Source organism: Marmota flaviventris, chromosome 1 (assembly GCF_047511675.1).
Source record: "Marmota flaviventris isolate mMarFla1 chromosome 1, mMarFla1.hap1, whole genome shotgun sequence".
Classification (NCBI taxonomy): domain Eukaryota; kingdom Metazoa; phylum Chordata; class Mammalia; order Rodentia; family Sciuridae; genus Marmota; species Marmota flaviventris.
The window spans coordinates 29,972,676-30,228,410 of NC_092498.1; the positions used below are offsets into that span (position 1 = coordinate 29,972,676).

The 255,735-nt window shown below is 36.4% G+C and overlaps 4 protein-coding genes and 2 pseudogenes across 8 annotated transcripts in view; 1 reads left to right on the plus strand and 5 right to left on the minus strand.

The window, feature by feature from the left end:
* Nucleotides 1-15,301: 15,301 nt before the first annotated feature.
* On the minus strand, nucleotides 15,302-16,239 carry LOC114078853 (aldo-keto reductase family 1 member B10 pseudogene; annotated as a pseudogene).
* A 24,065-nt stretch (nucleotides 16,240-40,304) lies between these two features.
* On the minus strand, nucleotides 40,305-57,446 carry Lrrd1 (leucine rich repeats and death domain containing 1). Its single transcript, XM_027919873.2, has 5 exons — nucleotides 55,548-57,446; nucleotides 49,881-50,079; nucleotides 44,345-44,506; nucleotides 41,100-41,217; nucleotides 40,305-40,488 (listed from the first exon to the last, which is right to left on the minus strand). Exons 1-5 carry the CDS (start codon nucleotides 57,444-57,446, stop codon nucleotides 40,305-40,307), a joined length of 2,562 nt encoding a protein of 853 aa, XP_027775674.2.
* An 11,650-nt stretch (nucleotides 57,447-69,096) lies between these two features.
* On the minus strand, nucleotides 69,097-71,316 carry LOC114078836 (ER lumen protein-retaining receptor 1 pseudogene; annotated as a pseudogene).
* Nucleotides 71,317-73,572: 2,256 nt separating this feature from the next.
* Krit1 (KRIT1 ankyrin repeat containing) lies at nucleotides 73,573-110,026 on the minus strand. Of its 2 annotated transcripts, none has more exons than XM_027919891.2 (17): nucleotides 109,524-110,026; nucleotides 107,861-107,964; nucleotides 106,790-106,949; nucleotides 102,523-102,615; nucleotides 101,836-101,965; nucleotides 100,998-101,241; nucleotides 100,667-100,782; nucleotides 100,302-100,445; nucleotides 93,932-94,088; nucleotides 93,167-93,274; nucleotides 90,703-90,859; nucleotides 89,797-89,948; nucleotides 80,963-81,129; nucleotides 80,229-80,316; nucleotides 79,426-79,632; nucleotides 74,544-74,660; nucleotides 73,573-74,045 (listed from the first exon to the last, which is right to left on the minus strand). In XM_027919891.2, the coding sequence occupies exons 2-17, from the start codon at nucleotides 107,960-107,962 to the stop codon at nucleotides 73,977-73,979; spliced, it is 2,211 nt and encodes a 736-aa protein (XP_027775692.1). In that variant the 5' UTR covers nucleotides 107,963-107,964; nucleotides 109,524-110,026; the 3' UTR covers nucleotides 73,573-73,976. The 2 variants fall into 2 exon arrangements, with proteins under 2 accessions (XP_027775692.1, XP_071468344.1); XM_071612243.1 differs by lacking the exon at nucleotides 109,524-110,026 and adding an exon at nucleotides 109,385-109,402.
* Nucleotides 110,027-110,117: 91 nt separating this feature from the next.
* On the plus strand, nucleotides 110,118-237,167 carry Ankib1 (ankyrin repeat and IBR domain containing 1). 4 transcript variants are annotated; one of them, XM_071612253.1, is made up of 20 exons: nucleotides 110,118-110,616; nucleotides 149,733-150,013; nucleotides 159,932-160,232; nucleotides 169,185-169,367; nucleotides 176,187-176,304; nucleotides 191,950-192,158; nucleotides 193,376-193,464; nucleotides 196,883-197,027; nucleotides 198,227-198,393; nucleotides 208,037-208,125; nucleotides 214,085-214,215; nucleotides 220,225-220,359; nucleotides 221,643-221,729; nucleotides 221,820-221,886; nucleotides 224,013-224,158; nucleotides 225,529-225,707; nucleotides 226,535-226,586; nucleotides 230,559-230,673; nucleotides 231,574-231,710; nucleotides 232,486-237,167. In XM_071612253.1, the coding sequence occupies exons 2-20, from the start codon at nucleotides 149,826-149,828 to the stop codon at nucleotides 233,221-233,223; spliced, it is 3,276 nt and encodes a 1,091-aa protein (XP_071468354.1). In that variant the 5' UTR covers nucleotides 110,118-110,616; nucleotides 149,733-149,825; the 3' UTR covers nucleotides 233,224-237,167. The 4 variants fall into 4 exon arrangements, with proteins under 4 accessions (XP_071468354.1, XP_027775691.1, XP_071468361.1 ...); XM_027919890.2 differs by having other exon boundaries at nucleotides 231,577-231,710; XM_071612260.1 differs by having other exon boundaries at nucleotides 230,577-230,673.
* An 8,405-nt stretch (nucleotides 237,168-245,572) lies between these two features.
* Nucleotides 245,573-255,735, minus strand: part of LOC114078831 (protein lifeguard 1-like) — a 20,054-nt gene continuing 9,891 nt past the window's right edge. Inside the window, exons 5-9 of the mRNA XM_027919874.2 lie at nucleotides 253,950-253,987; nucleotides 253,777-253,864; nucleotides 250,522-250,611; nucleotides 248,695-248,742; nucleotides 245,573-245,725 (exon numbers count right to left, since the gene is read on the minus strand). Of these exons, the coding sequence (XP_027775675.2) occupies nucleotides 245,573-245,725; nucleotides 248,695-248,742; nucleotides 250,522-250,611; nucleotides 253,777-253,864; nucleotides 253,950-253,987 (417 nt within the window). The remainder of the gene's footprint in view (nucleotides 245,726-248,694; nucleotides 248,743-250,521; nucleotides 250,612-253,776; nucleotides 253,865-253,949; nucleotides 253,988-255,735) is intronic.

Here is a 255,735-nt window from a genome sequence, read left to right on the forward strand (position 1 = left end):
AGCCCCCTTGGTTGAGAGCCTGTCTAGATGGACAGTCCAAGCTGATGTTAGCACGAAGCATAGCAGCCTCGAAGACACAATGAGAGACAAATAGACAGAGGAAACCTGACAGAAAAAAGCCAGAAGAGAAACCAGTTTTGCCCCATGAGCCAGAAGAGACTCCACCACCATATGTACCACTCTACCCAACCTTACCAAGACCACTGGAACAACAGCCTGCACCCAGAGCCCCCTCATCTTCAGAGGTTACAGATGATAGTTCTCCAACACCCGCTACTCCTTCCTCCAATTCGTCCTCAGAGCCAGAAACTTCTCCTGAACCTAAGTCTCTTCTTCCACCTCCTGAGACCAGAATGGGAGCCCGTCCTAAGGCTAGAGCCATTACTCAAAGGAGAGTGCTCCAGATGCCTTTACGAGAAGCTAGAGGACCAGTCTATGTTGACCAGGAAAGAAATATTCGAAGGGACAATGCATTTATATGTATCAGCCTTTCGCCTCCACTGACCTTTTAAATTGGAAAAATCATACTCCCTCCTATACAGAAAATCCTCAGGCCATGATTGATTTGATACAATCCATTACACAAACACACCAGCCTACCTGGGTGGACTGCCACCAGCTCCTTCTGACTCTATTTAATACAGAGGATCGTAGATGGGTAACCCAAGCAGCTTTAAAATGGCTAGAGGAACATGCTCCAGATGCACAAGGCAATATCCAAGCCTATGCCCAGGCCCAGTTCCTGGACACTGACCCCGGTTTGGACCCCAACAATGAGGAGGACCTCCAAAAGATAAGGAGATATCGAGAGGCTTTCATAGGAGGCCTAAAGGAAGGAGGAAAGAGCCCTAAATATGAATAAGATATCAGAAGTGATCCCGAAACCAGATGAAAGCCCCAGTCAGTTCTACTAATGACTGTGTGATGACTTTCGACTCTTTACTCCCTTTGATCCTGAGGCACCAGACAATCAGTGGATGATCAACGCTGCCTTTGTGGGACAAGCTCAGGGTGACATTTGCCAAAAATTACAAAAACTAGAGGGTTTGCTGGAAAGTGTGCCAATGAACTGATTGAGGTTGCCACTACAGTGTTTATCAATAGAGACCAAGAGGCCCAAGGAGAAGCAGACAGAAAGATAAAAAATAAAATGGATTTACTTGCGGCTGCCTTTATTGCGAATTCAGGAATCACTCAAAGGGGGGTCCTGCCAGAAAAAAGCCAAAACAATATTCAAAATTGGGGTCAAATACAAAGCCAAAGAAAAATCTGGATGGAGGGACCATCACATCCTGGGATTAAGCTGAGACCAAACCAGGGCAGCTACTGCCATATAGAGGGCCATTGGAAGATTGAATGCCCCAGGAAAGACAATTGGGTTGCTGCTACTCCTTATCAGGACAAGAGAGGTGAAGTCATTAGAGGGTGATACCAGCCCTACAAAAGGGTCCCCCATGATGCTCAATGCCATGAACACCCACCTGATACCCCAGAAAAGGATTTTGTGGGACTAGTAACCATGGAAAGTTATGATGAGAACTAGGACCGACCGGGCTCCATCCCATTGGGCCCCCAGGAGCCTATGGTCCGAATGTTTGTAGGGGGCTAACCTATGGACTTTATGGTGGATACTGGGGCTCACCACTCAGTGGTGACCAGACTGGTGAGCCCTGCTTTCAAAGAAACAACTACAATTATTGGAGCCACAGGCAACAAAGCTCTTCATCCTTTCCTGTTGCCTCGGCGATGCGATTTAGCAGGTCATGAAGTGACTCATGAGTTTCTGTATATGCCAGATTGTCCAGTACCATTGATGGGTCGAGACTTGCTAGGAAAACTCCAGGCCCAAATAACTTTTGATGCAAGAGGTCAGGCAGCTTTATCATTGGAAAACCCTAAGGCAAAAAATTTTAATCCTCACCATTCCCCAGGAAGAGGAATGGCGTCTCTTCAGCCTAGTAGAGACACCACAACAGAAGCCAGAGCTTCCTTTCCAAGTGCCAGGAGTATGGGCAGAGGACAATCCACCTGGACTAGCCCAAAATATTGCCCCAGTAATAGTGGGATTAAAACCGGGAGTTATGCCAAAACGCCTGAGGCAATATCATATTCCTCATAAGGTACAACTTGGGATTCAAAAACATTTGGACAGACTTTTACAACATGGGATTCTCAGGCCATGCCAATCACCATGGAATATACCTCTTTTGCCTATTCAAAAACCAGGAACTGATGATTACAGACCAGTCCAAGATTTTCGTGTAGTAAATCAAGCCACAGTCACTTTACATCCTGTGGTCCCCAATCCATATACACTCTTAAGTCTGCTCCCAGCTGAAACAGCATATTTCACTTGCCTGGACCTTAAAGATGCCTTCTTTTGCATTCGACTGGCACCACAGAGTCAGCAGCTCTTTGCCCTTCAATGGGGAGATTCCAATGGGAACAAAGGCCAATTGACCTGGATTAGATTACCACAAGGCTTTAAAAACTCACCCACTATCTTTGGGACAGCACTGGCCTCTGACTTAAAAGCCTTTCCTGCAAGACAGTGTGGGTGCACACTGCTCCAATATGTAGATGATTTACTGCTGGCTGGATCAACCAAAGAGGACTGCATGAAGGAGACACAACTGCTTCTCACTCTCCTATATGAGGCTGGTTACAAAGTTTCAAAAAAAAGGCCCAGATCTGTCAGGAAAAGGTCAAATATCTTGGTTTCTATCTGACTCAGGGGCAAGGACAGCTGGGCTCTGAAAGAAAACAGGCAATCTGCTCAATTCCAGTCCTTTTAAACCACCGCCAAATTAGAAAATTTGGGGGAGCTGCTGGATTCTGCCGTATATGGATCCCCAACTTTTCAGTGTGGTAAGCCATTGTTATAGATCGTGGCCGCCATTAGAAGATGGCGCCGGCTTCCACTGTGGCCTGTGGTAAACAACTCCTTTTATGGAGAGTTGGCGCGCAATCCCTGACTGCCCTATGAGAAAGATCCACGTGGCAGCTTTAGATTGGTATGCGGGAGGCTTTATTAGGCTATGCTTGGGCGCTCGGCGGGGGGTCGCTAGAAGATGATACTTGAATCAAGGCCTGAATAAACTGCTGAAAGAAGAATCCTGTGTCGTGTTTTCCCTTGCCGGCGAGGGGTCGCGACACTTGGTGGCCCGCACGGGGAACCATATTCCTCGAACCCAGGATCCAGAACTTTCAGCAGTCAGGGTGGTGCACCGGTAAGTTCCCAGGTAACTGGGAATCCGCAAGCAAATAGCGGGACGCTCCTCTGTAAACAAAGAGAGAGCTGGAAAAAATAATAGAATAGGACGCTCCTCTATAAATTAAGAGAGAGCGGAGCTTTTGTACTTTCACTTTCTTTATAGCTCTGAAAACATTATGGGCGCTACCTCTTCAAGCCCAATTTTGTTGGCCCTAGATGGGTTGCTACGTTCAAAAGGACTTAAGGTAAAGCAGAGTACTTTGCAAATGTTTTTGAGAGAAGCTGATATAGCGGCTCCTTGGTTTGCCTTTTCAGGGAGTCTTACGATTCCTAGCTGGGACAAATTAGGGAAAGATCTAGATTTCGCTCGTGAGCAAGGCACCTTAGAGGGTGGTGTTATACCACTTTGGAAGTTAGTTAGAGGATGTATAGCAGATAGTAAATGCCAAGAAGCTCTGAGTGAGGGTCAAGCTGTTCTTGAGCAACTACATGAGGAAAAATCTGAAGGATCACATAGTGAAGTGGCAGAGAGTATTAAGAGTAAGAGTAGTGAGAAGGCAAAAGAGCCTGAAAATAAAAATAGGAGAAGGCTCTACCCAGACTTGACCGAATTAAAAACGCCTGAGAACACAAGTGACTCAGAGAGTTCTGAGGACCTTGATATATTGCTACAACAACTACGCAAGATAAAAATGAAGAAGAAGAAAAAGGAGATACAGGGCACACAGGCCTACTGTAAGAAGGGGAAGGGATCTAATATCGGTCAACAAAACTCTGAGGAGGAGGAGGTAGAATATCTAGAAGAAGATATGGTGCCGGTTGCCCCACCCCCGTATGTGGGGGGGAGCCAAGGTTCCAGGAGATCTTTTCATGCGCAAGTTTGGAGGACAGTTAATACAGATATGGGACTTGCATACCCTGTATTTCAGGACAATAACAGGGGAAGATATCATGAGCCTTTAGACTTTAAGATAATTAAAACCTTGGCAGAATCTGTCCTCACTTATGGCATAGATGCCGCTTTCACCCTCACTCAGGTGGAGGGACTTACTAGATTTTGCATGACTCCTTCAGATTGGGCTAGTCTAGTCCGTGCTTGTGTTTCCCCAGGGAAGTACTTGGATTGGAGAGCATTTATGCTAGAGGGTGCAGTAGAGCAAGCTGCCCAAAATCATGCAGCAGAGCGCCCTTGGATGTCCAAATTCAAGAAATTAATAGTAAATAGAGCCAGGGAGAGGCGCTCTTTTGGGGTGTGACCTAAGCCAACATTTTATCTGGGATTCTGGCTGCTAATCAAAGGATAGACCTGCTTCAAGCTCAAGTTGAGGAATTGTCTGTTCTAGTACATTTAGGTTGTGTTGATCAACATGCACATTTATGTATAACCTCTGTCAGATTTAATGATTCCAGAAATGCCTCCCGCATCATCGGGGAGTATCTATCCGGAACCTGGTCCATGGAAGCAGAAAACTTGATCCAGTCTCAACTAACGCAGATTGCTGTTTTGAATAGTACCCGTGTCGAACCAGTGACTTTGGGTCAATTCACCAGTTGGCTATCCTCTGCCTTTTCCTTCTTTAAGGAATGGGTGGGAGTGGGCATTTTTGGGGCAATGTGTTGCTTCGGTGTTGTACTTTGTTTGTGGCTTCTCTGTCGCCTTAAAACTCGCCATGCGCAAGAGAAGGCTATGATTGTACAGGCTCTTGCAGCCTTAGAAAATGGAATTTCTCCACAAATCTGGCTTGCACATCTTAAACAGTGATTTCTGGGCATGGCCATTGCACCCCAAGTTAGTTTCACATTGCACTGGGATTGGCATGTCCTCTTCCTTATTCTCTCCCAGTGCTGAATAGCCCTTGCACTCTGCAGGTCTTGTTACCATTGCACGCAGATGGGTTTCAGGACTGATCTTTCTTCTCGACTACAGACTCTTTACCTTCCTCTGGGGCTTAGGGATGGTGTTGCCAACTTAAATTTTGTTATTATTACCAGGCTACCTGTGTTATCCTACTTCTCGCCATCGTCAAAGCACTGCACTTGAGTGATCCCTCAGCGGACCTCAAGGAAAGCATGTCCTATTGCATGCGGGTTTGACGTCCACGCCCCGCCCTACGAAAAAAGGCATCGGCTGATATGGGATCAGGTCTGGGGAAGGCGCCTCCTTAGGACTGAACCATACATTGCAGCCACTTCTGCACAGTGGGATAGGACCTCTACTTTCGCCTGCATTGTTATATAAAATAAAAGGGGGAACTGTGGTAAGCCATTGTTATAGATCGTGGCCGCCATTAGAAGATGGCGCCGACTTCCACTGTGGCCTGTGGTAAACAACTCCTTTTATGGAGAGTTGGCGCGCAATCCCTGACCGCCCTATGAGAAAGATCCACGTGGCGGCTTTAGATTGGTATGCGGGAGGCTTTATTAGGCTATGCTTGGGCGCTCGGCGGGGGGTCGCTAGAAGATGATACTTGAATCAAGGCCTGAATAAACTGCTGAAAGAAGAATCCTATGTCGTGTTTTCCCTTGCCGGCGAGGGGTCGCAACATTTCAGTCATGGTGAAACCCCTCTATGAAGCCACAAAGGGGGAGAATGAGATCCTCTGATGTGGGGGCCAACACAACAAAAGGCCTTTGAGGACATTAAACAAGCACTCACCAGTGCACCTGGATTAGGGCTCCCTGACCTCACAAAGCCTTTCTTTCTGTATGTCCATAATCGGTCTGGAGTGGCTGTGGGAGTTTTACTCAGATGCTGGGGACATGGCACCGTCCAGTGGCCTATTTGTCCAAACAACTGGACTCTGTAGCCCAGGGCTGGCCACCTTGTTTACGGGCCCTTGCGGCCACAGTTCTTCTGGTGTTGGAAGCTGATAAACTGGCCATGGGACAATAACTGTTTGTCAGAGTTCCTCATTCAATTTTGACATTGTTAGAATATAAAGGACACTATTGGTTGACTAATGAAAGAGTGGTTAAATATCAGGGCATGTTATATGAAAACCCACGTATCTGTGTTGAGGTTGTCAAAACTCTAAACCCAGCAACTTTGCTGCCCACTGGACCTGGAAAACCGGATCACAAATGTGTTGAAGTCATAGATGAAGTGTTCTCCAGCAGATTAGACCTAACAGACCAGCCTCTCAAGGACGCCAATGTAGAGTACTTTACAGATGAAGCAGTTTTATAAAAGATGGGATTCATTTTCATGGATATGCAGTGGTCACTTTGGACTCTACTGTTGAGGCAGAACCTCTGCCTCAGGGAACTTCAGTGCAAAAGGCAGAGTCTGTGCAAATATTTACACAGACTCAAAATATGCGTTCACTACCATTCACATATATGGGGCCTTATATAAAGAAAAGGGGCTAATTAACTCAGGAGGAAAATACATAAAATATGGGCAAGAAATTCTTAAACTTTTAGATGCAGTGTGGGCTCCCAAAAGGGTTTCAGGAAGATAATCCAGCCTTGGATTTAAATGCTGCTCTCCTGCCAGACCCACTAACACAATGGGAGCCAAAATATTCCCTGCATGAAACTAATTGGTTTAAAACTGAAGAAGGAAGTTATCTCCCTGGTGGATGGTGGAGATTTTCTGATGGCTGCATAGCCATTCTCAAGATTCTAGCCCCAGCCTTTATCAGACAGTTCCATAGAGGAACACTTATTGGATGTACAGCACTTGAGACAATTCTGGGCCAATATTTCTATATCCCCCGGCTCACAAGCATTACCCGGATGATTTGTGAACAATGTGAGGTGTGTGCACGTAACAATCTCCGTCAGGGGCCAAAACTTTCACCAGGAATTCAGATTATAGGAGGAGCCCCTTTTGAGGATTTGGAAGTAGACTTCACAGAACTACCACGCTCACGGGGCTATAAATATCTTCTGGTATTTGTGTGCTCATACTCTGGCTGGGTAGAAGCCTTTCCAACCCGCTCTGAAAAGGCTAGGGAGGTAGCCAGAATGCTCCTCTGGGAAATTATTCCCAGATTTGGTATCCCAATAACTATTGGCTCAGACAATGGGCCAGCTTTTGTGGCTGAGGTGATACAATTACTGGCCAAAAATTTAAATATCAGATGGAAGTTACATATCGCCTATAGGCCTCAGAGTTCTGGTAAAGCTGAAAGGATGAACAGGACTTTAAAGACTCAATTGGGTAAGCTGTGTCAGGAGACACACTTATCCTGGGATGAACTTCTCCCTATTATACTTTTGAGGATTAGATCCACTCCCACTAGGAGGACTAGATTCTCTCCTTATGAGATAATGTTTGGAAGGTCTCCCCCTCTTATTAGGGGCTACAGGGAGACTTAAGAAAGATAGGAGAATTAACCCTGAGGCAGCAACTTCAGGCCTTAGGGAAAACTTTGCAGGTTCTCAACCAATGGGGTTAGAGAAAGGTTGCCAGTAAGTTTAACCACAGATGCACACTCCTTCAAGCCAGGAAGGAATGGAATATTCAACCTTTAAAACCTCTTTGGAAGGGCTCTTTCACTGTTATTTTATCCACCCCAACTGCAGTCAAGGTTGCAGAAATAGGCCCCTGGATTCATTACAACAGACTCAAGCCTGAGGCAGCCGACTAAAAATACTCTCCAGATGCCACAACACCCTTGAAGCTGACCATCCAAAGAAAAGGAACATCAGAGAAGCTTGAGGATCAGAAGGACAACAGCCCTGCTCCAGTCACTCCGGAAGCTAACTGGTGTTTGCATAGCCGAAGCTTGAGGAGTCTAAGGCCCTGTTTCAGCCACACGGGAGGGACTGGCTGATCAATTCATAGTGAAAGATAGACCTCCCACGAAGACTAATGGACTCTTTCAACCTCTAAGATAATTCCTATAGTGTAATGGTTAGCACTCTGGGCTCTGAATAACAAAATTTCACTTATATTCATTATCTTGCTTATATAAGTTTCTAGGATTTGTTTGATGTTATTAGTTTGGCTTTGCTAACTTACACTGTCCAACCTATGCTAACCAAAATGTTAGTCTATCACTCAGTATGGTTTCTTTAGATAATCTTAAGGAGTTCTGCCCTACTCCTACTCCAACAGTGGAGACCATGTGAACCATGTGTCAAGCCAATCTACTATAACCAAAAGGTGGTAAAAAAAAAAAAAAAAAACATATACTTAGGACCTGTCCCACCAGAGGAATGCTATAGGTGGATGACGGTTTCCCTCTGGAAAGGAAAAAGAGTCTGCATGGCTTGGATTGAATCATAATTTAAGGGAAAAATAACTTGCCCAGGAAATTTCCCCTTTACTGGTGGATTTTGGTATTGTTGGCCACTAGACTCCCAGCCACTGACTTGGAAAAGTTTTATAAAAAGTGATTCGAAACCTGCTGCCTTGAGACCTACTCTAAGTCCTTACCCTAAAGCTAAACTGTATGAGGAGTTGAGCCCAAATCTCAACCTTCCTCCCTTAGGAAAGAATCTCTTTCTGGACCTATCAGAAAGAATTGCTAAAAACCTTGGGGTTAAAAATTGCTGGGTCTGTGGGGAGGGGCCCTTATGAGTGAGGAATGGCCATGGACAGGAATAAGTCAAGATGCTTACTCGCTATTACTTTGGAATAAGATACAAGTGGAACTAAAAAATGAAAAGCCCCAAGGCTGGGTTCTCACTTCAGAAATATTTGGTGAAGAATGTATTGGCAGATTTGGACCCCATCACACACAATGGGTCGGTGAAACCCCATGTAATAGAATACTGTTTTGGAACTCCACCTGGTGGCCAGAGAAACCTACTTGATTTTGGTCAGATAACCCAGGCTGGCGGGGGATTAGAGGTCTAATATGCAAAAAACCTCATAAGAAAAGAGCACTTTTTAACTGTAGGTGCCCAGACAATAACCAGATCAGTTCCTTTCAGGGCAACCCTGAAATCCATAAATTCAGGAGCAACCCAGTTCCCACTAATTGGAAAGCACCTGATGGGCTGTTTTGGATTTGTGGGAAAAGGCTTATACCCAACTCCCAACAAATTGGAGAGGAACTTGTACTATTAGACCAGGGATTTTCTTACTGCCTAATGCTACTGGAAAGGACCTAGGAATCCCCTTGTATGAGGATCTAGGGCCAAGAAAAAGGAGATCCATTGGGCAAGAGATTGATCTAGGAGGCCACCAATCTTGGGGTGAAGATGAATGGACACCCCAGAAAATTATTGCCACTTATGGTCCTGCTACCTGGGCACAAGACAGAAGTTGGGATTATAGGACTCCTATTTACATGCTGAACAGAATTATCCACTTACAAGCTGTACTAGAAATTATAACTAATCAGACTGCCACAGATCTTGACCTCATAGCCACACAACAGACCCAGATGCGAGCGGCTATCTATCAAAACCGCTTGGCATTAGATTACCCACTGGCTGAAGAAGGAGGAATATGTGGAAAGTTCAACAGCTCAGATTGTTGCATGCAAATAGATGATAATGGACAAGCAGTCAAGGATATAGCCAACAACATAAGAAAATGCACATGTGCCAGTTCAGACATGGAAAGGCATTAAAGTTTAGGACAATAACACACTTTTAGGGGGTTGGTTTTCAACTCTTGGTGGATTTAAAAGCTTAATTGGTAAATTGGGTATTCTGCTGTTAACCTGTTTATTGCTTCCACGTTTGGCTCCACTGTGCATTAAAACTATTAGATCCAGTATAGAAGCCGCTGTTGAAAGGAGGACAACAACTAAAATTCTGGCATTATATAAAGCTTTAAACCAAGATGATGATAATGATGCTCATATAATTTAAAGGATTAAATTGTGGGGAGCATCATTAAAGTGGGGAATTGAAGTGGCACTCTCTCCACAGAAAAAGTCTTAATTGGGCTTCTCCAGAAATTCTCATCATGGCTGATTTTGGGACTTTCAGCCAAAGGGTCTCTGAGAAAAAGTTCAATGTGGATAAAAATTTCCTATTTTTCTGTTGCCCTGTTTTGCTTAGGCACTGGCCAGGAAGATACCAGCACTCCAGGTACTGGGCACCCCCTTAATAATTTTTCACAAATGTATCCAGTATAGTAGTTTGTAGAAATGTGCAAACAAGGCTTCTGGCCTTGAGCTGGGCTTCACAGAGATGTCTACATTTTTAAGATAAGAGAAGAGATCAATTGGGCTCCATAGTAACAGCTGGCAGAGGAAGAAAGAAAGGGGAGAAGCTCTCCCTTTCTCAGGTGTTGTCCTTGAAGTGTTTAAGAAAAAGCTGCTTTTGTGTAAACTTCTGCAGACTGTGAACTTCTGAGCCCCTCCCCTTACAAGCTGGGTATAAAACTCTGAAATTACCTGTATTCAGGGTTCAGGGGACTGATTGATTGTACCCCCTGAACCTGGCTGCAGCCAAATAAAACTGTTTCCTGCTATCTTCGGTGCCTTGCCTCGTTTGTCCCTACAACAGGACCAGAAAGAATAACCCCTATAGGACAATATCCTCTACCTCAAACCATAAGACAACTTAGAGGCTTCCTAGAGATAACTGGATACAGTAGGCTTTGGATCCCTGGATATGGGGAAATAGCTAAGCCTCTTTATAGCCTCCTCAAAGAGACATTACACCAAGGAACAACTTCCCTGATATGGGAACCAGAACAGATTAAAGCCTTTAAGGCATTGGAAGGGGCCTTACTCCAAGCCCCTGCACTCAGCTTACCCACTGAACAAAAATTCAACCTATTTGTTACTGAGAGAGGAGGAATAGCCCTAGGAGTGGTCACACAAAAGAAGGGACCAGCTCAACTGCCAGTAGCTTATCTCAGTAAGGAGCTTGACCTAGTGTCTCCAGGATAGCCTCATTGTTTGAGGGTAGTAGTAGCAGCAGTAGCCTTACTAGTCCCTGAGGCAATTAAAATAACCCTGGGAAGAGACCTTATTGTCTAAACCTCCCATGATCTCTCAGGGATTTTAAATACAAAAAACTATGGCTCTCAGACAATCGCCTTCTAAAATATCAAACCCTACTTTTAGAAGGACCTGTAACTCAAATAAGGACTTGCTCTAATTTAAATCCAGCTACCTTCCTCCCAGAGAAATTAGAGGGAAACCTGAATATGACTGCCAACCATTCCTAGCTATAAATTACTCAGCCCAGAAGGACCTTCAAAACCTTCCCCTATCCAATCCAGACCTCACCATGTTCACAGATGGGAGTTCCTTTATGGAACAAGGAGAACAGAACGCAAAGCTGGATATGCTGTGGTGACTTTACATGACACCATAGAAACACAATCTTTTCCCCCACGCTGGATAGGAAGATGTACTATTGGGTACCCAGGATGCAGGGGAGATGGACTCCAAATATAAAGCAGCCAGCAAAAATCCCCAATCTCAAACCTAGATGGGGACAATCTGTGTTTCATTGGTATGATCATCTAGCTTCACTGTTAATCCCACAAAATGGTTTAGAAGATATAATGTGGCATGTAGAGACCTTAAACAATTATACTCAAACTGCCCTCCATGATGTTGAGGAAAGTATCTTTCTCCTTAACACTGAAATAACACTTATGAGGAAGGCCATCTTACAAAACCGGATGGCTTTAGATGTCCTCACTGCAGGTCAAGGTGATACTTGTGCCATTATTAAAACTGAATGTTGTGTTTACATCCCTGACAATTCTGGCAATGTGACAAATACTCTTAAAGATTTACATACTCAGATAGAAGCCATGTCCTCGCCAATCTTGTCATGGGAAGAATATCTTAGCTCCAGATTCTCTGGTACTTCCTGGTGGAAAACATTGTTAGTCTCTGTCGTAGTCATCATACTCATTGTCATATTCCTGTGCTGTGGCATTTATTGCTGCATCAATCTAGTTCCAGTACTAATGACTTCTTGTTTCTCTTATAGACCACCCATCACTCAAATGGCCCTCCAGCCTGTTACTCCTCAATCAAACTTCTGTCATGGACCACTCGAAGACGCGATTTTTAAAAGGGGGACTCCAAACTGCTTGCTCAACATCACCCCCTTTCAGCTCGAAGAAGCCAGAACTGTCTTTGCCCCCTTTCCTTACAGCAGTAAGGAGTTCCCAAAATTAGAAGGGGGAATGAAGCCAGATTTAAAGATAGGTAGTTAGTGTAGTTAGGTAAATCGGGTCTAATATCGAGTAAAATGGAAAATGAAGGCCATTTTTGAGAATGGAGTCCCAGAAAAGCAGAACAACACTTGCAATGTTAATGTCCCCAAGGCTCAGAGCCCATCCCAAAGAAATGTTAATGAAACAGCTCCCAGCAAACATGGAGATGCTAATCCAAAAATCCTTCCTGCCCAGATTACTCCTTTGGCCCAAGTGTGCCCCACCCTTTGGGCCTTCCCAACTACATTCCATCACTGAAAGATAACAGAACAAAGGACAGGAATGGGACAGGAATGCAGGAAAGCTGAAAGAAGACCTTAGCTATAAAAGACGGGAGACATCGCCCTTCCACGGATTCCACCTCTTGGGTCCCCTTCTTCCTCTGGGGAGAAGTCTTTTCTGCTGTCCTTTAATAAAGCTTCTACTTTCCACTCTAAAGTTGCCTTGGTGTGCTTCTCTGGTGTTATACTTCAACATTGGGGAAGCAAGGACTCGTCACCAGTAAACAGCGTTAAAATTATGATGTATTTAACAAGGAAATTTTGTTATTCCTGTGATGCCAGGGTTACCAGATTCTTGCTTGGAGGTGTGAACTGGCTGGTAAAATAAAAAGTCTAAAAATAAGAAACAAAAGACAATAGACAAAATAGTTTTAAAAACAGGTCGCCTGTGGGTCTTCCAGCTCTGATAGGAACTGGAACTGAACAAGGGAAAAGGGCCCAAATCCTTTATTTAAGAGGAAATACATCAAAAGGTTTCAGTGTGGCAGACTTCTTGAAGAAAACAAGATAAGAATGGAGAAAACAAGTTGTGTGGGGTCCATCTCCAGGTGGCTGCATTTGAACTTAGGGCTGTGAGCTAAGGCAGGGTGCCAGCATGACCTGAACTTTCTTTGACCAGGGAATTTCACCCGGGATTTCCCAGAAAAGCATCCTCCCTGCCTTATGATGGCTCAAGCAAACCCATAATCTATACACAGCTTTAAACATCTCACACTTCTTTACTTTTTTAAATACAAGCAACAGGCAATAACTTAGAGTTCCCAGATCTTGGATCTGAGGGTACACAACCTATTATCATAACACAAAAAAGAATTAGTAGCAAATATATCATTCTAATAATATATACCATGCGAATGTTTCAACATATTTCCAAGATTAAAGTCATCTAATTCATAAAGTATTTGTTCAGCTAGAGGTGCATGAGCTCAATCCTGCTTTTCTGAATTTCCTGGATGTGATGATGTAACTTCATAAGGTCCAAGCTATTATTATTGCTATGCCAAACGCCCATCAGATGATTTTTGACTTTTTCCCAATCCATTGGGAAGTATTATATTTGGCTGCATTAATAAAGACATACTTAGAGTCAGCAGGGCATCTAAATCTTTGTTTAAATTTGAGAACAGAAAGTTCATTTACTATATTTATGATGGTAGCTTTCAAAGCATTAATTTAGTCTCAATCTTTTCATCAATATTCACCTAATTGTACAGGGATTTGGAAATATTTTGAGCCAAATTATTAATTAAATTAGCTTAGTTATATTATATTTTTCTCCTTTTCTCTGCATTCTCACATTTCCAGAAATGAAAACATAAGGAGATTGAATACAGGCTCGAAGGCCATAGGGGGAACCCTCCTTACAGTTCTTGCCTATAAAGTCAGACAAGGAACCATCTGTAAGATAGAGAAAATCTAAGGCAGCTATTAAACGCCACAGATCCTTTTGTATGCCACCTTCAGTGAAAGTTAGGATACTACTGACAAATCCTCCAAGAGTCATAGGATCCTGATGTAACTGACTTTTATCAATTTTTGAAGATCAATCCAAAACATATCTGCCACTTCTAGAGATATTATGTTGTACTGGCAAGACATTTGCATAAGCCAACCATTTAGAAAACTCACCAAATTCTGTTGCAGATTGAATAGGGCAATAGATACTGGTGGATGTTACCTGGGAATAAGTGGCCTGTTGTGGGAAAGTTCCATTTTAATAACTATCTGGACATATGCTCTTAAGTCCCCAGGGATGGTATGATTGGCTGGTCTAGGTCCCCCATATGCTGTCTTTTCCTTTGTCAAAAGTTATTTTAAACAGCCAGCATGTTTATCACGGGACCAACATATAGGTGAATACCCACTGTCCCCAGTATAATTAAACCCAGTGGCATGAATAGGTGTAATGTGTTTGTAAAACCTCCTATCATATCAGTATCATTATATGGGATGGATTCTCCAGACCATACAGCTGAGTGTACTAAATGTGGATCTGGAAAATAGGTCCAATAAGTTTCTCCATAGACTCTACTTACCTGATTCCTCAACAAAGTTAGCATGGCCCCATACATTGTAGTTGTAGTCTTATTTCCTCCCGGTTATTGAACTATCTGCTCAGCCTGAATTGTCAGGTCCTTCAGTTGTCTCCACAATGACAGGTTGGGTTTTCTGAAAATACACAAGCACAGCCTCTGCCCTATTGTGAGGATGCTCTTAAGCCTGAGCCTAAGCAACTCTATTTTATTTTATTATTTTTTTAACTTTCATTATTTTTTTAATTTTTATTTTTGTATCCTCAATTGTAGCAGAGACCCTGTTTTTTTAACAAACATTTGTTCAGATCACATAAGTGGAAGAAATAGTCATTTGCTCATCTGAGTCATACTTCCCTGTGATAAGTCTTTTCCTGGTTCAATATATGGATCTAAATAAAACCTTGCTTAGGGGGAGGGAGGAGGAGAAGGAAAGAAGGTTATGGGAAGGAGATTGAGCAACTAATGTTGCATGCATGTACAATTAGAGCATTAAAAAATCCCATTATGTACAATTATAATGCACTAATTTTTTTTTTTTTTAATTTTGCCTAGATTCTGGCAAGATCAGGTACAATATGATTTCATATAAATTTGGCTAAAATGGGCCTTAGGGAGAGCAAATAAAACTTCAGTGAAGAGAAAGAATCCACTAAGTGTCTCATCAGGAGATTCAGCTTCAGTAATCAGCATTGTAGGGGTATTCCGGCAAATGAGCCTGGTTAGCCAGGACACAGATCCTCCAGTTTCTGTTGAAGCTGAGTAAGATCACCAACTCCTAATCACTCATTTTGAAGTGAAAGACCTGAAAGTTCTCAACAATACGTTCTGGTGTCACAGACTTGGGGATCACCACCCCATTCCTCTGGATATGGAACCGAATATGAACCTGGGCTGAGGATTTTTTGTGCCTTGCAGCAATCTCCTTGATCTTAGGGTCCTCCAGTAGTGAAGGGTCTTCTGGTTTGGCCCAAGGTCTATCTGGAGAGCCCAGGGGGCTGTAGGCTGTGACAATGATGCCCTTATAGTAGCAGTATTGGATCAGTTTCTCCTGGGTGAGGAATGGGTGGACACTCGACCTGGTTAGTCACTGGTTTATATTTGAGTCCAGGCTTATTCAAGATCTTTTCAATCTGGAAGTGGTTGAAGTTGGAGACACCAAGAGCTTTCACCAACCCCTCATCCACCAGCTCCTCCATGACCTCCCAACATCCAAGAATATTACTTTACTGATGAGGTTGTTACCTTTATCATCTTTGGGGTATAAGTCCTTCCGAGCCTGAAATCCCTGGGGCCAATGAATAAGATAGACATCCAGATAGTCCAGTTTCAGATCCTTGAGGCTTCCTTCACAAGCTTATTCTCAAAGAAGGTGCACCACAACTTGCTCACAATAAAGAGGTCCTCCCACTTCACCACCTTCTCTTGGATCTTCTCTTGGATGGCTTCTCCAACCTCATTCTCATTCTGATAGACGTAGGCACAGTCTACGTGGTGATATTCTGCATCAATGGCCACCTTCATGGCTTCTTTGACTTTGTTTGGGGGAGACTTCCAGGTGCCCAGATCAAAGACAAGCATCTTGGCTTTGGTGCTGAGCTCCACAAAGGTGGCCATGGTTGGTGCAGAATTGGCTTTGAGAGAGCAAATAGATGTCTGATGTCAGCAACTCCATTTTAAAAACTCCAGTTTGAAACATGCAGTTTCACCAGGCACACGAACAGAGCCCTCCAGTATGGCCTCAAACTAGTTACTTCTCCTCACCCTGATAAACAGAGTGAAGTACCTGGCAGGTTGTCCTTGCCTGATAAGAGGGAAAGGAGAGAAAATCAAGGTGGAGACCACCAGACCATATGTTTCTGACCCCAAGGTAAATGATGTCATGAAGAAATCTGGTGGTAGCTGATAAGGATCGAAAGGGGGATCAAAAGCCCCAAAATTTAGTATAAGTAATAGAGCTGATGAACAGAGATTCAGCCAGCTGAAACAAGGATGCCCTCAATCTGGAGAACCTGATGAGGACCTGACATACCATCACTTTCCTGATCCTCTGTGCAATCCTCACCGCTCTCAAACTCTACTGACTCATCTGGACCCTGGTGAGAGCCGCTACTTCTCCCTATAATCCTCTTCTCAACCGGTCATCCACTCCATGCCAGGAAAAGCCTGCCTTGATTCACTGTGGTCTAAGTGAATCTGAATCTGCTGGACATAAAGCCTAAGGTTTAAGACTGTTGAACTTAGCATGCAAAGGGAATGTCTGTCATTAGCCTGTCATGATTAAGTGTGTTTGCAGTGCTTAGAATTAATCTAGAATTGTTTGCTGTGAATTGATTATGTCTATTGTAGTGCCTAGCATTAAGGTTTGTCATTTCCTTGATCAAAAGCCTATAGAGTGAAACTGTTTTGAGTGATTTGAATGAAGAAAGCATTGAAAGGGATAGAAGCACATGGACATTCTTTATTTTTCCCCTTGACTGCATACATAGCAATTTTGCTCCCTGGCGACACCTATATTATTACTGAATCTGGTTTATTCTATTGTTCCATGTGTTGCTCAGCAGTAGTTAGACTTTTTATATCACAATTTAAATTTTTTTAATATCTTTATTTTTATTTATTTATTTTTATGTGGTGCTGAGGATCGAACCCAGGGCCTTATGTATGCAAGATAAGCGCTCCACCACTGAGCCACAACCCAGTGCTCTTAAATTTCTTTTTAAATAATTTTGTGGGATTTTGTGTGGTTATGTGGAATTCTATTTCTCCTTTTTTTATTTTTTAAAATTGCAGAAAAACAGTTGATATAAGCTAGAGCATCATTAGCTTTAAATTGTAGAATGGCCCAAGCATTGTCCAAGTATTTAAACAGTAAAAAGTGACTTAATAAATATTTGTATTTGGCCAGGGAAATTGCAAAATTTACCTGTTAGGCCTGCCTTGGCTCCAGACCTGGTCGCCACAGTCTAAGTGAGTGTGCATCTGCTAGACATAAAGCCTAAGGCTTGAGACTTTTGAACTTGCAGAGGAAATGTCTGTCATTAGCCTGTTATATTTAGGTGTGTTGCAGTGCTTAGAATTAATCTAGAATTGTTTGATATGAATTGATTATGTCTATTGCAGTACCTAGCATTAAGGATTGTCATTTTCTTGATTAAGAACCTATAGAGGGGCTGGGATTGTGGCTCAGCGGTACAGCGCTCACCTAGCACGTAGAGGACCAGGGTTTGATTTTCAGCACCACATAAAAACAAAGGCATTGTGTTGTGTCCTGTTGAGAGCCACAGCCGAAGGGGCCCCAGCAAACTTCCAGCTGCCAGCTGATGATTGGCTCACAGCAGCCCCAGCAACTTCTAGCTGTCAACTGATTGGCTCCTCTGTGGTGATGCTCATTGGGCTGTTTCCCTGCCCTTTCAGACCATGGAGCTGCTCATTGGGGGACTTTTTTGGCTCTGCCCAGCGACCCAGCCAATGGGCCTCAAGAGCAGGAGGAGGGGGGGAGGTTGAGAGGCTTGTGGGAAGCCGGTGGTGGCAGTTGGGCTCTGAAGGTTTTTTTCCTGAGGAGCTGTTTTGTTTGGCATGTGTGGTTCTAAAAATAAAGTTCGTTTCTTTTGACAAGTGGCTCCTGAATTGTGCCCAGCCAGACTGCAGCAGTATCCATCTATACCGAAAAAATTTAAAAAAAAATTTTTTTAAAGAACCTATAGAGTGAAATTGTATTGGCTAATTTGAATGAATAATGCGTTGAAAGGTGCAGAAGCAAGTAGACATTCTTTGTTTCTACCCTCAACTGCATACGTTGCAATTTTGCCCCCTCTTGACAAGGTTCTTAATCAAGAAAATGACAATACTTAATGTTGGGCACTACAAATACATTAATTCAGACTTATAAAAGCAATAAACACAACTAATTCAAAGCAAACAAATTCAAAGTTAAATCAAAGCACTGCAAACACTCTTAATCTTGACAGACCTATTATGGACCTTCTCTCTGCATGCTAAGCTCAAGTGCTAGATTTAAAGTCTTAAGTTTTAGGTCTTAAGTCCAGCAGATGCACACTCACTCAGACTGCAGTGATCAGGTCAGGAAGATGGAGGCCTCTCCTGGTGTGGAGTTGACAGCTGGCTGAGACCCTCATAAAGAGAAGTCGCCTTTCTCACCAGGGTCAACAGGCTGCTGTAGAGTTTGAGAGTGGTGAGAACAATGCACCGGATCAGGCAAATGATGAGGAGTGGGATATCAGTCCAGGTCCTCATCAGGCTCTCTGGCATGTGGGCATCAGTATAGGCTGGCTGAATGTCTGTTCGTTTGTCCCATTTGGGGCTTTTTCGTACCCTCTTGGTCCCTACCAGCTGTTACCAGGTTTCTTAGTGACATCTTACATTTTAGAGAGGACATATAGTCTGCTGTTTTCCACCCTGATGTTACCCTTCTGGCTCTTATCAGGGTTACAACAAATGACATGTGACTTCACCCTCTTATTAGGGTTGTGAAAAGTGACTTGTTTTATCAGGCTATGCCCAATGACATATTGGGAGGCAGACTGCAGGTTTATTTTAAAATAGAGTTGCTTAGGCTAAGGTCATCCTTACAAGTATGTTGTTTTTAAGTCCTTTGGGTATAAACAGAGGAATGGGTTAACTGGATCAATGGTAGTTTTATTCCAAGTTTTCTGAGGAATCTTCACACTGCTTTTCAAAGTAGTTGTGAAGCCAGAATTAGGAAGTCAGTATAGATAGAGGTAAATCCAGTCAGGTTGTATCAAGAAAGCTAATCTGAGTCTGCTCCCTGAGGGATTGATATGTTAATTTCTTCAGAGCCTTTCCTCCACCCTTAACAAGAACCTGCCCCTGCTCCAACCTGTTGCTAAGGTAACCTGTCCCAGGAATTGCCCCTCCCTATAGGGAGCAATTGTTAATTAATGTGTCTTGGGCTGCTCCATCCTTCCCTTCCCGCTTCAGTTCACCTGTTTTTCACCCTTTTGGCCATCCCATTGAGCATTTCCTAGGCCAAGTCTCTACACTGAAAGAAGAGAAATAAGGTGAAGAGGGCAGGAGAGCAAAAGAAGCCTAGGATATATAAAAAGGGGTAGAATGCCTCACTTCTTGGGACACCAGGATACCAGCTATGGGCCCTTTGTTCTTCCTGGGAAAAGTCTATGTTACCTCTTTTAAAATAAACTCTGCTTTATATGCTTGCCTCTGCGTGCTTCTCTAATGTTATACATCAACATGAGGGGAATCAGGACTTCCTTTCAGTAACCTGCAGTATCAGTTGCTCCAATTAGCAGTGCCACCAGCAATGTATGAGTGTACCTTTCCCCCCACATCCTAGCCAATACTTATTATTGCTTGTATTCTTAATAATTGCTATTCTGCCTGGAATGAGATGAAATCTTGGAGTAGTTTTGATTTGCATTTCTCTAATTACTAGAGATGATGAACATTTTTTCCAGATGTTTGTTGATCAATTGCATTTCTTCTTCTGTGAAGTGTCTTTTCAGTTCCTTAGCCCATTTATTGATTGGGTTTTCTCTCTTTCTATTTATTTATTTATTTATTTATTTATTTATTTTTGTTGTTAAGGTTTTGAATCCTTTATATATCCTGGAGATTAGTGCTCTATCTGAGGTACATGTGGCAAAGATTTAGAAAAGGAGGTTATTAACAAAGAAGCATGGTCAAATCTGAAATATTTTGAGTTTTAAAAGGTAAAATTTTATATATATATATATATATATATATATATATATATATATATATATATATATATCTCCTGTAGGATCACAGTAGCAACATAAACATAGTTCTGGTTTGTTTTGTTTGTTTTTACGACCAGGTAGTAGCTGACGGGAAAGCAAGGAATGAGAGATGGGTAAGAGAGAAATGAAAGACAGAGACCGGGGCAGAGATACACAGGAGAGTTTACTTATCAGAGCTGACTGTTAAACCATGATGCAAAGAAAAGACCATCAACTCCAATTTGAATCAAATTAAAGCAAGTTTATATTTGCATACAAAGGAGCTGGCCAGAATTTTCTCTCCCGAAACCCTGGGCTAGAGATCAGTACCCCAGCTCTCTAGGAACACAGTTTTATAACGCAAAAAGTTGCAAAGCAGGGTGTCTTGAGAACTTACAGATAATAGGATTTTGACAAGAAAAATACAAAGGCAGATAGTAGGTTAATTATTTACATGGCTTAACATTTTAAGATAGGGAATAAATTCAGATCCCAACATCAGAATTTATGAAGCAACCCTGAGGTTTCAGAGAGGATTGTTATCTGGTCAGGTGGAGCCAGGATTTATGAGGTGCCACTAAGGTTTTAGAGAGGGTTGTTATCTGTCTAGGGAAAGCCAGGCATGGGTGAGTTCAAGGCATGGGCAGGAATTCCAAACAAGATTAGAAATCACAGTAATTTATAGTAAAACAGAAATTAACTTTTCAAAATTTTGTGATGAGATGGCTTCCAATCTTGAGATGGAATTAGGCTGGGCTCATCACTGACAAATAAAAGCCATCTCTCTATAGAAGAGAAAGGTAAAACAGGCTTGAATTCTGGGACTTTTATGGGGGAAGCTCAAGAATCAGAGCTGGGCAGATTCTAATGCAAGGGGTGAAGGATTGGATTGGTATGAGGGAGTGGTGAGCCTTTCTCAAAAAGGCCCTTGGGTGGAAAAGCAAAACTTTTTCCTTAAAATGCCAGCTGTCACTTAAGAGGGCCATCCAGATGCTAAGCAACAACCTTATATTCCCCCCTTTTTGTGTTTTTATTGGGCTACTCAGGAAACAGCGATGTAGGTCACTCTTCTATAACTGCTTCCTTCTGGGAAGGGGCAGCATTTGAATCACTCATTAGGGGCATAGAATGTCATTGGAATGATGACAGAGGTGGAGTGGTGTTGGAAAGCTGTCCCCGGTGCCCCAATTTTTGGTGAGGGATTGGTATCCCTTTAAAAAAAATCTGGTTTATAATTTGATTAGAGACTTTTGGATCGGGTCTTGAACCAATCTAATGTCAAAGGGAAAGCATTAACAGAAGGCCTATGACAAGGAGAGGGGTCAGGAAAGGAAGTGCCCACTGGAGAATCGGGTTGCTTAGCTGCAATCCTTCAGCAGAGGAGAGCTATTGTTTCTGATGTTCAAGGTCTTGGTGGAGTTGTTTTATCTTGTCCTTTACTATACCAGATTGATTGACATAAAAAATAGCATTCCTCCTGTAGGTACAGACAAAGTTTGTCTTTTTGGCTGTAAAAAAATCAAGATCCTCTTTGATTCTGCAGAACCACAGCAGCTAAAGAATCAAGCTGGGATTGTATGGTTAGTATGGTTTGAGCAATTTGCTGTAAGTTTCCTGGAAATTGGAATGCTAATTTCTGGTAATGGTACTCCTGGGAGGTGAGTGCAGAATAAGGGAAAGGGCAAAAATGAAAAAGGAAATGGTGGTACTCATGGTAATCGTGGTCCTCAGAGACCAAAGGAAGATTGGGGGTTCTGGCCTTGGAGAAACGCAGCTTGAGAGGGCTGTGGGTATTATTGTATAAAATGGCAGAGAAAAACCATTTAAATGGGAGTTATGAATCCAATATGGGATGCCCTCAAGGTGGGCTGCTGAGGAAGTGGTAAGAATGTCCCAATAGGGTCCAGTCCATTTTGAGGAGAGTTGAGAGGAGGAGTCAGAGTGGGAGAAGGAAAAGAAGCAGAACTAGGCCTTGCCAAAACAGCATTACAGTATTGCCAAAGAAGGTTCCTAATGTATGCAAGAAGGGGCCAGAAATGAGGAACAAGGGGTAGTGGAGAATCAGAGGTTGGTGAGCTGAGCAGGGGGATAGGCCATTCATATAGAAACTCAAAAGGGAGATGTTGAGTGGCTTCTTTGGGAGGACTCATAACCTAAGAAGAGCCAAAGGAAGGAGTTTAGTCCAATCTAAATGTAATTCAAGGGATAGTTTAGTGAGAATCTTCTTCAAGGTCCAGTTGGTACTGATAAACCCAGCCTAATTCCCTCTTAAGATCAGGAGCCATCTCATCAAAAGTTATAAAAGGTTCATTTCTGTTTTCTGTAAAATATTAGGATTTCAATTTGGCCTGGCCATATTTTGATGTTTTAAACTTGCTTGGAATGCCTGCCTGTGCCTTGAAGTCACCCATGCCTGGCTTTCCCTGACCAGATAACAACCCTCTCTGAAACCTCAATGGCGCCTCATAAATTCTGATGCTGGGATCTGAATTTACTCCCTAACTTGAAGTGTTGAGCTATTTAGATCATTAGCCTATTATTTGCTTTTGTATTATGCTTGTCAAAATCCTGTCAGCTGTGAGTCCTCAAGACACCCCCCCCCCTTTTTTGTAACTTTTTGAGCTATAAAATCTCCTTCTTGGGGAGCTGGGGATGCTAGTCTCTAACCTGTGTTAGGGGAGTCAGCTGCTGATCAGCTTCCTTTGTGTACACAAATACAAGCTTGCTTTCATTTGTTTAAAATTGGAGTCTTTTCTTTGCATTGGGGTTTAACAGTACGTTCCACCTTGCCAGAGGACTGGGAATGGTAGGGGATATGAAAATGTCAGGAGATGTTGAGAGCCTTAACTACAGACCGAGAAACATGGGAAGTAAATTCAGGACCATTATCAGACTGGAGTGAAGAGGAGAGGCCGAATTGGGGAAGAATGTGTACAATGAGGATGTTGGCCACAGCAGGGGCCCATTTATTGGTGGTAGGAAAAATCTCAAGCCATCTTGAGAAGGTGTTGACAAGTACCAAGAGAAATTTGTACCACTTTACTGGGGGCATATGGGTGAAAGCCAGCTGCCAATCAGAGTAAGGGAGATGTCCTCTTGCTTTGTGTAAAGGGAAGGCAGGTGGGCAGAGATTGAAGGTGGGACTGGTTTTTGGCAGATTTCACAGGAGGCAGAGAAGGTAGAGAGAAATTGTAGGTCCTCTGGAGAGAGTTTAAGATGGGAAGTGAGAAATTTTTTTTTATATTTATTTTTTAGTTATAGGTGGATACAATATATTTTATTTTTATGTGGTGCTGAGGATCAAACCCAGTGCCTCACACATGCTAGGGGAGCACTCTATCACTTGAGCCACAACCCCAGCCCCTGAGAAATTGTTTTAAAGATGTGGTGTTAGGGTGAAGGAAGGTAAGCATCTGTTGAGTGTCAGATGGGGAAGAGGCAGTCAGGGACTAGCAAGGCAGAGGACCACAGGTGGAGTAGGCTTTCAGAGGGTGGTGGCCCTTGCCTCAGAGTCTGCCTTGTTGTTGCTGAGTATCACAAAGGAGTTGTAAGTCTGATGGGATTTACAATGTGAGATTCCAACCGCAGTGGGAAGCTTTGAGGCCTGAAGGAGATCAGTGATAAAGGGGGCATTAGTAATTGAAGTTCCCTTGGTGGTAAGGAATCCATGCTCCTCCCAAATAGCAGAGTGGGAGAGAATTATGTGGAAAATATATTTAGAGTCACTGTAGATATTGAGGGAGGCTCCCTTTGCCAAAGTGAAGATTCTGATGAGGGCAACAAATTCAGCCTGCTGATTGGATGTATTAATGGGGATGGGAGCCACTTCCACAATGAAGGTTAGAGAGACTATAGCATACCCTGCCTGAGGAACTCCCTCCTGAAGGAAAGAGGAGCCATTTGTGAACCATGTGTATGTTGCCTGGAGCAAGGGGCCTTCCTGTATGTGGGAGGGATGTGGAAGAAACTCCTCCAGAGTTTCAGTGCACGAATGGGTAAGAGGAGAAGAGGTGGAAGAGTCCTGAGGAGCAGAGAGGAGAGTGGCAGGGTTTAAAGATGAGCACGTGTAGAAAGTAAGGCTGGGATCTTCCACCAGAGAAACCTGTAGAGATAAAAGTCGACAGGGAGGTAAGGAATGTAAGCTCTTGTAGGTGAGGAGTTCCTTTAGGTGATAGGGAGCCAGGATGGTGAGTGGGCCCCAAAGGTGAGTTTCTTTGACTCGTTTATGAATAGAGAGGCTCTGGTCAATGTTTGTAGGCAAGGAGCCCATCCTCGAACAGTAGGGTAAAGACCATTCAATAGGTAAGCCAAAAGGGCAAAGGGTGGCCCCAACATGTGTCTGAGGACCCCTAGAGCAAATCCTTGCTTTTCAACCACGTAAAGGTGAAATGGGCATGTGAGATCAGGGAGATGGAGATCAGGGGCCTGGAGGAAGGCCTGCTGGAGCCTGGTGAAGGCTTTGTAACAGAGTGCAATAGGGTTTCAGAGAGTAGGCCCCGGGCCGCACCATATAGAGTTTTAGCCAATATAGAGTAGTTAGGAATACATGCTCTGAGGAATCCTGCCACACCTAGAAAGGAGGGAATTTCTTCCTTAGTAGAGGGTGTTGTTATATTAGTGATAAGGACCTTTCTATCAACCATAATGGCTTTGTGTGTAGGCATCAGGAGGAGGCCTAGGTATGTTACCATTAATAAGGAAAGCTGTATCTTGGATGGGGAACCCTATAGCCATGGGCAGAAAGGAAGTTAAGAAGTTTACAATTGTCCTGATGACTGATCTCAAAGGAGGGACTGCAAAGAAGGAGGTCATCAACATACTGTAACACCATAGACTGAGTGAGATGTATGGATGATAGGTCCTTAGCAAAGGTCTGTCTGAAGATGTGAGGGCTGTCTCAGAACCCTTGGGGGAGAACTCTCCATGTCAAGACTCGGGGTCTGTCCATGTAAAGGTGAAAATATCTTGAGAGTCAGAATGGAGGGGAATAGAGAAGAAGGCATCTTTCAGGTCTAGTACTGGGAAGTAAGAGGTCCCAGAAGGAATGAGGGAGAGAGGGTACGGTTACCATGGGATGGATTGGGATGACCACAGAGTTCATGGAACGGAGATCTTGGACCAAGCGGTGGGAACCATTGGACTTTATTACTGCCAAGATGGGGGTGTTATAAGGGGAATGAGTAGGTCTAAGGAATCTTTTTTGCAAGAGGTCTTGAATGATAAGCTATAAGCCTAGAAGTTTTTGTTAGGAGAGCAGGTATTATGATGGGCCAGAAGATAAAGGGGGTCTTTCAGACAGATGTGAATGGGCTTGTGGTGTGAGGTAAAAGAAAGACTTGAAACATCCCAGAGAGTGAGGATGTCCCTTCCCATAAGTGAAATGGCACTTTGGAATGACCAAAAAGGAGTGAATAAAAATTAGAGAGCCAAAAGCACAAACAAGGCTAGGTGTCTGTAAGGGTTGGTAAGGTTTACCATCTACCATGACAATAGAGGACATAGAATGAGTAGTAGGCCCCAGAACTCCTTGAGAACTGAATATGTAGACTTGGCGTGTAGGAAGGAGACAGGCCTACATGAAATACACAGAGTTACCCTAGGTTCATGCAGAGTGATGGCAGTGGTTGGATGATGGGGACCTGGGCCTCATCAGTCCTCTGCAGCCAGTCCTAAGACTTGGAAAGGGGACCCAGGAGGGCCAAATGGCCAGGGCTTGCTATATGCTCAGGGACAGTCAACAGCCCAGTGTCTCTTCTGATGGCATTTAGGATAAGGGTCCGGAAGCTTTTGAGGCTTAGGACATATATGACTCCAGTGAACTGTCTGACCATATTTAAAGCAGAGTGCAGGCAATCCCGAGGGACCCTTCCACAGGCCAGTGGAACCAGGGACAGATGCTAACACCAGATGGATGGCTTGAGCAAGGATCTGATATTTCTGTTCTGGTCTTCTCGTCTCTCTTATTAGGTGCAGGGCAGGCTGAACTAAGTTGTCTGCAGGGCAGGCTGAACAAATGTTTGCTGCAGGATAACCTGGGCACTCAAACCCCCCTCTGTCTGGTCCTTTATCACCTGTTTGCTTCAAGTCTGAACACTCAACCCCACTCAAGGCTGAACACTCAACCCCCACCTGTCTGGTACAATGGAAACCCACATCTGAACCCTGCCCCATCTGCCTGAAGGCAGAAGATGACACTCTTAGCAACTACTGTACGATCCAATCACTGTACACCAACAAGGCAGCTTGCAGACCCAGTGACCCCGTTAGATTTTGGCTATAAAAACTCCCTCCTTCTGGGCCCCTCTCTTGCTCTCTCTGTCTTCCTCTCTTGCTTTAGCTCTCTCTTTTCTCTCTCTCTCTCTCTTTCCCTACTCCTCCTCCTCTTTCTCAATGTTGCAATAAAGGTCTCTTGGTCGCTCTGGGTGTTGTGGTCACTTTTCTTTCATCTTGTGCCAAAACCCAGGAAGAGGGTGAAAACCCACTTTTGGGTCCCTCTTCTTTCAGAAGTGCCACTCACCGGATGACCTGAACACATTTTTCTCAACCACCAGAACTACATCTACCATTGGCCTTCAGTTAGTGAGTTTCCCCTTCCTGGAGTCCTAAACCCAATGGTGGTCTTGGTAGGATTTGACGGTTGATCTCCAGCAAACCTCTTCACCCAGCTGTGGGGAGGAAAACACCCCAGGGACAACCTCCTTTCTTGTTTATTTCCAAGCTTTCTTCTTGCTCTGATCCAAACCTTCCCTCTGCACTTCTTGAAATCTCTACAAATTCTTCCAGCTTGGAAACCAACCCCCCCAACCACCAATTCCCAGCCTTCTCCACTACTTTTGACCCTGCTAATGAACCTTCACCCTATCACCTGGCTTGAATAGGTCCTCACCCTCAACCTTCTGCCCCAGGCCCTTACCTGTTTCTCTGGCCTCCACAACCTCCTTTCTCCCCTCCAAATACTAGACCAAAAACCTATACCACTGCCCTTCCTCAGACCTTTGCCCCATTGTGTGAGGTAGCAGTTACTGAAGTATCCATCCATCCACTCACTCCTCTCTTCTCCTGTCAGTGCCCACACTGGGTCCCACCAGGCCCTCTTACCAGCTAACCCAAAGCTCAAAAGAGCTGAGGAGAGCCCTCACACCCCGATCCAAGATCTGGTGAAAATGGCCTCTAAAGTTGCTTTGTCACCACTGAAAACAAGGTGACTAAGAATTTAAAGTCCTTTACAGGCCTTTTGGGATATTTGCTCCATCTTCCCCTCTGCTCTACCTGTTCTACTGCTCAAGTGTTCCTTGCTAGGAAAAATCCCAAACGCCTTTCCCATTATTCTTTTACATCTCCTTCCTCATTCTCAGGTCCACCCCAGCTGCTCTGAGCCCCACATTCCTGTCTTCCCCCTCCATACCCAGGCCTACAGAAAAGTCTTAACTGACCTTCTCCAGAAATCTTGTCCATGGCTGATTTTAGGACTGTCGGCAAAAGAGTCTACAAAAAGTTCAATGTAGATAAACTTCCTCATTTCATGTTGCCCTATTTTAATTGGCCACTGGCTGAAAAAAATCAGCACTCCAGATGCTAGACACCCCTTTACTAGTTTTTCACAAAAATATGTAAACAATGCCTCTGGTCTTGAGCTGGGGCTTCACAGAGATGGCTATGTTTCTAAGATAAGAGAAGTTACCAACTGGGCTGCATGATAACAGCTGCGGGGGGAGGAAAAAAATGGGAAAAAAGCTCTCTCCTTCTCAGGTGTTGTCCTTGAAGGGTTAACTTGCCCAAAATAGAGAAAAAAAAACTGCTTTTATGTGAAGTTCTGCAGACTGTGAACTTCTGAGCTCCTCCCCTTACATGCTGGGTACACAATTCTGAAACCACCTAAACTTGGGGCTAAGGGGATTAGCTGATTACAGCAGAAGCTGTGCCCTCTGAATCTGGCTGCAACCAAATAAAACTGTTTCCCTATCTTCAGTGCTATCTTAGGTGCCGTGCCTTACCTTGTTCATCCCTACAACAGTATAATTCTATACACTTAAACATTGTTTATGTTTTCATGAAATGGTAAACAGATGTGATTAATTGTGTACTGGAAATAACAAAATATTTCTTATTAAAATGGAATAATTTGCCTAAATTCAGAAATTTACAAGGATTGTTTCAAAATGTGAATAAAGAAGGGGTTAACAGATGGGAAAGTGAAATTAGAAGGTTCTAGGTATGGATTTAATAGAAGGAAAAAGTGTTTCTGGTTACGAGAGTCTTTGATTAAGTAAATAGAAGGGTTTAAGTAAATGATAAAGAAGGTCTGTGTAAGTTGGTTATATATATAAGTTTTTTCAGCAAGTAATCTTGAAGGAATTAAGGATTATACAACTATGGGTAAACAACAACTGTTATTTTGCAATATCATAATATGTTATTTCTTTAAGAACTAAACTTGATTAATAGAAAAACATCAATATAATTGTGGTGCTATTAATCTTCTTTGTATATTAAATGTGTTTATATTTTCCAGGTACAAAGTCTTTAAGATAAAAGCTTTAAACAAGCTTTAAAAAAGCATTATATCAAGCTGGTGTTCTCCAAACTAAAGATGCATGGTAATTTTAGGCTTATAAGAATAATATATTGTAGATTTATTTATATCATTTAATGTTCTATAACTGGGCCTGTTATCAATAAGATTAATATAAAGTTCTATACACTGGGTACAATTTAAATGTAATATCATATTGTGTTAGTTAGTATTCATGTGACAATATATGTAAGCTTTATAAAATGATATTTAAGATGCAAAGAATAGCTTCAGCAAAAAAGAGCCCTGCCTTACCTGAGATAAGGCCTCCCATCTTACTACATGTCAGAACAACTCAAAGGTAGGCCAGATTTCAGTTAAAGACCAGTACTCTTAATTTAAGACTGGTGAGAGTGATTGCTGGATGTTGAGATCAAGACTTAAAATTAAAGTTAAATTTAAAAGGCCAAGAAAATCAATATTTGGCTCTTACCCTCTGAATCCAGGGAACAGGGAACTTCCCTAAAAAGCTTTGCAACTCTGGGCCACATAACCTCCTGATCAGGGAGATTAATGAGACCACTGGAGAATGAAAAACCAATAAGTGCACTTGCTGTGAATAGGAGGGTCATTGGAGAAAGGAGACATCCCTGATGCTTCCAAGGGAAGCCATATGGTCAAGCAAGACTGGACTCATCATAGCACAAATGGCACTAGCAGAATTAAGAAGCTGCTCTCACGTTCCCCCAAAAGTGACCCCTATGGGAACTTGGCTGACTCTTAACAATAGACTGAAATAAAGTCAGTTTTGACCAGCTTGGTCTTAAACACTTAACAAAAACAATTAAACTAAAACACAGTCATTACTGGGGGTAATGAAGGATAAGAACAGCTAGAAAAGAGGAGACAGCAACTAGACCAACAGTCTCCATTGGAAATGTTCAATCAAGTATGACCTTGGTTCATCCCCCTCACAGGACCCCTATTAGTCCTCTTTATCTTTCTCTTAATAGGACCTTGTCTATTAAATTGCCTATAGAAGTTCCTACAAGATCAGATACACAAATTACCAACCAGTCAATCAACTATGTCTTTAAGACTACCAGCCCCCAAAGCCCAAGATGGAGACCTATGACTCATGATCAACTCCTTTGGCTCCAGAGTCTACCCCCATCTAAAACCCTCCCTGACCCCTTTTCCAGTTTTTTACAACCCCTCTTTTACTTCCTAGGAATAAGAACTACTCTCCAGCAGGTCCACTATGCTTGCTCTGTCTGCTCTACAGTATCCCCACAAGGAAGCATCAAATCTAAAATCCCCACACATCAGATGGGGAGCCACCAGCCAGGCGAAGACTGGTAGATCTACTTCACTCACATGCCTAGGCACAAGAAGCTTCACTACCTACCTACTTTGGTTGATACTTTTTCAGGTTGGATAAATGCCTTCCCTACCTCCAGGGAAACTGCTGACACGATTGCCTCCATCCTCATGGAGCAGATCATTCCCAGGTTCGGACTTCCCACCTCCATCCAGTCAGACAACTAGTCTCCAAATCCTCAACATCACTTGGAGGCTCCTACCAACCCCAATTCTTGGGTAAGGTTAAGAGGCCTAATTCTCAAGGATCATCTCACTAAACTTGCTATTGAACTCAGGCTCTCTTGGCCCAATCTCCTGCTGTTGGCCCTCACCTGAATTCAGGCAGTGCCAAGAGCTCCCTCAGGCCTTAGCCCCTCTGAGCAACTCTATGGGTGCCTTTTCTTAATCAACCAAAGCTTTCCAGTCATTCCTACTCCCCTTGTGTCCTACCTGCCCTATATCACACTTCTACACAAACTCCTAAGGGAACATGCAGACTAGTGCCTTTTTATGCCATTCATTGCCTCAATCCCAGCACAACAACAAACTGAATTGGACCCTCTTTGACTGGGTGATGTAGTCTTACTTTGGGAACTGCATTCTCAATCATTGGAACCTCACTGGACAGGACCCCATACCATCATACTTAGTACCCCAATGGCGGCCAAGGTTTTGGGCCACTCCCCCTGATACCATGTCTCCCACCTTAAAAAGGCACCTGTTCCAAATGTCCAGTCCTGGACTTCGATCATGCCCACCAAACTCAAGACTTCTTGCTAACCCTCTTTTTTTTTTCACTAATCATTAATCTCTCTCAAGTTTCTATTCCAATCCACAGATGGCGTTTCTACATCCAAGTAATATGGCACCAGGATGACACCACCCACTCTCAGTTTATGGGTCAGGGTGATTGCCCTTCCACTAGCTGCAATCAGGCAGTCACCCTTAACATTACTGGATTCAACCAAGCCACCTCCGATATTTTCTAGAGTTCCTATGACAGGACCAAAAGCTAACACCTAGGATCTCTTCCGTTCAGGAATGATTTGATGCTGTTGACAACTTATGGCTTTAAGGAACTCTTGTGGACTTTACCCCTGCAGAAATAACTGTCTATAGCCACTGGGTGTTATTTCTAGCAACCCTGGTGTTCCCAGACCTGTCCCCCGGACATACCTCCACTTGCCCTTGCAGGTCCCATGGTGCCCCCTCTCAGCAGGAAGTAGCCAGAAAGTTGCCACCCCCATGTCACTTAGGAAAACAAAAAGAGAAGAATGTTAAGTGCAGGGCAGGATGAACTAAGTTATCTGCAGGGCAGGCTGAACAAATAGCTGCAGGATAACCCGGGCACTCAAACCCCACCCCCTGTCTGGCCCTTTATTACCTGTTTGCGCCAAGTCTGAACACTCAACCCCACTCACCTGTCTGGTGCAATGGAAACCCACATCTGAACTCTGCCCCATCTGCCTGAAGGCAGAAGATGACACCCTTTGCAACTATTGTATGATCCAATCACTGTACGTCAACAAGGCAGCTTGCAGACCTAAAGAACTCATTAGATTTTGGCTATAAAAACTTCCTCTTCTGGGCCCCTCTCTCTTGTTCTCTCTGTCTCACTCTCTTGCTTTTGCTCTCTCTTGCTCTCTCTTTCTTCTCTCACTTTTCTCCTCTTTCTCACTGCTGCAATAAAGATCTCTTGGTCGCTCTGAGTGTTGTGTTCACTCTCCTTTCATTTGTTATACACTTTAAGGCCACTTCCAGAATCTAAGCTTGGGGAGTTAGGGACCCCCTCTCCAGGTGCCTTAGTTTAGCGTTAACATTGGAGAACCTCTGGGAGAAAAAGTATGTCATTAGTAGTTGTCTCCCATCTGGAATCTCAGGGTCCAGATTAGTATACTGTAATAAAGTCTTGGTCTGGCGGTCTAAAAAGTTTGAAGGGTTTTCATTCTTATCTTGGAAGATTTCCTGGAGCCTTTCATAATTGATAGCCTTATAGGATGCCTTTATAAATCCTGCCATGAGGCAAGTAATGAATTGGTTTCTACTAGTAGAGATTGATCCTCTAGGTGAATTATAATCCCAATTTCTTCGGTGCCAATTGGATGGGCAGGGAAAGTCTGATGTACCTCATCAGCATAATTTCTAGCTTGCACCCAAACTTTCCTGAACACCTCAGGCAGGAGGGTGTTAGACAAGATCATATGGATATTGTGGAAAGTCAAATTATATGATTGAGTCAGATATTGAAACTCTTTGATATATGTGGTGGGACTTGAAGTATAGGACTCAAGCCACTTTTCCATCTGTGAAAGATCTGACAAACAGAAAGGCACATCTACCCCAGACACCTAGTGTAGAGGACACAGTGATGTGGGTTGGGCAGCCTGTGAGCATGTGGCAGGAGGAGAAAAGGGCAGAGGGTCCAAGGGGACAGTTTCTGCAGAGGATTCATTAGAAAGAGAATTGTGGTATTACAGGGGCTCATCTGCTGGGTCAAAGAGAAGGAGTCCTGGGAAGGATCTTCTGTCTTTTTAGAAGCAGGCATAGGGGAGGTGAGAACTAAGAGGACTTGTGCAGGAGAGCATGAGTTGCAGAGAGAGGTCTTAGAACCTAGGGAGGAGAATGCCTGAATGAATGATATCTCTTTCCATTTTCCTGAACACTCACAATAGTTGAAAAGATCCCTGATAATATTGGGATCTTGAGTGCTGTTAAGCAGCCAGTTGAAGTCATTATCCAAAGGATATTGAGGCCAGATCTGATTGCACAAGTGGATAAGTTTTTGGGGGGTTTAGGTCCAGGGTATGAGAGAGAGATTGACCCTAGGTTAGCCAGGAGGCAGCCTAGGGGACAATGGGAGGAAATGGATGAGGAGCCACCCTTGGTAAGATGTAGGAGGTGAGTTTAGAGGTAGGGAATTCCTCAGTCTGCAATGTCACCTAGTCAAGAGGACGGTTACACTCAGGGAATCATCACCACTGCTGGGTAAGCATTAGGGCAGGAGTTTGTAGAGACACTTGAGTGCCTGGCCAGGACTGTGTAGTAGGGTCAGAAGCCTGTAGAAGGGGCAGAAGCCCATAGAGATTAACGCAAGGCCGAGAGGTAGTCTCACCAAGAACAACTCTCAATCACTCTCAGTGTTTTTTTCTCAAAACCCAGGACCCAAATAAAAGATCACTTATAGACTCTGTTGACAGTAAGGATCAGCCTTTGGCTGGGGGTGACCCAGACCACACGGTAACCCTAGGAGTGCTGGACAATCAACGGTCACTTCCCAGAACCCATAGGTCATTTAGGTCCACTGGAGATAGGGGTCTTACCTGAAATGTCTGGTGGTGGGTGCAGAGAGGGCTTTCAGCAAAATGGAGGGCCTGGTCTCATGATAGAATCTAGATCAGGGCCCGAGGATGCTCAGTGACCATCAAAGAGGGGAGTGGGCACACCACGGAACCCAATCCTGGATTTCAGCACCAAAATGAAAGTGAGAAAGCAAGAGACTGGTGAGGGAAAAATGATCAGGCAGAGATTCACACAAAGGTTTATTTGTCAAAGCTGATTAATAAAGGCCATCTCTCCATAGAGTGGAGAGAGGCACCCGAGATATTCAAGTGTTCAGCTTTTGTTGGGTAGAGGTTTGGAGCTGTAGTTGTGGCACTAAGGGAGAGGCTTGGGGGTGCTTTTGTCAGAGCTGGGCAGGTGGGGAATAGAATGGGATTGGCTTAGGTTAATGGTACAATGATAGGATCATACAGTAGTTGCTAAGGGTGTCATCTTCTGCTTTCAGGCAGACTGGGCAGGGGCTAGATGTGGGTTTCCATTGCACCAGATGGGTGGGGGTCGACTGTTCCACCTTGAGTAAGGTTGAGTGTTCAGCTTTGAGTGGGGTTGAGTGTTCAGACTTGAGGCAAACAAGCAATAAGGAACCAGACTGATGGGGGTCGAGTGTTCAGGCTACCCTGCAGGTAGCATTTGTTTAGTCTGCTCTGCAACTAACATTTTTTCCTTTTTGTTTTTCTAAGTGGCATGGGGAAGTCATAATTCCATCTAGCTACTTCCTGCTGAGAGAGGGTGGTGTGGGGCCTACCTGGGAGAGCTGAGGGGGGGAATGTTCGAGGAAAGCTTGGGAATACCAGGGCAGTTAGAGATAACATCCAGTGGTTATAGGCAGTTATCTCAGAAAGGACAAAGTCCATAAAAGTTCCTTGAAGTCATAGGTTGTCAATGGCTTCAAACCACTCCTGAGTGGAGGAGATTCTTGGTATCAGCCATTGGTTCTGTCATAGGAATTCTAGAAAATATCAGAGGTGGCTTGATTGAATCCAGTAATGTTAAGGGTGACTGCCTGATTGCAGCCAGTGGAAGGGCAATTGCCTTGACCCATAAATAGAGTGGATGGTGTCATCCTGGTGCCATGTTGATTGGATGTAGAAGCACCATCTTTGGGTTGGGATAGAAGTTTGAGAGAGATTAATGGTTAGTAAAAGAAGAAGAGGTTGGCGAGAAATCTTGAATTTTGTGGGCCCCATCATGGTAGAAGTCCAGGACTGGACATTTGGAACAGGTGCCTAAGGCAGGAGACATGGTACCAGGGGGAGTCGCCCAAAAGCTTGGCTGCCTTTGGGGTAGTAAGTATGACTGTATGGGGTCTCATCCAGTGAGGTTCCAACAATTAAATATGTGATTCCTGAAGTAAGAATGTGTCACTCAGTTGAATAGGGTCCAATTTGGTTTGTAGTTGTGGTGGGATTGAGGCACTGAATGATGCAGGAAGGCACTAGTCTGCACGTTTCCTTAGGAGTTTATGAGGAAGTGTGATATAGGGCAGGTAGGACACAAAGGGAGTAGGAGTGTCTGGAAAGCTTTGGTTGATTAAGAAAGGGCACACATAGAGATGCTCAAAGGGGCTAAGGCCTGAGGGAGCTCTAGGGGCTGCCCAAATTCAGGTGAGGGTCAATGACAGGAGATTGGGCCAAGAGAGCCTGAGTTCCATAGCAAGTCTAGTGAGATGATCCTTGAGAATGCCTTTAGCCCTCTCAACCTTACCCAAGAATTGGGGTTGGTAGGGGATGTGGAGCCTTCAAATGATGTTGAGGCCTTTGGAGACTATTTGAACAACCTGAGAAGTGAAGGCCAGACGGTTATCTGACTGGATGGAGGTGGGAAGTCCGAACCTGGGAATGATCTGTTTAATGAGGATAGAGGTAGGGAAGGTTTCTATCCAACCTGAAAAATATTAACCAAAGTAAGTAGATAGAATAGCTTTTTGTGCCTAGGCATGTGAGTGAAGTCGATCTGTCAGTCTTCACCTGACTGGTGGCTCCTCATCTGATGCGTGGGGAGTTTAGGTGTGATGTTTCCTTATGGGGATACAGTAAAGCAGACAGAACAACAGTGGACCTGCTGGAGAGTAGTTCTCATTCCTAGGAAGTGAAAGAGGGGTTGTAAAAACTGAAAAATAGTTTAGGGAGGGTTTTAGGTGGGGGCAGAGTCTCTGGAGCTGGAGGAGTTGGTTGAGTCATAGGTCTCTGTCTTGGGCAGCAGGGGCTGGTAGTCTTCAATAAGTAGTTTATTGACAGACTGACTGGTGAATTTTCATGTCTGATCTTGGAGGAACTTCTGTAGGCAATTTAACAGACATGGTCCTACTAGAAGGAACATAAAGTGGACTTATAGGGGTCCTGCAAGGGAGGGAAGCCAAGACCATATTCATGGAGACTGTTGGCCTAGTTGCTGTCTCCTCTTTTCTAGCTGTTCTTATCCTTCATTACCTCCAGGAATGACTGTGCTTTGGTTTAACTGTTTTTGGTAGGTGTTTAAGATCAAGTTGGTCAAAACTGACTTAATTTATTTCTATTGTTAAGAGTCAGCTGAGTCCCCATAGGGGTCACTCGTAGGGGAACTTGAGAGTAGCTTCTTAGTTCTGCTAGTGCCATTTGTGCTAGGATGGGTCCACGTCTTGCTTGACCATATGGCTTCCCTTGGAAGCATCAGGGATGTCTCCTTTCTCCAATGACTCTCCTATCCACAGCAAATTCACTTTCTGTTCTCCAGTGGTCTCATTAATCTCCCTGATCGGGAGGTTATGTGGCCCAGAGTTGCAAGGCTCTTTAGAGAAGTACCTTGTTCCCTGGATCCAGACTGACTTAGAGGATAAGAGCCAAATATTGACTTTCTTGGCCCTTTTAATTTAACTTTAATTCTAATTCTTGATCTTAAACATCCAGCAAGTCAGTCTCATCAGTCTTAAATTAAGAGTACTGGGCTTTAACTGAAGTCTGACCTACTTTGGAGTCATTCTGACATGTAGTAAGATGGGAGGCAGAGCCATATCTCAGATAAGGTGGGGCTCTTTATAAATCTTAGGCAAAATGTTTTAGTATTAAAGCTGATCTTTGTTTCTTAAATATCATTTTATAACATTTACATATATTGTTGCTTGAGGTCACATGAATATTAGCTAACACAATATGATGTTACATTTAAAAGATGAATTAAAGAAAGGGTGAGAGATTTTAACCTTTTGTATAAAAGTAGCAAAATGTTTTGTGTTTTACAATATTAATCCTTACATAGATTAGGCTCTCATTAACTTAAAATACATTTTAAATGTACCCAGTATAAAAAATAACATAAAACTTTATATCTTATTGATAATAAGTCCAGTTATAGAACATCAGTGATATAAGTAAATCTCCAATATCTTATTCTTTGAAGCCTAAAATTACCATACAACCTTTTGAAGAGCACCAGCTTGATATAATTCTCTTTTAAAGCTTCTACCTTAAAGACTTATGTACCTGGAAAATATAAACACATTTATATACATAGAAGAGTAATAGTACCACAATTACATTGATATGTTTATATTAATCAAGTTTAGCTCTTAAAGAAGTAACATATTACAATATTTCAAAATAACAGTTGTTTTTAACCACAGTTGTATAATCCTTAATTCCTTCAAGATTACTTGTTGAAAAAACTTACATATATAACCAACTTACACAGATCATCTTTATCATTTACTTAAACTCTCATATTTACTTAATCATATAGACTCTCTTAACCAGAAACACTTTTTCCTTCTATTAAATCCATACCTAGAACCTTCTAATTTCACTTTCCCATCTGTTAACCCCTTCTTTATTCACATTTTGAAACAATCCTTGTAAATTTCTGAATTTAGGCAAATTATTCCATTTTAATAAGAAATATTTTGTTATTTCCAGTACACAATTAATCACATCTGTTTACCATTTCATGAAAACATAAACAATGTTTAAGTGTATAGAATTATACTGTTGTAGGGATGAACAAGGTAAGGCACGGCACCTAAGATAGCACTGAAGATAGGGAAACAGTTTTATTTGGTTGCAGCCAGATTCAGAGGGCACAGCTTCTGCTGTAATCAGCTAATCCCCTTAGCCCCAAGTTTAGGTGGTTTCAGAATTGTGTACCCAGCATGTAAGGGGAGGAGCTCAGAAGTTCACAGTCTGCAGAACTTCACATAAAAGCAGTTTTTTTTTCTCTATTTTGGGCAAGTTAACCCTTCAAGGACAACACCTGAGAAGGAGAGAGCTTTTTTCCCATTTTTTTCCTCCCCCCGCAGCTGTTATCATGCAGCCCAGTTGGTAACTTCTCTTATCTTAGAAACATAGCCATCTCTGTGAAGCCCCAGCTCAAGACCAGAGGCATTGTTTACATATTTTTGTGAAAAACTAGTAAAGGGGTGTCTAGCATCTGGAGTGCTGATTTTTTTCAGCCAGTGGCCAATTAAAATAGGGCAACATGAAATGAGGAAGTTTATCTACATTGAACTTTTTGTAGACTCTTTTGCTGACAGTCCTAAAATCAGCCATGGACAAGATTTCTGGAGAAGGTCAGTTAAGACTTTTCTGTAGGCCTGGGTATGGAGGGGGAAGACAGGAATGTGGGGCTCAGAGCAGCTGGGGTGGACCTGAGAATGAGGAAGGAGATGTAAAAGAATAATGGGAAAGGCGTTTGGGATTTTTCCTAGCAAGGAACACTTGAGCAGTAGAACAGGTAGAGCAGAGGGGAAGATGGAGCAAATATCCCAAAAGGCCTGTAAAGGACTTTAAATTCTTAGTCACCTTGTTTTCAGTGGTGACAAAGCAACTTTAGAGGCCATTTTCACCAGATCTTGGATCGGGATGTGAGGGCTCTCCTCAGCTCTTTTGAGCTTTGGGTTAGCTGGTAAGAGGGCCTGGTGGGACCCGGTGTGGGCACTGACAGGAGAAGGGAAATAATTTTGGACCTGAGAGTTGAATCTTCAGGAGCAGGAAGTCCCTGAGGACCATTGTGGTCTTGAAGGCTGTGGTGAGGTGTTTTCCTCCCCAAAGGTGGGTGATGAGGTTTGCTGGACCATCAATGGTCAAATCCTCCCAGACCACCATTGGGTTTAGGACTCCAGGAAGGAAAAACTCACCAATCGAAAGCTGATGGTGGATGTAGTTTTGGCGATCGAGAAAATGGGTTCAGGTCATCTGATGAATGGCACTTCCAAAGGAAGAGGGACCCAAAAGTTTTCAGCAACAGGTGAAAGGAAAGTGACCACAACATTTGGAGCAACCAAGAGATCTTTATTGCGGCAGGACTGGAGGAAAAGGTGGGGGGAGATAGAGAGAGACAGAACGCGAGCGCAAGAGAGTGAGAGAGAGGGAGAGAGAGAAGGAAAGAGCAAAGTGACGCAGGGGGAGGCCTGGCAGGAGAGACTTTTTATAGCCAAAATCTAGTGGGGTCTCTGGATCTGCAAGCTGCTTTATTGGCATACAGTGATTGGATTATACAGTAGTTGCTAAGGGTGTCATCTTCTGCCTTCAGGCAGACCAGGCAGGGACTAGATGTGGGTTTTGTTGCACCGGATGGGTGGGAGTCTAGCGTTCAGCCTTGAGTGGGGTTGAGTGTTCAGACTTGAGGCAAACAAGCGATAAGGAACCAGATAGATGGGGGTCAAGTGTTCAGGCTACCCTGTTGCTAACATTTGTTTAGCCTGCTCTGCAACTAACATAATTAATCCCACTATTATTATAATGCACCAATAAAAATGTTTTTTAAAAAGTATGGTTAGCTTCAGATGTGGCTGAATTGGGGGCCCAAAAGTATAATCAATGTTCTATCTCCCCATGAAGCTCTTGAAACAATACCTGTTATGGTTTAGAAATGAAGTGACCCCCCCCAAAAAAAAAAAAAAACTCAGGCTAGAAGAAAAATAATTAAATTATGAGAGTTTTAACCTAATCAGTGGATCGATCCATTTGAATGGATTATTGGGTGGTAATTGCAGGCTGGTGGAGTGTGGCTGGAGGAAGTAAGTCACTGGAGAGTCGCCTTTGGGATCATATATTCTGTCCCTGGCTTCTTCCTCTCCCTTTTCGGCTCTCTCACTCTCTCACAGTGCTGCCATGAACTGAGCAGCTCTTCTCCACCACATCCTCCTGCTGTGTAGTGTTCTGCCTCACCGTGGGCCCAGAGTGGCAGAGTCAACCAACCATTGGCTGAGACCTCTCAAACCATAAGCCAAAATAAACTTTTATTCCTCACAGCAACAAAAAACTGACAGACACACTACCACAAGCTGTGTGTGATACATCAAGACTCCATCTGTCTTAGTCTGTTGCCTTCCACCTGCACACTCAACTTAAGAGGATTCTTGGCCCTAAAGCCAACTTGTGTTTAATGAAGCAATCTTATTCCTAGTGAAGCAAAGGGGTGGGCAATGTATTCGTTGCCATTTTTAAACCAGTATCTGAAAAGAAACTTCTGTGCTTTCTAAATTCAATGGAAGTCACTAATATCCTTATTACCTATAAGTCTTGGGTTGTATGAAAACATTATATAATAATTTTAATGGAATTATATGCCACTCTATGGCAACAGAACAAATATGTAAAACATTATCTGTAATATTTTATTAGGACAACATTAGAGTGGTAGTCATAAATTGTCAGCACCTTAGGAACGCATGAAAAGAAACATGACATGCATATATGATAAAATGAAGTAAGATGGCTCAAAAATTCAGTTTTCAACTTTTATTATAGGCCCACTGATTAGAATTTAATTGCACATGTAAAAAGATTTAAAGCTGTTATTTTGTCCATAATGTCATATGCTCCTATCATATTTAGTCCCCGAACTAGTTGGTCTCTTAAAACAGCAGTAGTTAGTGATAAGTTATTTTCTGTTTTCCATTTCACAAATGCTTGGTAGGCTCTTTCATTTAATGGAATGAGGCTGAAAAAAAATTAAAGTAACAATTATTTTAATTACTAATTAAGAACATTGTTTTAAACGACAGCTATTCAAATCAATTTACCAGATGAAAGTGAGTCTGAAATTAATTGGGGAAGACAGGCTACATGAAGGTTTAGTACAGAGTTGGCATTTAGAAAGTGAATGTTAGCCCCATATTATCTCTTGCTTTCTTATAATAAGTCAACAATTTACTTTTAATTCTCAAGATCTCAAAATAATAATTGTCAATTTTTTTTACTATAAATCAGTACAATACTGTACCACATGCTTTATAGCTGGAACTCACTTGATCCTCATGACTTTGCTCTTAGGTAACTACATCTATTTTACCAGTTTAGAAACTGTAGCACAGAGAAATTAAAGGATTTGCCCAAAGTCACGAAGCCATCTGGGATTAAAAGCCAAGCAGTTTGTCCTCAGGACCCTTGTGATCCTAACATGGATCACAAATGCATAATAAACTAAAATAAATCTCTTACAGCAAATTAGAGTTTATGTTAATATAAAAGTTTCAAAATAATATGACATCAATATGACATAAATCAGAATATGAGACTAAACATGTACCAAATGTTGTCAATCATACATACCTCTTTGTAGGAACATTATTTTCTGACTTTACCAGGTTTAGTTTTTGACACAAAAATTCAAAATTTGTTTCAGTAATATTGTTGGCAACTATCTTGAATGTCTTCTCTAAGATTTTCTCTATATTTGAATATAAAAGAAAAATACGCTATTTTTTTCTAAAAATACACTCTATTTTGAGTTAATATTTACTTATCTTTTGTGCTTCTATGAAATATATCCAGTAAAATAAAAAAATTACAATACAGATCTAAAATATGAACTGAAATTTGAACCATTTATTCTATTCTAAAATCTGAAAAATCCTACAACTTAAAATGCCTTTTTTGGGGATGGGGATGTGGCTCAAGCGGTAGCGTGCTTGCCTGGCATGCATGCGGCCCGGGTTCGATCCTCAGCACCACATACAAAACAAAGATGTTGTATCCGCCGATAACTAAAAAATAAATATTAAAAAATTCTCTCTCTCTCTCTCCTCTCTCTCTTTAAAAAAAAAATGCCTTTTAAAGGATATTATAAGCAACTTCAAAGTGATTTATTTATTTATTTATTTATTTTGGTGGCGCTGATTGAGCTGAGGGCCTCGTACATGCAAGGCAAGCACTCTACCAACTGAACTATATCCCCAGCCCAACTTCAAATGACTTCTGTGTATTTTAATTCTTTCAGGATTTTAAGTGAATTTGACTCCTTGCTTCAATTCTGACTCTTTTTTATGTGTTTATGTATGAACCAACTTGCGAAACACAGATCATATCTGCTATAAATATGGAATATACATATACATGTATATATGTATTCATATATATGCATACATCAAATATGTATATATGTGTGCCTATGTGTGTGTGTGTGCGTGTGTGTGTGAATACATATATTCACATCACTTATTTAGTAAATGTTGGCTTAAATATTAGTGTTTTTAGTTGTTGGGTTTTTTTAAAGCTTCCAACTACTTTGAACTAGATTCGTTTTTTTGTTGATCATTGTATTATGAGAATTTTCAAGAACTAGAGCCAGGTGCAGTGGCATAAACCTATAATCCCAGGAACTCAAGAGGCTGAGGCAGGAGGATCTCAAGTTTGAGGCCAGCATGGACAATTAGTGAGAACCTACTTCAAAAATAAATAAATGAGAGATAAATAAAAAGGAAAAAGGGGGCCGGGGTTATGATTCAGTGGTAGAGCACTGGCCTAGTATGTGTGAGGCACTGGGTTTGATTCTCAGCACCACATATAAATAAATAAAATAAAGTGATGAGTATGCTTGTACAGGCTCCTGATTATGTAGGCAAGGTAGATGACAAAATGATTTGAGGGACAGTGTCAAATATTCAAATTCCCCAAATCTGGATCAATTGACAACTAAAAAAAAATTAAAAAATTAAAGAAAAGGAAAAAGGACTAGAGATTTAGCTCAGTAGTACAGCACTCTGGGTCAATCCCCAGGACAAAAAAAAAAAAAAAAAAGGGAGATTTCCTAGCCTCTATAATTATCTCAAATATGCTGTATTTTTAAAAATTACATACATAACTACTAATCCCTCATGGTAGGTTTTATTTTAATGATATAAGAGAAATTTTCAGTACCCTGAGTAAGAATTTCAAAAAGGGACTGACTCCATGATTGATTAATTGCAAAATAATTCTGACTTCCTTTCCTTGCTGTGTGCCAATCCTGTAGTATGAAGGCTCTCTGAGCACAGAGAAAGGAGATGAATGTCGGGGGTTCTCTTGTTTTTGCTGACTTTTGCTCAAAAGCCATTGCTTATGGGATGTTGCATTATCTGCATAAAGACTAGATTGCTTCTTCCTCAAGAATTTGAGAAATCGAGTATTAGCAAGGAGGTTCAATCATGTAACTTGACAGCCATTCTCTAAAGTATGATACATAATAGAAATACATTATGGATCCTTGGAAACCCTGAACCTTTATTTTATTTTAATAGCATCAGCATAAAATGACTCCTTTTTATAATATTAATTAGCACAATCACCCTGCACAGCAAGTTAAAGACAGCTACTGTGACTTTTATTTTTGTCACTTGGATTTCTTCCATCAATGACCTAAGTCTTACAAAAGCTTCTGAATTGTAAGCCATGTACATGAATGTAAAAGGTGGCATAAAAAGGACTATACCTTTTTAGGGACTATCTCTCTAGATGATGAGTATGCTTGTACAGTCTCCTGATTATGTAGGCAAGGTAGATGACAAAATGATTTGGGGGACAGTGTCAAACATTCAAATTCCCCAAATCTGGATCAATAGTTATTGGTCTATAACAGTAAACTGGAGGACCAAAATCTGAATTGACTCTAAGGGGTGATAATGAATCGCAAAGTCAGAGAGTCCTAAGGAAAAGCCTAACTGTCAGGAACCTAACCACAGGGAGAGAACTGGACAGTGAAGCTTCCTTCCCAGAGATTTGGAGAAACCAGCTCCATCTGGTCCAATGAGAGGGTGTTTAAGTCAGGCATGGTGGCCCAGGCCTGTAATCCCAGCAGCTTGGGAGGCTGAGGGAAGGAGTTGTTCAAGCCAGCCTTAGCAATGGCGAGGCACCAAGCAACTCAGTGAGACCCTGTCTCTAAATAAAATACAAAATAGGGCTGGGGATGTGGCTCAGTGGTTGAGTGCTCCTGATTTAAAGGATATGGACCCACTCTTGGAGATAATTAGAAAATACAATGGAGTGCTCCAGGACAGAGGGGATGAAGACTCTTCAAGTGGACCCCACACCAACTGGCAGCAATGGAAATGATCTGTGGACTTCCTTCAAAGCAAATATGTCTTTTAGAACAACTATCTGGTAAAAACAGATCAGAAATAAAGAAGTCCATATATGGATTCTCTGAGTATGGCCACAACCATAATGAAAAACCTACTGAAGGGCATTAAGGTGAATGGATAAGTAACTGCTCACCCCCTTAATAATATCACCATTTCTAACTAACGCTGCTCCCAGGGAGGGAAATTAAGGAAAAAAATAGGGATATAAGGAAAAAAAGAAAATCAACATTTTTATACCTTATGTTATTTTTACCCCATATGGATGTCCCTGTTCAAAGGCATGATTTATATGGACCTGGATTAAATAATCTAAATTTTTAAAATAAACTCCTAAATTTCAAAAAATGATAAATATGCTAATGTCTTTGCCAGATTGATAGTCTCCAAAGTAGGCTATCTTTTAATTTATAGATAATACCAGAAAATTACTTATAAGAAAATCAATCACTCATCACTTACCATCTCTTTCATCTGCCCTCTGTAGATAGCTTGCAATAGTATGCAACTGTTTCCCTTTACAGATTTCCATTGGAGGTCTCATCAAAGGATTGTCATCAAAATTTATCTCCTCCAGGGAAAGAAGATTACAAATGGCACTGGGCAGATCTGTCAGATTGTTTCCTAGTTAAATAAAAAGTGTAATTAATTATACCTTTCTGTAAATTAAAACTATAGAGACAAATAACAACTATGTGTGAAGAATCTATTGTCTTGGCAAGTATAAGAGGACTCTCACAGTGCTTGCAAGTCTTAAGCAGCAGTGATGACTTTTTCTTCTGTGGGTGGCAAAATGGTCAGGAGTCCTTCCAATGTAGTGAAGGACTTTATAGAGTAAGTATGTTGGTAATTTTTAAAATAAGCCTTTTATTTAGAATAATTTTAGATTTGCAGAAAAGCTATAGATATAGTAATGAGTTCCTATATACTCCTCATTATTTTAATTTTTCTACCATTATTTCGCATTACCATATTACATCTATCCAATCTAAAAATTCAATACTGGTGCATTACTATTAATTAAATTCCAGACTTTTTGGATATATTAGTTTTTCCATCCATGGCCTTTTTTTCCAGAATCCATTCCAGGATACCACATTGCGTATATTTATGTCTTTCTAGTCCCTCTGCTTTGTGACAGTCTTTCAGTATTTTTTTTTTTTTTATGACCTAAAAGTTTTGAGGAGGACTGGTAAGGAAATTTGTATAAGGTTCTATAGTTAGAATTTTCTGATACATTTCTCATGACTAGACAGCATTGTGGGTTTGGGAAAGAATACCAAAAAAGTGAAGTAACCTCATCACATTGCATCAGGGGTACGTGATTTCCACATGACATCACTAACCTCTGTCATTGGCTAACATAGTATCTACTGAGTTTCTCCAATGTAATGTTATGATTTATTTTTCCTTTCCATACTTTACTTTTTGAAGATGAGTCATTAAGGATTGACTACCCTCAATAGGGCAAAGGCATCAAGTTCCACCTCCCTGAATAAAGTTTTTCAATATCACTTTAACTCAGTATAAAACTCATGAAAAAGTAAAACTATAGTAACACAGAATTTGTAATCACTTAGAAGACATAAAGTATGCCTTTATATTATTTATATATTTTAAATATAAATTATTTATAAGTATAGATTTAAAAACCTGGTTCCTTTTAGTAGAGAATGGTATTTAGAAATCAAGATGTGGGCTGGGGGTATAGGGAAGTGAAAGAGCGCTCTGGATTTAATACCCAGTACTACAAAACAACAGCCAAATAGAAATCAAGATCTGGGTACTAGTCTTGCTTATTGCTTCTGAAGAGAGAGAGGGAATATATATATATATATATATATATATATATATATATATATGTGTGTGTATATATATATATATATATATATATACACACACATATGTAATAAACCTAGAATTATACATTTATTTGCACACATGTAAAATATATATGTGTATATTTGTGTGGGTATATATATAACATACATATGTATATATTTATGTTGTAAATCACACCATATAGTTGTTAGGGCCTGGCCTTTTTCACTTGCCACTTAACATCATCAATGTTCTTGTATATATCAATAGTTTCATTCCTTTTTATTATTAAGAAGTTTCTATTATAAGGATATAAATTCACTTAATGAAGGACACATACGGAGTTCAATTTGGGTAATTATAAGTAAGCTGTTCTATACATTTTCACTGTTTTTTTATTAAATATAAATTTTCACTTTACTTGGAAGTAAAATTGAAGTGTAATTGATGAGTCATATGGTAAGTGTACATAGAATTTTATAAGAAACTACCAGTTTTTCAAAGTGATTATATCATTTTGAATTCCTACCATCAATATATCAGTTGCAGTTACTCCATATTTTGACAGCTCTTGGTATTGTCAAGTTTTGTTTTAGCTATTCTAATAGCAATATTTCATTATAATTTGCACTTCTCTAACACTAATGAAATTGAGAATATTTTCTTGTGTATGTTTTCTGTTCATCTATATTGTTCATTATATATTGGTTCAAAATTTATACCAATTTTTTTGAATTGTTTGCCTTAATTTCAAATTATTTTTAAAAATTTATTCAGCAAATATTTTCTTTCAATCTGTGGCTTTTCATTCTCTTCTTTTGATTCTCTTCATAATACCTTTTGAAGAGCAGAGGTTTCTAATTTACTAAAATCCAACATATGAATTCTTTTTATTTATATAATAAGATTTTTTTTTCATTGCTGGCAATTGAACTCAAGGCCAGGCAAACACGCTCTACCACTAAACTACATCCCCCAGCTGTAGATTGTGTTTGTTTTTTTAATATATAACTTTATTTTATTTATTTGTTTTTATGTGGTGCTGAGGATCAAACCCAGTTCCTTGCACATGTGAGGCGAGCACTCTACCGCTGAGCCATCACCCCAGCCCCTGTAGATTGTGTTTTTAATGTTGTAGCTAAGAAAGCTTTGCCAAGGTTACAAAGATTTTTCTTCTGTTTTCATCTGGATGTTTTGTAGTTTTAGATTTTACATTTAGGTCTGTGATTCATTTTGAGTTAATCTTTTTTATGGTGCATAGTATGGATGAGTTTTTTTTTTTTTTTTTTTTTTTTTTTGTGGTTGGTTTTTGTTTTATTTTCTTTAGGATTTTGGAAATATATTTTTTAGCACTATTTGTGGAAAATATTGTTCTTTCTCCACTGAATTACTTTTTTGCATTTAAGAAATCAATTCAACACATATATGTGGGTCTATTTCTATACTGTGTTCTGCTCCATCAATATTTACCTCAAATATTGTCATGTCAATACCACACCATATTCACTAATGTTGCTTTGTGTAAGTCTTGAAATCACATTATGTGAGTCATTCATTTTGTTTTTCAAAATTGTTTCAGATATTTTAGTTTCTTTGACTAGACATGGGTTTTAATATTTTTTAATTCTGATGGAGATTGAGAAATGATCAAACTTGCAGAAAAAGAAACACTACTCCTTCCTGTTCTCTCTTGATGCTGTCCTAACTAAAAAGCCACCAGCTACAATTGATAATTCTCCAATAGGCCAGAGAGTTCTGGAGGATTTTTGTTTTTGTATTTTTTTGTTTATTGTTTGTTTCTCATGCCAAAATAGCAGGTGAATGAAGTTTGTCCTACACTTGGACAAAATAGAGAAACTCCCTAAAATACAGTAAAATGTTGTCATAATACAAATGAAGAAAACCTCAATGCAGGATTGAGTTATTGAGACTCATTACAAGTTGCTGTGAACGAAATGGTTATGAAATGCCCCAATGCATACCTTGATAGCTAGCTTTCTCTGGAAGTTTTGAGTCTCCAGGAGACCAATGTCAGTTTCATTACATCGGACTACATATTGGTGCATCAAGAGTAGGGTACTCTACTACTAGTACTGTTCGGCAAAAATACAAGCATTGTTTTTCATATGGAAATCCTCTAAATTTAATAAGGTGTGGAGCACTGTTTGTAAAAGCTATGTCCAACTAAAAGACATAATCTCATACTCAGCTATTCACATGATTAGCTGGTACAACCACAATGGAAATCAATTTGTTGAAATCTGATAAAGTTGAAGATGTACATATGCTCAGATTCAGCCACTCTAGTTGTAACTTTATGCCCTAGAGAAACTGGTGCAGTATATACTGAGAAAATGTACAAGAATGTTTAAAAGCAAACAAATTGGAAATAACTTAGTTGTTTACCACGTGAAAATGGATTGTTATTTAAACATTCTATTGGATATTACACAGCATAGAAGGAATCTTATATATGTTAACATAGATTCATTTTAAAAATACAGTGAATGTGGGCTGGGGTTGTGGCTCAGCAATAGAGCACTTGCCTAGAACGTGCAAAGCCCTGGGTTCGATCTTCAGCACCACATAAAAATAAATTAATTAATTAAATAAACATATTATGTCCAACTACAACTAAAAAAATAAATATTAAAAAAAGGAATATAATGAATGTAAAATTCAAGTTACAGAGTGATCTATATAGTAACTGTTGGGGTTTAGGTGTGCAAAGTTTAGCTCCCTCAGGCCTGACTTTTTGCAAGAGCTGTGGCTGTGATTTAGGTCAGCTGAGGCAAACCTCAGTTAGGAGGAGGAAACGTTCTCTTCCCCTTATCGCAAGGCACAAGTTCTGCATGGTTTGGCCAAGAGGAAGAAGCTTCCTGCATACTTATCCTGGGAACAGTACATTCTAAAGAAACAAATGCATCCTCAGGGGATTAGATAATGTCTACAAAGAACTTTAAGAGGGTACTTATCAAATGAAAAGGAACAGTCTGAATCTAGCTCTGTGTATCCGCTGAGGCATGTTATTTGGGCAATGTGGGTAAAGTGTTATTGAAGAATTGCTTGCTTTGTTAGAAGAAGAATATAAAAGGAACTTGCAAATAAACCTCAGCATGCAGTTGCAATTGCTGCCTTTGCTCTGCATCCCCTGTGTCCTGGTTATCTCACGACCCTTACCCAGGGACCCGAACGCTCTAGACGTTCACAGTAACAATTTAATAAAATTTAAAAATTCAATAAGATACCACTTTTTAAAAAAATATTTTTTAGTTGCCAATGGACCTTTATTTTATTTATTTAAATGCAGTGCTGAGAGTTAAACCCAGTGCCTCACACATGGTAGGCAAGCGCTCTACTACTGAGCCACCACTCCAGCCCCAGGTACCACTTTTTTGATGGAGAAATGTTAGTATAAAAATATGGCTGAAAAAAGATACACACCAATTCAGTGTAATAGTTACTTATCATTTAGAAGAAGCACAAAAAAGTGTCAACTCTATGTCTTAACAATAAAAATGTCTCAAATATTATACATTGTTAATATTACAAAATGTTAGCATCCTGTATCTGGGAATATACATAAAAACTTATTATTTTCTGAAAGTCTGAAATATTCCATAATAAAAATTGTTAAGAAAACTATCAACCTAGTTATTCCTTATACTTTGGAAAATCTTTTCTGATATCTTTAGAGTGAATGATATGCTTTTTATTCTATGTCTTTTTAATTTTTCTGATTTTTTACAGTCTTTTACTTTGTAAAAGACTATATAAACTATTATATTATATTGTTTTATATTATAGGGTTCAGGAGTGAGAGTAGGGAGCCAGCAGAGAAGGAAATGATGAGAAAGTGATGAACTAAGGGTTGTGTAGGTGTGTGTGTAGAGGGAGGGATGAGGTCAGGTTCAGAAAAAGAATACTGAATGATTGGGTATAAGCAGAGAAGACAAAATAGAAATGCAAAATGCCTTCACCTTCCCCAACTGGATTATAAGCTCATTGAAGACAAGAACTGAATCTTATACTTTGCTCTCATTTCTGTAGCGAGGCTAGCCATCTCCCTACACTGGGTGCTTAATGTATTATGTTGTCTGCCATTCTGTTTTTTTTGTCAGCAAAATGTATAACTCGGACATTAACATTCTACTTATTGATTATGACTGACACTTACCTTTCATGTTTAGTTGCTTGAGATCTTTTAACAATAAAAAAGATGGTGGAAGAGAACTTATTCGATTGTTGTTAGCGTATAAAGTAACCAGACTTCTCAATTCCCCTATACTTTTTGGAATCTCTCTGATTGCATTATTTGAGATATCAAGTTTTTTAAGTTGAGTTATATTAGACAGTTCATCTGGAAGTCTTGTTAACTGTAACAGATTAAACAATTATGGTTCATTAATCCATAAAGATTTTTATGACAAATGTATTCTAAAAATGCAAGGAGCAAGTTTTATTTCTTTGTTTTTGTCTTAGAAAGGAGATATTTTCATTCTGTCACAGATTCTTTGTGACTCCCCCTCCTAGCTAAAAATCCACAAGATAGTGAGAGATATCCAAGTACCTCCCTAATCTGACCAAAGCTACCAATTCAACCCTGTGACTGGCTAACCACCTTCTTCACTCTCCCAACTTTCAGTGTTCATTGCCTCCCAGTCCCTCCTTCTTTTCCTAAATCTGACCATGTTTTCTTTGGCTTCTTTTCTTCCTGAAGTCTGTCTCAACTACTCTGTTTCACATTTGATCTCTTTAATCCTTACTTTCATCATCTCCACTGTTTACTAGTCCCTTATATGTTTTCCTTAGATCTTTAAATGACATGAAAGGAATGCTTCATACTTTTTGTGTATGTGTTTCCAAGCACAATGCATTTTCAGTAAATGTTCAATAACAGAGTCACATAGCTGGCATTATGGCCCAGATAAAATTTCCTGTACGAAAAGTGTTGTGAAATAACAGTATATACTGAGATACTGATAAAACAAAGAAGCAAATATGCATATTTAGAAAGAATAAGAAGATTGTGAATGCTTTTGTTCTATAGGTAAATAAAAGAATTTTGAATATGTAGGTCCCTCAGAAATACCTGAAAAATGAGGTTCGTAATAAATATTGTGCTAAGTGCACTTCCACTTATGGAAGTAGTCGTCTAAGGCACACTCACTGGCTTTAAGAAGATTAAATTTTGCTCCAGGGAACAAAACATATACATGTGAAACAATCAGGCAACAAATAGTCCAGTGCTAAAAATAAAGAGTACAAGCAATAACAGGTATATGAACATTTAGAGACGGTGAATCAGTATAAATTAGAGAACTAAAGGAAAGCTTCAGGTAAAAGATGAAACTTGAATAGCCTCTTAAGAATGGAGGCTGGGGATATAGCTCAGTTGGTAGAGTGCTTGCCTCAAGGCCCTGGGTTCAATCCCCTGCGCCACAAAAGAATGAATAGGATTGAAGTTACAGGACAGTTAAAGCAATACAAATATTATGCATAAAAATGGCAAGTGAGCTTAGGAGGTGGCACATGTCTGTAATCCCAGTGGGTTCAAAGCCAGCCTCAGCGAAAGCAAGGCACTAAGCAATTCAGTGAGATCCTGTCTCTAAATAAAATACTAAATAGATCTGGGGATGTGGCTCAGTGGTACCCCTGAGTTCAATCCCCAATACCATCCCTCCCCACAAAAAAAAGGCAAGTGAGAAGTTGATCCATAAGGAGATGTGATGGGAAGCAGAGGAAGATACATTTGGATAAAGAGCACTGAAACAGGCTATTGCAAGACTTGCTGGCTAGCCTATGAAGAAGAGGCTAGATCATCATAGGTAGAATTTCCTTCAAATAAAGATTCTCTAACTACTTGTTCAATATTTATTAGAGGAAGTGTCTGAGAACTATGTGAGGATAGAACTACTGTTAAAAGATTCCTGATGGGCATCCTTGTCTTAGCAAAATAAAAGCCCTTTGATTAACCTGAGGCATCTTCATTAGATGATTCTTAAAGAGATCATTTGTTAGATAAATTAATCTTTTGGGCATTTGATAACCCAAGGGGGTTATCAAAATGATATTTTCAACCACATAGGATATTCTTATTGAGGAGTTCTTGTAATATATATATATATATATATATATATATATATATAACAAGAAATATATATATATATTACAAGAAATATATATATATTACAAGAAATATATATATATATTACAAGAAATATATATATATATATATTATAAGAAATATATATATTACAAGAAATATATATATTACAAGAAATATATATATATACATATATATATTACAAGAAATATATATATTCCCCCCACACACATCTGGAGATCTTTGAAGTGATGTTGCAAAGATGTGGACTGGTGCCTTTGGCAACCACACACTTTAAGTAGGCATCCTGGATTCCTAAAAGGCAGTTATCATACATTAAGAAAAGTTCTCTGGAATGAAGTCTGATAGTTTCCACAAGGCCTGTGAACAAGGAGATTGCGTCAGAGAAGATAGCCAGGAGGCTTCTGGTGTAATCGAGGCATGAAGCAAGTGATAACCTCAGGCCAGGATAGAGTCAGTGGCAAGGAAATTGGAAAGCATGGGACTAGAGCACTGGGTCAAGGCAGCACCAGCTAGATATGGGGTTGTGTGCAGGTAAATGACAGCATGTGTGGTGAGATCTAAGGAGTGAGTAGAAAAGATAATTTTTAGGACACAACCTTGGAGAAACAAGTAAGATCCAGGAGGAAAGAGTGAGAGGATTATAAATTACCCAAGGAATTAGCAGATGATTAACAGATATTCATTCCATTTTAAAGGTCCTGAGCTACATCCCCCGCTTATTTACTTATATAGTTATTTATTTTTCAGAAAAAGTACTTGGAACTAGGGTTTTTAGGAACAGACTTTGGGGAATCTTGATTTGTATAATCATACAGAATTAACAATAGCAGAAAATCGCTGTGGTTACTGAGATCTTAAGGTATATAAGTAAATTTTTAATTTTAAAAAGTATTTCCAGGGCTAGAAGTACAGCTCAGTGGTAGAGGAATGCTCAGATTGCACAATGTTCTGGGTTTGATCCCCACTGCCCTCCATCAAAAAAAATATTTCCATAAAATTTACTCTTCAAATATAAGTAAAATGTAATGCTAAACTATAAAAACATGTCCTAAAAATTCTTCAGGGAAATCTTCCTAAGGGAACAGTCAAGTTGAATCAACATATGCCAGTAGTTTTATTGTGATAGAATGTGCAATGATTTTTTTAAAAATAATTTTCTCCACTTTAAAGGTTTTCAACAGTCTGGGGCTGGGGCTCAGTGGTGAGCACTTGCCTAGCATGCATGAGGCACTGGGTTCGATCCTCAGCACTACATAAAAATAAACAAATAAAATAAAGGCATTCTGTATATCTACAACTACAAAAAAAATTTTTTTAAAGATTTTCAACAGTATTTATATGACATCTATAACTTTAAAGCTTATTTTACAGTAAACTGAAATAAAAACAAATCCGCAAAATTGTCAGCATTAATTGTTGCACACTGCATTTTTTAAAATATTATTTTTAGTGATGAACACAACATTTTTTAAAATATTTTTTTAAGTTATTGATGGACCTTTATGGTGCTGAGAATTAAACCCAGTGCTTCACAAATGCTAGGCAAGCACGCTACCACTGAGCCACAACCCCAGCCCACAACATTTTTATTTATTTATTTTTATGTGATGCTGAGGATCAAACCCAGTGCCTCACATGTGCGAGGCAAGCACTCCAGCACTGAGCCACAACCCCAGCCCTGCACACTGCATTTTAATGAAATATTTTCCTATAAAGCTATTGTGTTGAGAAGTATATCTATAAGCCATGTTTTGGTGGGGATTGGATGGACTCTATTCTTTAAAAAAATAAAGCATTTTGGCTCTGTTTAAAACACATGCATATATTTCTTGTAGAAATAGAGAAAGCAATCATGAAATTCATATGGAAAAATAAAAGACCCAGAATAGCAAAAACAATGCTAAGCAGGAAGTGTGAATCAGGCGGTATAGCGATACCAGACTTCAAACTATATTACAGAGCAATAGTAACAAAAACAGCATGGTACTGGTACCAAAACAGGCGGGTGGACCAATGGTACAGAATAGAGGACACAGAAACCAATCCACAAAACTACAACTATCTTATATTTGATAAAGGGTCTAAAAGCATGCAATGGAGGAAGGATAGCATCTTCAACAAATGGTGCTGGGAAAACTGGAAATCCATATGCAACAAAATGAAACTGAATCCCTTTCTCTCGCCATGCACAAAAGTGAATTCAAAATGGATCAAGGAGCTTGATATCAAATCAGAGACGCGCCGTCTGATAGAAGAAAAAGTTGGCTACGATCTACAGTCGGTGGGGTCGGGCTCCAAATTCCTCAATAGGACACCCATAGCACAAAAGTTAATAACTAGAATCAACAAATGGGACTTACTCAAACTAAAAAGTTTTTTCTCAGCAAAAGATACAATAAGAGAGGTAAATAGAGAGCCTACAACCTGGGAACAAATCTTTACTCCTCACACTTCAGATAGAGCCCTAATATCCAGAGTATACAAAGAGCTCAAAAAATTAGACAATAAGAGAACAAACAACCCAATCAACAAATGGGCCAAGGACCTGAACAGACACTTCTCAGAGGAGGACATACAGTCAATCAACAAGTACATGAAAAAATGCTCACCATCTCTAGCAGTCAGAGAAATGCAAATCAAAACCACCCTAAGATACCATCTCACTCCAGTTAGATTGGCAGCCATTATGAAGTCAAACAACAACAAGTGCTGGCGAGGATGTGGGGAAAAGGGTACACTTGTACATTGCTGGTGGGACTGCAAATTGGTGCAGCCAATTTGGAAAGCAGTATGGAGATTTCTTGGAAAGCTGGGAATGGAGCCACCATTTGACCCAGCTATTCCCCTTCTCGGTCTATTCCCTAAAGACCTAAAAAGAGCATGCTACAGGGACACTGCTACATCGATGTTCATAGCAGCACAATTCACAATAGCTAGACTGTGGAACCAACCTAGATGCCCTTCAATGGATGAATGGATAAAAAAAATGTGGCATTTATACACAATGGAGTATTACTCTGCATTAAAAAATGACAAAATCATAGAATTTACAGGGAAATGGATGGCATTAGAGCAGATTATGCTAAGTGAAGCTAGCCAATCCCTAAAAAACAAATGTCAAATGTCTTCTTTGATATAAGGAGAGTAGCTAAGAACAGAGTAGGGTCGAAGAGCATGAGAAGAAGATTAACATTAAACAGGGATGAGAGGTGGGAGGGAAAGGGAGAGAGAAGGGAAAATGCATGGAAATGGAAGGAGACCCTCAGAGGTATACAAAAGTACATACAAGAGGAAGTGAGGGGAAGGGGAAAAATAATACAAGGGGGACAAACGAATGTCAGTAAAGGGGGCAGAGAGAGAAGAGGGGAGGGGAGGGGAGGGGAGGGGAGGGGAGGGGGGATAGTAGAGGATAGGAAAGACAGCAGAATACAACAGACACTAGTATGGCAATATGTAAATCAATGGATGTGTAACTGATGTGATTCTGCAATCTGTATATGGGGTAAAAATGGGAGCTCATAACCCACTTGAATCAAATTGTGAAATATGATATATCAAGAACTATGTAATGTTTTGAACAGCCAACAATAAAAAAAAAAATAAAATAAAACACATGCATATGAATATACATGTATATGAAAATACATTACACCTTAGATTCTGATCCCTTCTAGTCCCTCTTGCACCACAAAGTCGAAAATACCAGTTTCTTACCTTTTTCCCATTGATCTGACTTATATTTAGCTCTTCCAGTGATTGAAGTTGGCACAATTCGATAGGAAAATATACAAATTGATTGCTTGAGAAGTTTAATTTCTGGATTCTTTTTAAGTTACATATCTCTGAAGGTATTGTCTGTAAATGGTTTTCTGAAAGATCAAGTACTTCCAAATTTTTTAAAGTACACAGTTCTCTGGGGAAAGTTTCAAAGGTATTAGAGCATAAAATAAGTATGTGGAGTGATACCATATTGGAAATAGATGATGGAATTTTCCCTATTTGGTTTTTACCAAGATACAGGTAATTGAGATTAATAAGAGAACATAAGTACTCAGAAAATGTGAGGAGTTTGTTTTCATTAAATTCCAAATGACGCAATTGTTGACTGAAAGATATATCCACAGGTATTTCTGAAATAGAATTTCCATTACAACTTAAATAATAAAGTAACTCCAGTGCACAGAGTCCTGCTGGAAAATATGTTATTTTGTTATGACTCAATTCAACTTTAGTAATTTTTTTACAGTTTTTTACTTCAATGGGAACATGTGTGATTATATTTCCTGAAAATTCCAGGCTACATAAATTATTAAGATGAAAGATACTTTCAGTTATTTTTACTATATTATTTCTGTTTACATGGAGTATTTTTAAATATTTAAGCTTATGGATGCTCTTAGGAAGTTCTGTTAATTGATTATCATTAAGACTAAGGCATTCCAACATCACACAGCAGGAAATTTTCTCTGGCATATTTTTCAGTAAATTGTTATCAAGTACAAGAATCCTCAGTTCCCTGAAGTTCTCAATTTTGTGTGAAATATCTTCCAATTTATTGTCAGCCAGTTGGAGTACTTTTATTTTGCTTAATTGAAAAATTTCCACTGCCAAAAAGGTAAGTTTATTGTGAGCTAATAAAAGTTTTTCTAAATTTTTAAGTTCCCTAATTTCTTTTGGCAAACTGCCTATTAGGTTTCCAGTAAGATTTAGTGAAATTAATTTTGGAAGAAAACATAGAGCTTTAGGAAATATTGTTAATTTATTGTATTCCAGATTGAGCACCCTCATATTTTGCAAACTAGGCAGAGTGTCTGGTATATGTCTTAACTTATTTTTACCCAAATTTAAAATTTCTAAGTTTTTAAGATTTTCTAAACCAGAAGAAGGAAAATTATCAATGTAATTGTTATTTAAAAAGAGTTGCCTTAAATTCCCAAGTTGTGAAATTTCTTTAGGTATTTGTGATATTTGATTATGACTGACATTTAATATTCTTAAATTATAAAGTAGCTGAATTTCAGGTGGGAGTGATGATAACACATTTTCTTGCATGGACAGAATTTCAAGGCCTAGCATGTCACCTGAGCCTGCCACTTGAAAAGTTTTTATTTGGTTTTTGTCTAAGTACAGATATTTTACATATTTGATTTTTAAAATGTTCTTAGGGAATTCTTGTAAACCCTTGGCCTCAAGGTTAAGCGTAAAGTCATCTGACTTAAGGTCAGATGACTGATTTTCTTCAGGGACTCGTGAACTAATTTTTTCTGCTTTTTCACGAGATTGGAAGTGAACCAAAACCTGATAGTCGGAAATTGTCTCAGTTACGGGTTGTAATGAACTTTGTGAAGTTGCTGGTTTTGACAGTAGGCCGGTAGCAAATTCCAAATTTTTTTGTTCTTCATTTCTGTTAGTCTTGCTTTCAAAGGAAGAACTTGACTGTAATGTATTTTCTATAGGATATGTTTCATAAATCTGGTTGAAAGGTTTCCAGTAGTAAGAAGCTTCATTTAACTCATCTGATGTTTTGTTAATAAATTGAGGCTCCTCTGCTGACTGCCTTGATGGATTAATGATATCTTCTACTTCTGCTGAAGTGTCCTCCTCTTCAGACATCTTATTGCTGGTATGTTTTGTACCAATTCAAGATTATAACTATAATTTTCAGATCTTTTTCTTTGAACCTACAAAACAAGTGTTGATATTAAAATAAGAGGTATAATAAATGTCAAAATTACAAATGAATTGTAACACAACTATTTTATCTCACAGGAATAATTTAATAAATATAAAATACACTCATAACAAACTATTTTATATATGATTCCTGGTTAAAGATAGTTTATTGATTGTATATGTTTTATTGCATATTACTTTTTTTTTTTTTTTTTTTTTTTGGTACCAAGGATTGAACCCAGAGTTGGTGAACCACTGAGGTACATCCCTGGCCCTTTTTATTTTTTTTTTTATTTTGAGACAGTGTGTTGCTTAGTTGCTTAGGCCCTCACTAAGTTGGTGAGGCTGGCCTTGAACTTGTGATCCTCCCTAGCTATCACGTTACTCTTGAAATCACATTAAAATTATAGAAAAAGAATGAAAAAGATCAAAGAAAATAACAAGGAGACATAAAGCACTGAGAGAATTTTGCACATTTTTGAAAGAAAAGGGAGGGCCTGCAGCTATAGCTCAATGGTAGAGTGTCTGCCTCACATGTGTGAGGAACTGGGTTCGATCCTAAGCATAAATAAATAAAGATATTGTCTCTATCTACAACTAAAAAAATATTAAAAAAGAAAGAAAAGGGATAGCCAGTGGCCTACTGTGTTGCATGTAGAAACTGCCATTCACATGGTGAACATGAGGTTTACATGTGGTACTAAGTGCCTTTTTCTAAGGAATTCAAATGTTATGGCAATTTTCCAATGGGTGGAAGTAAAATGTCTTAAGGAAGAGGATGTTTTTTGTAGGAATCCCTTTATGCCTTGGCATGGTAGTTACTTCCTATATTTATAATTTTTGTAGTAACAGAACTATTAGTATGACTATTTACCTTCTCAGTTCTCCCATATTCTTGTAAGCAACTCTCTATATTAAATCCTATCTATTAAACTGGTATGGTTTTAATATTTCAAAAAGTCTCCCAGAGGGCAGGGGTTGTGGCTCAGTGGTAGAATGCTCACCTAGCATGCATGAGGCACTAGGTTCAATCCTCAGCATCACATAAAAATAAAATAAAGATATTATGTCTACCTAAACTAAAAAATAAATATATATATTTTTTTAAAAAATGTCTCCCAGAGAATACAAAAAGGGAATTTTTTTCCAGGTTTTTTAATGAGGTGGTAGTAATCTTGGTATCAGCACCTAAAAAGGACTATATGAAAAAGGCAATTTTATTCAAGCACAAAAATGCAAAAATTCTAATCATTAGAAAACTGTTCTACATATTACAAATCTAGTAATATATAAAAAGGCTGATATTTCATGAATAACTTGAATTTTTCCCAGAAATGCAAGATTGCATTTTAACATTAGAAAATGAATGTAATTTGCCACATTAAGAGATTAACGGAGAAACTGTGGGTGTAGCTCAGTGGCAGAGCATGTGCTTATTAACATGCATGAAGCCTTGGGTTCAATACCACATCAAAACAAACAAAAAAGAAATTAAAAGAGAAGGACCATATAATACAACAATATATGCAGAAGCACTTGATAAATTACTTTTTCTTTTTTGAATTTTTTTTTTAATATTAATTTTTTAGTTCTTGGCGAACACAACATCTTTGTTTGTATGTGGTGCTGAGGATCGAACCCGGGCCGCACGCTTGCCAGGCGAGCGCGATACCGCTTGAGCCACATCCCCAGCCCGATAAATTACATTTTCATTATTTTAAAGAAAATTTATAGCAAACTAGGAATAGGTGGAAATTTCCTTAGTCTACTAAAAAACATCCATTAAAATTCTGTAATAAACATTATACTCAAGGTGAAACTCTGAAAGCTTTTCTTTTTCTTTTTTAATATTTTTTAGTTATTAATGGACCTTTATTTTATTATTTATTTATAGGCGGTGCTGAGAATTGAACCCAGTGCCTCACATATGTAGGCAAGTGCTTTACCACTGAGCCACAACCAGAGCCCTGAAAGCTTTTCTTTGAGCTTTGAACCACCAAAAGGTTGCTTTCATAATTCTAGTCCACATTGTTTGTATGTGGTGTTGAGGATCGAACCCGCGCCGCAAGCATGCCAGGTGAGTGCGCTACCGCTTGAGCCACATCCCCAGCCCTCTAGTCCACATTGTACTGAGATCTTAACCAGTGGCATAAGGCAAGAAAAAAGGGTCTAAGGTTTATACAAGAAGAAATAAAATTGTCATTAGTCACAAATAAAATAGAAAATCCAATAGATACAGATAAATTATTAGAATCAGTAAAAACATTAAGTAATGTTGCTAAATACAAAGTAAATACAAGTCAATTTCCTTTTTATTAAAAAAAATTTTTTTAGTTGTAGATAGACATAATATCTTTATTTTTATGTGGTGCTGAGAATTGAACCCAGTGCCTCACATGTGAGAGGCAAGTGCTCTACCTCTGAGCTGTAACCCCAATTTTATACTAGTAAAAAGGAGTTAGGAAATGAAAGTTCAAAGATGCACTATTTACAATCAACAAGAAATATCAAATACCTAGGAATATATTGAAAAACCAGCCTCTACCTCAGAGCAAAGCCTGTCCAAGGAAGGGGGTGTGACCCTTGTCCTTGGAAAGACAAGGAAAATTGGAAGAGAGAGTCAAGAGATTAGATTTTTTGTTCCATTGGCCCAAGTTACGTTACATACCCAACCCTGAACCAATGACTGGTTCTGGAAACTAGAATAATGCTGTCATTTTAGATAGTGCTCTATGGCTCTTCCTAGAGCCTGGGCTAGCATTTGCTTCCCCTAAATCACAGGAGCTCTATAGGGGAGATAAAGCAATCCAAAGGAAGATCAGATGCTGGAGAGGCAAATAGGATGTCCTCTTCTTAAACCCTTAGCCACTTCTTAGAGATAAATATTGGTGAATATTACCCTTATACCTTTTTTTCTGGGATAAAATTGAGACCTTAATATGTAGCATCATTGTCCAATAAGGAGGCAGCCACACGTGGTTATTTCAATTGAAATTAATTAAAAGTTAAATAAAATTACAATTCAACTCCTCAATCACACCAATCATATTCCAAGTGCTCAGTAGCTACAAGTGGTGAGTGACTCCTTTTTGAGCAGTGTGGATATATATCTAACATTTCCATCATTATAGACTATATATAGTCATTAACATGCACTGATTTGAAAACATCATTTGAAAAACTTCGTGGCAGAAAAATACTCCATTGAAAGAGGTGCCATCAATTAGCCATTTCCGTACAAGCATTTAAAAGGCTACACAGCTAAATAACATTCTGTAAATGTATTTGAGAAAGTCTTAATCTGTTAATTCTCACAAGCATCAAAGAGTCTCATTTATCCGCGCGTGGTGGTGCTGGCCTTGTAATCCCAGTGGCTCCAGAGGCTGAGGCAGCCTCAGCAACGGCGAGGGGCTGAGCAACTCAGTGAGACCCTGTCTCCAAATAAAATACAAAATAGGGCTGGGGATGTGGCTCAGTGGCCGAGTGCCCCTGAGTTCAATACCCAGTACACACTGTCCCCCCCCCCCCCCCGCCAAAAAAAGAATATCATTCAAAAAACCAATATTGCCAATACGGTAGGAAACTCCATCTAAACTCTGTTTTAACAAATATTAGTATAAGTTAAATAAAGACCCTATGAAATTTATTGCTTATCCTAAAGACATGGTCATTCAGGGAGCCGCACGCAGACTTTTTCACATTGTGCAGCATCAGCAAATTGTTTCCTAGGTGTGGGGGGGAAGGCCACTTAATAGAGGGGCAGGGTGCGGAATGCAAACACGTGAGAAGAGGTGCCCAGAAGCATGAAGAGGGGAGTGTCGGAGGAGCTGGGAGAAAGCAGAGAACCTAGGTGGGGGTCGAGGAAGGAGGAAGTAAGTGGCAGTGCTGGGCCTCACCTGGGGCTCCTGGGGCAGCCGCGGCTCCTTCGCTGGGCCGGCAGGGGGCGCGCCTGGCAGAGGGTCGGGCGATGGCAGCAATGGCTGAGGCGGCTGCCCTGCTCAGACATTGGCTCGGGCCCTGGCTCCCACAGCCCAGACCCAGAGAGGCCGGGCCAGGGTTCAGCCGCACCCTCTGCGCGTTTGTGAGCTGGCCCTGGGTCACTTGAGGATGGCCGCCGGGAGGCGCGGGGGCCCGGATTCAGTTCCCCAGGAGGGAGGCGCGCCGGCCGCCAGTGGCCGACCCAAAAGGCGCGGCAGAGTCCTCAGTTTGTTTACTGGAATCTCCCCGGAGACTCACAGCCCGCCCAGGAGAGGCCATTTAGTCAGTCTGAAGGGTAGCCGGGGCCGCAGGTTCGAACGAGCAGCCGGGACGCACGACCTTGCTCGGTCCTCAGGGTCCCAGGTTAAGCCACCTGAGCACGGCTTCGTGGGATACGTCGCTGTCCCAGGTGCTTCAGGGGACGTTATTGTCCTGCCTGATTGCGGAGTCTGCGAACATGATTAACAGCAGGCGGTGCAGGCCCAGTGAAAATGACACTTAGTGACACGGAGGACCCAGCTCTGCACTCTTCAGCCGAACCTCACGGAGTCCACCCGGCTTTATGTTGATTACTTCGGAGTCACTCTTCAGGCACAGTCAGGATTCCAAACCACAAACCCGCCTGAGGGCGAGCCGTCCGGGCGCAGGAATCACCGAGCACGCTCCTCTCGGGGAGGTGAACATCCTGCCATGATTTAAAAGGCATCCCTGAAACCTCGGCGGTTTGGAGTTTGGGAAACAGACCTGCCCTAGCGGGTTACTAGGGAGTGTGGGCCACGAGAGGTAATTGCGCTTTGAAGAAGCTGCGCTGGTAATTGTGACCCTCCTTGTTCCCATCACCTAAACAGCTGGACAAGTCAGGGTTACAAGAAGATTTAGTTCCAGCCCAATATAACCAGAATACAATATTCATCAGAAACATGTAGCATTGATAGAATATGAGCATGTAATTGAAGAAGTATATATAGAGGTCTTAGGGGAAAAACTTAAAAAGGTTTTGTTTGATTACAAGATTGAATAAATACGAGTTTTAGTATGAAAGAAATACTTTTTTTTTTTTTTTTTTTGTACCAGGGATTAAATCCAGGGACACTTAACCATTGAGCCACGTACTCAGCCCTTGCTCGGTCCTCAGGGTTCATTTAGATTAGAGACAGGGTCTCGCTGAGTTCCTTAGGGCCTCACTAAAATGCTGAGGCTGGCTTTGAACTTGCAATCCTCCTGCCTCAGTCTCCTGAGCCACTGGGATTATAGGTGTGCAACACCGAGCCCAACTGAAATAAAGTATTTTAAAGTGTCACTTGAATTTAAATTTTTTTTCATTTGAAGAATTGTGCATTTCTTTATGATATGCAAATTCTATATTCAACGATGTTAGCATTAGAATAAAATGTGTATTTCTTATTTCCAGTTATATATATGTGCGTATATATATTTGTTTTAATTAGTTATATATGAAAGTAGAATGCATTTTGACCCATCATACATATAAATGGAGTCTAATTTATTTGTCTGGTTGTACATGATGTAGAATTATACAGATCATGTAATCATATATACACATAGGGTAATAGTGTCCGATTCATTCTACTATCATACCCCTATACCCCATCCCCCTTTAATCCCCTCTGTCTAGTCCAAATTACCTCTATTCTACCCCCTCTTATTGTGAATTAGCATCCACATATCAGAGAAAACATTCAGCCTTTGGTTCTTTGGGATTGGCTTATTTTTCTTAGAATAATATTCTCCAGCTCCATCCACTTACTGGCAAATGCCATAATTTCATTCTTCTTTAAGGATGAGTATTCCATTGTGTATATATATATATATCACAGTTTCTTTACTCATTCATCTGTTGAAGGGCACTTAGTTTGGTTCCATAGTTTAGCTATTGTGACTTGAGCTGCTATAAACATTGATGTGGCTGTGTATTTGGATTTTAAGTCCTATGGGTATAAACGTAGGAGTAGGATGATTGGGTCAAACGGTGGTTCCATTGCAAGTTTTCTTAGGAATCTCCATATTGCTTTCCATAGTGGTTGCACCAATTTGCAGACCTACCAGAAATCAAAAAACTATTCTGAGATTCCATTTCACTCTAGTCAGAAGGGCAATCATCAAGAATACAAGCAACAATAAATGTTGGTGAGGATGTGGGGAAAAAGGTACACTCATACAATTGCTGGTGGGACTGAATTTATATTTTTGATGAAAAATAGAAATGAGCACATATCACTATCAACATTTAAAGGTGATGTTTAATATATTCTTAGTGTTAGGACACATAGGGTAATGGTGTCTGATTCATTCTACTATCATTCTTAGTGTTAGGACATCTTCAATGCCTCATTTAAGGTTTGCCTTGCATTTGCAGAAGCCCTTGTTCTCTGCAGGGCAAGAGACTGTGCCTGGGTTTGGTGGCTGCCACCTTGATAAAGAGACAGCCTTCCTTGTTAATGGGACTGTTGGCCCAAGGCTTTTCCTAGTCTTCTTTCCAGGCACCTCCAACTTGTTCTCAAATAATTTCTGGAGTCTGGATCACCATTATAGTTCACATCACCACCAAATTTCAGTTTTGAATTTAAAAGTAAATAATGCAATTAACTTTGGAGAATTTATGAAATACAATGATACTTCCTTATAGTATGTTATTCATGTGGATTGAATTTGCAAGGTTTTCATTTGCCTGAGTTGTCAATCTAACAAAACTTGGTAACTATTTGGAAATAAATATGTTAGTGTTCCAGAAGTCTGTGGATTATTATTACTATTTTTTTAAACAAAGGGCATTAAAAGCTGCTACTTAAGGTGCTTACCTCCTTTATTCAGGATAGGGAGAGGAGGGGAAAACCTTCTTAATCTTGATTTGGGAAATCTGTATTACCCCCTTTAGAATATGAATAGCTTTTTTCCCTTTTCTTTTCACCTTTTACTCCTTTGTGTGTGTGTGTGTGTGTGTGTGTGTGTGTGTGTGTGTGTAATTGAACTCAGGGGCACTTAACCACTGAGACACATCCCTAGCACCCCCTCCCAGGCCCTATTTCTGTATTTTATTTAGAGACAGGGTCTCACTGAGTTGCTTAGCACCTTGCTGTTGCTGAGGCTGCCTTTGAACTCTTGATCCTCCTGCCTCAGTCTCCTGAGCTGCTGAGATGAGAGGTCTGAGCCACCATTCCTGGTTCACATTTTGCTCTTTTAAGAAAGAGCTTAAATACTAAGTTTATGACTTGTGGGATTATTGTTACCTAAGTATTATCTCAAATTTTATTTAGAACTTGAAAGTAAAGTTTCAAAAATATTTTTGTCATGGTAACTCCTAAAATAGTGCTTAATCTATCTTGGAAATTTTCTATTTCTGAATCTTTCCTTGGTATATAATAATGTAAATGTGAAACGATGTATTCATTTTAATGACTGATTATAATTAAGGAAGGGGGAATGTTGTTAATTTTACTGCTTTTTAAACTATCATATTTCATAAAATATTATCTGGTAGATGAACAGTCATAAATTTAAAAATAGCAAATAACATGTAAGCCAAAGTTTTGATAAAATCCAACTTTTAATTACATAGTTAATTATTTGTTAGTGAATTGGCTGAAATAAAGACCTAGGCTGGTTTTTCTTTGTCTTAGTGGTTAGCTGTACAAAACTAAATTTAATATTAATTGAATGCAAACAATCAAGAAAGGAAAGATGGCACATATTTTGACACTTGGGTAAGAATTATTCATTCATTTTTCTATCTGAAGATGATTTATCTTTTCAGGTTTTTTCCTTTCCATTGTCCTATAGATACATATTCAGTAATTACAAACAAAATCATCAGCATCTATAAAATAACTGAGATACATGCTATTAGAACATCACATGTTCAATCCCTAGCACCAAAAAAAAAAAAAAAAAAAAAATCACATAGCAGATTCCAAAAGTCAACAATTTGCTAATTACTGGTTTGAGATTATACTTGCTGTATTTGCTCTTATAATGAGTTCATGGTTGTCCTAGTTTTCTAATAATAATACAATATCATGGACTGAGTGCATTATAAAGAAAAGAGATTTATTTGGGTTCATAGTCCAGGTCCAAGGTCAAGGGGACATACCTGGTAATGGCTTTGCTGGCAGAGTACTGAGGTGGGATGGAGCAAAATATGTAAGAGGTCTGCGGCTGTAGCTCAGTGGCAGAGTGCTTGCCTAGCAGGTGTGAGGCACTGGGTTCAATCCTTAGCACGGCATAAAAAAACTAAACAAATAAAGGCATGCTGTCTATCTACAACTATAAAAAGATATGGAAGAAACAGGGAGCAAGCACATATTGTGTCTATGTTCAGGTCTCACAGCTTCCCTTTGTTTTTGTACCAGGGATTGAACCCAGGGGCTTTTAACCCCTCAGCCACATCCCAAGCTATTGGGATTACAGGTGTACATTACCACACCTGGCTTGCTCCCTCTTCTTATAAAGCCATCAGTATTCAATTGGGGGGGCTTTATTGTGATGACTTCATCTAATTTTAATAATTTTCCATAGGCCCCACCTCTAAGCACCATAGTAGGATAAAGTTTCTGCCCTCCTTAATACCTCACAATGGAGATTAAATTGCAACAAGAGTTTTGGAGGGGACAAACCACATCAAAATCTTAGCAATGGCATGATTACATAATTCTACAACAACTATATCATTTGCTATGCTCTGGGCAAGTTGTTTTAAAAATAATTGCTTTGTATATACTGCATTTTTAACAGTAAAATTTTCAATTTTTATGGTACTATTACAAAACTCTCTTCCCCTTTCAATTGTAGCACGTACAATTTACTTCCTAAGAAAGCAGGGGGAATTGTACCAGTTAAACACTGTAAATGAGAAAATGGGAGCAACAGTTTCATCCCTAGGTTGTCCTCACAGGGGATCATCAGGTCAAAAGGAGTAAACATATTTTTAGACTGCTTTATCAGAAGATTGAACCAATTTTCAGTACCACTCAAAACACATTCTTCAGCATTGCCTCAGTCCTGTGCCATCGTTAATTTTAATTAATTTGATTGTATTATTCCTTACAATTTTAACTACTTTTATAAGGTCTTTCGGGCATTTTTGTTATCAAAGATTTCTATTTCCTTTTTTTTTTTTTTTTAAAGTTGTCGGCGTTTCTAAGCATACAGCTTCTCTGTTAATCTTTGACTAATCACTAAATAGAGTTTGGGAACTGACATCTATTTCTATTATATCTTTATGAATTTCTTCCAACCTTTATAGCAAGTTCTGATTCTTCCTAAAAATGTATTTTAAAATTTATGTAGAATTTCCTTTGATCAGTTTTGTCAGTTTTGACACTATTTCAATCATCATCAGAATATTTTTCCTTGCCCAAATTCTCTTACACTGCTTCTTTATATTCTGACATTCCCTTACTCTGATCCTTAATCTCTATTAACTACTATTTGCTTTCTAATGAATGCTCTGGCACACAACCTTTTGAGTCTGGCTTATTCAGTTGTCATATTCCCTTTGGACTTAATCCTTGTGTTAATCAATAGTTTATTCCTTTTTATTGTTAAATAATATTCCACTGTATGGATATAGCTAAGTTTATTCACTAACCCCCAAAAAGACATTAGGATTGTTTGCAGTTTGGAATAGCTATGAATAATTATATTTCATAATGTAAAAATGTATTCTATAAACATTTGCATACAGATTTATATGTGAACATGTTTTGATTTTTGCATAAATACCTGGGTAGGAATGGAAAGCTGTGTATTATAATTGGTATATTTTTAACTTGTAAGAAACTACTTTGAACCATTTTCCAAAATGGTTGTGCCATTTTGCTTTCCTATTAGCTGAGTTCCGATTGCTCCAAATCCTGATTCTTTTGCTTTCCTTTTGATATTTTATTATGTATATCTAAAAAACATTTAAACATCTTTTCATCTCTCATATCCTTTAAAAAAATCCACAAATGAATGTCCTGACACTAAAATATGCTAGTTTTTCTAATGATATTAAATATTAACTTAATACTTAATTATTTAAAAAAATTTTTTGTAGTTGTTGATAGACCTTTATTTTATTTATTTATATGAGGTGCTGAGAATCAAACTCAGTGCCTCACACATGCCAGGCAAGTGCAATACCATTGAGCCACAGCCCCAACCCTTCCATTTAAAATTTATTGGATATTCAGTATGCAGAATAGTGTCAGGCTGTTTCTGTTCCATTTTGCCATCCATTTGTCCTAACAAGATGCTGTGTGGATTGCCCTACCTTTCTCCATTTTTCAAATATTGGCATTTTCTGGCTCTGTCTTCTTCCTGTGTGGTTTTACATCTGTATTTGGAGTTTCTTTTCCTTTCTTTTCTTTCTTTTTTTTTTTTTTTGGTATCAGGGATTGAACCCAGGGCGCTTAAACCAAGCCCCATTCCCAGCTTGTTCTATATTTTATTTAGAACAGGGTCTTGCTAAGTTGCTTAGAGCCTTGATAAGTTGTTGAGGATGGTTTTGAACTCCAGATCTTCCTGCCTCAGTCTCCCGAGCTGCTGGTGTCTACCATTGCACCCGGCTATATTTGGAGTTTCAACTGCCATGTCCTGTAAAGCCTTTGAGCTTTAAGCCTGGGAATTCTGTTGTCTATTGCACATCACTAGGAACTCAGCATATTTTTCAAAATCACCTCCTCTATTCCCTATCTTAGGCAGTGTGTGGCGCCATTTTCCCAATTGCTCAGGATAGAGATAAGGAAACTATCTAAAGGGCCAAAGGTTTTTCAAAATATTCATTTCTCCCCATTGTCATTACCTTAGGTTAGACAGAGACAGAGCATACTGTCTTGCTCAGAACACCCACTTCCAGCTGTTCACTGACCCAGGATGATTTTTTTTTTTTTTTTAATTGCAGATGGGCTGGGGATATAGCTCAGTTGGTAGAGTGCTTGCCTCGCATGCACAAAGCCATGGGTTCAACCCTCAGCACCACAAGTAAATAAATAAATAAATAGTAGATGGACACAATATCTTTTATTTATTTTTATGTGCTGCTGAGGATTGAACCCAGTGCCTTACCTGTGCTAGGCAAGCATTCTATCACTGAACAAGAACCCCAGCCCCCAGGGTGATCTTTCTTTTTTTTTTTTTTTTTTCATTTTCCTCTGTTTATTTCAAGAGAACAAAGAATTAACCATCAAATTTTGTACAAAAACATGGTATCAGAGCTGTGGCAACCCTTATGCCAGCCCCTTCCCATGCCTGAGCCCAGAGCCCCCCTCATTTGTGAAAAAACAGGAAAAAAACAAAAACTCAAATTCTGGGGGGGGGTTATTATGAAAAATCAGGGGAAACCTTCCTGGGCCCCCCTTCTTCCCTATCTCCAACCCAGGAACTTGGGTGGAGGCGCTGTGGTCCTGGCTACGGTGAGAAGTGGGGCAGGCAGTGGGCAGTTTAGTGTTTGGCAACCAGTGGGGCTGTGGGCAGAACCTGGAAAGGCCTGAGGGGCTCGAGGACGGGAAGAGACCCCTGGCCCGGCCTTGGCCCATAGTACACTTGAAAACAGTTTATAAAAATTGGGGCCAGAGAGTAGAAGAGAAAGGAGTCATCAGAATCAAAAACTAAATAGTGGAAAGATTTTTTATTTTTTCTTCTCTAAAAGGCAAAAAACTACAAACAGCCCAGGTCCTGAGCTCCCCAAGACTTGGGTCCTCCATTGCCCCCCACCCCAGCCCGGTAGGAGTGGGTATGGGGAGCAGGGAGAGATGGATTCTTTAAAAAGTCACCCCTGGACTGGAAGGCTCGTCTTCTGTCACCTTCCTCTGCCTCCCGACACTGCCAAGGAGAGGGCTGGTGAGGACCAGGGCTATGCCGGCAACCTTAGCTTCTTCCCCTTTAGGACTTTGGTGATACAGAGGTAGAAGAAATCGCAGTAGAGGACAGTCTGGACCAGGCCAGCCACGAAGGCGATGAGATCCAAGAAGCCCTCAAAGTGGTGGCGCCAGATCCAGTTGAAGAGATACAGGGTGCGGTAGACGCCCAGGGCAAACAGGTAGTGGCTCGTGATGGTCTCCGCCTCGCCAGTCTTGCTCACCATGAACAGTTGCGGCAAGATGGCCACCTGACTCCAGGTAGATGGAGAAGGTCCAGAGGATATCCAGAGGAGTGAAGTCGTGGTTGACCAGGAATGCCAGGATGGCTGTGGGGACAACAAGGAACTCCACCCGGAACGTATCGTGGTTCCCATGGTAAGTGGCTTTGAACTTGCTGTAAATCATCCAGACCGTGGTGAAAGAGCAGGCTGTGTAGACCACCTTCATGCACGTGTTGTAAAGTGAGATGTAGTTAGTGAAGAGGTCCAGGTAGCGGGCAGTGAACACCACAGCAAACAGGACCTGGCTCTTCCCTGAAATCCCGGCACACGAGCGGGACTTCCAGATTTTAAGCAGTAGTAAGATGATGGCTAGGAGGTGGGAGAGGTCTCCCAGGAATCGGAAGAGATTCATGGCTGGGCGGGCTCTGGCAGGGCTGAGCTGGAGGGAGGCAGGCTAGTGGGGGCTGCCCCCCGGGGCTGCTGTTCTGGCGGCAGTTGGGCAGAGGGGCGGGGGTGGGACCCTCCGGTGGGCTCCACTCCGGGGAGGGGGTTCTATGAGGGGGAGCCGAGGCCGGAGCTGGCGGCCGAGCTCCAGGGTGATCTTTCAATATGCGAATCTGAGCTAGTGAAGTCCTAAAGGATCCAAGGTCTCATTGGCAGGGAACACAATAGCTTTTGATATTTGGTCTTTTATTCACAAACCTCTCCAGCTACTTCTTTTTTGCCCAATGTCTCAATTCAGAGGTCAGACTATCAGATTTTGAATTCCGACTCTCCCATATAGTAGTTTTTTTTTTACCTTATATAAGTAAAAAAGCCTCTCCATATTCAATTGTATTCAAAGCTATACGTTATATAAAAACGAAAACATTATGTCACTATAGGAACTTTGGCTCCTAAGCTTTTAAAATACTATAAAACAAATATCTCATGCTTTTATATAACCATATATCATGTTTCTGATTTACTTATACTCTAGAGTCAGACCACCTAGATATATGAATCTCAGCTCCAGCACTTATATTAATGATATTCTTTTTTAAAAAACATCAAATTGTATGCTTTATTTTTGTGTGGTGCTGAGTTAAAGGCGAGTGACTCACCGGAGACGAAAATTCAACCAAGAGATTTTATTGGGTGGGGGGGCGGCTGCCCTAAGAAAAGGAGAGGAAGAGAGCAGCAGCCTGAGCCTCTCTCCTCAAGAGACAGAAACTTAAGTTCAGTGGGAGAAACCCGGAAGGGGGAAATGAAACCAAAAGGCAAGGTCTCCCACACACCCAACACTGAGGATCAAACCCAGCACTCTACTGAGCCACAACTCCAGCCCTACTATATTCTCTTTGGCAAGTGACTTCTCTGCTTTTCCTATTTGTAAAATGAGAACAAGAGTATCTGCCTCATGGTAATTATTGTGAGGAATAAATGGATTAACATACCTATAAATGCTTCAAATGATGTTGGGCATCATTGTGTTAATTATTATTTGAACAATGGGGTAAATAAGTTCTTAATTTCCGACCTGTTTAGGTGCTCTTCTAATGAATCTTTTTTTTTTTTTTAATATTTTTAGTTGTAAGATAGACACAATACCTTTATTTTATTATTTTATGTGGTGTTGAGGATCAAACTCAGTGCTTCACATGTGCTAGGCAAATGATCTACCACTGAGTTACAACCCAAGTCACACAATGAATTTTGAGCAAACCAGAGCGTCCTTTTATCATGGAAATTAGCACAATATATTAAAACTGTTTTTTTTTTTTTTTTTTCACTCATACCTTAAGATGATTGAAAGATATTTCTTTGCTTCAAGCACTCTGGCCTCTAAAAACACCTAGGGTTTGCCCCTTATCTGTCTTAGAACCTTTTCAGTCTGCCTACCACTCTCTCTCTCCAAATACCATACATGACTTCAAATTTCAAATATGCCCAGTCAAGTATTCTGACTTTGCATATGAACAGACATTAAATGATACTCATACCATCACAGATGGATTTTTGTTGAATGTTCTTTTCTGTATGCACTCAAACCAATTTCTTAGAACAGCAAAAACAATTTATATTTTTCCATTTTCACTTTGCTGAAATTATTTTTATTGAAAACATTTTTCTTCATAAATCATAAGGCTAAAAAATGATTCAATGATCAGCTTATGCAAATATCAAATTCTTCAGGTAATAGTTTTTGGCACTAAGTTCCTCAGGATCAAATTAAAATCTAAATTTTATTGATACAATTCTTCTATTAATTTGGTCAAGAACTGTGGAGGAAATTTTAATTTGTTGAATATTTCTATCAAGTCTATTTTTTTTTTTGTAGTAGGGATTGAACTCAAGGCAAGGGTGCTTTTCCATTGAGCCACATCCACTGAGCCACACCCCCTTTTCATTTTTTGAGAAAGAATCTCACTAAGTGACCTCACTAAATGCTGAAGCTGGCTTTGAACTTGCCATCTTCCTGCCTTAGCCTCTGGAGCCACTGGGATAATAGGCATTCGCCACCTCTCCCAGTGGTATACAATTTTTAATCTTACAGTTCTTCAGTTAAATTTATCTCTAATACATTTATTATATGCAGCATCAGCTATTCTGGTTTTATTTTTATAACTGAAATTCATTTATTGTTATTTGAATAAACAACTGTTTGAATTCATAACTTACCTAAACATGGAGAAAACTGTAATCCCCTCATGAGTTCTCGAGGACTGTCCTTGGGGTCAAAACATCTTATATTTCTTTTCCCATTCAACTGTCATCACACACTTAACACCTGCTCATATCTCAGATGCCAAATCAAGCATCATTTATTTGCTCCAGGAAGACTCCGGATCCCTAAGACTAGAAAAGTTCCTCTCTGTGCTTAGATTGTACATTTTAATCTTCTTTTATTACAATTAGTATAGTGTACAATTATATATTTCCATAAATATTTATTGTTTCCCTCGATAAATTCCTGAAGGCAGAGACTTTATTTATTAGATCCCTGGTACAAATCCTTTTTTTTAAATCCTCAATACGTCTCACTAATACTAGGCATTCATTAAAGTGGTTTAGATCTCCCCATTATTGTTTTATTTCTGGATTGTTATAGCTTGACAGTTAAAGATCAATTTTTTTTTCTCTAATTTTGAAAAAAAAATTAGGTTGGGGGTTCCGGTGATTGAACTCAGGGGCATTCGGCCACTGAGCCACATCCCCAGCCTGATTTTGTATTTTATTTAGAGACAGGGTCTCACTGAGTTGCTTAGTGCCCTGCCATTACTGAGGCTATCTTTGAACTCTTGATCCTCCTGCCTCCACTGGGATTACAGGCGTGTGCTGCTGTGCCCAGCTAATTTTGAAAATTGATCCTGACATCTCCATATTGGGGATTGAGCACAGGGGTGCTCTACCACTGAGTTACATCACAGGATTTTTGTATTTTAGACAGGGTCACATTAAATTGCCCAGGCTGGCCTTGAACTTGCAAGCTGGGATTATAGGTGTGTGCCACAATGCCCAACTGGAAAGTTGATAGTTTCTAGCCTTTAAACAGTATATTATTTATTTAGCTCTTCATTTCTGATATCAGTAAATGAAACAACCAGATATTTGGTGATCTATTTCCTAATATAAAGCCAATATAAATGTCATTAAACCAACTCATAAAAATACACTATGGATTTAACAAACGTAACTACCAACATCCAGAGATTATTATTAAAAATGAATGTCTGTACATATGTGTGCTTGTGTTATCAGTGGTATAATTATGCAAATTTAATATAAATCCATTGCTGGGTCTGGAATTATTTCACAGGAAAAAAAAAAAACTTTAAGAAAATATTCCCAGTCCCCAATACTTCTTAAGTTTTTAAGAGACACCCAAGTAATTATGATGCAAGAGGTTCAACAACAATACTTTAAGAAACACCTTATACTAGATACACCTTTTAGCAAAGACTTATAAACATATTGAGCAATGTTTATAGGCTACAGAAAAATGTTTTAAATAACAGTGGCATATGGTCCAAGTAGAAAATACATTTTCTTTATTCAAAGCATGTTGACTTTCATGTTTCACACAAAGCTGTACCAAAGCTACATTTTAATTTCATCATATTCCACTCCAAATTCTTTACCATTTACCAAAGATAACTTTTTTATAAAGCTTACTATTTTGTCTATTATACAGATTATCAATCTATATTTTTTGTGTGTTTCTCTCAAAAATTAAAATAGCTTATAAGGATATAATATAAAACTAACTGGTATATTACACACCAAACATAAGTACAGATTCTGTACAATGTAACAGTATACATACATATTACAAGAGACTAATGCCTTGTTAAAAGTAATATTTTAAGAAATCTTTCATGGAAAAAAACTCTGCATTATAAAACGTGGCTTGAGTACCAGCTATTTTCCTTTCATGAGTTTCTTTCAGTGGGCATTAACTGTCCATTTAGCTTCATTAACAGTTTTACCACCAGACCAGCCTATAAAGTAAAACATATGTTAACAATAAATATCAAACAATCAAGAATGTTTAAAGAATACACACGGCAGTGGGCAGTTATCTACCTAACTTGAAAGGGAACTTTCTTATTAAGAGGTAGTCTCTCAAGAAGTTGAACTCAGGGAGAATTTACTCAGGCTTTTTGAAAAGATTTAAGAAGTGACTTGCTGAACACAACTAGTAGCTCAGGATAGGATACTAGAAGAGGAGGGAAGGACTATCTAAAACCTTGGTAGAAGAGACAGGGAATACTAATCAGAATTAAAAGAAATGGCACAATAAAGAGATTAATTGTCATAAATTTGAAATGAATTAGTTAAGTTTCTGGTTTTCTTTGCTTAGGAAAGGCCTTTCATTTTTCCCTTAAAATTTCATCTAATATTAGAAGTTTTTCTTTAAAAAGGATTATGGATTATGTCACTTAAAAATAACTTTACTAGTATAACTGTTTAGTCCAAAATAATTGATAAATACTTACCTGTTTTGTATGTACAATAAAGCTCATTTTATTCTCCATACTATGGATCTGAAAACAGGTATCAGCATCTCCCAATTGCCACATAAAACAACCATACTTAAGACTGATGAGTAAAGCCTGCAAAATAATCAAGAATCATTGTATTAATTAAAATACATATTAAAAACAACTATCTTCCCTTACTGTCCACATTTATCTAGTAAGTTCTAAACATTATGGTTTTGAGTATGATCATATAATCCATTAGAATGCCACACTAACCTCACACAACCTGTGGCACAGAACCTGGATGAGCAATGATATTCTTTTAATGATGTCCAACTTAGGGCTGGGGCTGTATCTCAGTGGCAGAGTGCTTGCCTAGCATGTCCAAGGCACTGAACATCATATATAAATAAAATAAAGTCATGCTGTCCATCTACAACTACAAAAAAATGTAAAAAAAAAAAAATTATAAAAAAAGATGCCCAACTCATTAGTGACTTTCAAAATAATGAAATGTACTGCAAACTTTTTTTCCCCTGCAGTTAAGAACAGCCTCTTTAATTTACTCAGTACTTTTCTTTTAAAACAACCAATTCCAATCAAACATGGTATTAATTTACTTGAGTGTATATTATATATAGTTTAAAAAAAAATCTTGTTTTAAAATCTTCTTTTAAATATTCACATGGTACTTTCAAATCTGAAATTTATGCAACAGGGGAAACAGGATGACTTAGGCAATTTTTACACCACTAAAATAAGGACACAGACATATGTATTGTAAAAATAAGCATAATTATAAAAATTAGTAATCAATCTTTCATAAATTTAACAGAACTATTTAAAACATCAATATTACAGTAATCCATTCTTTGATTTTTCTTAACAATGCTGTATTTAGTAGGTACACAGAAAGTATTTGTGCTATACTTTAAAATACATATGTTTAGGCCAGGTGTAGCACATGCCTGTAACCTCAGGAACTTGTGAGGTTGAGGCAGGAAGATTCCAAGTTCCAGGTTAGGCTCAGCAATTTTGTGAGACCCTGTCTCAAAATAAAATATAAAAGGCTGGGGGCATGGCTCAAAGTTAGAGGGTCTCAGATTTCAATCCCCAGTATCAAATCTATATGTATATATGTATGAATGGTTAGGAACATTAGCAATCTATGAGTAACAATTCTTAGAATATTGACTATAAATAATAAACTAAGCATATACCAAAAAGATAATTGTTTGGGGCACTTTAAAAAAATATTTTTAGTTGTAGATGGACACAATACCTTTATTTTGTTTATTTAGGTTTTTTTTTTTTTTTTTTTTTTAATGTGGTGCTGAGAATCAAACCCAGTGCCTCATGCATGCTAGGCAAGTACTCTACTGCCGAGCCACAACTCGAGTCCAGTTTGGGGCACTTTTAAAGTAAGGTTATGTAAATAAAACATGGTATAAATTTACATGAGTATATATTATATATAGTTTTAAAAAAGCCATCCACATCGTATTGCAAACTTTACAGACAGAATATGCTAAAATACTACTTACCAACGTACAGACTGAAACGCTTATTCAAGATATAATACCTTAAACCAACTATCTTTTACATTACTTGAAATCTCTTAAGCTAAAGCCAAAAAAATGGTCCATTAAAATGGCCTCAAAACAGTTTAATATGCAGAAAAAAAAAAACCCTGTGGTACAGCAACTTTCAGTTGTACAGAGGTCAGATTTCTAACAAAAGTTATTACTGAGTCCATAAGTTAAAGATAAAAGTTTTGTGGTTAAAGGACAACATGCAGTGAGGAAGAATTCTTGAGAGACACCAAACAGTAAGCAGTTGAATGGAATTGAGGAGCAGAGTCCAAATGATAATTTTAAGTGATAAGTCTACTCCAGAAGGAAAAAGTAGTCCTCATTATAACAAGGTGCTCAGTAAGGAAAGTCAAAAATCATAATAGTTGAGAACAGGGACAGTTGAGAACAGAAAAAGGCACAGAGTAGCACATAGATGACCAGCAGAGAGGAGAAACAATTATATTGATAACTGATTATGTAGAATGGTACCAGGTGGGTGTTTAAACAACCAATTCCAACCAGAAGGGCATTATGGTCAATATAAATCAACATCAGCAAATGATAATCTATTGTTTTGTGGTAATGGCATTTATTAAGGTTGAAGACATATCAAGAAGTACAGTTCAGCTGTGAAGAATGCAACATATTCACTACAGTAAAACACTGAGCCATGATTTTAAGTGAATAAACACTGCATTTATCTATTCAATAGTGTTTACATTTTATGTAGGCAGAACAGACAAATCTTTGACAAGCACATGAAATTGGCTGAGTTATATTTTCTGATGGGCAATTTTCATTATTTCAAAGAGAAAGAAGATGTAGAAGGTAGACGTAATTGATATAAAAAACATAGCTATATTCTGTGGCTTTGCCTGAGAATTAATCTCTGAGGCTAATGTATCCCATTTGGTGTTTTAAATTCAAATTAAGGTATTTTTACAGATGAAGGTGTTTATTTTAATGAAGTTGTGTCACATTCAATCATAGTACATCTTGCTGAATCCAAGACCAGCGAGGACAACCTGGTTGTTTCTACCTTTGATAACTGGAAAATATAATCATCTTAAAGCTTTTCAAAGTGCCATATATTTATAAGTGGCTTATGCAGGGACAGAAAGCATGTTTAGATTTTGGTTCAATCATCTTTTTATATACTCAAGGATAGTATTCCTATTTATTTTTCTAGAAGCTGAACATATTATCCTGAAAAAGCAATCTGTTAATTAATAATATAGCTAACATTCCCTGTCTACTACTACTCTCTCACTTATTCAACTTCTGGACCAGACTGTTATTTACAATATAAATATTTTAAGGTATTGTTAAACTACCTTCTGAATACTATATATATATTACCATCCAATTCCATGAATAAGAATTTGTAAATGTTGGTATAAGATGCTCTATATAAATAGCAAAGAAAAATTTCCTGAAATGGAGGGGGTAATTTCTCCTTCATTTAACAAGTTTAGAAATGAAACAGAAAAGTGCTATAAGTTTTATAAGCAGCAGTGTATTTTATGTAAGCAAAAAAAAATTTTTTTTTTTTGGTGGTGCTGGGGATTGAACCCAGGGCCTTGTGCATGTGAGACATGTACTCTACCAAAAGTACCACCAAACAGTAACAAATTTCTGAGCTATATCCCCAGTCCCGCAAAATAGTTTTAAAAGAAAATAAGCAAAAGGCCCAAAAACAAGCTGGCTTATAAGGGTATTCAAGAAATCAAACTCAGGTCAGTAACTGAAGTCAGACTTTATTCTGCTCCATTTCCCTAAATCTTCTCTAGTCCCATCCACAGGTTTATCTGACAACTTCATTAAATAATGCTGCCCATAAGGATGATCCTGAGTTAATATTAAATAATTATGACTGGGATAATTTAAAAAGTTATGTGATCATCATAATAAAGACTTATAAAAATTAGGAAAAGAAAAATTAAATTTATTAGCATATTTCCCAATCTAAAATGTGTTTTTAAAATGCACAAGTTTGGCTGGGGCTGTAACTCAATGGCACAGCGCTTGCCTAGCATGTGTGAGGCACTGGGTTCGATCCTCAGCACCACATAAACAAATAAAATAAAGGTATTCTGTCCATCCACAACTATAAAATATATTTTAAAAAAATAAAAAATAAAATGCACAGGTTTAGTTTACATTAATTGATTTGGAAATTCTTGGCAAATCTGAGTTAACAAATTAGATTTGATTTTTATTTTCTTTTTATTATAAACTAGTCATCCATCCTGCTTAAATGTGTGAAGTGTTAAAAATAAACGACAAACCTATATTTTATATCATAATAAATTTGATTAGAAAAAGATGCAAGCACCAAACAGTAACAAATTTCTGACTGGAGTGCTTTTTAGTGTTCTAATGGATATTTATAACCCTTCCAAGCTTCACACTATCCACCAAGAGCTTCTTATAACTAGTCCCAATTTTCAAAATGAAGCCCTTGTATCAGATATATTTTTCTTTTTAAATTCTGCATTTTCCATTTAAACCCACTTGATATTTTAAATAGGTTATTATAATCACATAGTAAAAAACTTTTGACTTTCAAGATGGTGTTATTATGTTTGTGACCATTCCTAAGATTCCTATGTTGAAATTTTAACCCCTAGGGTGACCAATGTGATGGTAGTAGATGTATAGCCTTTGGAAGATAATTAGGTCACGAGGGTAGAGCCCTCTTGAAGGGGATTAGTGCCCTCATAGAAGGGTCCCCAAGAGCAACCAAGAAAAAGGCCTTTTCCAGAAGCTGACCATACTGATGCCTGATCTCCGACTTCTAGTTTCCAGAATTGAGAAATAAATTTCCATTGTTTATAAGCCATTCAGTCTAAGGTACTTTGTTATAACAGCCTGAACTCAGATAGGTACATATTGAAAAGTCTCCCTTCTAACTCCAGTTCCCAATTACATGTGTCCCTTCTCAAAAGGCTTCAAACATTTTTTAATGTATACATCATGTTCTTCAGGTAAAAATAGTCTCAACCTCCTTCCATTTTTATACCAATTGTAGCGTATTACATGTGGTTTGGCACCATTTTCACTAAATATACTGTGTAAATATATTACTATACACAAAAATACTCCATATACCTAAGATATTCTAATCAGGAATGTATTTAATTAATGTTAAAACTCCTTACTGGAAGTCATTTAGTCACACGCCTCCCCCAGCATTATTTGCAATGAATGAAACTTCAATGAAAAGTTATACATATATGCTATTTCCAGTTTCTTCACATAGGCTGGTACTGTTAGTTTAGCAGTTATATGACATGACTGGTCAAAAACAGCTAAAAATATACCTTAGTTTCCATGTTGAGGAGATGAAGTCCTTTTATATTTACTCCTACGTACACAGGGATGACTTTATGATTGCTGGGGCTTGCTTTTGTAAATATCTGTCCTGTGAAAAAAGCTGCTCCATATGTAGGAATTTCCCAACAATTCTGTAAGAACATGCGCTGCAGGTGATGCATTTCTTTACTGACACCTTCACTTGTACTAAGATTCTAAAAACAATTACAAATAAAAGAGACATGAAAGAGAATTACAAGTATGATAATCCAAACAGGCCAACTACGTAGTTTCTTAAATCAAGGTTTTCCCCAAAGAATGAAATTATGGCACATTATCATAAGAGTACTTTTTCTTTTTATAATTTTTTTTAATACCTTTATGTTATTTGTTAATTTTTATGTGGTGCGGGGAACAAACCCAGTGACTCATGCATGCTAGGCAACTGCTCTACCACCGAGCCACAACCCCGGCCCTCTTTTTATAATCTTAATATTAAAAAAAAATATGCTGAGGTCTAAAAATATTATTTGTCTATTCCATTAATTTTAAGTGCCTCATGGGCAGGGATAGTATATTATTTCAAAATTTTATTCCTATCCTTTACCAAAATATTCAGCACATAGATGTAAAAGATTCTACATTACTAAAAATATCTTGCTATTTTCAGTTTTGGACATTGTAAACCAAAAGATCCATTTAGAAGTTCAGGACTATGAGTTTACTATACCTATGTTTAAAAGATTAATAACACTAACAAAATATCAAGTAGGCTATAAAAATGTCTTTTTATTTTCATTAAACAGCTTACCTTATATTCATGAAGAATTCGATTTGTCCAGTGTGGTGCCTTACTTTTTAGTTTGGTAATAGGTACAATGGATTTTAGATTTTCTTCACTGTAAGCACACATGCAAACATCCTTTAAGTCATCTTTGGTACTCAAGTACACTAATCCCTCTGTAACAGATGGCTTTAAATGACACAATTTTTAAACTGAAAAATACTGCTTTAAAAATTAGAGAACTCAAAAATTTTAAGAGTTCAAGTTGTGGGAAAACGTCACAACATTTGCAATAGAGAATGTTTCTTCTTTCAAGAGCCAGAAAATGTTTTTGAAAGTTGAAAAGCACAATAAACAAACTGTAGATGTGCTCAAATCTCAGTGTTTTCTCTGAAAGATTGAACATGATTTTAATTTTTATGGTAGGATGTCTAAGTGCATCTGCCTTATAAAATTTTTTACTACTTATTCAAGTCAGGTTTTAGTGAACTTATTTAAACATACAGTAAAGAAAGATATAAAAAAATAAATATGAAGTATATCAAAATAAAAATCAAACATAAGAAAAATAACTTTGGAAAATAAAACTTTAAGAATGCTTTATTACAGAAGCTGGGGTTTGTTTGTTTTCGCTTTCATTGTGTTTGTATTATTTAATTCCAAATCAATGTATAAAAATGTTCTAATAAAATTTCAAAACTTTCTTGGTTAGATAGAATCTTTAGCATAGCACAAGACCATACACAGCATTAAATACTTACTTTAGGAAACCTTGCTTGTGTTTCTTACTTTCATAATTTCCATACACTATTTGCAACAGCAGGCTTGCCAATGTTATCAGTTTAGCATCAGGAGCTGTATAAAAGCCCTTTAATAAATTATATCTGGCTTCATCAAAGAGAATAAGAATAGCTAGTGGGTCCTCAATCTTAAAAGAAAAAGTATAATGTGGTTATCAGGCTACAATTTCCTTTTAAAAATATACAGCTTGTCACTGTATAATAAAGAAAAAGCAGAAAATGCACATTTATACATCAATGAACTGTTACTGCTTTAGAGCAGGAGTTGTGGAAACTTTTTCTAAGGGCTAAATAGTAATATTTTAAGCTTTGTGAGCCATATAATCTCTGTTGCAACTACTCAACTTTATCATTATAGTATAAAAGCAGCTTCAGGCAATACTTAAATAAGTGGTATGGCATACAACTTTTTGTAAAGATACTCAATTTGAATTCCAGAAAATTTTCACATGATTTAAATTTTATTCTTTACATTTTTTAACCATCATAAAATATAAATATGCATTCTTAGCTTTTAGGTTATACAAAAATAGGAAACAGGCAGGATATGATCATGACTATAGTTTGATAACCCTGATTGACCATCTAATAATATTACCTTCAGTTTATGGATATCTATGAACTCTAGCACTAAATCTTTATATTCATAAAAATATTTTCTATTACCTATGTTTATACACTGTATTAGTGAAGATAAAAAGGAAGTTTATCAATTCCAAGAAGGACAAATGTACTTTAAAATGCTTGTCTTATGGGTTTTCTTTCTTTTTTTTTTTTTTAACTAGGGATTAAATCCAGGGGTACTTAACCATCGAGCAACATCCCCAGTCCTTTTTTATATTTGAGAGACAGGGTCTCACTGAGTTGCTTAGGGCCTTGCTAAGTTGCTGAGGTTGGCTTTGAACTCATGATCTTCCTGCTTCAGCCTCCTGAACTGCTGGGGTTACAGGCCTGCACCACTGCACAATGGAATATTACTCAGCCTTAAATGAAATTATGGCATTTGCAGGTAAATGGATGAAGCTAGAGAATATCATGTTAAGTAAAATAAGCCAATCCCCCAAACCAAAAGGCCTAATGTTTTCTCTGATAAGCTAATGTTGATCCATAGTTGAGGATAGGTAGGGAAGAATGAAGGAACTTTGGATTGGGCAGAAGGGAGTGAGTGGAAGGGTGGGGCTGTGGAGATGGGAAGGGGGTAGAATGAAACATTATTACCCTATGTACATGTATAATTACTCTATTGGTGTGACTCTGCACCATGTATAGCCAGAGGAATGAGAAGTTGTGCTCTATTTGTGTAAAATGTGTCAAAATGCATTCTACTCTTCTGTATAACTAATTAGAACAATTAAAAAAATTTCTTTTAAAGCTTGTCTTAAAGGAAACATTTTTTATATTATCTGAATAAAGATTTTTGTACTTAGGAATAACATTAAAAGCATAGTTTGCGGGTGCACATCTCTAATACCAGCGGCTTGGGAGGATGAAACAGGAGGATTGCAAGTTGAAAGCCAGCTCAGCAACAGTGAGACGCTAAGCAACTCATTGAGACCCTGTCTCAAAATAAAATACAAAATAGGGCTGGGGATGTGTCTCAGTGGTTGAATGCCCCTGAGTTCAATCCCTGGTACAAAAAAAAAAAAAGTTAAAAAAGATTTTTATCAAATAAATAATTCTATTTTTCTTGTTTCTTTCTCTTAAAAGGGATCAAGAAGGACATTTCATACTGTTTACGGGAAACATTCATCAACAAGTCACAACAATAATAAATTTATATGCCCCAAACAATAGAGCATCTTCGTTCATCAAACAAAGTCTTCTCAGGTTCAAGAGTCCTAGACCACAACACAATAATTCTGGATAACTTTAACACACCTCTTTTACCACTGGATAGATCACCCAAACAAAAGCTGAAAAAAGAAACTGTAGAGCTCAATAACATAATCAATAACTTAGACTTAACTGACATATATAGAATATTACATCTTTCAATGAGTGAATACTCTTTTCTTCTCAGCAGCACATGAATCCTGCTCTAAAATAGGCCATATATTATGCCACAAAACAAGTCTTAGCAAATATAAAAAAGTAGAGATACTAGCCTGCATTCTACCAGACCATAATGGAATGAATGATAAAATAAAAAATAAAAGCTACTCTAATACCTGGAGACTAAATAATATGCTACTGAATGAACAATGGGTTGCAAATGACATCAAAGAGGAGATTTAAAAATTCTTAGAGGTGAAAGAAAACCAGATACAACATATCAAAAACTTTGGAACACTATGAGGGCAGTCCTAAGAGGAAAGTTCATTGCATGGAGTTCATTCTTTAAAAGAAGAAAAGTCAAAAAATAAATGACTTAACATTACATCTCAAAGCCCTAGAAAAAGAAGAACAAATCAACACCAAAAGCAGTAGAAGAAGGAAATAATTAAAAGCAGAGCTGAAATCAATGAAATTGAAACAAAAGAAACAACTGAAAAATTGACAAAACAAAAAGTTTTGGTTCTTTGAAAAAATAAATAAAATTGACAAACCCTTAGCCATGCTAATGAAGAGAAGGAGAGAGAAAACTACTAACATTCGTGATGAAAAAGGAAATATCACAACAGACACTATAGAAATACAGAAGATAATTAGAAATTATTTTGAAAACTTGTACTTCCATATAATAGAAAATATCAAAGGCTTGACAAATTTCTAGAGTCATATGATTTGCCCAAACTGAAAGGATGATATACACAATTTAAACAGATTAATTTCAAGTGACAAAGTAGAAGACACCATCAGAAGCCTACAAACCAAGAAAAGCCCAGGACCAGATGGATAAACAGCCGAGTTCTACAAGACCTTTAAAGAAGAACTAATACCAATACTCTTCAGGAAACAGAAAAAGAGGCAGCACTTCCAAACTCATTCTATGAGGCCAATATCACCCTGATTCCAAAACCAGGCACAGACACATCAAAGAAAGAAAACTTCAGACCAATATCTCTATTGAACATAAATGCAAAAATTCTCAATAAAATTCTGGCAAATCAAATACAAAAACAAATCTAAAAGATATTCCACTATGATCAAATGAGGTTCATTCCAGGGATGCAGGGTTGGTTCAACATACAGAAATCAATAAATGTAATTCATTACATCAATAGACTTAATGATAAGAACCATATGATGTTGAGAGCCACAGCCGAAAGGGCCCCAGCAAACTTCCAGCTGCCAGCTGATGATTGGCTCACAGCGGCCCCAACAAACTTCCAGCTGCTAGCCGACTGACTGGGTCGCGTGGGCGGAGCCAAAAGAGTCCCCCAATGAGCAGCTCCGTGGTCTGAAAGGGCGGGGAAACAGCCCAATGAGCATCACCGCAGAGGAGCCAATCAGCTAGCAGCTGGAAGTTTGCTGGGGCCCCTTTGGCTGTGGCTCTCAACAATATGATCATCTCAATTATTGCAGAAAAAGCACTCAACAAAATACAGCAGCCCTTCATGTTCAAAACACTAGAAAAACTAGGGATAACAGGAACACATTGCAACATTGTAAAGGCTATCTGTGCTAAGCTCCAGCCCAACATCATCCTAAATGGAGAAAACTGAAAGCATTACCTCTGAAAACTGGAACAAGACAGGGATGCTCTTTCACCACTTCTATTTAACATAGTTCTTGAAACACTAGTTATAGCAATTAGATGAAAGAAATTAAAGGGATACACATAGGAAAATAAGAACTCAAATTGGCACTATTTGCTGACTATATGATTCTATACCAGAAGGCCCCCAAAAAATCTACCAGAAAACTTATAGAATTAGTAAATGAATTCAGCAAATTGGCAGGATTCAAAATCAACCCATAAATCAAAGCCATTTCTGTATAACAGTGACAAATCCTCTGAAAAGGAAACGAAGAAAACTACCCCATTTACAATAGCCTCAAAAAAATAAAATAAAATACTTGGGAATCAACCAAACAAAAGAGGTGAAATACCTCTACAATGGAAACTACAGAACACTAAAGAAAGAAATTAAAGAAGACCTCAGAAGATGGAAAGATCTACTTTGTTCTTGTACAGGCAGAATTAATATTGTCAAAATGACCATACTACCAAAAGCATTATACAGATTTAGTGCAATTCCAATCAAAATCCAACATTCTTCATAGAAATAGAAAACGCAGTCATAAAGTTCATCTGGAAAAAATAAGAGACCCAGAATAGCTAAAGCAATCCTTAGCAAGAAGAGTGAAGCAGGTGGCATCACTATACCAGACCTTAAACTATCTACAGAGCAACAGTAACAAAACAGCATAGTATTGGCACAAAATAGACTGGTAGACCAATGGTACAGAATAGAGGATGCAGTTATCTTTATTAGACAAAGGCATAAACAGAAAAATGTAAAAACATACGTTGGAGAAAAGATAGCCTCTTCAACAAATGGTGCTGGGAAAACTGGAAATCCATATGAACAAGATAAAATTAAACAGCTATATCTCACCATGCACAAAACTCAACTCAAAGTGGATCAAGAACCTAGGAATTAAACCAAAGACATGTGTCAAATAGAATAAAAAGTAGGCCTAAATCTCCATTATATCGGATTAGGCCCCTACTTCCTTAATAAGATTCGTATAGTGCAAGAATTAAAATCAAGAATTAATAAATGGGATGAACTCAAACAAAAGTTTCTTCTCAGCAAAAGAAACAATCTGTGAGGTGACTAGAGAGCCTACATTTTGGGAGCAAATCTTTACCCCTCACACATCAGATAGAGCACTAATCTCTAGGGTATATAAAGAACTCAAAAAGCTAAACACCAAAAAAAAAAAAAACAAACCCAAAAAACAAACAAACAAAACCCAATCAATAAATGGGCCAAGGAACTGAACAGACACTTCTCAGAAGGTGATATGCAACCAATGAACAAATACATGAAAAAATGTTCAACATCTCTAGCAATTAGAGAAATGCAAATCAAAATCACTCTAAGATTTCATCTCACTCCAGTCAGAATGGCAGCTATTAAGAATACAAACAACAGTAAGTGTTGGCAAGGATGTGGGGAAAAAGACACACTCACACATTGCTGGTGAGACTAAAAAATGGTACAGCCAATATGAAAAGCAGTATGGAGTATCCTGGGAAAACTTGGAATGGAACCACGTTTGAACCAGCTATCCTACTCTTCGATCTATTCCCAAAGGACTTAAAAACAGCATACTACAGGGATACAGCCACATCAATGTTTATTGTAGCACAATGCACAATAGCTAAACTGTGGAACCAACCTAGATGCTCTTCAGTAGATGAATGGATAAAAAAAAATGTGATATATATATATATATATATATATACACACACACACACACACACACACATACACAATGGAATATTACTCAGCAATAAAAGAGGATAAAATTATGCTAAGTGAAGTTAGTCAATCCCAAAAAACCAAATGCCAAATGTTTTCTCTGATGTAAGGAGGCTGATTCATAGTGGGGTTGGGAGGAGGAACATGGGAAGATTAGACCAACTCTAGATAGGGAAAAGGGGAGGGAGGGCAAGGGAGGGGAAAAGGGGTGTAAAAAAGATGGTGGAATGAGATGGACTTTATTACCCTAAATACATGTATGAAGACACAGATGGTGTGAATATGCTTTGTGTACAACCAGAGATATGAAAAATTGTGTTCTATATTGTTATATGAATTGTAATGCATTCTGCTGTCATATACAACAAATTAGAATAAAAAATTAAAAGAAAAAAAAACCAGAGATGGGAAGACCATTCTAAACTAAGAATCTAATGATAAGGTCAAATACAAAGTATGATCCTTGACAGATCGTTCAGGTGAGAGGCTATAAGACTTTTTGAAACAATTAGGAAAAATATTAATTTGGATATTAGCTGTTATTATGGAAATATTTTATTAGGTTGAAAATGGTATTGTGGTATGTAGGTATGTCCTTTAGGAAATGAACACTAAAATAAGTAGGAATGTGTCATGATATCTACAACTCAATTTAAAATGGTTCACAAAGGAAAAAGAGATAAAGGAAATGTGGCAAAAAATTTAACAATTAGTCAAATAGAATATAATGTGAATTGTAATCACTTTTCAACTCATGTAGTTTTTTTTAAATTTCTCGAGATAAAATGTTGAAAGACTGATGGAGAGCTTATTTTCTGGTATAAACTGACAAGAAAATTAGGAGAGTCTGAGTAGATACCAACATATACAATTCCCTATGTTAAATGAGTGTTAATCAACCTCTGTTCTTTTCTAGTGAAATCAAGCTGTTTTCATTCTAAGAGAATGATGCTAACCAATAAATATAATTCTTCATTTTTTCAGATGATACAAATAGGAATTTCTCTATTATACAATGAGTGAAAGGAAAAAAATATTTTAACAGATGATCATGATATTCTGTATTTGCCGTAAGAATTTACTAAGCACTGTTTTTTTACTTGAGCCCACTTTATTTTATAGTTTACTTATGCATTTGTTTATCATCCAATATTATCATTAATGCTCCTTCTATCAACTTTTAAAATATTACATGACTGGAGAAGGTAGATTGGGTATACTTAGATTACTTAGATTACTTTATGAAACTAGGGGCTGAGGTTGTAGCTCAGCAATAGAGCGCTCGTCTAGTATGTGTGAGGCAACTGGGTTCAATCCTCAGCACCACATAAAAATTAAATAAATAAAATGAAAGGTGTCCAACTACAATTAAAAAAATATTTAATATATTATGGAACTAATATACTTTTAAAAATTATAGTAGTATACCCAACATAAAGTTGTCATTTTACCAAAAAAAGTGAATAATTCAGTGGCATTAATTACATTCAAAATTCATGCTACTATCACCAACTGCACAGCTTTCACATTATGTTAACAGAAACTCTATAACCATTAAGATGAAGTGGAGCCAGGCACAGTGGCACATGCCTGTAATCCCAGTGGCTCAGGAGGCTGAGGCAGGAGGATAGTGAGTTCAAAGCCAGCTTCAGCAACGGTGAGGCGCTAAGCAACTCAGTGAGACCTTGTCTCAAAATAAAATACAAATAGGGCTGGGGATGTGGCTCAGTGATTAAGTGCCCCTGAATTAAATCCCCAGTACCCCTCTTCTCCCTCCCCAAAAAAGAATGAGCAGAGCTGGAGGTATAGCTCAGTGGCAGAGTATATGTTAGCATGTACAAGGTCCTGGGTTTGATCCCTAGCACCCCAAAAGAAACAAACCAAAACCAACCAAACAAACCAAAACCACTGCTCCCCAGCAAAACCAAACCAACCCAAACCAAAACCCTCCCCAGCTCCTCCACTGATACTTTTAGTAAGCTCTGATCTACTTTCTATTTATGAATTTGCTTTTTCTAGATAATACAATGTAAGTGGAATCATACAATAGTAGTGTTTTTGTGTCTGGCTTATTTTACTTAATATAATGGTTTCAAGATTCATCCCTGTTGTGGTAAATATTGAACTTAATCCCTTTTTTAACACCAAATAATGTTCTGTTTTATGTATATACTACATTTTATTTGAATACTCATCTACTGGACACTTAGTTTGTTTTCACCTTTTTAGCTATTATATATAAGGCTGCAATGAATAATGGCATATAAATGTGTTTGAGTTTGTTTTCAATTCTTTCACATTTTATACCTAGGAGAGCCTATGGTAATTCATGCTTCAATTTCTGACGAATCACCAAACTGTTTTCCATGTGGCTATAGTATTTTATGTCCTATCTGCCACATACAAGGGTTCCAATTTCCCCATTGTTCAAGAACCATATGTTGAAGAGACTATTTTGGCACCCTTGTCAAAAAACAATTGGTCACACATGTATGGGCTTATTTCTGAACTCTCAATTCTATTCCATTAGTTTATATCCTAGATTACTACCAAAATGTTTTGAACTTTGTAGTAGTATGGTTTAAAATTGGGAAAGGTGAATCTCCTAAGTTTATTCTTCTCTCTTCAAGACTGCTTTGTCTGTTTGAGGTCCTTTGTAATTACATATGAATTTAAAGATCATCCTTTAAATTCTGTAAAAAAGGCTTTGAAATTTTATTATGGGTTGTATTAAACCTGTAGATAACTATGCTAGTATTGACAGTTCAACAATATTAAATATTCCTCTCCTTGAACATGGGGATCTTTCTAGTATTCAGGTATGTCTTAGTTTTTCAACATTGTTTTTTTATTTTCAGTGTTCTTTCCCGTAACTCTTTCAAAATTTCCATAACTGATTAGCCCTTTTTAAAATTCATACTTCCTAACTATTCCTCCCACCAAAATTATTTTTTATATAAACTGTTTCATCCAATTGCTATTTTATTAATTATTTTTTTGGTGTGGGGAGGTTGCTTTCCTCTTTCTTTTTACAAGAAAAACAATTAAAAAAATCTTTAAGATAATGGAATAGAAAGGAATAAACTACTAACCAAGCGGCCATTTTTAAAAAATATTTTTTAGTTGTCAATGGACCTATATTTTATTTATTTATATGTGGTGCTAAGAATCAAACCCATTGCCTCACACATGCTAGGCAAGTGCTCTACTACTGAGCCATAACCTCAGCCCTAACCAAGTGTTTTGTAAGTAGACAAATGAAACTCTATTAATCACCACAAAGATATAAGGACTGAACATAAAAACAGAAGTAAAACTCTTTGGTACAGGAATAGTGCAATTTCTGCATGTAGTGCTTATAATAGGAACCTAATAGATTTTGTGTATTTAAATGACTATTAAAAGGATTTTCAAACAAACCTTTTTTTCAACTTCCAAAGGAAGTCTCACATCTCTTCTTAGGAAAAGCTGTGGTGATTCTCTTTGGGGATCCAAATTAGTCAATTCAGCAAGTATTTCTGGCCAGTCACGAACATGTTGCAAAGGTTTATGATAAGGCTTGAGCTGAAGGCCTGAAAAACATCTTTCCTTTTATAAATGATAATGTAAAAAAAAATTATTATGCCAATGCATATAAAAACTTTATTCTAAACTATGGGCACTTAAGTACTGAATATATATAAATTAAAAGTCTAAATTTAAATCACTATTTAATCATTACTATTACCTAATTTGTAGATAACTGCTTGTTTTTAATATAAGAATAATTCATCTAGCAAATTTATCAAATGTGCGTGAAATTTTTAATTCCATTATAACCTATTTAATTATATCACAATCAATAAAATTTGGTGTCAAAGATACGATTAAACCATTAGGTAACCAACCTTTATCAATTAAATTCTTTACCTATGCAATACTTTGTGTGGGGAAAAAAACGTATATATATGTATTTATTTATACACACACATTAACTTGCTGTTAACGAGAAAGGTTTGCTGGAAAACTAATGTAAAGAAAAGAACATGTGGATTATTTTGAGAGAGTTAATATGAACAATACATTTAATGGCATTCAAATCAAATGTTGTTGCAGGAGAAGAAAATTTTTGGTTTTTACTAGTTACAAAATGCTTTGAATGAAGGAGGGAAGGGGCCTTAAGGGCTCACCTATTTCAGCAGTTTGAAATGTAATAATTTATACAAAAGAGAATAACATGGTATTACTTAAAATTTAAAGCAAATGATAAATGTTACATTGAAGTTTACCATTTTATTTCCAAAAAGGAATAATGGTGTTTAAACAATAAAAGAAAAACTATCTTACTAAGGTTTTCTGAACAGATCCAAATAGTGAAATACTGCTGAGTTTCTTGAGAGAGACGCATTCCTTCCATTATTTGCTGTACTGTGGTATTATTTCCATGCTTCAGTTCTACAGAACGGTATGATCCATCCATTCTGTATATTCGAACTTTTTCATACTAGGATAAGGAATGATAATAAATTAGGAAAACTGCTTAAAAATTACCTAACACAGTTCAATAAGACACTTTACTTTTAACTTCTAATCTTTTAGAACAGATTTCTAATACAAAAATATCAGAAAGCTGCTTCAAATGAGAACTTGTTGATAATATTTTAAAACATTTTACTTCCATTATTTATATTTTCTAAATTATTTTCTTCTGAATGTTCTGTCAAATAATTTTGGGCAACTAAAGAAAATGGTTCTTTAAAAATTCAAATTCTTCTGGGAGGATGTTTCATAGTTGTTAATGTAAAAGGTAAATATATGGGAAATATAGACTTGGTCACTGAACTCAGTTTTAGTCAAGTACTCAATAAGTATAATGGGTCATAAATCATACTGAAGATATGTGTAGCAGCAGTAACGTGTACTGAGAAGTCTTTTATAATGAAAGACTCTGAAGGTAGAAGTTGTAGAACAACAAATTTTGGCTAGCTTCCTTCCTTTAATTCAGAAAAACTCAGATAAAAGTGTTACAGGAAGTACCTGATGCTCCCAAGTAACTTCTAGGCCAAATCATTTTGGACTGAAGTACTTGATTCCTCTTCTTATCCATTCAAAATATAAAAATTATGCCAGAAATAAAAATGTGTTATAACTATACTGTTATAAAATTAATTGTAATGAAGTGTAACATAAGGTGTCTCTATTGCTTATCATTTCTTGTCTCTGTCTTATGGTCTTGGAATAGTATTTTGACAAAATGTGTATGTGTGATGAGTCTGTATGTAACACTTCCTAATGGAAGACATTATGTGTTCCTTACCATTTTCAAGAGTATTCCATGGTGTTAGATTCACAGATATACTAAATAAATACTTATTGACTAGTTGATGGTTAATATCTAGAAAGGCTCGGGAACATCAGTTACATCTGTTGGTATAAACCTTTTTATCTGGTTTTTAAGTTTTCAAATAGTTTTAAAATTAATAATAGTTTTATAATCACTATAACTTTTAGGTATAACAATTTCTTCTTATTGTAAATTCCTCTCCATTCTTGCTTTTCTTTTGTTTGTCTATGGTGCTGGGTATGGAACTCCAGGGCTTTGCACATGCTAATCAAGTGCTCTATCAATGAGCTATGCCCCAAGCCCTCTTCTCCATCTTAATGTCAATGCTAATTCTAAATTAAACTTTAATCTTTATAATACAATGTATATTTGTCATTAGATTTATCAGTTTATTTTGGGCATAATTAGATGGGAAGACTAGGTTGAAATAGCAGAAAAATAGAGCCAGGAAATCACCTATTTCAACTTTTGTGAGGGAGGGGGAAAGTTTTTACTAACTTGCTGAGACTAAATTAATAAATTATGTACAATGCTGAATTTACAAATATAAAATGTTGTTTAGAAGGGCTAATACAGAAATATTCTTCAATGAATAATCAGAATTATTTTACTCAACATATCAAGTTACATTTGTGCATCATTGAACATTTTAGTTGATGACATATGTAATGCTATATACAATACAGCCTATGTATATAAAAGGCTACACATGATTATCTAGGTTTGTGTAAAAATACTTTATGTTGTTCACATAATGATGAAATTGCCTAATGATGCATTTCTCAGAATAAATCCCTGTTTTAGAATGATTATATTGGGGGTTGGGGATATAAGCTCAGTTGGCAGAGTGCTTGCCTTGCATGCACAAGATCCTGGGTTCAATCCCTAGCACACACACACACACAAAGATTACACTGGAAATTAGAGATTATACTGGAAATTATGTTTTCTTCTTTTTTTGGTGAAAGAGATTGAACCCAAGGTCTTGTGCCTGCTAAGCATGAACTCTATCATTGACCTACATCCCTAGTCCCCAAATTAGATTAATTATCTTGGAAGTTTTATTCATTTTTCCAGTTTTCATTTGGTTATATAAAAATAAATGTTCAGCCAGGTGCAGTGGCACATGCTTTGTAATCTCAGCAACTCAAGAGGCAGGAAGATCGAGAGTTCAAAGCCAGCCTCATCAACTCAGTTTGCCCTAAGCAAATTAGTGTGAGACCCCATTTCAAAATAAAGTATTAAAGGGCTGGAATATAGCTCAGTGTTTGGGCACCTCTGGGTTTAATCTCCAGTACCAAAAAAAAAAAAAAAAAGTTTAAATGTTAAGAATGACAACAAATGTAATACATGAGTTTTACAACAGTAAAGAGTCATCTAAGCTTTTATTCTTTCACTCTTGCCAGGTCCTTAAATTATCTATCAACTTAAAAGCTACGTTTGACTATTGATAAATGTAATCCTTACTGGTTTGTTAATGGCTTCCTTCAACAATTTTGCTGCTTCTTCCCAGTTGTTTTGTTTGTTTTCTTCACAAATATTTAATGGGGATCTTCCTTGTTGGTCTGTTATGTGCTAAAAATGTGGGGGAGGGAAGGCAAAAAAGACATTAAAAACAGTTTTCTAAGGGAAAACATTCAATTAATCAGAATTTCATAAAAAAAGATTAATGCAAAGTGTTAAGTAAATATTAAGGCTACATCGTACATATTCTATATCAAACAAGAATTGCCAAAGTTAAAAGACTGAAAGCACTAGTCAATGAGATTATTGATTTTTAAAAGTTCTGATACAGATACAACAGTTTTTGTTATGTTTTTACTTTGCCCTTTAGAAACACTTGTTACTATGTGGATCGACCATCCTTTTTTCTTTCTCAAGACATTTTTTGGGAAATAGAATATAAAATGAAAAGTGGTAAAAATTTTATGATTCTGGTAAAGGGTAGCGGTAATGGTTGCACAATAATGTGAGAATGTACTCAATGCCACTGAATTGTGCACTTAAATGTAATTAAAATCATAAATTTTACATGAGGTATATTTTGTCAGGATAAAAAAAAACATTTAAAATGTATGCTCAAGAGAAAGCTCATACATAAATATTACTTAGTCTATAAAATGAAATTTATTTTTATTTTTTAGCTGACCTTTCAAATGTACAATGGAATATTTCAGTGTCATTACATATTATTTACTGCTTGGGATAGGGATAAATAGGGAAATAACTTACTCTGTCAACTTCTGGATGGTTTAGGAGAATCTGTACTATTTCAGCATGTCCTCCTCCAGCAGCAAAATGAAGAGGAGAACTCAGCTGTCCATTTAAAAGGTTTGGATTGCACTTTCCTTTCTCTAATAATATACGAGTGGCCTCAACTTTTCCATACCTACAAAAAAAAAAAAAAAATGAAACTTACCTAAAAAAAATCATCTGGAATGTTTAAAAAAAATAAAAAATTCAGCCAATATCCAAGAAATCTAAGGCTTTTCTAGGTTAGATAGTAAAGCATTAATGGATTAAAACTGACAAAAAATGCTCTCAATGGTTAGGGATTTTTTATTAATTATTTTGGCTCAATTCTATTTCTGATCAATTGAGATAAAATATAACCAAATATAAGATAAAGAAGGTGATGGAGAAACACTCCATATAAAGTACAAAAGTTATAATTTTTAGTTAAAAATAGGTTAAGAGAAGTTGGGGATACAGTATAGTGGTAGAGCATGTGCTATCATATGCAAGACCCTGAGTTCAATTCCAGCACCAAAAAAGGAAAAAAAAAAAAAAAAGTTTAGAATCAGAAAGTAAGTCATAAACAATCTTATGGGAATGTTTTACATGTAGGCCTGACCATGAATTACAAAAGAGGCCCAAAGACAATCCTATATGTGGGTGCTACATTAAACTATGTGGAAGACACAAAGATACGATACAGAACCCTGCTCTGAAGGGTTTAATTAATCAGGCAAGACATTAACATGGATAAATTACATAATTTATAACTTTTGTACTTTGTACTGTTAGATTTAAGAATTTAGGATAACAACACAAATGGGACTTCACAATTGTCAAACCAAAATGGCATATATTTAATTATTTAAAACATTCGAAAAGATGAATGAGTTTTGTCTTTTCAGGAAGTGTTTTGAAAGAGCAATTTGAACAGATTTGAAATAAGAAAGAACATAAGAAATGTTAAAGGGAGATAAAATATATATATATATATATATTTTTTTAGAGAGAGAGAGAGAGAGAGAATTTTTAATATTTATTTTTTTAGTTTTCGGCGGACACCACATCTTTGTTTGTATGTGGTGCTGAGGATCGAACCTGGGCCGCATGCATGCCAGGTGAGCGCGCTACTGCTTGAGCCACATCCTCAGCCTGAGATAAAATATTTTAGGTAGCGGGGAAGGAGTAAGGAAAGCAAGGTCTCAGAAGAGTACAAAGCATGTGCCAGACATAGTGAGTCAACATCTTGATTACAGCCAAAGATTTATGAAACATTGCAATCAGAAGCAATGGTGAAAAATAATCTGTTATTTAGAAAGAAGAGGATGGAAGGAGAGAAGGTGAATGGAAATTTGGTTTTAGATATTTGAAGGAAACACTACATATTAGAATTGATCTGATTTGCCCTGAACGCTTTTCCCCTTTTACAAACCCTATGGTTTTTCTATACTCTGAATTGTTCACTTGTATCCTATCCCTTCTTATTCATGTGACTTTTGCTGGTGTTCTCCGCTATCAACATGCTCTTCTATTCTTCCTCATTTTGTTCAGATTGAATTCTATTAATTCTATTAATCCTTTGAAACGGTTTAGGATAAATTTCTCTATATTCCTAATAATACATTTTAGCATTTTATTTTTGTTACTCTTATGGGACTCACCTCATTTTAACTAATTTCATTCTTATTTATATACTTCTTCTATTACCCTGGAAGTTCATTAAGGGTAGAGATAATGTCATTGCATTCTCCAAAATGCCTTACGAATAAAAGATGCATAACTAAACTGTTAAGTAGGCAATTGAAAATGCAGGATTGGTTCTCAGAAGAGAGGCAAAGGCTTAGAATATCTATCTAGATTATGTACAATCATTTAACTGAAATGAATTACTATTAAGGTTGGAAGAATAGATAAAATCTTTCCGAGAGAGAAGTTAGAGAAAGATGATCCTCTTAGAACAATAAATGCATTTTGAAACACAGCCTTTCAGGGAAAGTCATAATGCGGGAATAATCCTAGAAGTAATAATAAAAATAATTAATACAAGCACGAATTCGAAGAATGAAGCCTGAAGTCAGTTAAGTAACTTGTCCAAGTCTCATAGTTACTAGCCAGAGTTAGAATCTGGTTTTCTGAATCTTTGTAGTTTCCACGTTCCAATACATGCTTGGATCATAGAATGGAGGCCAATATTTCATTAATAATAGTGATAGATTAACAATAAAATCTTGCATTTATATTAACTTTTACTAAAGTCTCATTACACTCTTGCAACTCCAATTTGTTCTTAGAATAAAGGGGCAGTCAACAATATGCAGGGCAGGGAAAGAGATTAAAAACTCAGAGAAGGTAAAGAATGTTTATGAAGATTGTGACACAGAAAACAAGAGAATGTGGCCCATTCACCTTTGAAGTGGCTTTGAAAGGAAGGAAAGAAACAGGACAGTAGCTAGAATAGGTAGCAAGTTCAAATTAAGGTTCTTTATATGTAGGGACAGAGAATCATGCATGAAGGCAAGAGCAAAGAAAGTTTGAAAAAGAAAATGGTGTCAGGAGCAGTGGCACATGCCTGTAATCCCAGTGGCTTGGGAGGCTGAGGCAGGAGAATCAAGAGTTCAAAGCTAGCCTCAGCAATTTAGCAAGGTGCTAAGCAACTTAGTGAGACCCTGTCTCTAAACAAAGTACAAAATAGGACTGGGGATGTGGCTCAGTGGTTGAGTGCCTCTGAGTTCAATCTCTGGTACAAAAAAAAAGAAAGGAAATGGTGATTTGAATGGGGAACAGAATGGAATTTTGCATGCATTATCTTATACAGAAGATGAGAAGATGTATGGAGACAAAAACTTATCATTGGGGTAAAGAACTACTTTTCTGTTTTCACCTTTCTTTGAAAATAGGGGGTAAAAGAGTATAGGGAGTTATGAAAGTTAAGAATGAAAATAGTGAGCATTTACATATTTAGGAGTAGAAAGCTTTAGAATAGTTTGTAGGGGAAGACCCAAAGCATGACAGAATGAATGAAGCAAAGCTAAGCTACAGTGAAGACCTCAATGAAATCAGATGGATTAATTCATAGTGAGCCATATCATCTCAGTTCTAAAAATACTTTCTGACAATGAACTAATGCCTAAAAGTACTATCAGAGAAAGAAGACAGTGATTTGATCCAAAACAGAGAGTCTGGCATAGAAAGGGCAAAGAGGTGACAAAATATGGGCTATGAGACATTTACAAGTGGTGACACATTGACAATATGGAGTAAAAGTCAATTTAAATAATTTGAGAAAATGGTAACTCAATATGTATTTAGGTGCCTGATCACTGATTAAGGAATTTTAACAGCTTTGAGCAATCCTAGGGGTGATATAATTAAATGATCCTCAAAAAGAGATCCAGAAATTCATAAGGACTGCTAAAAAATTTTCAGGGTCTTCTAGGTCAATATTTTCATAATAATAATACAAGATAGTATTTGCCCTTTTCATTCTCATTTTCTTCTTAGTATAAAGTTTTCTAGAAGCTATGTGACATGTTTTGCAACACACTAAAGGCAGAAGCAGATGTAAGAGTCTATTAAATAAAGACAGTAAAGAGATTTGTAAGACTGTAAAACAATGCCACTCTTCTCATTAATTTTTTTATTCTGGAAAATATGGCACTTTTATAAACTTGTATTATGCTAATACATATGTTTATTATTTTAAAATGCATTAATAAATATTTAGGCTATTTTTCTGTTTTCATTTTTAATGTAGTAAATAACATTAATTCCACATAAACAAAAAAGAACTCTTTGTTGATCCTATAAGTTTTAAAAGGAAAAATAGGTCCTGAGACCAAAAAGTTTGAAAAGTACTTATCTAATCAAAACCATCACTGTATTTACTTACTTATTTTTGGTACCCGAGTTGAACCTAGGGGTGCTTAAACACTGAGCCACATCCCCCAGTCCGATTTCCTAGTTTTTATTTTGAGACAGGTTCTTGCTAAGTTGTTGAGGCTGGCTTGGAACTTAAAATCCTTGATCTTCTGCCTCCCAAGTCGCTGAGATTATAGGAGTATGTCAGCATGCCTGGCTTCATTTTATTTTATTCTTTTTCTTTTTTTTTTTTGGTACCAGGGATTGAACCTAGGGGTTCTTAACCACTGAGCCATATCCCCAGCCCTTTTTATTTTGAGACAGGGTCTCACTAAGTTGCTTAGGGCCTCACTAAGTTGCTGAGGCTGGCCAGGAACTTGTGATCCTCCTACCTCAGAACTCCTGAGCTGCTAGGATTAAAAGACTGTGCCACCACACTTGGCAAATACCCTCATTTTAAAGATGAGAAAACAGATCAAGAGGAGTAAAACATTGTTTTACCTTATAAAGACTGGACAAGCCCCAGAATTTAGGCTGTGATAGTTCAGTGTCCCCTTCTAGATCATTGTACTGAATAAGAGTATATTCCAAAATAAATTAATTTAAATTCTTAACTAAATAAACCATTCTTTATTCAAATTCACACCAAGAAAATGATGCATCTGATTAAAAGTATTGAAAGGTGACCCATACTATGTCTGGTGATCAGTATTTCTAGGAAAATTAATTTTATCAAATTTTCCTTGGTGTACTCTATTAACAAGAAGCTGAAATTAAAATACTATAGCTTAATAAGTTTTAGAATGAGACACCAACATCTTTACATTTTAACATTTTCTTTCTTTTTTGGGGGGGGGGTGCTGCAGATTGAACCCAGGGTCTCACGCATACATGCATGCTAATAAGCATATACTCTGCTACTGAGCTATCACCTCAACTACAACAATATTTAATAAAAGCCAACTTTATTAAGTGCTTATTATGTGTCCTCAAAGAACCCTATCTTCATTTTTCTTTTTTGATATAGTGCTAAGGACTGAACCTCAGTATGCTAGGCAAGTGCTCTACCACTGAGTTACACCTCAGCCCTGTATTTTCTTTTTTAATCTTAGGAAAAGTATCATTTTGAAGTCCATCTTACACATAAGGAAACAAACCCTTAAAGTAGTTAAGTAACTTGGCAATGGTCATACTTTTAGGAATAACAGATGCGACTGAAACTTAAATACCTTCCAAAATATGTTAAATGCTAGACTAGTGCTTTTATGTAACATGCAGTAGAAAACACTACCATTTTTTTATTAGAGAAGAAAAAAATATCTCCTGCCATAAACCACAATTCACTGCCTTGGCCTTTCCCAATCCCACAGTATAGCTGTTTGGGGTTTGATCTATAAGTTATACCCTTTTTGTTTATCTACAAGTAAAGCATGTAAATTTCTTTTAGTATTATTTACATCATCAGTATTTATCAGTAATCTGAGACAACAACTAGTAGATAACCTAAGCATGATTTAGGGTAACCCTAAATATAAATATAAAAATTTCCCAAACTGAAAACATAAGAGCAAGTTTACCAAATAAAAGAGCTTATTTTTAAGAAAACAGAAAAAAAAATACTTTAAAAGCAACTAAATTTAGATACTTGATCACAAATATTAGAATTAGAGAAATCAAAAGAATTCTGAATTGGAATGAACTCCAGAAATGGTCTAGTTATTGTATTTTACATACAGATAAATGAACTAAGATGCATATATGTGAAGTTCCTTGCTTAACATTGCACAGCTAAGATATTGTGGACAATTAACGGTTAGTAAGTAATATGGTACCATACTTTAAACAACAGGTCAAAAATAACTTTCTCATAGAAAAAAATTGTAATATAATCATGTTCTTTTGAGAAAATGGGCATTCTGTTAACTACAGCCACCAATATTGAAAACTCAGCCCAGCTAAGGGGAAATAGTATATTATGTGAAAAGAGTAGGATAGTAAGAGCTACATCAGGCAAGTAGTGTTAAGAGCTAACTCCGATTCTTTTCAAACCCCCACATCTAATAAAACGGAAGGTTCTGATTCTAATGAAGGTTTCTGATAACCACCATTTCCCAAAGAATGAAGAGGATAATTTCCTATGTTATTAACACATTCAAACTTTATAATAAGGATAAAATAATACAACATAAACCCAATATAAAACAAAAGACACTGCAAGGTAAATAAGGGACCTTGGGTTTAGCAGTGACATTTACTAGTTATTAACTATCCTACAGTAAGACTTGATGATCCCTATTAACAATGGCAGTACTTTCCCCATGGGTCAGACCTTGCAATTCTGAACAGTAGCACCTACACAGTAATCACAAGATCAAAACAGAAAGCTCAGAAGGCAACTATAGTGGAAAAAAGTGTCTGGAATGATAATAGTCTTTTTGATAAGATATATTAATATTTAATACTAAGAATTTATTCTCCCTAGAAAGAAAAGAATAAGTAATTCACTTACCAGCATGCATAATGAATGGGTGCCCAGTGGTCACTATCTAATTGGTTGACTGAAAATCTCTCATTGAGAAGACGGCTTAGTAATTCTGAATCTCCTTCACAGGCACTTCGATGAAGAGGAAAATCATCTACCCACTGTCGTTCTCTAATTATTAAAAAGAAAGTAAAAAAATGCAAACAGCATTGTTTAAATTGAAATTGTTTCAAAACAAATGTGACACACCTATTAAAGCTACATATAACTGAGCAGCTATAAGTTAACTATTAACTAGGTTGAAAAATTATAGCACGTATTATTTTAAACAATATTTTAATACTGTAATATATTTTTAAGGTTAGCAATATGGAGTAAAACCAAAAAAGTACTTGTCTTCTGTGACACTGCTCATGCTTCTCTGCCATTTTTCCTGTTTGGGAATTTGTATTTTTGAGTAGTCTGGAGCTCCTAGACCAAAGTATGGATTTATTACCACTTTATCTACCTAGAAAGTAGAAAACAAAACAAAAAGAAAAACTTCTTAAGAGCTTTTAATAATTGACCTTTATGTATATAAATACAGCATGGATGTCATCTTAATGTTTGTTTACAATTTACTATACACACACACACACACACACACACACACACACACCTCAGAAAAAAATTACACTTGACATGAAATGACTTTTGAAACCAAAGCCAAAATTCAACTCTTACCCGATTTGTATATTGAAGATCTGATCCAAACAAAGGGTTATAAATACAGGTATCTGCTTTCTCTAGGGCTAACATTTTACTCTTTATTTCTAATGCACTATAGCCCATATGTAGTGAGTTTTCTGCCTTGCCTGATTCAGTAGCATATGCAGGGTTTATGACATTAGTTTTTATTCGCTCAAGTGGAGAAGGTCGGAATAAAGCTGGAATAAAGTGAGACTGTGCATGACGTTCATCTAACCACCTAGCAAAATAGAAAAAAAGAGGTAGTAAAAACACTTGTTCAAAAATGAAGATGAAAAGGCAGACTATTAATTCTGATATGTGATACTTTCTAATATTACACTTGGATTTTTATAATCTTCATTAGTGTTGGCCAAGTACCTCATTTGTTAATAAAACTTTTGTTAATAGACACAAGTAAACAATTTTTAAAAATGTATATGCTATAGTAATGATAAAAACTCCTTTCAAAAAATGAAGTACCTTCAAAATTTACACCACTGAGATGTAGGTGATAAGAGTCCTACTGTTAGAGAAAGACAAAGGGAGAGATTAAATGACTTATTAATAAGAATATCTAAACACTAAATCCACTTTTGTAACAGAAGAATCTTAATTCCAAGGTCAGGGCAGTGTTCGTTACTTTTTAATAAAATTAACATGCTCTAAACAGATAAGCCAATCTTGCCTTGGGTGGTTTTCATTTTTATTTTATAATTGAAAAACTTACCATTTCTTAATACATATATTATTTTAAAAGTGTCTACATTGGACTCATTTCAAGTATAAACATGTATTTGATTATTCAAAAAATATATTTAATGGTACATCTTACTTATCCAAGGCTATTAACATTCTTGCTGTAAGTGTTGCAAAGTGAGTACTGGATTCACTACAGACTCTCATAATATCCTGTAAGCAGTAAAATATTGGGCATCCTGGAGTATATGTATATTTAGTATTATCTGAAAAAAAAAAAGAAGAATGGTGCCATCATAAAAAGGGTTATATCTACATTACGAAGTGAGTCATATTATACATTATATCTATGTAATATAAATATTACAAATACTACAATTGGGCAGTATATCTTAGAACTATTATTGACATTTCTTATCCTCAATAACAAAATAGGCTTTGATCATAATCTGTTTATTTCCCAGAATACTTAAATATCTATTTCTATTCTATCTACGGTATATCATTTGAAAAATTCCTGATTTTAACCTAAGTACTTTTAATCTCAATTATACCTTCCCCCCTCACTTTTCCATCCTATTTAAAAAACTGAAATAAAAGCATCACTGGTTAGCCAATAATGCTTGTATACTAACCAATATACAAAGCCAAGAAGATATACATTAATTTGAAATTGAAACATTTTTGACAAGTCAAAATTTTTTCTATGAACTTAACATGTATTTTATAACAGTATCCCAATAGTAACTATAAATGCAAACTTCTAAGTTCCTCAATAAACTTTCACTTGGCATCTAACGTACATATAAGATAGGGATTGTACCTTTGACAACTGATGGAACAATAAATAATGATGCTTCTCTGCCCATCTTCTCTCCATCCAGAGGAAATTTCTTCATTAGTACCACTCGTTTTCCTAATCATTTTAAGAAAGGCCACAAAGATAAAAATAACAGACTTTTTTTTTGGTGCTGGGGATTGAACCCAGGGCCTTGTACATATGAAGCAAGCACTCTACCAATTGAGCTATATCCCTAGCCCCAAAATAACAGACTTTTATGTCTGACAAATTAACTCACAAAATAGAAAATAAATCTTTAGGAATTATGGATATAGCTCAGTAGTAGAGCACTTGTCTTAGTTTAGGCAAGGCATAATATCTGTGTTTGATCAAGAACATAATATCTGTGTTTGATCCCTTGTACTGCAAATAAAAAAATAAGTTTAAAAAGAAAAGAAAAAAATTTTAAGACAACATAAGAGGAACTGAAATATGCTTAAAAATCGGTTTTATTACATATACTAATAAAAATAATAATTCTGATTATACAGGATCATCCTGTAGTAAGCTAGTACATTTAAGGTCATAGTTTCACTTACTAGAAGAGAAGTTTCCTATGCATAGCAAGGAAAACTGTTCTGCTAAGGACTGAGAAAGCAGGTCCAACAGCAAGGCATCCTGTAAGGTCAACAAACATACTTCCTCACTCAGCTCTGATAAAGGTGGTAATTTTATTACAGTCTGGGTTCACTGAGGAAGAGTAGTATATGAAAGTTACAAAATCTTAAATGGTAGCTCTTTGTTATTTAAACACTCATCTTCCATCCTCAATATTAACTTTTATTAGAATCTGATTGGGCTACAAACTAATGTTCTGAGTCGTAATCACAATTCTTGAGTCTGTTTACCTTAATTTGGCATTAAGTGGGCCATCACTAAAAAACTACTAATCTTATACTCTAAAACCCCTCACTGTCTAGGTTCCTTTGCTATGATATTTATCAAATTTATCAATTTCTGATCTTCTCCCCTCAAGAAATACAACAGCTAGCAATGGGATGCCTCTGTGGATAAGGAGTTAAACAGATAAATAATTTCATGTATTCATAAAATATCAGTTAGTATTTCTAGTTTTTTTAATATTTATTTTTAAGTGTAGTTGGACACAATACCTTTAATTAATTAATTTATTTATTTTTTATGTGATGCTGAGGATTGAACCCAAGGCCTTGCACATGCTAGGCAAGCATTCTACTGCTGAGCTACAACCCCAGCCCCATTATTTCTAGTTCTTAAGGCCCTTTCTATTATAGTCCCAAAAATTATTTTACAAAATGGACACTTGTTCAAAGTATAAATGTTAGATATAGAATAACATTCTAATAAATGTCGAGGCACTATTTCTTTTGTCTTTTTAAAAATATTTTTTTAGTTGTAGAAGAACATAATATCTTTATTTATTTATTTTTATGTGGTGCTGAGGATTGAACCCAGTGCCTCACACGTGTAGAGGCAAGTGATCTACCACTGAGCTATAGCCCCAGCCCCTCTTTTGTCTGTCTTGAGGTCTCCTATTTACTTGATCCTTCCTGCTTTGCTGCTTTCCCAGATCTGGTTCAGATTTACTGTTGAACTGCCTATTTTATAAGTCATATCTGTAACTATGAGATCTGTTGTGGAAGGAAAAAAAGGCACTGACTTCAAAATGAGATGTGAGGGTTTAGTTCTAATTCCTCAATTAATAGCAACATGCTCTTTACAGGTGACAACCTATATCTGCATTTCCAATTACAGTTGTGAAAATGTCCACATACCAACTCACAGGACCAATTAAAGAATTTCAGGAATAAATGTGGTAGCAAAGCATATAGAATACTACACAAAATGCAAAGCATACCTACTGCTACTATAGTTGTTTGTGATTTCCATGTGATACTTACACAATGAATCATTGGGACATAGCACCTGCTTATTAGCATGTGTGAGTTCCTGAGTTTCATCTCCAACACCAAAAACAAATAAAAACCCAAACTTACACAAAACAAAACAAAGACACCCCCCAAACCCTTAGACATTTACAAAAGCTCAATTGAAAAGGAGATTAATAGTAAATTCCACTATTTGTGTTCATTAAAAGCTGCCTGAAAATATATTAGTATATTTTATTGTCTAAATGGGTAAAATTTTGCTAGGCATGCTTCATTTATAATTCTTCCTAAGGGAAACTGCCTAGCACTCTGGGCCAGGGGAATTTTTGTTAATACTGACACCTCTCCCATCCCCGCTTTTGGGTGAATGAACCTAGTAGCAAAGCTTGGCTTATTCACAGCAAATTATTACTTATCTATTTCAGCTCAAATACCTCACAGACTAATCAGATTTCTGTCTCATGGATTCAGTCTCAGGATAAATCTTGATAACTATAACAATTTGGCAATCGTGGAAGATGAAAATTTGACAGAGAAGTCAAAAGACTAAGGTAAAAAAGACTGGCAAATTTGTGATATCCACAGTCTTTCACACACTTTAATCCCAAAAGGATGTTCTTCTTTCCCCTCATCCTGCTTCTTTCCCCCTAGGGTAAAAATGGTTTCTAGATCATTTTATTAAAAAAAAAAAAAATCCAATAATCAGGGGAAAAGGATTCTTTTTGTGAGATTCAGAATATATATCAAAGATCTGCAAAGTTATGGAGGAACTTCTTACAATCTTGAGTTATAACAGAGTCCCAACTCAGAAAAACCCTTAAAAGCTCTTCTGTGGAAGTAACCTATTTGAATCATATAATAAAGTGAATGGTACCTCAGAAAGTCATAACACAGCTGTATAGCTCAGCTAGATTATGTTTAGAAAACAAATATGGAAAAAAACTAACAAATCATAAGACCTGGCTATATGTCTGCAACAAATAATCTTTACTAAAACAGGTGAATCAGACACCTAATTTCTACAGGGGAACAACGATAAAAAACTGAATAAACTTTAAAAACCAAAAGTAGACACAGAGAGGTACTCTTTATCTCACTAACAACTGGTTTCAACTTCTTTTTGATTGAAGCAAGCATTATCTTTTTAATTATGACGCCTGAATCTTGGGCATAGTTTATAGTTTCTGTAATTTCTGACCACTTTTGCTTGTTAAAAGGATATACCCTGAGAAATTGGATCATCAATTTTTAATCACTTTTACTGTCTATACATTATTTAATATTTTAAATGGTGCCTCAATCTTTCAAGGTTAGTGTGTCTACACATTAGTTTCACTCTTAGAAAAGGGACTTATTTCTATGGCCAAATGGAAAGAAAATCCCTGCTATCTGGTAACTTCCAGGATTTCCCATAATCCATGAATGTTAACTTTTACTTAGTTATAGATAGAGGTTTATAATTTCTTTTGTACTGGAGTAGAAACATAAAAATAGTAGTTCAATGATACTTACCTAGAAAACTAAACTTTCAGCAAATGAAATTTGTAATTGATTATAGTTTTTATTTTTAAATTTTTTTTTTTAGTTGTCATTGGACACAATACCTCTATTTTATTTATTTATTTTTATTTGGTGCTGAGGATTGAACCCAGTGCCTCGCATGTGCAAGGCAAAGCATTCTACCGCTGAGCCACAACCCTAGCCCATAGTTTTTTTTTAATTGATTAAAAAAAAAATGACAGCAGAATGCATTACAGTTCTTATTACACATATATACCACAATTTTTCATATATCTGTTTGTATATAAAGAATGTTGACACCCAATTCCTGTCTTCATACATGTACTTTGGATAATGATGTCCATCTCATTCCACCATCCTTGCTAATCTCCTGCCCCTCCCTTTCCTTCCCATCCCTCTTCCCTATCTAGAATTCATCTATTCCTCCCATGCTCCCCCTCCCTACCCACTATGAGTCAGCCTCCTTATATCAGAGAAAACATTCAGCATTTGTTTTTTTGGGGATTGGCTAACTTTACTTAGCATTATCTTCTCCAACACCATCCATTTACCTACAAATGCCATGATTTTATTCTCTTTTATTCCCTGCCCATAGTTTTTAAATCACTACTTCATTTCCTTTCTCTATTGACCAAATCATTAACATTGTGATTTCTTTAAATGCTTTTCAAGTTTTGAGAAAAATTATAGTTGAATTACTTCTTAAGAGGCTTGATATAATTAATAAAAAACTTTCTGTTTTGTAAGTTTTTCAAATGTAAAAAAATCAAACTTTGATTTTTGTATATTTTAAAATATATCTTATTTTTACAAGTATTTAAAGAAAACTGAGTTAAGAAAAATAAAGAAAAGTTTCCTACCTCTGATACCCTGGTTTGCTGGAGAAATTGGCTTGGTGGTTTCTACGACATAATCCAATATGCCTTGTGTAATTTCACTGTTGCCTTGAAGTTTAGTTTCCAACAAAACTTTCTTTCTCTTTTTTTTCTGTCCTTCAATGGGAACTTCATGCAATAGAATCTTAAATAAGAAAAATATCAGTAAGAGAAAGTTTAAAATAAAATGTGCCTTACCTAAAATACTGTAATACGCTAATAGCCGTTCTCAGCTCTAGTAATATGTCTAGTAATAAAGTAGAATAGCTTTAAAATAATAATATCAACACCCATCCCTAATCTCAGACCTATTAAATCAGAATGTCTAGGAACTGGAGTTCTGATACTAACAGACTCAAAAAATTTCCAGGTAATTCATCAGTGTAGCCACAATTGAGAAGGAGTAAGCAAACGCATTGCTGGAGCAACAGTCTACAGAAAACCCCTGCAGTACCTTTTAACAGGTTTCAGAAAACCTGGAAAGAGCAGCTTAAGTAAAATACTAGAGGAATTAGGTTAGATTAAAAGTAATTCATAGTGCTAGGCATCTGTTGTATAGAAAAGATAACAATTTAGTTAGATATATTTTTGCCTGAATTACAAGTTTACCAATGCATGTAATACAATTCAAGACCACAGAGAAGTCACTTGATTGCCTAGAACTTAAGGGAAAAATATACATTAAATAGTTAAAAATAAACTGTGAAAATGAGAACCATGTTTACACAAACATTTTGAGTGAGTTGACTTTTGTAGTTTTTTCATTTTTGAGAACCATTCTACAAACTGTACTAAATCTAAGTATATAAATTGTAAGAAAAGCTCAAAGGAGTAACTTTTACTATATAATAACCTACACACATAAATCAAATAGTTAAATGCTCAAAAGGCATGCAGCAGAAAGACAATGATGGATAGAGATCTAGAATAACCAGCTTATCAATAAGGTTTAAAATATACAATAAATAAATAAAACATATTATAAAGTTTTATATGTTAATGATAGCATAGAATGACATTCAGTGTAGAAAATCAAATGTCATTAAATTTTCTCACTTCATATGACTTAGCTCTGTATTCCCGAGAATTGAGACTGGCAGTATTCTTCGGCCGAATAACAGCAACATAGGCATCTTCTATGTTTTCTGGATTTCCCATTGCTTTACAAAACAAACAAAAATTCCTTAAAGATTAAATGACACAATTGGTGGCAAAGTAAAAAATAGAGTATTATATCCCAACTTGAAAATCTTTTATTTCCAATAATCACTTTGGAAACAATTAAAAAATGTTCACTTATATATCTTCGACTTGATAGTACCTAAAAGGCAAACCAGAGATAACTTTGATTGTATCTTTATCACGGAACTATTCAAAATATTAGCTTATAATTTAAGATTTTCCTATAGTCTTTTAAATTCCTTCTGTTAAAGGTAAAAAATTTCAAAATGAAGATACATATTTTCATAGATCTTAACGACACAGTTAAGAATCTGTCTTTTAGGCATAAAAAAGTCATGAGGTTATAAAATATTTTGCAAATAATGACTTGAAATAATGATTCAGAATAATGCACACTCATTTTCCATAAATTATACAAGTGAATGAGATGTATGGACACCTCCTTAAAGACTGAAAACCCCCTAAAAGACATTGTATTGTGGAGACATTGTATAATATACATGGCACAATTACACAAACAAGTTTTGCTATTAAGTATCTACAAAGAGAAATCAAGTAACTCTTAGTTTTCCAAAATGAATTTAAAGCAAATCAATTCCTGTCTTGGCCAACCTAGGCTAAGAAATCAGTCAAGTGCTTTATTTGTTAATGCTCATCACTTAGGTTTTTTTTTTCTTTTTAATTTTTAATGTTAGCATTCCCAAAAGATTCTTAAAACTGGCTTTCCAGAAATATTCACATTTGACTATTTGAAATATACATTCTTCCTGTGACATGAAATAAGTAAACAAAGGCTTTTTTTTAGGGAAATAATATTCCTATATTAATAATGAAGGTAAAGCCTGAAAAGATAGAAAACACATACAAATGGATAGGAAGAAAACAACTTGAGCTAAAAATAATGAAGATATAACTGGATATGTTATGAAACGTTGAGACTGAGTTTTAATAACGGTTTAAGTGACTATGTACAGGAAACATGTGGCATTTTGTCATATTTCCCACTCTATACCAGAAAATGCTGAGGCAAAAATAACAATATACTAAGTAATGAGGCCTCAGAAATGAAGTGTTGGGGGTGGTATCATTTTAAAATACACAAGGGCATTTTTGGTTGTGACTATGACTGGAGAAGGGGAGGTAGAGAAGAAACATTTGGTGCCCGTGGGCAGAATAATATGTTAGACTGCTTGCAAACAAACTCTAAAGAGACACAGCTCTCTGGGAGAGTGGGAAAGTAATGGAACTGAGATTTTTAGTTAGGCCAGCTAGATAAAAAGACTTCTGGTGAAGCTAAAAGCACGATGGAGAAAAAGCAAAGAAAGAAAACGAAAAGCCTCAAAAACAGAAGAAAGGGAAAGTGAGTTATGATGACAAGCTCCGACTCGGTTTTCCTACCTGACAACAAACACTCTGCCTTTCACTCCCCCACCTCCGCTACCACCCTTCAAGGAAAACTGCAAGCTTCTTTGCGCAGTTTCCACCTCAAAGGTAGCTTTGGCTTCTCTGTAACTATTCGTAGAAAGAAATTCCTTGCCTGGAGAAACTAGATACGGAGGTGATTCGGTCTCCGAGTTCTTTTCTTTCGCTGGAATCTGGATCTCGCTTCTCGTTTCCGCGAAGGAAACCTAGCGGTCTCACCCGTGCTGGCGGCCCAGTCTCTGGGGCCGCTACATTCAACGCCCAGGGAGGGACGCTCAACGTAGGGGCGGGGTCCGTCACCGTGTTTTCATCCCTCCTTCCCTTTTCCCAGGCACAGCAGCCCGGCCCCACTTCCTGTAGCAGCAGGACCCTCGGTCGCCACCAAAAGACGCCCGGCGCGTTCTCTCGCGCTCGCCACCCCACACCCCGAGAGCTCGGGTCTCTGGCGTCGGAGAACCTTTTGCGCACCCGCTTTTTATTGTCCTTCCCTTTCCTCGCGCCTGAGCACCGTTCACCCTTGCACTTTCTCCAGAAATTATGGGCTCCCAGATCTTCAAAGGCCTTATCTTTTCATCCTGCCACTATCCGGGTGAGAAAATCGCTTCCGGGTTCACACCCCTCGCAGCCTCGCGGTTGGTGGCGGAAGAACTTCCGGGTCGGCAGCAGAGGCGCTACCGTTCCTGCCCGCTGCTGGCCCGGGCTACAAGGCTTTCTGGGACTGGTGGCGGGCGGCTCGGAGACCGCGGTGGTGGCGGCGGAAGCGACGGAGCCGGAGGCAGGGGAGGGGAGGAGGGAGGCCGGGGCTACGCGCGCACGCGCGCGCAAGGCTCGAGCATGAGCCGGACTTGACCGTGAGGCGGAGGCAAGAGCCACCGCCCCCTCTTCACCTCCCCCGAGAGAGGCGGCGCGGCGGCCAGAGAGGGATGGGGGGCGCTCGCCCAGTCTGAGCCTCTACACGGTGCCCTCGGCTCACGCTACGCTTTACGCCCGCTTTAGGCCCGCCTCCAGTGAGCACCCTGCACCCTGGCAGCCTCTGTTTAGCGGGTGCACCCAGGCGCGCGAGGAAGGGGCGCCTGTCCGGGTGGGTGGGGCGGGGAGGGTACCTCAGGACACCGGCTCGGCGCGAGAGGCAGGGGCGGCCGCGGCGGAGGCAGAATTGCAGACGTGCGGAGTCCAGCCAACCCTTACCCTGAGCCCAAGAAGTAACCGTAAGTCTCAGCCTCTCCGTATGGGTTTGTTTGAGGCTGTCTCAACCCATTTTGGGATCCGACTTCAGACCTGCCCAGTTCACGCCCTCTCGTGTCTCTTACGAGCGTGAGTCTCCCCTTCTGGAGCACTGTCCGTCTGTCCCCATCACTGAACAGGCAGCATCCTGTGTCTGCCTTGTGGAGCTCTTCCTCCTGACGAATTTGCAAGCCACCTGGTTTCTGTGACGCGTCCCATCCTCCCCATCTAGATGCATCGCCTTGTCCCTCTGTCCTCAAAGGATTTGTGCCCTCTCTTTCTATCAGTACCCCCAGACACAGCCTCCCTAGTCCATCTTTGAAACGTGGAAAACCATGAGTTTTACCAACCTCAGGCTCTGGCTAGTGTCTTGAGGAGCTGATGGATGATAGGGTCTGCAGGGCTCTAATGGGTGGGGATAGGTGTGGATGGCTTCGGTAAATCTTTAGTTTTGCTGCTTTTGCCACCAAAACAAAAGAATGGGGCGCTTTTGTGTACCCTTACTCCTCTCCTTTCCTAACTATGTGTGTGCACTGTTTTCTGTATGTTGCTGTTTGAGTCGAAGGAAATTGGAGCTGGAGTGTTATTAAGCATCTCCTGAGGTGGTTTTGAGAATTAGTCTCTCAAGCTCTATTTACATGGGATGGCTTATTGAACAGTCTTATATTGAAATGAAGACCCATTCCCAAACTGCATTACAACTAAGATCCGAGAAAGAATATGAAAACAAAACCCTGAGGCTCCAAGTAGTATGTTTTGGATAACTTTAGATAATTTTAAGTGTTTTGATTTACATGTAGTTCTTAGTTTGCAAGAGTGAATGTGTATGATGTGAAAAATCCTTGTATTAAAAGCTTTTTCTTTGTTAATGGAGACATACGGTGGTTAAAATATGGTTTTTAAAGATCATGTCAGATTATATTTTATAAGGTATTAATTTCCAAGGAACCGACCTTGACCACTTGCAGATGTTGCACACCTTGGTGCCTACCTTCCTCCCCTTAGTCAAAAAAAGTTAACTATGAATGTCTTTAATGTTTATTTTCAGATTTTTTTACTAGACCTTTTTTCTCATTAAAATTTAATTGCTTTCTTTTTTAAAATTTTTATTGCATTTTTAAAATTATTTTTTCCTTGTAGGTGGACACAGTATCTTTATTTTATTTTTGTGTGGTGCCGAGGATCAAACCCAGTGCCTCACTGGTGCTAGGCGAGTGAGTGATCTACCACTGAGCCACAACCACAGCCCCTTGGTTTGCTTTCTTAAGCTGATACTGCAGAACTTTCCAGAAATTAGATAAAAATATAATTTTAATACTGTCCATGATTAGAGAGTAGGTCTCATATGCCTTCATGAATTTACTACTTTTCAAAGCACCATAGAAATAAAATAATAATTTAAGAATAATATTACTCTGTGCCTTGCAGATTCAATGTTGTTATTCTCTAAATTAGTAGTCCAGTAGCTTTGGTGATGGGTTTCTTGAAACGTTATTTCATTAAGAGAAATAGATGTATTTAATGTTTTTCTCCTCAACCTCTTCTCAGCAGTTGGTTTGGGGCTATTTGACCTGTAACTTACACTTAACAGATTTTAGTTTGAAATAGGCTCAGGAGACGTAGCCTCAGCTATCTCTCTGGAAATGTACATTTACTTGTCATAGAAGCCAAGCACTGTTCAGAGTTGAGTGTATTATTAAGGGTGTGGCTTTTGTGTTCTGTAAAAATGATCAGTTTTTAAATAAGAAAAAAAATGGGTGTCATAGTGAGCTGATGGGCAATAACTTTGTGAAATCTTGAATAAACTAATGTCTATTGATTCTTCTTATCCTTGGGATAGGGTGGGAAAGATAGGACCATATTTTCATATTTCACTTGTTTTTCCCTTCATGTCTCTGAGGATTTTCTGTTTACAATACCAAAGAGCTCTAAAATCATGCAGACTCTCCTATGCAAGGACTACCACAGGTAGCTGCTTAGACATGGGAGATAAGGTTTTTAGCCAACCTTTTGTATTTTTTTAATACTTATTTTTTAGTTGTAGTTGGACACAATATCCTTATTTTATTCATTTACTTTTATGTGGTGCTGAGGATCAAACCCAGGGTCTGGCACATGTGAGGCAAGCGCTCTACCCTGAGCCACAACCCAAGCCCCACCCTTTTGTATTCTTAAGGCACTGCCCACTTTTGAGAGAGTTGATTGTCTTTCCTCTTCACTTTGTAGAGATATATATATATATATATATATATATATATATATATATATATATACATACACTCAGACTTGTGAAAGTGAAACGTGTGTATTTACAACCTACTTGTAGGTAAAAGTTCTGCTGATTTTCATATATATATAAATACAGTAGATGGAAGAATTATGAATTGAGTTCATCTGATTCTTACTGAATGGAGAGTAGAAAAGGTTCCTTGCTGCTTTTGGTAATTTTTCCTTCTTTGGTGATACACACAGCATTCATTTAAGTTAAATTTTAAAATAGTTATTTCAGTTAGACTTTATACATGATACATTTCCAGAAAGAATTTGAGAGTAGGCTCAGTCATTATTAGAGACCAGCTGAAGGGAGTTTCCATGCATCATTCTAAAAATGCTTAGGTATTTTCTTTTTCAAAGTGACTTGCTTAGGGAACAGTGATTTTTGTACTCTTACTTTATTTTTCAGACAACCTCAGACTGCCTTCTTTTTTTTTTTTTTTTTTTGCTTTTCCAGATTAAAAAAAATTTTTTTTTCATGCTCACTTCATTTCAGTAAACCATTATTGAACACCTCTACATGTGCAAGGCTCTGTGTTATGTCAAGATTTCTTTCCTTAGTTGATTTACCAGTGTAGATATATTATGCTGACTTTATCCAACTGTCTTTATAGATTTCTCTAATAGATTTTTAAGACACTTCACCTTTTTACAGGGTTGTTTTGCATCCTTTCTATAAGAATAAACATATGTCTCCCATTGAGTGCTTAATTTTTGCCAGTACTGATAATTTTTATTTATTTTATTTTATTTTTGGAATAGTCCTAAAAATATTTTATCTTCTTTTGAAAGCCATACAGATTTTGGCTTATAGTATTGCTGAATGTTTTTTTACTTGTAATATGCTAGAAATGATTTGACTTACACTCCTTAGGGGGAAGAAGTTTTAATAGATTTGTAACAGTTCTTAATTTTCTGATGTTGCTTCAAATTGACAAATCCTAATTTCGTAAAGTATTATTATCTCTTATGTTCTAAAACAGATAATTACATATCAAAATGTAATTTTCAGTTATTGTTTAAACCTTTGGAAAGACATACTTCTTAAGTTCATTATGTGTAACTATAACATAGATCTTCAGCCATGCATAATTTTTTTTCAAGTTCAACAATGGAACCAAGAGCCTATAAAATGTACTAAAATGTGTTTATTCTCTAGGAAAATCATGTGACATATGTTCAGATTTTAAAATTCAGAGTTTAATTTGGCTAACTATCTAAATGCCTGGGAGAGTTTTGATTTCTGTAAAGACAATGTATTCCTTCAAATTCGAAAATGATTTTACTTATTTGTTATCAGTAGGATATGTGGTTTATCAGCAGTTTGATACAGTTAATTCTACTAATTTTTCCAGACTCTTTTTTTTTTAACATGGTCTTCCACTATCTCCAGAAGTCTCATTGGTATACTAAACGTCTTATTCCAATTTTTTTAACCAAAAACTATTAACAGTTTGCTGTTTTTAGGGGTATAGAGCAGATAATTAATACTTCTCAAGTTCCTAAGAAAGAAAATGCTTGATATTTTTCTATTCTTAGTTTGACGTGTGTGTGTGTATGTGTGTGTGTGTGTGTGTGTGTGTGTAATTTTAACTTGATATAAACAGTCTCGCCTTTTCAGTGGAGCAAAATCCTTGATATTTTTAAGTCACTGTATTTTGCTGTCTGGAATAATATTTGTGGTAGACTTCCTATTCAAGGAATTATGAGTATATCATAAATTTCTTAGTTGCTGACTGAGATTACACTGATGAACAAATCAGGATTCTTTTCCTCATTGAGCTGTAAAATGCCCATTTAAAATTCAGGAAGAAAATGTTCATTTAAAACATTGAGATGCTCTTAGTTTTCCAAGTAGGCATAAAAACATTGTCTTCCTTTTTAATGCATCAAGTATGGTAAAAGAAGGCATGTAAATAAGCATATTAAGCCAAAATTTTCATTCTGTTTCCTGGCTTCAGACAATGACTGATTCATATTTGCTGTACCATCGAATTTTCTATATCATATTTTTATTTCAGATTTTTAAAACATCAGTTTGAAATAATTTCAAATTTTAAATGGTACATAGTATAAAGAACTGCTGCAAAGAATCTCTTCACCCAAATTTCTTCCATTGTTAATATTTTGCTGCATTTCTTCCATTGCCTGCCCTGTCTCCATAATACATGCATATGTGCCTGGATTATCAGTCTTTCCCAAAACCTTTGGAGCATGTTGCAAATGTGTATCTTATCAACCTTAAGCAGGCCAGCGTATACTTCTTAAAAACAAGGCGCTATGTTGTATAACCAAAATACAACTCAACAGAAAGGCATTTTCTATTTAGTTGTCATATCTCTTTAAATTTCTTGAGCCTCAGTTTTCCCTGGTCTTTCATGTCTTTGGCCATTTTATAAAATACAGGGCCTGCATTCTGTAGAATGATCTTTATTCTAGATCTGTGTAATGTTTCCTCATGACCCCAATCAGGTGATGCTTTCCTGGTTAGAAATACCATACAAATTGTGCTGTGCCCTTCTTGATGCATTGCATCTAGAAGCATGCAGTGTCCAAACCATGTCACTAGTAGTGATGTTAACAAGATAATATTTTTTTCCCTTTGTAATTGATAAGTATTTGTAGAGATATTGTCCATCACTGTGCCAGTATCTTAATCAAACCTCTTCTCATTAGCCTTAGTGTTATTGATGATTCCCATACGAATTAACCAGTTTTACGATGATTGCCATTATTTATTTCCATTATTTCTTCTACATGTACAATTGATATTATAAGGCACTTTTCTTTTCTGTTAATTAAATGCATAAAAAGACTCATGAATTTTGACTTTATTCAATGTGTTGTGATTTGTTACCATTATTATTTACTTTGCTATTTAATTTGTCCCCTATTTAGCCAGGGGGAGCCCCCATCAAACTGGCTTCCATGCTTATTTATAATGCTCCTATCTTATTCATTGTGCATTTTCTTAGTACTTTCTGGCAGAACAAGTTGTTCCTGGTTCATCTTGTGCTTTGCTTGTTCTGGTCCTAGAAGCAGCCATTTCTTCAAGGAGCCTTGTTTTTGACTTTTGTTTTTGTAAAGGGTCATATTTAAAGCAAAGATTTGGGGCATAGTGTGCTCATTGCTATTGGGGAGTCGTTGCTATCACGTGTTCTTCATGAATAAAATTAGGATACAAGTGTATGGTTTGTATACATATGTATATATATATATATATATAAATAAGTTGTATATGTACTTGTACTTAATTATTTCTATGCCTATGTGTATATATTATAAAATCATTAGTTTGTTTTTGTAGTTTCAATTCCAGTGTGATACCCAAGATTCTTTCTAACCTTGCCCCTCTTCATGTTTATAAATTCTTTCTGTGGTAGTAAGAAACTTAACTTGGATTTTGCCTAAATATATTTATCATGTGCCCAGTTGTTATTTGCTCAATGTGTATGTGTTAGTTACGTTCTCATCACTGTGACAAGAACAGTTTAGAGGAGGGAAAGTTTATTTTGGCTCACAGTTCCAGAGGTGTAGTCTGTCGTTGGCCAAGTCCATTGCTGTAGGCCCAAGGTGAAGTGGAACATCATGGCAGAAGGGCATGGTGGAGGAGCACTTGTCCATTCACAGCAGCCAGGAATCAGAGAGAGAAATGGGTAGGGCCATAGAGAAGCTGAACCTTTCAAGGTATACCTGCAGTGACCCATCTCCTCCATCCATGTCCCTCCTGCATACATTGCCACTCAGTTGGTCCATTCAAACTTGGATGGACCAATAGGCTACAGCTCTCATAATTTAATCATTTTACTTCTGAATAATCCTGCATTAACGTAGGAGCTTATAGAGAATTTCTCGTATCCAAACCATGACTGTGTTACCATTCTCCTACATCTGCCTCATCATTGTACATCATGGACTGCCAATGGGCCTATACCTTTTTATGAATCTACAACCTCTCCCTAGACCCATAACTCTGTACAACTCCCTATCCCCACATAACCCTAATTGTCCTTATCTGTGCTAATCGTCCTTACAGGGCCTCCCTGCCCTGCATCATCAGCCAGCATGCTAACTTTTTTGCATGCCTCAGTAGTTAATCTTAAAATAAATTTTGAGGAATTACAAGCATACATGGATGTGATAACATATGTACATGATTTTTTCACACACAAATGGTAATGTTAAATATTCTGTACCTCGGGTTCTGTTTTGTTTACTTATCATATCTTGAAAAACTTTCATGTGAATACATAAAGCATTCTTTTTAACAGTTATATAGTTATTTCAGTGTGTGTGAGTATGTACACACACATACATCCAGACAACTTTCTGCCACCTAACTGTGGTGGTGTATGTATGTATGTGTATGTGTATGTATATATGTATATATATGTATACACACACACACACACGATATATATATATATATATATATATATATATATATATATATATATAAAAATAAAATGTCTCCCATCCTAGTATATATTTCTCTTTGCAATGTCCCTTTACTGCTTCTTCCATCCAGAAGTAATCTTTGAGTTCTGGAGCCAAATCCTTAAGAAGCTTCAAAGAGTGCTTTCCTACAACTGCTAGCAAGAAAGCTAGTCTAGCCTATAGAAGGATAAGAGGTCTCTTACAGGAGAACCATGATACCCAGCCAACAACCAGCTGACATTAAAGTGAGTTTTCTTGGATCTACTAGTTCAGCTGACCCTTAGCTGAATGCACCAGCAGAGAAGCCAGAAATGAAATCAACAAAGAAACTTCAAATCAACTTACAGAGTTGTAAGAAATAACATGGTGTTGTTTCAAGACTCTAAATATGGGGTAGTTTGTTCTGTAGCATCTGAAACCTTTTATTTTTAATTTTGAGACAGGGTCTTGCTAAGTTGCTGAGTTTGGCTTTGAACTTTTGCTCCTCTTGCCTCAGCCTCCCAAACTGCTGGGATAACGTGTCTATTACAGCACCCAGCCCTGTAGTTTCATTTTGTTTTTTAGTTCTATGAATTGCTTATTCATATCTTTTCTCATTTTTTCCTTACCAAATTGTGGTGCTCTTTGATATATTTGTTATGGATATAATTCTTATTGCAAACATGTTTTGTCAATCTTTTTTTTGGTCTTAGTTTGTATTATTTACCATGAATTTTTCTTTAGCAAAGCATTTCATATGATCAATTTACAACATCCTTCCTATGACTTCTAATGTTCCTGTGTTAAGAATCTTCTCTCCTATCTATTGTTATACAAACTGTTTGCTGAATTTTTTTCTAACTTTGTATTATCTTTGCTGTTAAATAGGAATCATATGCAACAGTTACAGAAATTTAAAAAATGAGTTATATATATAAACAAATTAGGGCTGGACATGGTGGTACATGCCAGTCATCCCAGTGTCTCTGGAGGCTGAGGCTGGAGGATTGAGAGTTCAAAGCCAGCTCTGCAAAAGCGAAGTGCTAAGCAACTCAGTGAGACCCTGTCTCTAAATAAAATATAAAATAGGGCCGGGGATTTGGCTTAGTGGTTGAGTGCCCCGAGTTAAATCCCTAGTATGCCTCCCCCCCAAAAAAAAATTAGGGTGAACTGTGAACTCAGGGATGGTTGACCACTGAGACCTTTTATTTTTGAGACAGGGTCTTGCTGAGGTTGGCTTTGAACTTTTGATCCTCTTGCCTCAGCCTCCCAAACTGCTCCCACGCACCCCCCCCCCCCAAAAAAAAAAATTAGGGAGAGCTGTGATATGCACTTATAGTTCCAGCTGCTCTGGAGATTGATGCAGGAGAATCATTGAGCCTGGGTGTTTAAGACAGACCTGAGCAACATAAGACCCCTTCTCAAAACACAGAAAAGGGGTTGAGGGGTATAGCGCATTGCTAAAGCACTGGTCTAGACTTGGGTTCATCTTTAGCACCACAAAATCAAATTGGGGGATATTTCCCTCAAGTAATGAGACATTAAAGATCGAGTGTCCAGGACTGTGTGGTGGATCCACAATGCTATCAGGAATTCAGGCTCATTTGTCTTTCTGTTTAGTCATCCAAGCTTGTTACCTTGTGGTCCCAATATGACATTTTAGGCTGAATGGCAGCTTCTTTCTATTTCTTCTTTCATCATCTCTGCTATTGCTTGTTTTAACTTAGGATCATACCAAGTTTGGTGACTGTAATCTCTCAGGAAAGGAGCTTTCCTCCCAGCCCCCAGAATAAAAAGTTCTTGTAAAATATTTTTTTCTGTTCTTTGAAAAATATAATGCTGACTTTACTTTTGTATCATAATAAATGTGACTTCAGAATAGGACCCTAGAAATGTTTTCTTTTACCCTATTGGGCTGCTATACTTAAAAAAATTATTTGTAAGCAGCCAGGAAAATATAATAATAGTCTTAAATTGGAAAGTAATGTTGGGAACACAGGACTTTATTATTGTGTTCAGTAAATAATGTTCATTAAAAGTATTTCATGTGCTAGAAACTGTGATTTGGTTATGCGGTTATAAAACTGAGTATGTGATACTTATCCTCAAGAAGTTTATCTTGTAACTGGGGAAGCAGATAAACAACTGCAGATTTAGTTAGTAAGTTGAAAGTACTATCAAGTTGGATAGAATATTTAACTTAGTTGAGGGTTGGAGAGCTATGATCAGGGAACATGATAGAAAAATGACTTAAACTGAGTCCTGAATAATCTGCAGGAGTTTTGTGTATTGGGGAGGAGTTACGGGTGGGGGAGAACATTCCAAGAGCTTTAGTTCAGTGGTAGGGCTGAGTTACTTAAGAGATGAGCTGTGAATTAACGAATGTTGGTCTTGGCAAGGAGTTTTTCTGTGAGCCTTTGAAAGATTTTAAAATAGAATTGGACAAGATCAGATTTGTCCTTTGATAAAAGTGTGATAGGAAAAATGCAGTTGGGGGTGAGATCTAGAAGTAATGAAAGTTTATCTTTATATGGTTTGAATGTGAATTGTCCCCCAAAGTTTATGTGTGAGACTTTGCAAGAATGTTCAGAGGAGAAATCATTGAGTTATGATGGCATTAACTGAGTGGTAACTGAAGGTAGGTAGGGTGTGGCTGGAGGAGGTGGGTCATTGGGGTATGCATTTGGGATATATATTTGTATCTGGTGAGTGGAGTCTCTCTCTATCTCTGCTTCCTGATCATTAAGTATGCTGCTTCCCTCCACCTACTCTTACTCTTCCACCATGATGTTCAGCCTTACCTTGAGCCCCTAGAAATGGAGCTGAGTATCGACTGAGAGCTCTGAAACAGTGAGCCCCTAAATAAACTTCTCCTTTACAATTGTTCTGGTGAGGTCTTTTAGTCACATCAGGAAAAAAGTTGACTAAAACAAATGAAGAGATAAGCTGTGAATTGGCAAATGTTGGTCTTGGCAAGAAGTTTTTTCTGGGATATTAAAATCTGTTTCAGTATTAGTTAAATAAATATTCATTAAATACCTGCGTAAAAATAATGCAGGTGAATACTGAGATGTTTAAAACATACTTCTGGGTCTGGGGTTGTGGCTCAGTGGTGGAGCGCTCACCTATCATGCATGGGGCACTGGTTCGATCCTCAGCACCACATAAATGTACAATAAAGATATTGTGTCCAATTGAAACTAAAGAATAAATATTAAAAAAACAAAAACATACGCTTCTTATTCTCAAGGAGTTTGTATTTTAAAATAAGCACTAAATGTCAACAATATGAGACAGAATATGATATTTTGGCTTCTATCTCTGTTATAAAATGATGGCAAGTGAAGGCTGGAATTAAGTCAAACTGAAAGGATCTTAAACAAGTATTGTTTCCATGTGTTCTACACTGCCTTCCACAATATTTATTTTCCCCTCACCTATTACCTGTATGTTACTTGTACTTTACCTGGGACCCCTTGGGAAATAAAATTAGAATACAATTAAAATGGTTTCAGCTTGGGACACAAAGAATCAACAAACTGTTCTCTGGCTTTCTCCACTCTTTGGCACTTTTGAAGTTGTATGGAATATAACCAGGAAGATAAATGTTGATCAGAAAACTTGCCACATTACATGAATGAAGGAGTTATTGTGAATAGTCTTGAGATTAGTTTAGGAACAGTATTGTACTGATAGGACAGTGGGGGAAATGACACTGGCATGTCATGGCATGGCATGTCCTTACATAGCTGGATAGCACTCTATCAGTGTTATGGTTCTATTCTTCCATATTTAATATACAGAGCAAAGAATGAGAAGGGCATGCATTATTGACAATAAATAAAGCATCTGTGGTTTCAAAATATTTTTCTATTTCTAGAAAGTGATTTTTCTACTTTTGTGAAGGGGTGTGTTTGCTGTGTGACCAGTGTGGCCACGTTTTACCTATATTTGAAATGTAACTTGACATCAGCAGATTTACTTTAAAAGTTGTAAATTCTGATTAGAAAGTCATTACTTTTTCTATAAAATAGCACTAAGAAGAGACAATAAAGGTTTAACTTATAACTTGATTTCATAAAATGAGAAGAAATAGGGAGTTTAAGAGGGAGGGATTATTTCTGATTTTTTAACTACTCAAAAACTCTGTATGGGTTAAATGTCAAATGTATAAGGCAAGAGAAAATGTAGAATAATAAGTTTAAGTTTTCAAGAATTTTATAGTCTAGTAACCTTTTTCATTTGACATTCCTTGAGGAAATTGAGCCTTACTGCTATAAGCCAGAGGTTCTCAAAGTGTAGCATATTTTAGAATCGTTTGGAGGGCTTGTTAATATGCAGAGTGCTGGGTCCCACCTCCAAAGATTCTAAATTCAGTTATGTCTGGGTGGGACCTGAGTGTTTTCATTACTAAAAAGGTAACAGCTGCTGCTGTTGTTGCTGTTATCTATTTGTGAAATTATTTCTCCCCTATGTCTCTAGAATGGTAATAGTTATATACAACCACTGAGAGAATTTTAAGAAATGAGAAGTCATTTTTCTGTGTTTTTTGCTTTAGATGAGAAACTCTAATGGAGAAATCCTGGAGAGGTGGGGAAATTTAAAAAATGGATGAAATTAACTATAATTCCAAATCTTAACCCATTTGAAAAGATAAAAACAAAGTTATATGGACATAGAAAGATAAATGTATCATAATGTCTAGGATGAATTGAAGGGAAAAAACACGGTACAAGTTCAATTACTTAAGGGTTCTTTCATCCACCTTCTATTCAGAATATGTTTAAAAGAGAGTTTTTATAACCCCAGCCACTTGGGAGGTTGAGGCAGGAGATTCTCTCGTATGAAGGAAGCCAGAGCAACATAACAAGACTGTCTCAAAAAATAAAAAGAACTGGGATGGATGTAGTTGAATAGTGAAGTGCCTCTGGGTTCAGTCTCCAGTACCAAAAACAAGCAAAACACTCTATTTGGAATTTTTGCCTTTAGACCTATATGATGACATCAGCTACACATCAGGGGCCAGTTTAAATGTAAAATGTAGCACATTTGATGATGTCAGTGTGCCAGTTTGCAACCTGAAAATTATATAAATATTTGATTTTTTTGCATGATGCTTCTTACCACCTTCCTTATCAATTCCTTTCATTCCTTGATGTAGTTTGCATATACTTCTGACTCCTTAATTGGATTCCTGATTCCTCATTTTTGTTTCCTATTTAACATGTATGCATTGAATAATTAATACCTGGAGAAAAATTTCAGCACTTTAAAATTAGAAATCTATACAGTACAATTATATTTCTGAATTGTGTATCTAGCCCAGACCTGTCACTTCAGTTTCAGTCTTGTCTATTCTTTTGCCTATCTAATATCTAATAGGTCTCTCAAAAATTAGCAGATCTCTCCTCCCATTCAAACCTTACCTCCTACAATCTTTCCCTTTCAGCAGTGATAACTCCATCCTTCCAGGGTCTCAGACCAAGTATCTGGGAGCTATTTTTTTTTTTTTTTTATACCGAGGATTGAACTCAGGGGCACTTAATAACTGAGGTTTGTTAATATGCAGCCCTTTTTTGTATTTTATTTAGAGACAGAGTGTCACTGAGGTTTTTAGGGCCTCGCTAAGTTGCTGAGTCTGGCTTTGAATTCGTCATCCTCCTGCCTCATCCTCCTGAGGATGGGGATTATAGATGTACATCACTGTGCCTGGCCTCTTAACTTTTCCTTTTCTTTTACTCATTTTTCCTATCCGTCAGCAAATTCTGTCTGCTCTTACCTTCAGAATACATCCAGAATTGGATGAAGTATTCACCACCTCTATTGCTACGTTCTTTTTTTTTTTTTTTTTTTTTTTTTTTTTATTGTTGGCTGTTCAAAACATTACATAGTTCTTGATATTGCTACGTTCTTAATTCAGTCTACTATCCTTTATTTGGATCAGTGCAGCCAATTCCTAACTGGTCGTCTTCTTGGCTTTCCCACACCCCCCTTTCTTCTCGACAACCAGTCAGGGTGATCCTGTTAAATAAAAGTCAGGTCATTTCATTTCTTTGATAAAAGCCTCCAGTGGCTTTCCTTTTCATCTAGTGTAGTGATTTACAGTGACCTTCAAAAAACCTACCTAAACATATCGTCTCCTCCCATTAGTTCTCTTGATTTTGTACTTACTACTTCCTTCCTCAGTCTATATACTGCATACTTGGCCTGTTTTCCTTGAACACGTAGAGTATGCTTCTCTCTGTACACTGGGTATTCCTTATACCTGGAATACTCTTTCCCCTAGATACTACATGGTTCCTTACTTCCCCTCCTTTAGCTCTTTCTCAGATGTCACCTTGGTAAGACCTTCCCTAATTACCTTTTAAAACATTACAACATGCCAACATTCCCTCCCCTTCCTGGTTTTATTATTTTTAAAAATAACACCTTATGTTATTGAACATAGAGTATAAATTATATGAGTCCAACAGTTTTAGTTTATTTTGTTCCTGCTATATTCTCCTACCCTTAGAACAATGCCTGGCATATGATAGGTGGTAGGTAAATATTGGTGCATGAATTTATTTTAACTGCCGAGAAGAGTATGTATATATTTCTTCTGAGAAGAGCATCTGAAAATCATGTGGCTTTAGTATAGTCTGCCTGCCACATTGTCTTTTAACACTTAATTACTCTGCTTCTTATTCCTAAATTGGTATGTTCTATGCCTCTCTCTGATTTGGATTTAAAGTTACTATGTGTTTTATTTTGTTTGTTTGCAACATATTTTCCTTGGCATAAATTATAGTTCCTAAGTTTATGTATTATTTTGGAAAATAATTAAATATAAGTTAATATTCTTGAGGCATATGAATTATTAATTATTGTCATTGACTGTGTTGTTTCCTTATAGTCATAGTAATATTTTGGCATGTGTCTTGCTTTTAGATGATTTTTATGTCATAATTTGTAGCTATATCATAGCTTCTTTCATATTCTCCTAGAAAGATCAGGAACTTAGTCCTGATTTGATATCTGAGGGTTTTATAGATTTAAGTTTTTGTGTAGATGTGCTTAATTAATAAGTATCTTAATTGGAACACTTAGATCCTTTGGAGACCCATTCTCTTCCCTTTTTTTTTTTTTTAATTTTCACTTCCAAAGACTTGAGTTTTATGTACTTGTTATGAAAGTTATAATGACTTAGATTTTTCATTTCAAGTATTTGTGCCTTGTTGCCAGGTCATTTTTAAAAATCGTTTTTAAGGGGTTGGGTTTGTGACTCAGCGGTAGAGCACTCGCCTAGAACATGCGAGGCCCTGGGTTCGATCCTCAGCACCACATAAAAATAAATAAATAAAGATATTGTGTCTGACTAAAAAATAAATATTTTTAAAACAATCGTTTTTAAAATTATGTTTTTATTAGTGCATTATTATAGGTACACATAACATTGGGATCCATTTGGACGTAATCATAGGTGCATGTAATACAGTTTACTCCACTTTAGTCCCCACTACTTTTTCCCTTCCTTCTTCCCTCTCTCTTCCTTGTACTTACTTGTAGTTTTCTAATTGCTGCTTTATAGATACGCATAAAGGTAAAATTCACTATGGTATATTCATAAATATACATATGACCATAGCATAATTTGGTCAGTTTCATTATATCATTTCTCTCTTTTCCTTTCCCACTCCCTCCTCTATACCTTTTCTTTACTCCACCGATTTCCTATCTATTTTCATGGGATTCCCATACCAACCCTTTTTTTCAGTTACTTTAGTCTAGCTTCCACATATGAGAGAAAACATTTGACCCTTGACTTTCTGAGTCTGACTTATTTCACTTAGCATTATGTTCTCCAGTTCTATCCATTTACCAGTAAATGACAGTTTCATTCTTTGTGACAGTCATCAGTGTATATATGTGCAGTCATCAGTGTATATATGTGCGTGTAGTATTTATGTAGATAGATACCTAGGGGTATAGAAAGAGTATAACTAGTACTACAGAAGCCTCCTTCATGCATCCCATCCCTCATGAGGTCAAAATTATGCCTCTCAAAAGTAACTGACTTCAACAATATAGCTTTTCCTTTATTGTTGTTATTCTTTATATAAATTGAATCATAATATATGCTAATGTGTTTATTGTTTTTTACTCAAAATGTATTTCTCCATATTGTTGCATGTAGTCACAATTTATTCTTATTGCTGAATACTGTTTCAATTTGTGAATATACCACAATGTATCCATTTTACTATTGATAAATATTTGGATTTGGTTCAGTTTTTTTCATATAGCAATAATGCTCCTGTGAATATTCTTGCACCTTTTTAAAAACACATATATGTACAAATACCTGTGGGATGTATACCTAAGAGTGAAATTGCCAGATGGTAGGATTTGTGTGTGCTTAATTTGGTACTGCCAAATAGTTTTCCAAAGTGTCTATACTGATTTACACTTGAGTTCCAATTTCTTTTATCATGCTCCTTAATGAGATATACACTCCTGAAAATCTCTAAGAGGATTTTTCTTTGTGTAAGGTCTCTTTACTTACCTTATGGTCTTGAAGATATAGTCCTCTGTGTTTTCTTCCAAAAGTAGTATTGTTTTACTTTTCACATGTAGATATGCAATGCATTTGGAATTTGACATTGGTTTGGGGGTTTTAGGTAGGGTTAAAAAGTATCTTTTTTTTTTTTTTTTTCCCATTGGGATATACAATTGACCAAATGTTTTTGAGAACATCATCTTTTAAGGGAGGAGTTTCTAAAGATAGAAAATAATAGAACATGTTTGCCAATGAATGGTGATTTAGGCCTTTATCATCCTCTGGATTCTAGGGAGTAGCTTAGGAATAGGTTAAGGTAAAGAAAGAACATTATTTTTGAAAAGGAAGGAAAAGTTCTTGAAAAGGAAGGGATTTATAGCAGATGTGCCTTTGCTTTGCAACTGATGTACTTTTATTGTAACAGGAAAAAATAGAGAAGGCATTATTGTTTAGGTGCAAGATAGTTTCTGTAAGCTTGATATGAGAAGATGAAGGAATTTTTTTTCCTTCTCTGTTCATGAGAGAAGGGTGAGTCCTGAGAAGCTAGGTCAAAGATGGAATGTTTTTTGTTAGTTTGTGGGCCTAGCATAAAACTAGGCAATGCTGTACCACTGAGCTATACTCCTAGCCCCAGGGAATGTTTGTTTTTTTTTTTTTCTTTTTTTTCTGTATGCGGATGTCTAGTTGTTTCAACACCATTTGTTGAAAAAAGTATCCTTTTTTCATTGAATTAATTCCCCCCACCCTCAATGTAACCAATCCTTCTAAACCATGTCATGATTGTGGTGGGAGAGTTTCTCCAGAACAATTGAATTGCTCTTATCAGAGAAGGATGTAAGAGTTGTTGGGTAAATACAAATATATTGGGAATATAATGGAGGAATATAATCCCTTTAAAGAAATCTGATTGATTTTTTTTTTTTTACAAAATCAGTGAATTAAAACACCTTACATTGCAAATGCAATCATATTATAAATTATTTTTAAATGTCTTAGCTGTTTAATTCATGTTCTTTTAAAGCAACATTGCCTCCATGGATTGTGAGTATTTTTCTTTCAACTTGCATCTCTTTCTTTACCTAACATTAAGTTTTTGTTCAGTAGCTTTTGTACAAGGAATTTAAAGGAGAAATACCTTTTTTTTTTTTTTTTTTATTAGAACAGCTTTTGACCAACCATTTGGGGAAGGCATTACTCTAAAGTATAAATTATTCATCACAGGAAGATACTTTGCAGACATGGCAATGGGCCACAATGTTTTCCAGACACTTAATGCTTGACTTGAAACACAAAGAACATTAGAAATTATATATTTCATTTATAATACAATTAAAAGTATTATAAAATGCCTTTAGGATAAGTTCACTTTCTTCTGAATTCTCTTTTGTAATAGCATGTTTCATTCTTTTTTTTTAGACTGAATCAATAGAATAGCAGTGAGGGATAGGAAAATAATAAAGTATCTCCAGATTCTCACTTTCCTTAAGTTGAAGGCTATAGTTACTTCTCAGTAGACAACTATTGCTATCATCACATAAGCCTATGATTGTGAAATGATCTTTCACTTAAATTAGAAAAAAGGACTATTTGTGTAGCTCAGTGGTAGAGCGCTTGCCTAGCATGTGGGGGGCTCTGAGTTTAATTCCCATCATTGCAAATGTCTGTGTGTGTGTGTGTGTGTGTGTGAGAGAGAGAGAGAGACACAGAGAGACAAAGAGACAGAGAGTGTGTGTGTATGTGCCTGTGTAATTTGATCAGAAAGACACATTTCAACAAGTTCAGGAATTGGACAGGATGAACAATTGAATTTTCAAAACTTTTCATAATGGATTTACATAATCACCCCCTTCCCCAGTGTTCTCTGACCAATTATCTAATGAGTAGGAAAAAAAAAAATCAGTCCCTTTCGGGGAAAGCTGCATTTAATAATCAGATTGCCTCACTAAAGTATATGCCTCAGGAAAAAAGGCAAGGGAAGTAGAGTCAGGTTATGAGTCTGTTCTTGTAAATTGCAGCTAATGAGGAAACCTGAACATAAGTCAGTAGGAATGAGACATTCCCTAGAGGGAGTCCAGAATCTAGGCTGTCTGGGGTAGGTAGAGGAGTCATGCTCCTTGTGATATATCTTCCTGCAACTTGTAACTTTGCTCAAGAATAAGAAATTAGGAATGTATTGGCCACACTGCATCAGAAATAAAGTTGATCAGCAGCCCAATTTCAGATTGTCCCATCAGAGAAAAAGCCCTTTCCTGTGGGCATTTGGATATGACCCAGACAGTCCAGCTGGCATCCACTAATGTTTTTCATAGTTTAAGGCCCACAGAGGTGTGTCCTAAATCTGCAACATTCCCAGAGTCTAAGTTGTGTTCATGAGCCTGTGCCTATTTCAGTTCAGCAAAGCTCATACTGAGGCCAAATACCCATAGCAGATATACAGGTTTTAGCTTAGAGTCAGGCCTAAGCAATTAAGATCTATGAATTCAGAATTCCAAAAAAACTACCAGCTAGTCTTTTTCAGTAACAAAGCAGAGACTGCAATGCCAGGCAGCTGTAATCCAAGTTCAAGTGATAAGCAAGACTTGCTTAGACTCTTTAATCTTAATCTAGAGTCTAAATTGACCTACTCAAAAATATGCACATCTGGGCTGGGGATGTGGGGATGTGGTAGCGCACTCGTTCGGCCTGGGTTTGATCCTTAGCACCACATATAAATAAAGATGTTGTGTCTGCCGAAAATTAAAAATAAATATTAAAATTCTCTCTCTCTCTCAAAAAAAAAAAAAAATATGCACATCTGGCTGAAACATCACCAGTCTAAGGGTCAGACATCTGATTTCATAAGAGCTCATTAGCAACTAAAGATTGGCTTTAAAACTCCAAAAGTGTATCTACATATATCTAGAAGTTGTCTCATTTTTTGTCTTCTTTTTTGTAGGTGCTTCAATAGGCAAAAATATTTAGTTATAAAGACTTAATCTTTTTCTGATATTCAGAGTGTCTGGATTTCAATCTGTTGACGAAAAACAAAAGCCAAAGGAGTTTTGTCCCATTAACTTTTTTTTTTCTCTTCAGCTTTTTTTTAGTGTTTTTTTTTAATTTAATATTTTCTTTAGTTGTAGATGGACACAATATTTTTATTTTATTTATTTATTTTTATGTGGTGTTGAGGATCGAACCCAGTGCTTCACACTTGCTAGGCAAGGGCTCTACCACTGAGCCACAACCTCAGCCCTCTTAAACTTTTTTTGATTAGGAAATGATTCTTTTAGCATTTGTGAAATTACAAATATATAACATTTTACATCAATTTTATCATCCATCCAGATGCAATAGCCACAAAATAATTTTTTAAAAATTTATTTTTTTCTCATTGCAATTTTATTGAAGTGTCCCTAGCAGTAAATTTTGCATTTATAGCTATGAAGGGTAATGGATAAGGTTGAAGTTTGGTATATATTCTAGCTAGAACACAAAGGGGATGGAGTTAGTACAGCAGCATCTATGCTGAACAATACTGTTGGAAGGTATCCATACCCCGCTACCCCCTGGCCCCCACGTTTCCCTCTGAGTTTATCTAAAGCTTTACTTTATTCCTGGGAATTGATTTGACCTTTTGTAAACTTTTAAAAACTTGACACACCCAGAGTTCAATTTTGGGAATATTTGGACCCTGCAGGGAAAAAACAAATCAGAGACATTACCCAGAGTATCCTCTCCCCAATTTTAATCAGTTTAGCCAAAGGACAAAGAGAATTTATTAGCAAGCTAGCTCTCCTGATGTTCAATCTATCATTTTCAAATTTCATAGGCAACTTCTACATCTCATCATGGAAAGCAACTCCCTTACGTTTTCTATTATAGGTCAACTATATAGCTACTCAGAGGATCATCATATTCTACCTCTTCATCCTTTCTTTTCCCAAACAATGTTGCCATATTTTAGTGAAATGGTCTGGGGTATCCTACTTCTGACACTATTGTATTTAGCAATTCTGAACACCACCCCCACATTCAACAATTCTCTTAAAGACTCAGTATATTAATTGTGGCCACAATAAAATTTATTACATTAAAGAATTTGAAGCAAAATCAGCAGAGAAGAAAGGTATATGGAGCAAGGCCCAGAGAAAAATAGGAACAAGTTTCCAAGAGTCTTCTTCCTACAGAATCACACAAGATATGCTTAATTCCTCCAGCACTGAATTGTGATAACACATGTGAAACTTTGTTTACCAAGGAATCTCATTAGAGACTAAGCGCCCAGGGTTTTTATTGAACGCTGGTCATGTAGGCACCTTCTGTCAGGCATGTACCAAAAATCTGAACTCTTAGGAAAAAAGCAGGCATTTAATACATGTACTACATTGTACAATTTAAGTGCATGGAACTACTCCAGTCAGGGAATGGTGGGAACCTTCCTGAAATCCAAGTTCTCAGATACCAGTCTTACAAGCAGACTTTTCTAAGGATAATTGTCCCAAGCCCACTATATTAACTATTTTCCCTACAATATGGTAAGATATCCACAGACAGATGATGGTAAAAATATAATATTGAATAAACTTAGTTTAACCTGATAAATTCACTTAATGTTAGCATAACAATGAATAAGAAAACAGGGCTCCTAGAAATGAAATGGTTTATATGCTGACACAGTGTAATACTTCACAGGTTTTCTGCATGACAATAATAATTTTTAAAAGAGTGCCTTACATTGAAGGACACAGCAAAGCTAGAAAGACTCACTGTAAGCAGTAGATGGTGGAATGAGGGTTTTTCCAATGAAGATAATCTAAACAGTTTTGTAGCAATTCTGTATTTGTTCTTTATAGTTAGTATGAGAAATAGAGTTATTCTCTTTTCATGTTAGGGAGCAATTTAGTTTTCTGAAGTGTAATGTAAAATTCTCAATTATAGTTTGCTTCTTAAATTTTTTAAGGATGTAATGTTGCTTGCAAACATTAAAATAATGATTCCTTTTAAAAACATTTGGCTACAAATCTGTACTTCCACACATTGACGTTTAGGGAAGGGCTGAAGTTTTGCCTTTTGGAGCAAAAATAATTTTTGTCTAAAATGTATCAATTTTGAGACTTTGACTTAAATAATTCCAAAATATACACTTCCAATTTGACATTTTCACTTATGTTTTAAAAATAAGGACAGTATAATGTTCAAAAATTATGAAAGCAAAACAGTCTGAGTAGCCAGAGATGCCAAAATTGCTAAAATTAAACTGCTCATTGTCAGGACCATAGCATTAGAGCTTGAAATATTTATTTTTGGGTCACTGTGAAATTCTGAATTCAAAAATTGGAAAAATACTTCTTGGGTCAAAGTATAACACAAAACATTTTGGGTGGTTGAAAAGTCAAATGTTTGAAGGCTGAATACTACCTAAGAAAAAATTAATCTGAAAAATTTTGTGAGGGGCTATTGATCATTATAGGTAATAATGCTTTAATAGGAAATAGAAGAGAATGGTGTTTCATACAGTAGTTGTATCCCAAGTTTACAGTTTTCCCCTTTGGACATCATGTTAGCTATTTTCAGTGTTCATATGTAAGTTTGGTGAAAAGCAGGAGTCAGCTGCCTCCTTTTGCAGCTATTTTCATTTCTTCCTTTTGTAATTGCAGCATCTTTTATCATACTGTGAAAGCTGTGTAGATCTAAAAGGTATCCAAAAGGAACCAGAATACGATTTTCTTCTTTTCCTGCTTGCTGAGAAAACTTATGCAGTTACATTCATTAATTTTTTATCACTACCATAATAGTTTTGTGTTTATGTTGTCATTTTATTATGAATGCTGTCATATTAAGATATTGGAATAACAGCAAAATGAATTTTAATTCTGGAATGCCATTACACAAATTTACTTTCTTTGTTAAAAGATTTTTCTTAGCTCTAGTCATTTTCACAGTTCTTTCTAATATTCAGAAAATTTTTGGAAGACTGTGGGTATTTGTGAACTTCTTTCAGGAAGCCTACAAGAATGAAGCCACATTTTACTTCATTTAGTATACAGTTTGGCAGGTGAAACCCCAGATCTCTTAAACTGAACTTCATTTTTAACAACATTTTAGATTAAGACCTTTTTTTTTTTTTTTTGTACCAGGGATTGAGCAGAGGCACTCGACCACTGAGCCACATCTTCAGTCCTATTTTGTATTTTATTTAGAGACAGGGTCTCACTGAGTTGCCTAGCGTCTTGGCTGTTGCTGAGGCTAGTTTTGAACTCTATCCTCCTGTCTGAGCCTCCCAAGCTGCTGGGATTACAGGTGTGTGCCACCACACTTGGCATAGATAGACTAAGACCTTTTTACTCACTGTCAAAGCAATGTGTATATTTTTCACATACTTCCATTACAAGGTATGTCTCTTGCTCCTGGCTTTGTACTCAACCAAATGTCTGTCACTTTCACATAATATTTGAAAGTACAGTTAGAGAATTGAGCTGTCAAAGATTAGGGAACTGCTAGAGAGATCTTTACTAATACTGCCAGTTACCTAGAAAAATAATGAAAATTATTTATTATTAATGTTTGTTCAGAATATAGTTGAAAAATGTATACTTTTTTAAGTTGCCAAAGATCGGACACCTAATACATGATAAATTCTAGACTAGCAGTTATATATCATTCTTGATGTAGAACATAGAGTATATGACATTTTTCTTAATGTTTCATTGTCCTTTTTTTCAGTATTTTTTAGTTATACATGGATGCAGTATCTTTATTTTGTTTATTTACTTTTATGTGGTGCTGAGGATTGAACCCAGCTGCTCACACGTTGGAGGCAAGCACTCTATCGCTGACCCACACCCCAGCCATCTTCATTGTCTTTTTTTTATATTTATCTTTTTTATATTTACTTAGTAATTTATATATGACAGTAATTTATATATGAATGCATTACAATTCTTATTACATATATAGAGCACAATTTTTCATATCTCTGGTTGTATACACAGTATATTCACACCAATTTGTGTCTTCATACATGTACTTTGAATAATAATGATCATCACCTTCCACTATCATTTCTAACTCCATGCACCCTCCCTTCCCCTCCAACCCCTCTGCCCTATCTAGACTTCGTCTATTCTTCCCAAGCTCCCTCTCCCTATCCCACTATGAATCAGTTTCCTAATATCAAAAGAAAACAGTCAGCATTTGGTTTTTTGGGGATTGGCTAACTTTACTTAGCATTATCTTCTCCAATTCCATCCATTTACCTGCAAATGCCAAGATTTTATTCTCTTTTATTGCTGAGTAATATTCCATTGTGTATATATGCCACTTTTTTTTTCTTTTTGATTTTTTTATTTTTTAATTTTTTATTGTGGGTTGTTCAAAACATTACAAATTTCTTGACATATCATATTCCACACTTTGATTCAAGTGGGTTATGAACTCCCACCTTCACCCCATACACAGATTGCAGAATCACATCAGTTACACATCCATTGATTTACAAATTGCCATACTAGTGTCTGTTGTGCTCCGCTGCCTTTCCCATCCTCCACCCTCCCCCCTCCCCACCTCTCCCCTCCCCTCCTCTCTCTCTACCTCCTCCACTGTATAACCCTGAGGGTCTCCTTCCATTACCATGCAATTTCCCTTCTCTCTCCCTTTCCCTCCCACCTCTCATCCCTGTTAAATGTTAATCTTCTTCTCCTGCTCTTCGTCCCTACACTGTTCTTAGTTACTCTCCTTATATCAAAGAAGACATTTGGCATTTGTTTTTTAGGGATTGGCTAGCTTCACTTAGCATAATCTGCTCTAATGCGATCCATTTCCCTGTAAATTCTATGATTTTGTCATTTTTTAATGCAGAGTAATACTCCATTGTGTATAAATGCCACATTTTTTTTTATCCATTCGTCTATTGAAGGGCATCTAGGTTGGTTCCACAGTCTTGCTATTGTGAACTGTGCTGCTATGAACATCGATGTAGCAGTGTCCCTGTAGCATGCTCTTTTTAGGTCTTTAGGGAATAGACCAAGAAGGGGAATAGCTGGGTCAAATGGTGGCTCCATTCCCAGCTTTCCAAGAAATCTCCATACTGCTTTCCAAATTGGCTGCACCAATCTGCAGTCCCACCAGCAACGTACAAGTGTACCCTTTTCCCCACATCCTCGCCAGCACTTGTTGTTGTTTGACTTCATAATGGCTGCCAATCTTACTGGAGTGAGATGGTATCTCAGGGTGGTTTTGATTTGCATTTCTCTGACAGCTAGAGATGTTGAGCATTTTTTCATGTACTTGTTGATTGACTGTATGTCCTCCTCTGAGAAGTGTCTGTTCAGGTCCTTGGCCCATTTGTTGATTGGGTTGTTTGTTCTCTTATTGTCTAATTTTTTGAGTTCTTTGTATACTCTGGATATTAGGGCTCTATCTGAAGTGTGAGGAGTAAAGATTTGTTCCCAGGGTGTAGGCTCCCTATTTACCTCTCTTATTGTTTCTTTTGCTGAGAAAAAACTTTTGAGTTTGAGTAAGTCCCATTTGTTGATTCTAGTTATTAACTTTTGTGCTATGGGTGTCCTATTGAGGAATTTGGAGCCCGACCCCACCGACTGTAGATCGTAGCCAACTTTTTCTTCTATCAGACGGCGCGTCTCTGATTTGATATCAAGCTCCTTGATCCATTTTGAATTCACTTTTGTGCATGGCGAGAGAAAGGGATTCAGTTTCATTTTGTTGCATATGGATTTCCAGTTTTCCCAGCACCATTTGTTGAAGATGCTATCCTTCCTCCATTGCATGCTTTTAGCCCCTTTATCAAATATAAGATAGTTGTAGTTTTGTGGATTGGTTTCTGTGTCCTCTATTCTGTACCATTGGTCCACCCGCCTGTTTTGGTACCAGTACCATGCTGTTTTTGTTACTATTGCTCTGTAGTATAGTTTGAAGTCTGGTATCGCTATACCGCCTGATTCACACTTCCTGCTTAGCATTGTTTTTGCTATTCTGGGTCTTTTATTTTTCCATATGAATTTCATGATTGCTTTCTCTATTTCTACAAGAAATGCCGTTGGGATTTTGATTGGCATTGCATTAAACCTATAGAGAACTTTTGGTAATATCGCCATTTTGATGATGTTAGTTCTGCCTATCCATGAACAGGGTATATTTTTCCATCTTCTAAGATCTTCTTCTATTTCTCTCTTTAGGGTTCTGTAGTTTTCATTGTATAAGTCTTTCACCTCTTTTGTTAGGTTGATTCCCAAGTATTTTATTTTTTTTGAAGATATTTTGAATGGAGTGGTTGTCCTCATTTCCATTTCAGAGGATTTGTCGCTGATATACAGGAATGCCTTTGATTTATGCGTGTTGATTTTATATCCTGCCACTTTGCTGAATTCATTTATTAGCTCTAATAGTTTCTTTGTAGAGCCTTTTGGGTCTGCTAGGTATAGAATCATATCATCTGCAAATAGTGATAATTTAAGTTCTTCTTTTCCTATTTTTATGCCTTTAATTTCTTTTGTCTGTCTAATTGCTCTGGCCAGTGTTTCGAGAACTATGTTGAACAGAAGTGGAGAGAGAGGGCATCCCTGTCTTGTTCCAGATTTTAGAGAGAATGCCTTCAGTTTTTCTCCATTCAGAATGATGCTAGCCTGAGGCTTAGCATAGATTGCTTTTACAATATTGAGGTATGTTCCTGTTATCCCTAGTTTTTCTAGAGTTTTGAACATAAAGGGATGCTGTACTTTGTCGAATGCTTTTTCCGCATCTATCGAGATGATCATATGGTTCTTATTTTTAAGTCTATTGATGTGGTGAATAACATTTATTGATTTCCGTATATTGAACCAGCCTTGCATCCCAGGGATGAATCCTACTTGATCATGGTGTACAATTTTTTTGATATGTTTTTGTATCCGATTCGCCAGAATTTTATTGAGGATTTTTGCATCTAGGTTCATTAGAGATATTGGTCTGTAGTTCTCTTTCTTTGAAGTGTCTTTGTCTGGTTTAGGTATCAGGGTGATGTTGGCCTCATAGAATGAATTTGGAAGGTCTCCCTCCTTTTCTATTTCCTGAAGTAGCTTGAAAAATAATGGTATTAGTTCTTCTTTAAAGGTTTTGTAAAATTCTGCTGTATACCCATCCGGACCTGGGCTTTTCTTAGTTGGTAGTCTTTTTATGGTTTCTTCTATTTCCTCAATTGATATTGGTCTGTTTAGGTTTTCTATATCCTCCTGACTCAATCTGGGCAGATCATATGACTTAAGAAATTTATCTATGCCTTTACTATCTTCTAATTTGTTGGAGTATAAGGATTCAAAATAGTTTTTGATTATCTTCTGTATTTCTGAAGTGTCTGTTGTGATATTGCCTTTTTCATCCCGTATGCTAGTAATTTGAGTTCTCTCTCTTCTTCTCTTCGCTAGCATGGCTAAGGGTCTGTCGATTTTGTTTATTTTTTCAAAGAACCAACTTTTAGTTTTGTCAATTTTTTCAATTGTTTCTTTTGTTTCGATTTCATTAATTTCAGCTCTGATTTTAATTATTTCTTGCCTTCTACTTCTTTTGCTGTTGTTTTGCTCTTCTTTTTCAAGGATTTTGAGATGAAGTATGAGATCATTTATTTGTTGGTTTTTTCTTTTTTTAAGGAATGAACTCCAAGCAATGAATTTTCCTCTTAGAACTGCTTTCAATGTGTCCCATAGATTCCGATATGTTGTGTCTGTGTTTTCATTTATCTCTAAGAATTTTTTAATTTCCTTCTTGATGTCTTCTATAACCCATTGATCATTCAGTAACCTCTTGTTCATTCTCCAAGTGATGTATGCTTTTTCCTTCCTTCTTTTATCGTTGATTTTCAGTTTCATTCCATTATGATCAGATAAGATGCATGGTATTATCTCTACTCCTTTATATTGTCTAAGAGTTGCCCTGTGACATAATATATGATCTATTTTTGAGAAGGATCCATGTGCTGCTGAGAAAAAAGTGTAACTGCTTGATGTTGGGTGGTATACTCTATATATGTCAATTAGGTCTAGGTTATTAATTGTGTTATTGAGTTCTATAGTTTCCTTATTCAACTTTTGTTTGGAAGATCTGTCCAGTGGCGAGAGAGGTGTGTTGAAGTCTCCCATGATTATGGTATGGTGGTCTATTAGACTCTTGAACTTGAGAAGAGTTTGTTTGACAAACATAGCTGCACCATTGTTTGGGGCATAAATATTTATGATTGTTATGTCTTGTTGGTGTATGGTTCCCTTAAGCAGTATGTAGTGTACCTCTTTATCTCTTTTGATTAACTTTGGCTTGAAATCTATTTTATTTGATATGAATATGGACACTCCTGCTTGTTTCCGAAGTCCATATGAGTGATATGATTTTTCCCAACCTTTCACCTTCAGCCTATGTATGTCTTTTCCTATCAAATGCGTCTCCTGTAGGCAGCATATTGTTGGGTCTTGTTTTGTGATCCATTCTACTAGCCTGTGTCTCTTAATTGGTGAGTTTAAGCCATTAACATTTAGGGTTATTATTGAGATATGGGTTGTTCTTCCAGCCATATTTGTTTATTTCTGTTACTAAACATGGTTTGTTTTCCTCTTTGATTATTCCCCCCCCCTTTACTGTCCTACCTCCCACTGTTGGTTTTCATTGTTATTTTCCATTTCCTCTTCCTGTAATGCTTTGGCGAGGATGTTTTGAAGAGATGGTTTTCTAGCTGCGAATTCTTTAAACTTTTGTTTATCGTGGAAGGTTTTAATTTCATCCTCCATCCTGAAGCTTAATTTTGCTGGATACACAATTCTTGGTTGGAACCCATTTTCTTTCAATGTTTGAAATATGTTATTCCAGGATCTTCTAGCTTTCAGAGTCTGTGTTGAAAGATCAGCTGTTATCCTGATTGGCTTACCCCTAAATGTAATCTGCTTCCTTTCTCTTGTAGCTTTTAAAATTCTCTCCTTATTCTGTATGTTGGGCATCTTCATTATAATGTGTCTAGGTGTGGATCTCTTATGATTTTGCACATTCGGCGTCCTGTAGGCTTCTAGGATTTGGGATTCTGTCTCATTCTTCAAGTCTGGGAAGTTTTCTCGTATTATTTCATTGAATAGACTGCTCATTCCTTTGGTTTGGAGCTCTGTACCTTCCTGTATCCCAATGACTCTTAAGTTTGGTCTCTTAATGTTATCCCATATTTCTTGGATGTTCTGCTCATGGTTTCTTAACAGTCTTGCTGAGCTGTCTATGTTCTTTTCCAGTTGAAATACTTTGTCTTCATTGTCTGATGTTCTATCTTCTAAGTGTTCTACTCTGCTGGTAGTATTCTCCATTGAGTTTTTAAGTTGGTTTATTGCTTCCTGCATTTCTAGGATTTCTGTTTGTTTTTTATAACCTCTATCTCCCTGTATAGTTGATCCTTTGCTTCCTGGATTTGTTTGCGTAATTCATTGTCGAAGTGATCTCTCATTGTCTGATTTTGCTGTTTAATGTCTTCCTTGATACTCCAGATCATCTGAAGCATGTATATCCTGAATTCTTTATCTGACATTCCATCTGCTGCAGCTGTTACCTCTTCTAAAGTTGCGTTGACCTGCATTGCTTGTGGTCCTTTCTTTCCTTGTCTTTTCATACTGCTTGCGTATCTTTCCTGCAGGCGCGGGCGGCGGCTCTGCTCTCTCCTTATTCCAATTGGGGTGTCGTGGCTACCACGCCGGCAGGTCACTGGGCCTGTTCTGGGCGTTGGCGGCGGCTCTGTTCTGCCCCTACTCCAATTGGGGTGACGAGTGTACCACGCCGGCAGGCCACCGGGCCTGATCCGCCGGTCGGTTGCAGGTTTGCCTACCCTGCAGGCGCGGGCGGCGGCTCTAGTCTGCCCCTACTCCAAATGGGGTGACGTGTCTGTCGTACCGGCAGGCCACTAGGCCTGTCCCGCTGGTCGGTCGCAGATCTGCCCACCTTTCGGGCACGGGTGGAGGCTCTGCTCTGCCCCTACTCCAATTGGGGTGTCGTGACTACCCCGCCTGCAGGACGCTGGGCCTGTTCCTGGCACGGGCGGCGACTCTGCTCTGCCACTACTCCAATTAGGGTGGTGTTTGTACCACGCCGGCAGGCTCCTGGGCCTGATCCGCCGGTCTGTTGTAGGTCTGCCTACCTTGGAGGCGCGGGCGGCGGATCTGCCCTGCCCCTCCTACCACGCCTGCGGACCCCTGGGCCTGATCTGCAGGTTGATCACTGGTCTGCTCACCCTGTGGGCACGGGTGGCGGTTCCGCTCCGCCCCCACTCCAATTGGGGTCACGTGACCACCACACCGGCAGGGTCTGATCCGGGCGTGGGAGAAGGATCTGCTCTGCCACTACTCCAGTTGGGGTGACGTGTGTACCACACTGGCAGGCCACTGGGCCTGACCCGCCAGGCTGTCACAGGTCTGTTTACCTTGCAAGCGCCAACGGCGGCTCTGCCCTGCCCCTCCTACCACGCCCATGTACCACTGGGTCGCGGGTCTGCCCACCTTGCGGGTGCGGGTGGCGGCTCCGCTCCGCCCCCTCTCCAATTGGGGTCACGCGGTCACCACGGTGGCGAGCCACTGGGCCTGCTCCGGGCGCTGGCGGCGGCCTGGCTCCTCCCCTCTGGCTCGACGACAAATTGAGGAGACTCGGGTGACTGTGCCTCACCCCCCCTACCAGGAGACCAACTGCTTATGTCACCGCTGGTATTGATGAAGTTCTCTCCTCCGCCGCTTTCTGCAGACATCAGATCTCTGCCATGTTGGTATCCTATGCGAATGGCAGCATTTCGTTCCCCTTGCCGGGCAACCAAAGCACCGGGTGAGTCCTGACCGGCCCTTAGCAGGACCCGGACCGAGAAGCAGTTTCCGCGGGCTCCTAGCCCCGGGCCAGGGAAGTTCCGGGAGCCGGAACTCGGCCGCTCCGTGCTCGGTGTAAGCTCCTATAAGTGTAAGCTCCTAGAAGCAGTCCCCGCGGGCTCAGTTCCGGGAGCCGGAATTCGGCTGCTTAGTGCTTGTTGTATGCTCTGATAGGACCAGGGTCCAAGAAGCAGCCTCCGCAGGCTCAGCAGCCCTGGGCCAGGGCGGTTCCGGGACGGTTCCGGGAGCCGGAACTCGGCCGCCCCGCGCTCGGTGTTCACTCCGATAAGATCAGGTTCTAAGAAGCACCCAGGCGCTGAACCCTAGCAATCTGTCTGCAAGCCGCAGGCAAATTGCAGCCTGAAATTACCTGTTCTATGGCTGAATGAGCTGCGGTCAGTCGAAAACAGTGGTGGTGACGTCAGTTTACCAACATGGTGGCTGCTGGCCTCCTCTGTGGTCTGACCGGTGTGGAGAACCGAGATGCCACTTTTTTTTTTATCCATTCATCTGCTGAAAAGGGTATCTAGATTGGTACCATAATTTAGCTATTGTGAATTGTGCTGCTATAAACATTGATGTGGCTGTGTCCATGTAGTATGCTGTTTTTAAGTCCTTTGGGTATAGACCAAGGAGAGGTATAGCTGGGTCAAATGGTGGTTCCATTCCCAATTTTCCAAGAAATCTCCATACTGCTTTCCATATTGGCTGCACCAGTTTGCACCCACCAACAGTGTATGAGTGTACGTTTTTCCCCACATCCTCGCCAACACTTATTATTGTTTGTATTCATAGTAGCTGCCATTCTGACTGGAGTGAGATGAAATCTTAGAGTAGTTTTGATTTGCATTTCTCTAATTGCTAGTGATGATGAATATTGTTTCATGTATTTGTTGATTGATTGTACATCATCTTTTGAGAAATGTCTCTTCAGGTCCTTGGCCCATTTATTGGTTGGGTTATTTGTTTTTTTGGTGTTTAGCTTTTCGAGTTCTTTATATACCCTAGAGATTAGTGCTCTATCTGATGTGTGAGGGGTAAAGATTTGCTCCCAAGATGTAGGCTCTCTATTCACCTCACATATTGTTTCTTTTGCTGAGAAGAAACTTTTTAGTTTGAGCCCATCTCATTTATTTCATTGTCTTTTAAAAGGAATAAACAATGAGTTCTTTGAAAGCATCAACTCTCTCTTTACCATTTCTGTGCAAATCCTGATGGCAGAGGTGATATAAAACTTATTGAATTTGTATACGGGGTAAAAATGGGAGTTCATAACCCACTTGAATCAAAGTGTGAAATATGATATATCAAGAACTATGTAATGTTTTGAACAACCAACAATAAAAAAATTTTAAAAAACTTATTGAGTACCTACTGTGTGCTAGATACTGTAATATGATCTTTGCATACACATTGCATGAAAATCCTAAAACTAGGTATCATTCTCACATTTTGCCAATGAGGAAATTAAGGTACAGAGAAGTTAAATAATTTATGATAGAATTAGGAAGCAGACTTGGGGTTCCAATCCAGATTCTTTTACTGTGCTGTGCTCCTTCCACCAAAGCAGGGGTTGGCAAACTCTGGGCCATGGTCCAAGTTGTTCCCACTGTTTTTGTAAATAACATTTTATTGGAACCTGGTTATGCTCATTTTTTTTAAGGTCTTACTTGTCTTTGGTGTTACAATAGCAGAGTTAGGTAGTTGTGACAGATCATATGATTCACAATGCTATATTTACTCTCTGGTCCTTTATAGAAAAAGTTTTCTGATCCCTCTACTAAATTCATAATTTTAGAGATTCTATGAACAGAGTTTGCATTCATTAATATGAGTTTCATCCTTACTGAAGCACTAGGCTTAAAGTAATAAAGTAGATTTCCCATCATGTAATGAGGGAAGCAAAGTATTTACTAACCACAGATCATGAATGTACAAAAGCATTTAGTGTTAGATTTGGAAAAATAAGCTGAAATTATATAAATATAATTCTTTGTACTTCTATGATTCTATGTATCATAATTCATTTAAAAATGAATACTCATAAATATTTCAGTTTTCTTGTAAGTGTAAATTGGTTTTCTTATTTTTCATTTTATTTTTCGAAAATACAAGTTAATATTTCAATAGTATAATTTATGACATTCAAAATACCTCCAATTGTGTTAATTAATGTTTGCATGCGAGCAGAACTTTTTGTTTATAACATGGTATAGTATAGGTCATATTTTTAAAATCTATCATACTAATTAGATTAAGATAAAGAAGGGGTGTGTTGGGGAGTTAGAGATCCATAGTGGCCGGCTGTTACAGTAAATAACTTTATGGGGGATGTAAAATTTCTCAGTAGACTCTTGCCAATTTGCCATCACATTTCTGAAAGGCTTTCTTTGTCATGAGTTGATCAGATCAGCCTTTTTATTTCATGTCATTTTCTGAGTGAACTACGCCAGTTTCATCTGACTGTAGCACTTTCTAATAAAGCTTTTATTGTTGTTTTTTCTAAGATCTTCATGGACTTTTATAAATAGCAGTTTTCTAATCTTTGACAGCTCAGTTCTTTAAAGAATAAAAAGAGGAGGGGAAATAACATTAAATCATTTTAACTTTAAAAATTTCATATTTTCTTGGCATGGTGGGGGCAATTTGTACTTTACTGAATGCCCTTGATACTCTTAACTTCTGTATGAAATTTGGAAGAGAACCACCAGAAACTTTATTTTACTTATTCTCATTTGTTATGTATGACAGCAGAATGTGCCACCAGATACTTTTAATAAAGAATTTCAAAAACCATTTCATGGCCTAATTGATTATAGGCTTGTTAGGTATCTAGTGTAGAAGGCAGTTACTTACAATAAACTATACATGTTAAGAGCTTTTATGGATTAAATATGGGTATACAGACTGAGATTTATTTCATTTTTGGTTATGGGAACTCTTTATCACTAATTTACATCCCCATTCCTTTTTATTTTTTATTTTGAGACAGGGTCTCTTTAAGGTTGCTGAAGCTGGCCTTGAATTTGGGATCCTCCTGCCTCATCCTCATGAGTCACTGAAATTATAAGCACCTGGCCACAAACTGGGAAGATTTAAATTAAGTCCTTTCTATTCCTATGATTTTAAAAAAATATATATATTTTTAATTGTAGTTGAATACAATACTTCTATTTCATTTATTTTTATGTGGGTGCTGAGGATCGAACCCAGGGCCCCACACATGCGAGGTGAGCACTCTACTGCTGAGCCACAACCCCAGCCCCTATTCCTGTGATTTTATGAACTAACAATTTTATGCAACAAATAGTTTTCATGTAGAGAAGTATAAGCTGTGTCTTATTGGTTGGTAGACTTTATAATCTTAGATGGAAGAAGTTATGTTGCACTAATTATTTCTTGTAAATTGTGGAAAAATATGTATACATATTTTCCACAATTTACAAGATATATATATATATATCTTTAAAATGGCCTTCCAGAACAAATATTAGTTTCTAGATGAGAAAACCAAAGTTGACATTTAAAGACTTTTCAGTTCTAAACTAGTTCTATCTTAAAAGCACTTTCATTTCACTGTGCCACATTGTAGTAATTAATCTGTCAAAGGATTTTTTTTTACTAAATTATACTAGCCAAGTTGTAAGTGGCTAAGATAATAAATAAGCTATCATTTTAGAGAAGATACTGTTAAGAATTGTGATGCCCTGAAATGAAGCTGAGAAAGTTAAAGCTAAAGCCAAACTCTTAGGATAAGAACCCAAGGGTCTAGGAGCTGGAGTTTGCAGCTCAGTGGTAGATCTCTTGCCTAGCAAGTGTGAGGCACTGGGTTTTATCCTCAGCACCACATGAAAATAAATAAAGTAAAGGCATTGTGTCCATCTACAACTACAAAAAAAAAAAAAAGAATTCCAAGGGTTCAGCCTTACCCAGCTATATGGCCTTAACTCTGATTATTTTCAGAAGTAAATAGCCAATTTCAGGCAAACTCTTTGTCCTTAAAAACAGCCTTCATGTATTTTCTAAGAGTTTGCCTTTACCCTGTAGAAAGCCATTGAACTATCACTTCCTTCCTAATGACTACCACTACATACTTTTATAGTCAAATCCTGAACCCTGCTATTGCTAAAGTTGATTATTACATACCCTGGGCTATAGGAGAAACCATATTCTCCTCCAAAATAACATCTTAAAACGTTAAACCTGAATACTAGGATGTGTATTTTTTTTAGTAGAGGGATGCAAATTGGATTCAGGCAGCTGGGTTTTTTACTTTATTTTTAATTTTTTTAGTTCTAATTTGTTATATATGACAGCAGAATGTATTACAATTCATATTTCACACATAGAGCATAATTTTTCATATTTCTGGTTGTATGCACAGTATATGCACACCATTCGTGTCCTCATGTATGTACTTAGAGTAATGATGTCCATCTTATTCCACTATCTTTTTTACACCTCTCGCCCCTTCCCTTTCCCTCCCTCCCCTTTATCCTATCTAGAGTTCGTCTAATCTTCCCATGCTTCCCTTCTAACCCCACTATTAATCAGCCTCCTTATATCAGAGAAAACAATCGCCATTTGGTTTTTTGGGATTGGCTAACTTCACTTAGTATTATATTCTCCAACTCCATCCATTTACCTGCAATGCCATGATTTTATTCTCTTGTTTCTGAGTAATATTCCATTTTGTGTGTGTGTGTGTGTGTGTGTGTGTGTATATATATATATATACACACACACACACACCACATTTTCTTTATTCGTTCATCTATTGAAGGCCATCTAGGTTGGCTCCACAGTTTAGCTATTGTGAATTGTGCTGCAATAAATATTGATGTGGCTGTGTCCTTGTAGTATGCTGTTTTTAAATCCTTTGGGTATAGACCAAGGAGTGAGATAGCTGGGTCAAATTATGGTTCCATTCCAAGTTTTCCAATGAATCTTCATATTGCTTTCTATATTGGCTTCACCATTTTTCAGTCCTACCAGCAATGTATGAGTGCAGGCGGCTGTTTTTGACATTGTTTTCTTCCCATCTTCCTTTGTCTCTTATAAGAAAAATCTATTCTAAAGGAGCCAGTATATCTTGTGATTTTTACATAGCTTAATACCCTGGGTTAAAAGATTGCATAGAGATTAGATGTTTAGTACCAAAAATAATAGTAAATAGCAATTGAGTTTTCATGGAACAGCCTGTTTACCTTGCGTTGGACAGCTGGTTTTTTGGAATTGGCTAACTTCACTTAGTATTATATTTTCAAGGATTATTATTATATATTCTTATTATATTATTATTATATTCTTCAAGGATTTGTGAATTTAGGACGTTTTTATTCCCTTTGTTATTCCACCTTTTACTTAGTTTTTCCTAATGTTAACATGTTAAATAACCATAGTTCAGTTATCGAAACTGAGAAATTAACACTAGTATATTATTGACTAAACTACTGTTGTCCTTTTCTGTTTGTGGGTTCTTCAACTTTAGATTCCACCAACCAGGGATCAAAAATATTGGAAAAAAATTGTGTCTATACTACATGAAGTCTTTCCTTGGCAGTATTCCATAAACAACATCCATTTACATACCATCTACACTGTTTTAGGTATCTAAACAGTTATCTAGTCATCTAGAGGTGATTTACAGGAAGGATTATTGGAGGATGTGCATAGATGATATGCAAATGCTGAGCCATTTCCTATAGGAGACTTGAACATCAGTGGATTTTGGTGCCCATGGAATATCTTGGAATAAGTTTCTTGAAAAATACTAAGGAATGACTATATTTATTTTATTTATATTTCATCAGTTTTCCATTATTGTCTGTTGCCCACCCCCACCCCCCCGCCGACATTTCAGACTCTAATCTAGGATTCCACAAGGCCTTTAGTTGTCATGTCTCAATAATTAGTCTCTACTAATCCGTGAACAGTTGTTGTCTTTTCTTGTCTCTCATGGTCTTAACACTTTTAAAGACTGTTAACTGCCAAGTTATTTTGTAGAATGTCTCTCAATTTGAGTAATATTTTCTCATACTTAGGTGGAGGTTATGTTTTTTTTTTTTCCTTTGACGAGAATACTTTGGAATTTAGTTGCCTTTTTTAGTGCATCAAAATTAGAGTCTATGATGTCAGTATGTTGCAGGAGATATTAGAATTGATAACTTGGTTAGGTGGTATCACATCTTTCTCCACTGCAAAATTACTTTTTTTCACTTTATATTGAATATCTTGGGAGAGATAATATCAGTATTTTCAGTTATCCTATTTCTCCCCAAACTTTGGTCCACTAATTTTAAAATCCATCTAGTTAATGCAGTAGGGCAAAAAAAAGAAATTAAAAAGAGTACAGGTTAAAGCAAGACTAAGACTGTGTTTATAGGTTATGTGAATTTAATTTAGGCAGTCCCCCAAAAAATCTATAGTTTTTTTTGCACTTCCTATAACTAGTAAGTGAAAGTGGCAGGTTCGCAGAATAGAAAGTCAGTATGCAAATTCAGTTGTTTTCGTATATACTAGAATTTGATTTTTACAGTATTATCTGTAATTACACTTCCAAAAGAAATATAGTATAAATCTAATAGTACATATATGTATAATATAACATTTCATAGAGATTATTACTTAGGGATTTTGATTCAGACAAAGAGGGAACAGTCATTTCAGGCAATAATAGTTGTGTGTAAAAAAGTAAAAGACAAATCTGGCAAATTTCTAAGCAAGACTTCTGAGAATAAATACAACTCTTAAATAATGTTTCTTGGTGATTTCAGGCCTGTTGGTCACAATTTTTAAATTAAACAGACTTGAAAATAACTGAAGACCACAGAAAAAGCTTCTAAAATGCCACTAGGCTTTTCAACATGAGTAACAGCAATATTCAATACACATTTAGAGTATTAATTTTTTATTAAGAAGTACCAAGTTACTTTAAGTGCCCCATGTTATTATTTTTTCTTACATTTTTTTAAACATCTTAGATACAAATTATTTTTCCTTTTTTTTTCCATGGAACATTTCCCTAAAGTTATACTCTAATATAGATCAAAGAAAGTTTGTTATTTATTAATCTAACTCAGAATGTTGAAGATGTTTGTAATTTGAGCTTCATTCTATCAGGGAAGATAAGACCAAAACAACTGAAAGTTTATAAAAGTTTCCAAAGTCTTAAGAAAGACCCTTCATAACCCACATGATGTCCTTCATATTTTTATAGATAGAAATAGTGTGCTGGAATTCTTATTAAGAATAATAAAATCTTAAATGCTTAGAGCTATACAACAAACACAAGTTATTTCACTAAGAATAAATACATCACTCCGAGATTCTTTTAAAAAGAGGAAGAAAATAAAATACAGGCTGTCCTGGAAAAATCCCAGAAGTATCTGTAGTACGTTGTGATAAGTATAGGGTGTAGGAGGGAAGGATTTGCTCCTCTGATTCAAGATGAGACAATAAAGGAGTAGGACTTTAAAGTTTTAGTAATCCTCTGAAAGATTAAATACAAAATTAAAGTTATGTAGTATGAGCCAATTGATGTGTGTGTGTGTGTACACACACACACACACACACACACACATAAATATACACACAGAGATAAATAGGGTGATTATTTGTCAATGCTAACTGGTTATCTTCCAGTAAATACACTGAGGGGCCTTTGGTCCTTTTTCTTTATTTGTAGTTTCAGAATATTTTATTATGCATATGTATTTGTAGGTTTAAAATTTAAAAATCAGTACCCAAGGAACTTAAATCACCCAAGGAACTTAAATACCAATGCATGGGGACCACCCCTAGAGACTGTGGTTTAACTAGTCTGGGATATAGGTTAGGCAGTAGAATACTATGAGTTTCTCCTGATTATTAGAATGCACAGCCAAGGTTGAGAGTCATAATTTTATAAGAAACTGAAAGAAACAACTCATTTGTTTTTTTTTCTGTTTTTTCAATTGCATTTTGTTGACATTGTTACTACTCTATACAAATATTGTGTTGACATATTATTTTTACTTTTTGAAGTTGTGTTTTAGTGTCCAGTGTTATATTAATTGGGTAACATGGTAGACTCTTATATTCTCTGTCTCTTAAGTTTTTTTTCCCTCCATTCCATCCATTTCATCTTTTACATTGTCACTGTAGTTAATTTTCTAAGTATAAAATAATTATATCCTTACCCTGCATAAAAGTTTTACTTATCTGTTTTTTTCAGGTTATCTGGCCTAAACTATCCTCAGTTTTATCTCCTGTTCATTCAGTGCTGGAGACACTGAACTCCATGCATATTCACCATTTAAAAAAATTGCTTTAGTTGTAGATGGACACAATTTATTTATCTATCTATCTATCTATCTATCTATTTATTTATGATGCTGAGGATTGAACCCAGTACCTCATACATGCGAGGCAAGCTTTGTACCACTGAGCTACAGCCACAGCCCCCATACTCACCATTTTTGCATATAGTTTTTTTTTTCATACCTGCCTTTTGCTTATACAGGTCACTAGTTTTGATCATGTGTTAACTTCTGTTGCTGTGACAAAAACCTGTGGCAGTCAATTTAAAAGGAGGAGAGGTTTATTTTGGTTTGGCTTTTCTAAGGTTTTAGTCCATAGTTACTTGGTCCTGTTGTGTTGGGCCTGTGGTGGCATACATAGTACATCATGGTGGGATCATGTGGCAGGAGTCCTGTTCAGCTCATGATGCTGGGAAAGCAAAAAAGAGTGAGGAAGGAGCTGGGGTCCCAATATCCACTTCAAGGTCATACCCCTAGGGACCCAATTTCCTCCCACTATCCACCCTGTCTTGGAGTTTCTATCACCTTCCAGTAGTGCCACTGGCTGGGGACCAAACCTTCAACAAATAAGTCTTTGTGGGGTTGGAGTTGTAGCTCAGTGGTAGAGCACTTGCCTAGCATCTGTGAGGCACTGGGTTTGATCCTCAGCACCACATATAAATAAATAAAATAAAGGTCCATTGACAACTTAAAATATATATGCATATATAAATATTTTTTAAATGAGTCTTTTGATATATTCAAACTATAGTAATCATTGTTCAATAATAGATTTAGAAATAAGATTTATTGGAATGGAATAAAACTGGCATTTATTGAACACACTAACCAAGAACTCTTACGTACAATACATAAAGTTATTCTTGTAATCCTTGTAGTCATGCCTAATAAACAGTCATTTATTTGCTGTATAAATGGGAATATGAGGCTTTTAGAGGGTAAATAACTTGCTTAAAATCACACATTGTAGGCAAATATAGTATTTTATATCTCAATTCCAGTATTTGTTTCCGTGACCTTACACCACCCACCTCACGTTGCTTTGGCAGTACATGCCCATATGATCTTTATTATAACTTCTTTCCGAATACAGTGCATAAGTATCTGATGTTTTTAGGCTTGTTTTGAATTCTTCATAGTAGAAAGAAATATATTTACTAATCATAAAGATAGAATAATATTTTGTTCTTTCTATAATCAGTTTTATTAGTTTCCTGTTATTATCTGAGTTTCAGTAAGTGTATAGTCTTATATTTGCATTTAAAAAGCTTTCTTTGATGTTATTATAAGCACTGAATGGTTTGTTTTCCTTTACTGTAACTTAAGACCTATTTTGTAATTCTTACTTGAACAAAATTTCTTATATTTACTCTTCCACAAATTGGTTGAGTAGGATTTATATGGAAACTTAAGTGTATTCAACCATAAAACTCAGTCAAGCTGATTTCCTGCCCATGTGAAGAAGAAACATGAAAAGCTTGTATATATAGATAACTTATATAGTACAGTCTATCAAATCATAACAGTCTCTGTGAGAAAATGTTGTAGTTTAAAAAGAAGCTAATTTGGGCGGTGTTAAAAGTTTGAGATTTTTTTAGCCGAGATAAAGTTCATAAAACGGAGCATTGTTTTTGCCATTTACATATGCTTCTCAAAGTTTTTTTTACTTTTTTTAAGATGCTGCTTGTGATTACTGTTTTATAATCTAATTTGAATAACTTTTCCTTCATTAGGATGTGAATCATGTTGCAGAAGCATTCAAGAAGTGGCTGACGGAGAAAAGAAAAAAGTGCCACTGCTTATTAGAAAAGAAAACAAATCAAAACATGGGAAATACAACCACCAAATTCCGTAAAGCTCTCATCAATGGTGATGAAAACCTGGCCTGCCAAATATATGAAAACAATCCTCAGTTAAAAGAATCCCTTGATCCAAATACATCTTATGGGGAGCCCTACCAGCACAATACTCCATTGCACTATGCTGCTAGACATGGAATGAATAGAATATTAGGGTAAGTATTACTATAAACCAATTGATAACAAATTGGTGAAAGGGGAAAGCAACTGTAATCATTGAAAATATATACAGGTATGTGCATGTTTTTTGGTATTTCAGTGGGTTTAACTTTCTAAAACTGAATATGCCTAAATTATTTGTGATTTTTTTTATCATACCTAAATTAAAACTGAAAGATTATATCTAACTTAAACCAGAAGTTTAAATAGTGAGGTTGGTTCATATATTCTTGTTGCTATAAAGATATTTTGATCCTTGGCAGATTTCATAGGATGAATGAAATATAGTATTTCATTTACATAATCCTAAATATCTTAAAATCATCTTTAATTTACTTAACCTAACATGGTACTAATACCAGGTTCACTAAGTTTATCTCCTGGGATTACTTCTTTCCATTTTTATTGCCTCAAACTTGGTTCATCCTTATTAATCCTTTCTCTCAATACTTAAGGTATCTGACTTAAATGATCTTTTTGCAAGTCTGTCTCTTTTATAATCTCATTTCCAGATTAGTCTTCCTTTCAGTGTTCTTTTTCTTATGAGAAAGTTATAACAATGCCCTATTGTCTTCATTATTCTGTTTGCCTTCCAGAACACTCCCTACTTCTGCCTTCATTCTACCCAGTTAATCTAATCTCTCATTACTCTCTAACATGATCTTGACTGTCAATTTGATTCCTTCTGCTTTAGGAATTATATTGCCCCACCCTTAACTTTGTTCCTGTTGCTTTTTGATTCTAAAATGTGTTCTTTCTTCTCTAATTACTGTCCTTTAAGTTCTAACTTGGTTTCTGCCTTATATTTTAATTCATCCCAACTACTTGAACCTGAAATATACTTTTTATTCTTTGAAATTCGCATTTAAAACCATACTATCATTAGTAAGCTCCTCTTTGCTAGATTGTAAATACCATAAATACAATGGTAAACACTTAGTGTTGTTTTCAATAATTTAACAATTAGTTGCTTAATCTACTAAGGCATTCTAACATGACATTTTTGTTGAGTATTTTCAGTGAAATTAAAAAACTATTGATTTAGCCCACTAATATTAAATATTCTAGTAATGTTTAACATCAGGTCTTATCTACAATTAAAATTTATTTATAGTCCCAATGTAAAACATATTTAAATATTATTATTACTGAGTTAATGTGTCTATTTTAACACAGAAGAAACCAAGTAGCAAAATATTTTTTGACCATTTGTAGTATAATGTACAGATTTACATTATAAATTGGAAAACATTATATAAGAAAATCATGTAAAGCCAAGTATGGTGGTGCATGCTTATAATCCCAGTTACTTGGGAGGCTGAGGCAGGAGGCTTACTTGAGTATACAAGTTTGAGACCAGCCTAGGCAACATAGTGAGATTCCCATTTGGAAGGAAGGAGAGAAGGAAGGCCACTGCTCTTAATTATTAGTTTATATGAAAGATACTCATTTAGTCTGGTGATTCTTAAAATGTGTTGTTAGGACTCCTGTATCCTGAGGCTCTTTCAAAGGAATGTGAAGTCAAGAACATTTTTATAATATTAAGATGTGATTTGTCTTTTTCACTGTGTTGACATTTGCAGTGATAATGCAAAAATGGAGGGTTAAAACTGCTTGTGCTTTTAGATGAATCAAGGCAATGGTAATATGACTCGTTGAATTTTTGGAGTATCAAAAACAAATGTTCATAGTTATTTGAAGAGACAACTTTTAAAATTCTTTTCTAACTGTATAAAGTCTGAATTTTCTGCAAATACTGTACTTGAATCAAATTAACATATTACAAGAGATTGAATTCTTTGAAAATCCAGCTGTCTTCTACTGAACCAGACTTTAAAAGAAATTTATAAACACATAATGTCACTCTTTGATTTATTTTTTTAGTTATTTTTTTTGTTTTAAAGTGTTATATATAGTTAATGTGTAATGGATTTTTTAAAATTAATAAATAACCCACAATCAAGCTCTCAGGAACCAGCGGTAATTTTTTTTAAATTGTAAAAGAATCTTGTGAACCCAATTTTAAGACTTGCTCTTCTAGTTGATATTCTTGTTTCCTTTCTAAGCAGGAATATCTGTCTAACCCTATTATTGGTTTTCATTCTATTAAATGAAAATTTAAAAACCTACAGTAAACATGATTATATATTCTCTTTTAGTTACCAGTCTGGATTACTTTTATGATTTGACCATATACTTTATACTTAACATTGTACTTAAAATTTTTACATCTTCAGTCTCCAGTCCTAAAATGTTTTTTCTTTCCTTAATTGTTTGAAGAACACTAACTGGTAATTTCTTTGTTTTAGCTTTTTTAGCATACTGTACTAGAATCAGAGATTATTTTATTTCTGTTCTTTCCTAAGAATAAACAACCCTACTTCTTTAATTTATGTGTCCTTTTGTTTTTGGAAATTTATTTAGATTGTTCAGAAATACGAATCAATTTTTTTCCAGTTTTATTAGAGTATATTTGACAAATAAAAACTCATTCTCTTTAAAGACTGAATCATATTCTACTGTATGTATGTTATTCACAAATTAACAAAAAAATATTAAAATATACATGAAGTTTTGATGTATGGAATCATCAGTTACAAATCAAATTATATCAATCTCTTCACACTAATAACTTTTTTTTTATAGGTATGGTGAGAGTACTCAAGATCTATACTTAAAGCAAATTTCACCTATTTAATACATAATTATTAACCATAGACACCAAGCTGTACATTAGGTCTCCAGAACTTAATTCATTTTAGAACTGAAAGTTTATGCCCTTTGACCATCCTCTCTCCATTTCTTCTACCTCTGACCTCCGGTAGCCACCATTTTATTCTCTATGTCTCTGCATTTGCATTTTTTAGATTCTATATGTAAGTGGGATTGTATAACATTTATTTTTCTCTATCTGGTTCATTTCACTTAGCAAAATATCCTCAAGGTTCATTCATGTTATTGTAAATGGCAGGATTTTATTCTTTTGTTTTCTTTCCCCTGGTACTGGGGATTGAACTGAGATCCTGGTGCATTCGAGGCAAATGCTCCACCTCTGAACTACTTTTTCATCAGTTTTCTTATTTTCTTTTGAGAAAGTCTCGCTAAGTTGCTTAGACTGGCCTAAAACTTGTGATCCTCCTGCCTCAACCTCCTGATCAGCCAGCATACAGGTAGATATGTGTCACCCTGCCTATCTGGATTTCATTCTCTTTAAAGACTGAATCATATGCCATTGTATGTATGTATATATTTACAGAGGATGTATAGTCTGTCCATTCATCCTTTATGGCTATTTAGGTTGTTTTTTGGCTGTTGTGAAAAATACTAAAGTTAGCCCAGGAATGCGTATACCTCTTTGAGAAGTATGACTACTGGATCATAAAGTTCTATTTTTAAATTTTTGAGGAACTTTCATACTGTTTTCCATACTGACTATACCATTTTACATTCCCAGCAGTGTACATCTGTTTTCCATATCGTACGAACACTTACATTTTGACTTTTTGTTAATAGCCTTTCTAATAGGCATAAAGTGATACCTCATCGTAATTTTGACTTGCATTTCCCTGATGATTAGTGATAATGAGGATTTTTTCATGCACCTGTTGGCCATTTGTATGTCTTCTTTAAAACATGTTGTTTAGGCCCTTTGTCCATTTTTAAACATCAGGTCGGTTTTAGCTCTTGAGTTGTAGGAGTTACTTATATATTTTGGATTTTAACCCTTTATCAGATATATGGCTTGCAAATATTTTTTCCCATTCCATAGATTGCTTTTTAATTTTTCATATTATTATTGTAAATGATTGCTTTCGGAATAAGGAATTAACTCTTCTTAATACTTTTATGTCATGTAGAATGAGGCTAAAGAGCATGTGTTCTTCAGCATTAAATAAAATAGCAACTCTTTTAATTATTTGTATATTAAGTAGCTTCAAATACTGCACTGGATTTAACCTTGCTTAACTTTCTAACAAGTTGATAGCATTTATTTTCTCATGCTGCCTCATATAATCTAGTGTGCTTGCCTGCTACTTCAATGTAAACTCTTGCTTATCTTGGCTAGAGTTCTACCTAACCATGACACATATATGTAGACAAAGATAGACCTATCCAAGGATTTTTAGCCACACTAATTTGGGATAAGTGCTTGATTTTTATCCACACTTCCTTTAGGATTATGGTACATGCAGTAGCATTCATCTCTTTGTTCTCTTCTTAGGCAGAATAATATGGCAAAAAGAGGAATTTACAGTTCAGTAGGTAGTTTGCACCTATTTTTCTCTGTACCCAAATGTTGTATGTTTACATCATACTACACCACCCTGCCTTTTATATGGGAAATAAATTCATACTCAAAGTTACTGCTTAATGTAGCAAAAGGCCATGCATGGACTTCGGTGCCATTGTGTTCTAAGTTGGGTATGTGATTCATTATTGTGTCTTCTATAGAACAGCTTCTTTGGAAATAAAAGAGACCTGTCTTTGGGTATACATAAAATATGAAGTCTTCAATAGAGTCTGTTTTTACTAAGCATATATTAATATCAAGGTCTATAGCTTTGAGGATTCATTAAAATATACTTTCCAATTAATGATTTCTATATTTTTAAACTCTTTTATGTTTAAGGAGTTATTAAGTTATTTTTACATGAATTAAAATACAAGCCTCCTCTCCTACCCCCTAGTTTGCATGCATATCCCTAAGGGTAAGACCTTACTATGTTTTCTTTATAATATGCTTAATTTCTAGAATAGTACCTGGCAAATAATGAATACTCAATCATTGTTGTACAAAAGAGGAGATTTAAAAGGATTTGAAGGTGTAAATATACATTATTGACTGTGAAAATGGGATTATTGCAAGAAATGTGAGGCTGTGAAGGAGAAAACTGATTTTGAAGGAAGCTCAGTTAAATATAAAATGATAGCAAAATATGCAAGAGAAAGTGCATATAAGAAATTAGAACATGGCTTAGAGGTCAGAAGAAAAGTCATATAGGATGACAGAACATTAAAAATTACCACAGAAATAATAGTAAAAACCTTTTGAGAGAAAGTATGTTTCTGCCACCACTGCTATCATTTGAGTTCTGACCAAACTTAATTCAAAAAGGGTATTCATAGTAGCCATTGAAGGTTAAATGGCTCTGAAAGTGGTTTTACTCTTTGAATTTATTTGGAGAAGAAAATGGAGTAAAAAAAATGTCTTATTTTCTTCAAGCAGGGATTGGAAGTGGAGCCAATGCCAAGGGTAAAAGTAAAGTTGTGCTGAAAAAAAAAATTGAGTATTATTGAAAGATGTGTGGTTATGGAAAGCAAGGTAATAAGAAGAATTTCAGGTTTAGAAGTAAAATTAAGGACAAGGACAAAGAATTTAACTTTTAGGAAATTCCTGGTAGTATGAGAGAATAAAATTTCAGTAAAGTGATAAGAATAGAGTCATTTTGAAGTTAAGAATTAATGTAAAATAAATAGAGGTAACAGTTATTAACTGACTTTGAGAATTAACATTGAAGGAATCTAGAAAAGCCTATGTCTTCTAGATGGGTTATTAAGTCAAGTGAAAGGAATTTTTTTTTCCAGGTTAGTGTTTTACTCAGTGCACCTTTCTATTAATCATCTCCTAACTCTGTTCCAGAATTAACCTTATAGTCAAGTGATAGGAAACACTTCATAACTACCAACATGGTTACAGAAAGGAGTGTATCTGAAGCTTACATATTGACTGACATTCTTCCAACTTATGTTCAATTTCATGGTGATAATAACCTGATTTCTTTCAAAAGAAAACTTAAAGAATAACTGATATATTGGAAAAAGGAATAGAAAAGGATAGATAAATGTGTTCAAAATTTTTGTAGAATATGAATTTTAATAATTTCTAAATTAAATTTTTAAGAAAGTGGATGTTTTTTGTTGATGGCAGTACCTCCTAGAAGAGGTATTTATTTTGAGATTATGGTTTTAATTTTAGTTACTATAATCATCATAAATACAAGGAGATATGGAAATTTCATCATTAGCTGTTGGTATAAGGAACAATATTTTTTAACTACTGAGCAACATTATAGTAGCATAATAAGACAAATTATCCATGTTTCTTTTTCCTTTAAACAACTGTTTATTATTCTATATTCTCTTCTACTTTTTATCCATAAATATTCAGGGAATTGTGATGGAAACTGAAATTATTTATTTATACTTTCATTTAGCTATAAGTGTTTTGCGGTAGACTTTTTAGCAACTTTAATTTTCCATTGGGTAGGCAATACCTTGATTTTCATTTCCTGTTTTTCCTTTTGTCACATATTTAAGTATTTCCCAGATTTTCTATTCAGAATAATACTATTGAATCTTCAGTGTTCCTAGATTTTTACTTCTTTAAATTATTTAAGATACATTTCCAGGAGTAGGTTTACTCAAAGAATCTGAATCATATATTACTTGTTAGGAGCTATTATGTCACTTGCTGAGGATCACACAAAGAAATCAATAGAGCTATGATTAAAATATAGTAGTCTGGTACTAGATACTGTGTTCTTAATCAGTTTTATATACTGCCAACTTGAGAGCTCTCCAACCCCATGTCCCTGATCTGGATCATGGAAATTTAATATGCATTCTGTTTATCTGTCAAAATTATATCATGAAATTACTATAGGTGTGACACTGCTAGTGATTCAAGAAAGAGCAGGATATAGGCTCAGCCTTACATGCCTATAAACTAAGTGAAAGAAGAGAACAGATATATAAAAATAGTAACTACAATAGAATGAAGTGAGTTATGCAATGAGGATGCTATGTGAGGACAAAAAAGAAAGTAGTCAACTCAACTAGGGGAAGACAACCTATTGTAAAAAAGAAACTTCTAAGCAAGGTTGGGTTTGCTTTTAGGTAGTCTTGGTCAATTCCTAGGAAACAGCAAAACAAGCATTGTAGAATACTATGAGTGCCTGAAAGGCTATAAATGCTGTGTGGAGCTGTGGGGGAAAATATGCATGGAGAGAAAATCTGAGCAAATTTCACTGAAACTTTGGACCTAGGCTAAAAGCTGAGCCTTGGAAGCATCATGACTGAATAGAGACTGAGAACTCCAGAGAGATTTATCTCCCAAAGGATACTTATATTTGAAAGAGGTTGAGGAGTAGATGAGAACTGAGATCATGGAAATATTCCCTAAATTGTAAAAATCAAATTATTGATCTTTCCTTTCCCTTAGAGACATATTTTACAATCTAAAGGGTCACAGCTCAGGGTCTGTCCCCTAAGACATTCTTTATGCTGAGGGATAGGTTGAATTCTCTGCATCTCCAGAGGGGAGGAGGTCTGCTATACAGATGTTACTATATAACCTCCCAGATTTTTATTTTCAGTGCTTCTTACTGTATTAGTTTCCTATTGCCACTGTCATAATTGCCTCAAATATAATGGCTTAAAACAACACAAAATTTTATTACATTAGAGATATAAAGGTCAGAATGGTTCCACTGGACTAAACTCTAGGTTGTCAGGGCTGTATTCCTTTTGTGTCCTTCTAAAATTTGTGTTTTAAATCCTAAACCCCAAGATATTAGGAGATGGAGCCTTTGGGAGGTGATTAGATATAATGTTGGAGGTCTTGTGAATGAAATTTATGCCCTTCCCTTGCCTTTTCCAGATTCCACAAGCTGCCTACATTTATTGGCTCATGTTCCCTTCGTCCATCTTTAAAGTTAGAAGCATACACCTTTCTGTCTCTCTCTTTTATAAGAATGCTTTATTACATTGGGCCCATTGGATAATCTAGAATAATTTCTTCATCTCAAATTGGTTATTTAATTATATCTGCAGAGTTCCTTTTTATCATTTCAGGTAACATATTTACAGGTTCCTAGGATTAGAAAGTGGATATCTTTGAGGTAGAGGCATTATCCTGCCACACTCACCTATAAGGCAAATCCTAGTACATGCAAGGTGGCATCTGATCTGTCTTTTTGCATTGCACCAGTGGGAAAATTGGGATATGAGGAATTTGACATGATTCTTACAAGTGTAGTAATAATTCATTTTTTTCCTGCTCCAGAGAACTCGTGCCTACTTTCAGGACAAGCTAATAAATGCAGTTTTTAAAAACCCTGTTAGTTTTAAAGGACCACACTGATGAGCTCTCTAGGGTTTTGAATGGTAAAGCTGACATATTCAGAGTTATTCAGTAAGTTGTCTGGGTCATTCTGCTTGAGACTGGACCTCTTATTCAGTCCCCCCCGCCCCCAAGAGCTTTCCAACTTGGCTAACTACTACTAATCGAGTAGTATGCCAGTTCCTTTATGGTCAGGTTTTTTTTTTTTCCCCCTGTCAGAGCAATGTATTTGCTAGACTATCCTAAAAGCAATTCAAATGTAATGGATTCAGGATTTAGTTCTTTTCCCTTCCCTTTGCTGTTCTGGACTTGGATAAGAGGAGCCTAATGATCTCAACTAGGGAAAGACAACCTATTGTAAAAAAGAAACTTCTAAGTAAGGTTGGGTTTGCTTTTAGGTAGTCTTGGTCAGTGGAGACAGTAAATGCAGGCATTTATCTTCAGATGTGGGACTTTGTATACCCATTTCAGAGTAAATTTATAGGCTGCCTATATTATAGCAAGTCTTTTCCAACCCATTTTCCAGTATCCTATTATAGCCACCAAATTGGCTCAATTATTAGTCTTAGGACCCTAGTTTATGAATAAATTAGGAATGAGGCATAACTTGTAGATCCAAGTTTGACAGTAGTTAAGGCAGCTTACTCAGACCTGTCTTTGGTAAAATCTCCCACCATCAAATTAGATGTTGGTCTTTGAGAAACAACTACAAGTTAATTCTCATCAGAAGTATTATACCATGTGCTGTTGTCTTTTTGCCTCCTAACCCCTGAGGTGACAGTATTGGGGCTTTTGGGAAATGACTAGGTCATGAGGTTAGGATTAGTGCCCAAATGAAAGAGGCCCCAGACAGCTGCTTTGCCCCTCCTACTGCGTGAGAACACAGCAAAAAAACTTCTCTGAGAAATAAGCCCTTACCAGACACTGCTGACACCTTAATCATGGATTTTCCAATCTCTACAACTGTGAGAAATAAATGCTCGTTGTTTATAAGCCATATAGTTTATGGTATTTTTGTTACAGCAGCTCAGGCAAATTTAGATACTTTGGAAATATGTGCTCCCTTATTCCAAAGGTTAGTTTGATGACCTTCAGGTAGAGAAAATTTTTCCTAGATTTAAAAATTTAGTCTTAAGACTTATGGATTTTGTGTTTTTAATATTAGTTGTCACCATGATTGTTAAGTAAATACGTGTGATAGGGGAGGGCAGCAAAAAAAAAAAAATGTGTGTGTGTGTGTGTGTGTGTGTATATATATAGTTTCTTAAGGCACTCTAAGACATTTATGTAATTGACATTAATTGCCCCTTTGCTTTCTTCTTTCTTTTCCTTTTTATCCACTACCCCTTCATTTTCCCTTTCCTTCTCTTTTTATTAGCAAGCATTATATATTCTTTTTTTTTTTTAATTTTAGTATTATTATTCTAGAATGAAGATTTTTGAAATTGTAAGAATCAGTCCTTCAACTTATTGTGAACCAGACACTTCAAAAATTGGATTTTGAGCTAGGTACAGTGGACACGCCTGTAATCCCAGTGGCTTGGAAGGCTGAGGCAGGAGGATGGCAAGTTCAAAGCCAGCCTTAGCAAAAGTGAGGCAAGGCACTAAGCAACTCAATGAGACTCTGTCTCTAAATAAAATACAAAATAGGGCCTGGGATGTGGCTTAGTGGTTGAGTGCCCCTGAGTTCAATCCCCAATATCAAAAAAAAAAAAAAGGATTTTGAGCTTATCTGTTAAATTAGTGATTTCTTATATATTTCAAGTGGTTTTCATTCTTCCTTCCATTTTAGGACTTTTCTTTTTGGTAGAGATGGAAATCCAAATAAAAGGAATGTCCACAATGAAACATCTATGCATTTGTTGTGTATGGGACCTCAAATTATGATATCTGAAGGAGCCCTTCATCCGCGCTTAGCACGCCCCGTGGAAGATGATTTCAGAAGAGCAGATTGTCTGCAGATGATCTTAAGATGGAAAGGGGCAAAACTTGATCAAGGCGAATATGAGCGAGCAGCTATCGATGCTGTTGATAACAAGAAAAACACACCCCTTCACTATGCTGCTGCCTCAGGGATGAAAGCCTGTGTAGAGGTAAAACTTGTTTTCTTTTAATATTCTGAATTATAAAATTTGTATCTTGTTAATATTTAACAATAAGGGTTTGTTTTGTTTGTGGTAACAATATTTAAACTAGCCATTTTTGTCCCTTTTTTCATTCTGAAAGAATCAGGGCCCTTTAAAGTTAAAAAATCATCTTTAACTTTATTTTAATGTTGTTTTACCAGGGAAAAACCCACAGCTAAATAGTCAACCCTTTAAATAAACTAGAATCAAGAATAATTAAAAATTTACCAATAAAAGTAGTCATCAATTAAGCACTGTCATATTGAGAGTAATAATTTTAGTCAAGATGCATTCTGATTTTTTGCTGATTTTTTTTGGTAGCCAATTTATGAAATTTATACGTGTCAGATATGACAGTATTGAGAAGTAGGCTCTATAGGTATTTTTTTCTAGAATCGATCAGTTAATAAGCAAGGGATAAACATGAACAAATAATAAATAAACATGAATAAATGCTTTTATTGAATCTTTAAAAGCACTTGTTGTTTTTAAACTTTTTTATATTTGGTCTGCATTAAAGTGCTGTTAAGTACATTACATTTGAGTTTTTAACATGTATTTAATATATATATACCTAATATATGTTACTAATATATATAAAATATCTAACAATATGTTTAGATACAATCGTCTATATACATGGGATCTTAGCTAAACCTAAGAAACCATTACTTTTATGATATCACTACTATACATACATCAGAACAGATTTTTCTCAGTTACCACCATTCATGTCATTCCATATATAGCTCATAAAGTTGTTTTATGAGGGAGGAGCATTTTAGGTTGGATCAGAGTATTTTCATTTCTAAAAATGTGTGTCTTTATTGGAAAAGCATTGATCCTAATGGGATTAAATTATGTATATCTGGATATTTTAAATTTAATGTTTCTTTAACATTATACTTCTAAATTGATTAATATATCAAAAATATTGAATGTATTCTGTTAAAGAATTACAGCCACTTATACAATTCCTTTAGTATATCTGAAGAGGCAGTTCTTTTCACTAATAGCACTCTTATAAACTTGTCTTTTATTTACTGCTGTTGTGATACTTGTTAATCTTTTAAAATCTTCATCATTTTATTTCTTGTGTTTATGTCACCTTTGCTCACTAGTTAGTGACAGTCATTAACTTGAGATTATTCTTTCAAGCAGTACTAATATTGATTCAGTGTAGTGGAAGGATATCCTGGATTTTTTGCAGGGAGTGGCTAATAGCAGAATTTTTTTTGCTCAAGCCTTGTAGATATTGTTCTCATATTTATCTCCTATGAAAGAATCCCTGCTGTAGTGACTCACCATTATTGATTTATCTGCATCATATTTCTCAAATGGACTTGGGTAGAAAATAGCTTATTCTTGATAGTAATAATAATGCTTTTAAAAGGCTGTTTTAGTATCTTGCTTCCAAAATTTGTCAATATCACTGCTTTAGTAGTTGTTGATTTTGAAGTATTTTTACAATGATGTACCTTTACCACCTTTATTTTTTGTTGTTTTGATGTGTGTGTGTGTGTGTGTGTGTGTGTGTGAGAGAGAGAGAGAGAGAGAATATATATTTTAACTCTTTGATCATATCATTGCATAAGCCACACCAGCATTTGATGACTGTTTTCATTTTTCTGTATTCTGAAGAATTCTTTTGACTTAATGTAAAATATTCCAAATATAGTTTTATGAATATCCTACATTCATTCTAGTACTCATTTCAGATGTTATTTTGCCCATATAAAGCTTATCTTTAATTTACATTATTTGACTATACTCTCCTTGCCCAGACTTAGGCCCTTACTTACTTTTGATTAACTAATCTCCTGAGTTCCTATTGTGTTTTCTTGTGTAAGTGCATAAAATAAATACATTGTAATATGTAACCTACTATGAACTATAATTCTTTAGAATATTAGTCTTCAGGTAATGTTGCACTATTTTGATGACACAGGAAAGGTTTAGATTTCTCTTATAAAATTTACTATGAAGGGTACTTTAAATATTTTTTTCTAAACTTCTTTCTATACATCTGTTAGTCTTTAACTATAAGAATAATAGTGATAATAACTAACATTTGTATGATGCTTTTTAATTTTCATAGCACTCATTGTTAATTAAGCATGATATAAAAGTTGGAGTTGAGTGAAATAGTGTCACCAGATATTTATTAATTTTTCATGAAACTAAAGTATTATCTTGTGGTGAAAGCACTGGTATCTAATCTTGGTATAGTAACTATGAGACTGTGTGAGTCACTCAATCTCTGTGATAGTTGCCTCTTGGCTGGTTGGGGTAAATAATTTTAAAATTACTTCAAATACCCCTTTTATAACTAATTTTCTATTAGATCATGACTGTAGTAAAATATTTCCCATTTTTGGTGTCTAGGCATTACAATTAGGAGATTATTTTTTTCCCAAGGTTAAGACCAACCCCTTTTTAAAATGTACAGACTTATATTTTTATATTTATGAAAATATATCTTTTCTAGTTGTTGAAATGTTTTTGTATGTTTATTTAAGAACAGCTTTGATAAAGTTAGTATTTGACAATTTCATAGATGCATTTATAATATAAAGTTTTCTGTGCCTCACCATTTTGAACCATGGAAATGAATTATTTATTTTAAAACTCCTCCTTTCTATAATAATTGTGGTCCATAATAGCCTCCTCACACGTACAAATAAAATTGAAATCTCTTAATTATAGAGTTCTTTGGGAACCCCTAGGTATGAAGGTATCACTGGATGTATATAGTGTCACATATCAGTGTCTCTGATGGCCAACCCTGATTTTTCTGAAGTTTCTCATGTGCTATTGCTGCCTGGTTGACTTCCTGATATAGCTGTTCCAACAGTTTCTCAAATTTTACATTTTTGAAGCTGCACTTTCTACCTACTAGCTTCTCCTCTTAACTTTTTATTTCTCTTAATCTCCCCAATAACCAACCAGTCTTGATAATACCTGGACTTACCTTGGTCTGTTCTTTATTTTCTTTCTCTTTCTCCTTGCAGCAACCCCCAACCCCCACTGCCTGCACCAAACCAGTATGATTCACTGACAGAGTAGACCTCTTGTTTCTTTCAGCCAGCACCTTCTTTTTATCTCTATGTTCACTCTCTAATACCAAGTGATTTGTGTTAAATCTTCACTTTGGTGTATTTTTTAGAACTGCTTAAACAGGAAAATCTGGTGTTTCACAAATACTCATTCTTTAAAATTATCTATGAGTTAAAAGTAATCAAAGTTGTGGTAGTTTTAAATGGTTTGAAAACTGGAAATGCTTACATAATAAACATTTACTAAGGATAAACTAAAAATAAATTCCTCTAATTCTGATTTTTTCATATACCAAAGAAGAATTCAGGGGTTTGTAAGCTGGTTTTTTTTTTTTTCCTCCCCTCTGAAAACCTAGATAGTAAATAATTTTATTTGAATTTCTGATTATTTGCACATATCCTGAAATATTTGTTTTGACTCATTTTCAACCATTAAAAAATGGAAAAGCCATTTTTAATTCATGGGCTATAAAGAAACAGGCAGCGGACTGGCCCCTGCATAAGGCAAGATGACTCAACACTTCAGTAGTTGGTGACTATAACAGATTTTTGCTTTTGATAGTGCTTCACTCTATCTATAAAGCATGTTTAAAAATGAGTGTTACTTTATATATTTCTGATACATTCCCTAATTGCTTATTTTGGGAGCTGTAAGTATAGCTGCTTAGATCAAATAGAGGTTACTAGAAAAACAAAGGTGGTAAGGCATACTTTCCCTTCCATAGGCAGAGAGCCTGTTTGACACTTGGGCAGCTATCAGAGTGTTTCACCAGTTCACTGAAAAGCCATAATAACCATTTACAGAACTGACTGAAGAGTTTACCTAATTATTTTGTGTTTTTTTATTAGCACCTGGAGTTTTAAAACTGAAAAGAATGCAAGAATTGTAGTCCCAGCTCTGTAACTCAGTAACTATCTGTTTGAGTCTCAGTTTTCTCATTTTTTTTCAAGAGTTATGATCTCATCATTGTTCCCAAATATTATGATGTGCTAAGGGCTATATTAAGACAGTGACTATTAAAGGCATTACACACACCCTGGAAGGGGTTCATTGTAGTAGTAAGATTTGAGAGGGTAAGATTTCAGATTAAGTATTTGGAGGAAGCTATTCAAAATGTAAATGTCAGACCTGCAGCATCAGTAACTACTCTGATCTTATGATAAATACAATTTCTTGAACCTCCAAATTCCAAAGCAAAATTTCTAGGATTCCAGGAATGTTTTGGTAGGTTCTTCTGCTGATTCTTTTGCATGGTAGAGTTTGAGAAGCACTGTCCTAGGTCTCAAACATTTGCAGATTGAAGTTTTTTTGGTGGAGAAATAATAAGTGACTTGAAAATAGAGACGATACCAAACAGAAACTACTGAGTGCCAGGGTCAAAGATTTGGGAGTTCTTTTGCAGAAAATTAAGCCAATGAAACACTGTGATTGAAAAAGTAGTATCTTAAAAGGTAAAACAAAAAGATTAGCCTAATGGTTGGAATGTGGAATAGATTTTAATGGGATAATTGTAAAGCAGTATTTATTAAGAGACTTGGTACTCAGAGATTGGTCCTCAGAATGGTATTAGCATTGATCATCTGGGAACTTGTTACAAATAAAGAAATTCAGACCAAATTTTAGGCCCAGCTGAAACTGAATCTATACTCTAGTAAAACCCCAATCTTAATCATATTCCCATTGAAGATTGAAAATCCCTATTTACAGTGAGGTCTTTGGGCCACTTATATTTTAATCACCTATAAAAATAAATTGATTGCACTTTCCACTCCAAATCCATTTTATAAGACTATGAAGCTCCCCAGATGATTGTTAAACCATTTGAAAACCTTGTATCAGGACACTGGTTCTAACCATTACTGTATAGAAACCTCATACTAATACAATCATAAGCTCTAAATGTAGATCCCACACATTGTTATTTTTAAAGTTCTCCAGATGGCTTCAGTGTGTAGCCAAGGTTGAAAACCATTGTACTAGATGGAGGAGTCGTAGTGAAATTATTGGATTAATCTTGTGTAAACTGATAAAGAGCTTGGCTTTGTGTGGTGGCGTTAGGGATGGAAAGAATGAAGCAGATATATGGGATATTATGAAGAACTGGTAGCATTTAGTGACATGAAAAAGAAGGGAAACAAAGAACCAAAGGCTGAATGTTTTCTCTAGTATGTGGATGCTAATTCACATTAAGGGGGTGGGGCTAGGGAAGAATAGAGGTATTTTGGATTAGACAGAGGGGAAGTGAAAGGAGGCAAGGGGATTTGGGATTAGGAATGATAGTAGAATGATTGAACATTATTACCCCATGTGCATATATGATTACTTGAACAGTGTAACTTTACATCATTTACAACCAAAAGAATGAGAAGTTATCCTCCATTTGTGTATGTTGTGTCGAAATGCATTCTACTATCATGCATAACTTAATAGAACAAAAAAATAAAAACTAAGAAAAAAAGCAAGGGAGAAAAAGGTTTAAAATGATGGAGGCTTTAAATTTTTAATATTGACTATGATGAACTATCTTGGGATGACATTTTCTGATTTTTTTTTTTACATTTTCTATAATAATCTACTCTTATCTCCTTAAATTAAATTAACTTTAAGAAAAATGAATATGGTTTTAAATCTAAGTAAATTTGAGGCTTGCCAACAATTATCAGCCTCTCAAAAAGTAAGATGAGGAAGGAATGGGTTGAAAAGAAGGGAAAGTAGCCTTTTATTTAGAAGGATGGATATTCAGGTCTTAGATTCTCCACAAGTAATAGTAGACAGACTACTGAAAATTAGGACCAAATGTTTGGGAGTAAAGAGTATAGATTTGGAATTATGAGCTACATGATTGACAGCTACAAACAAGACAATGGAAAGATGGGAGATCCAGGGGAAAGTCTAGTTAAAGTGACAACGTCAATTTAGAGAATGCTTACATTTGAAGATGGTAAGAACAAGAGGTAAAGCCTATGTCAGAAACAGAAAAAGTAGAAAAATACGGTGGCATAGTGATACAATGTCAAGGATGCCAAGAGAAGAATTCCCAAGAGAAAGGGTGTTATGGTTTAGATGTGGTGTCCCCCAAAAGCTCATGTATAAGACAGTGCAAGGTTTGGAGGAGAAATGATTGGGCTATACGCTTAACCTAATCAGTGAATTAATCCCTGGTGGGATTAACTGAGTGGTAACTAGAGAGGCAGGTGGGGTGTGGCTGGAAGAAGTGGTTCATTGGGTATGGGGCTATGGGGTATATATTTTGTATCTGGAAAGTGGAGTTTCTCTCTGCTTCCTAAACATCATGTGAGCTGCTTGCTTCCCTTTGCCACCCTTTTCTGCCATGATGTTCTGCCTCACTAGAGCGCTAAGGAATGGAGATGACCTTTGTGGACTAATAACCTTAGAAATCCTGAGCCCTCAAATAAACTTCTCCTCCTCTATAGTTGTTCTGGTCAAATCTTTATTAATGAAAAAGCTGATTAAAACAGAGGGTACTCAGTCATGTGACATGTTGCAGCAAGGTAAAGGAATTGGAGGACTGAGAAAGACTGTTGGATTGAGAGTTAAGAGGTATTAATGACTTTCAGGAATATTGTTTCCATAAAATAAGGTAGAAGATAACTAGGAGTAATTGAGTCATTTGCTGAGAAAATGGAGAGAGAGTGAATATTTTTGAGAAATGTGGCTGAGGACAACAGGAACAGACAGACATGCATTCCTTAACAATGGAAATACATTCTGAGAAATGCATAGTTAGGTGGTTTCACCATTGTATGAACATAATAACATGTACGTACATAAACCTTGATGTTAAAGCCTGCTACATACCTTTCCCTCCTTTTCAACTTTGCAAGAAGGTCAGTGTTTGCTGGTGAGCAAAGAGGAGGATAAAATTATTTGAAAGAAAATGAAAAGAGCCATTTATGATTAACCCTCATATAAAGTGAAAGCCTCTACAAAAGTATTCACATTTAGATTTACATAATAACCCTCATATAAAGTGAAAGCCTTATGTATGTAATTTTTATATGATTAGCAGCATAGTAGGTTTGTTTACACCAGTATCACCACAAACTATGAATAAGGTGGTGTTCTACAAATTTAGGATAGTCACAACACCACTAAGGCAATAATAATAATTTTTCAGCTCTATTATCTCACTACATCTTCTTCTTATATGCACACCAAAATGTCATTATCCCGCCCGTTACAGTATTAGGAAAGTAACTAGAAGGATAGCAGGATTAAGTTAAAGGGATTCTGTGCCAGGAGCTAAAGGAAGTCATAGTAGAGATGGAGAAAGTAATGAAGTCCAGTACACAGAGATAGTGAAATGGTAATCTTACAATTAGAACAGACTTTAGGAATCATCTTGTTTTGCACCTTTTTTTCAAAATTACATGTCTCTTTTTCTAATGGGCCTATGTAAACTGTGACTTGAAAGAGTTAAATGACTTGCCAAGAGTTCCCAACATTTTATATTATGGATCAGAAGAATGGTATGGGATTTGTTTTGAATGTTATTGGTTACCCCACCTCTGGAATTGTAAACAGGAAGAAAGGCAGAATTGAAGAAAAGATGTGTTGAAATAGTGATGATTTGATATATCTTGGTATGACTGTAGAGGAAACATAAGAATTTAAATCAGATCAGTGGCTCAGGAGGCTGAGGCAGGAGGATACCAAGTTCAAAGCCAGCCTCAGCAACTTAGCAAGGCCCTAAGTGAGACCCTGTCTCAAAATAAAAGGGGCTGGGGATGTTGCTTAGTGGTTAAGTGCTCTGGGTTCAATTCCTGGTACAAAAAAAAAGAATTCCAATCAGAAGAACTTTGCAAGAAGGTCAGTGTTTGCTGGTGAGCAAAGAGGAGGATAAAATTATTTGAAAGAAAATGAAAAGAGCCATTTATGATTAACCCTCATATAAAGTGAAAGCCTCTACAAAAGTATTCATATTTAGATTTACATAAGAGCCTGGGCAGAACTTGAGGATTGACTCAGGTTGCATTTGCCTTCTTCAGTTTGTGTGATCATCCTACAACATGAGTCAGCAGAATAGCCAAGCACAGTTAAAAAATTGATCACACTTGTGTCTGACTAGCTAGGTAACTTTGGTCAAGTTCCTTTTCTGAGACACTTCTGTCACAGGCGTGTATAATATTAAATGAGAATGTATATTTAATGCTAAGCACTATGCTGTGCTTAGAAGGCAATACATAGTGACTGTTACTATACTGAGTATGACTGAATCCTGTATAAGAATCTTCATGCTTAATTGTCAGAATGCCCTTCAAAGTTGAAGGGTTTTTTGAAGATTTTTATGTCCTTAACATCTCCATGAACACAATCAGAATCTGGAACCTACAGCTCTTAGAAATTACATATTTAACTTCTGCAAAACCAGCAGAAACCTCAGTAGTATGCAAGTTACAACATTATTTTATGTCTTTTTAGAGATGGATTTCTTTGGACCAAAGAGAGATTGTATGATAGAGGATCTTCCCAACTTGTCCATCAGTAGCTCATCCCATCACTTATTTTGAGGAATATTAGAAACAGCTTTGCCTCAGTGACTTGGTCATCCTAATTTCATTTTAGTATTTCACAGGATAATGAATGATACAAGTAAAATGTTTATTTATTATTGTTTATAATCAAAGGAATTCATCTTATTATTAAAAAAGAATAATTTCTAGCCTTAAAAATTAGAAGCCACAGATATCTAAAATACATTTTATTATTAGTTCAAATACACACTATACATACTGTTGCATTTTTGTTACGCTAATCCTATTGTATTTTTTAAAAATCAGTAGGTTGCAGTAACTTTTCATGTAAATCTGGTTGCAACTTTTCAAAAAAAATCTTTCTTAGCTTTTAGTAAAACATGGAGGAGACTTGTTTGCTGAGAATGAAAATAAAGATACTCCTTGTGATTGTGCTGAAAAACAACACCACAAAGATTTGGCCCTCAATCTGGAATCCCAAATGGTATTTTCACGGGATCCTGAGGCTGAAGAAATAGAAGCTGAATATGCTGCATTAGACAAACGAGAGGTAAGGTGCTTTTTGTTGTTGTTGTTGTTTTTAATAAAAAATTATGTAACAATAATTTTACATTTTACATTAAATTAGAAATTTTTTTTTCTTTAGAGCTTGGTTTGTATGGTCATCTTTGCAATATGCTAAATATCCTGTCATCTCCATAGCTAACTGATTTGCTCAAGCATAATAAATATGGCAGGCATTCTTGATTCCTCACATCTCCTTAACCATCACATCCAAACAATCAGGGTGTCCTGTTAATTTTACCTAAATCTATATGCTCTTCAGTCTTTACTTCTACTCTCCATCTCCAGGCCCTCACCATACTCACTTCTTAGCTATTGTTATATTTTCCTTACCTCCAATCTGGTACCTTTAGAATATGTTTTGTACATAGGAGTCAGAGTGGTGCATTTTTAAACTTAAATCACTTCATATCATTTAAATGAATTAGTGACCATATTGGTCCATTTTATGTTGTTATAATGAAATACCTGAGATGAGCTAACTTTATAAAGAAAAGAAGTTTACGTAGCTCTGGTTTTAGAAGCTGAAAGTCTAAACGGCAGGTTCTGATAAGGGCCCCATGGCAAATAGTGGAGAGTATTTATGGGAGTGATCTTGAAACAAGAAACCAGAGGAAGACTGGGGTCCCACAGTGCCTTCCTAGGGTATGCCCCTAATTGAGGACCTGCCATTCATAGGCCATATCTCTTAAAAATTCCACACCATCATTGCCAAAGTGAGAACCAAGCTTTTAGCACAGGAATCTTTGACAGGAAAACAGGTGGGGAAGGGCACATTTAAACATATTCAAACAATATGAGTGACTTGTCATTGTACTTGAATAAAATCTGAATTGTTTGCTCAGATGAAAGCCCTTTTATGATCTTACTACTACCTCTCTTTCCATCTTCATCTCAAAATTTACTTCCCCAGCACAATACCTAGACTAATCCAAGGCTTTTCCATTTGCTTTATGTCTGAAATCTTCTCCCAGTTGTTTCCTTTTAGGTTCAGAGAGAAAATCTTTCTAAATATGGTCTCCCCAGTGGTGCTCTATCATTTTTTTATGGTGATATATTTGAAAATTGCTCTTAGTTATTTTGAAATACACAGTACATTTTTATTCTGACTCTAGTCTTTCACGCTATTGTGCAGTAGACCTCAATATCTATTCTTCCTGTCTACCTGAAACTTTGTGCCCCCATTTATTTCTCATAAGACCTATCAGATGCTATAATTATTTTGTGTATTTATTTGATTATTGCCTTTCTCTCTTATTAGATTGTCAACTACAATAAATCTAGAGCCTCATCTGCCTTATTCAACAGAGTATTTTCAGTGCCTAACACTCTGCTTACAGAGTATGCATCCATTGATATTGCTTAAAGAAATTATAACACAATTTTTCCTCCCAAAATGATTCTGATTCTTCATTGTTCAGTACTAACTTGATTCTAAAGGTATTGTATCACTATTGGTTTGTATGTGTATCATCCAGTCATATTGTTTGTTTTATTTTTCCTATGAAATTGTCAACAAAAATATTTTGAGTTTTTATACTCTCTTAAAGGCCAAAAGAGTTGAGTTTCTTAGAATTAATATTTGTATTTCTTTGCATTTTTGTTTCTTTATTTAGGTTATATTATAGACATACTTATTAAGTTTAAGTACATATAGAAAGGGCCTATGTCCTAAAGATTTTGCTGGCCTTTTCACATGGTTATTGAATCCACACAGGAATTTTGAGTGATATTTGTGTCCCCTTCCTCACTTTTTTTTTTTTTAGTATTTACTTTTTAGTTGTAGTTGTACACAACACCTTTATTTTATTCATTTCTATGTGGTGATGAGGATTGAACCCAGAGTCTCACATGTGCTAGTAGGCGAGTGCTCTACTGCTAAGCCACACCCCCAGCCCCTCCACCTCCCTTTTTAATAAGAAAGATAAACCAGAAAATACTTTCCAGGATCACAGTGAAATGAACTTGATTCTTCTGTTTGCCATACTACTTCCCTTTTGACAATCCATGATTTTGAGTCAAGCATAAATTATTAATATAATTATTTAGTCAGAAGATAACATTTCAGCAGTAGTACTCCAGAAATAATATTGATGTGATTAAATTGAAAGTCATTTGTGATTATGTATTTAATCTTTTCTCCAAGGTACCATAATTTAATTCCTAGTTAAATATGAAATTAGTAGAATTTGGTGTTTAGAAACTAATAGAACTTAGAACTACTTGGGGGACAAAAAAAAATTTTAAATAAATCAGTAGAACTCATTAACAGATGAATGACCTAAATGAACTTAGTATAACTGTAATAAACTATTAGATTAACTTTAAATATATAATAGTTTGATTCTAATAATATAGAAGAAAACCTATATAAAGAAAGAAGATTGAAGTATATAAAATAATAATTGTGGTCATGGGAAATTTCCTTTGCTTTTCTTACTTTTCTATTTTCATGCATTTTCTGAAATTTATAATGAATATTTATTGCTAAAAAATGTTCTCTGTCCTGATGCTACCCGTTTCGTATTAAGTTTCTTATATTATTAGACTTAAGCAAAAACATATATACATATTGAGTTTTTAACATACAAGATCATCATGTATTGAGTCCTAATAATTTTTTTTGAACTTTACAATATATCTTGAACATTTTCCCAAGTCAGAATATATAATCTGTGTTTGAGAGACTCTCCCCTTGCCACCGCCCCCTCCCCATGACACCCCCTACCCCTGTGCTGAGGATTGAACCAGGGCCTAGGCATGCTAGGCCAAGGCTTTACCACTGAGCTACCTAATCTGCATATCTTAACCATTTGTTTATTGATGAATATTTAAGTAATTTAGATATTTTTACATTTCTGACTGAGTTGTTTTTGATTCAGTTAATGATCTAGATGGTGTATAAGATATCCTTTATCTTCTTGACACGTTGTAATTAATTAGTTTATAAATAATAAAATAATTAGTTTATAAATGGGTGAAATCCATTTCTTATCCCATCATTCAGCAAAACTCTGAGTTGCTGCTCTGCCAGACACTGTTTTAAGTGCCTGGAGACAATAGGAACGCAGATAAGAAAAAAAATAAAAATAAAAACTATAGTTTTGGCTGCCTAGAAACATTCTAAGTTTTCTTCTGAATAAATGAAAAGTGCACATGCTGTATAAAAGGCCTTCATAAAAAAAGAAAAAAAATTTAAGAATTCTCTCTTTCCACCATTCTACAAATCAGGAAGGCTCAAGTTCCTTTTGTTGTTGTTTAATTTTTTTTTAGTTGTAGTTTGACACAATATCTTTATTTATTTCTTTATGTGGTGCTGAGGATTGAATCCAGTGCCGCACACATGCTAGGCAAGCGCTCTACCCCTGAGCCCCTTCAAGGTTCTGTCTAGCAGGGAACCCACATGTTGGGCATTGCCTTAGGCAACTACTCTTGTTAGCACATTTAACCTCCTCTGCTCTATAGTGTACTTTTAAGTGGAGGTATAGGTGAAAATAGTCTAGGTCTTAATGCCCAGGCAATAACAGCTGAATAGGGAGAGAGGATATTGCCTATTTCTCTGGCTGCTTTTTTCCCCCTCTACCTCTTAAAATAAGCTCATGGATCAGCAAAATGAAAATTGGTATTAAGGGGAATTGGAAATACACTCTCCTGAGTGTATTTCACATTTAAAAATTTTAAGTTACCAATATATTGGAGTAAAAAAATGCTATCCTTAAACTAAAAAAAAACAACGTTTCACATGTTTCACATTCATAGCAGGGTGCTGTTTTCATTGTGGAAAAATTTAACAAAAACAAATATGCCCTTCAATTAATTTATGTCAGAGTCTTTCTGAAACTATTTTTGAAGAAACTCCCTTTTTTTTTAACATGGTATAAAAATAGTGCCATTTTTGTGTTAGGTTTTCTCATTTCTTGAGTGGTCTCTTGGTAGCAGTAGTATGCACTGATACAGTAGAGGTACTTTTATTCACTGTGTCTTTTTAATTTAGTTTCCTTTTTCTTTTTTTATATCTGTACTGACTCCTTTGAAGGTTATTGCTGGTTTGTGTTTAATCTGAAAGTAGAAGCAGTTTATCCTGGCAGCAGGAAAAAGAAAGGCGCCTTAATTTTAATCTTTCCTACAGAAGAAAGAGCTAGTTAATGCCCACTTGGGACTGAGCAATGTATTGAAATGCTTCACATGACCTAATTACAATTCTCCTACAGAAATTCAGAATGAATATGTTACATGTTTATGCAGGCAATATGTTTTTGTCCTTCAGCAACTGTTTTTCTTCCATTGTTGTCTTTCTCAATTTAAAACTGCATACATTTAAAAAAAACTTAATTCATGCTGATTGTTTTATAGTATCCTTTCCTTCTTAATATGTCTAAAATTAAAAAAAAAATCTTTCAGTACATTATATCAGAATTGCAAGGAAAGGTGATTTTTCCCCCCCGTTAGTTTATCTGTACTATTGGTTTCTTTTGGGGGCGGGGGTGCAGAGGGTACTGGGATTGAACTCAGGGGCATGTGACCACTGAGCTACATCCCCAGCCCTATTTTGTATTTTATTTAGAGACAGGGTCTCACTGAGTTGCTCAGTGCCTCACTTTTTGCTGAGTCTGGCTTTGAACTCGAGATCCTCCTGCCTCAGCCTCCCGAGTCACTGGGAATACAGGCATGCACCACTGTGCCTGGCTGGTTTCTTGATAATAATCTATAAAGTCATAATTAAATTAACCATTTTCTCCCTGCTTAATTGGTTCAACATTGATGAGGTAGAATGATGGCTAATCTGAAAAAGAATATTTAGGAAATGAGTTCAGGAAATACACAATTGCTACCCCTGGGAATATCAAGAAATACTCTAATTATTGAGGCAAAGAAAGTTACTCCAACCCCAAACCTGGACTTGAAATACATTTTCTAGAAACAATGTGATACATAGTATATACTTACATAATAAAATGAATACTACAAATTTAACTATTAAAAGATGTACTAGGATTTTTTTTAGGAGAAAATGTGTTTCACAGTTAGCTTGAAAGGAAGCATTATACAATTAAGACTTTTTTCTAAGGATACTTAGGATTAAATTGAAGTGCTTCTTTCATTTTTATTTAATTATATTTCTATATAGAATAGTGTTAATTTTCCATTTATTTTCTAGTTAAGTTCATGGAATACCTGTATATGTAGGCATTCATGGCGTTGTAGCTGAATGGATACATATGAAGTAGGCTATAATACTGTGTGATGTGGAATGTATATAATGTTAAGTCTACCCCATAATTTTTAATAGCAGAAACACTAAAGATTGAATGTACACTGCTACTCCTGGTAGCTGTTTTACATCCCAAGTGATTTTTCTTTTATTTTTCAATTACATTTTTTCCATAGAACATGCTTTTTTAAATATTTTTTTTAATTCCTAACACTGCTGGATTTTTACGAACTCATCATGAAAATTATCATGATGAAAATCATTTCACATGCATATTCTAATGTGATTGTACCATAATTCCCTTAGTGTAGATCTGAATTATTTACTTTTTTTTTTCACTTTTCAAATAACATTACAAATAACCAGTTCTGTCCACATTTGCAATTCTATCTTGAAATACATTCATACAAGTCAAATTAATAGGTTAAAAGAGGAATATTTTAAGGGTTCATGATAGATTATGGTAGGTTGTTAAATGATACACTGATTTTCATTTTCATCTATAATGTTGCTGATGCTCACTGCAACTTTGCCAATACTGTGTTGTATTTTTTTTTTTTTTTTTTGGTAACCTTGGCCTTTGCTGGAGAAAGAATTTGTATCTTTAAGGCTGTTTATGTTTTATAATTTTTTTTAAAAAAAACTTACTTATGATGACAGAATTTCTATATATTAAATGTAATACGCCTTTTTTGGTTTGTTTGTTTAAATCTTGGCAGATTTTTATGGGGTTAAGTGTGTCAGTCTTCTCTGTCATTAATATACTCATTGCTTTTTATTTGTCCCTGCCAGAAGATATCTAAGAATAAGAAAGTTAATCCTGTCAACTCAGAAAAATTAGCCTTGGTGAATAGTCCTAGTCACATGAAGTTAAGTAAGAATTGATGAAATAATTACCATGATACTAAAAAAACCAAGCAAGAAATAAAAATAACATCTAATTCTAAAATATTTGTAAATCAAATACACTGGGTGAGATTTGTTCCTGCCTAGAGCTCTTTAAGAACTGTGATAGATACTACCAGAGGACATCTGAGTGGTTGTTTTTCTAATAAATATTTGGGAATCTCTACTGCTTTTTAAGCTAATTTTTAATTCTTGTTTACTACAATGCATTGGTTACTATTCAGTGATTCAGTGACTGAAACTGCCTTAAGTGAACATACATGTATTTATATACAGTTGGTTTGCAGAAAGAACTGGATAAAAATACATGAGACCTTTAATAGTGATTATTGCTTATTCATATGATTATAAGTTTTTATTTCTAAGGCTTTTTTTGGTATATAATCCAGATTTGCAAAACTGTAAGGTATGATGGTTTTGCCACTATAGTTTTAATACTTTTGTTTTTAGAATGTTGAGTTGCCTGAGCCCCAGCATCTGCTTTCCAGCTTAAAAGGGACTTGTGAAAGGGTAGTTTGAAGTCTGTGACAGTAGAACCTAAAAATACCATTTGAACTTCTATAATCAAATTGAAGCTGAAAGATTTAATAAATGATAATCTTATGTATTTGTTTATATATATTTTGATAATTCCTAAGCATCATGGCCAATCTAACTTCTAATTTCTAATTTCTCTTCTTTTCAAAGCCATATGAAGGATTAAGGCCTCAGGATCTTCGCAGATTGAAAGATATGCTTATTGTGGAAACTGCAGACATGCTTCAGGCTCCTCTATTTACTGCTGAAGCTTTACTTCGAGCCCATGGTAATGAAAGAAATGTCATGCTTCTAATCATACTGGTGTTTTTTGAAACTTTTCAGGGTTAAAAGATCAGTATTTTTGTCTTTTAATATAAAACAAAACAGTTTTTTTTTAATACTTGTATTTATTTTTCTGAGGTACTTAGGATCAAACCCAGTACCTCTCACATGTGCTAGCAAGTGCTCTACCACTGAGCCACAACCCCAGCCCCATAAAACAGTTTCTTAAACAAGACCTAACTTGTTTTTTGCATCATGGTTACTGCATTAGTCATCATCCTCATGACATTTTGTATTTTGAAGCATAAAATGGCTATATTGAATCAAAGGGGGAAATTAGGCATTTCTTTTTTAAAATTGAGATACTAAATCAACTTACAGTGTCATTTTAGAAATATATCTGATTTGAGTGTGATTAGGTGTTGGAATCCATTGTGCTAGTCCTCATTTTAACATTTTTTTTTGTTGAAGTCATTCACTTATAAAATTGTAGTACTTCATTTATAAATACCTTAGAATTTGTTATTAGTTTTGATGGTTGTGTTTCAGAAAAAGCTGTTTCTCACCATGAAATGTATAAAATGATCTTAAAAACTCAAGCATATACATCACTTTTAAGGGTTCTTTTAATTTAAAAATATTTAATATTTACCTCTCTTTAAAGGTAAATGTTGAAATTTTAAAAATAAAAACAAAAATTAAGGTAAATGACTATTCCACTTATTTTGAGGTTCTAGCTTTCTGTTTTAACTAGAAATCTCTGTCTCCACCTTCCAAAATGTTTATGTAATCTTTTACATTTTTATTAGTTGTTGATGAATCTTTATTTATTTATTTGTTCATATATGGTGTTGAGAATCAAACCCAGTAATGTTTTGATCAGAAGAAAATTTAAACTCTATATTTCATCATCCATTGATCACCACTGTTAATATTTTGTTATAAGCTTCCAGAATTGTTTCCTTCAATATTGATGTTTCTAGGATTGTACAATTGACATTGTTTTCCTATTTCATATATCAATGGCTCTTAAATTTTAGTATACAAAAGAATGCACTGGGAAACTAAACATAGATTGCTGACTGTGAAGACATTAGGTGTGCAGTTAGGTATAAAAATGCATTATAAACAAACTTACTAACTAGATTACTTAGAAACATTGCTAAGCTCATTTTTTTAATGAAAGCAGTAGTTTCAAAAACCACCTAAACAGTAAAGACTTTATCTACAATCTGACTTTAAATTTAAGTATTCTAGATTGTATTTCTAAATGCCTACTTATCATTTTCTCCTCAACCTAAGAATGTCCACAGCTAAACTCATGAGTGGGCATCTACCTTTACCTAATTAGCTAGCCAGAAACTTGAAAATCATACTTTATTCCTCCATCTCTAGCTTTAGTTCCATCATTCCACTTCTCAAATATCTCTCAGCCTCTGCCTACCTTCCCTAGGTCTTCCCATTATCACTTAAATTCAGGCTCTCATTATTTTTCATCTAAACTGTAGTGCCCAAGTCCAATTAATTTTTCATATTACCAGTAGGTGTCCTTTTAAAATGTCAATTGGAGCATGTCACTCCCTGCTGAAGACTCTTCACTGACTCTTCACAAACTTAAAAGCATCCAAATTTTTTTAGTAGACTTTATGATACAGGCTTCTTTGCCTAGATTGTGTCTCCAGTTCTTGACCTGACCCACTCCAATTGTTCTTAAAAATCTAGGAAAACTCTGAGTATGTCTTCCCAAGTCTCTGTTGGTATCCTTCCTTTGTATTCCCATTGTATCCCATGCATATATGATACACACTTAGAATATAATATTTCAGTTTCTTTATTTGCTTTTTCTCTTTATTAACCTGAGAGCTCCTTAAGGCTAGGTTTTAATGTTTAGTTTCTTTCCACAATACCTAACATATATTGATCTCACAGAAAATAGTTGAGGAATGAATAAATAAGATACCTGAAATGTTATAATTCAGAATAGCTTTTAAAATCATAATTTAAAGGCAGAATGTTTTCTTTTTAGCCAGGTAATAATTCTTACAATCAAGATACAAAAATTTCTTCAGAAATACAAAATACCTTAATTTGTGTTTACTCAGGGTAAGGTTCTAACTAACTGAATTTTAATGAGAACTATATTAGACATACAAAGTTCATCCTCTTGAATTTCTCTCAGTAATAAAAGTAACATATAATTGAGTATTACCTCATGAAAAGATAAATAAAATTTACAAAATATGAGACCAATACTTATTTATTTGTGCTTAGAATAAATTTATTGAAGCATCATTTTTAACTATGGGCAATTAAACATTGGTGGTCTGCATCTCAATTTCTCTTTTCCTAGGTAATGATATCTTTTCCCAAGTCCTTTATGAACATAATTTTTTCCCTCTGGATTACATCTTCCTTTTGTGCTAGATACCTTACATATAGCTATCTTTTTTTAGATAGGGATTTTATTTCAAAAGAAAAATTACCTAAAATATAGTAATTCAGTCATTCCCTTACGTAAATGACTTTTCAGATTTTTCTCTAGGAACAAGTTGGAAAGAGGTGACTACGTTGAAGATATTGACAAAGATGTTGAAAAGGAGCTTTATTATAACTGTCTTTTTGAAAACCCCTCCAGCATACCTCAAAAACACCTTAAACTCATCATGTCTAAAACTAAAATCATGCTCTTCCAACTGCACCTGGTTCTCTGATGTTACCTATGTCTGTAGGAGCACCAGCCAACCAACTGGATATTCAAGACAGAAACTTGGGACACCAAATTTGACATTTCCCCCTCCCTCAGACTCTGCGTCCTATCATTACTGAATTGTCAGTTTCACCTCCTAAGCTTTTTTTCTTTGTGTGTGTGTGTGTGTGTGTGTGTGTGTGTGTGTGTGTTTTGGGAGGAATGGGGTCACTGGGGATTGAACCCAGGGGCACTTGGCCACTGAGGTGAGCTACATCCTCAGCCCTATTTTGTATTTTAGTTAAAGAAAGGGTCTCACTGGGTTTCTTAGCACCTTGCTTTGCTGAGGCTGGCTTTGAATTCGCCATCCTCCTTCCTCAGCCTCCCTAGCCGCTGGAATTACAGGCATGCAACACCACACCAGGCTCTTTGTGTTATTTCTGTTACCACCGCTTATCCCTGTTCTCTGTCACATACAGTAGCAACTTCCTAGTGTACTTATGCCCTGTCTGATTTTTTTCTATATGTCATATTAATATTTTTATATCTAATCATGGCAGCTTGTCCTTTCTGTCCCCATTCCCAACTTTTCATTGACTTTATATCACTACTAAACTGAAGGTAGAGATATTTGTAAACAAAGTTCTTCAACACTGAGCCCCAGTCAATTTGTCAAGCCCCATCTCACAGAAATCTTCCCTCTGGTCTCCTTGCTTCAGCTATATTGACCTTTTTAATTTCACAAGGCAGCCACCTTCTCCTGCCAGAAGCTTTTGAATATGTTGTTTCCTCTCTTGAGAATGTCTTTTCTTCTCCTTTCATCTGGTTAACTCCTGCTTATTATTTAGATGTCCTCTCTGCCATTTTCCCCAGATCACCTTGTCTTACCTCCCTTACCTGAAGTTATCCAGCTCTTCTTCATGTGATTCTGACTGGTGATTGGTGTGAGTGTGTATAAAACATTATTTTATTAATGTCTTTCTTCTTACAACTGGAAATACTATGAAGATAGGGATTATATCTGGTTTTTCTACTATTCTTCACTAATTGATATAGAACATGGCACATAGAAAATATGCACAGTATACTTGCTAAATGACTGATGTGATAGGATCAAGGTAGAAATTGAGCTGAAAAATATTTATAGTAGGTAGGATTAAAATTTAGCATATTTAATCTGTTTATACATTATAGTAATTTTTTTCTTTATTAAAAAGTGACAAGGTGGGCTGGGGTTGTAGTTCATTGGTAGAGCTTGCCTAGCATGTATGAGGGACTGGGTTTGATTCTCAGCACCACATATAAATAAATAAAATAAAAGTCCATCAACAACTAAAAAAAAAAATTTTTTTTAAAGTGACTTAAGGGCTGGGGTTGTGGCTCAGAGGTGCTCAGAGCACTTGACTCTTATGCTTGAGGCACTGAGTTCCATCCTCAGCACCACATAAAAATAAAATAAAGTTATTGTGTCTACCTACAACTAAATTAAATAAGTAAATGTTTTAAAAAAAAATGACATAATCAGGTTGAGGTTGTAGCTCAGTGGTAGAACACTTGCCTAGCACATGTGAGGCACTGGGTTTGATCCTCAGCACCACATAAAAATAAATAAATAAAATAAAGGTATTGTGTCCATCTACAACTAAAAAATATTTTAACATGTTGTAGATGGACACAATAATATAATCTATGTAAATAAAAATTGAATGGGACACAGGGAAATGAACATTGTTTTTTACAATAATATGTCTACATATGATTATGCTTTTTAGAATTAATACATGACATACGCTTTCCATGTTAGTAAATATATGGCTTCATGATCTTGCAATCATATAAAAATACTCTTTATTTGTATCATTGTTTTCTTTATTGCAGTTATAAATACTGTACACCTTTTCATTTACTGAATTAGGATAAGTTCTTACTTTAAAAAAAAAAAAAAAAAAGCAAAGCATTTGTAGTGACCCTCCAGAGAGGATTGCCCCAGATCCCAGGACACATAGAATGTTGATCATAGAATGCTAGGAGAAGACCACAAATGATAGGTAGACATAATTTCTATCATTTTAAAGTTGTAATTTACACTTACTTTTAAAATTATTTTCAATGCTGAAAGTGTTGATCACATAATTTAATAAAATCTAGAGATTTTTCTTTCAATAATTTTGTAATATGTTTAGAAATGAATCAATACTTCCTGAGGTGTTCATAGGTAAATGGCATTATATCTGCATGGTAGAAAGAGTCTTATGATTCTAAGTCCAAGAGGCACCATTTTCTAAAGGTTCCATATGCCATCAGCTTGGGACCAAGCCTTGAACACGTGAACCTTTGGAGGCATTTAGAATCCAAGCCATAACAGATGGAAATTGTAGAACTGTATAACACTTTTAGATACAATTTGTTCATATTTTGGAGGTATATTTATGTACTTGGAATCATTTATATTCAGAGTTGGTTGTTTTAGTAGTGCATTTAGCCAGAAAAACTTTGGAAGTCTTCAGCCAGTGATGCTGAAAAAAATATTTCATTGTGGTTACCTTTTTCACCAATCTTAAGTGAATTTTTTTTTTTTTTTTAGTTATCTAGAAGAATTTACTTACACTTCAGAATTATCTTAGATATAAAACAGAGATATGTCTAATAAGTTTATTCAATTTCTAAGCTGAGCCATTACTTCATTAAGAGGTCATTAAATTTTTAATCATTTGTGGGGACATGAAATGTATATACCCCAAATCTGAAACTGATTAGAAAAAAATAAGCAAGTTTACTTAAACGAGGCACTTGCTACCTTATTTTCAATTCTTTCTCTGGAGATAATTTAATAAAACTATATTTGCTTAAATTAAAAAAAAAAAGGATAAGTTCTTACAAGTAAAACTACGATTTAAAGAATATACTCTTCATCAAAACTTTGCAATTCTTAATTACAAATGAGGTCTGGCTTATAATAAAAATTTTTATAAAGGGATTATATTATCCTAAGAAAATTATTTTTTCTTTATATGCCTCACAATTTGATATATTAATATATTTTACATGATACCAATTCATTTTTATTGCAATTTTCTCAGTACATCACAAACATTTTTCAATAGTTGTTTATACTATTACAATCTTTAATGGCAGCATATAATAAAATTACATGTTTATTGGATATTTGTATTTTTTTTATTGTGATTTCTTTTGTGATCTCTTGTACTATTTTTTCTGGTAGAGCCAAAAAATTGTGTGTTATATTTTCATTATCATTCTTTTGAAAGTGTTTAAATTTTCCCTTCTTTGACTCTGTTATTTAGAAGGATATGCCTTCTAAATATTTGAAATTTTTCTGGATATCCTATTAACTATTTCCACTTTTGTCCACTAGGATTTCATTCTTTTGTAATTTGTTGTGACTTGTTTAATGGCCTAATACATAGTCTATCTTGATAACTTTCCCATGTGTACTTGAAAAGAATCTATTCTGCAATTGTTTAGTATAGAGTTCTGTTAACATCAATGTATTATGCAAATTTTCAGTGTCATTACTAATTTTTATTATCTAGTTCTATTGGTTGCTAACAAAGGGATGTTAAAATTCCCATTTATGGACTGGGCACATTGGCGCATGCACACCTGTAATCCCAGCAGCTTGGTAGGCTGAGGCAGGAGAATTATGAGTTCGAAGCCATCCTCAGCAACAGCGAGGCACTAAGCAACTCAGTGAGACCCTGTCTCTAAATGAAATACAAAATAGGGGGGCTGAGTTTGTGGCTTAGTGGTAGAGCGCTCGCCTAGCACATGCGGGGCACTGGGTTTGGTCCTCAGTATCACGTAAAAATAAATAAATAAAATAAAGGTATTGTGTCCAACTATAACTAAAAAACATTTAAAAAAATTTTTTTTAAAGTAGAAAATAGGATTAGGGATATGGCTTAGTGGTTGAGTGCCCCTGAGTTTAATCCCCTGTACCCCCACTCAATAAAAAAAATTCCTTCCTATTAATGAATTCTATTTTTTATTTATTTGTTTTTATGTAGTGCTGAGGATCAAACCCAGGCTAGGCAAGTGCTCTACCACTGAGCTATAACCCCAACCCCTGTGTAAATGTTCTTAATGCTGTCAGTCTCTTAGTATATTTTGAAGCTCTGATCCCAGCCAGTCTCATACACATTTATGACTATGTCTGACTTTTATCATGAAATGTCCCTTTTTATCTTTCCTATCACTCATTTTTATCCTTTCATTTCACTATATGTTTTTTGTCTTTTCTGTGTTTTGTTCCTCTGTTCCTTTTTTCCCTGCTGTCTTTCAAATTAATTGAATGATTTTAGAATTTGATTTTAATTATCTCTTGGGTTTTAGGTTATTCTTGTTTGCATCTTTTAAAAAATGCTTTCTCTCTGATCTCCTGTATACTTATCTTTTTACAGTCTACTTAAAGTTAATGTGGTACCATTTCACATAAAATGTGGATCTATTGTTCCATCCTTTGTGTTATGAATATCATATTACATACATTATAAATTTCACAACATTGTTAAAATGTTTGCTTCAAACAATCATATTTTAAATAAACATTTTTTTCCTATTCTTTAGGTTGGATCATTTCTACTGATCTGTTATTATCTGTTTCACCCGATTTTACCTTTGATCTCTTTCATCTCTAAACCAAAGTTAACCCAGTGATTTTTTTTTTTTTTTTCCCTTTTCAGATACTGTACTTTTTGGTTCTAAAATTCCCATTTGGTCCTTTTCCTTTACTAAGTTTCCATTGGTGATATTTACACATTTTTTTATTTATGACCTTTAGCAAAAAGTTATCATTTAAGTCCTTAATAATCATTATTCTAACATGTGAATCACATCACCTCAGGGTTGATCTCCATTGATTGCATTTTCTTACATTTTCCTTTTTCCATACATCTAGTAGTTTGGGCTTGCAGCTTAGACATTTAAAATGACTTATTGGAGGGTCTGGAGTTTAGTTCAGTGGAAGAACACTTGCCTACCATGCAGAAGGCCCTGAATTTGATCCCCAGCACTCCAGAAAAACAAACCATCAAAATGATATATGGAGCACTAGAGAAGAGCTCAGTGACTCAGTGATATTGTGCTTACCTAGCAGGCACAAGGTCCTAGGTTCCATCTCTAGAACTATCCACACACAAAGAAAACACAAAGATATATTATAGAGATTCTGAATTCTGTAATAATCCTCTGAGTGTTGATGTTTGTTTGTTAACATTATACTTCAGACTCCCATTTTCTTGCAGTGGGCAGCGGCTGAATCTTTGTTGACTTGTTTTAACTGCCTGGAATCTGTTCCATATCACCAATGAAAACCATGCACAATTCAGGTCCAAATCAGAGATTTGGAGAGTCTACATTCAACATATCTGTGGCTTTTTATTTTTATTTTTATTTTTATTTTTTAGAATATTCTCCCTCCTTTTCTAGGTGCTCTGGTAACCCTGAATCTAATCTCACTTCTTCAGGCTAATAAAATTTCAGGTTACCATTCTTGTGCTACATGGAGTCTTCCCACAGGCAAAAACTTAAAACACTCATACAGTGCTATTTCAGTTTGGCCAAGTGACAACTCCACTTCTTTTTTGATTGTTCACTATTATCTTTAGACAGTACTGTCTTTAGTTGTGATTGGTATTTTGTCTAACATTTATCATTGTTATTGTAGGAAGGTTGGTCTGATAGGAGGGAATTACTTTACTCTTACCAGAAATGGAACAGTACTTATTACATTCAAAGCATTCCTCATGTTTTTTAAGGATTATAAGGAAGACAGTTATATCATTTCTAAGTCATGGTCATTCTGCTCCCACCTTTTCCTTATCTTTTATCTGGTTTATGTGGTTTATCTGGCTTATCTGGTTATTGGCTAGCTTTCCTGTGTAACCCTTGGTATAGTGATTCTTACCACTTGCTTGGCTTATGTGAAAATTCAGTCACTAATTTGTTCTTTACTGTGTGGCAAGCAGTAGACTTTGAGAAATTGTCTAGACCTCATAATCATTTGGGTAGGAAATTTATCAGTGAATAGGTGATAATTAATCCTGAGACATGAATTGGTGTAAATATACTTTGTATACAACCAGGGAAAAAAAGAAAGAAAGAAAGAAATCCTGAGAATGCCTCTAGTTTTTTAAAGTAAGAAATAGTCACTGAGCCAGGCATGGTGGCTCACACCTATAATCCCAGCAGCTCAGGAGGCTGATGCAGGAGGATTGCGAGTTCAAAGCCAGCCTCAGCAATGCCAAGGCACTAAGCAACTCTAAATAAAATACTAAGCAATCTCTAAATAAAATACAAAGTAGTGTTGGGGATGTCGCTCAGTGGTCGCTTGTCCCTGAGTTCAATTCCCGGTACCAAAAAAGAAAGAAAAAAAAGAAATAGGCTGAGCCAGATGCAGTGATGCACTCCTGTAATCCCAGTGGCTCAGGAGGCTGAGGCATGAGGATTACAAGTTCATAACCAGCCTCAGCAACTTAGTTAAGCCCTACACTACATTTTAGCAAGACCCTATCTCTAAAATAAAATATTTAAAAAGGGTTGGGCATGTTGCTCAGTGGTTAAGCCCTTCTGGTTTCAGTCCCCATTACCAAAAAAATGAATAGGCTTTTGGTTTGAATCAGATTCTCCTCATCATGTTGTTTTTAAATATTTTTTTTAGTTGTCAATGAACCTTTATTTAATTTATTTATTAATATGTGGTGTTGAGAATTGAACCCAATGCCTCATGCATGCCAGGCAAGCACTATACCACTAAGCCACAATCCCAGCCCCAGCCCCTTATCATGTTTTTGAAGTATCTTTTTCTTGCTATTTAAAAGCTTTCTTTTTAAAAAATCAGGAATAATTTTTAAGTTTGTTTGACTTTTTCCACATCTTAAAAGAAATTATAATACTATTTTTATCATAACACTCAAGTATTTTTATATTAGAAAGTTAAGACATTTGATCTTGGGGTTTATATCATGCTCTATTTGGTTTCCTAATATTTTATTTAGATTTTGGCATTATAGTATAATAAATACTCTTTTAACTAGCATCAGTTTAACTTGACTTTGTCAAGTAAGGACTTTTTTTTTGCCAAGTAGACTGAGAGTATTCTTGGCTAGGAGATTTCTTTTCAGAATTCTCCTGTGGTTGACTTGAATTGTGTGCTTACCAAGCTTTGGTTACCAAATCTGATTATCCTAGTTGTGATTGTATAATATAATGAATCATACTGATAAAATATTAGTTTAAAAAATTATTATTTTTCTGAAATTAAAATTGATTACCTTGGAAAGCCTTGATAAAGTAAGTTACTTTTTAAATTGCTGTTTTATTATGTGTGAGTGAAATAAGTGAAAAAAGAAGAGGGAGATCATAAAAATCTAGGCCTTTACATTCAGATTACTACCGGATATTTTAAATCTCATTGTAAAGAAATGATGCTGAAAACTTGTATACATGTTTTATGGGGCAGTTTAGGCAAGAAATAGGAAATAGAAGTAGAATGAAAGTCAAAGAAAAAGCCTTGGCCCTACATAAAAACGATTAGAAAATTAATGTATATGCTTTTATTAAAAGTTTGATGGGTTGGGACTGAAGCTCAGTGGTAGAGCACGTGTGAGGCACTGGGTTCGATCCTCAGCACTGCATAAATAATAAATAAAGATATTGTGTTCAACCACAACTAAAAAAAATTTTTTTTAAAGTTTGCAATATGTGTGTATAATTATTTTTGTAATTCTACATTTTAACTGACCAATTATACTTGCTAATATAAAGAAGACTTGGTTTATGTAAAATTGAGTTTTGGCATTTGGAGTTTTTATGACAGCCTTTTAAAAATCCCAAGAATTGTTACATAAAATTTTGGAAAATTTTGCTTATGTCTTATATTTTTTAAAGAAACAATTACTGTACTTCCCAGTTTCTTCCATAGTTTTTAGTCTGTAGGTTTACTACCTATTCATGCATTCTTCAGTTTTAGTCATTTGCAATTTTCTAGAGTACTATCAAACTTCATGCAGATTTTAATAATATTGGTATGTTATTTTATGTTTATTTGTTTCGTCATCAGATTTTTATTGAATACATACTTTGATCTAGACCTTGGGTTGAGCAGTGGAGATAAAATAGATTAGCAATATAGTTACCATCTCTCCCCTTCTATAAGTTTATAGTTTGAAAAACACTACATTTTCCTGCAGTTCTTGTCATTTTCTCTCAACATCTTGCTGTATTTCATTTTCAATTGAAATGTATATGTACTGAGTTTTTTTGGACTACAACAGTATTGGCTTAGTTATTTAGCTTTTTGCATTTTTCAATTTAAAATGATTTTTTTATTATTTAAGTATTCTTTGTTTTTGTTTCAAAGGATTTCTTCATCTTTGTTCTTGAAGAATACCAATTTGGTCTCATTTTCCTTATTTGGCCAATGATGCTTTTTTTTTTTTTTAACTTATAACTGTTTTGTCCCAAGAAGTCTTTTATGATAATTTTGATTCTTACTAATGTTCTTATTAATATTTTATTTGTTGTTTCTCATGCTTCCTCTAAGAGCTTCTTATTTTATTTGTTAAATGTTCTATTTGATTTTCACATGTTGTTTTTCTTTGCTACAGCAACACCTTTTCTGCAGCTGTCTTTTTGCTCTCTGACCCTACCTCAGGGGCACTCCATTGGTTCCAGTGAAGAGAACTAGCCTCACCAGAAAATAAAACATACTATTAGCCACTATAATTCAGTCAATATGGCACCTGAACAAATCTAGACAAATAGACCATTGAAATGGAATAGCAAGCCCAATTTAAAATATTTGGGGATTTAATTTATAGTTAAGATATTCTAGCTTAGTAAGAAGACAGTAGTCAATAAATGAGTGTAATATGACTGGCTGGACAGCTGGAGTGAAATTAAATTGGAATATTTAAAAAATAAAGAAAATTCATATCAGAAATGGAGGGAAGACATAAAATCAATCCATCAATCTTAGGAGAAGGTCTAGTAGACTGACTTTCTCAGACAAGCAACCAAGAAGCTAAAGAAAAGATAGGCTAAAGAATATTGACATTTTAAATTTTTGTTGTTAAAAGACATTGGTAAATAACCCAATAAAAAACTGATGAAAGGATGTGGGTAGGTAATTCACAGAAGGACAAATGTTAATGGCCGACAGACATATGAAAAGATATTTGAATTCATTAGCTGTCAGAAAAGTAAGTTAAAATAACAATATCAGCTGGAGTTGTAGCTCAGTGGTAGAACGCTTGCTTCTCACACGTGAGGCACTGGGTTTGATCCTCAGCACCACATTACAAAAAATTTATTATGGCCATCTGCAACTAAAAAATATTTTTGTAAAAAATAACAGTGCCACTTCATAAATATCTAAAGGAACTATAACATTACTGCAGAGGAAACTGGTTAAGTCCTCTGTTGTTTGCAGATATATGGGAATATGAGTGTTTGGCCCTATTCCAGGGAATTTATCCCAAAGAATTAGAAGCATGATGTGTAGTACAGCTTTATTGTTGTGGCAAAAAATAACTAAACAAAGCAGGAAATACTTAAGTAAATCATGGTACACAAATTGTTTCACAAGGTGGATTCAGTTATTAAAAAGAAAATAATGTTCAACTTGGAGAGTTTTTAGGAGGTTGATTAGTAGAAAAGGAAATAAAGTTTAGATTAAACTTATGTAAAATAATCTGAAAACCTTCATGTATGTATATAAGAGTTTACATATAATTATATTAGCATGGAGAAAAACATGGAAGGAGAAATATTTTGTTTCTCATATGTATTACTGACAAAGAGGGAAAGTAGAGAACAAGGAGAAACAAGTAAAAAAACAAAAGCTTCTGCTCTAAAAATAGCATATATGATATACTATGTGTATCTTTATTCATAATATACATATGTTTTACAAAGTATTTGATAAATATTTTAAGAAATTTTTTTTCAGGTAGATTTAAATATAAAATAATTTAATGTTATAAAATTTTTTAAAATATTTTAAACTAATGAGTGTATTCATCAATTCTCATAGCCTCTTTTAGTTTTTCTTTTTAATTGCTTTTTTTAAAAAAATACTTACTTTTTATGATGCTGAGGATCCAACCCAGGGCCTTACACACGCTAGGCAAGCGCTCTACTGCTGAGCCACAACCCTAGCCCCTTAATTGCTTTAATATAAAATCTTTCAGTATGTTTTTAAAAGTATGTTTTAGTCAATATATTATTTATAATTTGTAAATTAAGAAAGGAAGATCCAAACAAGGTATTTTAATGAGATGTTTTGCCATCATTTACAATTGTAACTTTTAACCAGATTTTTCAGTTACCAGTCTGTTTTTAGTAGACTAATGTGCACTTAAATTATGCCTCACTTTAACATATAGTTGTGCTAATTTCATGTTTTAAAGTTTAATCTATCATTCTGTAAAGAGATAATGCCGTCTGTCTCTTTTCCTCACATTCTCTTTTAAACCTACCAGCCAAAGTTTTATTTTAAAAGACAAGATAAAGTTTTTTTGTTTTGTTTTGTTTTTAAGCCTGGATAAACTGTGTATACCTCAGCATTATTTTATCTATTTCTTAACTCTATTCCTTAAGTTTCCAAAGTAAGTTCATAACTTCTTCAATATAGTTCTCTGGATAAAACCCTCAATTCTCTTCCAAGACTATGATCCAGATGTCTTGAGGTCATCACAAGTTGTGTGATAAGTCCTGAAATAATTATAATAATTAATTATAGCCTAAATTTATTGATGTTACCATCTGCCAGCCATTACTTAAAGCATATTATGTATATTACTTCAGTTAATGTTCATGAAACCAATAGGGTAGATACTAATTAGTCCCAGTTAACATGTAAGACACTTAGATACAAAGAGGTTAAGTACTTGCCTACCACTTTCTTTTGAAATTGATGAGAGTTAATAAAACAGACATGGAAGATTGGTTTTTCCTAATGTAACTACAAATCCCTATAGCTGCTAAAAAGGAAGGAAAGGATATCTTTATACCAGTCAGTATCACCTCTTAAATATTAACACATCAGTCAAGTTTAAAGAAACCAGCATTAGGGGCTAGGAATGTGACTCAGTGGTAGAGTGTTTGCCTGCCATGCCTGAGGCCCTGGATTTAGTCCCCAGCACCAAAAAAAGAAAGAAACCATCATGATGTATTATATGATGTTGCAAGAATTAAGAGTGGTCAGGTTTAAAAAGAAAGAAAGATTCTTATGAGAAAACTAGGAAGATAAAACATTTAGTACTCTTATCTCTAAAAATTTCTCCATAAATATCTATTCAATTAAAGGATTTTTATATGTTAAAATAAGTTTCTACTAATAAAATTAGTAGATTGCTAAATTTTATGCCATATGTTTTAGAAACAAAATTCATAACTGAGAAATATAAATGCCTATTTTGTATATACATATAAACTTTCCATACAAGTAGAAAATTTAGGTTTATACTGCAGTATTTTAAATATGCAAAATTTAGAGGACGGTCTACAGGACCCACAAGAAAGTCAAATGTTGCATTCAGGCAATGATCAGAGTAATAACCTATAGTTAGTAATAACCTATCAAAACACTGATTCCATCTAGCACCTTTTCTTGAAATGTACTCACATGTAGTTTTTTCAGTTGTTAGGGGTTTTTTTCCTCCTGTGTAATTTGACTCCTATTTTGCTTCTTTCTCCCAGTCTTCCCAAACTAGGACTTCCTATACTGCAGAACTGTTTTAAGTCTCACAGTTAACTTCTGTGCTTCTGTATTTTTGGTTTCCTCAGCTGGAAATACACTTCCTCAATTCTCATTGCATGTCTGAATCGTACTTATCCTGTTAAATTGCCAAATGCATTAGCTTAATATGATTGAAAAATTCTTGTGTAGAAAATTTCCACAGCTATTTGTATTTGAGCTGTAAAATTTTATAGAATGGACCTACAGTGAATAAGTTGTCCTTTTTGACTTTTTTAGGGTGGGGAGGATGCTGGCAATGAAACCCCCAGCATTGTACCTACAAGACAAGGAGTCTTCCATTGAGTTGCATCCCCAGCCTTTAAGTTCACCCTTTTAATATACTTGTAAAATAGTATGTGGTAGTGGAAATGACATAGCTTTGGGATCACAGAATACTTGTCAAGTATCTATCCATGTGAGCGTGGACAAGTTACATTAACTAACTATCCTGAGTATTGTTTTCTTCATTAAATAATTATTTCAGTCATTAAATAATAATTGAAAAGTTTGCTGGGAGGGAAAAATTAAATAGTATGTATAAAATAAATATATTAATTTATTGTTTTTAAAGGGTTAGGTTTTTATGGCTCTGGGACTTTATCATAATGTGTTTCACTTGGCCATTTTATAAATGTTCAGCGTAGAAAGACAAAACTTTTTTTATAGTGAAGCCAGATTTGAGCTCACTTAAGACAAAATTTATACCTAATTCACTAAAACTTTCTTTATAACCCTTGGGAAGTTCCTTCTGCTCTCAAGCTGTTTGTCAAGTGATTTTTAGGACCTGATATTGGTATTGACATGCTTGGGGTAACTAGATAATCATTTTACAACTTCACGCTAATGAGGCCATTTACAAAATTGCATATTGAAAGAGTAAAAGAGGCTAAAAATTTAGTAAATTCTAAAAGTGATGTGTATCATCTTTTATTAGTAGAAATTAGGAGATTGTTAGATATTGACACACTGGTAAGCCACAGTAGGTTATAAGGGAATTTAAATTCTGCTTTAAAATATCAATAAATTTAACATAGCCAGATAATCATTTGCTGTTACTGCTTGTACATAAATACTACTTTTTTTCCTTAGGTGACCAATATCTTTTTAATTTATCCAGACTGTTTCTTTCACTGTTGTGTAGCTTTTAAAACATTACTATAGTTTCTGCATTTTGAGAGAGATCCATTTCATTTTTCTTAAAGACTGGGACAGGGAGAAATTACTTGAAGCTTGGATGTCCAACCCAGAGAACTGTTGCCAACGATCAGGTGTTCAAATGCCAACTCCACCACCAAGCGGGTATAATGCCTGGGACACGCTCCCTTCTCCAAGAACTCCAAGGACTACACGCTCTTCTGTCACCAGTCCAGATGAAATAAGTTTATCGCCTGGAGATTTAGACACCAGTTTGGTATGGTTTAGTGTACTACGGTTTAGTATAGTATGGTGTAGGGTGGCTATAGTATACTTCCCATAGCTTTGTTCTTAGTCTTTTAACTTTTAAATTATTTAATGTTATTCCATGGAATGTCTAGTTGTGTTCTTGTAATTGAATCCTATACCCTTCTTTAAAGGTTCCATTATTTTCATGCTTTAGTAAATGCTTATTATCACAGAATATTTTTGTGATCTGTAAACTATAGATCAAAACATAATAGTTTGGAGAAACCATGTACTCTCTATTTTCACTTAAAAGCTTCAGATACTAAAATATTGAAAACTGAATTTGTGGTATGTACTTTAAACCAAAAATGCAAAAAACATTTCTATGATTTCTTGAAAGCTACTAATTTTTAAACATTTTCAGTATATTGATGGTCATATATTTATTTCAGCAAAGCTTCTGGAGTTTGTCATCCAGATGCATTTCCATAATAAATATTTCCTCTTTATTAAGGTACAGTATTGCCCTTTGTGGATTTTTAGATTGGCATATCATTGGTATGCTATATAGGAAATTTTGATGTTTCTTGAATGGTTCAACCACTCAAACTTTGTGATTAATATGAAAGCACTCCTTGTTTCATCTAACCCATTTTGGAAAACAGAATCGTACTTTCAATTAATTCTCAACTATCACAAGATAAAGTTTGCTTCTAGTAAGTCATTGTGAGAAGATATATAGTTTTATAGCAGGGTTCCTTGCTTAGAAAGCTTTAAATTGCTACTCTTAATATCCTGAGTTGCTGTGTTAAAAGCACAAAGATAACTCTGGTTTTATAGATTGTCCAAGTTAAGTACAGGTTGAAGGACATGATACTGAGTGGTTATTTTGCAGCATGCAATTTGATCTTGACCTGAATAGATTATAATGATTTTTTTTCTTGCACTTCCTTTTCCAAATTGCACAGATGCTGATAAATACATGAAATTAAGCGTTTCACTTTTGCATTAAAGTATTTAAGTTGTACAATAGTTTATAGTGAGATAGAAATTGTATGTTATTCAAAGATAGGCACTCTAACTGCCCTTATAACTTGGGAACACCTATTGTTAAAATTTATGATTACCATTCCATTATTTTTACTTTTAAATAATGAACAAAGCAAAAATATTAATGCCCAAAATGAATGTTTTTACTCTCTCCAAAATATGACTGTTGAAGTCATTGTTCTTCTCCATCTCCAGTGTGACATTTGTATGTGCAGTATCTCTGTATTTGAAGATCCAGTGGATATGCCCTGTGGACATGACTTTTGTAGAGGATGTTGGGAGTCGTGAGTATATGAGCAGCTTAGTATCTCTTACTGCATGGTAGCATTCTGATTTGGTAATAAAATTGTTTGCTTTCATTACTTACTTCTATGGATTATTTATATTCGTTTCAGAGTTACCCTGAAATTTATTGTACTTAATTATTAAAGAAGAATTATTTTTCTTATTTTGTCATCTTTCCAGCTACTTTAGTTATTGCTGTTTAGCTTAATATAATGTACTTTAGGAAACAAACAACTATTCTAAATAATTTTTCTTAGTATTTTAATGTATATAACATCTAATGTAAATGCCAGGCCTCTACCTAAATTTCAAGAATCAGTTTCTGCCTTAGTCCTAAGAATTCTAATCATTTGTTTTTGTGCTTTCTCTTAATTTTTGTTGATGAATAACCTTGAAAGTCTGTAAAAATGTGGATGTTTAAAATTCCTTTTTAGTCTATTCAAAGTTAAATGTTTCTGCTAGATATGGCTGAGGTGGAAAATGTATTTTGTTTCTCATGTTTATCTCTATTTTCCTTCTCATTACCTTGCTGAGATTTATATTTTCTTATTATCCATTAACTGCTTTGAGGTTGCACTTAAATGTAGAGATCTGGGGAACACCAGGTGGGTAAGAGAACAAGAAGAAATTTGAGCAAATTTTTTGGTTTTTGTTCTGTTTTATTTTTAACAGCTCTGTTGGGGTATAGTTTTCATACATCAAACCACATGTTTAAAATAAATAATTTGATAAACTTTAACGTGTATATATACACCTGTGAAACCATCACCACAATCAAGATAATAAATATATCAATAAATATAAATATATTCATTTCCTCTTGAATCCCTCATGCCCTTCTCATTCTGCCTCCCACCACCCAAAACTATAGGTTTACTGGCCTGTGGTTCTAGTTTCATTTCAAATACATCTTTTTTTTTTTTCTGTTTTCCAAAATGGAATTATGTGGCAAAGGTTTTTTTGGGGGGGAGGGGGGGGAAGCTACTACTTTTCAAAAGTCAGAATAAGTAAGAGTATCTATTTATTCTTTTGAAAACACAAGCTAGACTTTACTCTGAGTTTAATAGATAATTAATTTACAAAGGCCAAAATTCACAGTCTAAAGCAGTCTTTCATTTATCTCTGGAGGCTGAATGTACAGTACTTTATTTAGCTTAAAATTGTTAACTATAATGTAGTAGGATGTATTACCTGGGTTTTACCAGGTTTGCAGCTTTTGTCTTTGGTTCATATGTGAAAACAGCTCATCCAGGAATTACTTGAATTTTTTGAGCTTCTTTGATCTTTCTCATGGGAACCATCTCTTATACTCATCACAGACTAGCCATGAGAGTTTATGGCAAGATTCATATTTGAAAGATCTAATTATTGTTTTCCAAAGTATCTTACCATCCTACCTAGGTTTCTGTGCCCTTTCCCTGTAGATCTTGTCAAATAAAACATCAGTAAAGCAAGTTCCATGTTAAGTGATTCATGTTGATAAAATCACTTTTAAATTAATTGCAAACTTTACACAGGCTTATAAAAAAATCCTATCTAAAAATGAGGAAGAGTTTTTAAAGGTCTTCAAATAATTTTGAAAGCTCCTCTATCCTACTCTTCCCAGTGCCCCTATCTTCTCAGTCCAGCCAGATCTATGCCAAGGGCTTGAAAAAAGAGAATTATTACTTGCCACCCAGGCTAGAACTTACTGCCTGATATAAGGATAAGAGCTCAGGTTCTAGATATAATAGGCTTCTAGGTTGTGGATTTCAGCTCTGCTATTTATTAATTGTTGATTTAGGTAAATGGTAACCTGTCTGTACCTCAGTTTTCTAATTTATAAAATGATGTAAATAGTAAGTACTTCATAGGATTAATTTATTAAGTAACAGTATATATAAAGTGCTTGGAACAGGGCATATGTAATCATCTTCCTAAGCATTTTAATAAGCAAAGAGCCTATCTGTATGATAGCATCTTGAAGGTGATACACAAGATTAAAAATATTGGTAGAATTTGCTCCAGATTTCTTTCACAAAGGCAAAGATAGCTTTAAAATATAAATATCTATATATATTAGAGCTAGGTTTGAGGGGAGAGGGCTACCTGTTGGAAAACTTCTGTGAAGTGCCAGGATGAGGGTTGTGGAGGTAGAAGGAGATGGAGAAAGGGAGCAGGTCCATTGAGGTCTCAGTAAGGTTGATTTTTTTTTTTTTTTCTTTTAAGTACAATGGAATTAAGAGACTGAGAAGAAAAGGGAAAAGATATTATAATTAGAATAATCAAACTATTGATAGTGATAAGTAGAAGAGGTTTGATTCATTTGTCCTGTTTTCCATTGAATTTCTCTGTTTAACAAAATCTTAAGTCCCATATAGTCAGACAGAATCAAAAGTTTGTTTCTTGCTTCTCCACAGGCAGTATTAAATATAACAGCAATAATCCTTGCTAAAATTTGTGAATTCTTCAGTGTCAGGCATTATATATATATATTTCATGTGTATAATTTGCATAACAGACCTGAGGATAATAATAATATTATTATTTCTATTTTTAAAAACATTTTTGTAGTTGTATATGGACAGCATGCTTTTTATTTTATATGTTTATTTTTTTTTATGTGGTGCTAAGGATCGAACCCAGTGCTTCACACATGCTAGGCAAGTGCTCTGCCATTGAGCTACAGCCCCAGCCCTTATTATCCCTATTTTTCAGAACAGTTAACTAAATTGCTTAAGATTATTAAGCTGAAAACCTAAAATTTTTTAATTTAGAATCTTGCTCTTAATGATTAATTCACCTTGGGCTAGATTCCTCCCACTTTACAGGATGCCTTTTCCTTACTAACTCAACAACAGAGCAGGACATAGAACTCATTTTAGTATTTATCAAAATGATATATAAGGAGAAACCATTTTCTTTTAAAAAGCATCTTTTAAAAAGAAAAGCCCTGGATTCTAGTGCCACCCTCAAATATCTTTAATTATCTTTGGTTCATTTGCTTAAAGATATTGAGAATTGAATATGTCCTTTCTAAGCCACTCATTTCTGAATTTTTAGTGTTAAATAAAAGAGTTTCAGATTTTTAGAGATAATAAAGCAAAATGGAAACATAAAAATAACTGAAATACTCAAGTGTGTGTGTATATGTGTGTCTACATGTCTACATATATGCTCATAAAATAAATGGCTGGACAATTAATAAGTGTTAGAGTTGATATTCCACAATCTAGTCGGTGAGCGTATGTTTGCTCATGCACTGGACACTAAACTCAAGTCTAGTGCATGCTAGCACACAGTCTACTACTAAGCTACACCTCCATCCCATGTTAGTATTAGCTTAATTATACTCTTAACAGAAAATTCAGAATAAAGAAAAATTCTTAAAAATAACTTACATTGTTGCCCTTTTTCTGTCAATTGCTGCTTTAACAGGTTTTTGAATCTGAAAATTCAGGAGGGTGAAGCTCACAACATTTTCTGCCCTGCATATGATTGCTTTCAACTTGTACCTGTGGACATCATAGAAAGCGTAGTTTCTAAGGAGATGGACAAACGATACCTACAATTTGATATTAAGGTATGCTGCCAATTATTTGTCTGATTTCCATAATTTCAATTTTATTAAACCTATATAACATATTATTTGTTTTCATTTTATTTTTGAAAATATAGAATAATGGCTTCTAATGTACGTTTCTCAGAAATATTACATAAAGGAATGGGTGGCATTAAAGTTTTAAGCCAAAGCATTATTTTATAAAAGAAAAGAAAAAATGAAAGCCTGGCATAATAGTTTACCAAAAAAATTGTTATAGCTCAGAGGTATTTACTAATTTGCATATTATACTTTTATAACTAATTGGCTAAGATGATGTTCAAAGCAGATAGTACCTGCTTTAAATTTTCCAAAACATTTGATGTTCCTACAAATAAATATTTAGAAATAGAAATTTAGATATAGCAATAAATTATTTTAAGATAAATATTTAGTATTTTTAACTTGGAAACTTACAATTTTTTTTAATTGCAGTAATAGTTTCATATAAATATCATAACATTTCAACTTTTTTCCCCCAGTGTTTATTTTCATTCAGGAGTTATTCAGAAGTATATGTAGGTTACTCTCTTTTTTGTGGAATTTAAAAGTTAAATTTTAATTGCTTTGTGCAATTAATGGACTTTTAAAAGAGAAGTCCTGCTTTTATAAAATAAAAAGCATCATTATAAATTGATTTTTTAATATATATGTATATATATTTAGTTATAGATGGACAAAATACCTTTATTTGTTTTTATTTTTATGTGGTGCCTGGGATTGAACCCAGTGCCTCACACATTCTAGGCAAGCACTCTACCACTGAGCTACAACCCTAGCCCCATAAATTGATTTTTATGTGTTATAATGATGCCATTTAAAAAATTAACTGTTCTAATACACTAGTAATTATATGCAAAATTCTACTTATATTTTATCAGAAAAGTAGCACATTGTATGAAAAAACATTTTTAAATTACACATTTTCTGAGTAAATAATTGCATTTTTACTTTATTTCATTTACCTATTTTTTAGATTAACGAACACAAAATTTTTAAGTCATGTTATTACTAAGGTAAAAATGTCATTTTTCCTTTTTTTTTAATGCTTTCTAATTTTAAGTGTTTTGAGACTGATAATTTCTTATATTTTCATTTTTTTTAACTTCAAATTACTGTGGAGGTACTCTTTATGTTAGAATTTAGAGTTAAATTGTTTTTTGTTATTACTATTTAAACAGGCCTTTGTTGAAAATAATCCTGCCATTAAGTGGTGCCCTACTGCAGGCTGTGAAAGAGCAGTCAGACTAACAAAACAAGGGTCAAATACATCTGGATCTGATACACTCAGTTTCCCACTGCTGAGAGCTCCAGCTGTGGATTGTGGGAAAGGACATCTCTTCTGCTGGTTAGTACGTGACAAGATGACATCAGCCTTTCTAACAGTTTTTAAAGAAATGTTCTCTCTCGGCCTTTACATTGTAGTATATTTGATATTATTCTTATTAATTAAAAAAATATAGTAAATAGTAATAGTTGATATTTATCATGTGTTGATAAATATCAAGCACTATGCCAAATATTTTTAAGTATGAGATTCTTCCAGTGATGCTCTGCATTGAATGCTGATATTATGTTCATTTTACAGATAAGGAAATTCAACCACAGAGATGTTTCCCAGGGTTATATAGCTAGTAAATGGTAGAAAAGGGTTTGAGCCCAGATATGTTTGATTCCAAAGCCCAATGCTAACTGTAGATTAGAAAATGTTTACCATTTTAACTTTTCTTCTTAATATATAAATCTTTAGCAGTGATTCTTAACCAGTTATGCTCAGAATTGCTAAGGGATCTTTTCCAGATTTTTGTCCTTGGCCATGACAAGTAAGATTTTGATTTAATAGTTTTTTTTGTTTTTTTTTTTTTTTTTTTGAGTGGTGCTCCAAAAAACAAACAACAACAAAAACCACAGAAAAAGAAAAAAAAAATTCAGGTTATTCTAAAGCATAGTCCTAGTTAAGAACCAATGACTATAGGCTTTTTATTTCATGTGTTTTATTTAGTTTCCATTACCTGGTAAGTACTTCACAAAGATATATAACTTTGTATGCTCATTTGACTATATTTGTCAGCCATCAACATTCTGCTTATTCAAAGTAAATCCAATTAGCTGTTTTGTTTTACTTAATTGAAATATAATTATTCCTATCCTGGCAGGTCTGTTTTTTACCTTTCTCATCAACATGAGATAAAAATATTTACTGACCTACCAGCCAATATATATAATACCAACCTCTAGGTCAGGGTCAGCAAACTAGCATCCATACCTGTCTTTGAAAATGAAGTTTTATTGGAACACCGACACACACTTTCATATTTATGTGTTGTATGGGTCTGCTTTGGGGCCATGGCAGCAGAATTGTGTAGTTGGAACAGAAACTGTATGGCCAACAAAAACCTAAATATTTACTCGTTAGCCCTTTACAGAAAAATTTTGTTGAACCTTGCACTAGGTGCTTGGATATAGTGATTGATGAAAAGAAAACTTTCGTCTTTACTATTTTCATGGCTAAATCAGTCTATGCAAGTAAAATATTAGCCACAAAATGCTAAATAATAGGTTATACGCATATGCCTTAAGTAGTTATTCAAAACATTTAAAAGAAAACATTTTAGTCTTTAAAAGTTTTGCACTTTTTTAAAACTTTCAAAATTATTTCTAACCAGTACACATGACAGTAGAAAGCTCTTTGATTCCTTGCACACAAATGGAGCAGAATTTTTCACTTCTCTGGTTATACATGGAGTCACACCTTTCATGCAGTCAGACATGTACCTAGAATAATGCTGTATGTCTCATTCCACGATGTTTTCTACCCTTTTGCCCCTTCCCCCTCCCCTTTGCCCCATCCAAAGTTCCTCCACTCATCCCATGCCCCACCCCATTATGGATTAGCATCTACTTATTAGAGAAAACATTCAGCCCTTGGTTTTTTGAGATTGGCTTACTTCACTTAGCATGATATTCTCCAACTCCATCCATTTACCTGCAAATGCCATGATTTTATTCTCTTTTAATGCTGAGTAATATTCCATTGTGTATATGTACCACAGTTTCTTTATCCATTCATCTATTGAAGAGCATCTAGATTGGTTCCACAGTTTAGCAACTGTTAATTGTGTTGCTATAAACATTGAAGTGACTGCGTCACTGTATTATGCTGTTTTTAAGTCTTTAGGGTTTAGACCCAGGAGTGGGATAGCTGGGTCAAATGATGGTTCCATTCCAAATTTTCTAAGGAATCTCCATACTGCTTTCAGATTGGTTGCACCAATTTGCACTCCACTAGCAATGTATGAGTGTGCCTTTTCCCCCACATCCTTGCCAACATTAAAGTTTTGCACTTTTATTATTCATAATTGGTTTACTAACTCCCTCACTAACCATGAGACATAAGAGTGAAACTATAGAATAAGATGGGCATTAAATGCACAAAAACTTGGTTGGCCAATAAAGGGAATTTAGATGAATATGAACCTATTTTGCTGTAAAGTAAGAATACTAAAGTAATAAAGGACCTTTCTCTTCTCAGCCAATATTAGGTTTCTTGAGAAAATCAAACTCCAGTGCCTTCAGACACCATTTATATGCATCCTATGCCTCTAAAATGGTACTGATAGGAAGTCATGGGGAAAAGTGACAAAAATTATCACATAGATCATTTTAGTTTTCTGGTTGAGTTCATTTTATGAGGAATCCTTGTTGGAGGAAAGCTGGGTTTTAGAGTGTTAGTTGAAGATGCTACAAAGGAAAAAAATTAGTAAAATATCTAGAAGATAAATAAGAAGATAGCATTTGCTAAAATCAGAGAAAAGTCTTAAGGAAAAAGAAAACCTATGATTAGCATTGCCTTAAACTTTGTGGTTTCTTTGGTCTAGCTTTTACTAGTTTTCATCATAGTTTAGGTTTTACTTTCTTATTTTCTTTCTTATTATTTTTGTATTCTCCAAGTAATAAGTTTGGTTTAACTCAAAACAAGTACACCTACCCAAATAAATAGATTTTTAAAACTCTGTGTGTGTGTGTGTGTGTGTGTGTGTGTGTGTGTGTGTGTGTGTGTAAAATGCTATAAACTATATATCTTGTCCAACATTTGGAGAAATTTTCACCTTAGTCTTTCTCTTACCCTAAAATATGAAGTTGGTTTTATTCAAACGCTGGAGACTTGTGTGCCAAGATCTCAGGCCAATGTGATTTGAATTTCAACCCAGTTAAAAGGATCTGAGAATGAGCACATGGACTGAGGTCATATTTGCCATTTTATTTGCTTTTCTTCCTATTCGTAAGGGTAGTAGAGATTTTAGCAAATAGAATCATCATTTTCTGGGCACAGCACCTGAAGGAACTTGAATGAGATAAAAATAGGTTATGTGAAGGACAAATTCTGATTTAAGTTCTTGAACTTAATCTTGTTGCCTTTCAGTTATGATATTCATTAAGCTATAAGATTGTGAGATAGATTGTCTAGGATTTGTGTATTGCCTTCTTCACTTCTCTAGGCATTAATTTACACCCCTTGTTTATACATTTTTTTAGTATGAGCTGTTTATTTTTGTTTTTACGTTCTTAATCTCTTACTCTTTTTCATATGGTGTAAGAGCTCTAACTATGATCAGAAATTACAAATAGAAATGGTCACATTTTCTGCCACCTTTATCTCTTATTTCAGTGAGAAGCCAAATCTTTTGCAAAAGGCATCTCTACAATAGATCTTCACAAAATAAAGCCATGTGACTCTGTTTTTGCTTCCTTTGCTTTCCTCAGAAACCTCAGAAATGTTTTTTAAAAGATGATTACAGAAACCAAAAAATGGCAATAATAATTTTTTCTTCTTAATAGCGCCATGTGACTGAATCAGTTGAGCCATACCCAAGAGATGTCTGCTTGAATATAATTGAATATATGTGTTGTTGGGAGATAAGGTAATAGAAGGCATTTTCTCTTCCTAGCACAGGATAGCTTATTCACCAACAAGTTCTCTGCCCTCTGTAACTAAACGTAGGATGCTTTTTCCTCCTAGCCTTTTTATTTTTTTTTTTACATTTCTTTTTTAGTTGTATTCAGACACAATATCTTTATTTTATTTATTTATTTATTTATATGATGCTGAGGATCAAACCCAGGGCCCCACACATGCTAGGTGAGTGTTATTCCTCTGAGCAACCTCCCCAACCCTCCTCCTAGCCTTTATAAGGGGAGTTTTTCTAATCTGGACAAAATTATTTGCAGATGGTATTTAAAACCTGGAAGGACTTTGACTTGAGCCAATGACCTTTCCCCATTTGTTTTTATAATAAGTAGAATATTCTACTGTGTAACTTCTCTGCCCTCTAAACTAACACAAAGTCCCTCTTAAAGATTCATTGTCTGAAGTATTTCTTAGTCACCAAAATCTTGTCTGTCCAGAGAAAAGCTTAAGTTTAACCTAGAGAGTAGGTTATTTCTCTCCTATATTGCTGGTCTTTAATTTTAATCAGTAGTATCTCCATTGGAAACTGAAACTTACTTGGAATTCCTCTTCTAAACCCATAAACAGTTAAATGTATTTTAGAGTTATTTGCTCAAATTAACTAGCAGGAATATTATAAATAATAATATGGTTGAGCTCTTAATTTATCACTCAGCAATAGAGCATTTAGGTACTAGAACAACAGCTATTTTGAAGGCAATGCATCTTTCAAAATAGAATCACCAAGAAACAAATTTAAACCTCTGATAGGAAAGTTTGAATCATAGTGATGCATCAGTTAAGATAAAGCAGTATCAGCTTGTAGCCCTCTTGAGTTTCCTGTAAATCAGAGTATAGTGTGCAAATTTGTCATATATTCTGGGAAAACTCCAAAAGTGAATGTCTTTGCATTAAAATTGTCAATTCATTCAATGCCCATTTTCTCCAAAGTCACAAAAGAATTTTGGTAACACTTCACTTACTCCCTTCTTAGGATTGTGGATCTTAATTGAGGTAAAGCAGTAGTTTCATGCTTTATCTGCCTTTCCACAGACTTCACAGGCAAAGAGACTCTCTGAGAGTGCCCTGGGGAAAATAGATGAAGTTATCCTTATTTGTGGACCTAATAGTTGCATTTTGTCATTTCTGGCAAAATCAGTGTCAGACCCTTAGTTTAATGGCTCTAGTTACGTGAAAAAGAAAGATTTTTTTTCAGGTTAGCAGCATCTAGCTATTTAATTCTGCAGTCTGTATACGGGGTAAAAATGGGAGTTCATAACACACTTGAATCTAAAGTATGAAATATGATATGTCAAGAGCTATGTAATGTTTTGAACAACCAATAAAAAAAAATTAAAAAAAAAAAAGAATCACAGTCTTGCCAACTAGCAAAAGATGCCTTAGCTCTTCACAACCCAGAAATAAAAGCAGTATTTGCTTTATTTGGCAAGAGTTCAATCATAAGACCTTGTTTAAATATTATATACATCCTATACAAAATAATATACCTAAATAAATGTTGCTTGAAAGTTCAATTTATCAAATTTCAGTAAAGCACAGATTGATATTATTCTAGGGGACATAGAACCTGCATTTGAGACAGCTCTACCACTACTTAGCTGTGTGACTTGGTGATCATTCTCTTTTGTAATGCAGTAAGAAAATAGATGTCTTCTTATCTGATGCAGACAACTTGAAGAGTTCCAAAGCCAAAAATTAGTTCAAATTTTATTTCATTTACTTTGGCAGATTACTGGACCCCTCTGTGCATTTAAAATGGGAATAAACCAATTTCAACATGTTGGTATAATGAGTTTAGAACATTGCCTGGTAGACTTAAAAAAATGTTGTTATCTAAAGGGATAATTCTAAAAATGAGGATTTCTAACTGAATTCACAGTCTTGATGATTAAGTTCTAAACTAACATTGAACTGGAATTGCCAACTTTTTGATAGCAATTTCTTCCATCAAATGATGATGCTTGAAACTTTTAATAGATCTTTTCTTTTCCAGAGCACTCGGAGCCACTGTATTTTCCTGCCAACAGTTGTGTGTACTGACGCATTTTCAAGGAAAAAGCCATTTGCTGATCTGTTGGTCTTACATTACCATCCAGCCATATGTGGATGGGGTTGAAGACTTGAGATTAGGCAGCTACTTTTATCTTTATAATCTTCTACCAAGACACTTTTTTTTCTAGAAGAGACCTACTCCATTGATGTCTGTAGCCAAGATTCAGTCTCCTATATGCCAAATTCTCTTCCCTATACACATTTTACTTAACTTTAGATATACAGTTTTAATAACAAGTATACTTCAGAATACTTGTCATCGTCATTGATAAAAACTGTCTTCAGGAATTAGCTTTCTAGTGTCTACTGGACTACATTTATAATCTAGATTATCAGTCACCTATTATGTCTGGTACAGTTATTTTAGTACTTTGGAAAAGTCTGAGCTTATTTTCCTAGATGCCTTAGTGCTCAAAAATAGTTAATTGTATTAAATGGAAAACTCTGGCTATCTTTCTAATTTTCAGTAATTAATTTCAGTCATTGCTGTAGTGTCTTCTTTTTTTATTTATTTTTTAGTTGTAATTAGCCACAAAATCTTTATTTTATTTATTTATTTTTATGTGGTGCTGAGGATCGAACCCAGGGCCTTGCACATGCTAGGCGAGCACTCTACTGCTGAGCCACAACTCCATCCCTATAATGTCTTCTTTATTTATAAACTTCTCCCTTTTATACTCACTCTTAATATTGCATTGGAAATGAGTAGAAACTGTATGACATTCCCAAGAGATCCCACTGATTGGGCTAACACTTGAAGAAGCAGGCAGTCTGTCCTCCTGTGAGGTTCTGGAAAGGAAAATCTTCTGTTATTATCTAATACACACAGTCTCAGAAAGCCAAGCACACTGATAAGCAATTTTGGCCTTTTGATAAAGTGTTGGAGGTTTTTTAAGAATTTATTTGTAGCATTGGGCTTTTTCCCCCTTGATGAAAATGTTCTGATAGCAGAACTAGTATACCAGTATTGACTCTTCAAGGAGGGGAAAAAAATTAAATATGCTCTTTAATCCCCAGTAGAAAAAAGTCTTAAACTTAATGGAAGTAATTTATTTTCATTGACTTCATTTGTTTGTTTTAGATATTGCAGATGTATAAGGGAACTTTGCATCTCAAGACTTCTTGTTTTCTCAGCTTTATTGAGGTATAATGAACAAAATAGACTTTTTCCTTTTTAATGAGTCATGAGAAATGTAGATCTGCATTCCCATATGTCTTCTGAAGCACCATATGGAAACACTGTTCCTAGAACTATGGCATTATTTCTTATCATTTCTTACTCCTATGTGTGTTAGTATGTGTGCCAAATAAAGATTTGTTCTTATTACAGATAGCCATTTTATGGAAAGAATTGATTTTGATGTGCACTTAAATGAATAAAATATATCCACCTCAATTTTTAAACAAGTTAATATTCTTTGAGTATCTGTTAAGTTACTGCTAAGGTACTAGGAGCTCTATATGGAAAATTTTCCCAAATGTCATGTTAGGAGATAAGTCAAGAAAGTAAGTAAATTAAATTACCCTTTCAAGGTAATTGATGCATTTTAAAAAATTAACTATTTTTAAGTATGCACTTGAGTGGCATTATTGCATTCACAATGCAACAACCACCCATCCATTTTTAGAACTTTTTCATGATCCCAAGAGACTGTGACCAGTAAGCAGTATTTCCTCATCTTGCCCTCCCCAGCCACTGATAGTCAACATCCTACTTTCTGTATCTGTGAATTAGCCTACTCCAGATAATTAATATTTAAGTGGAACCTTACAATTTTTATCTTTTTATGTCTAGTTTAATTCACTTAATAAAATGAAGGCTCATTTTTTAACATGTGTCAGGATATCTTTTTTTTTTTTTTTCCTTTCAATGCTGGAGATCAAATCCTGGGCTTCAAGCATGCTAGATAGGCAGCTCTACAATCTCCCCCCCCCCCCCCATACTATTCCTTTACCATTGTGTGTGTATACACCATAGTTTATCCCTCAGTATACAGACACACTTTGGTTGTTTCCACAGTGTGGCTATTATATGCTGCTGTGAACATTGGAGTGTTCAAGTCTGAGTCTTTGTTTTCAGTTCTTTTAGATATATACCTGTGGATGGAATTATTGACTCATATGGTAATTTTATACTTAATTTTATAAGGATTCACCAAACTTTTTCATAGCAACTAGTTTCATCAGCACTTCTATTTTACCAGTAGTACACAGGGTTTTAATTTTTGAAAATCTTCATTTCTAGGGTATAACAAGAACATCTTAGGGCCTGGGGTTGTGGCTCAATGGTAGAGCACTTACCTAGCATGTGTAAGGCACTGGATTCAATTATCAGCACCACATATAAATGAATAATTAAAGATCCATTGACAACTAAAACAAATGTTTATAAAAAGAAGTCCTGAAGAGGGGGCTGGGGCTGTGGCTTAGTGGTAGATCACTTGCCTTGTATATATGAGGTACTGGGCTCCATTCTCAGCACCACATAAAAATAAATAAATAAAGATACTGTGTCCATCTACAACTAAAAAATATTTTTTTTAAATCCTAAAGAGTATGAAGTAGGATTGGTACATTTGTAATACAGTGAAATGTCACCTCTTAGTTGGTATGTCTTCTTAGCAAACAACCTTTGCAAATAAGATCTTTAAGATAACAGTGATGCTGATTATGATGATATCATCTCCCAATTGAGTTTTTCTCTCTCCAAAATAATATTGTTATTAACTGTAATTTGACTTTTGCTTCTTAATATGATCTTCATATTATACAATACAGCATCATATTGAATCAAAATGAGCAATTCATAAAGACTTTAAACTCTTTTTACTGTTTGACTTCTTACATAGCCATAAAAAATGTGAAATTGAGTTGCCAATAATAAATTGATGGTTTCATACTTAAACCAAAATTTGCCAAATTCCTATAAAAATATCTTAGATTGTCCTAGCAATTATCTGGGAATTTGAAGTTAAAAAATAACTGTAAGAATGTGATTTAAAACAGTGCTTCTCAAACTTTAAAGTGAAGAATTGTGGTAATTTTGATTAAACGCAGATTCTAATCTCTAGGTCTTTTGGGGCCTGCTCTTCTGCTTGCTAACAAAACCTAAGTAATAGTAATGCTGCTAACCAGAGGAACGAACATACCTTGAGTAAGGAGCATTTAAAATATTAATAAGAATGAAACCTAATTGATAAAAATTATTTAAAGGGTCTTCTTTTTATATATATTTTTTTAGTTGTAGATGGACTGAACACCTTTATTTATTTATTTATTTATTTAATGTGGTGCTGAGAATTGAACCCAGTGCCTCACACATGCCAAGCAAGTGTGCTACCACTGAGCCCCAGCCCCAGCCCCTGACAAAAATGTTTTACACCTCTGAAGGCATGCAAAATTATAGAGTGGCACTGTGGTCTGAATTAGAACGAGATATATTCCATGTTTGTATAATTATGTTAGAATGGATTCTACTGTCATGTATAACTAAAAAAGCAATAAATAAATAAAAATAAACTACGTTATAAATATTAGGTAATATATTCGAACTTCAAAATTTATAAATTGAATGTACTTATTTTCTTAAAAAGCTGATATGATAGTATCAAGCTTTGGATTTTCAAGTTTTCTATAAAAATATTTCATGTCTTATTAGTTGCTCTGCCTTAGTTTTTTAATTTTAAAATTGAACAAGAATATCTCACCTATACTTTTTCACTCTTTTTTTTTTTGGTACTGGGGATTGAACCCAGGGATACCTTACCACTGAGCTTATCCCCAGCCCCCCCCCCCTTTTTTTATTTTTAATTTTGGCACAGAGTCTGAGTTGCTGAGGTTGGCTTTAAACTTGCAATCCTCCTGCCTCTGCCTCCCAGGCCACTGGGATTATAGGCATGTGCCACTGCATCCAGCTTCACCTTGATATTGACGAATATTTTTAAATAGTCTTTTCTGTTTTTTTCCTTAGGGAGTGCCTTGGTGAAGCACATGAGCCTTGTGACTGCCAAACATGGAAAAACTGGCTACAAAAAATAACTGAAATGAAACCTGAAGAACGTAAGAAGAATCTTAGATAGCTGTGCTATGTATTTCCAATACCATTCAAAATATAATGTCATATTTCTTATAATCTCATTTAAGAGGTTTTCATATTTGTTACTGATAGAGCTCCCATGTTTAACATTGCCCCCCTGATTAATAATACCCTTTTGGAGATCGAACTTTTTGCAAGGAGGAATCATCAGACAGGCCCCGTGTTTCTAATAAGAATTTATAGCCTAAGATAAATAGGACATGTGGGGAGGTCACATTTAATCTTCCCCATATAGCCCTTCTTTATTTTATCCTAGAATGAGCCAACCAACTTTTCTGTACTTTTTGAGAAAAAGTATATGATCCATAGTGAGAAGCAACTTCCAGTGAAGAACAAGTGAATTTCTTGTGGTTCTATGTATTTACTTAATTAAATACCACATCTGTAACAGTTGTCACTGAGACTTCTATAAATAGATTATCTCTTAAAGGGAGAGTGGTCAAAGAAATGCTGTGAGGTGATGTTAGTAATCATGTTTTACAGAGGAAACTAATATCTAGGTTGTACTGAGTGACACAGCATATGCCTAATGATGAAATGGATTGAACTCTAAGGGGACGCCTTTTTAAATCCTTCCCAGTATCAATTCCCACATTAACAAATAAATATATCTACTTTGCATTATTTTCCCTACTCCTAAAGTGTTTCTGACGATATTTTCTTTCAAATTAATATAAATGTAAATTAATTTAGTTTGGGTCTTTTTAAAGTTTTTGTTTCTATTTTTAAGTAGTGGAGTTACTCTGATGTGTTGCAAATCAGGATCAAGAATTTAGTCACTGAATCTATACTTATGTTCAAAGCACATAATAAAGATGATGCCAACCAGTCATGGTGGCTCACGCCTATAATCCCAGCAGTTTGGGAGACTAGGGCAGAAGGATCACAAGTTCAAGGCCAGCCTCAGCAACTTAGTGAGACCCTGTCTCAAAATTTTAAAAAATAATTAAAAAGGGCTGGGAATTTAGCTCAGTCATAAAGCACCCCTAGGTCCAATCCCTAGTACCATAAACAAAAACAAAAGAAAAATGATGCCAGCCTTCAGGGAGTGCAGAGATTAAAGGATAAGCAGTCAGATAATTACAGTATTACATGATAACTGATACAGTAGAGTAACAATGAGAGTGCAGAAATAAGAACAACTAATTCAGGTTGAGGGTAGGAAGAATAACCTAGAATCTTCTAAAGGAAATAGAATATGAACAAAAATTAGGAATGATTTGTTGACTTCAAATGGTATATTCATTTTTTATTTAACATTTTTGAGTGATGTTGTATGTTAGAAGACAAAAATAAGATAACTTATATGCTCTTGAAATTCTTATTTTAGAGAGGATATTGTAGTAAATGTTGAGAAAATTGTTCCTGTGGTAAAGAAGGTAAAGGAAACACATAATTATAAAAGAATTGATGCTTCTTAAGATGCATCTTGAAAATGATAGATGTTCTTCACATGAGCCATAATAGGAAGGGCATTTCAAAAATAGGATGAAGTTTTACATGTGAAACAACATGGCCTATTCAAGGACTACAAATTCAGTACACCAATGCAGTGGTGCAGTAAGGCGTAGTAACAAATGAAACTACTCAGGCAGGGGTCCAAATCCGACATTGGGTACAGATAGGGTGTTGTACACAATGCAAGGAAGTCTGACTTGAGACAATGAAAAGGAGTTTTTAGTAGGAGAGTGATGAATGAAGATCCTTGCTTAGAAAGACACTCAAGCAGAAGTAGGGATGGTAAATCAGAAAGTATTAAAACACCAGGCAACAACACCTTATCTGAGACAATTTCAGAATGACCAGGTGAGAGGCTATGAGGGCTTAAACAAGACAGGGGCAATTCAGATGAGGCAGGGGGTATATGCAGGAGAATGAAGAAGATGTAATTGTATTTAGTTGTAATCAAGTATGCTTTTTAGTTGCCTAGAAGATACAATGCACAAGAAGTAGTGTAGCATACTATTTAATTCTTGAGTAGAAAATGTCCAAAAGTATCTAAGATATAAAGCAAGTATTTTGATTGTTAATTGTTTTTAGTTACCCTTTATCGTTTTAAAATTGGATCACTCATAGATAAGTTTTTGCAAAGGAAGGAGAGAATAGATATTGGTGGGATTGTGAAAGAATAATCTTGCACATGATAATGATCCTGGTTATAAGAAAAGAAATAGGAGAACTAGAAAATGGTATACATACTATTTATATATGATTACCAATTTGACCAGAGATAGGGAGACCACAAATTAAAAAATGAAGATAGCCAGGTGCTGTGGTGTACACCTGTAATCTCAGTGGCTTGGGAGACTGAGGCAGGAGGATCATGAATTCAAAGCTAACCTCAGCAACTTAACTAGGCCTGAGCAACTTAGTGAGACCCAGTCTCTAAATAAAATATAAAAAGGCTGGGGATGTGGTTCAGTGGTTAAGTGCCCCTGGCTTTAATCCCTGGTACCACACACACACACAAAAAAAAAAAAAACTAAAGGTCATTCTTGAAGAGCCCAAATGGGATTTTGATTCAGAAAGATGAAGAAACATTAGAAAACAGGATAAGAGACAAGAGTCTGAGGACACCTGAGAAATGTTCTACCAGAGAAAACCAAAGCTATGACAGTGAAAAAAAAAGTTAAAAGTTGCCAAATTGCCAAAAAAAAAGTAGGTATTTTCTCTATGTTGATGTGTGTTCTCCACACTGAAAGATGGTGGCCTACTAGTCTACTATTAATGACCACTTAAGCTTATGAAATTTATCATGAAACATAAAGCAAATAATAATAGGCCAACTGTAATACTAAAGTAGAACGTCATCTTTAAATACATAAAAAATGATATTCCAAAAAAGAAAAGTATGGCTGAATGCTATTTTAAGTTACGTATTACTTTGAATCATAAGCATTTTTTCTTTGCATATTATTATTATTATTATTTTTTAATTTTTTAATATTTATTTTTCAAGTATCAGCGGACACAACATCTTTGTTTGTATGTGGTGCTGAGGATCGAACCCGGGCCGCACGCATGCCAGGCGAGCGCGCTACCGCTTGAGCCACATCCCCAGCCCGTTTTCTTTGCATATTATGCAAAAAAAAAAATGGCAGAAGCTTTTATTTTTTTCTCTGAATGGGCGGGTCTCACTGTGTTGACCCAGGCTGATCTTGAACTCATGATCCTTCTGTTCAACCTCCTGAATAGCTGAGATTATAGGTACATCCTACTACACCCAACTCACATAGGCGTTTTTAACTAAACTTGTAGATTCTTGGGACAATTTCCTCTCTTATTCCCAGTTTTCCAAAGCCCCTGAATGATGAAACTAAAAAGCACCAAAATCTTCATTAATGAGAAAAGATATTAAGAAAATATGTAAAATCCACTTGAATTCCATATGAAAATTCAAATAGTTTTTTGAGCACTGAAATTGACTCTATTGTGTTTAATCAAAGCAAGAAGAAGTAATGATTGTATTTTCTGTGAAATGATGTTAATTTATATAATTTACAATTTTTTCATAGTACATATTCAGTAAATGGTTGTGGAATTTAATTCAAATTGTCTATTTAAAAATATAGTCTATGGGGCTGGGGATGTGGCTCAAGCGGTAGCACGCTCGTCTGGCATGCGTGCGGCCCGGGTTCAGTCCTCAGCACCACATACCAACAAAGATGTTGTGTCTGCCAATAACTAAAAAAATAAATAAATAAATATGTTTAAAAAAAATATAGTCTATGAACATGCAACTGAAGTGAGGGGAAGAGTTTGAAAGTCAGTAGGGGTAAGGAAGATTTACCACAGAGCTTGGAGATAGATAAGGTATTGGAGATATTAAGGACAGTATATATACAAATAAACAATGTCTGAAATAAGCATGTTCAAAGAATTGGTGAAAAAGTGAAGGCATTTTTTTCCAACATAATTTTTTGTTACAGTAATAGTTGTTTCCTGAATGTGATTTACGTCATGTAATCCATTAGAATACAGTTGGGAGATAGGGTTCTGTCCAAGGGTAAGAGAAAAAAATGTTATGTTGCAGGCCACACAGCCTCTTTGTTTTAATGGCTTTGTGCTTTATTTACTATAACAATGGATAATAGGGTCATAAGAATATGTTAGAGCCTCTGAGCTAAAATAACATTGATTCTGAAGAGAGAAACACCACTATTTAAAAAAAATATATGTTTTAAATGCAGCGTTTACTTAGTTCATAGGTTTTTTAGAAATGCCTTTTGTAAACAGCATTGCCATCAGCTTGACCATATTAACCATAAGTATACTAAGTTTTTTCTGAAACTCCTGTCCCCACCAAATTATTCTGAGAATTCTATCTGCCAGCACCCTCGTTGACCCATCTTCTACCAAGTGAATTTAGAACCGGAGTGAAGTCTTGTCACTACACTGCTTCTGTTGTTTCTCTTTGCTATGTGGAATTAAAAATCAGTCCAACAGTAGGTGCTATTGTGTTGCTATTGCAAGAAAGCCCCACTCCTTTACTGCTAGGTCCCATCTAAGGACTGCTTATAGTGCTCAGTCCCTCCAATTCATATACAAAGCCACTTCCTAGATCACAGTCAGCCCAAACTTTTGTCCACTTTCCCTTTCCAGGGACTTATATCTGTGGAGGGGGTGGGGAGAGGTAATTTTTCCTTTTAAACTTCAAAATTCAAAGGGTCTGGTTTCTCCCCTGATTTATAGTAGAGCTAAACACTTAGCCCAACACCCTTTTCAAAGTGTCTGCATATAATTAAAGCCTTTATTAAGTGGGCCATCCTCCATGATTCTAACATGATTTTCTGACATCTTTGTCACTAATGAAAAGGAAGGACTTCTCAGTGTACTTAAGAGCTAGAAAAGAAAAGAAAACCTGCTAGATTATTGACATTCTTACTTGGAAAAAAAAAATTTAAATTGTTTGTCTCTAACTCTGTTGGGGGGGGGGGGGGCTTATAAGTTTAAAACCTTTAAAAATCATGTCATTCCTGAAGTTTACAGATCCCAAATTATAATATCATAAATGGAGTTTAAGTACGCTAATGTTGAAACGGTGTGGGGATATTGAGTGAGCAATGGTGGCCGAGTAGATGACCAGATGATAAAAAAAAATTTGTATTCTTTGCTAAAGCAATTTGAATTTATCTTGTAGTCAGTGAGGAACAATTGAGAAATTTTAAGCATATTTTATTTTAAAAAGGTCATTATATAGGCAGTTAGGAGTGGGACAGAGAGGGAACTGGGGATATAGGTTGGTTTTCTATACTTCCATTGTCTAGGCAAGGGGTATATAAGATTCTAGCTAAAGCAGTAAAAAGTGGGAGTGGAGAGGAAACAGATATGAAGGAAAAAGAAGTAGAATCATTAGGATGCCCAGAGGAAGAGTAAGAGGAAAATATTGAAGATTATATTCCTCCTGGATTGACTCTGGGCAGGCATTATTTATCTATACAAAAGCTAGAAAAAAGAACATGTTTGGGAAAAATGGTTAAGTTTACTTTTAGACATGTCACATTGGATTCATTTTAAGTTTATCCAAAATAATTATGGATAACAAAAAAATTGATATTTAATACTTTCACTATAATGAAGAATTTCTGATAATTATGTTTGCAACTGGATTTAAGTAATTATTGTCTACAGCAATCATTCTTTGGTTCTTTTCTTTCCAGTTTATTTGGATACAAGTTTATAAGGGAAAAAAAAAACTTCAAACTAGAATTGATAAATAGGACTTTTGGGATAAAGCTTTTTATCTTTATAATTATGCCAATCAAAATGAAGCAACTTAAAAAATGTTGCCATAAACCGTAATAGGAAAATAAATATACGATTAAAATGGAGAGTTAACCTGGAAGTAAAGTGTGGGTTTTTTCCTCTGTGAAGTTGTACACAAAATCATTTCTTTTTATGTTTGTGCTTAATATCCCAAAGTTGTGGGAGTTAGTGAAGCTTATGAGGATGCTGCCAATTGTCTCTGGTTGTTAACTAACTCCAAACCTTGTGCTAATTGTAAGTCTCCAATACAGAAGAATGAAGGCTGCAATCACATGCAGTGTGCTAAGGTAAGAATTGGAGTGTTTCATATGCTTTGCAGTTGGAATCTTAATATAAGTTGATTGTCAACCCAAAGCAGAAATGTTGCTTTGCTAATGAAACCATCAACTAAATAAGTAATTATCGTATTGAAAATTAAAATGCCAACATGATCCCCTTAGCTGAAAAATCATATAAATAATTAGTTTTAGAGGACTGAAGGCTAAATAGGATATACCCTCCTGATTTCGTTGCACAAAAACAAATTACTATATGTTTCAAATATTCTGGAATTAATCCCTGCTTATATTTTGAACATCTCTGTTATAAAATTGTAATGATATTCTAATGTTTTATCATGTCTTCAAATGTTTTAAAATGATTATTTAAACTATTGAGAGGATCGTAATTTTTTCTCATTTAGAGAAACTCAAATCGTTAAGATTTCTATAAAATATTTCAGTATTTTCTAAGAATTACTTGATTTTTAACCTGAAATTTAATGATCATTGTAGTTATAACTTGCAAAAGAATAGCAGTTAGATTGTTATTACAAAACTGTGTTATAAAATTCACATATATAGCTAGGCACAGTGGCCTACACCAGTAATCCCAGTGACTTGGGAGGCTGAGACAAGAGGAACACAAGTTTGAGACCAGCCTCAGCAACTTAGTGAGACCCTATCTCAAAATAAAAAGGGCTGGGGATGTAGCTCAATAATAGAGTGCCTCTGATTCAATTCCCAGCACCACTATAAATCAATCAATTAAAATTAACATAAATGAATCAATTTAGTGAGGGAATAATGATTCCCCAAGAGACAGAAAAATCTAGTGCAATGTTCTGAGCAAAGTATTTAAAAGTGCTTATTAATATGGCTAAGGATTGGACTAAAATCATTTCATCTAATTATGGTATTATTTCCAATACTCATATTCATTTTTTTCTTGGAAAATCTTATATAGATTATACATGTAAGGAAATACAGATTGACTCTAAAATTCATAGTTGGCTGAGATAGAATTCTACTTTACCTTTATTTCCTTCATAGCACATACCTGTATGAGTAAAGGAATATCTAATAATGCTGTCTGAAATGTTTGCATTGAAAGTAGAAAAATAGCATTCTTATTATGACATGTAAGACATATTTAGAGAGTAATAATCTTACAGCAAAATTGAATACTTCAGAAATATTTTTTAAATGTGTAGGTGAAACAACATTTCATGTGTAATTGAATCCATTCTGCACCACAAAGACTAAATCACAATATAGCTTTATTAATGCCTCAGCATTGATTATGATTCAGTGAGCAATTTTTCTTTCTGGAATCAAATATGTTAAACATTTTAAAAGAATGACAAATTTAATCCTCTAAAAGTATGTTTATTTATTTTTAAAACACTTTTTATTCTATAAGTGTCCTCTTAGATAATTTTTGGTAGCTATTTAACTTTTTATTCTTAAATATTTTGAATTACTTATACTAATTTTCTTTATCTCATTCTGTGCGAAACTTTATGCCATGACTAAAAAGTAAAAATTATTAACGTTCTATATTCCTCTTCCTGCTTGAATTCAGTCCCCAGTAAGCAGGGAGGGGGATACTAAGACATTTTATCAGAGCCTTGAAATAAGTTTATAGTTTATTATGTTGTAAACGGCTTTAATTCAGTTCTCGGTCCATTTCATATTAGGCAGACAAAGAATTTAGGGAATAGAGGGCATCAATACCATAATTAACTAAAGTGTATATGTTTATTATATATATCAAATTCTATATCCTGAAAATGTGAACTCTGCCATCTTTTCAAGCACCATGAAGCATTGTACACAACAAATTGATCACTAATCATTAAAACTTCAATAACTTTCCAAAGGTAGAAAATAATACAAATAATAATCTCTGATCATAAAGGAATAAAATTGAAATTAATAATAAAGTTATATAAAAGGCCTTTTCACGTGGAAATTTTTAATCTTTCAGACAACATAAATGAACAAAATGTAAATTAAAGAATTTTCTAGGGACTGGGGTTGTGGCTTAATGGTAGAGCTCTTGCCTAGCACATGTGAGGCACTGGGTTTGATCCTCAGGACCACATTAAAATAAATAAATAAATAAATAAATAAAGGTATTGTGTTCATCTACTACTAAAACTATTTTTAAAAGGTCTCTAGAAAAAAAAAATAATGAAAATGTCTTATCAGAATCCAAGGGCTGCTGCTAAAGCAATACTCAAAAATATGTTCAGCCATTTGCTGGTAAATAGGTGGAATTATGCTAAGTGAAATAAGTCACACCTAAAAAGTCAAAAGTCAAGTATTTTCTGATATGCAGAGGTCAGTCCAAAATAAGGAGGGTGTGTATTACATCTAAATAGAAGAGAGATCAATGGAGTAGACAAAAGGGGAGAGAGGAGGGACGGGATAAGAGAGGAACATTGCAATGAATCTGATCTAACTTTCCTGTGTACATATGTGAATATGTTGCAGTAAATCTCACCATCATGTATACCCGTAAGACATTGGATGGGAAGGGAAGTACTGGGGACTGCATTAGAGCAAACTATATTCCATGCTTTTATAATTATGTGAAAATGAATCCTAATGTTACAGATAACTTAAAAGAACCAATGAAAAAATATGTGCAGCCTTATTTACCTAAAATGATACAAAATAAAGAATTGAGAATGTGATTCAGAAATTTAGAAAAAGAAATTTTAAAACCACAAGGTTTAGTGCATGGGGGCAGAAAAACAGTGGAAAGAGATGGACATCATTACCTAGGGTGTCTAGATACTTGTATGACTGCACATGTGGTGTGACACTACACTGTGTACAACTATACAAATGTAAAGGTATGCTGCAATTGTGTACAATAAATCAAAATGCATTCTGCTGTCATACCTAATTAAAATAAATTAACTTTTAAAAAAGAATTGCAGAAATTAGTGAGCTTTGAAAAACAGTGCAACAACAAAGAATCAAATTATTTTCTGAAGAAAAAATATAGAAAAACCAGTAAGCTAACATAATAAATAATGGAGTTGAGAGAGTTCAAATATACCAAATAAGAAACAGGGAAACAGTCAGAGAAACAAACAAAAATAAAATAAAATAATCAGAGAAACAAACTGGAATAATAAGGAATAATTTAGCTGAACCCTTGCAAATATATTTCAGGCTGGATATGAATGGATTATTTTCTCAGAAAAAAGTAATTAGTTAAAAGTGACGCTAGAAGAGAGAAAATATCAATTATCTTCATTCCCATAAAGAGAAAGAAAGTTTTACAAAGATAAGCCCCACCACAAACCCCATTAAGGATCATTTCTTTCTTTTTAGTCCCTTCAATGAGTCCTGACAGTTTCACAGGAGAATTTTATCAAACCTTTAAGGAACAGGTAATACCAATGTCATTTAAACTGTTCCTGGGATTTTTTTTTAATTTATTTTTAAAGAAAACGTGAAGTTATTTTTATTGAGTAGAACCTTAATACCACTTGACAAGATCATAAAAACAAAACTTTAATCTTACTTATAAATAACAATACAGAAGTCCTGATAAGATATTAGAGGAGACAAAAAGCACACAAAGATATTTGCAGACAATATCAGAACATATAAAGAGAGTAATTGATGAGTCAGGGTTTATTCTAGGAATACAAGAATGGTTCCAGGGCTGAGGTTGTGGCTCAGTAGTAGAACGCTCACCTAGTACATGTGAGGCCCTGGGTTCGATCCCTCAGCACTACATATAAATAAATAAAATAAAGGTATTATATCCAACTACAGCTAAAAAATAAATTTAAGAAAACTGGTTCCATATGAGGAAAATTGTTACTCTACCTCATCTTATTGGTAGATCCAAAGAGGAAAGTCATATATTTTCTATAGATGCTGAATGGCTTTTGACAAAAGTTTTAAATTTTTTCTTTTTTAATATTTTTAGTTGTAGATGGGCACAATATCTTTATTTACTTTCATGTTGTGCTGAGGATCCAACCCAGTGACTCAAGCATGCTAGACAAGAACTCTACCACTGAGCTACAACCCCAATCCCTAACAATTTTTATAAACACTCAAATCAATAAAGAATGGACTCTTTCTTTTTAAGTGTGATAAAAAATAAATTGTTTCCATGAAAGCTAATATATTTAGTGGGGAATTAGTGGCAGCTCCCTAAACACAAAAATAAAGTAAGGATGCTCTGCATTATTATATTATCATTAACACTGAACTGGTAATACTGGTCAACATAATTAGACAACATAAAGAAATTAAGAGGGGCTGGGGTTGTGGCTCAGTGCTTGCCTAGTGTGGGTGAGGCACTGGGTTCAGTCCTCAGTACCACATAAAAATAAATAAATAATAATAAAGGCATTGTGTCCATCTACAACTTAAAAAATATTTTAAAAAATCGTTCTGTTGGGGCTGGGGTTGTGGCTCAGCGGTAGAGCGCTTACCTAGCACGGTCGGGACCTGGGTTCGATCCTCAGCACCACATAAAAATAAAGGCATTGTGTTGTGTCCATCTACACCTAAAAAATAAATTTAGAAATTTTTTTTAAATCATTCTCTTAAAAAAATTAAGAGTTGTAAAAGTTAGATTAAATATTAGGTAATAAAAATATCAATTTTGCAGATGGCATGATTGTATGCCTAGAAATCCATAAAAATCACTGAAAAACTACTACAACTAAATATTCAGTTAAATAGCAGAGTACAAAACTAATATACAGAAAGTAATAATATTCATATGTACAAGCAACATCAGAAAAATATATACTGAAAGATATTATTTATCTAGAAATAAATTTAAGAAATATGCATGACTTTTATAGAAAAAAATTTTAAAATCCTCTAGGGTCCAAAGGATGATGAACAAATAAAAAGACAACCAATTTCTTAAATAGAAAGACTCAAAAATATCACAAGTTTTTTTTCTGCATCTATATAAACTTAATTCAAAAAAGTTTTTGTTGGAGACTGTGCAACTCAGTGGTAGAGCACTTGCCTAGTATGTGAGACTCTGGGTTCAATCCCCAGCACCGCAGAAAGATAGAAACAAACAAGTCCGTAAGGGAAATCAAAGCAAGAATAACTAGGAAAACTGAAAAAGAACAGTAAAGTGGTACTAACCTTGATAAGCCATATTACAAATCCTCAGTAATTAAAACAATATGGTGCTGGCATGTGAATAAACAGATCGTGAAACACAACATAAAGCAAGCCCAGAAAATAGATACACATACATGGGAATTTAGCATATGGTAAAGGTGGCATTCTTAACCAGTAGATACACATGAATTATTCAGTAATTGGTAATAGGATAGTAGGACAGCTATTGGGGGTGGGAATAAAGTTAGTTTCATACTATATACCCAGATAAGTTTCTAGTAGCTCAAAGATTTAAATGTTTCTTAAAAAAAAAAATGACCAGAAAACAACATAGACTTAGAATGGGAAAATGTTTCTGATTCAGAATCCATGTTCATATTTTTGGCATTTTCTTCTAATTATGGCATATTAAATAAATAAAATTTTCTTTAAAATGGGAAACAGCTTTCTGTCAGCTCCTGTACTTAGAGACCTTATAAACATTGCAGCTTCAAAACCAATTTGTCTATCAAGTTGCCAGAAGTTTTTCATATGGAACATAGAACTTCAGAGACCAGTGTCAGATTACCACACACTCGAAAAAAATGAAACATTTATCACTATTTGTTCTAGTATTTGAAACAAATATCCTACTGATATTTTTATTGTTTCTTTTTGATTACTTCATAAAATATTGTGATTTTATTTTTTAGTTATACCTAGAAGTAACAGTTTTAAACTACCCTCACATCTTTCCATAATGCAGATAAGATAGCAAAAGGAAATATTGAGAAAGAGAGCATATCTTTGAGATGTTTTGTTTCTGGTCACATAAACAGAATTGTTTAGTCACTACAAATTGATTGACTAAAAAGCAGAGCAGCATTTGTATATTAACAGGGAAATGTTATGCATGTATGTTTTCTTTTGAAGTGCAAATATGACTTTTGCTGGATTTGCCTAGAAGAATGGAAAAAACATAGCTCTTCCACTGGAGGTTATTACAGATGTACTCGCTATGAAGTCATTCAACATGTGGAGGAGCAATCCAAAGAAATGACTGTGGAGGTAAAGAGAACAGATTAAGCCAAGACTTTATATTTTTGTATAAGCCGCTTAAACCATGAGAAGTATTTTGCATTTCTTCTTTTCCTGTCATCTTTTTTTTTTTTTTCCTACCAGGAATTGAACCCAGAGATGCTTTACCATTAAGCTACACCCCCAGCCCTTTAGATTTTTTGAGACAGGGTCTCTCTAAGTTACTTAGAGCCTTACTAAATTGCTGAGGCTGGCCTCAGATTTGCGATCCTTCTGCCTTAGCCTCCAGAGCCCCTGGAATTACAGGTGTCTGCCCCCTTACCCAGCTCCTGTCTTCATCTTAATGAGGCATTAAAATTGAATACACTTTGGAGGAGGCTTTAGTTAAAACAAAGTAATCTATAAACTTGAAAGTTTTTCCTCCTTTTAAGCTTTCCCTTTTGATTTTGATGAAGGTATGAAAAGCCTAGTCTCAACCTGCCAACGTAAAGACTTAAAAATAATTTTCATAAAATATCAACAATACAGTATTACATTATAGCATACAGTGTGTTAGTCTGCTCAGCTGCCAAAGATGGGGTAGCTTAAACAATAGAAATTTATTTCTCACAATTCTAGAGGCTATGAAGTCCAAGATCAGGGTTCTAGCTGACTGATTCTTGGTGAGGAGATTCTCATCTTGGTTTGCAGACAGCCAGCCACCTTCTCACCTGTGTTCTCATGTTGTCTAGGAAAGATAATGAGAGCGCTCTGGTGTCCCTTCCTCTTCTGATTAGGACACTAGCCCTATCACATTAGATCACTACACTAATGACCTTACTTAACTTTTATTACCTCCTCAACAGGCACTGTCTCCAGAAACACTTTGGGGTTAGGACTTCAACATAAGAATTTCAGTAGGACACAAATTAGTCTCTGACAATAAACCATATGATAAGGCATTGAAGGGCTTGGGGTTGTGGCTCAGTAGTAGAGCACTTGCCTAGCATGCATGAGGCACTGGGTCTGTTCCCTGACACCACATAAAAATAAACAAAATAAAAGTATTGTGTCCTTCTACAACTAAAAAAAAATTTTTTTAAAGACATTGAAGATGTGAAGATGTCTAATGGGTTGTTGTAGAGAATACCAATTTAGACTTTGTTTTGAGAGCCTTTAAAATGTATTGATTATTATTTTTTCTCAGCAAAATAACCAACAAATCTGTATGCATCACTACCTATTACTAATAAAAAATTTAAATTATCCCTCCAGAACTAATTTTAATAATTAGTAGTTTTTGTAAAAGTTATTAATGGACTTTTGTTTTCTAGGCTGAGAAAAAACACAAACGGTTTCAGGAACTTGACAGATTTATGCACTATTACACAAGATTTAAAAACCATGAGCATAGTTATCAGGTATGTCTTAAATCATTTTAAATGAGTTGAATCACTCTGTTGTAAATAAATAAAGAAGATGGCTTAAATTATTTATTTTTGTTCCTTTAGTTAGAACAACGCCTTCTTAAAACAGCCAAAGAAAAGATGGAGCAATTGAGTAGAGCTCTCAAAGAAAGTAAGTTCTAAGTGATTGTGTTATAATTAATATAAAATATTAATTAATATAAAATGTCCTTCCATGCTAATTCAGTTCACTGATTAGAGATTAGGTCTCTAAAGGAATGTATTATAGTCATTAGCTCACCTATGTCCTTATGTTGTCTGGGAAAGAGAATGAGATTGCTCTGGTGTCTCGTCTTCTTCTTATAAGGATAAGTCCCTTCCTCTTCTTATAAGACTTTATCTCTTGTGATAGGATTTTCCACCTGGCACCTAGCCTGCTTCTCTTAATGTAGCCTATGGTGACAAAAACACATCATGACTTTGTTTACATTGTGCCTTTCCTGATGCTCTCTCAAGTGTTGGGAAAAGTGATGGGTACTAAAGGGCATTCCTGACATAATCAAAGGAAGCAACATACATATGCTACCCAAATGTCATGAAACTGAATACCATAAAATTCTTGAGAAAGTATAGCAGAGTGCCTAATGGAGTCAAAATAAAAGTTCGGAGAGAAATAGTTTCACTGGTAAGTAATGAAATCAAGGTCAAAAGCAAAGCCATAAGAAGAGCTAACACTTATAAGTCTTAATTATAAAAAGAGTATTCCTAAATATGGATCAAGTGCTAGTTACATCATTAGAACATAATATCCCACAGTGACCACACAATACAGGGTATGGTATGTTTATTTTTAAAAATCATATCTTAAAAATAGTCCTACCATTTATAGGAATGACATATTTAAGCCTAAAAATGTGATCAGTTATATTTGTATTTGTTCCAATTTATAAAATAATGAGTACTAATAACCTTTTTTGTGAAAATGATTCCCTAATAAGACAGTAACCATAAGATAAATAGAGAAGGGAAGAATGTATCAATAGGCTTATTCTTGTTAATTATTAGTTTGTAGACATTATTAATGATATAATTATATCACACTAATATCAAGCTCTAGAATATTGTCCACAGTAAAATTGAAAGGGAAAAAATTATCACAGGGTACATAGTTCTTTAGTAGAGAGTTTTGTCTATTCTGTCATTAATGTATTCCTATTACCTAGAACCATGCCTGACACGTAGTAAACAATAAATATTTGCGATATGAATTACTGCTTTTGTTCAACATTTGGAGGTTCTAGGCAGCATATAAAATGTGAAAAAAATTAAAAAATAAGAATTGAAAAAGAAGATACAATTTCATGCACTTCTCTCACATATAATGAGCAAGGGGCATGTTTGGTTTGGTTTGTTTTTTTACATTCTATAGATACCAAATGTTGAACAAAAGCAGAAATTTTAGGGTGGTATATATATATCTGTGAACATACAGATGTAATTGAAATCTAAAGGATCTAAAGGCATGCAAAATAATCTGGTTTTCAACAGTACTTATTCTTTTAGATTCTATAGTTTGTTAAAGAATGCTGTAAAGATATTTTTGCTTTATTAAGACAATTTCTTCTTCCCTGCTCCTCACTCTTCCTTTTTTCTCCCTGATGTTTTTTATTTACTAGAGTTAGTTATCCATTTGTTCCTCAGAATGTAGTATCTTTTTCCTGTGTTGTATTTGCAGAGGGTTGATTATAATTAGACTTTTTTTTTTTTTTTTTTTTTTTTTAAAGCAAGCAATTTAGCAAAGGCATTTGTTCTAATTCTTAAGCAACAAAGTTCCCCTAGGGCCAGGGTTGTAGCTCAGTGGTAGAGCACTTACCAAGCATGCATGAGGCACTGGGTTCGATCCCGGCACCACATAAAAATAAACAAAATAAAGGTATTGTGTCCATCTACAACTAAAAAAAATATATTAAAAAAAAAGTTCCCCTAGATATAATCTGAAAAATTTAAATAAAACATTAAGCGTAAAACTGTGTTTGTTTACCAATAGGTTAAGGACAGAATCCAGGATGAGTGTGTGCATTCTTCATGGCTCCTGGGCTGATCTGAATGTCCTTCACTATCACATGCATATCACATATGAATATTTCATATAGGTTTTTAGTTTAGCTCAAATAAGTATCATAGAACTACTTTAGTTTCTTCTTAAGGATTTTTTTTTAAGAAAACAGTTGTTTGGTTAATTTTATAATAAAATAGTTTGCACAAAAACTTCACTGTGCCTTAATTCCTTTATTATAGCTGAAGGAGGCTGTCCAGATACCACTTTCATTGAAGATGCAGTTCACGTGCTCTTAAAAACTCGGCGTATCCTCAAGTGTTCTTATCCATATGGATTTTTCTTAGAACCTAAAAGCACAAAGAAAGAAATTTTTGAACTAATGCAAGTAAGATATCTTGTTAAATTTATATTTCAAATGATAGCAGTTATATGTAGCTTATAAATAAAAACTAACCAATAATAAACTGAAATTTTCTTTTATGTTTAAATTTGTCACTGCAAGTTTGAATGAGTCATGAACTATGCTAGCATTTGTTTCTTTGTTTTAAACTGGTTTTTGAAGTTTATCCTCAAATATGAAACAAACCACATTATATTCTAGATTAGAAAGTTATGTTTACTGGTTTATTTTTAAAGTACAACTCAAAAAGTTACAGTATTTAAGAGAATGGTGAATTGCTACCTATACTTAAGAGAAAATTAATAGATGTTAAATGTGTGCCCCACTAGTATAATACTAATTCCAGTGGAGCAGTTCATGATTTAGTCCTCAGAAAATATTTTAGCAGAAATGGATTAGGATTAAAAAAAATTGCTTCTTACCCAATTATGCTTTTTGCATTTCACAAGGCTGTGCTAAATAAATGTATGTTATATTTTTTTCTACCAAAAAATAGTATGCAAATAAACATGTTCGATTAAAAAAAAAAAAAGTTGGGGCTGGGGATAGATAAGCTCAGTTGGTAGAGTGGTTGCCTGGCATTCACAAGGCCCTAGGTTCAATCCCCAGCACTACCAAAAAAAAAGTTACAGAATTTAAAAAGCTAAAATACCTGAGTCAGCTGAAGTCCTTGTAACCAATCAACTTCATTGTACACTCATCTTTTTTTGAAGCCATCAGACTTCCTTCTTTTCTACTGTCATGTATAACTAATTAGAACAAATAAAAAGTATTTTTTAAAAAACTTTCTCCTTTCGTTACAGTTTCATGTATTATTTTCAAGCTGTCCTTACTAATTTATATCCTGCATTTCTTTTAAGGGTCAATATTCATTTTCTCCATAGCCTTTAAGGCCTAACCCCAAATCACAGTGGTCTTACCTTGCCTCAGATTCCTTCAGCATTTATATATGGTCTACATCATAACATCTTGCATGTGGTTGTACAGTGTCTTGAAGTATATTACACATTTCACATAGACAAGTTATAAATTCCTTATAGATACCTTCTATGTTCAATGACTGTAATCTGTACCAACTACATCACTGTAAATACCTATTGTAATCTACATTTCTATAAATACCTATCAAATAAGTGTCATTTTCCTGAAATTAGGGGGATTCTTTCTCTTTCATAACCTGGAAAAATGTACATAGTAGTAAGTATGTCAAATAGGAAGTTATTTCAAAATTTGTATTACTTTCTGACTCCAAAAGAGTGAGACTTAGCTAGGAGACCAGATCAACTCTGGATTTGCTACTTACTAACACATTTAGCCTATAATCTTTTTTTTTTTTTCCCCTCCTCATGCCATAGACAGACCTAGAAATGGTCACTGAAGACCTTGCCCAAAAAGTCAATAGGCCTTACCTTCGCACACCTCGCCACAAGATCATCAAGGCCGCATGCCTTGTACAGCAGAAGAGGCAAGAATTCCTGGCATCTGTGGCTCGTGGAGTTGCTCCAGCAGACTCACCAGAAGCTCCAAGGCGCAGGTAAAAAGGATGTACACTATAGAAACCACTTTAGCTTGAGCCACAAATGCCAGCAGTTGTATTTTTTATCCAACTAGGGTTCATATGCCTGGAGGTTACTTACACCTAAAATATGGATAGCCAATAAAAGTCTGTTACTTTCTTTTTGGTGATATTTTGTCTTCAGTACTATTTCTATTTTATTTGGCATTTCTTTTTTGTTTGTTTATCATTGTACAGTTCCTCAAACTAATTAGACTAGGTTAATTTCACATTTCAGGTGAACTCACAATTCATAGAGTATTCAAATGCGCCATTTCAAGTGTATAATATATGTAGTGATATGATGAGTCACAGACATCTGATAATGTAGAATTTGTCAACTGCCAACTTGTTATGGTCATATTTGTATTTTTGTGTAAGAACTTGTAAAGAAATGAGAAATCTGCTAATACTAAAGTTACCTAAATGATTCAAATTTATCCCTAAAAAGAGCAGTTGTTTTGGTTGTTTCATTTCAGATACTTATACTACTTCTGCCACTGCAAATTGAAGCATATTTTATTATTCATAATGATTACAAGCATTACTTATAAAGTAAAAATAGAAGCAGTTGTAAAAATATTTTGTTATAACATGCTGATTTTTATTTTTTTGTTATTTTGCACAAACAAAGCAACTTGGAATTTGGAAGAAATGATGAAAGTGTCATTTTAATAATCAATCTACTTTGGTTAAGCAAATTCTTAGTAGAAGAATTAAAAGTAATGTTCAAAGGGCAAGGGTCTGGTGGTATGTACTTTATAGTACTGATAATAAATCAAATGGTATGTCTAATTTCTTTGTAGCTTTGCTGGTGGAACATGGGATTGGGAATATTTAGGATTTGCATCACCTGAGGTAATTGTTTTGTGGGGGCTTTTGGTTGTTGTTGTTTTTTTTTTTTTTTTTTCTTAGCACAACCCTGCTTGCATTTGCACCTTCATCTATTCTAAATCCTACTAAGGTTATCAGCAGTGCTTTCTCTTTATTTTGTAACAAAAATGCTTCAGCAGAACCTACGTTTAGCTCTTCATAGTACTGGAGTATCGTCACATTGTTAAATGTATCCCCCTTTTATTGTTCTTAATTCCTAAACAGAACTTAGGCAAATTTACAACATATATTTTTGGAAGATATCTTCTAATTTGTTAATAGAGGTAATTTTTACTTATTAGAAATGGGTTTCTATTTGTAATATTATTTTAGTCTGAATCTATTAAAAACCTAAATGAATGATGTATTTTTTATGTTACTTCAACAAACTTGAGAATTAATTCATAATCAAATTACTAAAGTGTGAAACTTTGCAGTGATAATGTTCATATTAAAAGAAATGCTTTGCTTAGTTGCTTTCTGCTTCCCTTTAAGACTTTCTTATTCTTCTTATTTGTGTTTTTGGTTCTTGTTATTGAAATGTCATTTTAAACTACAGAAAATCTAAAATACTTAATACTGCAACAAGCAGTTTTGACAAATAAGGCAGAGTGAAAATCTTAATCACAAATATTTTCTGAGATTTAAATTGCCAATGTCACCTTTATATCTGATTTTTAAATTATTTTAGCAGTTCTCTGCTTGTCTTTCCTTTGCTCCTTATAATATAGTATAGCATTTGATACTTACATTCCTCAGTTTATTCTTGAAATGAAGCAGGACAAATGATGAAACCTTTGTGTATCATTTATAGCCCATTTTTTGTGAAAATGATTATTATTCAGAATATTATTCAGAAATGACTATGGCTTATTTAAATCAGACACTTTCTCTTTTCAGCTTCTGAGGATACTTGCAATCACCTTGTGGCCTTTTATATTGGTAGATATCTTTAAGAAAATATTGACTTGAGAAAACAGTGCTTATAAGGCATATGGAAATTTTAAATTCACTTTTAATTGCAAAAAAATATATATACTAATGAAATTTTTATTGGAAAACAAATTACAGACCTTTTTCTTTACCTGGTTCTAGACTTATTATTTCTGTATTATAATATGATTATAGCTTTGGGGATATTATGGGAAAATTATGCCTAAAAGGAGGAATAGAAAACTTCATTTATCAAAAAAAAAAAAAAAAAAAATGAGCACAGTTAAGCAAAAATAAAACCTTTATCAGTGTTCATAATAATGTTTGTATCATCTTGATGCTTCTGGCTCTGACAGTAACTTTAGAGATTCTGAAATATTTGGCCTGCTAATATGACTATCACTTAAATTTTTGTTTTATGAATTAATTCCACAAAAATTATTTAATCTACTTTTGCTTTTCTTTAGTCTTTGACATGTTGAAATTCAAAACTTTTGTGTAAACTTTACAACAAAACCAAAGAATTACCACACATTGTGAGACTTTCAAATTCTGTGTGTGACTATTCAATATCTGCCAAGATTATATTTTTAAAAGTTATCTCTTTATCTTAAGATAGACTATGGGGAAAGGGGAATAATTTTACTTAACTCCAGTAGACTTTTAGGTTAGATTTATATTTTTTCAGTGAAGTTAATTTTACCTTATTTTATTTACATTAAATTGCATGAAGCTGGGTGCATCTGTAATTCCAGCAACCCAGGAAGCTGAGTTAGGATTGCAAATTTGAGGCCAGCCTCTTCAACTTAATGAGGCGCTGTCTCAAAATAAAATATAAAGTGGGTTTGGAGCATATGTAACTCACTGGTAAAGTACCCCTGGGTTCAATCCTCAGTACCACAAAAAATAATAGTAATAAATAGATAAAAATTTTAAAAATAAATTACATGAGTCCATGGCAGGCACAAGTATTTGTTTTATGCCACTTTATTTATTTATTTTTTTTTTTCCTTTTTCGACAGCTAGCTCAGACTACAGTTCCCATCACCATGTTTTATGCCACTTTAAAGTCAGGGAAATTTTGTTTAAAGAGCATAGTCTTAAAGTCTGAGAAACACTTGAGTTCAGGTGTTTCTAGTTCTCTAACTTACTAGATCTTAGCATGTTCTCTTCCTTAACTTCTCATCTTTAAAATACAGGCAGTGGTATTCACCCCATCAAGTTCTAGAAGAATTAAAGACTGTCAAGGCATTGACAAAATTGGTGCCCAATAAGTGGTGGCTCTTATTATTCAAAAGAACAAACTTCTGGCAGCCTTTCTTCCTATTATCCTAGAACTTTTAAATCTTCTCTGTGGCCTTAACACTCTCAAACCATGTGTAGCATCCTGACTAAAGCCTTTTTGTGTATTTTCTCAAAGATCTTAGGATTCCTTGGAAATTTTTAGATAATTTTATGAAAGCAATTTTTTTAACATGTTACATCATCAGAGAATGTAATTTGAGAATTTTTTTTAAAAAAAAAACATTTTTTTCTTTAGTTGTGGTTAGACACAATACCTTTTTTTTTTTTTTTTTTTAATGTGGTACTAAGGATTAAACCCAGTGCCTCACGCATGCCAGACAAGTGCTCTACATCTGAGCCACAACCTCAGCCCCAATTTGAGAGGTTTTTTTTTTTTTTTCAGAATAATTAGAAATATTATTTTTATCAAGTCTACAAAATAAGCAGATTTTCCTCATATATGAACCTTTAGTTGAGATAAAATTTTCACACCATTTTTGTCTAAGAAATGTGGTGTTCTGTGGTTCATAGAGCCACATAATGACATAATAAATAATCTAGCTTGAGACCATGAGCCTCCAGAAGAAGAAATGATGCCCAGTTTACCCAGAAATTTTAAAGAAACTAAGTAAACCCTCAGTGTAATTTCAGTCATTGGTTTCTAACTTGGTAGGATGCCCCTTCTCTCCCTTATTAAGACTCCAGCTAAACTTAGATAAATGAAGGAGTTTAAATAAATTTAATTAGAGTAGTGTGATACAGAAGTTTTATGACATAGAACTTGTCTTCACTTATTCCTAGTACTGTCACCATATAAGTACATTGACTATTCTAGAGTAACTAAGATAATCATAAACCTGAGAATTTTTATGTTTATCACTATAAGATTCCACAATGATTCTGCAAATTAGCCTTTTTATGCTAGTGTCATGCACTCTGGCCTCTGTTTTATTCTTATTTCCTCTGCCACTAAAATCTAGGAAAATACATTTATACCCAGGTAATAGCAGATACTCCCAGCTATCACCTTGGGTAATAACAAACCTACCTTAAGCTGTTGTCACAAATATAAAATAGATATATGGACATTTGTCTAAATCTGTACTCTTCCCACTTGCTAAACAGAAAACACTTCCCTTTCTTATATTGTAGATAATATCACATATTGGCTAATAAGAGAAGGAAGCTCAGTGACATCTTCTTTTAAAACTAACTTATTTCTTTTAATCTAGTCATTTGAGTTGTGAATGTGGTATGTGGTAGTTCCAAAGAGTAGGAAGTTCAACAGTCTGACAGATACTTAACAGTGTGTGTATGTGGTTTGACATTTTTATTATTGTTATTGTCCCCACCTCTGTTGCACACTTTTTAAAAATAGACCTCCAGGGAGAATCTAACTTAGTAAAATGATTGTGGTATTAGTTATAATATTACATAGCAGGACCACTGAAATCATCAGGCATTATGAAGTAACACTCAGTTATAATGTAGCTCTGAGGCTTGCAAGTATTCCCAATTTATCTAGGCAATAGTGATGACTTGGAAAAATTTATTTTTCATTTTGCCTATTATGTTTCCTTGGCATGGCAAAACTTGAAGTTTCTTTTTCTAAAGCCAAGTGATTTTATAATATGTGTATAAAATCACACATTTTTCCCCTGGGAAAAAGTATGTTATTTGTTTTTATTTGCATTAAAAACTGCATGCTCTCCTGTATTTTATAACCTTTGGTTTATGCAGGAATATGCTGAATTTCAGTATCGGAGGAGACACAGACAGCAGCGCCGTCGAGGAGACGTGCACAGTCTGCTTAGTAATCCTCCGGACCCTGATGAGCCAAGCGAAAGCACTTTAGGTAAGCTCTTGGGTTCAGCATGGTTTAATATCTTAATTCTCCTGAATTTATTTTTTAAAATTGGCTGATGTCAATATTTTGGGATTTGTAGTTTAGATACGCAGTAAATGTTCAGATTGTCCTGGGATACAGAAAACCAGGAAGGTTAAGAACACATAGAGTTGGACAGACCTGGGTTTTTGACACTATCATTGCTGTAAACCAGTTGTATAACTATAGTCAAGTCACTGAAGCTCTCTATGCTTCAGTTTCCTTATTCTAAAGAAACAATAATAGTACCAGTTCGTAGGCTCATTCTTAGCATTAAATTAAGATAATGCTTGTAAAGCACTTCAGCACCTCCTGAGCACTAAGTAAATTGTCAGTACTGTTACTGTGTTTGTGGAATATTTTTTTCTATTAGTCTTAGTTCTTCTAGAGATGTTCTTTTAGAGATAATTATTTTAATCATTCAACTTTTAAATGTTAAATTATGAGTTAAAATCTTAAAAACTATAACATTAGGATCATTGTGACTAAAAATTAATATTTTAGGCTATTGTAATTCCAAAATTCTTTAATTTAAAAAAATCTGAAAATGAAAATACCCTTATTTGCGATTACTTAGGAAAAATGAAAGAAGAACGGAGTGTAGCATTTGAATTTATGAAGAAAACCATAAGTACACGAGCAAAAGTTGTAAAAACAGTCATGGACTTGAAGTAATGGTATTAGATATAGTGTTGCTTGTGGTGAGACAAATATGGCTGAGAAATCCCAGAAAGATTAAGAAAACATGTGAATACAGATTTTCATAGCACTGAAAGAGAAATTCCCAGTTTAAATAAGAAAATGTATGGAAAAAAGAAAAAAAAAATCTTACCTATCACTAAATTGCCTGTGGTACCAATTGCTTTGAAGCAGATATTCCAGAGGGTGGCAGTGGCCGCAGGCCTGGAGCGTCTGTGGTAAGTTCTGCATCTATGAGTGTGCTGCACAGCTCTTCGCTGCGTGACTATACCCCTGCCAGTCGCTCTGAAAACCAGGACTCTCTTCAGGTAGCCTTGCTGGGCAGCTTCAGTTGCCCTTTTGCTCATTTCATGTTTAGTGTGATTTCCTGCTTTTACTTCTACAGCTTTCCTTTTTCTTACTTCCATTTTGAAATCTTTGTTTCAAAGATGTGCTGCAAAAAATATATATAATTACTGTATTTCTGATTTATCTTATATATTTTTTCCCTTTGCATAGACAAGAAGATAGTTATAAGATTTGAGTAGAACCCTCATTGTTATGCAAAATTACATATAAGATGGTGTGAGGAAGAAAAAAGAGAGAGAGAGAGAGACAGAGAGAGAAAAGTGTCATAGAGTGGGTAGAGAGAGGTGATGGGAGAGGAAGGGAGGAGAGGGGAGGGGGGAATAGGAAGGGTAGCAGAATACAGTAGACACTAATATGGCTGTATATATAAACGTGACTGTAAAACCAATGTGATACTGCACTCTGTACATGTGGAAAAAAAAGAATTCATACCCCACTTGAATCAAATGTATGATATGTCAAGATCATTGTAATGTTTTGAGCAACTAATAAAAAAAAAAAGATATGGAATCAGCCTAGGTGTCTGTCAGCAGATGAAATGAGAAATAAAATATATTTTATATATACACACACACACACACAAAAAAAAAGATTTGAGTAGAAAAAAAATAATTTGTATACGTATATTAGTAATATTTGTTATCTGTTTGTTAAAGGAAAAGTGGTAAATCTGATTGAGTTGAATTATTTTTCTGTCAGAAGTTTTTAAAGTGGTTTTATTTTCTATTGTCTCAGGCTCTGAGTTCCTTGGATGAAGATGATCCCAACATACTTCTTGCAATACAGTTGTCACTGCAAGAATCTGGGCTGACCATCGACGAAGAAACTAGAGACTTCCTCAATAACGAAGCATCCCTAGGAGCTATAGGCACTTCTTTACCTTCCAGGCTGGACTCTGTCCCCAGGAATACAGATAGCCCTCGTGCTGCATTGAGCAGCTCTGAGCTGTTGGAACTTGGTGACAGCCTCATGAGACTAGGAGCAGCGAGTGACCCATTTTCAACTGACACCTTGAGTTCACACCCCCTCAGTGAGGCAAGAAGTGATTTCTGTCCTTCATCCAGTGACCTTGACTCAGCTGGCCAGGATCCCAATGTCAGTGACAATCTTCTTGGTAATATTATGGCTTGGTTTCATGACATGAACCCTCAGAGCATTGCTCTGATTCCTCCAGCCACTACAGAAATCAGTGTAGATTCTCAGCTCCCCTGTGTCAAAGATGGGTCAGAAGGTGTGAGGGATGTGGAACTAATGCCACCAGAAGATTCAGTGTTTGAAGATGCTGGTGTCAACGAAGGTAGAGGAACTCAGATAGAAGAAAATCCTTTGGAAGAAAATATTCTGGCTGGGGAAGCATCGTCTCAAGGTGATGGGAGTAGTCATGAGGCAGCCAACAAAGGTGATGGTTCAGATGTTTCAAGTCAGACACCCCAAACCTCAAGTGAATGGCTTGAACAAGTACATTTAGTATGAAATGTACATATCTGGGCTCCAAATGAATTGCAAGTACAGATGGTATGCTAGGTGGAAAAAGCTTTATAGAGACTTTGATCCACTTAATTCCAGCTCAGTTATAAACCACTGATGTTAGGATGGAATACAAAGGAGTTCCCTTGAATGGTAGCTTCATTTTTCAATTTTAACCTTACAGGGAATTTCTTTTGTATTTAACTGGATAGCTGGTCCCCATTTTGCTGAGAAAAAGAATGGCAGGAGAGCAAGAGAAACAAAATGGAATAATTAGGTTGTATTCTACATGCTAAGAAAATGCAGGGCTCTGTTTGCCCTGGAGTTGGCAATACTTGACTTGAACATGGAAATCAAAGGCTTACTCCTTAATCTTTGGATGGCTTTCCTTTAAAAAGGAAGTTTTCTTCATTTTAGAAGTTCATTTTGGACAGATCTGATAACATGTATGTCCTCAATCTTTTTGTGCTCTTTCATAACTTCATTCTTCCCTTTTTGTCTGAGCAATGTGAATTGAAGTATCCACAGCTTCTTTAGTGCTGCATCTACCACAGTGTAATTAGTTTTAATTTTCATATGAATCAAAGATTTCTCCTCCTGTCTATTTACAGTCCAATTGTGCCAAACTCTGACTCGTGCGCTGACTGACAAAGCATTGAGGTGTGCAGCATCCTAGTGTACTCCAGGACAGTGTCAGCGTTCTTGGGAGTAAAAGGTGCCACTTGGTAGCAGTGATATTCCAGAATTTCATGGGCTTTTGTTGCCATGGAGACTGTATTTTAAATAAATGTAGCCTGTAGCTTAAGTTAACTAAACCTAATGCTGCTGTTAAAAACAGTTTATTTTAATATTAAAATACAGTTGATTAGCAACAGCGGTGCTGTATTTTAAGAGACACTTTATTGGAAGTGCAATCATAGTTCTTTGTTTTCACAATTTTACAGTGCATTCTAATTACTAATGGGTGCAATTACTTTTAATGGTGTTTTATAAAATAGAAAAAAAGTGGAGTTTTCATGAGTTATAGTAAATCCCACAATTATTAAAAATTCAATAAAACATCCTGCGCAACATGTTACCGTGCCTTTGCCTAACCTAAATGGATAGTTGCCAGTTAATAAGTCAGTAATTCAAATTTCAATGTCTCTTCTGAAGTAACTATGCTATGAATTGCAAAGACCTCCATGAAACCACCCATGGCCTTGCCTTTACAGTAAATATAACAACTAAATGTTCAGTTTGTTTGCCTAAATAGCAAATGCTGACATGTGTTTGTTCTCTTGCACAATACTCATTTGCTGTGTGATTACTGTTTAGTATTGAAAAAAAAATCAACTTCCTAGTTATCAGTGTCTTACTGTGAAGAAATTACTGGTCTTAGTTGTAATTAAGATACAATGGTACAGTGTGTAATTAAAACTAGAGTAAACTGTTGGAATGGCTGTTTTACTTACATATTATCAAAACTAGCATAACATAAGCAAAATAGATTCGTGCAACACTCCATTTAATGTTTTGCTAGATTGTTACCAGAAATCTACAGAAACCAAAATTTCTGTACTGAGTTTGTACAGGCAAGTCTTAGGCCAGGTAAAAGGTTGTATTAGTATTGGTATTCATGTGAGTTGTGATTACGGTTTTTGATTACTTGTTTTTTCCAATCCCTACTTTTGAAATTTTCTTGTACTTTAAATTCATATGGCCAGGACATTAAAATATAAAGTATTTAAAGTTCCCAGGTTCCTCTACTATATGAGAATTGCTCTTATGCGATGGATAACTAAGGTCCACATTAGTTTTTATTTCTCCAGTTATCAGAAAAATTAATATCAATCCCTATTGAAATTAGTGGGGGAAAATATTAACTTAATCTACAGTGTATTACTGTATATTAAACTGAAATAGTCCATTAAAGGATTTTTTTACAAATTTATTTTGGATTAAAAATATTAACATTAAGTTTATAGACCAAGTTGTAATTTTTCCAGTAGAGTTCGCATCACATTGAGGCGTCTTGCACAACTGCAGTGAGGTGAGGAGTTCTCTGTGTGAAGGTAGTGTTTGTGGTGGGTTCTGGTTTCCTTGCACCTTGTGCAGTATCCTTTGTTTCTGTGCTGGTCTCTCCTGAGCATGAAAAATGATCGTTATCCAGTTTGTATTTCCTTGGTACATATTTTAAAAACAACACAGTCATTGACTTTACAGTTCAGTAATAAAGTTTGGCAAAGCCTATTTTGTAAACAAGTTAATTTTATAATGTAAAAGAAATTAACCTAATCTTGACTTGTTATTTGCACTTTCATAGTCTATACTTGATACATTCCCACTTTATATACAGTAGGATTCTACAAACGTGTAGATGTTTGGCCAAATGAATGCTGTTAATAATATGTAAAATTCTTTGATTAAACATTTATTACTTAAACTACTTCCATTTTTGTCTCATTACATTATAAACTTTGTTTTAAGCAGGTCAGGGAGTTTAATTTTCTTGAAATTAAATTTCCTCCAATATAGCGTGATTAATTTGGTTCTAACATGTAATTGATTAGTGCCTAATATTTTTACACTAGCCCACTTACTGAGCATTTTGTATCTCAGAGATAAACCCAGTAACACTGTATAAAGATGTGTTAAAACATGACTTAAATGCTCATTTTATTTTCATCGCTATACCTTTAAGAGAAAAAAATTATGCTTTTTCTGTAAAATCTCAATAAAATATCTAATAGAAACACTGAGAAATATAGAATGTAAGCCATGTTTTGTGAAATTGCTAGAAAAGGAAAAAATTTAGCCTTATGAATAAAAATGCCTGCTTCTCCACCAAAATTTTAAAAAAGTATTTTATCCCTTCTGAATTACCAAAACAACCTTGTGGCATATGACCTTCAGTACCTACATGTAAGTTCTAGGCCACCAGCTGGTGTTTCATGGGGTCTGCCATTGGTTATCACTTAACAGTCATGTTTTATTTATGATTTTCAATATGTAGATCTGAAACTTAGCTACCAATGTCCATATGCTTAATTATCCCTTAAATGTTAATTATAGTCACTGATCTCATTTTCTTTTTCTCTTTTTAATCCTAAATATTTTGTCACTTACCCTGTTATGAATTAAAATCTGAGACTTGTTGAGGTTTGGTTGTAATGTTAAACAGTCATTACAGTTAGTATATCTCTAAAGAGTAAAATCTTGGAACCTAAATATTAAATCATAATATAAATTTGGGGATTTTTAAAAAGCTATAATGATTTCATAGAAAAAATATTTCCATGGGCTCAGCCACTGAGTGGTAATTTCATCTCAGCATTCTGCCAAGGGGGTAATTACTGGATCTCCTTAGCGACACTATACTGTTGTCTCTTCAGTTCTTATGACTTTCTCATCAGAATAGATTTCTTTCTAGAAAGAAGTGGCTTTTTTCTAGACTATTTTATGATAGTCCTTATTTTAGGAACTGGCAGTGGTACTAGTTATTAAAGAAAGGTGGACCAGAAAAGTTTCCTGTACTTCTCAGTTTCACATTCAATGACATTAGGCTGGCAAACTAACCAAGCTTTTGAAGAAATTGTTCTTTGGTCTTTGAAACTGTAATTGGACAGTATTCTTGATCAGGCTGTCTGTCATCTGTCATCTCTTAGCCTCTTGTATAACTGTATATCCTGCTCTGCGTGCCAAGACTGCAAGGCCTAGACAATTTTGCTTGGGCCATCTCTCAGGATTTATGTAAATAGTAACCCTGAGGAAAAGGAGCAGGCTGAACTGCTTGCTATAAAAGTGGTGAATTCTTCATGCTGTTTGGCTGCAGCATGAACCCACTCAGTCCCTGTAGACATCCAGGCCCATTGTGTTGCCCCTGTGAAGCTGGAGACATGGGTAACTGATAAATGTGATGTATAATCTGCATGCTGTGCCACAAGTGATAAAAAGTCCTTTGCCTCTGACCCAGGAGTCTTGTGTCTTTTGTCAACATATATGAGACAGTGACAGGCAAACTTACTGACTTATAAGTAGGGTCAAATGAAGGTCTATACCCTGGAATTTGGGCAACAAGCATGGAATGCTGGCAGAGACAAGGTTTTCTGGAAAACAAATCATGGGCCATGGAGAAGTAACCATGACACTGTAAGACTCCCAGAGCCCTGGTAATGAAGGCTCTCAACCAAGTGATGAGGATGGGGGAGACTAAAGGTTCCCACTGTCCTACCTGTTGACGAATAGATGTTGAACTAATGTTTAGTGGTTTAGTGACCAGAGATATTATTGAAACAAGTTATCTAAATGTTACCTTGATTGTGACTGTAGCAGGCAGAGAATGGTATGTTATGTTTTCATGACAAGTTGTCGGAAATTGTCTCTCTAGCTAAAAGGTAATATGGCTATGGCTGCTGAGTCAAGGAGTCTCCAAACATAAAATGGTCTCCACAATAAAACGTTGATATTTGAGAGCTGTGAGTGGGCTGAAAAGATTAGAAAATCATTGGGTTGAGCCACAAGCTGCACTGTTCAAATGCAAAGCCAGATGTGCAGAGCAGGCTATAGGCGCAGTGACCCTGGCATCTGCCACCACTTACTTAGCCAACAAGGAGGACAAGGCTCTGGGCACAGAAGCCTGTCCCTTGCTGTCAAGGGAAAGTAGTCGTCAGTGTTCAAGCACTGACCATGGAACTAAAGAAGAAAAAGGGTGACACTTGCATCCTCTTCTGCCAACCGGGGCTCCCCACCCATTGCCATCTGTCATTCCACCACGTGTAGTCGCACACATCTTGAGCTTCTTGGTCTGTTGCTGTAGTGGAAATGGATTTGAGATGTGCTTCACAATGGGGAAGGGAAGCTAAAAGGGCCTGGTGGGTGAGATCCTCTGGGAGATTCAACCTAATAATGTAGCTTCCAAATCTGAATGAATAAAGGAATTGGCATGTTCTATACCTGCACTTAACCGGTTTCAAATAATTGTCAGTGGGATTCCCCTTTCAGAGGCTGCCACATGAAGAGATGTGGTAGTGGGACATGTAAACTGCTCCTCCACCTGTCTTCTTATCCCCTTCCTGCTGGTCCAGCAGAAACAATATAGAAATCAGGAGAAAAGGAAATTGCTGCTTTAGTTGAAGATCTGGGCAGAGGGGGCCATCTGCAATCCCAGCAACCATAGAGGCTGAGGCAATTTCAAGGCCAGCCCCAACAATTTAGACAAAGACCCTGTCTCAAAATAAAAAGGACTGGTTATATAGCTCAGGGGTAAAGCACCCCTGTGTTCAATCCCCAGTATCTTTCCCCCCTCATAAAAGACCCAAGGGAAGAGAGGAGGGGAGGAAAGATGGTATATACTAGAGAATAAAACCCCCATTGCTTTATATACATATATGAATATTTCACAAGGAATCCCACTATTACGAGTAATTATAATGCGCCAATAAAAATGAAGTTTAAAAAATAAGAACAATGGTTGGTCAGCACTCAGACGTTTTTCCAGCACAATATCGCCACCTGCCTGACATTTTCAAAAGTGCAGCTATTAACCTACTACTAAGCTCTTGAAACTTGAATGCCTGGCCCATGGAAACTGACTTGCTGGCCTGACATCTTGACTTTGGGGTAGATCAGCTCTAATTGGAGGATTAAAAGAGATGGAAGGAGTCCAACAGACCTCGATAGCCAAATAGGAAGGGTATATTTGAGAGTACAGGTAGCATGGCCCTACCTATAGTGTCTCCATTTTACCTTAAAAAGTATAGATAACGCCTTTGGATGAAATTGTGTTCCCACATCCACTGCCTGAAGCAAAGCCAGTGGCTTAGTGGGGAGCCCAGTTCACAAAATAACTAAGCTTAGTTCAATTGCTTGTCAGCAGTTTCTGCCAAGTCCCAGCAAGAATCTTTTTATTTCTTTTTTACTAACTATAGATTATTCTAAAGTTTATATGGAAAGACAAAGGAACAGGAATAGCAAAAACAATCTTGAAAAAAAGTTGTAGAAATCACTCTATTTCAAAAGTACAGTAATCAAGACGATATAATACTGGTGAGAAAATAGATACAGATCAATTGAATGAGATACAGAACCAGAAATAGCCCTACACAAAAATTTCTTTTTTTTTAATATTTATTTTTTTATTTTCGGTGGACACAGCATCTTTGTTTGTATGTGGTGCTGAGGATCGAACCCAGGCCGCACGTATGCCAGGTGAGAGCACTACCGCTTGAGCCACATCCCCAGCCCCCAAAATTTTCAATTGATTATGATTAAGTTTCAAAAGGAGAAAATATAGGCTTTTCAACAAATGATTCTGGAACTATTAGTATAAGGTAGGCAAAAATATGTACTTCTGCCTAATCTCACACTTTATACAGAACTTGAAATAGATTATAGATTTAAATGTTATATAAAATTAATGTGGATTATAGATTCATAGGCAAGCAAAAGTCTCTTTGTAAGAGTCTTGGGTAGCAGAAATGTTTAGACTTGATACCAAAAACATAATCCACTTAAAAATTATTAAATTGAACTTCATCAAAATGTAAAACTTCTTGTTCTGTGAGAGACCCAATGAAGAAAATGAAAGACAAGCTAGAGCCTGGGAGAAAATACTTTCAAACTGCATGTCTGACAACTCATTCAAGATATAAAAAGAACTTTCAAAACTAAACAGTAAAAAGACAAATAATCCAATAAGATGAACAAAGAATGAAGAAACTTCACCAAAGAAGGAAAATGATCAATACCTAAAAAGATGTTCAATATCATCTGGAAAATGCAAATTAAAATCACAATAAGACACCACACACCTATCAGAATGACCAAAGTATTAGTGTCAGTATTTAATGCGGGCAAGGATACAGAGAAACTGGACTGTTCATACATTGCTGGTGGGAAAATAAGATGGTACAGCCACCCTGGAAAATAAGTATATACTTACCATATGATCTAACACTTGCATTTATGGGCATTTATCACAGGAAAATGAAAAACATTATGTTCTGTACATGATTGTTCATGGTTGCTTTATTTATAATAGGCCAAGACTGGAATCCACCCAAATGTAGTGGATGAATGGTTAACCGGTAATCCATGTAATGAAAAGTACTCAGCAATAAAAAGGAATGAACTACTGATATCACTTGGGTAGATCTCAGGGACATAATGCTGAGTGGGAAAAAAAAAAGCCAATCTCAAAACTGTCACATTCTCTATTATTCCATTTAGATTATATTTTCAAAATAGAACAATAGAGATGGAAACAAATGAGTGATGGCCAGGGATAGGGGTGGGGTGGGGGGGACAATTAGGGACTTGTATGTACCATAAGGGGAATAGCTCAATATATTAGTACTAGCTGCATGAATTTATACTTGTTAAAAATCTCATGTAAGAACAATACAAAAAATGTCAATTTCCTGATTTGATACTATGGGTTATAAAGAGATAATTGGAGGAAACTGGGTGAAGGGTATACAGGGTCTCTATATTAGCAACTTCCTATGAGTCTATAAATTATTTCAAAATTTAAAAATTAAAAGATGGCCTGCTTTAGGGCAAAAAAGCAAATATTATCTTAGTACCTAATCAGCATCAATGCTACTATAACTTGGGAACCATTGAAGATATCTTTAACAGTTGATTCATGTGTTTCATAAACTTTAAGCATGATGTTAAAACTGCCAGCATTCACTTTCCATAATAATGTCAAATGAATGCCACTGTGTTTTGGCTATTGGCATTTGAGCCTATGAGTTCCAAGTGGTTTTACAAAGAACTTGACAGCTGGGTGAGGTGGCACACACTTGTAATCCCAGTGGCTCAGGAAGCTGAGGCAGGAGGATCACAAGTTCAAAGCCAGCCTCAGCAAAAGCAAGGTGCTAAGCAACTCAGTGAGACCCTGTCTCTAAATAAAATACAAAACAGGGCTGGGGATGTGGCTCAGTTGTTGAGTGCCCCTGAGTTCAATCCCTGGTACCCCCCCCCGCCCCCACCTCAAAAAAAGAACTTGACTATGCACTGCCTTTACTATCAGCGGTTTTACCACCATCCTTTTGTGTATGGAGAGATGTGCTCATCAAACTAGGCCTAGAACTAGATGAGGATTTGGGTAAATATAGAGAACAAAAGGTAAAAGTAAATTATAGGTTTAAAAAAAAGTAGATTTGAATGCCTACATTTGTGGGTTTTATAGAATATGTAACTTAAACACTTCTATGAATTCTCCACTGGCCAGTAGTCTTCCATTATGCTTCTATGGACATCTTGAGTTGATTTACTGATCTGCTATACATCACTGGATTTGGGGCCACTTCTAATATGTTCAAATTGTGGACTGTACTCTCAAAAGATGAATTACTATTATTGAAAGCAAATCAATTTACCCACTCATTTAATAGATTGACCTTAATAGCTGTATGTTGCTTAGAGCCTGTACTAAATGCACAAGTCAAAAGACTGTCTCAGGGCTGGGGTTGTGGCTCAGTAGTAGAGCGCTTGCCTCTCATGCATGGAACACTGGGTTCAATCCTCAGCAACACATAAACAAATAAAACAAAGGTATTGTGTTCATCTACAACTAAAAAAAATTTTTTTTTTAAAGTCACAGAGCCAGGTATGGTAGCGCAGGCCCCTGATCCCAGCAGCTCAGGAGGCTGAGGGAGGAGGATCACGAGTTCAAAGCCAGGTTCAGCAACTGGGAGGCACTAAGCAACTCACTGAGATCCTTTCTCTAAATAAAATACAAAATAGGGCTGAGGATGTGGCTCTGTGCTTGTGAGTGGCCCTTGAGTTCAAACCTCGGTAACGGAGGGGAAAAAAAAAAAAAAAGACTGTCAAAGAAGCATTAGGCTTTTAACCACTGAGCCACATCCCCAGCCCTATTTTGTATTTTATTTAGAGAAGGGTCTCACTGAGTTGCTTAGCGTCTCAGCCTCCCAAGCGGCTAGGTTTACATGCGTGCACCACTGCACCTGGTTTAGGGCTTCTTTTAATCAAGTCCCCGTTTCTACTGGCACATACAGTTGGCTCCCACATTAGGCTGCGCGTGGTTGGGAACATTGCTGAGATAGCGGAAATGCCCGGTGCTGTGCTGGGACAGCAGAAGCTCAAGAAAGCAAGTAGCCTATTATATGCTTGAAGGTTTTCTTGATACCCAAGAGGATATGCAAAACATCAAGCTTCCCAATTGCATTTACTTTCTTGTATGAAATTAATTCACTGTGACTTCAATACCAAAGGCTTTGGCAGATGCATACACAGTAATGTTTGTTTAAATATCTAGACCCACGACCTTTGGAGGATGCTACAGAATTTTTTTCCGAGTGGCTTTAGGTCTACTTGTTCACATTTCAGAATTGAATCCCAAATTCCAAAACTTTCTGATGATAGTAATAACAGATTGCAAAACACAATAGGAAACTCTACTAGAGTCCCTTCTGAGAGTCACTATAACCAGAAAATAGTAAGACAGGGTGAATTTGAAACAAGAAAAAGGTAAGTGTCTGGGACTGTGAATAGTGCTTGCACCGACTCGAATGTCTTCCTTGAGATCTTTAGATTCAGTTAAATCACAGCCTTATTTCAGTACTTGTGATAGAGGAGAAAAGAGTAATCACAGAGCTCTCTGGCTGACCTTCACGTGCACAGCCCATGGCAGCCGGATCAAACCTCCAGTGCAAAGCCCTGCCCTCAGCCTGTCCAAGGCCATCCCGTCCTCCTATCCCTACTCACGTTGACTTTTCCCAATTTCTAGCACCTTCATTTTTCTTCTGCCCTCAAACGTTTTCTCCCTATCCTGAAAAAAATCCCTCCTGAAAAATCAAGTAACAAAAGCACAACTTTCACCTGCCCCTGCTATTTCTCCTCCCCCTGCAGGTGAACCTGGCAGACATTTCTCAGGGCTTTGACCTTTTGTTTCACATCAGCCATTCCTGCCCTGAAATCTGGGCTCTTTCCAGTCTGGTCGTGGGCAAATCCACTGGCCTTATTCTTAGTTTTATTGTGCTTGACCTTTTAAAAAAAAATGACTCAATATCTTTGTTTTTGTGGTGCTAAGGATCGAACCCAGGGCCTCATGCTTGCTAAGCGAGCACTCTACCACTGAGCCACACCCTAGTCCTGTGCTTGACCTTTTGATGATAGAAAGCCTCTAAATTAATGGTAGCTGTAAATTAATGATAGCTGTGCTGTTCCAACACCTCCCTTGGATCTCTGGTTGGCCTTCAAAATGCTATGCCATCGCTGTTCTTATGTTTTACTGTCCAACACCCTTCTTCTTCCTTCCATCTCTGAATTTTGGCATTCTCACCATTGGTTTTTTTGGGCTCTCCTTCCTTCTCATTCCTGGCAGTTGCATCTGATCTCACAACCTCAGTTCTCACCAAACTCTGATGGCCTCCTATTTTGAATCTCTAGCCCTGAGCTCCTGCTCCCCAAACAGCCAAGTTAACATTCCCTCTGTTTCTACATGTTGAAATTATTTTTCACCTTGCCTCATAACACCCCAAGCCATTTCCTACTTTCTTGAGATGGCCTTATTTTAGTGACAATTACCCACAGTAAAAACTAGGACATTCCTCATGTCCCCTGCACTGCAGATCCACCCTATCGGACATGAACTTGTCCATTTTCTGGATCATACATCGTTAGCTCATTCTACCCTGAGTTCTGTTGTTAGTGCCTTCAGCCTAGGTTATTGCAGTAGCCCTTGCTCCACCCCCTTCCTCTCCAATAGCTCCTTCTCTACCTTCACCCACCCACCATGACCAGGCTCATTCCCCTAAAGCAGTGTCTTCACCAGGACACTACAATCAAAACCTGATGTAACACTATAAAGCCTGAAATCCTCCAGCCTTTGAGAATTACTTGAGGTCCTTCTGACACCACCATCCTCTACATAAATTTTTTTCTGTAGCTCCTCCCCCAGACCTCCTGAAGTCCACCAGGAGCCCACCTGCTCACTGCCTTTGTTCATGCCACAGCCTTGCGCTCTTCCTGCTGGGGGGAGCAACAAAGCCTGGCTGGCCCAGGGCCTGCAAGTTGTGAGAATCCAGGAGGGACATCAAGATCTGTATGGCCTATGACCTTCTGGAACATAAACTGGTTGTATAAGATATCTATAAATAAAAAGGTTATGGACTTCATTTTTAATGTACCTAGAGCTTGAGTTTTGCAAAATAAAAAGACTTTGGGAGATTAGTTGCATGATAATTTAAATAAACTTGATGCTATTAAACTGTATACTTAAAATGGATAAGGAAGTAAATTTTATTCATATTTTGTCACAATTAAACACACAAATTAAGTTTAAAACATAGGACTTCGTAGGAAACCAGTTGTCCCACGCAATCAGAGGAATGGTCTCTGAGTCAAGCCCAGAACTACAGGCATGATGGTGACAAGAGCAGCTATGCTCTGACCTGAGCCTTTTGTGGACAGTAACTTGAAGTTGATTCTCTTTCAATCCCACTTGTAGATGTTATTCTCTCCCATCTGACTGGAGTCCAGGATAAAGGCAGAGTTCTTTGATTTGTTTGTGTGTTTATTTTTTGGTACTGGGGATTGCATTCACGGGTGCTTTACCATGAGCCACATCCCCAATCCTTTTTTAAGTTGCTTAGGGCCTCATTAAATTGCTGAGGTTGGCCTCAAACTTGCAATCTTCCTACCTCTTTCTCCCAAGTCTCTGGGATTACAAGCCTGTGTCACTGCACCCAGCTTTTTGGTTCATCTTACTGTAAAATAAGAAGATACATTGCTGGGCGCAGTGACACACACCTGTAATCCCAGCAACATGAGAAGCTGAGGCAGGAACATGGCAAGTTTGAGGCCAGCCTCAGCAACTTAGCAAGACCCTGTCTCTAAAAAAAAAAAAAAAAAAAGGGTGGGGGAGTTCTAGGGGTATAGCTCAGTGGCAGAGCATCCCTGGGTTTAATCCTCAGTTCTGCAAAATAATACACCAACATATTCCCACAAAATGCTCACATCAAGAGTAAAGAAAGAAGCAACTTTAAATTTCTGTAATCCATTTTATTCATGTAGAGAGATGTGTACAGAAATGGTGCCTGGAAAACTTGAACAAAATAATGGGCATCTTACAAATATTTTAAGTATGATACTCATTTCTTTGAATTTATAAAAATCTGAAATGTCCTCCAAAAGTTTTGCTATGTGACAGTGGAACTAAAAGTAAGAAGAATAGCAACAGCTACCTTTAAATGCTTAACTTTGACAAACAAAAATGTTCTTAAATATTGTTTTTTTTAAATAAAAGGGTTTAGGAAGTGGTAACCTTTGCGTGTCTGAGCCTGGCAACACGTCACAAGTGTCCCTCCTTCCTGCTTCTCAGCACAAGCTAGCCTTGGCTGGACCACTACCGTCCCAGTCCAATCAGTTGCAAAATAAAAAGGAAGAGGTTGATGATATCCAAGTAGATGTTCAGGGCAGCAAAAATGTATTCTTCTGGGTCCAGGTCAGAGTGGTGATGACGCCCTCCCACCATGAGCTGCACATCCATCACCAGGTACTTAAAGGAAAGGAAGAAGAATTAGCTACTTCAATCGTACCTGTCTATCAAACCAAATGTCCTAAATGCTCTAGAAAAAAAGCTATTTTACCTATGGCACAAAAATACTCTAGAAAGTCAGTTTTGGGCTGAATATATTACTCTTTCGGCATCAATCATTCATGAAGTCCCCAAGTTTATACTCTATAAAACCAAGTGCCTTATCTTCCTGAAGCCTGTGGGACCAGATCTGAGCCAAATCCAAAATCTTTGTACCTTTGGTTACTTATGTGGACCCAGTGGACAAAGTAGACACAGAGATTAAACTACCAAATGCCTTCTATTCATGATTTCCTTCCATGTCCTTGCTAAACAAATAATCAAAGAGCTTCCCAAACACTTGATTCACACAGTAAAAATAAATCTGAATTCATGGAGCTTTGGGTAACAGCAAACCTTGCCACTGGGGATGGTTTAGTAATTAATGGTGCTTGTATATCCAAAATAGAAAGAGGAAGAGAGGGGACTCCCATGTGATTAAGGCATTCCCTAAAGAAAGGTTTTCGTTCAGCTGCAGTAGGTAAAATTATCAGGTCTTAAAAAATGTCAAGATTTTTTTAAAAGTCACCGTGCCTCTCTCATTTTTGTGTTTGCTGCAAAGTGAGCAGTTACTTATATCCAGAATCTAGGCCGAATCTCCAACATTGAAAGTAAAGAGAATCCTTGGAGTTTTAAAGATTTTTTTTTTTAAGGGCTGGGGTTGTGCCTCAGAGGTAGAGTGCTTGCCTAGCATGCATGGGGCACTGAGTTCCATCCTCAGCACCACATAAAAATAAAATAAAGATATTGTGTCCACCTATAACTATAAAATTTTTAAAGACTTTTTAAAAGATAGATTTGAGAGCAATATTCACTTCAGTGAAACCTTTCCCAAGGAGTCCAGGAGGAAGAGGGGGGAGAGGGGAAATGGAGGGGAGGAACAGGATGAGTTATTGGCTACTTCCTGGGCAGCCTCACACCAGGTTTATGGCAGGTGCTATCTCACGTAGTGTGGGAACAACCCAGTGGCGGTGGGCCAGATTTCACTGAATCTTGGTTATATTAATGCATCTCTGAGGGAGATGCCAGAGCAGGTGTCTCACCTGAAGTGCTCAGTCCCTTAGCCCTTTATCCCTAGGTCTCATCTGAGCACCTTTGGAAGGAAAAACAGCTAGAGTGGCCCATCCTTCCAATTCTCCCAGGATTTTTAGGTGGCCTTGGAAACACTTCAGTCCTAGACAAACTGGGACATTTCATCACTCAAAAGGAGCTGAGCATTCATCTCTCCTCCTGGAGCCCTAACTCCTTTGCAGAAGTGCTTTTCTCTCTTTCTTCCATCCAAAAAACCCTGAATTTATCTTGATCTTCTTACAAGAGGGGATTATGGAGTCTTAGTGATTCTGCAGGCATGAACTGGTTGGTTAGGAGTGTGGATTCTCAGGAGAGGTCATGTGTTCGAGGGCAGACAGGAAAGTGGGGGAGGAAGATGAGCAGAGATCCAGCTGCTCAGCCTCCTCCAAGGAGACCAGGGCTCAAGATCCCATTGAAGACACAGCCAACACACAGGGAAGCCCCAGCTAGGATTCAGACTCCCACTCCCAGGAGCATTTGGAAGTGTGGTACCCTGCCTCACTCCCTATCACAACTCTGATGGTTAAAACACACACACTCAGTTTTCTCCTCCAGCTGTATGTCTGGTGTTGAGTGACCACCCTAAGCCTACAAGAGGTTTTGCTCTGCCTGCATGTAGGAAACAGAACATCAGTATATTTTACATGGAAACAAACTGCCCCAAATGGGCCATAAGAGACACCACAGCAAGCACCCACACACAAAGGCTGAGCACATGGGAGCATAGGAGGATGGGCACAGATCAATTCCTATTACAAGAAAAGAAATGAGAAAACTGCAATGTGTGTCCTGAACTTTAATCCCTGGGTGTAAACTTTTCCAACATTTAAAAGATACGACAAAATTCCAACAACAACAGCAAAAAGACAAATGATAAACCAAAACATGGATGGTTTTAAAACTTGTTGATAATATATGGGATTCATTTTACCATTCCCTCTACTTCTGATTATATCTGGAAATTTCCAAAATAGAAAAAACCTAATGAATGAGATGTACCTCAATTGTTGAGTGCTTGCTCCATATGCATGAGGCCCTGGATATCAGCCCCAGCACTGCAAAAAAAAATAATAAATAAAATAATAAGAAAATCCCTGAAAGAAGTGACAAGATAAAAGTGATGGAAAAACCTGGCAGCCCTGAAAAAGAGTGAGCTTGACCTAGGTCTGCCAGTATATGGAGACCATCGCGTCTAAGTGAAAAGGCCAAAGCAGAACATTATATATAGTGTGTCCATAGTACTGCAAGAGGAAATGGTGCTCATGTGGCAAAAAAAAATTCTGAAAGGATTCCCAGAAATTACTTACAGTGGTACCTCTGAGGACCAGGGAATCAGAGAGAGATCTTATCATTTTGTAGTCTTCTATGTTGTTTGCATTTTAAAACAAATGCATGTAATACCTTTTAAATCAAATATTCCTTGAAATAATTGTGAAGATATGAAGCAAGAGACAGGTCAAAATGGAAGGAAAATTTTCCAGATGCATTGACAGTGACCCTGGCCAGTCCCCATGAAAAGTCCATGTTATGCAAGAATAGAAAAGAGACTGATCTAAGAGAGAAAATGAAATCACACCCTGCTACCATAAGTACCGAGGCTTATAAATAACCCTTTGTTCTCTTCTTACATATTGACTCTTTGAGGAAAAGCAATGTTTTTGTGGACTGGGAAGGACCATCAACTCTCCTGGGGGTGATGGTTTTAAATATGACCTTATAAGAGGCAGCAAGTTGCCCAAGGGTTTCTAGTGAATTACTCACTCCACATGAGTAGCACAGACAGCACGTTCTTCAGCAAGGAGAGGGAGAGACGGACTTACCATGGAGAAGAGCACGGTTCCGAGTCCAGCATACAGCACATGCAGCCACTGCGGAGAGAAAGAAAACAGTTGTAGCTTAAGAACAAGACTTTGGAATAACCAAAGGGATTTGCTTAGGTCACCGCTGATGGGTAAGGACCCAATATCAACAAGAAAGTCGAACAGAGTCAACAGCATCCACTCAATTCCAGTAAATAAGCAAAAGAAAACCAACCTCACACATGCCAAATAATTTTCCATGAGTAAATGCTGAATGTCTCATGCATGGCAGGGCAAGGAGAATGTGTTGGACATGTTCTGCTTTTGCCTCATCCACACATCTACATGTGTGAGGCTCTAGAGAATCCACCCTCCCTAGCTAAAGGCTGTGATGAGAGGTGGAAGACACCCACTGTGGAGACAGTGACTCTGCCAAGTGGTCAAGAAATTCTGCTCTGTAACTGGGCTTAGCAGATGTGCCAGTCAGAAATCAATTCCCCGTCTAGAGGGATCCAAGCAGCACAGGCCGTTGTCATCAGCCAGGGCTGGAGATCCGCTACACAAGTAGAGATTGTCGGTCATGCCAGCCCCAGAGAGGAAGGCAGAGTTTGTGTTCCTGCAAACCCAGCTCTTCTTCCCACCTAGGAGTTCCATGAGATTCTCCAGGTCATTGCCTTAAGCTAGTCTGAATGGGATATGTTCCTCGCAGCCAAGACACTCCTGACCAGAATATGGAACTAGTCTAAACACCCAAGGTTTGACTCCTGGGAAGAGGACAAGGCAGAGGTGTACAACCCTGAGAACAATATGTCAAACTCTGCAGCCGGAGAGAGCTGGGCCTGGGAGGGGTGGGCAAGTGCACTCTGCTGGCCCGCAAGGTTCATGGTGCAGAAGGGAGACTGGCAATAGGTGACACTATCTGGAGGCCACAAGAGTTCCAGACTGTTCTTTTCAAGAATGTGCTAAGAGTTCAATGTGCCTAGGTCTGACAGATAGCAAGATCTCAATGAATATATTAAAGGAAAAAAATCTGGACTGGGACAAGGAGCCTCCTCTCGGCTGCTATTGGGACATGTCAGAGGGGACTCTCTCTTCCATACTCCTTCCTTCAAACAGGCTACACCTGTACACAGGAGAAGACAGCTCCTGCCAGTAGCTTTACCTCAAGACCCTCTTGGGGAAGGCCAACAACAGTATAGAGTAGGCTCAGTATTCGCAGACTCCATCCCCTGCCCACAGTACCACCCAGTGATGTCAGTGTGGCTGTCAATAGGACAGACCTCAGGGACCTTCAGCTCCCAGGAGGGGAGCACAGTGACCTTGAGGCTGCTGGGCCGTGCAACTTACATCAGTTTGTCTTAGGCATTGGCCCGTCATTGGCTGGGAACAGCAGGGCCCTTCCTGGGAGGTAGGGGATGAAGGCCTTGTGTCCCCCAGACCACACCACATCTAGAATGTTCTGCCCAAACTCCCTTTGTTCTCCTGCCCGTGGGACCATTTATGCTGGCTGGTCCGACAGCTCTCCCACCCTGCATCAGCGCCCTCCTTCCCTTTTTCTCGCTTGGACATTTCTCATCTGAAAATCCTGGCATGCTCCCAACTCCACGTCTGCTCTCAGAGGACCCAGACTGACACAGTCAGCCCTACCTACATCCATCCTCTTTCTTTTTAATTTTTTTTTAGTTGTTGGTGGACCTTTATTTTCTTCATTTATTTATATACAGTGCTGAGAATTGAACCCAGAGCCTCACACGGGTTAGGCCAGCGCTCTACCACTGAGCCACCCACCCCTCAGCCCTCCACCCGTCACAACAGCTCTCTGACATTTCCAAACGGGAGCCCACTTACATATGATCGTATGAAGATTAAGAGAATTCCATAGATTACAAGTACGAAGAGGAAAACGAACAGCATTCCGTTTAGCAAGGTAAAATCCCACTGGGGAAACAAACAACAGCTCAGTTATCGTCTGCAAGGGATTTCTGGGGGTTCAGAGATTCATTTCTAACCCCATAGACAATTTGCCCTGACCAATTCAGAAAACCATGGAAACCCATTAGTGCCAACCACTGAAAAATGCTACATAAAAAGTGTCATATTGACTGGGATTTCCTTCTGGAGGGAGAAAAAGGAAGGAGCATGAATGAAATGATAGAAGTCAAGAGTTGGTGATCCCTAAAACTGTAGGTGATAAGTAACATGGGGTTCACTATGCCATTCTATTTTTATATTTATATGAAATTTCCCCTAGTAAAAAGGGTTCACTGGAAAAATGATGTGAATTTATGTGGATAGTAGTATCATGATTATTCACATTTTTAAGAATATATGCATAGAAAACGTTATGGAATGAAATATACCAAGATATCAACTGGGAATCTTTTTCATGTTTAAATGCATATATTTTAATGAAGATATATACTAAGTTTTCAAAAATTGCTGTTCTTTTTTAATTTTGAAATTGATTAATGCGACTTTTCTTATTTTTGTCTTTATAAACCAGCTTAGGCTGATCAGGGGCTTTTTTAAAAAAAATTTTTTGTAGTTGTAGATGGACAGAATGTCTTTATTTTATGTATCTATAGTGCTAAGGCTCACACCCAGTGCCTCACACATGCTAGGAAAGCATACTGCCACTGAGCTATAGCCCAAGCCCCCCTTTCTTTTCTTTTTTTTTTTTTTAAAGAAAAGGGATAACATACTCATCTTCTGCCTGGGGGAGGAAATAAATTATGCAGCAAAAGAAGAGCCTCAATTTCCAAAATATCCTAAGTATTTTCTTGCATTACCCCTCTTGCCCCCTACCCTGGAAATGCCCAGAGAATAATCTAAAGCACTGGTTCCCTAAGTGTGGGTCCCAGACCTGCAGCATCCATTAGCACCACCTGGGAAGTGCTGGACAGGCCCCACCTCAGACCTGCTGACTCAACAACCTTGGGGCAGGGGACTGGCAATGTCTCAACAGGCCCTCCAGGGGATTGGGAGTAACTTTGTCTAGAACTGTACCTTCAATAAGACAACCACTAGCCACCTGTGGCTGCTATACACCTGAAATGTGGCCAGTCCAAAATGAAATATGCTCTAAGTATAAAATACACACTAGACTTTGAATTTTAACTCTCAAAAAGAATGTTAAACATTCATATTTCTGTTATGTGGATTGCATGTTGAAATAGTGACATTTCCTATATATGGGCTTAAATAAAATATATTGAAACTAGTTTCCTTTCTTTTTTTTCCCATATTGTTTATTGGTGCAGTGTACTTTTATACAATGGGGGGGTCACCTGTTTCTTTTCACTTTTTAAATGTGTTACTAGGAAATTTAAGACTGTCTTATTATATAACTTGGATGGTGTCTGACGGCATACTCCTCTTGACCAGAGGATCTACAGAGTAGTCAACTTGGCTCGTAACAGTGACACCTTAGGCCTGGTCCTCCTTAGTGGAAAGGAAGACAACTGGGGTGAGGTTAATTCAGATGGAGAGCCCTGTTGGCTCTGAACAGACCTGAGATCAACAGGTGCTAAGTCACACCAGTGGGGGACTTTCAGCTCTAGAGACCCACAGAGAGCACAGCAACCCTGGGATCCAGGTGCCCATCATTCAGGAACAACGATGGGTCATGGCATCTCTGCCCCCTACCCTCTCCTGGGCCAGTGCCAAGAGCTCACAAGAGCCATACCCTCACCCTAAATTCCCAGACTCCATTTTAGAGAGTAAAGAAGGAAAAACCGGAAGTGGTACAAATGGTACTGTGGCCAGGCATGGTGGCACATGCCTGTAATCCCAGCAGCTTGGCCAGCCTCAGCAACAGTGAGGTGCTAAGCAACTCTGGGAGACCCTGTCTCTAAATAAAATACAAAATAGGGCTGGGGATGTGGCTCAGTGGTCAAGTGCCCATGAGTTCAATCCCAGGTACCCTCCCCGCACACACACATACAAAAACGTATTCTGGCATTTTAGAATATTTTTTAAAAATATTTTTTTTAGTTTTAAGTGGACACAATATCTTTATTTTATATTTTTATGTGGTGCTGAGGATCAAACTCAGTGCCTCAAGCATGCTAGGCAAGCCCTCTACCACTAAGCTACAACTCCAGCTCCTAGAGGGTTTTAAATGGTTAAATGAAGTTATGCTTTCCTTGGTGGCCCACCTCACTCACCTCAGGAGGGCATATCTGTTTACAAAGACGCTGGTTTCTGCAAATGGCCAGTTTTGACATGGCAAATATCACGCTGATAATGAATTAACACTTCTAATACATTTTGACCAAATATTTTAGCAGGCCTTTCTGCCTCTCTGTTGCTTCTTCCTTTTTCTTCCAGAAAAAGCTAAAATTCTTCATGTATATAAGACACTCCCTACCATGCCAAACGATTGGAGAAAAACACTTCTAAGTTATTGAACTAAGACAAATCCATCATTTGCCAAAAGAAGGTCGCCAGAGCTAAAGAAAGGGCTGCTGGAAATATCTCACCAACTCCAGGAGCATTTCAGGGCTGCAGAGACTGATGTCATACTTTAAAAAGAACAGTCCTGGATTACATAACCTTCTCCGGGTAATCTTGGCACTTTCGATCCCTGATGAACTGTAAACTTTTTGAATTTTAAACTCCTTTATTAGAGTCAGGGCCCCAGCAGGGAACAGTTAGTTGGCACACTCAAATAGGATGTTTTGAGGAGCATTTGTTTGTGAAAATACTATCCACGGGGAAAGCACAAGTGGGTCTAGGCTAGGAGCCAGAGAGAGAGCTAGTGCCACTTCTAGGCTCAAAGGGAAGAGCACAGGGAGCCTAGAAGTCTGTGTTGGGTTGGCCACCTCTGGACAATGAATTTTTTTGTAAGAAACTCGACTGTGCTAAGAGGGACTGGTCCAGAGGTTGCCATAGGAATAAGTCCCTCTCTCCTCCCTGCCTCCCATCTCCAGCTGGGGATCCACTGGTCCAAGTCCATGGAAAGCCCAAAGACAAGAGGGCCATGGAGGGGAGACCCACAGGACCTCAGAGCTCAGGCACCAGGTGCAGAAACAGGTCAGGAGGGACAAAGGAACACTCCCAGTACACCCCCTTAGGACAGAAATCTGTTCCAATTATACGTACTTTTGTTTGTAGAGCAAATATAGTGAGTGCTAATGTCACCAGAGTGGTTGCTGCTGTGGCCCACAACACTTCCTCCGCATTATAGAAACTAAAACCAGAGACTGCAATTACTGTTCTCATACATTCAAGGAAAGGCACACACAATAATAAGGAAATATGTATCGAAGACTTACACTGATATGGTTCCAAGCAGCAGACCTTGAAGAAGTGTCTAAAAAAAAAAAAATTCACAATAAATCAGAAGCCTGCTTTTCAAGGCATGAGGCTGAGAACCAGAATCCACAGGCGGTGCTTTGAAGTGTGTGCTCTGGACAGGGTCTAAGGAGCAAGCAAGAGAGTACACGACCCTGGTGCTCAGAGCTATGGGGCGAGTGTGGGAAATCAACAGTATAACCAACCGTTTCTGTCACAGTCTTCCTAGGACTAACAAGAGGAAGCCGTTTACCAGTGCAAGTTTCTTAAAACACAATAGTATATTTAACATATCCAGTGAATTAAATACGTACTAATTACGAATGTGGAAACCAAGTACGTGCATGTATATACACGAATGTGCCTCAGTAAAGCTCACTGTTCTGTATAATTAATACTATTCCCTGATAAAAGAACATTTTTAAAGTTTATTTGTGGATTCTGTTGTCATTAATTGAATGGGGCCATCCACACAGTCTTGTAACACTATCAGATCAGGATATGTTCTCTGTATGAATGCTTCACCCAGAGTGTGGGTATGGACCCTTTCCAAAGGATCTGTGATCATAAATAGGCTCTTCAAACCCCAGACCTGGGGTGAGAACCCAGACCTTCCCAGTGCCAGGAGATGGAACTGGGGAGCAGTTCCTGGCATTGTGGCACTTCGTCTGTAGGCGCTAACCCTGGGAGGAAGGAGGAAGGCTGCACCGGAGAGTTCCCACCACCCAAAGGGAGCCGAGGCTGGCGGGGCCAAGAGCTAGCAGGCAGTCAAGTTGGAGGATGAGAGCAAGGACGGCACCACAGATGTGTCAGGCTCAGACGACGGCCCGCAGTGGTGGTGGGACTAACGTTCCTCAGGCTGCTGAACGCTCAGTCAGAGCAAACCCGAGGATGTGGAAGATCCACGGAAAGAGCCAGGAAAGGGTCCTTCTGTCTCAGGGAACAAAAAGGAGGGTGCAACCTGACAAGTCTGAGGGCTCCCTGGCTTTGGCTTTGAACTTGAGCCAACAGGATCAGAGGCTGGAAAAGAACTGGAGCCTCAAAGTCCTGGGTTACCTGTCTGGCTCTCCCAGGCCCAGGCTCTGCCTGATTCTCTACTTTGATAAACTTGCCCGAGTAGGCTATCTCTGTTTCCATTACAGGAACCAGGCATTTACTTACTCCATGAACACACAATATTGTAATCATACGCTTGCCTCCCACCTTCCTCACAAGATGCTTCCTCCCTCTTCTCCTAACTCAATTGTTTCATTGCAGCATATTAAAGGGGTGTGTGTGTGTGTGTGTTTGTGTGTGTGTGTGTGTGTGTGTGTGTGTGTGTAGAGCTGCGGGGTGAGGGGCAGAGAGAAGGAAAGGAAGAGGAACAAATCGGCTGTAGACTCAAACCTGTCTGATGACTTCAAGAGCTCAGAATATGGGCTCCAGGGGTCAAGGTTTCATGGGACAAAAAGTATCTTCCATGAGTATGTTTTCCTGTTTTCTTTCAACTCCTTTTTCAAAATGGTTTTACCCCTATACTTCCTAACACTTGGGCAAGATATTAACCCTAGAAAATACAGCTAATTCTTTCCCCCTCTACAATATATCTTCTCTTCAGCTGTTACTTGCTTTGAGAACAAAACCTCAGCAAGAACAGCTTCTCTGGAGACCAACAGCTCTTATCTGTCTCCTCTTGTAATATGCATTGAAACCATTTGAAATGTTAAAAGGAAAAATTCAAACATTTCTAGGAAACTTGCCCTCTCCTCTCAGCTTCAGAATCCCATA

Coding starts and splice junctions, on each gene's coding strand:
- Lrrd1 (XM_027919873.2), bottom strand. CDS start 57,446: ATGTCTGAAGAGGAGGACACTTCAGCAGAAGTAGAAGATATCATTAAT. Junction 50,080..55,547: donor GTCAGATCAATGGGAAAAAG/GTAAGAAACTGG, acceptor AATCTGTTACAG/TTAACAAGACTTCCAGATGA. Junction 44,507..49,880: donor CAAGCAACTAAACATGAAAG/GTAAGTGTCAGT, acceptor TTATTTAACTAG/GAAACAATCTGACAGATCTG.
- Krit1 (XM_027919891.2), bottom strand. CDS start 107,962: ATGGGAAATCCAGAAAACATAGAAGATGCCTATGTTGCTGTTATTCGG. Junction 106,950..107,860: donor ACAGAGCTAAGTCATATGAA/GTGAGAAAATTT, acceptor TTCTTATTTAAG/ATTCTATTGCATGAAGTTCC. Junction 102,616..106,789: donor AGCAAACCAGGGTATCAGAG/GTAGGAAACTTT, acceptor TAAAATGATTAG/GAAAACGAGTGGTACTAATG.
- Ankib1 (XM_071612253.1), top strand. CDS start 149,826: ATGGGAAATACAACCACCAAATTCCGTAAAGCTCTCATCAATGGTGAT. Junction 150,014..159,931: donor GGAATGAATAGAATATTAGG/GTAAGTATTACT, acceptor CTTCCATTTTAG/GACTTTTCTTTTTGGTAGAG. Junction 192,159..193,375: donor GAGATTTAGACACCAGTTTG/GTATGGTTTAGT, acceptor CTCCATCTCCAG/TGTGACATTTGTATGTGCAG.